General features: G+C 42.3%; 1 protein-coding gene and 1 pseudogene across 10 annotated transcripts; both read left to right on the top strand.

Annotated features, from left to right (window-relative positions):
• Positions 1 to 90,064: 90,064 nt before the first annotated feature.
• BTRC (beta-transducin repeat containing E3 ubiquitin protein ligase) lies at positions 90,065 to 279,865 on the top strand. 10 transcript variants are annotated; one of them, XM_060100529.1, is made up of 16 exons: positions 90,065 to 90,170; positions 147,600 to 147,707; positions 172,516 to 172,602; positions 190,719 to 190,796; positions 206,412 to 206,501; positions 250,468 to 250,699; positions 254,438 to 254,624; positions 259,605 to 259,701; positions 260,345 to 260,482; positions 260,956 to 261,074; positions 262,889 to 263,138; positions 263,635 to 263,753; positions 264,963 to 265,073; positions 266,726 to 266,804; positions 272,988 to 273,180; positions 275,139 to 279,865. In XM_060100529.1, exons 1-15 carry the CDS (start codon positions 90,123 to 90,125, stop codon positions 273,147 to 273,149), a joined length of 1,905 nt encoding a protein of 634 aa, XP_059956512.1. In that variant the 5' UTR covers positions 90,065 to 90,122; the 3' UTR covers positions 273,150 to 273,180; positions 275,139 to 279,865. The 10 variants fall into 10 exon arrangements, with proteins under 10 accessions (XP_059956512.1, XP_059956549.1, XP_059956565.1 ...); XM_060100541.1 differs by lacking the exon at positions 90,065 to 90,170 and adding an exon at positions 90,411 to 90,565; XM_060100536.1 differs by lacking the exon at positions 90,065 to 90,170 and adding an exon at positions 90,411 to 90,584.
• Positions 115,534 to 116,534, top strand: LOC132495359 (BTB/POZ domain-containing adapter for CUL3-mediated RhoA degradation protein 3-like; annotated as a pseudogene).
• Positions 279,866 to 288,358: the final 8,493 nt, after the last annotated feature.

Raw genomic sequence — 288,358 nt, 5'->3', positions numbered from 1 at the left:
GTCTGGGAGAGCCTGGACCCACCCATCGGGACCCAAATGGCCATGAAGACATTCAAGTCCCCAACCTGCACCACTTTGTCCTCATTCTCTTGTGGTCCCTGCTTCGTACCTAAGCCCCAAATATCTAGCCTCAAAACTCTCCAGACCCATAACCCTGCAGTGTCCTGCATTGTAGACACCATATGTTGCTTGGGACTGGGGGTGGATAGTAGTGCCTTTGGGAGAAATAGTTCATGGGACTGCAGAAGACTTCAAGAAAAGCCCAAGACAGCCAGGGAAGAAGAGAAAACAAGAGGATCCAGGGATCCTGGAGCTGGAAGAAACTGTTAATCTGTTCATACATTCATTCATTCAGTCCACAAACACTCAGTGAAAGCCTACTATGTGCTAGATCCTTTGCTAGGTGCTGGGGACACAGTGATGAATAGGACAGAATTCCTGTCCTTGAGACCTTCTTGGGGAAAGACAGACAAGTACACTGGTAATTGGAGTGATGAGCTTTGACTCATAAAAATCTCCACAAGGTCCACAGAAGCACAGAGCAGGAGCATTTAACCCTATCTGGGAGATCCAGGGAAGATTCCAGCAGGAGGCCAGCTCTGAACTGAGTTTTAAAAGACCAGTAGTTTTCTTTGGAGGTGAAGGCAGGGAAGGGCATCTGAGGGGGAAGGAATAGCATATACAATGACATAGTAAGAAAGGGCATGGTGAAGGTAAGGGCCAGAAAAGATGTGAGTGTGGTTGGAGTTGAGTACGGGGCTGGGAGGAGGGGAGGAGATGAGGCAGCTAGGCGATGCCTTGGCCCTGTTTCAGCAGACTGGCAACCTGACCCAGCGGCTCTCTTCCTTCAGTTGCCCCTCCTGTGACCCTACAGCCCCTCCTCCTGGGGCCAGAGGGAGTGAGGAAAGAAAGAGGCAAGGCCTAGCAGCATGTGGGCAAGGCCAGAACTCAGGGAACCCCACAGCATCAGTCCTCCAGAGTGATCCTGGTCCTGGCCTGCCTTCTTTCCTAATTTGAGGGATGAGGCCATGAACCAGGGGGCTGACTCTCCTCCAGATATGTACCCCTGGCATTTCTGAGTCCCCTAAAAATGGCCTTTCTGTAGTTTCCTTAGAGACGACCTGGAAACTTATTCATTTGTTCACCAAGCATTAAACATGAGCTGTGTTCAAGGCCCAGGCAGGAGACAGAGTATCATCCAGGACTGTGAGGGGCTCAAGTCCAGACCCAAGAGGAAGACTGGAGTCTGGGCAGGCGTCCTTCTGCTTACAAGAAACAGAGGTTCCCTTGAGTAACCACAAGAAAAAGGAGAGCCTTTATATGGAAGCACATGGACCAAGGCAGCTCTGGGCACTAACTTCTCTCCCGTGGTAAGGTGAAAAGGCACCCCACAGGGTCTTCTTTTCTCTGTGTGTCTCTCCTCATTAATATTAATGAAATGGTTATTGTTTTTGTTGTTATAGGGGGAGAAGGAATGATAGCTAACAAGTTCTGAGCACTTACTGAAAGCCAGACAGTTTGGTTTCCATGCTTACTTCAGTTAATCCTCTTAAGAACACTGTGAGTTAGCTAATCTCATTATCCCCATTTTACATGTGAGAACACTGAGGCTCAAGGAGGTTAGGTACTCTGCCCCAGGTTCAAGCCAGGAAGTGGAGGAGTCAGAATTCTCACTCAGGTCGGCCTCCAGGGCCCCAACTCATAACTGCTTCTGACACCCCATGCAGCATCAAGAGCTTCCTGGATTTCCTCATAATTTCTCATAACTGTGACTTACATTTGACCAGCCAGCCTCTCTGAGTCTCTCTCTACATCATCTCCGCTAACTGCTCTAGTCTCTCTGTATTTCATAGTTCAAATTCCCAGGAGAGGAAATCAGATGGCCCAGCTCATCTTTTAATGCCAGGCCACACTGTAAGCAGCTGCCCAGCAAAAGAGCTGGTTGGGAGTGGAGCTGTGTACAGCCACTGATCAGCATTTTTGATAGAGCCAAGAGTAGAAATAATATTCTACTAAGGAGGAAATGCAAAGTGCTACAAGAGAGGTGCAAGAAAAGGATGAGGGGAGACTTCATGTAGGATCATTTGTGGTCCCAGTCTTGAAACAAGAATAGGATTTGGAGGCCAGAGTTGAAGACAAGGATTTCCAGAAGAAAGGAAGAACATGAACACAGGCATGGGACTGGGATAGCGTGAGTCATGTTCAAGGGCCAGTGAGTAGTTCTTATTAGGAGAGTGGGGTGCATGAGACAGAGGCTGGAAAAGTAGGACTTTTGAATGCTAGCATGAATCTAAACTTAATTCGATGGGAGTTATGGAAGGTCTTGGAGCAAGAAAGGAATGTGATCAGATGGGTGCTTTAAGTAAGATGACCATATGCTCAGGGCAGTTCCAGTTTATGCCTGTTGTCCCACTATAAGTATTATTATTTTTATTCTTAAGTTTCATTGTTGTTGCCATTATTATTATTATTATTTTACAGAGACCCCTTTGACTCTTAAAAGCATCCTAGTCTGGATAATACAGTGTATGTTTGCCCCAGCTTTAGGGACCGTGGGCTGTTGCTCTGCTAGGATTATGGTGAATGGGGCAGGATGAAAGTCAGGATGGTCCTGGATGAGGATATTGCCATAGTCCAGGTAAGGAAGGCCAGAACCAGATGAAGGCGGAGAAGACAGAACACAAAAGGCTGTGAGTAAGAGACAGGGCTAGCGTAGAATTTTCCAGACCTGACCAGTGAATGGCTTTGGAGGATAAGGAAAGGGGAGTGTAGAGTCCAGGTGACTCCTAGGTGTTCAGCTTTTTTGAAAGAATGGTGGAAATTTGAAGGCAAGGCTTGTCGGGGATAGGGGATGGAGTTAATGATTGTAGTTATAGTGAGTTTGAGATGCTCTGGAACATCCACTCAGAGATGCTCAGCAGGAAGTTGGACATTCCAGATGGGAACGCAGAAGCTGTTAGTTAGGGATTCTTCCAAAGAGATGGCTAGTGGAAGCCAGGGGAATGGTGAGCTTGCCTGCGATGGGGCAGGAGGTAGAGTAAAATGAGACGGAAACTAAATCCCGGGAGATTCCTGTACTTAGAAAGCTGGAGGAGAGAAAGGAGTCAGAAAAGACTAAAAAGGAGTAGTCGGAAAGTTAGGAGGAAAACAAAAGGAGTAAGTGGCCTGGAGATGATGGAAGTTTTTCTGGAGGAACTGGTATTGAATCCTGCAGCGTGATCAGTGAGGCAGACAGAGTCAATGGCCAGTTGATTTGGTTATTCTCAGGTCACAGTAAACCGCAAGTGACTGTAGGGTGGTGGGGATATTGCAGGGAGAGTGAATGACAAAGAACTAGAGGTGATGAGGGTAATTTCTCATTCATAACGTTTATCCAGGAGAAAGAGGAAAGAGGGAGAGCTGAAATGGACAAGACATAGAAGATGCTCCATGGAGAAAATTCTGGGAAGAGGCAGGAGCAGTTGGGTCCTTGGCAAGTAGAAGGAACTCTTCTTCCTCAGAGACAGGAGGGAAGGAAAAGGGTGAGTGATGATCCAGGGAAATTCTGGGGTGGACTGGTGGGTTTGGGGACAGGTGGAGAGGGGAATATTATTTGAGGAATGGGCTTCATATTTTTGGTCAAGTTAGAGTGGAAGGCTTGCAAAGAAAGTTTGTAATGGTTGTGGAATTGTAATGAGTTAATTATAGATGAAGAGAAAGTTTTTGTTTTGCTTTGTTTTATTTTGAATATACTGGTGTAGGATGAGTTGAGTTGAGGCTGCATGGATGGGCCAGTTTTTTTCACCTGCTCCAGGGTGTCCAGGAGTAGGAGCCAGAAAAGTGGATGGCACTATTGCTTAAGGCTGGAGATTGGTAACCAGGATGGCAGGAAGCACGTCGTTGTAATGACTGATATGGAGCCAGGGTAGGAAAGGAGGAAGAAAAACCAGACTGGGAGTGATGGAGTGGGAGAAGATGGAGGGCTTAAGGGACCAGAGAAAGAGCCAGTAGGAATGAGGGAATGAGTCAGGTTAAAGGATAGGAGATTGGGATCAAAGAAGAGAATTTCAGATCCTGAAATTCTGGAGTTTCCAGGGGTGAGGGGTGGTCATGCCAATTAGAATTAGAAGTAAAAGAAACTGTTCATAATGGCTGGGTTCAAGACCTTCAAGGGACTAAGGAGGCTGGGTGGGGTGACTGGGAATTGAGCTGCTCTCAGCATCCCCAGTGACATTTCAGGTTTGTTTGTTTGTTTGTTTGTTTTGATTTCACAAGTTGGTACATGTTCCTTTATTAAAAAAAAAAAAAGATCTGGGGATCTAATGCATAGCATGGTGATTATATTGGGTTGGCCCAAAAGTTCGTTCAGGTGTCTCCACATTACATTTTATGGAAAAACTCGAACGAACTTTTTGGCCAGCCCCAATAGTTAACAGTATATTGTATACTTGAAAATTGCTAAGAGAGTAGATCTTAAATGTGAGAACAAAAAGGAAATGGTAATTATGTGATGCGATGGAGGTGTAGCTTAATTTTCATTATATGCATGTGTCAAATCAATGCATTGCACACCTTATACAATGTTATATGTCACTATAACCTCAATAAAGCTGAAAAAAAGAACATTCAAATGATCAAAATTAAATTAAAAGTGCTCATAATTCCACCCCTCAGATATTACTAAAGTTAACATGGTGGTGCTTATTCTCCTAGACTTTGATGTATATAGTATGTTTTTATTGGAGTGTAGTTGATTGTGTTAGTTTCAGATGTACAGCAAAGTGATTGTTATATATTTTTTACAGATTATTTTCTATTATAGGTTATTACATAATTACATAACCTATAATATTGAAGATATTGAATATAGCTTCCTGTGCTTTACAGTAAATCCTTGTTACTTATCTATTTTATTGATGTATATTTTTTTTTTTTTTTTTTTTTTTTTCTTTTTGCGGTATGTGGGCCTCTCACTGTTGTGGCCTCTCCCGTTGCGGAGCACAGGCTCCGGATGCGCAGGCCCAGCGGCCATGGCTCACGGGCCCAGCCGCTCCGCGGCATATGGGATCCTCCCAGACCGGGGCACGAACCCGTATCCCCTGCATCGGCAGGCGGACTCTTAACCACTTGCGCCACCAGGGAGGCCCTGATGTATATATTTTTAAAAAATGAAATAGGGGATCACAGTATATATACCTGATGGTTTCTTAAATAATCTTTTAATTTTTCAATAATTTTAGATTTACAGAAAACTTGCAAAGAGTACAGAGTTTCAATACGCCCCTTACCCAGTTTCCCCTAATGCTTACATCTCACATTACCATGGTACATTTGTCAGAACTAGGAAATCAGCTCTGGTCCGTTATTATTAACTAAACTTCAGACTTTATTTGGCTTTTACTAGTTTTCCCACTAATGTCTTTTTCTTACTGCAGGATCCCATCCAGGCTCCCACATCGCATTTAGTTCACATACTGTTTTGCAACCTGTTTGTTTTACTCAACATTATGTGTGAACACCTTTCAATGATGCTAAACGTTCTTCCACACCATCATTTTAATGGCTGCGTGGTTTTCTGTTGATGGCTGTGCCTTTGCCAATCCCTACTTTGGGATGTTTAGGTTGTTTCCAATTTTTTACTCTTATAAACAAGGCTGGGATAAGCCCCTTGAAGCTAAAGTGTCTGGACTATCCCTGCTTATTTCCTTATGATACATTCATAAACATGGCATTGCTGGGGCAAAAAGGATACACTCTGTAGAGGCCATGGATACATCATACCCAACTGGCGTCCTGAATGGTTGTACCAGTTTACCTCACACCAGCATCACTCAGCCCTTTTTTTTTTTAAGTTTATGACGGGGAGGGGGGTAGATGCAGAAGACCCTTAAGAAGGGGTGCCCCTCAATGCCATATCCCTCTCTATGCCCAACTCTTCTCTAGACCACAGGGTCTACACTGGCCCTGAAGGCAGCTAGCAGCTGGGATGGGGGTGGGGTGTGGCCAGGCTATGGCCCCTGGACTCTGGGGACACCTCCTGTGCAGGGAGCTGGGGAGGGGGCCTGGGCGGCCGCCTGGGCTTTGTTCTTTTGCCAAGAGCTGAGCTGGCAGGAAGGGAAAGGATGAGGAGAGGCTGTAAGGGGAGAGGGAGCCCTCCCCCACTCCCATGAAAGCTGAGAGGCAGGAGGGCAGCTCCCTGAGCCAGCCAGGGGGGCAGCAGACGGATTGGGAAAATGTAACCTCCTCGAGACGCATGCTCCAGTTCAAGCAGGAGGCATTAAGGATGAAATATCTCCTGAGCAACAATTCATCTCTAACTGGGAGGAGAGGGACTCGCTGACATTTAGCTGTGATCAGGGGCTGCACATGCCTGTCTCCAGAAGCCTAACAGGAGCGTGGCCGCCTGTGTGTGCGAGAGAGAGTGTGTGTGTGCGCGAGGGGGGTGGTGAGGGACCATGTGCAACTGTAGTAAAGCAGTGGGTATATGGATGACGGTGTGAGAGAAACCGTGTGTGTAATAGGATGTGAAGGATGATGTGTGACTGTAGTGAGACTGTGTCTGCACATGTGACAGTTCATGTGTGAGAATCTGTGTGTGATTGTGTGGACTCTTTAAGTGTCAAAGTCAAGTCTGTAATGAGGTGTTCAGCCAGTGTGAGCCTGTGTGTGGTGGTGCAAGTGTATGGTAGGGTATTGTGCATTCTGCGTATGTGACATTGAGATTGACCCTGAAATTGGCCTTGAGGCATCATGAGATTGGAAATGAGATAGTTGATGTGAAGCTGACCCCAAGATTAAGCTAGATCTCAGGCCACTGCCAACCCCTGAGGTGCCTTTGTGAGAATTAGAAAAAGGTACTCCCTCTCCACGAAGACACAGCCCCCAGCCATGCTGTTGTGCAGCTCTCCTGAGCAGGGCACAGTCTGCAGAACTCCAAGTGGAGGCCCTGGGTGGGCACCCTACTCTCTTTTCTTATAGTCCAGTGGAATTTTCTCTTATTTCACTTATTACGATTTAATGTCTGTACCACCTTTGTGTAAGTGCGCCTCTACGATCTGTCTCCCCTGCTAGGCTGTAAGCTCTGTGCAGGTGAGGACCACTCGTCTAGGTCTGTCTTGTTTGTTGTCGTAACGCCACCTCCTGGCCCAGTGCCTGGGGCAGAGGAGTTGCTCCATAAATGTTTGCTGGATGATTAAAGGAATGACCAGGACAGGGGTGTGTGTGTGTTCACATGTGCGTATCTGTCTGCAGAAGTGTGGGCCTGAGCCAGGTGTCGGTGTACATCTACTGGATGAGTGTCATTGTCATTCCCAGAAGGCTCTTCTCTCCTGTCTCCTAAATCCTCACTCCCAAATAGGCCAAGGACAGGAGTGGCCTAGAGACAGGAGGACAGTTGAGGAGGAGGAGGCCAGCTTCACCTCTACACTGTGCTTGGGCAGGGTGGAGGGAGCAGCAGGACTGGGCTCGTTGGCTAGAGGGACAGCAAGGGGTCAAACCTACCCCACCCACCTGCATGCTCCCCTGCCTCATCTTCAAGGCCCGTTTGAGGCTCTGGGAAGATTTCTGTGAGTCGGACCACAGGTACCCAGGACTCGCTGGGCCTTAGCAGCCCTTCTCAGAGCTGGACTCAGGAGAAACTCCTACCCAGGCTGTGCAGGCCCCAGTCCCCAGTCAGCCCATGACACACCATACAGCCCACCCTGGGGTTCAGACCACCAATGCTGCTTTGGTCCCCACGTGACTTACTCAGGCAGACATAGGATTCCTTTGCCTTCCTGAAAGCGACAGAGTTGCCAGTGTCACATTAACCCCATTCCCGAGGCCCATGGCTCCGTATTTTGAGGGAGGTATGCATGGGAGTGGGTAGAGAGATGGAAAGGGTCCAAGGGGATGGATTTGGGGCAGCTGGAAGAAGAACAGACAGAAAATGAGCTCAGAAGGCATGAAGGGGAGAGAAACGTGAACGTTCTAGTGGGCTGAACAGGCTGGGGCTGAGAGGAAGTAAATGGCTCAGGACAGAGGTCCAGCCGTGCCCTTGAGGGGGGCCGGGGGGCAGAGGATGGGAGGAGTCTAGAGTTCACCAGAGTCCAGGTGGCCATCAGCACAGCTATCCCCACCTATGCCCCTAAAATCTGAAATGGTCCCCAAGATCCACTCACACTGGTACCCTAGGGACTGAGGAGGGAGCTTGCTCAGCTGGGGACTCGTGCTCAGAGAGTCCCTTGGAGGAGAGATGCTCTGTGTCAGAGTAGCAGAAGAGACCCGAACTGGTGGTTGTCCTTATGTGACCAGAGCCTTAAGTTTCCCCTCTAAATGAGGGAGTAGGACCATATGCTGCCAGGTTTCCTCCAACTCAGACTGTGCTAATGGGACTCTCATTATGCAGCCAGATCTGAGGGCTGTACTCACTTGGTGGCTGCCTCTGGCCTCCACTTTCCCAGCAAAGCCTCAGACACAGTGTCTCGGGGTGCCCCTCAGACCCTGGAGGCCCATCCTCTAGCCCATGAGGACCCTAACTTTTTTTTTTTTTTTTTTTTTTTTTTTTTTTGCCGTACGTGGGCCTCTCACTGCTGTGGCCTCTCCCGTTGCGGAGCACAGGCTCCGGACGCGCAGGCTCAGAGGCCATGGCTCACGGGCCCAGCCGCTCCGCGGCATATGGGATCCTCCCAGACCGGGGCACGAACCCGTATCCCCTGCATCGGCAGGCGGACTCTCAACCACTGCACCACCAGGGAAGCCCAGGACCCTAACTTTTTACTCTCCTTTCCTGCCCCATGTCCAACCTTTCAGAGTCTAGAAAGGCAGATACCTTGCTGTTTGCTCTGGAATCTGACTTCAGGAGCAGGCCATCCCCTGCCTCTGGCCTCTGCCCTCTCTCCTAGGACCCTCAGTACTTCTTCCATTGGGAGTGGTTTCCAACCTGTGCAGAGACCAGCCTAACCAGGAGAAGAGGTAAAAAATATTTCCTCTGCTCTGGCCCTAGGAGACCATACCCTGCTTCTCCTCAGAGTGGGATCAGAACAGATTAGGGATGGAAGGGTGGGGCCTGCTCTCCCCTGACACCACCCTCTCCCAATTTTCAAAGCTGCTCCAGGCTCCATGGATGACTGGAACCAATTGCAGGTAATATCCCTGTCAGGGCATAGCTACACTCATCCATTACCTGCCGGAATCTCACCCACTGCCCTCTCAAGGGGACTGGCTCAGGCATGTGTTTGACCCTTGACAAGCTGGAAAGGCCAGGGGCATTTTTTGCTTCCTCTCTTTTCAGTGATGACTGTGGGTTCCTTAAGGTTAAGAACCAAGTCTTATTCATTTTTGTGTCTCCAAGGCCCAACTCAGTGTTCAGCACACAGTAATTGGTCAATGAAAAGGTAGAACAAATGAACGAATGAGAGAGTGGGGAAGGAATTACCCCTTTTCTCTGTCGATGGAAATGGGGGGGAGGTTGTGTTTATTAACTGATATGTCTATCACCAAAGGGTGTACTTGTCATGGCAAAGGGTGATTGCTTCTTTCCCTCCCACTTGGCCACCTCCCTGAGTCACTTCACAATCCATTTCCCCAGTATCTGGGGAGGGAAGATGTCACTTTAATGAGCATTTAGGCTGTCCTCAAAGTGTAGGTGGCCTTGCTCACATGTCTTGGAGCCACCGACCCATCCTCTTTGCAGACAGGCAGTAAGTCAATCCATTTTGCCTTGGGCAGAGCCCTATGCCAGGCAATGGGGAAGGGTCTGGCCTCAAAATATACAAAACAAGGATCTAGTTCCCTCCTAACTACCTCAAACCCTCTGGTAAATGTCATTCAGATCTAGAGATTGGAGTTCCATTCTTTTTGGATATATGATCAGATCAAGAGTTGCACTTTGGGGGCTTCCCTGGTGGCGCAGTGGTTGAGAGTCTGCCTGCCGATGCAGGGAACATGGGTTCGTGCCCCAGTCCGGGAAGATCCCACATGCCGCAGAGCGGCTGGGCCCGTGAGCCATGGCCGCTGAGCCTGTGCGTCCGGAGCCTATGTTCCGCAACGGGAGAGGCCACAACAGTGAGAGGCCCGCGTACCACAAAAAAAGAGAGAAAAGAGTTGCACTTTGAGATCAGAACTCAATCCAGATGCACATCCTTTCTATCCTCATGAATCCCATGTGACTGGAGGGGTTGTCTACTTGCAGAAAACCTGGGTACCTGTGGATCCCTGGGAGGGTAAGAGGGTAACTGGAATGACTGTAGCCAGCGTGCACAGGTGGGGAGAGGTGAGAGCTCCTGCTGCCTCTGACATGGCCACTGCCATTACTAATACCAGAGGAGACCCCTCTCCCAAAATGCTTCAGACCCAAGACCTCTGTGTCCATGAATAGGTGTGAGATGTCTAGAGTCTTTATCTACAGCAAGCTTTTTATAGAAGAGCAGTGTTCCTGTTATTTCTGGGGTCAACCAGAGAAATATTTGAGGACAATGGTCTTATTGTGCTCTCCATTGGACAAACCAGGGAGAGCAAAGAGCTTGTCCCCTCCCCCCAACCTTTTCTCTTTCCTCTGACTTTTTCTATATACCAGGTTTCTCTGTTGGTACATACTGCCAGGAAATACCTTTTCTCAGCTTCCTCTGGGCTTGGGAGTCACCAAACCAGCCTTCAGGGACCAACTCTACAAATCCAGCCTGTTTTCACTCAGCAAAACTCCAAGAAAACATATTGGCAAGATGTTGGTCTCCTGAGAGCATGGCAATGCCAAACTCCCCAGGCCTAGCCAGAAGACCTCTGTAACTGATGGCAGAATGCCCAGGGTTAAGTGGCCATGAGTTAGAGATAAACCAAGGGACCAAAAGTCAGAGAATCCAAGCAGGCAGAAAGGGATATCAGGTTTCAATGGACAGAGCAGGGCAGGCAAGAGTCCAGAATCCGAAAAGTCAAATAGAGCAACGAGAACTTGACCCTGAGGCAAGAATGGTTGAGTGAGGGGGATGCTGGGGCACAATGGGTACAAGAGGTTATTTTGACCACGTAGAAATTTGGGGTACACTCTGAGGATTTCTAGGTAGGAAAAGGAGAGCCTGGGTGTGACCTTACAAGAAGAGGTGAAGGAGTTGCTGGAGGTTCTCATACTTATTGTGGTGACGGTGGCAGTGGTTGTCAGTGAGGTTGAGGATTATAGTGGTTGTATGATTATGGTAATAGCAGGAATGTGGTGATGAGTGGTCCTAATGTTGTTATGATTTGTTAATGATCACTGCCATGGTGATAAAGGGAGTAAGTGATGGTAATTGTCATGGTGAAGGAAGTGGTGATATTGAAGCTCACAGTAACAGGAGCAATCATTTGGGGGGTGATGGTAGTTATCAGTGGTGATGGTGACAATAATTATGGTCACAAGTGAAGAAGGCTGTGACAACACTAAGGATGTCGAATTGTTTTCCAGATGAGAGAGTTGGTAGCAAGGATTACATTGGTAAATACGAACTCTTCATGTGGTATTGTTCTTTCCTCAATCCCTGTAAATGTATGAGGTAAGCCTGACCCTGTAGGCAAGCTCAGGAGGGACATGTCATGGCCCAGGGTCTCCCTGAGCCAGGAGAGAGAGCCCCCTTCTCCTAATGCCTCTGTAATCAGACCTGCACTGTCTTTCCTGTTCCACTGTGTTCTGATTACAAAGTAGAGGTTGGAGGGTAACCCACATTCCACCTTTCCCTTCCCTTTCTTATCTTCCTAGGGGTCTACTAAGGAAGCCTAAGATAGCCCTTCTCCAGGGTCCAATATAGAAACTAAGGCATAGAGGTTTTTCCTTGTGGGCTGGAGCCAAAGTGTGATGGGTGTGCCAGACATCTGGCTGGAAATGGGATAACTGCCAAAAGGCGCTCCTTGCAGCAGTAGGAGCAATGGTTACTGTAGCTGCTGTATTTGACTCAGGGCTGGTCCTCAGTCCCTAACTGGTTCGGCCTCTGGCAGCTCCCTTGGACCTGTACTGGCCAATCCTGTCGCTACTACCGCATGCGGCTGTTGAGCACTTGACAGGCAGCTAGTCAGATTGAGATGGGAGTGTAAATACACATTGGATTTTGAAAGCTTAGTATGAGAAAAAGAATGGAAACTATCTCTTTAATAATTGTTTATATTGATCACATGTTGAAATAACATTTTGGAAATACTGGGTTAAATAAAAGATAATATTAATTTCACCTGTTTCTTTTGATTTTTTACGTGTCTACTAGAAATTTTTAAATAACATATATGGTTCACATTGTGTTGGACAGTGCTGCCTTAGATCCTTTGCTTTTCCTTTGTTCAGGGAAGCAAAAGGAAAGAAACGAAGCAAATTACAAGATAACAGTGGGTTAGGCACATAATGAGTTTGTCTCTCTCTCTCCCATAAAATCTAAGCAGAAGCACTCCAGAGCAGAAATGGCAGCTCCATCCCAAGTGTCAAGGCCCCAGTCTCCTCCTTTATTATTGCTTCGCCATCCTCAACACATAGCTTCCATCTTGACCTCTAAGATGAATGCTCTAGTTCCCGTGTCCATTTCACACCCAGTGAAAAGGGGAGAAGAGGATGTGGAGGGTCAGCTCCTTCTTTTTAAGGGCAGAGCCCAGAAGGTATAACATTACTTCTGCTTGCATCTCATTGGCCAGAATCAAGTTAACTGGACACACCTAGCTGCAAGGGAGTCTGGGGAATGTAGTCCTAAACTGGGTGGCTAGGTTCCAGCTAAAACTTGAGGGTTTTATTATTTTTAAAGTGGAGAGTAGATATTGGAGGACCACCAGCAGTCTCTGCTACACCCAGAGTAGGGTCATACTCCCAGGTTCACACATTCTACAGGTCTGAGGAGTGGCTAGTACCACTGAACTAGAGCCTTGGGCAGCAGGAGAGTGGAGCAGATAACTTCCAAGAAAAACCTGCTCCTTTTAAAGAAATGCTTTTAATAAAGGCAGCCCAAGTCTCAGCATATTGCCAGACATTCCTTGGTCAGGAAGGTTTTAAGAGAAGGAAGAAAGAGGACAGTTTGACAAGAATGAGAAAGAGGGAGAGGGCGTACTCTGTGTGGCTGACAATGATTATTTGAATTCTAAGCTCTCTTGCCTGGGACAGTGACTGTGATTCCAATAATTTGCATATTTATACTCAAGGTCTTCACTGGTCATACGACATAGGAACAATGGTTGCAAACCATTTGTTAAGGTGGTTCTGTTTATTCAAAGCCTGCTCGTCTGCCTTCTTTCCTTCCACCTATGACCGTTTCCACCTCTATCAGGTGCAGGGCTGACAGGGAGATAGACACAGGAGATACACAAGACCTGTGTTTAAGGGAGTGGTCTGAATGGGGAGTCAGAGAACAACCAAGGACCACTGTCCAAACAACCAAGGAGTGAGCAAAGGCTAGGATGGGACATGGGCATGGCTTTGACTTTCTCTTTTATCCAAGTCTTCTCAGTAAAAAGATACTCAAGTAAACTAGGTCTCCAGGAAGGTAGGATCTAGGTCTCTCTTGGCAACTGATGTAGTCCTGTTGCTTGGCACGTAGTAAGGTTTTGATAAGCATGGTGTTACATGGATGAATGCTGGGGTTGAGTTTAGTCTGGAGTCAGGTTCAGAGTTGAGCTGTGAGGAGAGCCTGGGAGGATATTTAGGTTTTGAGGTTGGGGACTCCACAGCTGCCTCCTACCCTGGACATATACCTATCTTTCTCAGTGGCCCTGCAATGCCATCCTTCCCAGGATCTTCCCTTTGTAACTATTGAACTGATGGCTGAAGCTCAGCATAGGCTGCTCACTGGGAACTGGACATGTTGGGCAGAGAGACGGGGCTGGTGTGGGAAGTTCCTAGGAGGCCTGCTCTGCTTCAGAACCCACCTCGCTGGCAGACCTACCTTTGTTCTTGGCCTTAGGGCTTCCATGACTGCTGCTTCCTCTGTGCAGCTACCTTCTCACTCAGCAAGGGTCAGATAAGGAGACCACAGTCAGCTCTAGGAGAAGGCCTGGCTGGATGGAGGGGCCCATACTCTGGACTTCCCCCTCCTCCCATACATCTTGGTGTCAAATACATTTTATTTCCTCACGTCTGGGGACTCAGGGGCTTCCCCTCCAGGATTACTTCCTCCTCTGGTTTGTTTTCCAGCTGGAGACTCTAGGAGCCCCACGGCAGGGGGGCGGCTTCTCTGCTGTGGCCCAGGAGGCTTCAAAGGGCCCAGAGTGGAATGCCAGCTGGGGAGACTGCTGGCCTGGGAGGAGGGGCCCAAGGTAAGGGGCTCTGGATGGGGCCCCCCACTCATTTTCAAATCCCCCTACCACTGAGGGGCTGTATCTATGGGCAGAAGGTAACTTCAAAGGTTGGGGATGGAGGACTCCTGCCACCCCCTCCCCTGGGGCTCAGAGAGGGGCAGGAAACACCCCTCCCCCCATGATGGATTAGGTGCCTAAGAGCCATGGCGAGCTCATGGCTGGGGAGACCTTCTCCCTTTTCATGGGGCTCAGATTTCACGATTTTGGGAGGGAGTGGGGGGTGAAATAATTAGTAATTTGTGATTAAGTCTTTTCATGGATATTTTGTTTCTTTGTTCTGTGATGTCGCCCGGAGCCATTTAAAAAATGACTTAATGACAAAAAAAAAATAATTGCTCTTTGTAACTAATGACTGTGTCAGAACTTAGAAATCACCAAAGCCTCAGAAAGTAGAAACCGAGACAGAGACTGGGCTGGGGGTGCCGTCCTCCAAGGAATCTGATCAGCTATCGTAAAGCGGCCAAGGATCTGTTTGTAGCCGGGCGTCCCCCTTCTCTCAAGCTGGCCAGCACCCTACACTCACCCTCAGCTCAAGGACTTCAGGCCTAGGATCCCCCAGGAGCCTCTGCTCCTGGGTCCAGAGGAACAAGCAGAATGCCTGACGTCAGCTTAGACTGTCCCAGCTAGCCTAGCCTTGGAGTCACTCCCTCCTCCATAAAATCCTCTAGGAGGGATCCCCCCTGGGTGGGAGATGAAGAGGTAGTCATGCCCTCTCCCCTCCACCCCAGCAGCCCAGATGGAGCCCCACCATGGCCCTGGGATTCTGGACTCAGGTCTTGTCTTTGGGATGGATATATGCTAACCGACAGCTCTTCCTTGGACTGGGGCCCTGCAGAGCTCCGGCCACCTGAGCAGGGATGTGCCAGGGCCTGAGCCCCAAGGACTCAGCTCAGCTTCATTCTGCCGCCCCCAGCCGCCTCCCGCGGGCTCTGGGGAGTGGGCTGGAGACGGGGAATTGCTCACGCAGCAGATTCCGCTCCTGTTCCCTTCCCGGCCCTCGCTCCAATCTCTCCCAGGGGAAATGCTGTGGGGGGAGAAACCCGTTAACTTGTGCCTTCTATTTGGTTTTCCTCTGGTTATTGTTTAAAATGCAGAGATTATGAGGTCAAACTCTCCCAGCCAATATTTTTCTAATGAAAAATGTAGTAAGGCACGACTGAGTAATCTAATCTATAAGTTAAGCGTTCCACACAGCAGCGATTTTCACCGACAGAACTTCAATAAATCTTGTTTTGAGAAAAATGATATGAGGCTGATGTTCTATTTTTGTCAATTTGAATGGACTCCCCTGCGCCCCACCCCCAGTCCCCAGAAACACTGCATTGCACCCAGCCAATCTCCTTCCCTCCCCCAGAGCTGGCTAGATGAAAAGGGGGACAAGAATGCTCAGGTGAGAGGCTTGAGTTCTGGTCCAGCCCGGCTCCGGGCGTCTGAGGCCAGAAGCATCTGCTTCAGCCCACCTGGCCTCTGTGGCTCTCCTCCTGGTCAGAGGGTTGGTGAAGGGGCTGGGGGTCTTGAAGGAAGAGGTAGCCCGCAGTCTAGGAGACTGTGCCTTCCCTAGCCACAGGGTCAGGTTCACCCAGGTAAGCCTGTCTCCCCCAGCTGCCTCAAAGCTGAGCAAAGAGCAAACAGAAGGCCTCACACCTTTCCTCAACCCCCAACAAGCCATTGATAGATTGGGCAAGAAAGGCCTCACATCAGGCGGAATTCTTTAGATCCATCCTTGAAGCTGCTGCTCCGCCACAGTCTGACTTGAACAGAGTGGGTGAAGCAGAATGTGGTGAACCGCCCCCCCCCCGCAGTGTGTGTGTGCGCACCTGTGTGCACCTGTGTACGTGCTCTGGGAGGCAGGCTCTCCTGATGGACGTGTGGGTCATAAGCCTGTCATCGATGATGGCTGCCAAGAAAAAAATCGAGAAAGGTATTTCGAGCCCAGGGAATATGTGGGAGGCCAGGAGAACGGGTATGGAGAGGCTTTTTCAAGAAACTGGAGAAGCGGTGAGGGCAGCCAGAAAGGATTACGGCACCTCATCAGAGAGAAATCAATTAGGAGAGGTTTCAAAATGAGGAGCTCCTCCCTCCTTCCTCCCAACAACAATCGACTGAGGGGAATGTACTGAGACAAACACATGCCGGGACAGAGAAATTGTTTCTGAGTGAAGACCCGGCAGCATTTAGGTTTGAAAGAGCCAGAGGCTGCCTCCGTCTGAAATCTGCAGGCATGGAAAGCCAAAACAGAGGAACTTGATCTCTCAGTGTCCCGGGGAGCTGAGTATCCAAGAAAGAGGCCGGGGTGGGGGTGGGGGGGGCGTTCCACAGATCAGAGGGCCTAAGTTGTGATATTCCCAACAGTCTGACCTCAGGCCTCAGTTTTTTCATCTGTAAACGAGGAAAATAAGACCAGTCCTACTTACCTGATAGCAGTGTAAGCAGATCAAACGAGAAGATGTATGTGAACATGCACTGTTTAAAGTACTGTACAAAGTGAGCTATTGATAGAATTGTTACTGCACTGGGCCGGGGGAGAAGACCCAGGGACAACTCTCAAAGCTTCGTTATTTCCCTGAGCCAGGTTAGATTAAACATGAGGCTGGGTATCTGTCACTGGACCTGCCTCTAGAGTTTGGGCTTAGCGATTTCCTCATGGGGTGGGAAAGTTCTCATTGGTTCATCGCTGCCCAGTGTGCCAAGGCTCTAATACATGGAGATGATCCTGGGAGAGACTTTGGGCTGGTGCGGATGCAATCAGGATGGGGACCTGGGAGGCTGGGAAGAGGGCCTGGGAGAGGAGTCGTCGATGAGGAGGAGGGGAAGGGCAGGGACCCCTTGTCTCTGCTGGATCAAGTTCAGGCACCAAGAGCGGGCCCCTTTCTCCCCAGGGCCTTACCCATCCTTGTGCCCCCTCGTGTCATTCTGAGGCTCCCAGACACTTTCCAGGTGGGGAGGTGTGGGGGGCGGGTAACTCCAAATGTCAAATGTTGGCTCCAGGTCCTCTTTTGTCTTCTGACCCCGCCGGTTGTTCTCAGGAAAAGGGAGCCCAAGCCCAGGGCCGCCTGAACCAAGAGGAGGTGGAGAGGTGCTTTGGGATGGCTGAGGCTGCTCAGAGTGGCCAGGAGCTGCCTGCAGCCTCAGAAACCATGGACACCCATTTCTAAGGAACATGGGAGGTGAGGGGAGACAGAATACTGACTTCATGCATGACTAGGGTGGGGACAGCCCACCCTAGGAAAGCAAAATTTCCTCTCCAGTTTCTCTGTCCTAAGGTGGGTGGGTGGGTACAGCAGGGTCCAGAACTGAGGGGATCTGCCCCCAGAATGGGTCTGGGAGTCCCTGTGGCCAAGCCTATTCCTCCTCTTGCCCCCTGAGAGGTCCCAAGCCCCTGACTGGAAAAGTTACCACAGTTACAGCTCCACAGACCATGTATTAGGGACCTCTTGAAAACTGGGGGATGGAGGGGGGGATTGTGTTTGGGGGAGAGGGGAGCTTGTGGACTTTATGCTAACTTATACCCACTAAAACTCAAGATTTTCAAGGAACTTTTAATCACACAAAGAACATTCTCTTGAGATGATGATAAGCAAAAAAAAAAAAAAAAAAGGATACAAAGCATTAGGTATAGAATGATCTCATTTATGAAGCAAAAATAAATTTATAGATTAAACAAAAGACTAGAATAAAACCAGCAAAAGTATAGACAGTGATGGCTTCTAGGTGGTAAGAATATGTGTGATTTTATTTTCTTTATATTACTCTATAGTTCTCAAATTTCTACCATCAACATATACATTTATAACTTAGAAGTTATAAAAAAGATTAAGAAGATGACTCTGGAGTCAAGCTGGCACCCCAAAGGCATACCCGGAACTTTCACAGACCCCAGGCCCTCTGCCTACTCCCCAGGTCTGCTTTGGTGATCCTGAGCCCGCTTCCTTTAGGGCAGCCCATGGGGGAGGGGCTGAGGCCTGGCAGCTGTGAGTCAGCTGTGCCTGGAGACAATCCCGTGTCCAATGGGAGGCAGGGGGGCTCATTTCCGAGCTGGACAGGGGCCAGGTTTTAGGGACCAAGTCTGCCAAGCAGCTACCTGAGGCACCAGTATTCATAACTCCTTTTCAGCCTCTGCCCAAGGGTCTCCATCCCCTACCCCAGTGACTGGTTCTGGCTTTCAGATACAGGAGAGGGGGTGAAGGCGGCCTCATCCCTAGTTCTGAGGTTCAGTGAGAACCCGGATTTATGGAGATACATTCAGGCCTATATTCACCCCTTTCCCTTGCTTCAGCTCCCTCCTGCCCCTGGACTCCCAAGGCCATGGACTCTGTCAGGGGAAGAGGATGGCTGGTTAAAGCTGGGAGGGGGCCCCACAGAATCTGGTCAAGGGGTTTTGGACCAAGGAGTTTCAGTTAATCCAAGCCCGGGGGATTAGTAAAAATATGGCTAAGAAATTCTAGCCCACCTTCCTTCAAGTATTCAGTTGTGTTAAAGAAAAAAACCCCAACACATTAAAAAAGGCTTTTTAGACCATTTATTTATGAGCATGTGTCAAAGTTTTATTTCAGTCTTACTGCAAGTGAAGAGCCCTCTAAGAGGCCAATTCAAGGATTACCTCTTGGTAGACACATCTAGAGGAAGAAGAGTGGTTAGCATCATTGTTAAACTGGACATACAAAAATAATGTCTGGATAAAATGCATCCCACTCTCACAGCTGCAGAGGTAGATGGAAAACTGGTTTCTGAGAAGAAGATTGAATCCACTTAAAAGTTTATCAGCAAATTGCTTAAGTGTTTTTATTAAGAATGCTGCTTTCTTCCCCCAAAATGGATTATATTGAGCAAAAAGGCTCTCTTTCAGAAAGGTTTGGGATTCTTTTGTCTTATAGTTGGAAACATTGGCCTGGCTCCTTCTCCAAGGCTGGAGGCTTAAGCATGAAGCAACTGATGTGAAAACTCTGGGTTCCTATGTGCCCAAGCCTGTGCCAGGCACCAAGGCAAGAACAAGACAGTGGGCAGGATTGCAGGGAGGCTGAGTTCTCTCCATGCCAGGGAATATTTCCTGACAAAAGGATCTGTCCAGGTAAGTACCTCCAGAAGTCTGTGAATTTCCCTCATGTTGGAGGTAAGCAAAATGGCGGAGGAAGCAGGCAGCCTCATGACAGAGATATTTTAGAGCTGTTTCCCCAAGTGTAGAAATTGGACCTCTGGCAGAATGCCAGATGATTTTTGATGGTACATTGACAAGACATTAAATCACACTGAATCCCATAGTGAGAAAGTTATTTTCTTGTCCATTTCTTTCTTTCTTTTCTTCTTTTTTCCAATGGACCTTGGATTCACAGAACTGGATCAATCATATTCCTCTGTTCATGACACAGTCTCATCTTGGTCCTTGCATGGACCACTTTATATATATATTTAGTTAGTTTTTTAAATTAGTCGCTTTTAAATAATACTATAAGCACCCCATGAATTTATCACCCAAAACAGAATCTCAGACCTTGACAATATTAACAACTAACCAGATGGTCCCTGTGTTCCCTTCCATGCTTCTGATCTGAGGCAATTAACATCCTAAATCCCATATTTATCATTCTCTTGCTTTCCTTTTAATATAGTTCATATAGTTTAATATATTTGCACCTAAATGTATTCCTAAAAAGTATATTTAAAATTTTAATTTTTAAATTTTATTTAAAAGTAGTATCAGGCTGTATATAATTTTCTTGGACTGTTTCACATGTTATATTGAGTCATCCATACTGTTTCATGTCACTTAAGTTCCTTTGGTTTTTTTTTTTTTTTGCGGTATGTGGGCCTCTCACTGTTGTGGCCTCTCCCATTGTGGAGCACAGGCTCCGGACGCACAGGCTCAGCGGCCATGGCTCACGGGCCCAGCCGCTCCGCGATCTTCCCGGACCGGAGCACGAACCTGTGTCCCCTGCATCGGCAGGCGGACTCTCAACCGCTGCACCACCAGGGAAGCCCAAGTTCCTCTGTTTTGACTACAGTATAATATTCCACATGTGAGGGAATTCCCTGGCGGTCCAGGGGTTAAGAATCAGCACTTTCACTGCCGTGGGCCCGGGTTCGATCCCTGGTCGGGGAACTAAGATCCCACAAGCCACACAGCATGGTCAAGAAAAAAAAAAAAATAATAATAATATTCCACTGTGTGAAGATACCACAGACTGTTGTAAAAGATATCACTTTCCTTACACCCATATTCTTAGCAGCATTTTTCACGAGAGCCAAAGTTGGAAGCAACCCTTTGGCTCTTGTGAATAACGCTGCTAAGATCTGTCCATCGACAGATGAATAAACACAATGTGGTATATACATACAATGAAATATTATTCAGCTTTTAAAGGGAAGGAAATTCTGACACATACTATGACATGCATGAACTTTGAAGAAATGATGCCAAGTGAAATAAGCCAGGCACAAAACGACAAATACTGTATGATTATACTTACATGGGGCACCTAGAGTAGCCAACTTCATAGAGACAGAAAGTAGAGTGGTGGTCAAATAGCTGGGGCAAGGAAGGGAATAGGGAGTTAGTGTTTAATGGGTACAGAATTTCGGTTTGAGAAGATAAAAATAATTTGGAAGACAATGGCAGCAATGATTGCACAATAATGTGAATGTAACACCACTGAACTGACTGAACTATATACTTAAAAATGGTTAAAATGGTAATGTTTTTAAATTTTATTTAATTAATTTATTTTTTATATATATATATTTTTTGGCTGTGTTAGGTGTTCGTTGCTGCATGCGGGCTTTCTCTAGTTGAGGGGAGTGGGGCTACTCTTCGTTGCAGTGCGCGGGCTTCTCATTGTGGTGGCTTCTCTTTTTGCGGAGCACTAGGTGCGTGGGCTTCAGTAGTTGTGGCACGTGGGCTCAGGAGTTGCAGCTCGTGGGCTCTAGAGCACAGGCTCAGTAGTTGTGGTGCACGGGCTTAGTTGCTCCGCAGCATGTGGGATCTTCCCGGGGAAGGGCTCGAACCCGTGTCCCCTGCATTGGCAGGCGGATTCTTAACCACTGCACCACCAGGGAAGTCCTAAAATGGTAACATTTTATGTTTTGTATATTTTGCCCCACCCCCACCCCCAACACACACACAAAGATATTGCTTTTCCATTGACGGACTTTTGGGTTATTTGATTTGTCCAGTTTTATCAAAGAGAAAGTCTCAGTTTGGTGCTTGTGTATCTTCAACACCTCTGTGACACATGTTTCTCTTCTTTCCCTTTTTAACAAAGAGAGAGGAGACCTTAGGCTCAAGAGTTCTGGCAGGCAGTGGTATCCAGCTAGAATGGAATTTCATTGGTTTCTTTATTTTACTTTTTTATAATGACTTTCTATTTTTGGCAACTGATGGTTGGTTTTCCAGTTACTGTAGTGCTGTAGGGTTTTTTTTTAAATAATAAACATACTCAAGTAAAAAACAGGAAGTTGATTTAAAGAAAAATATCAAGTAAGTAACATTATTGGTGGTATATGGATATAGCATGAATTATGAAGCTGGTACTTGAATGCTGAAACTTGGAAAATATGATTTTAGAGGTTGATCAGACTTTGTTTGAACCTGTGGTCTCTGTGGACCTTCCAAGGTTGACAGTCTCTGATATTCTGGATGTACGGAGAGTACAGGCCATGGGAGCTCAGTGAGTGCTGGAATGATAAGGGGAGGCTTTGTGTAAGAACTGGGATGTGATCTTGGCCTTAAAGGATGAGTAAGATTTAAGTGAAGATAAAGAAGAGAGTCCTTCCAAGCAGAGAGAATGGTGTGAATGAAGATATGAAGGTGAGACTAAACAAGGTATTTTTATGGGCTACTGAGTTTGTTTGGTGGAAGCAAAGAGTAGTGATAGAAAACAAATTTGGACTGAGTGGAGGAAGCTAGATTATCAAAGCCTGAAAAATACAGAGAAGACTTTAGACTTAGTTTGTGAGGTAATAGGGAACCACAGAAAGTTCTTGAGAAGGTAAGTAACATGATGAAAGGACTCAAAGCAAGTACTACCTGATAAATATTTGAGGTATGAATGAATTAATCAGCAGTCTCAGGCTGGACAAAGAAGTTTCACCAAAAATCAAAGACCTCCCATGTACCAGATACTGCCCTGTGGATTCAATGATGCACAAAAACATACTCTTTATTCTCCAGAGCTCTGGTGGGTGAGTCAGACATTGAAGAAATAATCACATAAATAAATGTAAAATTATAAAAGTAGTTAGTCCAACCAGGCAGGTGTTCCTGATGCTATGAGCACATGTAGTTTAGGAGGCAAGGCAAGGCAAGGCTGTTCTGAGGAAGTAACATCTGAGTTGATATTGGAAGGATGAGAAGGAGTTGAATAGGTGAAAAGAAAAGAGAAAAGCATTTCAGACAGAGCAGGCAACATGCCCGAAGCCCTGTGGCTTGCAGAGGAGGCCTGGAGAGTCCCAGGAGTAGAAAGATCCTTAGGAAGGTCGTTGTGGCTGGATCTCAGGGCGTGCAGAGAACGTAATAGGAGGATGGGAGGTCAACAGAGGCCAGGCTATGCCAGAGCCCACGAAGCTTTAGGAAGATTTGGCGCCTTTATCCTAGAAGAATGGGGAGCCATTGACAGAGCTGTGACATGATAGGAGATTTGGGGCCTTTATCCTAGAAGAGTGGGGAGCCATTGACAGAGCTGTGACATGATTGGATCAGTGTTTTTTTTTTAAAAAAAAAAAAAGAATAAAGAATAAAGAAAAGAAAGAAAATCAAGCATTTTGGTACATGTGAGGAGGACAGGCTGATTTTGAGTGGCTCTCTCTGAGGCAGACCCAGAACCCTCCAGGCCCTAGGTGATTGGGAGGCTTGTCTAAGGAGAGCTGCAGGAGGCTGAGGCAGGCCTGGGGTGGTGGTGAAGGAGCAGCAAGGGGGAGGCAGTGACCATAAGGATCAAACAGAGGATAAGTCCAGGAGGGGCCAAAGGACGCCTGCATGACTGGGGGCAGGGCGACATGGAGAGGACCCAGGAGCCGGTTCCTGCAGGTCAGTGAGGAGAGGAGAGAGGCCAGAGCTTGGCTGAAGTCACCCTCAGAGGCAGAAAGCTGCTGCAGTGACTAAGTTTGCCCAGGAGAGGGCTCCACCTTGGGAAAATGGCTGAGTCTCCATGACTCGGAGGATCTCTGAGGTTCCCTAAAGAAAAGCCGTCCAACGGCAGGGCCGTGGGGGACCCCTGCCACAGGTGAGGAAAGGGAGCCAGGGACGGTGGTTGAGAGCTGGCTAGCCGGATGGTGATAGTCGAGCAAAGACACCACGTTAGAGGCAAGAAGGGGACCAGGAAGAGCACAGAGTCACAGAGGCCAGGATTCATGAGTGGAGACAGAGAGGTGGCCCCAAGCAGTGTGGGTGATCAGCAAGCCTGGGGGCCTCTGGGAGCCCCGGGCTTTCTAGTCCTCAGAGGGCAGAGGCTGTTGTGTTTTGGGTTCTGCTTTCTCCTAGATGTGAATGGGGACAGGAAGTGGTGGTAGAGGGCAGGTGGAAGCAGGGAGAACATTGACCAGGACCATAAGAGTAGAGCTGACCTGAAGTGAAACTTCCTCATCTTACCCACCCCCTCACCTCTCTTTCCTTCCTAAGGTTCCCTGGGCTGCAGGAAAACAGGGAAACTGAGGAGAAATTTTCTCTCTAAAAGGAGCCAGACTTTAGGTGGGGGGAGGAAGAAAAGGAAACCTGAACAAGAACCACATGATTCTTGTCAAGATTTTTAAGAAGATGCAGAGTAAGGTAAGTGTGGGGAATTCAAAGCTCGGGTGCCTGTGCATGCATGTACACACGTACATATGCTCGCTCAGACACTTGCACACATACTCACCCATGCTCAAACACACATTCCCTCCCCCTACTTCCCCGCCACACACACAGGAGGGCCCCAGGCAGCTGAGGTGTGTGTCACGAGCACCCCCTAGCACAAGTGAAAGCCTCCATAGTGTGTGGTGTGTGTGTTGTTGAAAGTGAAAGATACAGTCAGATGGGTGATGGGGGGCAGGTAGGGATGGGGGATATCCCAAGATGTAATGTGTGTTTCTCAGGGGATGACTGTAATGATGTGTGCATTCACTCATTTCTTCATTCATTCAGTCATTCACTCAACAAGGTGATGAGGGAGCCACCATGTTCCCCAAGCAGTGTGCTTGCTTAATATTGAACCGCAGCTGCTAGTCCTGCTCATAGTCTAATGGGCTTCAGAGAAGACAGGCCTCAGGACACAGGCAGTAAATGCCATGATGAGGGTGTGCAGCATGTTATAGGAACCAGGAAGAGGAGAGCTGACCCAGAACATTTCCAGAGAATGTACCTTAGTGGGGTGAATATAGACGCTGGTCAGGGGAGTGTCACCAGGATGTGAGCTGCATGTCCACAGGTCGGAATGTGTTTTGGTGGGTATGTGGATTGGGAGGTGTAGGGTATAATATGTGCATGTATATATGGCAATGTGTGTGTGTGGGAAGGTGTGAGGTGCGTATCATTATCAGAATTATCAGAGCAAACCAGCTCTTTATTACATATATAATTTCCCTACATCCCATTGGGTCCCTCTGTGCAGGGGAGGTGGAGTGGAACTAAACCAAACAGGGGATTTAGCAACTTCGAGGGGCTGCGGCAGAGCTTCAAGTGCTGCTGATGGATGGTGTTGGCAGGCAGGGGAGGGGAGTGGGTGTCCAGCAATGAAGAGAGAATGGAGGAGGGGGTGGAGGGGAGTTCTAGCAGAGAAGAAGAGGGTGTTGGGGGAAGGGGAGTCAGCCATCTAGGAGGGTGGGAGACTGAGGCAATGTTGACTGGATTGGGGACAGGGACCAGCGCCTGGTGCCTGCCTTTAGGGAGGAGGTCTGGGGACAAGTCCAGGGACTGGCAGTTCCCTGCAGTAACCTGGGGGAAGAGAATAGATGGGAGACGGAATGCCCAGCCCAGCCCAGTCCTGCTTGGGGAGGGGTGGTCCCGGCCTAAGGGCCTGGCTGCCCAGCATCCTCCCTTTTAGAGGAATTTCCTGCATCTTATATGTGGAATATGGCCTGGAGAGTTAGTGGAAAGAAGAAGTTATTCAACACTGGGTTAAAAATCTCAGCTTTGTGGTAGGACCTTGGGTAAGTTATTTCTCAGAGTGGTGTAATAATTGGGGTAATAATATTTACCTTGTAGGGTAGTGGCGATGATTAGTATAATATATAAAAACTCTGGCACCTAGTAAGCACTCAATGAATGATGGCTTTTTAAAAAAATATTTATTGTTTTATTCGGCTGCGCTGGGTCTTAGTTGCCACACACAAGATCTTTAGTTGTGGCACGTGGGATCTAGTTCCCTGACCAAGGATCAAACCCAGGCCCCCTGAATTGCGAGCGTGGAGTCTTAGCCACTGGACTACCAGGGAAGTCCCAATGATGGTTTTTTATTAAAGATGTTGGATTTGTTTGTAGAACTGAGTCATCTACATGCCAATCAATGTAAACCTCTCTTACTCTTTAAGGTTCAAACACAACCGCCTTCTGTACTTAAGCCTCTGAGCTGAGCCAGGCATATGGGGACAGCCCCTTCTCCCTGCTCTGGGGCTGAGTGTTTCTGAGTAAGAGTGTCGATTTCTCTGGTTGCCCCTTCAAGCATGTTTCTATCACCAGTTTCTTTTTTCTTCCCTCTTTTACTTAATTTTTTCCCTGCTTAGCCAAATAATCCATGCTCATTGCAGAAAGTAAGTGTAAAGAAACAAGAGAAAGAAAACCTTTAATCCCACCATTGGAAGCAATTATACAAATCACTAACGTTAGTCCGGAGCTACTATATATCAGGCCTTATTCCAGTTGCTTTGGACGCTTTATTTCATTTCATCTTCACAATAACTCTGGGAAACAGGCACTATTATTATCCCCACAGACCTAGAAGGAGTCAAGGCACAGAAAGTAACTTGCTCAAGATCACACAGCTGGTAAGTGATATATGCAAACTCAGGCAAACTACACTTTCCTCCTATTCTTTTCAGTTTTCTGAGGACTTTCCTGCTGTCTTAGTTGAGCCAGACTCAACTAAGACTTCACTTTACAAATGTTTCTTACTCATCTTCTCTATCCCTGGCACAGTGCTGGGCTCTGCTGGAAGGCAGGAGACAGGCACAGAAGAGCACTTTTCCAGGCCCAGCTTCCAGCAGTCCTGCGGGGCAAAAACCAGAGCTCAGTGTTCTGGGCCCAGTGGTGAAGAAATGCAGAAGCAGCAGCAGCAGATGCCCCAGTGGGGGCTTGGGGAGGAACCTGTCTCCCTGAGGACTCCACCCTCAGCTGAGTCATCTCCTCATGCCTGCTTCTCCTGACTCCCATCACTGCACCATGACTCCTCCTGGGGCATGGCCCTGCCACCCAAAGGGACTGGAGCCCAGGATCCCACAGCCCTTGGGTCTGTAGCAGGCCCACAGGCTGCCTCACAGGGACACCGTGCCTCTTTCCCCTCCATTCAGCCAATCCACTTGCGGCCAGATGAATCTTATTTAAGCACACTCCATTAAGCCCCTGTACTGCTCAAACACTGTGGCGCCCATTTAGGTACAAACTTCTCAGCTGGCACTCAGGGAGGGTCTTGCTGATCTAATCCAAACTGCCTCTGCAGGCTTCTTCCTCCTCCCCACCCTTCACACAAGAGCATCCCAACTGGAAAATGCCTTTTTTGTCAACAGCTCTTTCCTTCTCTACCTACCAATGTTCCATCTTTTCTTCAAGTCCCATAATAAATGCCTCTTCTTACAAAACCTTTCCTGCTCGCCTCCCTAAGCATGATGACCACCGGGTCTACCTCTTCCTTTGAGTTCCATAGTCCTTTTTACTCCTCTCAAGACATCAATCTTAGGCTGCCTCATAGCATAATTATTTTTAATTGAAGTATAACTTATATACAGTCAAGTGTAGTAATCTTAAGTGAATTTTATATGAATTTTTACATACACACACCCAAGCAAATACACACACGCGTAACCTCTAAGATCAAGATATAGCACATTTCTAGCACTCCAAAGGGATCCTTTGTGCCCCATTCCCCAGTACCTCCTCTTCTAACTTCTATCATCCTAGAATAATTTTGCTTGTTATGAAACCTTATTTAACTGAATCGTACAGTATAAACTCTTTTATGTCCAGCTTATTTTGTGCAACATTATGTCTGTGAGGTTCATCTACATCCATGCATATTTCAGTAGTCTATTCTTTTTCCTTGCTTTGTAGTATTCCACTGTATGACTATGTCAAATTTATTTACCTGTTCTCTTGTGGATGGACATTTGGGTTGTCCCCATTCAGGACTATTATAAAATCAGCTGCTGTGAACATTCTTGTACATGACTTTTGGTGGGCGTATTTGTTTCTCATGGGCACATACACAGGAGTAGGTTTGCAGAGTTGTAGGATATACGTAGCTTCAGTAGATACTGCTCAAAATTAATCCAAAGTGATTTTACCAACTTACACTCCCAACAATGTGTGTGAGTTCTAGTTGCTCCAGTATTGTCAACCTTTTTAATTATAGCCATTCAGGCAGGTGTTATAGTTCTTTATATTTCAAATGATAGTAATCATATTTACCATCTATTGATCAGATGTGACACTAGGAACAACTCTAGAAAGCTGGTATTATTATCTCCATTTTACAAGTGGGCTCCAAGCTGCTTATAAGTTGAACAAAATGACATGGATGATATATAGTAGAACAAGAATACAAATGCAAAACTACTTGACACCAAAGTCCCTGTTTGTCCAAATACATCACGTTGCTTCTCTCCTGCCACATAGTAGAGAGCAAGATTCTTGTCTTATTCCTCTTGAGATGTTCTATATTGCCTAAGTAAGAGCTTAATAAGGGATTGTTAAATTAAAGGAATTGATATCCGGAAGAGGCTGAGCTTGGAAGCAGACGTCACAAAGGAGGGAGCTCTTTCATCAGGGCAGACCCATCTAGGTGTTCTAAATTCCAATGACTGACTAGATTCTGTTAGAACCTGACAAGCTGCCCTTGGAGTCAGGAGACCTGGTTCCTTAATAAAAAAGAAAGAGAGATGGTACTTCCCTGGTGGTCCAGTGGCTAAGACTCTGCGCTCCCAATGCAGGGGACCCAGCTTCGATCCCTGGTCCGGGAACTAGATCCTACATGCATGCTGCAACTGAGAGCCCACATGCCGCCACGAAGATCCCTGTGGCACGGCTGAGACCCAGCGCAGCCAAAATAAATGAATAAATAAATAAATATGTTAAAAAAGAAAGAGAGGGAGGAAGGAAGGAAGGCAGGCAGGCAGGCAGGAAAGAAGGAAGGAAGGAAGGAAGGAAGGAAGGGAAAACCACTACCTTTAATCAGCTTGGGCCACAGTTTCCTCATCTATAAAATGGAGATAATAATACTGCTCTGGCTAATGAGAGAACAAGAGGCAGTGCTTTGTCATTTGTAAATTGCAGTGTTAAAAACTGATAGAATTTTTAAACCATAGCCAACATTTATGGGGCTTTATAAAATATATGGATTCCAGGGACCCAACCATGGAGATACAGATTGGCTTGATCCAGGGTGGAGCCTGGGCATGTACATTTTTTAAGAGCCTTTCTGCATGACTCCAAGGCTTGACTAAGGATGAAAACTGCTAGGGTAAATATATGTATTATTATCATTATCCTTAAAGTATTATCCTCATTGTTGTTATCTTTTGGGGGTGGAAATGGGGAGATGCCTTTCAGAGGAGTCTTCTGTAAAGCACGGAGATCCTTTGTAAGTCCTTAGATGAAGAACACTGCCAATGTCTTTATACCCTGGCCATCTCCAGCCTGGAATCTTAGAGACAGGTTTGTGAGTAGGTGTGTGTGTATATATAGTTGTGTGTGTGTTTTCAAGAATATGTGCCTGGAAAGGGCAGTGAGAAGAAAGCGAATCATGGGGTTTCTATATTGAGAGGAGGGCACTGGGGGCAGGAAGAACAAGCAGTCGAGCTCTGGGGGCTCAGGCCCATGGACTTTTATCCTTAAGAAACAAGCAAAAATGACCCCTGGCTTGGCTCCTGGAGGAGCATGGCTGTTCCTGTCACCCTGATTTGGCCACAGATGGGGTCTGAGTTCACCACGGTGTCAGCCCTGCCTGCCCCTGACTGCTGAGCTAGGGTGGCCTGGAATCTGGCCTGGAATACAGCAGCCATCCCTTTTCCTGTTAGACGTCTGCATATCCTGGGCACCCAGGATATTGTCCATCCCTGAGATGTCAGAGAGGGTCAGAGCAGGGTGAAGATACCTCATCTATTCCCCTCCTGCCCAGGGCCCTTAGTCCCACTGAGCAGCTCCCTGTCCAAGGTCAGGAGTCCATGTTCTGGTTCTCTTCCACTATTTATACTCAGGAGAGGGACCCTGGGAACACTATGGGCTCAAGTTACTGCCCCTGCTTGTCCTGGGGTGGGAGGGAGTAGAGGTCCCGCTAAACCTCAGAAAAGGATGTGGGAGAGAAAAGAGGGAATAAAACAGAGGGCAGGATTAATGAAGTGGCTTCAAGAACTAATAGTGCATTTACCAACATCTCCTCCTCTGACTCCCATCCAGAGGGAACCTGGCCACAGCCCTGAGGCAGGCTGTCCAGCTCCCAGCCACCTCTTAGGGATCCCAAGGCTGGAAAGAGGCAGGTGGTCTCTCAGATGATGGAGACAACCCCTCTTCTCTTACACCCCAATCTCTGGAAATGAAACCCCATATCTCAGCCCCTCCTGTGCAGTGCAGGCCCTTCCCCAGAGCTACGCAGCTTCCAAGTAGCAAGTGGGAGGTACAGTATTAGGCGGTGTTTTGGGATCCTGCCCCCACCCCAGCTTCCAGCCACGGGGATACAGCCCTGGCCACCTTCAGTAGTTTCTTTCAGCCTGTCCCCATCCCATGCCCTCCTATCTCCCAGGCCTCCTCCCCAGAAGCTGACCTGGAGCTGGATTCCCAAATATACAGTAACTAATTGGATTAGGAGCTGATAATATTGTTGAACTTTCTTAATGTCTGCTGGCTGTCTTTCCACCACACTGAGGCTTAATTGTATGGGGTGGGTGGTGGGTGGGGGACTTCCAGGAGTGAAATGTGACCCCTGTTAACCTCAGATAAAATGGGCTCAGTGTCTTCCCAACTGCCTGTCATCCCCCATGGAGCAGGAGCACACACATGCTCCCACTCTCATCAACTAATTACACAGATGATACACACATGCATAGGCATGCATGCAGAGATGAAAAAACACCCAGAGCCACATAGGCATCTCACCCAAATCCACACATGATTTTGAACATGGATCATACATGTACACAAGTCATACTCAACTGCTACACATGCAACATCACATATATGATAGACAAGTATATGCACATACACAGATACACAGTCACAGAATGCAAGCACAGAGATACATCTAGGCAAATATAATTACATACCTGATGCAAATACATAATAGATTAATAGATGTACTCATGAATGCACACAGGTACACACGCATACACTGACGTGTACATATACACATGATGCTGAAATGAGCATGCACAATACATAACACGTGTCCACATACGTGCATACCGTGCACATACCTTGCCCTGGACAAGACAGCCCCTGCCCCGCTCCGCATAGGTAGTCTGGCGCACCCCACACCCCCATCTCTTTCACAATCTCTGCTGCTTCCACTTTCTACTTGTTCCTGGCTGTGTTTCTGGGGCCCTGAGTTTATGCGTCTCTTGGAGCCCGGCCCCGCCTATCTGAGTGTTTCCATCTCTCCGTACCTCTGGGGCCCTGCCTCTACGTGGATCTCTCTCATTCTGGGATGCTGAAGTTGAAAAGGGCCTGGCTAGCAGAGTGGCGGGGAGGGCATGAATAGAGAAGAGATTAGAAGAGGAGGGTAGGAGCTGGGGACCAGAGAGGGTGGAGAAGAGGGTCGGAGGAGAGGACCCAGAAAGAGGGGAGCGGCGAGGGAAGGGGGGCGAGGGGCGGGGGAGGGGCGCGTGCCTGCGCACAGCAGATGTTGCCGCTCCTCGGTAGGAGCTGTTAATGTAAGTGGAGTTTGTGAGGTGGTAATTAGGAGGGCCCTCATTACCCTGGCGGAGACGGCTGAGAGCCGATAAAGCCGAGGGGGAGAGGGGCCGACATCAGGGTAATGGGGGAGCTGGGCCATTGAGGAGCTGGAGCCGAGCCGGGACCGCTCCGCGCGCAGCTGGAGCCCGGCGAGGCGGGGCGCGGCCCGGGCCTGCAGCCCCGGGAAGAGCAGGGGTGAGAGCGGCGAGGGGTGCGAGCGGCAGGCTCTGCGCTGGCCTTCGTGCCGCCGCGCGGGAGAGGGTGCCCCCGAGCGCGAGGTGCGAGGGCTGGAGCTGCCTTTCTGCAAGGGGAAGGTGGTGAGGAGGGTTCCAGGCCGGCGTGCCCGCCTCGAGTGCAGCCCTGGGTGGCGACATCCCCAGAGGCCTCTGCACCTATATTCAGAGACCCCTGGTGGCCAGACAGCGGTGGGGCTTGAGAGTGGGGATATGAAAGGACACCCTCCTCCTCCTCTAGTGCCTCCCCTCCCCCTGCCCCAGAGCCTGGGAATCTAGGACAGTAATCCAGAGTGACCAAGACATGGACTCTAGAATAGAATAGCTAGGACGACAGTTAACGCCCAGATGGAAGGTTCCAGAATGTTAGGTCACAGGCTGGAGGAGACCAGCACTCAGGGGTGGAGTATAAACCCTAACTCTTGCCTCCTTGGGGTAGGGGGGAGGCCAGTCCCCCTTCTTCCCCTCACAGATCCTCTTTCCCTCCCTCCCATCCTCCCGCAACCCTAGGGGAGGGACCCAAGCAGTGAGAATGCTGAAAGCGGAGTCCTAGCATCTCTGAGCACCTTGCTCAGACAGGGAGGGAGACAGGGAGACCAGTGAAAGCCGAGCACCTGCACCTCTGCTCCCCAGCCAGGAACCCAGGAGACCCTCCCAGACCTCCAAATTGGGGTCCAGGGTGGTGAGCCCATTTTGCTATTTACCTTCCTCATCCTGGGTTTCCAGGATGAGCCCCCAGTGCTTTTCAGGCTAAGGAGTGAGCAAGCCAGTCTTCTCAGCTGACTGAGAGCCATCTCTACAGAACAGGCCAAGTCCCCCTCTCCTCCTGCTCCCCTGGCCCTAGGCCAGACAACCCTGGGAAGACGTCCAGGAGGCAAGGAATCTGCCGCCATGGTAGGGAGAGGGGAATTGTGGGGATCTTTGCAACCTCACTTCCTCCGTTGGAGGGCCCATCATCCCCTTTTTAAATCCCTTCTTCACACAGCCCCTACCTGCAGCTGCTTTCAGAAGCTCTAGGTCACTGACTCCTGCCATTCTGGTTTGCCGACTTCCCAAGGACCACATAAAGTCCGCCCCCGCCACGCGCCCCCATTATGGTAAGCGTGGAACAGAGAGGGGGCTTCATTTCCTTCAGGCTTTGAGGAAGGGAAAGGAAAGTCCTGCCACTACCTACCCCAGAAGTAACCACATCTCCCAGAGAACTAACGGGGATGTGGTATCTCTGAATAGACCAGGGCTGAGGGGAGATCCCCCGGATGCTCCTCCCTTCTTCAGCAGCGTGGCAGAGCAGGGGTTAACAGGGAGAGGCTGCAAGGCTGGAGCAGGCGGTGGCCCCCGCCTCCCGCCCCGCCCCGCCCCGCCCCGCCTCAGAGTTGCTGACTCTTCCTTTTTGTTCGGGCTGACAGCGAGCACCTGGTGTGCTCGCGCAACAATATTGTTTCTGCCTCCCTCCCCCCAGGCCCCAGGCTCCCCTCTCTCCTCCTCCCCACCCGCAGGCAACCTTCCCCTCCATCTCCTCTTCCCCCAGCCCCCTCCTGCCTGTGGCCTCCTAGGAGCCCCCCTCCCCACCACAAGCACGGACCCTGCGGTGTCAATAAACACAACATATGCTGCCATTAATGTGAAAATCGTGCCCTCCATGCACCCTCTCAGCCTGCCCGCCCGCTGGGGGCAAGTGTTGGGGGTGGGGGAGAAAGGTCAAGTGGGAAACATTAACTACCCTCTTTTTTGATCTGCTCAGCACCCCCCCAGCCTTGGGAGAGGGAGAGGAATTGGAGGAGCACGGATGGGAAAGGGATAGGGGTGTTCTGAGACCCGGGTTCTCCCCAGATCCTCCCAGATAGAAACAGGTGAGCACCCTCCTCCAGCTCACGCACCTCTTGAGCTTCAGGGGTACACTAGTAAGGCCCTGTCGGCCCTCCCACAGACGGCCATGTTGCTGACAGGTTTCTCCTGGGGGCAGGGGTAGTCATGGGGGTCCCAATCTATTGCAAGTCCAGCGATCATCTCAGCTCCTGGCAACTTTCTATCTGCCTGGATTAAAAAACACAAACCAGAAGGGTTCTCCAAGGGGATTGGGCTTCAGAAAGCCCTTGTGAAAGGAGCCAGGTACCTCAGATGGCTAAGGGAGTGGCCTGGCCTCAGTCTCCTCAACTAAATCACCAGTTCCAAGGCAGCAGGGAATAATAAAGATAAAAATAATATAATAACAACAGCTAACATGTACTGAGGGCTTATTTATGTACTAGACATTGTGCTAAGCACTTTACAGGCTTTATCTAATTTGTTCCCCATAAGACCCCTATGGGGATGTTACAACTGATATCCCCATTTTACAGCTGAGGAAAACAGGCTTGCTAAGGATAGCTAGCAGGTACTGAGTGCTCACTGCACTCCAGGCCCTGGTTGGAGTTCTCTATGTATAATGTCAATGACCCTCTGAGGTTAGCAGCACTATTGGTGCCATTTTACAGACAACGAAACTCAGGCTCAGAGAGGTTCAGTAACTTGCCAAAGTTGCACAGCCAGTAAGCAGAACTTGGCCTGTAATTCAGGTCTGTCTGACAACAAAGCTTATGATCTTAACCCCTACACTTTTCTGCCTCCCTTCTCTATTTTTCTCCATCTCCAGTAGCCCCACAGCACATACACACACCCCCACCCAAGCCCACCCTCAAGATTAGACACGTAGTAGGACAATGGGAAGAGGAAAGCCAGAGAGTGGACAGAGCATGAGACAGAGTTGAGACTCTCCTTCTCTGCCCAGGTCCTCGCTCGTTCCACTGTCACTCCCTGCTGCCGCTGAGCTGTACCCCGCCCAGCCTGTATGCTCGCTGTCCCCCCACCCCCATGCCCAGCCTCATTCTGGGGAGTCACTGTGGACAGGCAAAGTGCCCCTTTAGGCTCAGAGCACAAAGACATTGTGCTTGGCTCTGCATGTCCTCACTTCTGAGACTCCAGTTGTTTTATTGATATTAACTAACTCCCCCACTTCCCCACCCACCCCGGCCCAATCTGATGGGCAGAAATCTGCTGCCTGGGCACCACCCTGACCTCTCTTTTCCTCTTTCATTATCCACTCCGGGCACCCGGGAGCCAGCACCAAAATTAAAACAATAACTAAGCCCGAAGTGGACCCAGCAGCCCCCACTCGCACCCAAGGGAGGGAAAAAGGCCACAAAAACACCTGGAGAGGAGAATAATCAATGGAAGGGGAGGGGGTGACCCACTCCCACGCCAGCACCCCCCCACGCACCTTAACCCTTTATCCCCTGCACAGTACCAGGACTCCCAGACCCCATCCTATAAAGAAGCAGCAGCTTCTGGCAGCTGTTCAGCCATTTAGTGCTTTGGGGTTTGAATAAACAAATCTGGGACAGTGAGGTTCCCCAGAAGCCCACCGTTAAGGGCTAAGACCCCTAAAGGAAGCCAGTGTTACCATAAGCAGGAAGTTCCTCCTTGGGCAACTTCCTGGAGAATGGGTTGATCTCTTAGTGGTGTGTGCTAAACACTATATAAAGTGCACTACCTTATTTGATCCTCACAACAACCTCACCCGTAGGCATTCTTGTTCCCATTTTTCAGATGAGGAAACTGAGACTAAACAAATGAAATGACTTGCCCAAGTTCGTCTTAGCTAATAAGTGGCAGAATCAGACTTCAAACTTACACTCAGGACTCTGTTTTCAGAGCCTACAACTTAACCATCTTGCTGAGCTTTCTGCCTGGACCTTTCCCCAGTGTTACTGGAGTCTGGGTAGACAAGTAGGCTCAGTTCAGGGATCTTCCGGCCCTCAATCTCCCAGGCTATAGAATGGGCCTGCTGTGACATCTCATCTCAATGCCGAACTGTCTGGAAGGAAGGGAGATCAGCAGAGATCAGGTCTGGCCCTGCTGAGGCCAGCAGAGGGGGCTGCTGTAGCTGAGGTCAGTGTGGGAGAGGGAAGCTGGATGGGCCTATCCCAGGAAAGCATAGGTGTTCGGCAAGGCTTCTCAAGCACCCCGCCCCTGCAACGTCTATGGGCTAGCTGCTTCAGCAGGGGTGCCCTTCCAGGGGGAGGGGGCAGACTTAGCGCCACTTAACTGTCCTAACTGTGGTGGGCTCTGCACAGGAGACTTCTCTCCCCTCCTCGTCTTTCTGCCCTAGGCCTCCTCTAGAAAGAGTGTCCCAGCTACACCATCCACTCCACCCCAGGATCCCACGTCCCCCAGCAGGCCCCATCACTGCCCCCAACCCAACACACTCCAGCTTCTCAGCGTCTTCCAACTGCCCCATTACCTTGTCCTTTTTCACCTTAATTCTGCAGACACAAGAATGGGACGTTTCCAAAGGCACTATACCAGAAAACTGAAGGAAAGATGAGAAAAGCCAACACTTATGTCCAGGCACTGTTCTAAGGGCTTTGCCTAAAATTTGCACAACAATCCTAAGAGGTAGGTACCCCTATTCTACAGACGGAGGAAAGAAGGGCCTGAGAACTCATAAACTGAAGCTGGGAAATGACACAGCTGGGGGTTTGAATCCAGGCAGTTTGCCCTTATGCAACACTACTTTTTTTCCAGAAAGAAAGAAAGAGAGAGAGAGAGAGAGAAAGAAAGAAAATCTTGGGCTTCCCTGGTGGTGCTAGTGGTTAAGAATCCGCCTGCCAATGCAGGGGACACGGGTTCGAGCCCTACTCTGGGAAGATCCCACATACCACAGAACAACTAAGTCCGTGCACTACAACTACTGAGCCTGTGCTCTAGAGCCTGCACTCCACAACAAGAGAAGCCACCACAATAAGAAGCCAGTGCACCGCAGCAAAGAGTAGCCCCTACTCGCCTCAACTAGAGAAAAGCCCAGGTGCAGCAACAAAGACCCAGTGCAGCCAAAAAAACAAAAAAACAAAAAAAAACCCCCATTCACTTTATAGCAGTACACCATATATACTCAATAAGTATTAGTTAATCAATAAATATTATTTATTTATTTTCTAACTTATTTGATTTATTTTTGGCTGTGTTGGGTCTTCGTTGCTGCGCACGGGCTTTCTCTAGTTGTGGGGAGCGGGGGCTACTCTTCGTTGCAGTACGCGGGCTTCTCATTGCAGTGGCTTCTCTTGTTGTGGAGCACAGGCTCTAGGCGCGGGCTCAATAGTTGTGGCCCATGGGCTTAGTGCTCCGCCGCATGTGGGATCTTCCCGGACCAGGAGTTGAACCCGTGTTCCCTGCATTGGCAGACGGATTCTTAACCACTGTGCCACCAGGGAAGTCCAATAAATATTATTTTTTTAAAAAAGAAAATCTTCAAATTCTTTATTCTGCATTAGACTGTAATCTCCCTAAGGGCATTCTTGCCCATCTTTGCATTCCTATGGGTAAAACAGAGTGAGACCTCCACAAAAGTGCACCAAAGGAATTCTAAGACAATTAAAGGCCACAGAGGACTGCCTGTCACACCCCACAGGGAGATGGCATAATGCTTCCCCTTGCCTCAACCTCCGCTCACTTGGGTGCTAGACCCAGCCACACTGACTCCCAGCCAGAGGTAAGCTCAGCCAGGTCTGATGAGGTCCTCAGGCCTTTCCATAACTCTTCCCATCATCTCATTGGTCTCCCTTGACCCTGTAGGTACCGACCTTGTCTTGGCTTCTAAGTCCTTACAGTCCCCCATATTCCTGCCTCTACTTCTCTCTAAAGCCTAGTCATGAGGGCCCCTCATGGCCCTGCCCTTCAGAGGTCCCGGCTCCCCTAGCCCAATTCTGTCTCCTCTCTTATCCTGGAGCATATCTGTGGTTAGGGCTGGCCCTGCCCATCAGAAGCTCAGCTCCCTCACCCCACAGCCTGGTTTCAAGTTGTCCTGAGGAAAGATGCCCTGGTCCCAGGAGCCCATCCGCTGCGCACCTGCCCCCTGCCCACAGCTGACCCAAGACTTTCCTTTGCCACCCCTCAACACAGCCACCTCTTGCTCTGTTCCTGACAAGAGAGTTTCCTCCAAATCCCCACACTGCCTCCCATGACCCACTTAGAATCCTAACTCTCCAGACTTAAAATAGAAAACACTCAACACAAGCTTTTACACTTCCTGCTACCAGCTGAATAAAGATTGTGTCGTTAGCAAAAACAATAACCACCTATTACGGATAATAGTTGCCCACCAATTCAGAACTGGTGGCCATTCATTTGCTCAGATCTCCCCAACAGGCACTTCCTACCTGTACTCAGACTGTGTAAGTGCCTGGGGGTCTCTCTGGGTGTGGGACTTGTGTGTGGCAGTGTGCTGTGAATGACTGTTGTGTACTGTGTGTTTTCTTCTCCTTGGGCAACACTCCGAAGTGGCTGCGGGCCCTGGGCTCATCTGTAATCTGGGGCATTGATCGGGGTTCATTGATAGCTGATTGTTTTCACACGTGACTCGGTCACATTCCTCTAATCTCCATCCTTCTGCTCAGTTTGCATGACAAGAAGCGGCCTCAGTGGGGAGAGGTCGCTCACCTCTGACCAGGATATAATTGGAAAAAGAAGGTCATTGCTGCCTTTGCTTCTGGGGCAGATCAGCTTCGTTCCATTTGTGTCATGAGCTCTTGCCAGCACACACTCTCCATGACATGTAGACAATGGCTGTGCCCCACAATGGAGCCCACAGAGATGTGCTCGACACAAACCACGAGACCGACACTTGCTCTCATCAGGACAGGCATGTACAACAACACACACACAATAGGTGCTCTCAACGCTGAGGATAATACCAATGACACACAGGACAACATGTGTGACATCTACACAGAGGATGCACAAAGAGATGCATAAAAACAATGCTTACCCGATGACATAGGTACCCAGTGACATATATACACAGTGAGACACATACAGACATTTCCATGAGGGCAAAGAGCCCAGGCTAAGCTACCATACCCAACACGAAAAAATGTTCAATAGTCATACCTTTCTTCAGGCAATGCCCATATGGGAATATATCAGAATTACCTGGGGAGCTTTGACAAAGTGCATGTTTCCAGGAACCCCTGCCAGCCCATACACACCCCTTACAATATGAGTGCATGTGGGTCGACACGTTTACATTGAAGAGCTCCCTCAAGTAATTCTGATATGCCCCCTGCTTGAGACCCATTGAACCAGGCTCCCCTCTACTGGGTGGCAGAATTTGCCAGCAGGGGTGTTGGGCTGTATTTTATTTTCTCTCTCAGTTTGGGAAGGGACAGACTGGAGCTGAGGAAAGGATCCGCCTATAGCCAGAAGATTAGGGGCCAGATAATGGCCAGGAACCGAAAGAGTTAAAACTGGGCATTGATCCCAGCAACCTTGACTGCCCTCGTTAGCGCCCGCACAGCACACACAGAAGGACCCTTCGCGCGGGGACTGTCCCAGAGACTCGCCTGCGCTCCGCCGCCACGTTGCGAAGGCCGAAATCCCACACCGCCTCCGAAGCCGTGTCTGCCCAGCCTTGGGTATCTTTGGGGGGCACGGGTCAGCCCCAGGCCCGGTGATCCAGCCCCTGAGACACTTTCCCGCCCCAGGGTCCCAAGGGTGCCATGCTGGGCACTACGAGAGCCAGAAGGTTCCCTCTATTCGGGGTGCGGGGAGGGGGCGGGCTGCCCTACCCCCAACCCTGCCACGCAGGGAGGCCTCCGGGAAAGGGCAGAGGGCACCGCGTGGGGACCGGGCGTCGGAGGCGGCGGGTCACTTAAGCCCCAGCGAGGTGGCGCGGAGATCCGTGGGAACAGCACAGGGTCGCGCCGCCCCCTGGCGGCTCAGTGGCAGAGTGGAGGCAGGGGGTGGGTGGCAGCGGGGTCTGGCAGCTCCCAGACAGGTTCCCCGTTCCCAGCGTTGAGCGGGGGAAGGATGTTGAAGAGACGCCCCCACGAAGATTGTCCTGTCCTGTCCCCTCCCTTCCGCTCTCCCTCTGTCCCTTACTCCGTTTTTTCTCTCTTCCTCCTCCCCGCATCTCGCCCACTCTTCCTGCCCTTCCCCCTCCCCTGTCCTCACTCCCTCTCCTACCCCTCTTCCTTTCTCTCGTCCTTCGCCCGCCCCCTCCCGCCCCCGCGGGGCAACGCCTCGGTGCGCCCGCTTGGCAGTTAGCCCGTTAGATCTCGTACTATTGATCCGCTTCTGAGCTGAAGCTGACAGCCCCCCTTCCCGGTCTCTCCTCGTCCCCATTCCCGGCGCCCCCCACCCCCCCCCCAGCTCCAGGAGGTCTAGGCCTGCGCCTTGCCCCCACCTAAAGCCCCACGCGGCCGCGCCGAAGTCTCGCCCTCACGAAGGGCAAGAACAAATGTAATTAAAGCGACCGGCGAGGGGGGTGCGCCCCTACCGGCACGGGCTCGAGCCGGAGTCCCAGCGGCCCGCCCACTGCTCGCCGCCTCCCTCCAGCCCCCGCGCTCCCCGCCCCCCGGAGCGGGAGCATTTGGGTTGAGCTGCGCCTGTCCTATAAATCCACATATAATTCTCGCCTTTCCTGTTCAGCTAAGGAAAATAAACGTGTAAGGCTGTTTCTGGGAGCCCAGCTCAGGGACCGCTCTAAATTCTCCTCTTATTGAGTCCGGGCTGGAAATCATTCAGGTCGGCGGCGCGCTCCCCGCCCCCCCGCCAGCCCGCGCCCGCCGCGCACACGCACGCGCGCACACGGAAGGCAGGAGCCGGATATATAAATATCTCCAGCTCTCCCCATAGCCGGGCAGATTTATTCCGCTGCCAAGCCTGCAGAAAATTGACTTGTTCATGGAGGCAGCTATTGACACATCACCGGGGGGAGGGTTAGGGGAGAAAGCAGTGGAGCCGGCGCCCCTCCATTATACGTTAATGTAATCAGCAGTGTGCGAAATGACTGCGCGGAAAATAGCATCACTGACATTTATATTAGAGGATATTGATGGCAGGAGCTGTGACCGCATCACTCTGCCTCCCGTTTCCACGGATTGACACAGGAGCCTCTTGTTGGCTTCATCCACGCTCGCCTCCCCTCCCCCTCTCCCCCTCCCGCGTCCTCTCTCCTTCTCTCCACCCACTGTCTCTCCTCGCCTCACCCCCACCCTCCCAATTCACTCTTCCAGTCAATTATTTTCCAAATAATTCTTGAGCACCTACTGGGCGCCACGTGCAGGGTCTCTCCCGCCTGCCTCTCCCTAGGTTTCTCCCTCTCCTTCTCCTCCACCTTGTCCTTGCCCTCTTTCTCCCTTCTCCCCAGCTCTGCCTCCCACTCCCCCTCCCCCTTCCTTGGCTCCGTGGCTGGACCGCTGCTGTCGCAGCAGATAGATAATTGAAAAATGGGCCTCACCTTTGCAGCCAGCAGGAGTGGTTCACGCAGTTACGGCCGGGGTTACCTACTCCATCTCAGGTCCAGGCTCCAAAAGATATTCTGAGGAAATTGGATTTTACATGGATGTTTTATTCGGGCAGAGGCTTTAGTGTATATAAATACAGGCAAGGAGGCCTTGGCGGCAAGGATGAGTGAGGCGAGACAATCCTGCCCGGGGCCTGGAGGCTCAGGGGAGGCAGGCAGGCCATGTGCTCAGCTCTGGGTCCCAGACCTGGACATCAGTGCATTTCCTCCTCAGCATCTGAGACTAAAAGAGGTTAATGCCTATGAACAGCTCCTCAAAAGCTGCCTTGGGAATTTTAAAAGTGTGTGATTGTTGGCAGGACAATATACTGAGAAAAGAAGGAAATATACTGAAGAAGTTTGAGGACTGATTCTTTCAGTAAATATTTATTGAACCCTTAAATTGTGGGGTATTGTGTTTGGGGCACAGGAGTAAGTTAGACATGCTGCTGCTTTCAGGGACAGTTTGGAGAATGAAAACCTGGGGTTTCAGATTAGGACAAGGAAGGGGAAAGGTGGGAAAGTGGGTACAGAGATCACTTCTCTGATCATCTGATCATCTAAGAAGCCTGGATGAAGAAGCAGAAGGGAAGCGTGTCAAGTTGGAGGATGGGGGGTCCTACCAACTCTCCAGTCTCTCTCCTGGGGCTGGTTATCAGAGCTTCTAGAAACATTTTAGACAACTGTGGTCACCAAAACTATAGGCAAGTTCACAACCAGGATGTTCGCAAGGAATCTGGAGAAAGTCTCTGGAGGGCTAACATGATAGATCGAGGACCAAGGTGAGGCCTTCCAGGTACAAGGTGTGAAGAGGGCCTGAGTGAGAAACCCTTTGGGAGAGGCCTAAATTGAAGGCACATGAGCAAGTGAGAGGCATCAGAAGACCAGGGAGGTGGGATGTGGGTGTAGGAAGGAGGGAGTAGATGCTTGGGGGCCTAGAATAAAGAATCCTCCGGTGTCTGAATGCCCTTCACAGGAAGGCCTCCATTTCAGTCATGGGCAGGGTCTTTTCTGTGGCTTGTCTGATCTCTGATTAGAGTCTATGTGACAGCTATAGCCTGAATCATTTTTGTTTCTTGGAAAGAGAGCTCATGAGCCACCCCATGATTGAAGGACTGGTATTAAGGTGAGTATAACCAAGCTGAGTGCTCACTGAAGGGGCCGGGCCTCCTTCTGGGCTCAGAGCAGAGACGACAGCTGCCTTATCCCAGGCACATCACTGGGAACTGGACCAGTCCTCCCCCAGATTCCAAAGCCCCCCTTCTCCTCTGCCACATTGTTCTACTGTTACATCATCAGCCTGCAGGGGCAGGACAGGTGCTGGATAGATCATGGCCATCCCTCCAGCTGCCCCACACACATCCCAGGCACTCCTAGATACCATCTGGGAGCTCCAATCCAGCTATAGGATGGGGGTACTCTGGGGTAACTGGACTTCCTGTCTGACCTCCATCAGCATCTTCCCTCTCTCCTATGGATTACATTCACTCTGACAGCCCAGTGGGGACAGACACCCTTCCCAGCTATCAGGGAGCCAGGCCACTCCCACTCACCTTAGTTACCTCCTCCTCACTTCTGCCCTCAGAGAACCACAGGAACTCATGTCTCCACCCCCCCAAATCTGTTCCTGGATTTGTCTTCCTTTCCCTGTGACTCATTTGACATGAGATTCTGTGACCTGAGATTCTGGTCTCACTCTAATCTAGGAACCCTTGAACAGGTTGGTGATGAGAACATGAGTATATGTGTGTGTGTGTGCATGCACCTGTGCTCAGTTGGGTGTTGCATGCCCAGGACACAGGGGACATCATTCATGGAGCAGGACTTGGTCCCACCTTGCTTTCCAAATTAGGGAATTGACATCCAGAAGAAAAATGAAGGAGCAGCCAGGGAAATAACTTCCCATAGCAGGAAGGATGCCTCTCAGTCCTCCATGCCTTATCAAACTGGGATTCTGGAAAGTCATTCCTCCAGGATCATCTGCTCAGTAAGCCTTCAGAGAGGACCCAGTGAAATGGGGGGCAGGGGATGAAGGTACTGGAAACAGCCATGTAAGGTTCAACCATTCATCGTGATTCAGAGCCTGTCCATTCCTTCTCCCTATGTGATAAATCAGCTGGAGACAGGGCTCAAAGGAGAATGGACGTTTGAAAGATAGAAAGCCTGTTTCTGGGGGGCAAAGGAAGCCATTAGGAGTTAGAAGAAGGAGGTCTGGCTAGAGAAGCCAGGCTTTACAGATGAGCACTTCCAGCCTTACCAAGAAAGCCAGTGTTAGCTGTGTGACTATGGTGAGAGTCACCTAACGCCTCCGGAATTCAGATCTCTCATTGGTTAAGAAAAAGGGGGGGCTTTTTCAGTTCTAATTTCTGTGATTCTAAACTGTTGAGTGGGGACTTCCCTGGTGGTCCAATGGTAAGACCCTGCACTTCCAATGCAGGGGCCCCCCAGGTTCATTCCCTGGTCGGGGAAGTAGATCCCAGATGCATGCCGCAACTATGAGCCTGCATGCTGCAACTAAAAGATCCCGCGTGCCCAGTGAAGACCCGGCACAGCCAAAACTAACTAACTAACTAACTAACTAAATAAATAAATAAAATATTTTAACATTAAATAAATAAATAAACTGGTGAGTGAATATGTTTGGAGAGCCCAATTTGGGATGAAAGAAGGAATTTCACAGTTAAAGATTCAGAGTCTTCCAAATGGGATGAAGAAAGGTAATTGTGGGCCAGTGGGGTCTGAAATTGTTCTGAGAGCTCTCTGGAGGCTGGGAACCTGCTGGGGCCAGGACAAGCACAGAGCAGGAAGGCAGACCAGGCTGAGGCAGAGGGAGGGCAGGGATAGATCCAGAAGGCAGTGCCCCCTAAATTATCTCAAGCTCAGACTCTCTGCTTAGAATCTGGCTGGTACAGCCCAGAGATTTTTTTTTTTTTTTTTTTTTTTTTTTTTGGCTGTGTCGGGTTTTAGTGGCAGCAGGCGTTGTTGGGCTCAGGGGCTCCAGAGAACGCAGGCTCAGTAGCTGCTGCATGCGGGCTTAGTTGCCCCACAGCATGTGGGATCTTAGTTTCCAGACGGGGGATGGAATCCGCATCCCCGGCATTGTAAGGCAGAATCTTAACCCTTGGGCCACCAGGGGAGTCCCCAGCCCAGAGACCTTGGGGAGAAAACCCAAGTGCCCTGGAAGCTATCAATCAATCCAAATGACAGGAATCTGTGCACTCTTATGTTCTGTACTTTGGAAGGGAATGGATTACTTTGTTTCTCTGGAGTTTCTTATAAAGTTTCCTAGTTGAGAAATGTTAGCATCACCTGAGCTATTAGGATGGAGAAGGGATCAGGGCGCCCCTAGTGGCAGAGCCTGGTGGTTGGCAACAGCAGCACCTCTTCAAGACGCTGCAGAGTGTGAAGCAACCGGAGAGAAGCAGTGGGGGGCACTGTGAGTAAAGGAGACACCACCACCCCCTCCCACCTTGACTGGGAAGAAACAAGACAGGTGACCGGGGAAGCTTTGCAGCAGAAAGCCGCCTTGGAGGATAATCCCCAGAGGGAAAAGACTGGAAGCCCAGAGCACAGGAAGCTAGAAGCCCGCGGGCAGGGGAGGAGAGAGGAGGAGAGCAGAGGGAAGATATCCCTTTTCACGGATGTACCTTGGCCCCTGCCCAGGCAAAGAGGGGCAGATTTTCTGTCTTGTCCAAGCCCCTGCATCTGCCACCTTGTTTACTTCATGCCTATTTATAGTTGCAGGCTCCAAGCCTGGCATGGGACTCTGCGATTTATATGACTATAAACCTCCAAAGGGCACTGAAAGCTGACAGGGCATGGATAAAGACAGGGGCAGGCTTCCCAAGGTCAAAATGGTCACCCTCCCACCCGTGCTGAACTTACACCCCACTAAAGAGCAAGAGGTCATAACGCCAGGCTCAGGCAAAGACATGGGAGGAAAGCCATAGTCACCTCTTTGGCTCTTCCTACCCTGAGCTGGTTCAGTTTAGGACTGAAAGCAAGTTAGAGAGGACCTGTTTGGTTTGATTTGGTTTTCTCTTTGGGAGGGGGTAGGGAAGCTCACTATGGGAGGGTGGACCTCATCAGGGGATGATTGAATTTGGAGAGAGTGGATGAATCTAGCCTTCTGAGGGAGGAGAGAAAGGAGCCCACCTGCCCATCCTCTTAACGGCAGAAAGGAAGAAAAATCACTGTACCTGGAGCACTCCTGGCCCCTGGCTGCCTTCTGGGGTTGTCTTTGGAGGCCTAGGCCAGCCCGCCTCTCACTTAGGACAGGGTATGCTGGTGTACCCAGAGCCTGGGCCTCCGATCACCATGGGATTCTGCTAGAGCAGCTCATTGCCCAAAGCCTTCCCTTTAGAGGCAACCCCTCCTTACCCTCTGGTTGACCCTCTACTTCTTGTCCCTTTCTATTGCCTTGTACCCTCCAGGCCCCCATTCTCACCCCACTGCTTCCCCCCAAAGTACCCCACACTATGCCTGCCAGCGCTTCTCCCTCTGCTGACTATCCCAGTCTCCTGCTGTGCCCTCCCCCTCAAACCCTTTGCACTAGTCCCCACCCCATGATTTATCACATGAGCATCCAGGGTAAGTGGACAGTCACAGATCACAGGCCAGATGGGTGTGAACACGAAGGAGAGGAGAAACTCAGAAACCTTCTCCTTGACTATTTTTCTCATCAACCTCTAGTCTGCTGGACTAAATCTGAGGGCTTTTAGAGGGGAAGTGCCTCTCTTAGAGCCCATATGACCCATTGGCCACTTCTGGCCCTCCTTTGCCCTTCCCCGCGCCCCCCATCTTGGGTCTCAGCCCCCTCAGGACTGGACTAAACCTGGTGGGAGTTAAGCAGAGCTGGGAGTCAGGGGATGCCCAGCTGGGATCAATCTACCAGTGGTGGGAGGGGCACTGAAGGACAATGAACCATCAGTTAACATAGATTCCCTCCTGCCTGGGCCTGGTCTTGGTTTTGGCCTCAGAGAAGGATTGGGCTCTGAGTTAAGTAATACTTCAGGGAAAAGAAGAGGTCTCAGGGGGATGGGCCAATCCTCAGGCCCACTCCTCCCTCACCCTTTCCTACTGCAGCCCACAGGGAATGCAAATGAGTGAACCAAGTCAAAGCCCTTTCCTCCTCTGAGGAGGGGAGGCAGGGAATGGAAAAGATTCCAGATTCCAGAGTCCCTTTCTTCTCACCTATTAGTCCACTTTTTCTCTCATGCCTTCTGTGGGGTGAGGGTGGGGGATCTGGGGGATGGAGGTCAGGGGAGAGGACGGTGTCTGAGGCCCCCAGGAGAAACCAGGGACCTAGGTTGGGGGGGGTTCAGTCGAGAGGAGCCGGGAGGAGGGGCTGGGAGGAGGACAGGGCTGGTCCTCTTGCCCTCCCCCAGAGGGAGGCAGCAGAGGACCATGGGAGTTACTCCATCCAGCGATCAGCAGTTCAGTTTCTTTTGTGTCTCCTGTCCATCAAGGACCCTATTCCAAGGGACTCACTTGGATGGAGTTTGTACACCTCCAGCCCCTGCCCCTCTGCTGGAGAGTGATTTGGGAAAGTCATCCTGTTCTTGATTTGGCCCCCACAAGCCCCTTGATTCATTTGTGAGCAGGGACTCCTCCCCTTCATGTCTAGAGCTTAGAAAACCTACTTTTGTCTGTACCTCCAACTCCTCAACCTCCCCAGTCCCTACCTCCCCTTGGAGGCCATGATCCAGCCCTGAGTCACCACCCTGAAGAGGCCGAGTCTATCTGAGGGAACTGCTCTGAGCCTCCTGGGCCATGACCAGCGAGTCTGAGCCCGTCTTCCCTAGAGAGTTTTTTTTTTTTTTTGGCGGTACGTGGGCCTCTCACTGTTGCGGCCTCTCCCATTGCGGAGCACAGGCTCCAGACGCACAGGCTCAGCGGCCATGGCTCACGGGCCCAGCCGCTCCGCGGCATGTGGGATCTTCCCGGACCGGGGCACGAACCCGTGTCCCCTGCATCGGCAGGCGGACTCTCAACCACTGTGCCACCAGGGAAGCCCCCCCTAGGGAGTTTTGAATGAGAGTCAGGCCCACACACTCCTGAAGTCTCTTTTCTCCTACCCACATGTAGGTATTCACCAGGCCCACTTACCTGGGTATGAGGACCAAGTCTGGACCTGGAGATGCACAAGGGCAGCAGCTAGGTGGAAGAGATCTGAGGTGTGGCCTTGAGTGAGATGAAAGACCAAAGCCTCCTAGGCTAGAAACATTCCACTTCCTGCCAGCATGGCACCTCATAGCCTGGTTGGAAGTGGGGGTGGGGGTGTGGGTAGGCAGAGCATAGGCAGGTGGGGAGGGTGCACAGTAGGGGCAAGGGGAGGGCGCTGATCAAGGAAACCAACATCTCAGTTGCTGGAAGCTCAAAGTTAGGAAACTAGAAGGAACCCAGAGGCTTCAAAGTTACACCCTGGGGCAGAGAGAACATCTCCTGAGGGGCCACCTAGGCATGCAGTAGAAGGAGGTAGAGAGAGAATGGCCTTGGTTTGAGGATGATCTTATCCAAAAGGAAGGTAAGACTGACCAGGTTTTTCAAGAAGAAAGAGGGCCAAAGAGTTCCCTTTGAACCCTTACTGAGGTATGAGTGGCTGAGAGAGAACTGAAGACCTGGACTCTGGGAAGCAGAGCTGGGATCCCAACAGAAAGAAGCCCACATGTTTGTAAACTAGTACAGCTACAGAGAGGCAGGGTAGTGGAATGGCAGGATGGCACTTGTCTCTCTCACCCAGTTTCCTGTTGTTGGTTCTAAGAAACCTGGGGCTCGGAACATCCAAGATGTAAGGCAGCAGGCACCTTACAGATCATCTAACCTAGGCCCATTTTACAGAAAGGGAAAGAGAGGCTCAGAGGGGAAAGGGAGGCCCTAGCTCTGACTGTACCGCCATCTTCAGTCCTGCTTGGCCATCTTCCAGCTTAGTTCTCAGACCCCAGATAAACTTATCCTATGGAACCCCAGGCTGTTCTGCCTCTCCAAAGATTTGTTCCCAGATTAAGTGCCCCCTGCCCCACCCACCCTATTGCTGCTCTAGGTTTAGATCCCTCTGGGTCTGGCTGAGCAGGGAGCCCAGGTTGGGAAATCTCCCCTCTCTTTCCTATTCCAGACTGGGGTTTCTTCGGGGCTCCCTTTGCAACTTGACCTGTCACTGTCTTTCTATTAAAATCTCTTTCCCACTCTGCCTCTACCTCTCCCTCTTTCTCTCTTCTCCAACCCTCCCCCACCCACCACCTATCCCTCCTCTAGATAGAGCCCCTGAACTGCTGAGATGAATCTCTGAAGCTCGTGCTTCTGGCCTGTGTTCCTGGTAATTGAGTTGTGCTCCCTGGTCATGACAGGGGAGGGGGGAAGTGGCTGCTGTGGTCCAGGTCTCCGCCCTGCCCGCCTGGCGGGCCAGTTTAGCCCACCCCACTGTAATCCAGCGGAGAGGGTGAGCAGGAGAGAGGTGGTGATGCTTCCTCTTCCCCAGTCCGCCTTCTCCAGCTCTCTGTCTCCCCCTCTCCCCCTCCCTGCTTCATCTCCGGCACAAATCACATGGTGACAGCCCCATCCAACCTTTGGGGAAGGGTTTGTAAATGTGTCTTCCTTAGCTCTGATCTCCAAATTGTTCCTTTTATTGCATTTGTCACGGTGAAGATTAAAGTCCCTGGGTGGCCTGTACCACAAATCACAGAGTGTGCTCAGGGAGCAACCTCAGGTTGGGAACAAATGGAGGGGTCTGAGCCCTGTTACCGTGTGTGTGTGTGTGTGTGTGTGTGTGCGCACACACGCGCACTCACAAGCACACACTCCTATCTGCTGTGGACTTGTACCCAGGAATAGGAAGATGTGCCCTTGATATTGTCATTCTGAGCTGTTGGCCCCCTTTATAGCACAGTTTGTTACCTCTTCCTCCAGGCTGTCTTCCGGGATCACTCTGCCCATTCCATGGTGGGCATTGCTGTCTCCACTGATCTCTCTTTTATCTTCCATTAGGCAAGAGGGGAAGCTGTGTTCACATCACAGATATTTCAGAATATCGCTCTGGATCTCTGGCTGCATCAATCTCTAGATCTTATCCTGGGAACACTCTGAATGGGTCAAGGGCAGCTCGGCCCAAAGCCCTCAAACAACCCGCATCCAGGCCTCCGAAAAACAGTTGACCTTACCCTGCCCTAGCACCCCTAGACTCTGACTTTTTTCTCATCCTGGGACATAACTTGGTGCAGAGGGGGCACAGCTGAGACGGAGGAGACACAGCTGAGGGGCCCAGAGGACAAAAGCTCCCTTGTACACATGCACTGAAAAACAGTCCGTTCCCTTCCCCCTTATGAGGTAGGCTTCCTGCCTGTCCCTCATGCACATTCATAACATTCAAATTTATGCCGTAATCTCCGCCACTCCATATGTATGAGCCTTTGATGGGTGTTTGGGTTTATGGGATGCACCCAGCCCTCCATTCCATCGCCCGCCCACCGCCTCCAACCACTGCAAAGACGCTTGTACATAATTGACATCGGCAGATTCTTTCATTATACAAGATTTAGCATCTGCTTGGGGATTGCTCGCTCCTCACTCACTGTAGATGACTTTTCCCTGCCTTTCCTATTATCAATTCAAATTAGCCCCATTTCCACACCAACCATTGCAGCGTTTACACTTGACAGTGAGGAAACAGGGAGACTGTAATGGGCTCCTCAATTATTTAGGCCCAGTTAGGCCAGGACCCAGAAAGCCTCAATAAGGTGGTGTGTGGAGGTGTGGTCATAATAGCGGGGAGGATAGGGTTGCCACTACTTGGTCTTTGTTTGGCCTTCTTACAGCCCTGCACCCTCACTTTCCACCCTGGGGAACCCTTCCTCTCCCATCTGGGTCTCTAAGGGGTGGGGTAGTCCCTTCCTGCCCCCACACTCAGCAGCAGCTTTTCTCCCTCTACCCCACCTTCCCCATCCCCGCACCTGCATCCTGTATTTGCTCCACATGTGTACCTAATGGGCTACCAACATAAACCAAAGAAGAGGTCATTAGCAGCAGCCAAGCTGACCCCCTCCCCTTAGGATGTCTATAGTCAACTGAATTTCTGGGAAGATGTGAGGTGATGGGCTAGGAGTTCAGAGATAGTGGCCGAAAAAAGAGACAGACATCAGGGAAAGACATTGAAATCATGCTATGGAGCCCTAAGAAGAGAGAGGAACACAGACCCAGAAATGGAGAGACGTGTGAGAGCCTAACGGAGCTGACAGAGATGCCGCCGGAGCTTGGGGAGAAGTCACAGGGAAGCAAAAGGCTTGGGCGAGGCCCTTTCTCAGACCACGCCGGCTGTGCAGAGCTGTAATTAGGTCAGTGCTGTCCCCCCACTGGCCTGGCTGGTCCAGGCCCGGTCTCCTGTAATAACTCTTGGGCCATTCAGGTGGCTATTCAGGAATCATGGGCCCCCCTGAGCCCACTGAATGGCCCAAGTACAAGGCAGAAGCTCCAAGTCAGCGTGGCGCTGGGCCTAGGTCCTGATTCTAGTCAACCCATCTCAAGGGGGGCCCTCCCTCACCCCTCTCCTTGGTCCCTCCCCTTTCCTCTCTAGCCCTCCAGCCCCTCCGCTTCCCCAGCCCAGATCGGTTTCCTAGTGCAGTAGTGGGGGGAGGTGGCAGGCAGGGTCTGAGAGGCTCTGGGATTAGAGGTGTCTTTTCCATGCTTGGCTTCTTCGGAATCAAAGAATTCCTCTGTCTGATTGGATTTACCCTAAGTCACAGGCGTGTGGGACCTTCTTTCCCTCAGCAACAGCTGGAAACAGCCCTAAATATGATTAATTAACGCTGTAAAAAGCTCCGGACACAATTAAGATTTATGTGTGTGTGTGTATGTTGAGTGGGGACAGGAGTTGGGGGAGACGGATGGATTACCAACTACCTCTAGGGCCCTCCAAGGAGAATAGAGTGACATTTCCTCAGAGACATTCCTTTGACATCCATTTCAGGGGTCATTTTATCCAGCCTCCAGCTTTTGAGCAGATTAGCCCTGTTCTCTGTCTCAGGGGTACTGGGTGATTTCTGCTTTATTCCTTGATAAGGGGTGCGGTTTCTGGGGCAGGTGTCCCATCTCTCTTTCCTTTATCACAAGCAGAATGTCCTCTGCCAAACCTCAATTCCTCTTGCCGGGTCATTCTAGGGATCAGGGACATATGCACAAATCCCAACGTAGCTACACAGACACAAGCCCAAAGGGATGTAAAATAGGAACCTCAGAGGAAGCTGAATAAATGAGCTGCCAGCCAAGCTTCCTGCCCTTGGAGGTATCTCGCTTTCATCCTCAAAGACTCATGCCTCCAAGACAGGATAGAGGTCATCTCTTTGGACTTCCCCCTGCATCTCTAAGATGACAAAACCTTATTCGATGGGTCCTCTCCTGCCTCCTGTATGATTTGGGTAATCATTCCCTAAGATGTGCACATCCCAGCTTTGATAAGATGCTGGTGATGATCAATGTTATTTATAATCCTGAAAGGGAAGGAGACAGGAGCACAGACAATTCCCAACAGTGAATCATCTGAAAATCAGTTCTCAAGAATCTTTGAAAGAGCACTTGATTTTAATTTATTTTCTTTATTACAACTGATTGATCTTCTGTTTTGCTGAGATGACTGAGCCTAGGAAGAGGTTGCCTAGGTTCTAGCACTAATGGCCAAAGATGGAATGGACCAGAGGAGCTAGGAAAATTCTCAGGCTTGGCGTCCCCTCTTAGGATCCTTCTAGAGTTAATGGCCTGAGTGCCTGAGGCCTCTACTTGATGGCTTAGTCCCCAGGGGAGGGACCCAGGCAGGCTTAGGGCTGCTGAATGTTCCTTGGGAGAGGGCCATCACATATCCTGATGGAGTTTATGACAGGCAGGGACCTAAACCACTGGGATTGTAGTTTGACTTCCTGATATCAATGCCAAGGAGTATGTGGACACTGCTTGTCAATCCCCTACCCCAGTACAGGCTTGTTGTGAGGGTCAAAAGCAAGAGGGGCATTCCAGGGGCCCCAGATACATGTGTGTTCGCTCTGCCATATGGCTCAACTGTGTGGAATGCTCCCCCACCATTTCCATTTACACTCTTTGGGCTCTACCCTGGGTATCACCACCAGGGAGAGAGGGGAGTGGGTGTGATGACGTGAGCAGCAGGCTTGGGTCCCAGTGGGCAAACAAGGAAGAGGAGGCAGGGGGTGGGAGGTTGGCAAGAGGTGGGCAGGAAGGCAAGCTGGGGATGAGCAGCTCCTCTGTGGGTGTCCTATGCTCTGCTCATTTGGGTCTGATACTGGTGTATACACAGATTGCTCCATGCATCTTTGTAGGTCAGTGTGTCTTTGCACGTATTATATCTCTACTCTGTGTCAATACTTTGTGACCCTATGGCTAGGGATAGGTGTGCCACCAGAAAGATCAAGAAGCTAGGGAGTTACCCAGTGGAGCCAAATCAGGCCCACCTGGGTCTTTGGTTTGCTGAGCACAGTATTTAAAACAAGCAAACAAACATGAAATTGAATGCCTTTAGGAGAAGCAGTGCTTTTGAGCCACAGACCCCACCACTCCCTATTGCCTTTCACTGGTGGCGTCACATTTTTATAATCTGCCTGGTACTGCAGTCTTGAGTCTGTGACCTCTTGAAAAGAAGGAGTTATGCTACTGTTTCCCCATGAATTGTCTCCTGAATAATTAGTTTCCTTCAGAGACAAAGGCTGGAGTCCAATCACCAGACTCCCTGGGAATGAGGGGTACTGGGAACCACTTTTTTTTTTTTTTTTTTTTTTTGCAGAGTCAGGAGCACCTGTATTGAGGGAAGGAAACAAGTCCCATCTTTCTATGAGAGAGAGGTTCAAGATCATACAGATGCGACTGGAACTCAGGCTGCCTCAGTGGGACTCTTTGCACACTGCCTCTTCCCTTTACTAAGTCAGTTCTGAGCTGAGGATGAGATATGAGAGAGGTAGAGGGAGAACAAACTCAGAGACACTGAGGGATTCACTAATTTCAAGGTGGTGTGTCCTGGACATGGGCCCGTGCCAGAGGATGGAGAGGGGTTTGGGCTGACACCCTGATGGGATGGCTGTTGGGCAGACTGGTTGCTCAAACAGCCCATTCTGTGGCCACACAAGAAGGCAGAGCCCCCTTCCTGTCCAGTTTCACATCACTACCCTGCTCCGTCGTCCGTCTTCCTGGGAGAAAGGGAAACTTGGGAGCCCAAAGGAAGGTAGACTCTATTTTGTTCTCAAAGCTTAGAAGAGGTACCTGGGAATATGTGAGACTTGATTTGGGGCTTGGATTAGGACTTGTTCTTTGTTCCTGCTCCACCTTTGTAATCAGCCTTCCAGAACTCTCAGTGGATCCTGTAGGGTAAGGCCCCTGGGGGGACCATAGTAGGATCAGATCTCTCCCTGGGATCCTCCATTCAGCCAGCAGCTTCCAGAGTAGGAATCCTGATACAAGCCTTTAATTTGACTTCCAAGAAGCCTAGGATAGAGATGAGAAGGGACTAAAGGGTGCTTATGTAAGGGGGCTGGTATTTTGTAGTTATCATTTATTGAGTGTTTATTTTGTGCCAGATAGTGGACCAGATAGTATTTTACATACTATATCTCATGAATTTTACCTACTATATCTCAATCATCCTCTGAGGAAGGTACTACTTACTATCTCCTAGTGCACAGATAAAGGAAATTGAAGGTCTAGGAAGTTAAAAGCCACACAGTTTTTTTAAAATTTTATTTATTTTTTATTTTTGGCTGTGTTGGGTTTTTGTTGCTGCACGTGGGCTTTCTCTAGCTCCAGCGAGCAGGCGCTACTCTTCGTTGCGGCGCGCGGGTTTCTCATTGCAGTGGCTTCTCTTGTTGTGGAGCACGGGCTCTAGGTGCGCGGGCTTCAGTAGTTGTGGCACGAGGGCTCAGTAGTTAAGGCTTGCAGGCTCTAGGGCGCAGGCTCAGTAGTTGTGGCACATGGGCTTAGTTGCTCCGCATCATGTGAGATCTTCCTGGACCAGGGCTCGAACCGCTGTCTCCTGCAATGGCGGCAGATTCTTAACCACTGCACCACCAGGGAAGTCCCCACACAGCTATTAAGTGGTGAATCTGATTAACTTTGAATTTCAAAGAAACAATAGTTTATTTTAGCATAAGTATGTCCCAAATACCAAAAAAAGCATGGGTATACTTATGCTAAATGTGTTGTGTATCTGAATTCAGATTTAACTGAGCATCCTGCATTTTCTCTGGCAGCTCTAGGGTTGGGCCCTGCTTTCTGTCTCAGAAAGCCCTGAGGGAAATAGCCCTCAAGTAAAAGGTGGTCTGAGCTCAACAGACTGCTCAGGCTGCAGTAACATCCCTTTTCTCTCTTCCTGATTGTGGTTGATGCCTCCCAGAGCAGTCAGGGCTTGGAGTCTGGCTCACCTCCCCCATCCCCCCTGAGCCCCGGCTCTGCGCTGGAGGAGTCACAGGTCCCACCCCTTCGCCAATCAGTAGGGATGGGCTGCTCAATAGGCAGCGGCAGGCCACAGGTGGGGCGCAAGCACAGCAGGTATCCCTGAAATAAATTTAAAATTAAAGAAAAAATTTTCAAAAAATGTGAGATGGCAAGAAAGCGTCTAAGCAGTCATCATGGGGAAAATTAAAACTTCCTGACATTAGTTGTCCGGTTTAGCACTGAACTTTTTTTTTTTTTTTTTTTTTTTTGCGGTACGCAGGCCTCTCACCGTTGTGGCCTCTCCCGTTGCGGAGCACAGGCTCCGGACGCACAGGCCCAGCGGCCATGGCCCGCGAGCCCAGCCGCTCCGCGCATGTGGGATCCTCCCGGACCAGGGCACGAACCCGCGTCCCCTGCATTGGCAGGCGGACTCTCAACCACTGCGCCACCAGGGAAGCCCAGCACTGAATTTTATACATTGGGGGGTGGGGTGGGGTGGGGTGGAGTCAGTTGGAGAATCCGTCAAGGTTTCCGGTGTCTGAAGGTCTAGCCCAGCCCGCCCTCCAGGGAGGGCCTATCTCTGGGCCGGCCTGGAGGGTGGAAGATGGTGGGAACTACTCATTGCCCCCATCCCCAGGCTCTCGCGCCCGCTCTCCCCCCACCTTCCGTCAGGCCTCGGTCTGTGCCCAGGCCTTGGTCCTGCCCGAGCTGCCACTCCCTCCTCTGCAGCTCCGCGCGGCTCCACCCCGGGCTCCATCGCCTGCTCCAGCGCTTGCTCAGGCGTCAGTTCGCTTTCGGGCTCCGGTTCCCACTCGCGGCACAGCTTGCTCAGCTTGCTCGGGGCGTCTCCCTACTGAAGAATTATGTTGCATGAAGCAGCCGCCACCATCTTGAACTGGCAGTGAACTTTGCTTTCTACATATAAATACAGATAGCAATCACACCCCAATCAGCGCTGAGGCTTCAGGGCATCATCTCAGCAACTCTAACTTTCCCATTACGATAATGTGATTTTCACTCAGTCTATAATATCACCAGCCATGAATAAAGCAACTGGCTCTTTCTGTCTCTCTCCTCCCTCCCCTCTTTTACTGCATCTCTCCCACCTTCCTCGGTCTCTTTTCTTTTCCTCCCTCACTCCCTCCTCTTCTGTCTCTCTCTGCAACCCCTCCCGGGGTCAGCCTCCATCTCTATCTCTGCATCTCTGAGCATTTCAGCCTTCCTCTCCCAGTCTCTCTGTCTCCCTCCCTCCTCCTCTGGGACTCACCTTCCCTAAATACTAAAGACAGGCAGGGATTTGCAGTGCCCCGAGGGTTCAGTTAAGTTCTGTTCCCCAGCTCTGCCCTCATCTGCCTTTGCCTGAAGTTGAGAAACTCTGTGGGGTTGGAGGTGGTAGGGCAGCCTGCAAGGCTTTGGGGAGGGTGAAGAGATGGGGAGGGGAGGCCAGGAGTTGGCTGTTTGCCTCCCCTCTTTCTCTTTCCTTAGGTAACAGGATGGCTCTCTGCAAGGATTCCCATCAGGAACTTAAGGATCCAGCAAGGAGAGCTGAAAACTGCCTTCTTAGGAGAGGTCCTGGAGGTTTTCTGGATATTGGAGGCACCAAACCCAATCAGATTCCAAGTGCCAGACTATTGTGAGTAGGTCCAGCTGGTGACAGGGTGCTCTGGAGAGGCCTGGGGAAAAGGAGGAGCTGGCCCAACCTTCTAGGGCTGCTTCTGAGTACACTGGGTTGTGAACTTGGCAGAGCTATCCAGGCTGGAGCTGCCTTTGCCAGGACATGGCTTAAAAGTCCACTGACAGCCTTTATCAAGGTGTCAGCCCCCATGTCAGAGCTCCTGGAAAGGCCTTTTCTTGCCTTCGTGGATATTCTCTAAGATGGTGGTGGTGCTGGTGGAGAGATTGTCTGTGCTGGTTGTTCATTTATCCATCCCCCTGGGTTTGTATTCCAGTTCTTTCACCTACTAGCTTTGAGGCTGTGGACAATGCTCTTAACTTCTCTAAGCTTCAGTGCCCTCATCTATAAAATGGGAATAATAATAATACCTATCTAGTGAACAAAATAATGTATATAAAGTGCTTAACACCATGTTTGGCACATTGTTCAATAAATGTTAGCCATTATTATTACTATCAGCAAATATTGAATAATCACCTGCCATATATATTAAGCAGTACACCATGGAGATTATGAGCCTGGGTTTTTGGAGTCAGGTTGAGTTTGGGTCCTAGCTTAGCCACCTTTCCAAGGCTTAATGACCTTGGAAAAGTCACTTAGCCTCTCTGAGACTCAGTTTCCTCATCTGTAACAGCAATAATAATTGTCCTTACTTATAGTGTTGTTGTGAGGGTTACTCAGGCTAAGATAGTGCTGGCACAGTGCTGACATATGGCAAGGGCTCTAGAAATATTAGCAATTAAGGGTCAGGCATGGCAGATCCAGCCATGAGTGAAGCAAACACTGCCCTGGGTGTCCTGGGGTTATTCCCTGGGCTCTGACTTTTTCTATTGTTCTGGACCACTGAAGACCTTGACCTTTCACTTCTGTCTAGGATGAGGGCTTGCTTTAAGTTCTCTGGCTGTAAAACGTGGGCTTGCACCTTTTCAGCTGCCCACCTAGCTGAAAAGAGATGGGACTAGGATTCCTGCTTAGCCCCTTCCCTGGGTAAGAGTGGTGAGAGAAGCTGGCTTTTGAATGTGCTGTCTTAGGCAAAGGTGACAGTGTCCAGAAGGCGACTCTTGAATGTGCTCCCTAAGACAGGGGTGACAAATTAGAATCAGACATCTGCATTCTGTCCATTGCTGTGTTTCTAAGTGCTTATGGGTTGGTCTGTTTGTTTGCTTGCTTGCTTTTAGTTTTTCTTGGTTTCTCTCTGAAGATTCCTTTGGAGGTATTCCCAACCTAATCTCAGATGAAAGAAGGGAAAGAAGACTCCACTCACCTCAGTTGAGCCATGAAGGCCAGACAATCAGAGCTTCCAGCTCTGGGGCCTGGAGAGGCAGACCCAGAGGAGGAACCTAGGGGCACAGTTTCTGGCCGGTGGTTTATTTGGGTCTCTTTGCTCATACCTAGCCTCTCTGCTTGGCTCCAGGAGAAAGGAAGCTACCCTTCAAAATCCAGAGCCATAAGCCAAAGCACTCTTAACTAAGTGCTTTAGCCAGGGGAACTTAGAGTCTGCTCTCCTCCCTCCTCACCCCTCTTCTCAAAGGCAAATAAGACATGGTCCAATTCTTCCAGATGCCACAGTCCAGTGGGGGAGTCAGACATGAAAACAAAGAAGTAAAATAGAGTGAGAGACAACATAATAGAGACAATTACAGGGTGCAGTGAAGACAAAAAAAACAGTGGTCAGTTCAACCTCAGGTAACATTCAGGTAACACTTCTTAGAGGAACTGGTGCTTCAGCTAGTTTGTAAATGTGGGCAAAATGGGAGGGGGAAGAGAAGGAAGGGCATGTAAGGTAGGGGAACAGCATATGCAAAAGCCTTGAGGCATCAAACAGCCTGGCACATTTGGAGAACTGCTGTATAGAAGGTGGGGTAGAGGGGTCACTTTGGGGGAGGCCAGGGGAAGGGGACAGATAGTAAAGGGTCCATGCGAAGCTGTGCTTTTATCCGGAAGGGCATTAACAGTGGAATGATTTGCATTTCAGAAAGATAGCTCTGAGGATGATGAAGAGAAGGGGAGAAGGATGCAGCCAAAAATGCTGGAGGCTGGGAGGCCAGTGAGGAGGCCCTTACAGTTGTGCAGGCAAGAGACAAAGAGGACCTGAGCTGTGACAGTGGTGGGGGGGGTCCTGAGGAATGAGACTGGGGAGAGCCTTACAAGGCAATTGACAGGATTTTGTACCTGGTTGGATGAGGGAGGTGATGAGAGAGAGGATTCCTGGATGACCGCCTTGGGTGAATGGTTGGAAGTGACAGAGATGGGGAACAGAAGGAGTGGAATGGGTTTGGGGAGAGTGCAGAATACTGAGTTCTGATTGGGACTTGTACTTGGGAGACCTAGAGTACATCTCAGTAAAGATACCCAGGAGGTTAAGAGACTATTAAGAACAATTTTACCTCCATACATTTGGAAACTAAGATGTCTAGTAGGGAGTTGGAAATATGTGTGTGCGAGAGAAGTCTTGTCAGGGTATATGGATTTGAGGGTCACCAGCATATGGATGGTAATTACGGCCATGGGAAGGAGGTCAATTACTTGGGAAAGACACATGAGGAGAGGGACTTCCCTGGTGGTCCAGTGGTTAAAAATCCACCTTCCAATGCAGGGGAAGTGGGTTCGATCCCTAGCTGGGCAGCTAAGATCCCACATGCCGCAGGGCAACTAAGCCCGTGCACTGCAACTACTGAGCCCGTACGCTCTGCCGCAACTAGAGAGAAGCCTGTGCACCGCAACAGAGCCCTCACGCAGCAGCTAAGACCCAATGCATCCTAATTAATTAGTTAATATTTCAAAAAAGCTGTGATGTTAAACAATTGCAGGTGATTATTAAAAAAAAGAAAGAAAAACACGTGAGGAGAGAAGAAGGCCAAGAACAGAGTCCTAGGGAGTATCAACACTTAGAGGAGTGGTTTTCAGCCTTGGCAGCACATTTCGCTGAGCCAGGGAACTTGAAAAACACTAGTGTCTGAGCCCCATCCCAGACCAACTAGATCTGAATCTCTGGGAATGAGCTGTAAAAGTTCCTCAGGTGATTCTAAAATGAGGCTGAGAACCAATGACTCAGAGGGAGGGCAGAGGAACAGGGCTAGCAAAGAAGACTGAGACGGAATGTTCAGGAAGATAGGAAGAGTTTCAAGGAGGTCGAGTTCCAAAGCATCAAATGATGCAGAATAGCAACGGTTGAACCCTACCCAGCACTTATGCTATGTTGGGGACTTTACATGAACTCACTGAATCCTCCCAGAGACTCGATGAGGCAGGTGCTATTATTATCATTGCCATTTTAAAGATAAGTAAACCGAGGCACAGGGATATTAAGTACTTGCCCAAAGTCACATAACTAGTAACCAGAAACCAGGATTCAAGCCCAGGCGGGTGACTACCTGAGTCTGCGCTCCTAACTGCTCTGCTAGACCACCTCTTTTGCAGAGGGCTGAGTGAGGTGAGCACTGCCCGTGACTTTAGCAGTTAGCTGGTCCGTACAGCCTTCAAAGGGGGCCAGCTGTTCTCTTCTCTCTTTCCTTCTTTCTGTCTCTTTCCCTTTTTCCTCTCGCCCTTTGTTACTAAGGCAGCTGCCTCTCACCTCTCTGGCCTTCCTCTGGCTGATGGGCCAGGTGGAGCTGGTTCTCTTCCCTCTTGGTGAGACCACATGTTCTGCCCCTTACTGGGTGGCCACAACTGTGAGCACATGGCCGGTAGCCTCTTCATTCATCAGGCTGAGCTGAGCATCCTTTTAAGTCTCCACAGTCTGGAAGGGGGTGGGGAGTTGGGGTGATGCAGAAGAAATAGAGGCTCTGATCATCCTGGGAAGTAAGTCTTCCCGGGAAGTTGACGCCAAGATAGACCCTGAGGAGGAAAGAGACTGGAATCCACGTTCACATGGAGGGGATGTGAGCCTAATCAGACACCTGGGACGCCCCTGTGCGCAGCTCCTGCCTGACTTCACCAGGCCCGGAAGCAGTGGTTCTAAACCAGTCTGCATGTTAGAATTTAAAAATATACCACAAGGATCACCTTCAGAACAAGTGGATCAGAATCTCCGGGGGTAGGGCTCAGGCACTGATGGGTTTTAAAAGCTCCCCAGGGGATTTTAAAGTAGCCAGAGTTGAGAAACACAACCTCAAGAAAAGAGGTCTGGGTAAGTATGAAAAGACTCTGTTTCTTTATCATTTCCTAGCTGGTGGGCTTGGGCAGCCCATCGAACCTCTTTGAGCCTCAGTTTTCTTATATCTGTAAAATGGGGATAGTAACCTTGACCCTGCCTACTTTATACAAGTTGTTATGATGCTCAGGTAGACTGTTAAATGTGGTGTATTTTGTTAATTATATAGGGCACTATATAAAAGTGAGGTGGAATTAACCCATACAGATACTAAAATACAAATAAGCACACAAGGGACTTCCCTGGTGGCACAATGGTTAAGAATCTGCCTGCCAACACAGGGGACATGGGTTTGAGCCCTGGTCCGGGAAGATACCACATGCCGCAGAGCAACTAAGTCCATGCGCCACAACTACTGAGCTTGCGCTCTAGAGCCCACAAGCCACAACTACTGAAGCCCACGTGCCTAGAGCCCATGCTCTGCAACAAGAGAAGCCACCACAATGAGAAGCCCACACACCGCAACGAATAGACCCCACTCACCGCAACTAGAGCAAGCCTGCACGCAGCAACGAAGACCCAACGCAGCCAAAAGTAATAAATAACTAAAAATAAATAAATTTATTTAAAAAAACCCCAAAACAAATAAGCACATGTGTTCACTTGGTACAGTAGGTGCACTTGAGTGAGTACACACACACATACACAAGACCAGACAGCTGCTGGCTGGGTTCTGAAAGCAGAGCCGTGGTTCTCTAGACTTGGCCTTTTATGTTTTTAGCCTTCAGAATATGCCGTTAAAATATGGAGAGATGATCTGTGTGTGCGTGTGTGCGTGCGTGTGTATGAGTGTATGTGTTTAAATGATTGCTAAAGTGTGGCATCATTTGAGTCCGCCTGTCAGCCTATCAGAAACGTCATCTATAACCTTCACTGTTTGCAGTTTAATCTCCCCTGCCTCCCTGAGGGCCCTGTTCTGACATTTTAAACCCCATAAATGACAGTAGTGCTCTTAGCGATTTTGAAAAAAGCCAAGCATTTGGAAAAAACACACATAGACACATACCCCTAAATTCCCCTTCCCTGAACACATGCTCACTCATGCTCATAAGTGGAATCACACACCTGCTCACACCCTTGTACTGGCCAATTTAGAAGTCACAGATATTGGCCAACATAAGTGCACACGCGTGATGGCAGGACACAGATGTATGAAGGCCCAGCCGTGCATCTGGTGCCTGTGTATACGCTCCAGTAGACACACAGCAGACACACCTTTCTGCTCCCATCCTCAAGTCCCATCTATTCCTCTGCTCCTTGGCCTTGAAAGAGAATGGAAGAATCCAAGGTCCTTGGAAGGCTGGTGCTGGGAGCAGTGGGGTGACATGGGAGGCTGAGGGGCCCCAAATCTCGGTTTAGTGTTAGGCAAGGTTGTACGTTAATAGGCTCAAAGTCTCCACTCTTGGAAAGCCCGTGCGTAGAGGGGATAAAAAGCAAATTGTACCCCGCCCTACCAGCAACCAGAGAGCGCACCACATTTGGGGAGCTAGAATGAAAAAAGAAAACCCAGAGATGCATATGAAAGGGTTGAGCATGTGAGTATAGAAGGACGTGGTATAAGATGTTGACAGTGAGCTCCATAAGGCAGGGCCCTGTCAGCTCCTGGCTGTATCCCTAGGGTTTACAACACACCAGAGGCTCATCAGTACTTGTTGAATGAATGATTGAAAGAATGTGTAAGCTCTAGAGTGAGTAAGTAGTAAGGGGAATGTGTGTCCGTGTGTGTGTGTTGTGTGTGTGTGTGTGTGTGTGAGAGAGAGGGAGAGAGAGAGAGAGAGAGAGATGGAGATGGGGATGGGAGATTGGATAGTTAAGGACAGTTTCTTAGAAGAGATAACTTCTGATCTAAGACTGAAATAGAGGGGTCCACATCATATGTGATATCCATTTATTCCAGGGTAAGTGGCTGGCTTTTCTTGCTCTGGACTATCTCTGACTTTGCAGCAAGATCTCCCTTCTCAAAGACAAGACGGACTTTTCTCCTTATATGTGAGGCAAATGTACCAGCAGAGGATAGGAACTCTGGGCAGCCCTGCTTGATTCTGAGGGGCTCTGTGGATTCTTCGTGGCAGGGCTTGCTCTTATGGCTCTCCCTCCCACCACCTCAAGTCATCATGCACTTTAATGAACTTGTTTCCATGGCAACCAATTATTGCCAGAAAATGAGGTCTGTGACATCAGGATGGGAGTGGGGTGAGAAACCTCCATCTTCCATATTCCTGGTTCCCTGCTCAGTGTCTGCAGCCTTGTGGGAGGATGCAGGGAAAGCTCCAGAAGAGATGCAGGACATTGCACTCCTGAGGAGCACAGATTCTGGGTCAGGCAGGGCCCAGGAATAGGGACTGCGTTGGAGATCTGATTCACCTGGCAGTGTCCCTACCTGCCATTCCACTCCCAAACGCTGACAAGGCTGTGGGCCCAGTAGTGAGAGAGTGTGGGAATACTTAGAAGGGTAACAATAATCTGGGACCATTGCCTCTTCCCTAAGAGAGAGGGATCCCAGGCTTTCTTTATTTTGGGGGCTGTAAACATGGCCCAGAAGGAAGGAAGTCTTAGCTCTAGGAGAGGAGACCCTCCCCTTAGACCTCACTTAAGACCTGTTGCCACCCCCTAGGGACGGATGCTTTGGTCTACAGGAGGGAAGTACGTGCTTTAAATAAAGAGTAGGAAGCGCAGCTAGAAAGGCGTCTGGAGAATGTAGGAGAGAGAATCCAATGGGCACTTAGCTCACTGATTCTTGGTGCAGAGAATGAGATGTGGGTAAGAGAACTTCACCAATCTGAACCCCTAGATCCTTAGGACCACAGCTGGCTTTCTGGGGGAGTCTGGCCAATTTGGGAAGGTCATTCTAATCAGAAGATAAAAGGAAGAATGCAAAGGACCTTGTCCTTAGGACAAAAAAGAAGGCTGGGTGTTCATTTACTGGACTTCCTGGCCAAAGTATGTGAGCCTCATCACACCAGCTGGGCAGGCTCTGCTGGGAAGATGATGGAGAGGACAATGATGATGATGAAGGCAAACAGCAGCAGATGTGTTTCTCATGGCACTTCACAAAACACTTTCATCCTTGTAGTAGCCCAGTCAGCAGGTAGGCAGGAATTGAATTACCTGCAGGTTGGGTCTGGAAGCAGACTCTGGGGTGGAGATTACTGTGCAGGAGCTTCACTGGGGAGTGCCCTTGGGATCATCACAAGTGCAAGGGATGGAACTGGAAAGAAGCAGGACTGAACAGAAGGAGAAGTTGAGCTGTGCTGCCGTCTCAGAAAAGGCCTTAGTGGACCACAGGGAGGGCTCTGAGTCTGGAATGGCCCTTCAGGACTGTCCCAAGTCGGGGAGACGGGGCTGGGCCTTCGTATGCTGGGGATGACCAGGCATTGGATGCAGGCTGCCCAGGGGAAGGGCATGACCTTAAGTGAGGCAGCTCCCTTTCGACAGAGACAACTCCAAGGAAAGCTGCCAAGCCAGGGCAGCACCTGGAGACCGTCCTTGAGTACTGAGGGGAGCAGGGCATTGCAGCACGGCCTCCACAACAGCAGTTACCACTTTGCTTTTGAAGATGAGGAGACTGAAGTTCAGATAGATGCAATGACCTGCCTTGTCATACAGCTATCATACAGGTAGGGTTGGAGTTTAGTTTCAGCATCGAAGGCTTAAGCCTTGGCTTCATGGAGAAGGGATTTCAGTGTAAAATTCTTCAGTGTGACTGCATGAGTAATTCGTTAAGGGAACCGTCTCGCTGGGCTCCATGGAGGACAGGCCACTGGAGCTGAGGGTGCCCGGGGTGGGAGGCTGCAGGGAAAGCTCCGTGCGCTGTACCCGGGCAGACAGAGTCAGGGTGCAGCGACCCTGTGCCAAGCCTCCTGAGAGCCTGCTCAGCTCTGCCAAGGTCCAGAGAGCCTCTCCCCCTCTGGAAAGGGGAGACTGTGGCTTTAATTCTTCCCAGCGCAGAGGCCACAGAGCTGGCTGGTCTGGGCCGTAAGAGAAACTTTCAGGGGTCCGGCCAATGGCCAACCTCCCTGGTCAACCTCAGGGGCCACCAGCTGCTTCAGGAAGGCCTGGCAGAAGACCTTTGTTTGCTGAGGGATTGACAGAGGTGAGGGAAGGAGTGGGCAAGGTGACAGAAGGTGAGAGATACCAAGGTGGAGGCCAAGAGAACAGAGAGGGGGCTGATGCTCTCAGAACCGACCACCCCACAGAAACAAGCTGAAGGAAGGCAGTCCCTCGGCTGGGCCATCTGTGCCCTGTTGTGGATTCCGGAAGTCTCCGAAGAGTGTTATGAATACGTGTGGTAGGGTGCGGTAGGGTGACAGGATCAGGTGAGTATGGGAAATGGAAGTCCACCTGCACGTTGGAAATGCTGGGTCCGCAGGCTGGGAGTGACGACGGTTCTTGCTGTTGCTTCTTACAAGTGTCCCTGGCTAGGAGGTGGGAAAGCGCCCTGAGCCACTAAGGGGGAAAGACCCAGAGATGCAAGAGGCAAAGGGACAGGACCCTGATGGCAGCTTGGGAGGCTCTGCCAGGGAGACTCACAAGGATCTACCAGCCTCTACCCAGTTACCCTTTTTGCCCTGAGGGCCATGGGCATGTGCCCCAAGGACCCAGTCCTTCTTGCTCTTTTCTGGGAGGCAAGAGTGAGTGGCTGGGGCTTCCCTGGTGGCTCAGTGGTTAAAGAATCTGCCTGCCAATGCAGGGCACATGGGTTCGAGCCCTGGTCTGGGAAGATCCCACGTGCCACGGAGCAACTAAGCCCGCGAGCCACAACTACTGAGCCTGAGTGCCACAACTACTGAAGCCCACACACCACAACTAATGAAGCCTATGCGCCTAGAGCCTGTGCTCCGCAACAAGAGAAGCCACCGCAATGAGAAGCCCACACACCGCAACGAAGACCAAAAGCAGCCAAAAATAAAATAAATTAATTAAACAACAACAAAAAAGAGTGAGTGGCCACAGCTTCTGTCCAGGAGACCCTGATCAGAAAGAGATTGTTGATTTTTGTTTTTTTTAACTCTGTCACCTTGCCCTTCCCCCATACATTTCCCTTCATGACCTTGTGACTCCTCCATTAGGTCTCCTTTCTTCTTGCTTCAAGAAAAAGCCAAGCGCGAGGGCTGGGGGCCAGGGAGGGAGGCGAGGCAGCAGAGAGGCGGAGCCAATCGCGGGTCTGCAAGGTGCAAAGCAATCAGCGGAGCCGCTGGTGAGCGGGTCACTCAGTAGTGTGCACATCAGGGTGAAATCCTTTCAGCTCTTCGCCAAACCCCTAGTGAAAGACAATCAGGCTCGCTGTCACCGAGCTAATTCTGTCTATATAAAAGCAGTAATGAAATTCACGGCAGGATTACCCTCTCCATCCAATGGGCCAGCGTCACGGTGACATATCTCTCTTATTGCCCGAATGTAACACACCATCTAATTTACGTCGTGTAGCGAGCAGGAATGAAATGTTCATAAAGAATTGCTGCATCTCGTCACCTTAACTGCGGCCCGGGGCTCTGAGGCATCTGTCAGGGAGAGGAGCAGGAGGGAGGGCGGGCGGGGCTCAGGGAGCAGCAGCCGGGGGCAGGGGTTCTGGGGGTGGTTGTTTCTCAGTAGGGTGAAGTGGAGGCAGAGGGAGATGGGGGCTGGGGCGGGGTAGGGAGAAGAGTGGGAAAGGGGGCCATGGAGGGCTTTGGGAAGGCAAGGATAAATAAGGGTAGGATGGAGTGGTCTGTAGGGGGTGATTGGAAGTCTGTGTAAGTCTGGGGAGCCAGAGAGTCTGAGAGAGTGTGTGTGTTTGGGTGAGTTTGGGAGGATAAATGACTGCCTGGTTCATTGGGGAAATGACCCTCTAGGTGCCTCCCAGATACTGTGGGGCCCCTGGTTGTCTCTCTCATTCTCTGGAAGTGGAAATCCATCCACCTCTGAAGGCTATCAGAACCAAACTCTTGGGTTTGTGAGAAAGAAGACCTTTAATAGAGGTGAGCAAGGAGCAAACAGACACTAGGAGCAAGTTTACAAACCTAGGGGCCATCTATGGCTCCTCTGGCTCCTCCTCTGCCCTTCAAGACCTGACTGTCAGCTAGCCCTTTCACCTCCCCTCTAAAGTGTTTTACTCATCCATCCTTTATTTTTCTGTCTCCACCACCGCAGTCCACGGCCACTGCCATCTGTTGCCTACCTAACTCCACACCCCACTGACTGGTCTCCCCCTTGCCCTCTTGCCCCCTCAACTCAGCCAGGTAGTGATCATCTCACTACTATCATCCCTCGACTTGAAACTCCGTATGGTGTCCCCTTGCTCTTAAGACAAAGGCGAGAACCCATGTCTCCGACTTCTTTGCCCTACACTCTCGGTCTCACGTTGCGCTCCAGCCATATTGACCTTTTCCTGTTGCCTGAATGTGCCTTGTTCTAACCAGCCACTGGGACTGTGCACAGGTTTCCTCTCCTTGGAAGACGCCTATCGGCAGGAGCAGCACCACCCCTGCATGGCTTTAACACCCACTCTCACTTCTGATGTCAGCTGAAGTGTTGCTTGAAGCCTCCTGTGACTACCCACACTTCATTACCTTGCTCTTTGATATGCTTTCCGATTGTCATTTACTTCCTTTACAACAAAGACCACATATTGTAAGGAGATGTTTCCTTTTGTGACTATCTGATTACAGCCTGTATTTTCCCACTGGACTCCGAGCTCCATGAGGGCAGGGACCTTTATGTCTCCAACACCTGGTACAGTATTCAGGGACATTGTAGCCGCTCGATAAATATTTGTGGAATGAAGGAATGAGGGGCCTGCACAACCACTACAGGGCTAGAAACCCTGCTCCTTCCTTCTTCCATTCATTCAGCAAACATCTACTGAGTGCCTTCTGTGTGCCAGGCACTGTCAGAGGCACTGTGGTCACAATGCTAAACAAGTGAAGACACAGTCCCTGCCCCTGAGGAGCTCACAGTCCAGGCAGGGGGACAGGCAAGCACCAAAAACAACCAGGGCCCTAAACATGTCCTGTGCTGCTTTACTCTGGAGATGAGCCTCATCCTGGGCCCACTGTCAGAGCCCCTACGAGGAGGGGCTGATCTTCTGGGGCTATACAAAATTCCCCTAGACACAGGTCAGACACCTTTGGGGGGAAAAACTAGCAAAAGAAAGCAACTATATTAAAGAGACATAATTGGATTTCTCTTACTAGTGCTAAAAACAACAAGAAGCATTTATTGAGACTCAGCTATGTGCCAAGCACCTCACAACGACTGTGACTCCTATGGATTATTTTCCTTGGTTTATAGATGAGGAAACTGAAGCCAACTGAGTTATACAGCTTACCCCCAAAGGTCACACACCTGGCACACAGTTAATGCTTAATAAATATTTATTGAGTGAATGAATGAATGAGAAGCTGATAAGTAGTAGAAAGGGCAGGCATTAAACATAGGCTTCTGGCTCCAAAACCCCTGGGCTTTCTATTATTCATTTCAGGTAACTATTTTTGGACTCTCAGGGGCTTCAGTATTAGAGAAATAACCTGAGGTTGGACTCTGGATCTATGCTTCCTTCCGACCCAGACCCTAGTCTGAACATCCATAGCCTTCCCGCAGATACACATGATACCTCAGATACCAGAGAAGATCAGACCTTAATCCCTTTGGGGAAACACCTATAACGTGAACCCTTTCCAATCCTGTCCTGTCTTGGTCCAACACCCCAGGCTTAGGTTAGCTTATCAAGAAACCTAGGAAGGGGGCGTTCCCTGGTGGCCTAGTGGTTAGGATTCAGGGCCCCAGGTTCAAGCCCTGGTTGGGGAACTGAGATCCCATAAGCTGCCCAGCACAGCCAAAAAAAAAAGTCTAGGAAGGGATCTTTGTGGGAGATAGAACTTCATTCTCATGTGTATATAATCAACCACATCTTACACTATGTCTCTTGTGCCTAAGCTGTGTGGTCTTTTCTCATTGATTCAGACATATTACTCACCAGATGATCTATATCTATGTGGGACGTTGTGTGTGGACATGTGTTCATGTATGTATATATACACATGTATCAGTAAAGCCATCCTTTCATTAGCTCTCTCATATCCCAGTGGTATCTATTCTCTGTGTATGGAGACACCTGAGTCTGTACCCTGAAGTTCCCTCCCCCACAGACATCTGGGGATATGTGTCCCTGAAGCTGTCTTTCCCTCTTGCTTCTACCCTCCACTCCTAAAAACTATACATGACCTTCCAGCTAATTCTGGCAGGACACAGAGTGGGATTATGTGCCATGTGTTTCCTCTTATTTTGAGGAAAGTTCTGCTCCCTGGCAGTGGGTAAATTTCTCTTTATCAAAGAGCTAATGCATGGATGTATCATCAAAGAGATAATATATGCCTGGCACACAGTAATCTCCCAATTCATGCTAGCTATTAACATTATTATAGCTCATTTGTCCTCCCTGACCAGAGGGCGTCCCTCCTTCTCCCCACAGCCCTCCTTGGGCTGGAAGTACAAGTAACCATATCCATTCCTGCCAGGGAGCTGTGTGAGGCTTGGTGCACTTACAAGGATCTCCTGGGGTGAGAGGCTCGGGGCCACTGTCATCTATATCTCTCAGTAGGTTAAAAATCTCACATACCCCTGGCAGGCAGGACTCCCTCATATTTTTTTAAAGTTTCCATAAAATAAGTCTCAGGAGTATCTTTAGACGTTGCATCCAAAACCTTAAACTTCTAAGACACAGATTGCTTCCTAAACCCATCCTCTTGCAGCTGACATCTTTCCTCCTAGACTGGACCTGAGGCCAGACCCACTGGCCAATGCCCACCAGAGAAGAGCAGTTGCAGTCATGACACCTGATAATCCTAACTCCTTTCCTTTGGCCCAGGCGGCCTATCCTTCCAGCTAGTGATCTGTTTTGTGGCTCTGCCAGGAGCTGACATTCTAAACCAGACCCACTTCTTCAGGTGAAGCAAGATATCATTCAAGTTGGATACAGAGCATTCAGTAGCAGAAGCAGGGGAGGGTGGGAATGAGAGAGAGAACAGCTATTGAAAAGAATCAGGATTCTCTGGACAATGTCAATCCTTAAATTGACATCAGGCATTCTTTTCAGGGTCTCTGGAAACCCAGGGGTCTGTACCTAGAGGTGTATTAAGATAAAGATTTGTTTGATTGTTTTTGGACAGGCAAGAGGGGGAAGGAAGATTCTATGGAACAGATAAACTAGAGGAGGCTGGTGATGGATTGAAAATTGGAATTCAACCCTGTCAATGTGTTTATTTGATTTCTACATTTTCCTCCCCGCTTTATTCCCACTCCTCCTCCCCTTCCCCAAGACTGACATAAATGAAACCCTGATGGCTATTTCAACTGCAACCTTTCATATCAAGGGAAGCCTGAGCTTCCCAGCTGCCAGCCAGCTCTGATCCTCTAAACCCAGAGAGACCAGCTGGTCAGAGTTCTCAGGGATGGCAGCCCCCAAGTACAAATTTGGCTTCTGCTACCAACAAACTCTGACCATGGCAGATCACTTAACTTCTCTGGGTATTGGCCTTAATATTAACTTCCTCCTCCCACCTCCACACACACCACCCCAGGTGAGAGTAAGAAGCATCCTGAATTTCATGAAAAATGATTCTAGAAATTCACCTTTCCATTTCCCAGTATAATCACCAGATCAGAATGTAATCCCCATGAGGATTAGCTTGCTCTTGTGTGGGCCAGTCCTCTTCACTGTTGGCCTGGACAGCTGTTTAGTCATCAGCCAGCAGAGAGAGGTGCAGCTCAGCCCTGCTGCTGAGTGCACGACCCATTATGATAACAGCAAAGATAATTTTCCAGCTTCCTTGCTTGTCTGAGGGCTTTGTGTGTACCTCCAGATACCACATGGTTTAAAACTGTGTCAGCCCAGGGAATTCCCTGGTGGTCCAGTGCTTAGGACTCTGCACTTTCACTGCTGAGGGCCTGGGTTCAATCCCTGGTCAGGGAATCCCACAAGCCACGTGGCACAGCCAAAAAATAAAAATAAAACCGTGTCAGCCCAAAGGAACTGCATCCAACCTGCTTAGAGTTCAGTATGATGGCGAAGGGATGTCTAGCATGTAGATAAAACTCAAAGGCCCTCAAAATGGAGACTAACTGATGACTTGAAGAAAAAGGCATAAATTCCTATTAAGTATGGCTCAACTCCCTTGCTCTCTAGGTCCTCCCAAAGCCAGAAATTTGGTTTTGGTGGTCATTACCTGCTCAGTGTCATTAAATTCTCTGGTAATCTGCAGGGATATGTAATTATGCTATAGTTAGTGATTGTTCACTAAGTAAACCCTTGGTGTAGTTACCATGTAAGTCAACGGTATTTACAGGGTATTTTTTCTGCCTGTAACTCAAAGCCTTACCGAAACAAATTGGAATTGCCTTCTGGAGGCCGTTGTTATAAATTACAGACCCAACATCTGTCCACATCTGCAATGTCTAGACAGCCTGTCTCAGCTACGAGAGAGGGGAGAGATGAACGAGGAAAAGCAAGGGAGACATGAGGAGTGGCAGAGGGAAATCTCAGATTCGCACAATTTTTCTCTGCAGAGGTTTACCCAGGTGATTCCTGTGCTGGCTTCTGAAATGGATCTGAATCTTCAGAAGCCTAACATCAAGCTCTGGAGGGTTCAGGACCTGACCATCACCCCTGCGTGGGTTGGCAATGCAGCCACTTCCTTTGGGCCACATCTCTGACCCGACAGGCTCTCAGGTCACAGTGGGGCCTGTAAGTTACAAACACAGGGACTGATGACGTCCAGGTCAGGAGAGTTGCCTGCTTCTCCAAATTTCCTCTATCCCCTCACCTGCTCCTCCCTGCCTCTCACCCCCACCTGGCTTAGCTTTTGGGGGGTGAGGCATTCATTTGCCTGCCTTTCCTGTGGTCCCTCTCCTGCACCCCCGATAAGGACCCTGCCCGTCAGCTGAGTGATTGTATTTTTTTACAGTTCCTAGCACAAACCTTCTCATTTATATGTAAAGCAGCCATTAGTCATAGCTCCGTTCCCACACACTGCCTGATGTACAATCACATTTTGCAGCGGATGAATCTTTCCACACAGCTGCTCTGCTATGAATAATCCGTCTCCGGGCCCATAAATCAGAAAAAAATCATGCACCTCGTTCGCCTGATCCTTACACAAAGTCATATATTTTACATGAGGACGAGCTAAATATTCATGAGTCTTAAAGGCTTTTTTCATAGGCACTTGTTGGGGTTGTTTTCTACTATAGGGGGGATACCAAGGTTGTATTTAGGAGAACCAGGGATTTTAGAGAAGAGAGAAGAAGAGGGGAAGGAGAGAGAGAATCTCTGTGTTTGAGTGTGTGTGTGTGTGTGTGTGTGTGAGAGAGAGAGAGAGAGAGAGAGAGAGATTGAGATTCCAAGCTTATCTCTTAGTCTAGGAGTCATGTGGGACAAAGGATGCTCATGTGAGGTCTTAAAAACATGATATATACTTGTTCACCTGCGCTTCTATCCTGCTCAGAGCCATGAATATTGCCTCCCTGACCTTCAAGTTCATTTCATAACCTTTGCCCTCTGACCTGTGCAGCAGTGACTTTGGCCCTTCTCAGTGTAGGGAGGTGCCTGGGAGCCCCACCCTGATTTGATAAAAGCAGAATTCAGGGTGAGGGAGGAGAGACGTGGGAAATGAGCAGATATAAAGAAAACCATTCTGATGCTAACAAGCCTCTGGACCCACACACAACTTCAGGCCTCCAGAAGCTTCCTGGGGTTTTTGTTTATACTCCATTCTGGTTCCAGATAGCATTTAAGGTGGCTTTCTTCAGCCTCTGCTTTATCTCCATCCCCTGGTCTATTTCCTTCCACTCACCCTCTTAGCCCCCCAGGCCCTGATCCCTGCAGTCTGCTCAGAGGGCCCACGTGCTCTGCCAGGATTACTCTCCCTGCACAGCCCTTCAAACTCCCCCTCTTTTCTGAAAGGCAAATTTTGACCCCTTCAAGAAGCCTCCTTCCACTATACAGAGGAGAAGGAGTTACTTGCCTTGCCATGCAAGACCCGCTTGCTTTCCCTAGCTAAACCACTTATCACACCAACTCGTCTGCTGGCAGGTACTTTTTCATTTTATTCTGGCATTCGCTCAACATTTGTCTGTGTGTTCAGTGACGCTGTCTGTCTGACTCATTAATGCTGTGGTCTGCAATGGAGATGATGATGTGTCCTCACTTCCCTTGGAAGGGTAGAAAATTCTTCATCCTGGATTTCACTGACTAGATGAAGAACATATTGCTATTTCTGGGTAGATTTCTTGGATTTAGCTTTAGATTTGGAAACATATATAAGCTTCTCAGACCCTTTCAGCCTTCAGTGGATGATGATGACTTGTGTTCCAGTAGCTGTCCTCAGATGAAGAACTGTCCCCAAACTGTAGTGGCACCTCTGTGGAGAAAATCACTTCTCTGTTTAATCACTTCCATGCCTCAGATGGGCAAACTGAGGCATAACCTTGGCAAACTACTTTCGCAAGACAAATCAAGAGGAGATGACAGGAAGTTGCAAGCTAGTTAACTTTTATGATTTTGACTCAGGGCATCAAGTTTTTTCCACCAACCCCCAGGGTGAAAGGCCAGGCATCAAAGCCTTTTCCCATTTCTCCAAGTTCCACAGGTTTACCCTCTCTGCTACCCTTTGCTCCTCTGGCTCTCAACACACTCTTGCTAATGTTCAGAAAGAATTAAGTAAAAAACCTGCCAGAGAGGAGGAAAAAGTCCAAACTATCACAGATGGCCGACTCGCAAATTTAATTTAAAATCATTCTTTATTATCCAAAATATTAAAATTAAAGCTATAATGCCCAAAGGAAAACACAGATTAAAACCCCCTATGTTTCACAGCCTCTTCCTCAGGCGGTCCCCAAAACACTGAGTAAGAAAGCTTTGAAAAGAAAGCAGGCATGCAGGAGCAAAGAGCCAGCTGTAGATCACTGAGCCAAACTCTCAATGAGTGACCCAATCAGCTTCCCTTAAAGCCAAACACCAACTGTTTCATATGCAATTAATGATTGCCCTGGCAAATGAAAGTGCATCAAGTCATCACAGGCATCATTGAATGAGAAGACACACAGCAGTCACAGGTAGCTCATCCCTGGCATCTACATAATGATATTACCAGGCTAATCTAGGCTCAGAGATTTAATTCTGCAAAACACCATGCACTAAATATTTATATTCATAAAAGGGCTGGCAGGGGGAAGCCCACGTGCTGCCTCTAGGCTCCCCATTTGTCTAGAATAGGCTGCTGGCTCATTTGCTGGGGTGTATGGTTGGGGTCAAGGGCATCAGTCATGTGTCAGTAGAATTCCAGTGTTTCTGGCCCCAACTTCACCCTTTGAAAATGTTCATTGCTGGATTGGGTATTTAGAGGTACTCAAGAGAAGGCAAAGCAGAAAAGGAGGCCCCCTCATATATCAGCTGAAAAAAGGGCAGTAGAATGGATGAGAACATCTGTTCTCCTTTCTCTGGTGCAAAAAAAAAAAAAAAAAAAAAAAGTCCAGAAAAAGATCAGAGACTGTTAGACTCATTCCTTACAAATTTCAAATTTTCAATTGCAGATACAGTTCCAATTCTTGGTACTACCACACTTGAACTGTAAAACTGAAGAAGAGGGTCTTTCCAAATATTCATAAATAAACCAATGCTGATGGAAAGAACAAGTGTTTTCTTTGGCTTTTTGGATTTGTCTCCATTTCCTCTGCTGGAGCCTAATTCTGAACTATGGCCCTTATTCAGATGTTCTTTGCAGTGCGCTCCTGGGCCTGACACCTCCAGCATACAAGGCACAGGACCTAACGTGGCTTGGCCTCAGGGGTTGCCAGGATCATTTCTGGGTCCATCCTGGAGACTCTTCTTCTCCTCTCCCCACTCCCATCTCAAACCCAATTCTATTTTTTTTAATTGAAATACAGTTGATTTACAATGTTCTGTTAATTACTGCTGTACAGCAAATTGACTCAGTTATACATATATATATTCTTTGTTATATTCTTTTGCATTGTGGTTTATCACAGGTTATTGAATATAGTTCCTGACATTGTTGTTTAGCCATTCTATATATACCAGTTTGCATCTGCTAATCCCAAACTCCCAATCCATCCCTCTCCCACCCCTCTTCCCCTTGGCAACCACCAGTCTATTCTCAATGTCCGTGATTCTGTTTCTGTTTCATAGATAGGTTCATTTCTGTCATGTTTTAGATTCCACATATAAGCGATATCATATGGTATTTGTCTTTTTCTGACTTACTTCACTTAGTATGATAATCTCTAGTTGTATCCATGTTGCTGCAAATGGCACTATTTTGTTCTTTTTTATGGCTGGGTAGTATTCCATGGTATATATGTACCACATCTTCTTTATCCATTAATCTGCTGATGGACATTTAGGTTGTTTCCATGTCTTGGCTCTTGTGAATATGCTGCTATGAACATAGGGATGCATGTATCTTTTTGAATTATAGTTTTGTCTGGATGTATGCCCAGAATTGGGATTGCTGGATCATATGGTAATTTTATTTTTAGTTTTCTGAGGAAACTCCATACTATTTTCCACAGTGGCTGCATCAACTTACATTCCCACCAAGAGTGTAGGAGGGTTCCTTTTTCTCCACACCCTCTTTAGCACTTGTTATTTGTAGACTTTTTAATGATGGCCATTCTGACCTGTGTGAGGTGGTACTTCATTGTAGTTTTGATTTGCATTTCTCTAATAATTAGCAACGTTGAGCATCTTTTCATGTGCCTATTGGCCCTCTATATTTCTTCTTTGGAGAAATGTCTCTTTAGGTCTTCTGCCCATTTTTCGATTGTGTTGTTTGCTTTTTTGTTGTTGAGTTCAAACCCAGTTCTTTTAATCCAGCCCCCTCTGCCCTTCTCTCTCCTTGGCAGAAAATGCAGATGATGGAGCCTGTCAGTTCCCTGTGCACACCATGACTTGGAGCCTTCAGCAACTTTTCCAGTGTTCTGCATATTATAATCGAGATGAGATCAGCTAATAAAAATTACTTTGGGGCCTCCCTGGTGGCGCAGTGGTTAAGAGTCCGCCTGCCGATGCAGGGGATACGGGTTCGTGCCCCGGTCTGGGAGGATCCCATATGCCGCGGAGCGGCTGGGCCCGTGAGCCATGGCCGCTGGGCCTGCGCATCCGGAGCCTGTGCTCCGCAACGGGAGAGGCCACAACAGTGAGAGGCCCACATACCGCAAAAAGAAAAAAAAAAAAAAAAAAAATTACTTTGGTTACAATCCAAAAAGATTAACCAGCCTTAAGGGTTTCACGGCTATGCATTACACTTTTCAATTTTCCTACAATTAAGCTAACGACAAATACTATTGACAAATAAACTGCCAGATCTGCTAGCTGAAGCCCTGCCATGGCAAGAGTGTGTTGTTCTGCTGCTGAGTGATTGTCTAGCCATTGCCTGCTCGTAAGGTCCAGCCTGTGAGTTCTAACATGCTGGGGTACTGGCACTCTGGCTGCCTGGGTGAAGGGGCTATGAGGAATGGTTGTTGGCTTTGCTTTTAAAAAATAAGTTTAAGAAAGGTGATAATCCTGACTCTTGCCCTCCTGCCACCTCTGAAGAATATTCCTGGTCTCCACTGATTTATCGACCTCCTGCTAGAGAAAATCCAAGGTGAGGGGACCTATATTTTCGTGAGGCACAACTACAACTCATTAACTAATTTGGAGTCACAAATCCAGGGCCCAATATAAACTAGACCTAGCACTAATAAAATCTGGGGATGGGCCCAAGTGTCTCAGTGAAAAACCCCTCCCACACAGATGCTACTAGAGTTCTATGGAGGGCAGACTTCACCCTGCCTGGCTGCCCTGGCATTGGGAAAAATAGAAGGCTGCAAGATGTTTTGGATCCTGTCTACAAAGCTAAGGTCCAATTACCTCTCCAGATATTTCTACTACGCAGTGTTGGAGAAGAAGACAACAGGAGAAAGGGCTAGGAGAGGAGAACTACAAAGGGAATAAAGATCACTGTTACCATTTAATGAGTGTTTACCATGTGCCAAGCACTGTGGTAAGTGCTTTCCCTCAGTAATTTACTTAATCCTCATAATAGTCTTATGAAGTAGACCTGCATTTTACAGCTGAAGAAACCAAGGCTTGGAGAAGTTAAATAGCAGTTCCAAGAATTGAACGCAGGTTTTGGTTGCAGAGCCGGTGCTCTTTACCACAAAACCAATGAAAACTGCCAAATGATTATAAGTATAGATGCCACACAGTGCGGCCAAAAAATAAAAAATAAAATAAAATAAAATAAAATGTAAAATAAATAAATAAATAAATTCTGATCTAGGTTAGAAACAGGACATCTAGCCTCAGTCATGCTCACTTTGATACAATGTTTGATCTTCATCAAAATCAAGAAATATCTGACAAGAACCCAGGCTCCTGGGCCAAATGGGAGAGTAAGAGAGTGTTGTTTCTCCAATTATGAGAAACAGGACAGTCTTTAAATCACTGGAGAAGCTTGTTAAAAATGCAGGTTCATGGGCCCCATGCAGTCTTCTTGATCAGAATCTCTGAGTAGGAGGCTCATGAGTCTACTGTTTAACAAGCTCTCCAGATGACTATGCATCCCCAAAAGGAAAACTGAAACCATGCACCTCAGATTGGGACTTGAACCCACGTGCCAGGACTTGAAACTGGCCAAAACCCACAGTCTTCCAACTGAGATCACACACCTGGTTTCAGGACTTAATGAAGCTCAGGTTCTTGATGTCTCATTGCAGAAAGAATTCAGTGAGAAACAAAGTGATAGGTAAGAAGTGGATTTATTTAGAGAGAAACACGCTCCACTGAGTGTGGGCCATCTCAGAAGGTGAGAAAGGCACCAGGGTATGGGGTGGTCAGTTTTTATAGGAGTGGGTAATTTCATAGGCTAATGAGTGGGAGGAGTATTCCAGCTATTTCAGGAAGGGGTGGGGATTTCCAGGAATTGGGTCACTTCCCACTTTTTGATCCTTCTGGTCGGTCTTGGAACTGTCATGATGCCTGTGGGTGTGTTATTTAGCTTGCTGATGTGAGTGTATACTGAGGTTCAAGGTCTAGTGGAAGTCGACTTTTCCACCATGTTGGACCCATTTGGTTCTAATCAGTTTATGTCATGTACTCAGCTATGTCATTCTTTCAAAGGTTGTGCCCTGCCCCTTGCCCTCCTGTTTCAAAACCATTGACATGAACTATGAACACTGCCCTCAAATAGTTTCTAATCAAACCCAAGTCCCCTGCCCTGGCATCCAGGCCACTAATCTGACCCTAGGCAGCCCTCACCTCCTTCACTCTCCCCCTCCCTTCAGCCTTTCATACGTGCCAACTGCATTTCTTCCTCCTGTCTGTCTTTGTTCTGTTTCACGCTGGTCCCCTCACCTGTGCTCACCCCTCAATCTGTGTTTGGGTTTTATACACCGTGGCCTGCTATGACCTCTTTCTCTCCTCTCTACCTTTTTAAAATGTAATTTTTATTTAAGTATAACATACATACAGAAAAGTACACAGGTTAATAAGGTTACAGCTCAATGAATTTTTTCAAAGTGTATATACCCATGTAGCCAGCATGAAGTCTCTCTCTTTTTTTTAAATACAAATTTGACTCTAAATAGCACTGAAGAGTAATTTAAGTCTTTAGTCTCTTAAAGGGGCAGCAAGAAAGGGAAATCCACTGTACATCACTCTTTAAAGACCTCTCCTTATAGAAGCTTCTCCCCACTGAAATCTCTCTCCCTTCTTCCCTTCCTTTCTTTCCTTTCACACGTATTTATTAGGCACCTACCATATTATGTGCTGGGTTGATAATGATGAACAAGATATACCTGGGTCCTGCTTTCATGACACTTATAGTCTTGTGAGGGAAACGAATGAAACACAGAAAGGAAACAATAATTATAAATAGTGACAGTTGCTCTGAAGGGATTAACTGGCGCTCTGATGCCTGGAGGGTGAGGAGGTGAGGCAGCTTAGGGGAGAGTCTGAATAGCAAGGGCAAAGGTCCTGAGGTGGGTGGGACGCACCTTGGCTCAAAGCAGGAATTCTTTCCTTTCTCCTCTGACTTTGGTGGCCTCTCTTCAGCCCTCTCCTCCCATCTTCACAACTTCTTCTTTTCCACCAGAAGCTTTCTACCTTGTCTGCCTCTTTTTATAGGAATGATTCACCATTTTCTCTCTTACAGCATAATAAAGGTTCATCAACACAAACCCTGACTGTTTAGTGAGTTAGGGAAGGGGCAAGAATGTGAACTTGCACTTTTTTTTTTTTTTTTTTTTGGTTGCATTGGGTCTTCGTTGCTGCACGCGGGCTTTCTCCAGTTGCAGCAAGTGGGGGCTACTCTTTGTTGCGGTGTGCAAGCTTCTCATTGTGGTGGCTTCTCTTGTTGTGGAACATGAGCTCTAGGCAAGCAGGCTTCAGTAGTTGCAGCACACAGCCTCAATAGTTGTGGCACATGGGCCCTAGAGCTCACGGGCTTAGTTGCTCTGCGGCATGGGGGGTCTTCCCGGACCAGGGATCCAAACCGTGTCCCTCCGTTGACAGGCCGATTCTTAACCACTGCGCCACCAGGTAAGTCCCCGAACTTGCACTTTAATTTCTTTGTTTCTTCCTTTGTTTCTTTCCCCGCTTCCTTCCTTCCTTCTGAAACCGTGCGTCTCAGATTGGGACTTGAACCCACGTGCCAGGACTTGAACCCAGCCAAAACTCAGACTGGGACTTGAACCCATGCGGCTGGGACTCGAACCTGGCCAAAACCCACAGTCTTCCAACTGAGATCACACACCTGGTTTCAGGACTTAATGAAGCTCAGGTTCTTGATGTCTCATTGCAGAAAGAATTCAGTGAGAGACAAAGTGATAGGTAAGAAGTGGATTTATTTTTATTTTATTTTTTTTTATTTGTAGTTACTGATTTAATGAAAATCACAAATCTATCCCTGTTAATTAAGAAGTGGATTTATTTAGAGAGAAACACGCTCCACTGAGTGTGGGCCATCTCAGAAGGTGAGAAAGGCACCAGGGTATGGGGTGGTCAGTTTTTATAGGAGTGGGTAATATCATAGGCTAATGAGTGGGAGGAGTATTCCAGCTATTTTAGGAAGGGGTGGGGATTTCCAGGAATTGGGTCACTTCCCACTTTTTGATCCTTCTGGTAGGTCTTGGACCTGTCATGGCGCCTGTGGGTGTATCATTTAGCTTGCTGATGTGAGCGTATATACCGAGGCTCAAAGTCCAGTGGAAATCGACTTGTCCACCATGTTGGACCCATTTGGTTCTAATCAGTTTATGTCATGTCCTCGGGCTATGTCATTCTTTCAGAGGTTGTGCCCTGCCTCCTTCCCTCCTGTTTCACTTCCTCCCTCCCTCCCTCCCTCCTCTTTCTCTTTCTTTCTTTCTTTCTTTCTTTCTTTCTTTCTTTCTTTCTTTTTCTTTCTTTCTTTCTTCCTTCCTTCCTTCCTTCCTTCCTTTCTTTCTTTCTTTCTTTCTTTCTTTCTTTCTTTCTTTCTTTCTTTCTCCCTTCCTTCCTTCCTCCTTCCCTACCCCCTTCTTTCTCTCTTTCTCCCTTTCTTCCTTTTTTTTTTTCCCAGAAATGTTTGAACAGGATTTATCTACCTACTCATTGGAATCAACACTCAGTCCATCCTCAGTGGAGTTGTCCCTGATCTAAGTCTACAGGAAGCCTCTGAGTTGCCTCCTTTTTCTGGTTTCTTACAGTTATCAGTGAGACTCACAGAGGAGTTCTGTTCAGGAACTCAGAGGTTTAGAATCAAGAGGTCTCATCAGTGGATTTAGCAGCTACACTGCTTTGTTCCCGAGCTAACACTGTCACCACCTGGCATTAAAGGGAGGGGACAGCACAGTCTGTGCCGAAAGGGTTTGGCTGTGAGCCATTCAGATTCTCACCTACCAAAAATGACTTGATAGTGTTACAAGCACAGGCAGACCTGAGCATTCAAGTGTGGCCCTCTGTCATCTGGCTTTCTTCCCCCCTGACATCAGTGTGGGCCCTTCGTGCCCTCTGACCCTAGAGGGAGGCAGAACAAGTCCTTCTACTAGTCTCTTCTCTCCCTTTCCACCTCCACCGCACAGCCCATCCTCAGATCCTGTTTCAATTCTGTCTGCCATGGTCTGGCCTCTTCTCTGAAGAACTGCCTCAGTCAGACTCCCTGACAGGTGACTGAAGTAGGGAGAATGTTGGGAGGTGAGCCCTCATAACAAAATAATTAGATTTTTCAAAAGCCCAGCTTTACAACCCTTTGCACTTTTCCAGTATTATGTGATATAACATCTCATTCTGTTAAATTCCATGTTCTAGAGAAGGTGAATTAAAACAAATTTAAAAAAACAAATAAACTACTCTTCCATACTGAGATTCAAGTTAAGGCCTCAAAGCCAAATCTTGGTATATGAATCTTTTTATGTCCTCTCTCTGTCCCAGTCCTTGACAAAAATTCTGTCCAGTCCTTATCAGCATCATCACCACCATCTAACATTTACTGAGTCCCTACCATGAGCTAGGGCTGGGCAAAGTGCTTTATGTGCATCTTTTCATCCTGGTCCAGCTAAACCTGGACTGCTAAGCCTGGCCCAGGACAGTGGTTCTGCAGGTCAATCTCCAGGGCTGTGCTATGAATGAGGCAGACCCTCAGGCCAGCACTGGAGCCAGCAGGGAGAACCCAGGGACTGGGGATAAAGTTTAGATACGTTGCTCTCTGACAGTTGGGACATGGTTGGGACAATTCTCTGACAGAGACTAGAGAGTAGAATTTGGTCATGTGTCCATTTAATAACTAGGAGAATGATACTAGCTTAGGATAGGGGAAGTCTGAGCTCAAGGAAGCCTTTTTTTTTTTCTGGTCTTGAAATTTTTTGCGTGTTGATTTTTAATTTTTTTTTATTTTTTGACTGCGCTACGCATCATGCACAATCTCAGTTCCCCGACCAGGGATCGAACTCTCGCCCCCTGCAGTGGAAGCTTGGAGTCTTAACCACTGGAGCGCCAGGGATGTCCCCTTATTGAAGTATAATTGATTTACAATGTTGTGTTAGTTTCAGGTGTAGAGCACAGTGATTCCGTTTTATATATATATATATATACACACATATATGTATACACACACACATATATATAAAACATATACATATGTATATATATATTCTTTTTCAGATGGTTCCCTGTGCTATGAGGTAGGTTCAGGAAAGCTTTGAGATCAGAAGTCAGTAAGGAGCCTTATGACCTTATATATTGCAAGCTACCCGCATATTCATAGCTGAAATGATATGAGATTTGTGTCAATATAATCCAAAGGATGAGGGAAAGAAGTTGGTGGTGGTACAAATGAAATATAACTGGCTATAAGTCAATATTTTTGAAGCTGAGTTATTGTTGCAGGAGAAGGGGGAGCAAGAGAATGGTCATGTCCCGGGTCTCGGACTAGTTCCTGGGATGGGCCGCTAAGTGAGGGTCCTTGGCATTGTGCAGGGAAGAACTCAAGAGTGAGCCATAGTAAAGTGAAAGCGAGTTTATTCAGAGACCACATTCCATAGGCAGAATGTGGTCCATCTCAGAAGGTGAGAGCAGGGACTTCCCTGGTGTCCCAGTGGTTAAGACTCTGTGCTTCCATTGCAGGGGGTGTGGGTTCCCCCAAGGCACACAGAGCAGCCAAAAAAAAAAAAAAAAAAGGGTGAGAGCACCCCTGGGATATGGGGTTGTTAGTTTTTATGGGCCGGGTAATTTCCTATGCTAACAAGTTGGAGGATTACTCCAGCTATTTTGGAGAAGGGTTGGGGATTTCCACGAATTGGGCCACCGCCCACTTTTGGGCCTTTTATGGTTAGCCTCGGAACTGCCATGGTGCCTGTAGGTGTGTCAGTTAGCATGCTGATATATTACAATGAGCATATAACGAGGCTCAAGATCTACTGGAAGTCTAATCTTCCAACATCATGGGCCCAGTTGGTTCTAATCAGTTTTTGTAGTATTCTGTTTTTCTTAATGGCTGTGTCATTCTTTTAATGGTTGTTCCCTGTCCCCTTCCCTCCTGTCTCCTAATGAGTAGAAGGAAGTTCACTATAGTCTTCTCTTTATCTTTCTATGTGTTTGAAAGTTTACATAATTGAAAGTTACACACACACACACACACACAGAGTGCCCTTTCTTTGTGTGCATGTTTACTTCCAGGTGTTTTCTTTTCCTCCCTCCTTCCCTTCCTTTCTTCTCTTCTCTTCTCTTCTCTTCTCTTTCTCTCTTTCTTCCTTTTCTTATTTTTAGTTGTTTTGTTATTGTTTCTCAAGTAAGGTGCCTTTATTTATTTTTTAAATGGCAGCCTGTTTTGGCTGTGGTAAGGACAAACCAAGTCAAATGGGCCACTGAGAAAACGGTTCCTAGGACCCTAGGGGCAGTAGTGGTAGAAGGGACAATCATCGGACAACCCCAAGAAGACAAATATTCTGGGATAGGGAACCCAGACCTCTGTGAAATAGGAGAGAAGGGGGAAGGGCACAAACTTTAAAAGAATGACATAGCCCAAGGACATGACATAAACTGATTAGAACCAAATAGGTCCAAGATGGTGACCAGTCGACTTCCACTAGACCTTGAACCTCAGTATGTGCCATTGTAACACATCAGCAAGCTAAATGACACACCCACCAGCACCAAGACAGTTCTGAGGCTGACCATCAAAGATTAAAAAGTGGGTGGTGACCCAGTTCCTGGAAATCTCTGCCCCTTCCCCAAAATAGCTAGAATACTCCTCCCACTCATTAGCCTATGAAATTACCCGCCTCTATAAAAACTGATAACCCTGTACCCTGGTGCCCTTCTCACCTTCTGAGATGGCCCACACTCTGTCTGTGGAGTGTGTTTCTCTCTAAATAAATCTGCCTCTTACCAATCACTTTGTCCCTCACTGAAGTCTCTCTGCAATGAGACATCAAGAACCTGAGCTTCGTTAAGTCCTGAAACCAGGTGTGTGATCTCAGTTGGAAGACTGTGGGTTTTAGCTAGTTTCAAGTCCTGGCACGTAGGTTCAAGTCCCAATCTGAGGAACAGAGTTTCATTTGTATAGCTGTCCTGGCTCCCTCCTCTAAACTGCTGCCCGTCAGAAGTGTTCCCCTCAAAAATTGTCTCTTGAAAAAAAAATTGTCTCTTGGGACTTCCCTCATGGTGCAGTGGTTAAGAATCCACCTGCCAATGCAAGGGACATGGGTTCGAGCCCTGGTCCGGGAAGATCCCACATGCCGCGGAGCAACTAAGCCCGTGCGCCACAACTACTGAGCCCGCACTCTAGAGCCCGCGAGCCACAAATACTGAAGCCCGCACACCTAGAGCCTGTACTCTGCACCAAGAGAAGCCACCGCAATGAGAAGCGCATGCACCGCGATGAAGAGTAGCCCCCACTCATCACAGCTAGAGAAGGCCCGTGTGCAGCAACAAAGACCTAACACAGCCAAAAAAAAAAAAAAATGTATTAAAAATAAAAGTTGTCTCTTGCTATATGGAGGAGATTGCATTTGATTTAAGGGGTAATTCTTCAACATCAAAGTTCTGACTCTACCTCCCCACCCAGCCACCCCCCAGTCTGCTCCCAGACCTCTCTTGGCCTGACAGCCTGGCTGTCTGGATTACTCTCTGTTTATCTACTGACTAATGTGCCTCATATGGAAGCTTCTTCCAGCTGCAAGGCCCCCTGGATTTCCCCCTCCCTGAATGACCTGCCCTGCCCTGCAGGGCTGTCCACATTCCAGATCTCATCTACCCCCACACCCCCAAGCTGGTTCCATGCTGAAGTCTTCTATTTGCCTTTCCAGGGACACTCTCCATCCTTCCCACCCTAGCTGGACCTTGAGAAATAACCTACATAGACTGCATCTTGCCCTCTGGCTCTGTTTGGCCAACAGGAGATAATAAGATTGGGGGTGGGGGTGGGGGGATGAACTGGGAGATTGGGATTGACATGTATACACTAATATGTATAAAATAGATAACTAATAAGAACTGGCTGTATTAAATAAATAAATATAAATAAATAAATAAATATATATATATAAAATTAAATTTAAAAAAATATTAGAGGGCAGGAGGAGAGTGATGTTTGGCTATGAATCTTTCCAGATCCCTCCCTGTTGAGTTAATGGGGAAGGGCTGCATCCCCTTTTGAAGGCCATTGCTATTGTCAAGTGGCTCTCAACCCACAGCTACCTCAGGGTCTTGGTAACCACCCTTTCCCCTCAACCCTTCAGCCTAGGAGTGGTATGGCTCCTCCTGTTGCCAGCCCAGGGGTATGAACTATCTTTTGTTGGTCTCCCTGCGACACCTTTGCAAATAGGCCTTTAATTAAACCCTATTCAAATTAATCTAGTTTGCATGTGCCAGGACCCCGAATGATACAGGCTATACTGTTGCCAAGAGAGCCCTGAAGTTAGTATATATTTTATGTTTTGTTTCTCTTACAAATAGAAGCTTCCCGAAGGCAGGTCCTCTCTCTTGAAATTCTTTTTTTTTTCTTTAATATTTTATTTTTGGCTGTGTTGGGTCTTTGTTGCTCTGCGTGGGCTTTCTCTAATTGCGGCGAGTGGGGGCTACTCTTCATTGCAGTGCACGGCTTCTCATTGCAGTGGCTTCTTTTGTGGAGCACGGGCTCTAGGGCGCTTGGGCTTCAGTAGTTGCAGCACGTGGGCTCAGTAGTTGCAGCTTGCGGGCTCAGTAGTTGTGGCACACGGGCCCTAGAGCATGCGGGCTCAGTAGTTGCGGCACGCGGGCTCTAGGGCACGCAGGCTTCAATAGTTGTGGCGCGCAGGCTTAGTTGCTCCACGGCACGTGGGATCTTACTGGACCAGGGAGCAAACCCATGTCCCCTGCATTGGCAGGCAGCTCCTTAACCACTGCACCACCAGAGAAGTCCCGATACTATTGTTAATAAATGCATTTAGGCTCTGGGGTTAGACTACATACAAGAGAATCTGTATTAGTTATCTATTGCCACATGACAAATAACCCTCCAACTTAACAGCTTAAAATAACAACAAACATTTATTATCGCATATGGGTCAGGAATTCAGGAACAGTTTAGCTGAGTGTTCTACCCAGTGTCTCATGAGGTTGTGTTCAAGATGTTGGCTCGGTTTGTAGTCACCTGAAAGCTTAACTGTGGCTTTTGGATCTGCTCCAAGATGCTTCACTCATGTTATTGGCTATTTGGTTTTGACTATTGGCAGAAGGCTTCAGTTCCTTGCTCTGCGGACCTCTCCACAGGGCTGCTTGGGGTTCCTCATAACTAATGCCTTGTTTCCCCTAGAGCAAGTACTCCAAGTTAGTAAGGCAGAAACCACAATATTTTTTATAACCTAGCCTTGGGAGTCACCCTCCATCATTTCTGCAGTATCTCATTGGTTAAACAAACCAGCCCTATTCAGTATAGGAGGGATGTGAATACAAGGAGGCAAGAATTATTGGGTATCATCTTGGAGGTAGACACCACCACGTCTTTGTTCTTCTTACTGCATTGTATCAGGGGCACACAATTTCAATTTTCCCCATTCCTGATGATGTTCACCTTGCTTTTTTTTTTTTTGGCCACTCTGCGTAGCATGCAGGATCTTAGTTCCCCAATCAGGGATCAAACCCGTGCCCCCTGCAGTGAAAGTGTGGAGTCCCAACCACTGGACTGCCAAGGAATTCCTGATGTTGTTCACCTTGATTGCTTGCTTAAAGTTATATCTGCCAGGCTTCCCCACTGTGAAGTTACTCTTTTCTTTTTCGAATCATTAAGTATTTTGGGAGACATATCTCCATTATTCTTTGAGTACTTCCTTGTGTTATGGCACAAAATGTTCTAGGCTCATCTTGTATTTTCCTTGTCCTAGCTCTGGAATCAGCTATTTCCCCAAGGAACACTGATTCCTTTTAGTGGAGAATGGTACTTAGAAGCTAAGATCTGGACGCTAAGTGTACTTATTGTCACTGGGTATTGCTGCTCCAAGACCCTCACAGTGGGCAGAGCTAGAGAATGTATGTATGTAACCAATCTCCCATTGCTGCTGCTAGCTTCTTCCTCCACATGGATGCCCTTACCACACCAGTTGGGCTCCAACACCCCATGCCAGGTCACCTCTCAACATGGACACCAACTTTGTTCTGCCCTATGTAATAGTTTTAAGACTAAATTATTCAGGAACGAGAAGGTCCAAACTGAGCCCATCTTGATTGTATATGCAAATTATATGAAATTTAGAGCTATTAATCGTTAACATTTATTGAGTACTTACTATGTGCCAGGTAATGGTGTAAGAATTTTCCATGAACCTTCACACCAGCCCAATGAGATACGAACTATTATGGTCCCCGTTTTGCTGATGAGGCATAAAGAGGTTAAGTAACTTACTCAAGGTCACACAGTTACCAGTGAGATATAGCAGAACTGTTTTATTGGACTTTTAGAACATATCCTTCAAAAGAAGGAGGTATCCTGTGTCCTCCACAGCGTTTTCCTGCTGTAGGCCTGGAACACAGATATTGCTAAATGTCCTCTGGGGACAAATTGCCCCCAGCTGAGAACCACTGGTCTAGAACAACATTAATCGAACCTAAGGAAAGCTACTTCTTGATTGTTTGTGCTAATGAATGAAAGAAAGGGGATAAACATAATCCAGAGGGGCAGAAAATGCAAAACTCTCATTTCTTTGTGCAGCAGAGATTGCTGGTTGCCTATTCCAACACCCATTAGAAGTGCATTTCTTCAACCTTTCTCCTCCAGCTCTATACCCCACCTGCATTTGCACCCATACTCTCTCCCTCCATTTCTGTCACTGGAAGCTAATCCTTCCATCTGGATTTCATTCTGTTTTTTCTCAGGACCTGACTCCATCATTATGCTCTCCTCTTTCTTTTATCTTCAACTTTTCTCTCTCTAATGGATCCTTTCTATCACCATTTAAATATGCTCAAGTCTCTCACTTCTTTTTATTCCCCAAGTTTTAATTTTGGAAATTTTCTTTAATTAATTAATTAATTAATTTTTAAATTTTTTATTTTTAATTTTTTTTGGCTGCATGGCGCAGTTTGCAGGATCTTAGTTCCCTGACCAGGGATTGAACTGGGGCCCTCCACAGTGAAAGCGCAGAGTCCCAACCACTGGACTGCCAGGGAATTCCCCATATTTAGTATTTTATTTTACTTTATTTTATTTTATTATTATTGGCTGTGTTGGGTCTTCGTGGCTGCACGTGGGCTTTCTCTAGTTGCAGTGAGCTGGGGCTACTCTTTGTTGCAGTGCGTGGGCTTCTCATTGCGGTGGTTTCTCTTGTGGAGCATGAGCTCTAGGTGCGTGGGCTTCAGTAGTTGTGGCTCGTGGGCTCTAGAGCGCAGGCTCAGTAGTTGTGGTGCATGGGCTTAGTTGCTCCATGGCATGTGGGATCTTCCTGGACCAGGGCTCAAACCCGTGTCCCCTGCATTGGCAGGTGGATTCTTAAGCACTGTGCCACCAGGGAAGTCCCCAGAGAAGAATTTTAGAGTTTAAAAGATCTTAACCTCCCACTCAAACTGAACCCTCCTAGACAAGTCTGCCTCTATGTTTTCAGACAATATGGTCATCCTGCCTCTATGTTTCCTTTGTCAGGACAGCTCTGATTACTAGAAAGCTCTGAGTCTGAGTCCCATGTTATTACAGTGTGGTTCAGGGAAAATAGCACAGGCCTTGGAGTCAAGCAGATTTGGGTTTCAGTCCTGATGATGTAATTTGCTGTATGACTTGAGCAAGTTATCTCCTCTCAGTCTCACTTACTTCATCTGTAAATTAGGGATAATAGTACTTGTTTTTACAAAGTTACTCTATATTAGAGATTATGACTGTAAAATAACTAGTGTAGTGCCTGGCATAAAGAGCTAATAAAGTGACAGCTGTTATCATCATCATCATAATTATTATCCCACCCAGTGGTCCTAGTTTGCCCTATAGAGCTATATACATATGCATTTCAATACCTTCAAATACTTGAATTTAGTTGCCATGTTATTCCTAAGTGCTCTTTTTTCAGAGTAAGCATCCATCAATATTTTTTCTTTCAGTTATCTTGTCCTTGGCTACGCTTCTGCATATGATGTTTATAGAACATGGTACCCATAACTGAATAAAGTACTCCAGGTGTGAGGACTTCCCTGGTGGCGCAGTGGTTAAGAATCTGCCTGCCAATGCAGGGGACACAGGTTTGAGCCCTGGTCCAGGAAGACCCCACATGCCTCAGAGCAACTAAGCCTGTGCGCCACAAATACTGAGCCTGTGCTCTAGAGCCCGCGAGCCACAACTACTGAGTCCACGTGCCACAACTACTGAACCTGTGTGCCTAGGGCCCATGCTCTGCAACAAGAGAAACTACCGCAATGAGAAGCCCGTGCACTGCAACAGAGTAGACCCCGCTCGCCGCAAGTAGAGAAAGCCTGCGCACAGCAATGAAGACCTGATGCAGCCAAAAATAAATTTATATAAAAAAATTAAATTAAACAAAACGAAAAACCCACGAAGTACTCCAGGTATGGTCTTAGTGCTTTAAAACAGAGTAAAACCATAAAACTCTATTCCCCAGACACTAGTCTCTTCAAGATGCCTAGGATTGCTTTAGCTTTTTTGGCAACCATGTCGCATACTGCCTTAGTCCTATGAGAAGCTGCAGGTAGTTTTCATATGAATGAGTTTTGAGTCTTCATTTTGCAGTAGTGTAAAACTTTTTTTTTAAATTCAAGAGTAAAACTTTTTATTAACTTAAAGTCTATTATGTATTAGGTATTGTGCTGAGTTCCGAGGACGTAAGGATGAGTAGGACAAAGTATCAACATACTAGAAATGTAAGCTCCACAAGACTGGGTCTACTGCATTCACTACTGAATCCCCCCCATCTCTTGGCACGATGTCTGCACACGGTTATATGCTGTTTGTTGAATGAAGGAATGAATAAAATAGTTTACAATGGAAAATTTCCTTATAACTGAAAAGGTATTTCCCTAATTCACTTATTTTATAAACTCAGATATTTTGTACAGTGTATCACTTTTAGCCCAACCCTAGTGTTTTTTCCACTTAGGTTAAATCCAATTTCCAAAATAAATTCGTACTGTCCCTTTTAAGGCCAAACTAAATACTTACATGCTTTATTTGCTGGATGGCCATTATATTTCACCATTAAAGGCCTTTTGCAAGTACCCATTTAACCCTTAATGCAGGGCTTACATCTCAGGGTTAGCAGTAGCGGCCATGGTTTCTGAGTGCTAAACACCCGAGAATTTCCTGAGCCGAGCTCTATTCGGCCCTGATTTACTGTGGACTAGAATAAGGTGACAGGAAGAAATGTGGGGCGATGACTTAGGAGGACCTTGAAATTCTGTATTAGTCTATAAGGTGCTGCCAGGTGCCCATAGGCCAAACGCCTCTGGGTTGAAATCCGTCCCGCAGACGCCAGACATATGAATTTTGGGGGCGTCCAGTTCTCTACAACCACATTTAGGGAGGCCCTAGGACTTCTGTCCTCTCACGGTTTTTTCCAGTATTTGGGCTACAGGTGAGGCACTGGTCGCCATCTTGATATCAATTGGCAGGCAAGACGCCACTGGCGTCGCTCGGTAACCACGGAGACACCGATGCCCCTCCCGTTTCCCAGCCCTAGAAGCTGTAAACTACGATTCCCATACGCTGATTCTCTACTTGACTGCCCGTTGTCTAGATTCGGCTTGTCAGCCACGGCGACCCTACCGCAGTGAACCGCGGGAGTTGCAGTTCGCGGTGTGGCCTCATTTTTTGCGGCGGGAAGCCCCAGAACTACAAATCCCGTGAGCCAGCGGGCTCACGCACGCGCACGGTACAGCTGGTCCTCCCTGGCCGCCCCGCGGGTGCTTGAGAGGTAAGAGGGCGGGGAGAAGGAAGAGGAGGCGGGATCCGGGCGCTGCGTCGGTTGCGGCCTGGCACCAAGGGGGCGGCCCCGGCGGAGTGCGGACTCGGTGGCCGTTGGCGATTATGGACCCGGCCGAGGCGGTGCTGCAGGAAAAAGCGCTCAAGTTTATGGTGAGGAGAATGTGCAGGCCGGGGAACGGTGGAGGCGGTGGAGTTGGCGGCGTCGCTCAGGCTCGGGTCTGGGCCGCCATCCCGCCAGAGGAGGGGGCAGCGGGACCCTGGGCCGAGGCCGGGGCCGGGGGCGGAGGCGGCTGAAGGGACGGGACGGGAGTTCCTGGGAGGTAGGAGGGGTTGCGGAGAGGACCCGGAGGTGGGGGCAGCAGCTCCGCCATCTTGTGGATGAGAGGCCAAGTGACAGCGGGAGCTTAATCGGGGAGGGGGCTCTGGGCGGCGCGCAGGGCCCTGGAGGGAAAGGGGCGTAGGGACAGTTACTGAAGAGCGGAGGAAGCCAGGAGGAGAGACGCCGTGAGGCCGCTGGCAGGGCCTTCCTTGTGTGAGGGTTACGGGTGAGGCCCGGGAGAAGAGGTGCATTCAGGAGTGGGGAAGGGGAGCGCGGGATAGTGGGAAGAAAGATATTGGGAGTGGGAGGTGGGTGGGAAACGGGCAGCGCTGGATGCAGCTGGATCTAAGGTTAGAGGAGAGAAAGACAGGGCTGGTGGGAGACATAGATTTGCAGAGTTAGGTGGGAGAGATAGTCTTTGCCTTCAGGGTACAATCCCAGCTTGGCCAAACTAATGTTGACAAACTCTGGAAAGGACTAGGCCTTACTTAGGAAGAAAAGGACTGGAGATGGGGATCTAGCGCTATGATGACAGTCTCTGGGAAAGGAAGGGGGTTGACTAGGAACCAGAATTACAAATATCAGGAAAGGGGGTACATCCTCTAGTTTGAAAGAAGACAGGAGAGGTTCATTGGCTAGGGAAACCTAGGTACAGGAGATTAGGGGCAAAATTAATAACTAATAGGGTAAAACAAAACTTAGTGCTAAATTGTAGAGATAGTAAAATGAAGGGACTGGGTGCTGTACTACTTTCTGAGAAAGGAAAGGCCATGGAGAATCCAAAGATCCATAAGAAGTGATAAAATCAGTGGAGAAATTCAGGAGCTAAAAGGGTTCCCCCTTTTAGCAGGTATCGAGGAATGGCAGATGTCAGGATTGGTAGTTATGAGTTTTAGGTTGAAGCACAGTATGAACTTGGACTGGATTTTGTGGGTGTGTTTAAATCCTTTGGAATCTAGTTCTTTAACTTTGAATCATGCTTTTCTGTTTTTGATATGTGTATGTTTGGCAAATTTGTGGAGTCTGATATTTGATGCTTTTAATCTGATGCTTCATTTGTATATCCTAGATGTAAAACCAGACTTTGTGGTTACAGAATGATGGGATGCATAGACTTACTTCTGTCTTAGCAGGTGGCCATAGAGACATTGATATTACTTGCAGTCTAGTTTTGCTTTTTCCAGAAGTAATTGTAACCTGTCACTCCAAATCTTACTTCTTTTGTCAGTTATCTTGTGTCTTTGCCTGAGATACCCAAACAAGTTTAAACAAACATGGACACTAACCTAATTGAATTTAGGCTTTAAACTGCCCCATTTACAAGAATACTGGTCAAATTTACTATGACTTTACTTACTTTGTATTAGTGCTTTCAGAAACACCTAACTAAAGTTCAAGTGTATCTTTAACAAAATTCTGTTAGGCCTGAAGAAAGTTCTTGAGTTTCTACCCAATGTTGAAATTCTAAAATATTAAGAAGAGGCTTTGACATTTTTTTGGACTTTAGAAGTGAGAGGAAGTTGCTTTGTATCTACAACCAGCTTCTAGATTTGAGTCAGAAAAGTGGCATTTGCTTATTTTTGTTTTCCTGCTTAGAGATTGACTCAATCCTAATCTTGACATGTGTCAGGTTTATGGAATAATGTGGTTTAAAGATCATAAAGAGACATTATGAGAACATCTTCTTTACTCTCCATTAGACCTCAGCCTAGGAACATTTTCAACCAATTGATCTCTGCTTGGCACCAGTGAGTTGTTTTGATAATGGTCTCCTGGTTGAGTTAAAGTTGAGCTAGAGATGGCCATGTAGTAGTTTGCAGCTTTTGGGACGCCACACATTATTAAATGTTGAGTCAGTTTCCATAGGGAGAAACCAATTCTTCTTCAGTTTACAATAGTTACTTTCATTTTTGACTTTGCCTGCTTATTGTGGCTGCTGTTTGAGAAAAGGCCAACTGGAAGAGGGTCACCAAGAATGACACCTTAATAACTTAAACGGAACGCAGAGTTAGAGATTTGGTATTCCTTTTCAGCTCAGTAACAGTCTTATTATGAATCTAAGTAAGTCACAACTTGCCTTTGGTCCCATCTACCCTGTTATAACATGTCTGTTTCCTTAGTCAGTTGAGATAGGAAGATATTTTATTTGTGTTTGCACCTAGTAATTAGTGCACAGTACACATGGAAGGACTATCCTTTTAATCAAATTGAAGTTGTTGATAGTATTTGGCTTTATTTTGTCCTTACCCCTTCCTTCAGTTGTGAGTTGTGAATGATAAGTTTTATACCGATGCCTGATTTCCACTGTTTAAGAAAATGTAGGGCTTCCCTGGTGGCGCAGTGGTTGAGAGTCTGCCTGCCAATGCAGGGGACACGGTTCGTGCCCCGGTCCGGGAAGATCCCACATGCCGCGGAGTGCCTGGGCCCGTGAGCCATGGCCGCTGAGCCTGCGCGTCCAGAGCCTGGACGCGCAACGGGAGAGGCCACAACAGTGAGAGGCCCATGTACCGCAAAAAAGAAAAAAAAAAAGAAAAGAAAATTTGTTTAAAATAGCAACATGAAATGGATATTCTCTTTCATGAACTTTGCTCATTATTATATTGACATAGTACTTTGATTAGAAATTTTATAATAAAATCTTATCATTGAGACTGGTAATTCAGATTTGACCATAATTCACACATGGCCTAGACTTAAAGTTTACCTTTGGATTTTTGTGATATACCTATATCTGTCTATCCTTCTATATCCTATCTGTCTATATGACAAGTTGAGGGATGAATTTGAAGTTTTATTTTTTATTTTTTAATTTTGGCTGCATTGGGTCTTCGTTGCTGCGTGCGGGCTTTCTCTAGTTGTGGCGAGCGGGGGTTACTCTTCGTTGCAGTGCACGGGCTTCTCGTTGTGGTGGCTTCTCGTTGTGGAACACGGGCTCTGGGTACACGGGCTTCAGTAGTTGTGACACACAGGCTCAGTAGTTGTGGCTCGTGGGCTCTAGAGCGCAGGCTCAGTAGTTGTGGCGCACGGGCTTAGTTGCTCCGCGGCACGTGGGATCTTCCCGGGGCAGGGCTCGAACCCGTGTACCCTGCGTTGGCAGGCAGATTCTTAACCACTGCACCACCAGGGAAGTCCCTGAAGTTTATTATTTTTTTTTTTTTGTGGTATGCGGGCCTCTCACTGTTGTGGCCTCCCCCGTTGCGGAGCACAGGCTCCGGACGCGCAGGCTCCGGACGTGCAGGCTCCGGACGTGCAGGCTCAGCGGCCATGGCTCACGGGCCCAGCCGCTCCGCGGCATATGGGATCCTCCCAGACCGGGGCACGAACCCGTATCCCCTGCATCGGCAGGCGGACTCTCAACCACTTGCGCCACCAGGGAGGCCCCCTGAAGTTTATTTTTAAATGGACAGGATAAACCAATCCCAGGATCTTAGAACTGGGAAAATTTGACGCATGCATGAAATAATTTTAGGACATATAAAATAGTTTTTTAAAGAATTGAAAGATAAGTGAAAGTGTAAAGGGTAACTTGCTGTGTAACAAAGATAAATCTGTGGTTGACTGATGCATTTTCTGTTTCACTTGGTGTTGGCTGGGGTGCCAGCGTGGCTAGAATGTTCAAAATGGCCACATTCTGTCATGGCTGGCCACTGGCTGAAAGTTCAGCTAGCAGTAAGGCCTTCTGTCCTCCTTTATGTGGGCCTCCTTTCTCCACATGGCCTTTCGATTTCCTTAAAGCATGATGCCTGGGGTCTAAGAAGGAGCATTCCAAGAGATAGGAAATAGAAACCAGTCAGCCAGTTCTCTTAAGTCCTGGGTTTGGAAGTTGAGAATGTTGCCATTGGTCAAAGACAGTCAAGGCCAGCCCAGAGTCAGAGGGAGGGAAAATAATCTCTACCTGTAGACAAGAAGAGAGGTATGCATAAACAGAGAGAAACTGCTGGGGGCCATGCCCTTTTGAGACTGGCTACCACAGATGCTATTCTAGTTGGATGCTCAGCATAAAAATACAAATGGGATCAGCCAAATTTGTGGGTAATAACACTAGGAATGCTTTGGAGGCATCTCTTTTTTGAGGTTAACTTCTTAAGGAACTAACATGATCTCCTGCACGACTTGTCTTAATAATGTTACTGTAGAGATAATACTGGATGAATTGATAGGATTCAGGAACTTTTCTTTTTTGCCTGAGAACCATATGTAACTAAAAGCAAGAAACTGCATTTTAAAATAAGTATTCAGATTTCTCACTGTGATGGGCTTTTCTTTAAATCAGTGAGATTGATTACCAGCTAGTTGGATGGACATTTGAAACTAGTTCTTAGTTTGTCAGAATTTCTATATATCTGTTACCTGTTCTCAATTTAAATTAGCCTTCAGTTTCTTTTCTGAATACTCTTATATAGGTATTGGGGTATGGAATTACAAATTAATGATAATTCTCTGTGCTCATTTTCTTGATTCATGTTTGTAATGTACATAATAAATTATTGGAAGTAAATTATTAGATTGGAGTAAAAATTCTTCTACTTTGAATGATTGCCAGAAATTTTTTTTTTTTTTTGTGGTACGCGGGCCTCTCACAGTTGTGGCCTCTCCCTCCGGACGCGCAGGCTCAGCGGCCATGGCTCATGGGCCCAGCCGCTCCGCGGCATGTGGGATCTTCCCGGACCGGGGCACGAACCCGTGTCCCCTGCATCGGCAGGCGGACTGTCAACTACTGCGCCACCAGGGAAGCCCTGCCAGAAATTTTTTATTGCTAAATTAGAAAATGAACTTTCAAAGGAGACTACTTGTTATTCTATATTTTGTGTGTATTGTTTAAATCCTAAAAGAAAATAACCGGGTAAGAATTTTTTTCCCTTTCTAAAGAGAGATGGTACATATGTAAGATCTTGATCATGTATAGATAAAATTATTTGTGGTAAATGGCATTACAATTAAAAAAAAGAATGAGAATGAAGAAAGAAAAAAGGATCTTTGTGGTATTAAAATAGTTTAAAATACCATGTGCTTTCTAGCAGTATTTTAATACAGCATGAAGGTGCTTTCTAAATGTATATAATAAGAATTCACTGTGGATAAAGTAGAAAATATTTACCAATGTTTAACAACTTGGTCACTATAAAGAAAACTGCTTTCTTCCTTAATAAATCAATCCCAGCATCCTAACATTGGCAGTGGAGGAGGGGAAAATCTCTATGGGAAAGGTCCACCTGATCTTACCATTTCAACTAGTATTCCGTAAGATTCACCTTGTACTGGGGAATCTCTGGATAATTCCCTTTAGATTTCTGAAGCCTGATTGAAAACAGAGCTAGAACATTTTACAGAAGACTCAGAGATAACAACAGAGGAATAGATACTGAGAGTAATTTTGAACTAAGAATATGATTTGTTCTCTGGGGCACTACAATCATAGTTCCTGGATTGCCTTTGTATGTGGCCAGGGTGAGGATGGGGAGCAGGGGAGCAAAAGCCACAGAGCTGGGAGAGAATTCCTGCCTGCTTAGGGTGAACGCTTTGAGTTGGAACTTCCTTCTGAGGTCTTGCTCCTTTCTGAGATTTGGCTCTCCCTTCAGGGTATACTTGCCTTCCTATTCCTAGGCTTGTGACTGACCTGACCTGACTCTGTGTCAATAATAGGATAACCACAGTAGAAATGGAGGGTTGTGTTTATTTATTTTTCTTTGTTTTTTTTTTAATATGATCAGCCATGAATAGCTAATATGTATTTACTTAGTGTTTACTGTTTGCTATTCTAAATTCTTTACATATACTATTATTTCATTTAATCCTCCCAATAATCCTGTAAGACAGATTCAGTACTATTGTTACTCCCATTTTCAGATGAGGAAACTGATTCCAGAGAGGTTAAGTAACTTGCACAAAGTCTCTCTGCTTAGCAAGAAGCCTGAGATCAAACCCAGGAACTCTGACTTGAGACCCTCACTCGCACTGTGTTTCATCCTTGAAGAGCAGAGAAACAATGGAATATGATGGCACGTTTCTTTGCTGGTCCGATGGGCCGGAGTGGAGAGTTACTGTCCAGACATATATAAATTTCTGATCATTTGAATTACTGAGGAAACGGAGTTGTCACAGTATCATTGCATCAATTGGCTATTGCTGAGTAATAAAGACCCACAAAATGTCATGGCAATACAATGATAGTTATTTATTCTCATGAATATGTGGATTTGCTGAATATTGGATGACACAGACTGAATTTTGTTGGGTCACTCTGGATTTGGCTGCTCACTCAGGACTGTTCCACATGTTATTCTGGGACTCAGACTGTAGAGGCAGTGACTTCCCAGGCAGAGCTGTCCTCATAGCTATAGTAGAGGCACAAGAGAGCAAGCCCAGTTGTTCAAGTGCCTTTCAATCGTTGGTTGTATTATACCAGCTGATATTCCGTTAACCAAAGTAAATCACATGGTCAAGTCAAGAGGTGGGCAAGTATACTCTGCCCATAGAAGGAGTGGAAGAGAGAGCAACTTGCACAATAATTTACTATAGTAATAATAATCTAATATACTTGATTTATAGAAGAATGATAAAATGCTTACTGTTACAACTATTGTGCTTTCTTTCTGCTCTCCCTTGTTGACACTATTCTGACTAGCACTTTCACATTTTGGTTACTGAACAACACCTATTGGTTGGATACTTCCAGAATCACAATTTAATACAGCAGGTGTCTTTGTATTATGTCATGTAGAAAAAAAAAGTGTAAAGAAATAATCAGAATCTTGACTTTAATCCACAATGATGCCCTGGAAAGTTCATCAATATCACAATTCTATTTTTCTGTACTTGGGAAGGATAAGGTTGATGTCACTCGAGTAGCATTTGTAACAGAATTTAAACTGTAACAGAATTTGAATCAAGGTCATACATAATGCCCTAACAACTCCCTTGGTATTACGTTCAGAGCTCTTAAGCCCCTTCTCTGAACGTAAACTTAAGGCTGCAACGATATTTTCTGATGTCTGGGGGACTTTCAGGCTTTCACTGAAAAGTCATGGAAACAGAATTGTAGCATGTGGATAATGTTTTTGCAGCACGGATACGTAAATCCTTGTACTTCTTAGGAGGTACTACACTAAACTGTTAATGTGTTTTTTGGTGAAATGTTAGATTATGGGTAATATTTCAAAATATTTGGCATCTGAAGATGTATTAGGAAACACACAAAAAAAGCATCACTTAGGTGATTTTTCTTTTCTATATATTCCTTAATGTTTTCTACATTTTTATATGTATTGTTTTTAATCAGAGAAATTAAAATTTAATATAATGTATACATTTATAAAACAAGTACCCCAAATGAAGACCTGCACTTGATCATGGACTACAGTGTAACAAGTGTACTGGCCAGTGGACTGACAGTGGTGGCTTGAATAGACAACTCACTCTGAGCTCATTTTCTTAACTGAAAAGTCTTAATTGTTAGTCTTACCTAGTTAAGAAGGGTCTCTCTTTCCCTCTTTTCCCCCCCTCTCAGTTCATTTTAAATTGTAAATTGCCATGTATAATGTGTTAATTGATAAATTATGCTACTTAAACTCCTATATGTATCCAAGTTTTCATTGGAAATTTAGAACTCTATGGTCCTAAATTGTGCTGGAGCACTGCATTTTCCTGTTAAGTAGTACTTGACAAAATGAGTGAGTTGATAGCTGAAAACGAGGCACGCAGTGTGATTTGATAAAAATATAAACATAAACTGAGTGCAAAACATTATGTTACATGTAGAGGGAGGTGGTTATGGGGGCAGGAGGGGATGAAGACACAAAGTTAAGTATTATAAAACTTCTATCTTCTCTAGAACTTCACAGTCTGTTGAGAAGATAGGCATTTATAAATATCTCTTAAGGCACACTTTGGAAGTGCCAAAATAGAGGCACAAAGTGCTATAGAAGTTAAGGGAGGGGAAATTAGTTTTAACTGGAAAGATCTTAGGAAGGTTTGAAGAAGAGACCTTCATATTGGTCTTGTGGAATAGATAGATTTTTTTTTTTCAATTTTTTTTTTTTTGTGGTACGCGGGCCTCTCACTGTTGTGGCCTCTCACGTTGTGGAGCACAGGCTCCGGACGCGCAGGCCCAGCGGCCATGGCTCACCGGCCCAGCCGCTCCGCGGCATGTGGGATCTTCCCGGGCCGGGGCACGAACCCGTGTCCCCTGCATCGACAGGCGGACTCTCAACCACTGCGCCACCAGGGAAGCCCTGGAATAGATAGATTTTGACAGACTTGTTTCTGAAGTGGGAAGTTCCAGGAAGAGGGAGTAGATTAGGTAGAGGCTAGAAGATCAGGAGCTGGCCAGCACAGTGTGAGTAGATGTGTATGACTTGAACATAAGGTGAATAGCAGACAAGAATGAAAAGATAGATTGGGAGCCCAGGGAGTTTGGATTGAATCCAGTTTGTATTTAAGAATAATATTATAGTGTACTTGGTATGTGTCTATATAAGCTTTTATTGAAGTAAAATAAGTATACTTTTTAAAGAAATCCTAAGTATACAGCTCATTGAATGTTTACCCAGTTGTCACTTCTGTGTAACTATTATCTTATACCTGTAGATTAGTTTTTGCCTTTACTGGTATTTAACTTCACATAAATGGAATCACTCCAGTATATATTCTCTAGTGTCTGGCATCTTTTGTCCCACATAAGAAGATTCATTCGGGTTGCTGTGTTAGGTGTAGTGTGTTCATTTTTATTGCTATGCAGTATTCCACTGTGTGAGTATACTTCAAATTTTTAGCCATTTTATTGTTGATGGATGTTTGGGTTATTTCCAGTTTGGGGTTACTGTGAATTGTGCTATTATGAATAATCTTGTACGTGTCTTTTCTTGTATATATGTACATATTTCTGTTGGGTATATACCTAGGAGTGGAATTGCTGGGTCATAGGGTATGAAAAATGTTTAGCTTTAGTAGAGTCTATGAATTTTTTCCATTTCATACTTTCTACAGCACCATATGAGAGTTCCAGTTGCTGTACATTCTTGTAACATTTACTTGCTACTGTCTTTTTTCACTTTAGCCATACTAGTGGGTGAATGGTATTATCTGACTGTTTTAATTTGGATTTCCTTAATGACTGCTGTAATCAAACACCTAAAAAGATTATTGAGGTTTTTGGCTGTTTAGATATCCTCTTTTTTGAAGTGTCTATTCAGGCCTTGGTCTTTTTTTTTTTTTTATTGGATTGTCTGCCTTTTTCTTATTGATCTATTCCCTATATTCTGAAAAATACAATACAAATCTTTCAACAAATATATGGTTCTTTTGTAGGAACATGTGTTTTGTTTTCAGATTTTTTTCGTTTAAGAAATCAGTAAAAAAGTCACAAGATTTTGTGACTACGAAATACCTACACAGGATTTACAGGGTTAAGTTTTTTTTCCTACACAACCAATACTTGAAAAAGAAGCACCACTGTCAGCACCATTTTATAAATGAATGAAGGAGCTTTTTAATGCCACAGAAGTAGAAACATAATCTCAGAATAAAGGAAACTCTTTGAGGTAGGCAAAATAATGCCCCCCCCGCCCCCCCGTCCAAAATAGACAGTCTAATCCCAAGAACCTGTGAATATGTTAAATTACAGGGCAAAGGGGAGTTAAGGTAACAGTTGAAATTTGGTTGCTAATCAGCTGACTTTATTTTTAATTTTTTGCCATACTACGCAGCGTGCGGGATCTTAGTTCCCTGACCAGGGATTGAACCTGTGCCCCCTGCGGTAGAAGTGTAGAGTCTTAACCACTGGGCCACGAGGGAAGTCCCTCAGCTGACTTTAAAATAGGGAGATTGTCCTGGATAATCCAGGTTGGGCTCAGTGTAATCCCAAGGGACCCTAAATGTGTAAGAGGGAGGCTGAAGAGGAGGTCATAGTGATGACATGTGAGAACTCAATCCACTGTTGCTGATTTTGAAGATGTGGTAAGAGAGCCCCGAGCCAAGGAATGTGAGCAGCCTCTAGAAGCAGGAAAGGACAAGCTAAGCCTCAGAAAAGAACATAGCCCCGCTGAGGCCTTGATTTTTGGCTCAGTGAGACCCATTTCAGACTTCAGAACTACAGGACTGTCAAATAATAAATTAATGTTGCTTTAAGCCACTAAGTATGTGGTACTTTTTTAAAGTAGCCATGGCAAACTAATAGTCTCTCTTAAGATAGTTAACCTAATTGGGGTGTGTGTTTGTGGATAAAATACACATACATATAACATCACTATCTTTATTTTTAGTGTTTGGTAACTACCAGTGCAATTCTTTCTCTTTCTCTTAATATTTTATTTTGAGTCAACTCAGAATTACAGAAAAGTTTCAAGTACAACACAAATGACATTTTTTCCTGAATCATTTGAGAGTAGTTGTCACATCATCACCAAATGCTTTAGTGTATATTTTCTGCAAACAAGGACATTCTATATAAGACAACCATCAAAATTCAGAAATTAACATACAGTACAATTACAGATCTAACCCCTTAGACCCCATTCAAACTTTGCCAGTTGTTCTAATAATGTTCTTTTTTTTAAAAAAAAAATATTTATTTATTTATTTATTTATTTATTTGGTTACACAAGGTCTTCGTTTCAGTAGGCGGGCTCCTTAGTTGCAGCTCGCCAGCTCCTTAGCTGCAGCACGTGGGCTCCTTAGTTGTGGCAGAGGGCTCCTTAGTTGCAGCTCACCAGCTCCTTAGTTGCAGTACACAGGCTCCTTAGTTGTGGCATGCGAACTCTTAGTTGTGGCATGCATATGGGATCTAGTTCCCTGACCAGGGATGGAACCTGGGCTCCCTGCATTGGGAGTGCGAAGTCGTATCCAGTGCGCCACCAGGGAAGTCCCTCTAGTAATGTTCTTTATAACAAAAGGGTCTAATCCAGAATCACGTACTGAAATTAGTTGTCACGTCTCCTTAGTCTCCTTCAGTCTGGAACGGTTCCTGTCTTTAACTTTCATGACTATGGCACTTTTGAAGATTATAGGCTAGTTATTTTGTAGAACAATTCCTCAATTTGGGTTTATCTGATGATGTTTCCTCATGATTAGATTTGGGTCCTGTATTTTTGACAGAAATACCACAGAAGTGTTGCTTTATTTTACTTATTGCCTCCTGTTGGGTGACACATAATTTTTGTTTGTCTTACAACTTTTTTTACGTGATTAAAGTGGCATCTGCCATTTTCTTCTTTAAAGCTAATGTTTTTGTAGTAAGTATCTTGTGGGAAGGTACTTTGAAACCATGTAACTATCTTATTCTTCATTAGATTTTCAATCTATTTCTAACAGAATGAGTTTATGAATTCCTGTTTTATTTGATGGGTTATAATACTATCATTATTTCTTTATTTTTTTTTAATTTATTTTTTTTTGGCTGTGTTGGATCTTTGTTGCTGCACGCAGGCTTTCTCTAGTTGCGGCAAGTGGAGGCTACTCTTCGTTGAGGTGCGTGGGCTTCTCATTGTGGTGGCTTCTTTTGTTGTGGAGCACGGGCTCTAGGCACGTGGGCTTCAGTAGTTGCAGCACGCGGGCTCAGTAGTTGTGGCTCGTGGGGTCTAGAGCGCAGCCTCAGTAGTTGTGGTGCATGGGCTTTGTTGCTCTGCAGCATGTGGGATCTTCCTGGACCAGGGCTCGAACCCGTGTCCCTTGCATTGGCAGGCAGATTCTTAACCACTGCACCACCAGGGAAGCCCAATCATTATTTCTTTTGACACTTAAATTGTTCCCTGTTTGGCCAGTGAGAGTGCTTTCAAACTGCTTTCTTTGTCTTTTTTATGTATTTCTTTCATTCTTTGAACATTGTACTTTTTTCCCCCAGTCCTGGAATCAGTGATTTCTCTTCTTTTTTTTCTGGTTTCTTTAAGTAGAGAATGACATATAGAAGTCAATATCTGGGTGTTAGGTATACACATTGCTATTGGGTGTCACTGCTCCCAAGTCCTCTCAGTGGACAGAGGTAGGGAATATATGTATGTGTAAATGTGCGTACACATGCGTGTGCACACATGTATCGCTATTTTAATTTTATCTACATATTTATTTAAAACCATGGGTTCACACAGGTATCTCCAATTCTCGTCTAACACAACAGGGTTTATCCAATAATTTGCTTTCCATAATTGTAACTCCCTTTTCTGTTAGTAAGTTGGCTCTCATTATCCTCAACATAATTTCTTTTTTTTTTCAACATAATTTCTTAATCAATCCCCCCTGTATGTGACCAGTCTCTCCTGTTGCTGCTGTTCCTGACACCCATCATGTGGATGCCATCCTCACCTTATCAGTCTCCAAAATCCTATATTAGGCTGCTGCCACTAGCCCCCGTTTGAAGACCCTTCTCATTTCAGGCTCTGATACTGTGCACTAGGTTGCTCTCCTCACTCCATTTGGACTTTAGCACCTTGTGCAGGGCTACTAAGGCTGCCATACTCCTGTATAGACATTCTCTTTATCCTGCTAGGGTTCTGACATCCTGCTGTAGGTCACTGCAGATCCCTCCATCCCATCTCATGTACACACTTGTTTTCCTTGACCCTCACTAAACTGAATACAGATTTTTCACTTTGTAAAACTGAAACTCTGTACCCATTAAACAGTCCCTGGCAACTGCCATTCAGTCCCTGGCAACTGCCATTCTACTTTGTTTCTATGAGTGTGACTACTCTAGATACCTCATAAATGTGGCACCATACAGTATTTGTCTTTTTGTGACTGGCTTATTTTTCTTAGCATAATGTTCTCAAGGTTCATCCATGTTAAGGCATGTGTCAGAATTTCCTTCTTGTTTAAGGCTGAATAATATTCCGTTGTATGTATACATCACATTTTGTTTGTCCATTCATCTCTTGCCAGACACTTGGGATACTTTTACCTTTTGGCTATCGTGAATAATGCTGCTATGAACATGGGTCTACAAATATCTCTTCAAGACCCCAAAACGCTTAATTTTTTTTTCATCTTGATCTTTTGTTAGCACTTTTATGAATTCATCAGTTTTCCATTGGAGTTCTGAAAATGCTTATTCATTCAGTTCAGCAGTATAGTCAGTTACCAGAAACCTGTACTTGTCAGAGTCTTTTCCATGAATATTTTACCTTTTACATTTAGATCTACAGTCCGTCTGGAATTTTTATGTTTGATGTGAGGTAGTTGTTTTGTTTTTCATCTGTTGCGTTGCATGGTCACTTTTGTCATATACCACCTGTCTATATATGTGTGTGGGCTTGTTTCCAGGACTTTTCTGTTCCAGTGGTCTATTTATCCTTGTGACAATATCACACTTTCTTAATTACTATATTTTTATACCAATTCTTGATATTGGATATTGAATGTTCCTCAGCTTTTGCATGTCCATATATATTGGAATCAGCTTAATTTCCACAAAACATCCTCCTATGACTTTTATTGGAATTGCATTGAATCTATATATGTTTGGGGAGAACTGAGATCTTAACACTATTGAATTTTATAATCTATGAAAATGGTATATCTTTCCATTTTTGGGGTCTGTAATTTCTCTGTGTAGGGGTCTTTATACATCTTTTGTTAGATTTATTCCAGGTATTTGGTGTTTTTAGATGCTATTTTTAAAATTTAATTTTCTGTTGTTGAGTGTAAAGGTTTTTTTAAACCTGAGCTCCATGACCTCCATTCAGTATAAACACATGGGAGTACTTTTTTCTGAAAGGTCTATAATTTACGTCTGAATCTGATTCCCACTGGGGGCAATAACAACAAAGAAGATTAGAAGACCATTTTAGTTATTTGAGTGGATTGGACTAGGGACGGGGGAACAGACAGGCAGGGAGGCTGCTTAAAGACTATGTAATAGTCTAGGCAAGAAGCCATGTGGGCTTGAGCTAGGGCAGTTGGTATGGAAAGAAGGAAAGATATTCAAGGAATATTCTGGAGATACAGTGAGTAAGGTTTGCCTGGAGTAGGCTAGGAGAAAAGAAAAAGAGAAAAGAGAAGAGTAAAATATGGCTGGTGTCAGGCGTGTTCAGGGCAATTAGTTAAAGGGAAGGTTGCCATAGCAGTAGGTATGGCAAAACAAGTATTTGGTGGGTAAAGATATTGGAATAGTCCCTAACTTTAATAAGGAGACTAAATTTAAGATATACACATAGGGTTTCCCTGGTGGCGCAGTGGTTGAGAGTCTGCCTGCCGATGCAGGGGACACGGGTTCGTGCCCCGGTCCGGGAAGATCCCACATGCCGCAGAGCGGCTGGGCCCGTGAGCCATGGCCGCTGAGCCTGTGTGTCCGGAGCCTGTGCTCTGCAACGGGGGAGGCCACAACAGTGAGAGGCCCGAGCGCCGCAAAAAAAAAAAAAAAAAAAAAAAAAGATATACACATAGATAAAAATGGGCAAAGTGATATAATCTTGGGATTTGCTTTGGGATTTGGAAGGTGGCAAGCTGAGTGATGGGGATTCATTATATGCTGTTCTATACTTTTCTGAGTTTATGAAAGTATATATAATAAGAGGTTAGAAAAGAAAGATTTATCCACGTAGAGAGTGAGCCAAGCTGAAGTTCTCTGGACCAGCTCTACTCAAATTCCTTTGTGATAGAAAGACCAGGATTCATCTAATTGTTACTTTTGTGTAATTGCATAATCATTGTCCATTGTACTGAGAACAGTGTTTTAAATCAAGATCAGTCAGAAGGAGACATAAAATCTACAGAGGCTTTACAGGCTGAGGTAGACCAAGTGCTTGGGGGTAACTAGGAGCTGAGGAAAGGAAATTTAGCCAGGCAGATGGAACATGGTATCTGTTAGCAATCCAAGCAGATTTGGGGACTCAGAGAAGTTTAGAAGGGCAGGACATTATTTCAGAGGGGAAAATAGTGACAAGGAGTCTGGGTGCAGATATTCTGGGGAGATTCAATAGGCAGACAACATCAGTGAGTACTAAAAAGAGGCAGCAAGTCCTCTGTTTCAAGTTTGGGCTCAAAAACAGAACTGGAATATACAGCAAGGAACTAAAGAATTCAGCCTACTCATTAGTGCCCACTGCAGTAGTACTATACTTTATTATTTGGAGAGGGTGTTAACATGTAGTGCAGATTCTCAGCTCCTCTTCCCTCCACTTAATTTAGTAGGCCTCAAGAATCTGCATGTTTAACAGGCATCTCAGTGTTTCTGATAGAGATATTTTTCAGATCACACTTTGACAAGATGTCTAGACTGCGTGTCCTGGCCAGTGTACCAACACAGAGGGAGTGGGGGAAATATTGTGGCTAGAGCCAGAGTAAAAGGTGAAGCCTTGTACATGGGGAACATAGCAGGAAGCAGCTGAGTTAACTGGATTCAAGAGTGGAGGCAGGTGGTAATCATTTTGTAGTATGTAAGTATATTAAATCAACATGTTGTACACCTTACACTTGCACAGTGTTATGTCAGTTATATCTCAGTAAAGCTGGAAATAAACAGTGAAGGCAGAATGAGACAAACTTCATGGCAGAGGCTTAGAATTGCTTTGAGTTCCAACTGATTAGTAATAAGCGGTTTCTAAAAACAATTTACTTTGGGTGCTGTTTGCAGCTGGAGAATTTGGTGAAACATAGGGGCAGAAAAATTAACAAGATAATGCCATTTATAAGAGATATATCTAGTAGAAGAGCAATAGCAACATCCCCAAATGTGGCCATTCTAGGTATATTAAAATCACATCACAATAAACTGGTAGTCCCTGCTGGTGCTATGAAAAAGTTGTGGATAGTTCTAACATTACTTTTAATGTTAATATTCCATGACCCTATCACATACGTGAAGATAAATGACAACAGACTACCTCAACAGTTGTTTCATAGTGCTCTTAAGGTAATGTCTTGAGGTAATGTCAAGGAATGAAGGGAGAAGTTTAAGGAATCATTGAAGTGTTGCTTAAAGCAACAGGCATAACTGAATTGTAAGGAAATTTATGATGAAAGATTAGTCTTTTGTACAATTACATAGACTAGAGTTTTTCTTTTGAGCAGGGTCCTCAAGCTGACCTCAAGTGAGAGGCACAAAGGCACGGGCTTTCTGGTGAGTGAGAAATTGTCTGAAAAGGTCTTTTTATCTTCATCCCTTAGATTAAAAGCAGCATCAGCCACAGCATCAGAGGAAGATGTAATTTGATACAATTAAATGAGGTAAATGTGAAAGGGCTTTCTAGTCCATAAGGATATAGTGGTGATAATACTTTTACAACAAAAAACTCTAGTTCAAAATAATTCACACAGACTTCCAAGGTTTATTGAATAGACATTGCACCCCTATTCCATTTTACTGTTTAAATGTGTATTTATTCATGTCTGCTCTGTGCATGTTTTTGGTCTTGGTTTTTTCTTTAAAAAACTAATGTTTAGTTAAATTGACTTTTTTAGTGTACAGGTCTCAGAATTCATGTAACCACCACCACTATCAGGATACACAACAGTTCCATCATCCCCCAAAAAACTACCTTGTACTATCTCCCCATCTTCCTAACTCCTGGGAACTGTGATCTGTTCTCCCTCACTTTAGTTTTATCTTTTTGAGATAAAGTCATTTAATGGAATCATACAATATATAATCTTTTCATACTGACTTCTTTCTCTCAGCATAATGCCTTTTAGATGATTCATCCAAGTTGTTGCATGTATCAGTAGTTCATTCCTTTTTATTGCTTGGTAGTATTCAATTGTATGGATTGTACCACATTTTGTTTATCCATCTGTTGAAGGACATTTGGGTTGTTTCTGGTTTTGGGTGATTAAAAATAGAGCTGCTATAAGCACTTGTGTTTAGGTTTTGTGAGAACATAAATTTTCATTTCTTTGGGGTAAATACCCAGGAGGGGAATTGCTGGGTCATATGGTTAGTGTTGTTTAACTTTATAAGAAGCTGCCAAACTATTTTCCAGAGTGGTCGTAACATTTCGCATTACTACAGCAATGTATGAGAGTTCTAGTTCTGCATCCTTGCCAGCACTTCGGATTGTTAGTATTTTTTATTTTAGCCATTCCAATAGGTATATAGTAGTATCTTATCGTGGTTTTAATTTTCATTTCCCTAATGAATACCTCAGTTCTTGATGACTTTATCTATTGGGCTCAAACACAAAAGCTAGTCATCCTAAGAAGAATCAGAAGAATGGTCATTAGAGTGATGTAACCTTCTGTGAAACATTCTATGAAAAACTTTTGTAATGTTAGCATTCTATGAAAGACTTTTTGTAAATATTTTATTTGTAAATATTTTAGAAAGGAGTTTGTGCTAATGAATGTTCATGGCTTTTCAATGAAGTGAGGGGTACTTTGAAACCTAGATACAAAGTTTCAAGTAAGCCCTGTGACAGTGAGAATGAGAGAGTGACTTAAGTGTTTTTTTCTGGTGGCATTTGGTCTTATGTAGAGCACTTGTGGCTTTTAAACTGAGGAGATAGGCAAATGAAAAAGAAAAATATCTGATTACCTGATAGTTTTGTTTTGTTGGCACCGCGCAGCATGCAGGATCTTAGTTCCCCAACCAGGGATCGAACCTGCGCCCCCTGGAGTGGAAGCGTGGAGTCTTAACCACTGGACTACCAGGGAAGTCCCTACCTATAGTTTTTAGAAGCAAAGCAAAATAAGTGAGAAACACTCATGGTCATCATGATCATTATCAACATTTACTGATCTCCTATTCTTGGTATAATTTTGAAAAACTTGCTTATTCAGGGAAATAATTTAGATAGAGGAAAGGAGGGCATTCCCTTGAGTAATATATTTGTTTGACCCCCTTCTACTTCTCCCTTCTTCATAAATCATCCCAAGCAGAAGGTTGTATTATAAGAAGCAAACCAGATGATTGCTAATTAAATGTTTAGTGTTTTAGTTGGTTATTAGCTTAAGGTCAAATTTGTTTAATGAGTAAATGTGGAAGAGTTACTTTTTTTTTTTTTAACACTTTCAACATACAGTTAATGATCATTGGTATGTCATTCCCATTTTATGAAGGTGGAATGTAATTTCTTTATTTTTAATAACGATAGAGGTTTATAATTATTGAATCTTTGTTTTGATGTCATTAGGTGTGTCAGTACTTTTCTTTGATACCAAGTCCTCAGTTAGGAAATAGCCTCCTGATTAGAACTTGTTTCCCTGGGAAAATATAGTCCACTTAGAAGCAGTTTCCAGGAATATATTGGTGCAGAAATAGACAGTCAAGTAGTGACTCATGTGTAGCATTCAGTGTAATTTAGAAAAGATGACTTAAGTAGAGGAATATTGATGCATCTGTTTTTCAAATTGCAATTAATTATAGTGACAGCTTTTAAGATCTACTTCATTCTCTCTTGGAATCTTGCCTAACTTTACAAATTTTACGCGATTTAGGTTAGAAATGGACAATTTAAAAGTTAGTCAAATAGGGCTTCCCTGGTGGCACAGTGGTTGAGAGTCAGCCTGCCGATGCAGGGGACACGGGTTCGTGCCCCGGTTTGTGGCCCGGTCTGGGAAGATCCCACATGCCGTGGAGCGGCTAGGCCCGTGAGCCATGGCTGCTGAGCCTGCGCCTCCTGAGCCTGTGCTCCGCAACGGGAGAGGCCACAACAGTGAGAGAGGCCCGCATACCGCAAAAAAAAAAAAAAAAAAAAAAAGTCAAATAAATTAATCGAAAAGAATCCTGCCTTATCAAATCATGCTTCTAAAGGTTTTTCACACCCTCCAATCTTATCCAGTTGTGATGTTTTGAAAATAAGGATGATTGTTTTAGCTTTTATCAGAGTTTGAGAATAGAAACTCCTTTTATGCAGGTATGTATCATCTTTGATTATACAGTAGTCCACTGGATATAGTCCCTCTACTTGACGTATACCTACTGCATCAATAAACTGTGTGATCCTAGATATGTTTGTATGTGGTCATGTTAAAAAGTGTTGCTTAAGTATTCTTAAATGTGTTTTATCAATATCTTATGGAAAAATACTCATAATCTTTTGAAAGCATTCATATTAAAAAGAATTAGAAATGATGTTTATCTCATTTGGAACTCTTTCTTTTTCAATGTATCATTAAAGTGTAGGTACAGTATATAAGAATTCATACCATAGGATCAACTGAGACTTTGGTTTAAATATATTACAAATTATACACGGAAACCTGCATAAGATACTACATTTTTTTTCCCCAAAGAAGCTTCTTTAAATGGTTCTGGTAAGTGTAGGAATGTTCTGATAATTATCTTTTTAATTAAAATAAGAAATCTTTGTTTAAAGTGGCATTCTTTTTTTTACGGCCTGTTACAGTCTCTGTAACAATCATTTCTTAAGTCTGAACATTTTATTTCCAGGAATCCATTTATATAAAGCTATGTTCAGACTTAATTAAGGAACAATTCTTACAAAGCTTGTAAATAGCCAGGAAAAAAGGGACCAAAGATAAAACTGACATTCACCTTTAACAAAATGATTGTTACAAGTTATGTAATAAGCTATAAAAATACAATAAATCTCTTTTTATAAGAGTTCATATTTTTTGGTCCTTGTTTTCAAGGGTATTTAAGGAGAATATCAAAGCTCTGGAAAGTGACATCCGTTTTGCTGAATGGACTAGTGATAACTTCTTTTGTTTCTAACTGACAGTACCAAGTTTTACGTGTCTTCTTGGTGTGCTTTCTTTGAAATACCTTCTAATCAGTTAAGATCGGGATGTAAATTTTATATTGTGCTATAGTGAAAACAAGACCTAGTTCTCATCTCACTTATACTGATTTCTAGAAGTTAGAAAACTTTGGGCAAGTTGCTTAACCTCCAAGTCTCATTTTCCTCATCTGGAAAGCAACGATAAGAATTTTCTTCCCACTTCAAAGAGCTGTTGTGAGGACTAGGTGAAATTATAAATAGTGAAAATATTTTGGAAGTTATATATAGGACTGTGAGCATCCAAGCTACATTTCTTTGTCTCTCTAACCCTGTGTTATGGTAGCAGTAGTAATAATAAAATAACAACAATAATGGCAGAAAACACTCATAGCTCAGTGTGTACAGTGTAGGATTCTAGGCATTCAACATACATTAACTCATTTGATCATCTCACCTTATTAGATATGTATTGTTATTATCCCTGATTTACAGACATGGAAACTGAGGCACAGAGAGGTTAAGTTACTTCCTTAAGGTCATACAGTTGGAGGGACTTCCCTGGTGGTCCAGTGGTTAAGCCTCCACGCTCCCAGAGCAGGGGGCCCGGGTTGGATCCCTGGTCAGGGAACTAGATCCTGCATGCCACAACTAAGACCCGGTGCAGCCAAATAATTAATTAATTAATTAATTTTAAAAAATCATACAGTTGGAGACATATGGATGAAGAGGGGAATGGGTGGTATCAATCTTTTTTCAAATCTATAAAAAAATTGAGAAAAGCATTCATGTACCCCTCACCTGGATTGGCCAAGTGCTAACATTTTGCCATATTTATTTTTTTCCTCTCTGTATAGCTCTACTTTCCTTTCCTTTCTGAATCATTTGAAAGTTGTAGACATCATGATATTTCACTTCTACTAAAGCATGTATTTCCTAAGAACACGGGCATTGTCTTTCATAACCACAATGCAAGATCCCACTCAGGAGATTTAACATTTTAAAGTGATAAAGTGATAACATTTTATTATTCAATATATAGTTCATATTCAGATTTCCCCAATTGTTCCAGTAGTGTCCTTTATAGCCTCCTTTTTTAAAATTCATGATCCAATCACATGTTACACATAGTTATGTCTCTTTAGTCTCTTTTAATTTACAATAGTTCCTTAGTCTTTTTATTCTTGAAATTGAAGTTTTTGAAGAGTCCAGGCAAGTTTTACAGAATGTCTCTCATTTGGATTTGTCTGATTGTTGTCCATGGTTAGATTCAGGTTAAAAAATTTGGCAGGAATATATGTTGTGTTTCTCAGTGCATTACATCAGAAAGTACACGATGTTATTTTGTTCCTTTATCGGTGATGCTAAGTTTGGTCATTTTATTAAGGCTGTATTCACCAGATTTCTCCACTGTAGAGGTATATTTGGAAATAATAAGTGCTCAGTGGAGTGAAACTTGGAAACTGTGTAAATAACTTGTTCCCAACATTGTTTCTCCCAATAGTTTTGGCATCCACTGATGATTGTTCTGTAGAAGTTGTAAAATCAGCCCATTTATTTTTAGGCAGTTCTAAGTGTTTGTTTGTTTTTTTTTTCTTCTTGACTTTGAAATGGTGACTGTTTCCTATTTTGGGAAGATAATATGTAAACTTTGTCATTTTAATTTTATTTTTTATAAATTTATTTGTTTATTTATTTAATTTTTGGCTGAGTTGGGTCTTCGTTGCTGTTCTTGGGCTTTCTCTAGTTGCAGTGAGTGGGGGCTACTCTTCGTTGCGGTGTGTGGGCTTCTCATTGCGGTGGCTTCTCTTGTTGCGGAGCACGGGCTCTAGGTGTGTGGGCTTCAGTACTTGCAGCACACGGGCTCAGTAGTTGTGGCTCATGGGCTCTAGAGCGCAGGCTCAGTAGTTGTGGCATATAGGCTTAGTTGTTCCGCGGCATGTGGGATCTTCCTGGGACAGGGCTCGAACCCGTGTCTCCTGCATTGGCAGGCGGATTCTTAACCACTGCACCACCAGGGAAGTCCCTTTATTTTTGTTTTTGAACTTAGCCTAATTAAAATGTACTTTTCACATTCTAATTTTTTTTTTTTTTTTTTTTTGTGGTACGCGGGCCTCTCACTGTTGTGGCCTCTCCCGTTGCGGAGCACAGGCTCCGGAGGCTCAGGCTTAGCGGCCATGGCTCACGGGCCCAGCTGCTCCGTGGCATGTGGGATCTTCCCGGACCAGGGCACGAACCCGTGTCCCCTGCATCGGCAGGCAGACTCTCAACCACTGCGCCACCAGGGAAGCCCTACATTCTAATTTATAGGTTATATGCTTTATAATTTTTATCTTCGGTGGAAAACATTGCTAAAGCTGCTTAAATAATTGGGTTTAGTTTTTAAAGGCTTGTGGTACTAAAAGCTGCAACAGAAGTTCCTGGAGGGCTTGTGTTTTCCATTTCATAGGCCTGGGGTGGAGCCTGAAAATCTGCATTTCTAACTAGTTTCCAGATGATGCCACTGGTTCTGGGATCACACTTTGAGACTCACTGTGGCTTCTCCAGCTAGGCCTTTCAAGGCAATTTGCTCATAATTATTTGGGCTTTTTTTTTTTCCTACTTGTTTGCTTTATCTGGTAGACGTGAGAGTAGTGTGGTTATAGTATAGTGGAATAAGTTGAAGTTTGTATTAGTTGATTTTGATAAATGTTGGAAAAATTGTGGGAATTGGCTAAATTACTGAATAGGATCTCATTAATCTGACTAATTCAAAATTGTGTTGTAATGAAAATGGCTGTAGGCTGTTTTAAAACTTACTGTGGCATTTATATTTTTGGAATTTTCTTTACTTCACTTAAACACTGATCCCTTAGTTTTGACCGAATGAGATGTCCATTATGATCATTTTGGGCTTTCAGGATTTAAGTGATCCCTGCATACATTTCACCAACTTGGTTCTGTTAGGTCTGTGCAATTAGTAAAGCAAGTGGCACATTTGTTATGTCATAGAGATATTTTTGCTTTTATGGAATTTGGCCAGATTTTCCTCCTCCCTTGCTTCTCCTATTAGAAATGCTATAAACATCAGAAAGAAAAGGATGACCTTACTATTTGTTTAACTCACAGCCTTGAAGCAGCTCTTTACTTCCGAATAAAAAGTTTAATTTCACGCCTTGACTAGTGCTTGTACATGCAGGCAGATATTTATTTTATGTAGCTAAACTGATCTGCTTTTGCAAATTACTTGCCAGTCAACAGAGCTATAATTTCTTATGAGTAGTTGGTGGTAAATTATAGTTCTTATGAGTAAGTTTTGTGCGTGTGTGTTTTCAATATGTACTTATGAAGCAGGAGTGGGAATCAGCCAACAAACTTTGACCAGACTAGGATTTGACTAGTAGCTTTTTTCAAGGCTCAGGTATTGGGACTCCCCTGGTGGCTCAGTGGTTGAGAATCTGCCTGCCAATGCAGGGGACATGGGTTCGAGCTCTGGTCCGGGAAGATCCCACATGCAGCGGAGCAACTAAGCCCTTGCACCACCACTACTGAGCCTGCGCTCTAGAGCCCGTGAGCCACAACTACTGAGCCCAAGTGCTACAACTACTGAGCCTGCATGCCTAGAGCCCGTGCTCCACAACAAGAGAAGCCACCGCAATGAGAAGCCCACGCACCGCAACGAAGAGTAGCCCCCGTTCACTGCAACTAGAGAAAGCCCGCGCGCAGCAACGAAGACCCAACACAGCCAAAAATAAATAAATAAAATAAATAAATAAATAAAAAAGCCTCAGGGATTGATGAATTTGGACTAACAATTCCAATTAATTATGTAAACCAGTAAGAAAGAGTGAGATCTTGTTTTCAATTGATGTGAAAATGTACCCAGAACCTAGAAAGAATGATGCCTGGTGGAAAGGATTAAAGAAGAGATTCTCTTTCTTATTGAGAAATAGAATATATTGTAGTTAAAATTTGAGTTTTGAAATTGGAGGGCACTATTTTTTTATTTTTTATTTTTGGCTGCATTGGGTCTTCATTGCTGCACGCGGGCTTTCTCTAGTTGCAGCGAGCGAGGGCTACTCTGTTGCGGTGCGCCTGCTTCTCATTGCGGTGGCTTCTCTTGTTGCCTAGCATGGGCTCTAGGCGTGTGGGCTTCACTAGTTGCGGCGCACGGGCGTAGTTGCTCCACGGCATGTGGGATCATCCTGGACCAGGCCTCAAACCTGTGTCCCCTGCATTGGCAGGCAGATTCTTAACCACTGCGCCACCAGGGAAACCCTGGAGGGCACTATTGGGCTGAATTTTTAATTGCTTAATTGAAACCATGAAGTTTAAAAAATTTTTATTTTAAAGTGAGACTGACTTTTATTGAATTTGGATTAAGAGAAAATGCGATGAATCAGAAGGAGACAAAGTTCTACTTCCTTAATAAGTGGGTCAGTTATTTGCTTTAACTGAGATGTCACTAAATTTGTGTGGGCTTTGAGTCTAGAGGGGTCATCTAACTCAAAGCTTCATAAACTTTTTTGTTCATGGACCTCACTGAAAATCTTTTGTATGTCATGAGATACTCTCCCCAGACATGCACATGTGTATACCTTTTGTACATGATTTCAAGAGGTTCAGAGATCCTTGAATCCTATCCATGGGTCCCGATCTAGCCTTATTTTAATGTTGTTACATAATGTATTTTAATTTAAAATTTGTTGTTGATAATTACCATTTCAACATAACTAGTTGTGACTTTAATAAGGGTATGACTGTCAGGTCTGAGCTTCATCATAAAATGGCATTTTGAGAAGCTAATGAAATATTATGTTATTTGGTAGTATCAGGAAAAAGGGTACAGACTTGACTGGTGGGTATCAAACATCCTACTGGAATGTTCTGTTCTTAATTTTCTCATCCCCCTAGCCACCCAGGCAAGCAGCCACAATTTATCCCTACCTGTGATGATAGAATTTTACTTGTCAGGGAGATATGGATAGATACACTTAATACTTTATTTGCTATCCTACTGATATTTCCATGCTGTTTCTACTTTTATCGGTTTTATTATTTATTTATTTTTTTTGCGGTGCGTGGGCCTCTCACTGTTGTGGCCTCTCCCGTTGTGGAGCACAGGCTCCGGACGCGCAGGCTCAGCAGCCATGGCTCACGGGCCCAGCCGCTCCGCGGCATGTGGGATCTTCCCGGACGGGAGCACGAACCCGTGTCCCCTGCATCGGCAAGCAGATTCTCAACCACTGCGCCACCAGGGAAGCCCTCAGTTTTATTAAAGAAAGAGTATGACCAAGCAAATGCCCAGCAATGTCAATTTACCCTAGTAAGTGCACCTTACATCTAGGAGATTTGGAATACACTCTTTTCTATCACGGTGAGCCTTAAACACTGTCAGCATGTTCAGTTATTTATACTCTTCAGCTCTGGGAGGGCTGGGAAACATCATTTTCCCTTTTTTTCATCCACTTAAGGTATCAACACTGGGAATCTGTCCACCTACTTAGCTCATTCAAGAAACAGTGGTTTGCGGTCATTTTAGATCAGTAGTAGTACACTTTGGGTAAAAGGCCTTGTTTGAATCATAGACTATGACTTCTTCGTTTTAAAAATGAGCGAAGGCCTCGCCTCCGCCCCAGGCTCATGCGAGCTGGGTGTTTCCTGTGTCTCTCAGTCCGGGTTTGGAGACTCCAGTGTCCTCCAGTTTTTCATGGAAGAGATGTCAGGAGGAAGTGTGGTGAGCTCAGCAGTACCAGTGGCTGCGACCTGCACCACTTCATTCAGGGGCACGAGCCCCAGCTCCAAGTTCGTGAAGCTGAACGTGGCAGAGCCCTGTAGTACACCACCATGCAGACGCTGACCAAGCAGGACACTATGCTGAAGGCTGTGTTCAGCAGGTGCATAGAGATGCTCATGGACAGTGAAGGCTGGATCCTCACTGACCCGTGTGGGAGGCTCTATGGTACGATACTCAATTACCTTTGTGACGGGGCGGTCCCCTTGCCCGAGAGCTGCCGGGAGATTGAGGAGCTGCAGGCAGAAGCCAAGTACTACCTGGTCCAGGGCCTGGTGGAAGAGTTCCAGGCAGCCCTGCAAAACAAAGATACTTATGAGCCTTTCTGCAGAGTTCCTGTTATCACCTCATCCAAGGAAGAACAGAAACTTACAGTGACTTCAAATAAGCCAGCCGTGAAGTTGCCCTACAACAGAAGTAACAACAAATACTCGTATACCAGCAATTCTGACGACAATATGTTGAAGAACATTGAACTGTTTGATAAGCTGTCTCTGTGCTTTGATGGAAGGGTCCTGTTCATAAAGGATGTCATTGGGGATGAAATCTGCTGCTGGTCCTTCTACAGCCAGGGCCGCAAGATCGCTGAATTCTGCTGTACCTCTATCATCTACGCCATGGAGAAGAAACAGACCAAGATGGAGTTCCCTGAAGCCCGGATCTATGAGGGGAGCCTGAATATTTTGCTGTATGAGGCCCAGGATGGCCGGGGACCTGACAGCGTGCTCCTGGAGGCCACAGGTGGGGTGGTCGTTTGCTCCCACCACCTGGACGAGGACGAGGAGTGGGAGCGGATCTACATTGCCCAGATCTGTTGAAGGGGCAGGCCTGTTGTCCCTTCGGCTGATCTGTGGTCTGGTGCTTGTTGGGACCCCGCAGGGTCTGACCAAGGGCAAAGCTGCCCCTTCCCCTGCCCTCCTTGTTGACCCACTCCATCCTGGGAAGGCCGCCTGGCCTGCTCACAGGCATAGTACACAAACCACTGCCCAGGGGGCTCCATTCCTTCCTCCTCGGCCTTCTGCCCCGTTAAGCGGGGCTTACTGCCCCCAGAGGATGCCCTGCCCTTTGCTTAGAAGAAATTAAACACGGCCCCAGACTCTGTTCTGGCATCCAGACAGGACCACCGCTCACACCAGCAGCCTCAGGATGGCTTGTCTGCTGTCAATGTAGCTGTCACCTGGAAATCCCTTCCTGTCTCTGCTTCTGATTCTTCCACAGTGTGGAGTGGCCTTCGGCGAGTAGACCGAGAGGACATGCAGATCCCTTTGGGTCCAGTCAGTGTGTGTGTTCATGTTAGTTTAAGGGACGTGTGCGACTATGGATGAGGATGTGTGCCCATGGGGCCTGGGTGGCCCGCGCTGGATCCCTGCTGTCTGCACGGCACTTGTGTGGGACGGACGTTCTCGGTTACCTACCTCCCTGTCTCCTCTGCATCCATGACGCACAGGGGGAGTGGTGACGAATGTGGGTGGTAGAGACTAGGCTGGTAGAGTAGTTCCAAGGAGATTCGGTTGTGTGTTAAGGTATGGATGGGCTTTATTTTTTTATATAAATTTATTTTATTCAGTTTTGGCTGTTTTGGGTCTTCATTGCCGTGCGCGGGCTTTCTCTAGTTGCGGTGAGTAGGGGCTGCTCTTCGTTGTGGTGTGCAGGCTTCTTACTGCGGTGGCTTCTCTTGTTGTGGAGCACAGGCTCTAGGCGTGCGGTCTTCAGTAGCTGTGGCATGCAGGCTCAGTAGTTGTGGCTCGCAGCTCTAGAGCACAGGCTTAGTAGTTGTGGCGCACGTGCTTCATTGCTCCGCGGCATGTGGGATCTTCCCGGACCAGGACTTGAACCCGTGTGCCCTGCATTGGCAGGCGGATTCTTTTTTTTTTTTTTTTGCGGTATGTGGGCCTCTCACCATCGTGGCCTCTCCCGTTGCGGAGCACAGGCTCCGGACGCGCAGGCCCAACGGCCATGGCTCACGGGCCCAGCCGCTCCGCGGCATGCGGGATCCTCCCAGACCGGGGCACGAATCCACGTCCCCTGCATCGGCAGGCGGACTCTCAACCACTGCGCCACCAGGGAAGCCCGGCAGGCGGATTCTTAACCACTGCGCCACCAGGGAAGCCCAGGATGGGTTTTGTCTGCTCTTCGAGGGAAACATTACTGTTTTATGCCAAAAGTATTAATACAGGCAGCCTTTGATACAGTGTGTTCCAAAAAAACGAGTTTATATTTTGAAATGGTTTTTACAGCTCAGACTTTGTACATCCTGCCCTACTTGTGATAGTTGTATGCCTTTATTTTGTATCCAGCAACAAAGCCTACAATAAAACTTTAAAACAATCATGACCGAACCTAAAACTCATGTATCAGGTAGATGCTTTTTAAACTGTTGTGTGGGAAACTTTCGTATTAGGCCATTTGGATTTTATTAAGTGCTAAGGATGGGAGGGAGGGGGCTTAAATAATGTTTTGTAAATATTTTATACAGTTTAAGTTTTAAACACCAACCCTGCTGTTTGGGTTGAACTTTTTTAGAAAATTAAAGTGAATGTCAGTTGTGATGTTTTCTGTAGGAATGGAAAAGCCATCATGTAAGTTCTGTTTTTTAAATGTTTACGTGAAGAGTAACTTTGTGGAACAGTCTGATTAGCTGGGGCTTCTACACCTTATGACCAAACGTTTCTGGCTGTCTCTCTACTTAAACATTTCCTCCAACTTTGCACTTGTAGTTTGTAGTCTTTGCTTCCCTGGGATATGAACAAGTTCTTGAAACATTCCATGGTGAGTGATACTGTTAGTTGCATACAGCCATGAGCTGACAATGACAAAGTGTTGGCTGGTCCAAGCTCTGTTATCAGACATATTTTACAAGGAACTGATTTCTTATGTGAGCACTAAGGGCAAACAAAAGTCAATATTTGTATTTAAGAACCATCCAAGTAAAACACTGGCCTAAGATTTGGTAAAGAGTAAAGTTTTATTACACTGTAATAGCTTACAATGGAAAAAGCAGAACAGCTTTGGGTCCCCTGTAATGAGGTTTTCTTCAAATAAGTCATCTGATTGCGGTGACTGGGGGCCTCTGCCCACGATGGTTCCGGGCCTCGCCTCTCCATTGTCCTCCTGCAGTGGCTTAGTGGGGCAGTCGCTGTGCAGGTACCCCGGTCCTCCCTCTGGAATGTGTGCTCTCTAGGTCTCCACCCAGAGTCATTGTAACATGTGTGTGTCACTAACCTTTCTGTCTCTTTGTGCCATGGAAAAAAAACACTGTGAGCTTCAGAAGTAGTCACTGTATGTTGTACAAGCATCTGTGGACATATATAAAATAAAAGTTATATAACGCTTCTACTTAAAAACAAAAAGAGCAAACTGAGACCCAAAGAGGTCATGTGACTTGTTCAAGGTTACAGTTGATGACAGCCTGGATTAGAGCCCACATTTCCCTAATCAGAGCCTAGTTGGTTCCCTTTTGACTCTTTTTGTTTTGTTTGTGGTTGAGCTTGTGTTTCTTCCACTGGATGTGATTGATAGATGAATTGAAGGGTGTGTGTGTGTGTGTTTAATTAGTGCTTCTATGACTTATTTAAGAAAGCCTTTTCTACCCTAAGGTTATGAAAATAGTCTCATATTTTCCACTAGAAGCTTGATAGTTTTGTCTTTTACATTTAGAATGTTAGTCTTTCTAGAATTGATCTTTGCGTTTGTGAGGAAGGAATTTCATTTCATTTTTTTTTCCATATGGATTTCCAATGTCCCCCAGCATCATCTACTGGAAGAATATGTATTCTCCACTGATCTGCAGAGCTACCTCCATCATATATCATGTCCTTACATGCATTGGTCTGTTTTTGGATTCATTATTCTGTATATTTTTCTATTTATTTATCCCTGTATCAGTACCATGCAGCTTTATTCACATAGCTTTATAATAAGCCTTGATATATAGAAGTTAACTATTGATAGAAATAAAAATATGGAGTTTTAAAAATATTTGTTTTTGAATATGTAAAACATGTAACACAGTACAAAACTCAAAAAATACAAAAGGGTATATAGCAGAAAATCTCTTTACCCATCTTTGTAGCATTTATTTTCCCTCCCCAGAGGCCACCACTTTTTCTTGTTTCTTGGAGATTAGTTTAAATTAGATTCTATAAGGAGTTTTCTAGGACTCACCTAGAAGACACCTACCATGGATTAAATACTAAAATTTGAAAACCTTTGGTAGGGAAGATGGCTTTTGTTTTGTTTTGTTTTGTTTTGTTTTTTAAATGTTAAGAGGCAATGGTGTTTAATGAAAGAGCACTCTCTTGAGCCAGATGGTTTAATAACCATTTGACCCTTAGACAAATGCTGGAGTTTCTTAGCCTTTGGTTCTGTTTCCTCTCTATACTTTCTTCCTATTTCTCATCTTGTAAAACAGGGGTAATGATAAACCACACATCCTACCTCATGAAGTCATTGTAGGGAGTAAATCTAACAACACTGTTTTTCAGTTTTGATGTCCATATGATAATTTTTCGTAAATGAGTTTTTTTTTTTTTTTTTTAATTTGGCTGTGCCAGGTCTTAGTTGCGGCACATGGGATGTTCGTTGCCGAGTGCAGGATCTTTGTTGCAACATGCAGGATCTTTTTCTTTTAGTTGTGGTATGTGAACTCTTGGTTGTGGCATGTGGGATCTAGTTCCCTGATTAGGGATTGAACCTGGGCCCCCTGCACTGGGAGCACAGAGTCTTAGCCACTGGACCACCAGGGAAGTCCCTAAGTGAGTTTTGTTTTTTTTTAATTAGAACAAATTTGAAAAGTAGAAAAAATAATTAAAAAACAATGAACGAATGAGGGGCCATAACTGCCAACCCCTTTGTATTATGGAACTCCCAGTCTTCCAGTGGAACAGTTGGTTCGTAGGTGACACATTTGACTGTCTAATATCAGATCAAATGATGGAACCATTTTTTGTGTATGGTGTTAAAGTATGTTCTAGTTTCTTTTTTTTACATGTAGCTGTCCAGTTTTCCCATCACCATTTATTGAAGAGACTGCCTTTTCTCCGTTGTATAGTCTTGCCTCCTTTGTCGTAATTTAATTGACCGTAGGTGCATCGGTTTCTTTCTGGGCTTTCTGACCTGTTCCATTGATACATATTTCTGTTTTGCTGCCAGTACCACACTTTTGATGACTGTAGCTTTGTAGTATAGTCTGAAGACAGGGAGCCTGATTCCTCCAGCTGCGTTTTTCTTTCTCAAGATTGCTTTAGCTATTTGGGGTCTTTTTTGTGTCTCCATACAAATTAAAAAAATTTTTTGATCTAGTTCTGTGAAAAATGCCATTGGTAGTTTGATAGGGATTGCATTGAATCTATAGATTGCCTTGAGTAGTATAGTCATTTTCACAATATTGATTCTTCCAATCCAAGAACATGGTATATCTTTCCATCTGTATGTGTTGTTTTCGATTTCTTTCATCGGCATCTTACAGTTTTCACAGTACAGGTCTTTTACCTCCTTAGGTAGGTTTATTCCTAGGTATTTTATTCTTTTTGTTGCAGTGGTGAATGGAGTTGTTTCCTTAATTTCTCTTTCTGATCTTTAATTGTTAGTGTATGGAAATGCAAGAGATTTCTGTGCATTAATTTTGTATCTTGCAACTTTACCAAATTCATTGATTAGCTCTAGTAGTTTTCTGGTGGCATCTTTAGGATTCTCTATGTATAGCATCATGTCATCTGCAAACAGTGACAGTTTTACTTCTTCTTTTCCAATTTGGATTGCTTTTATTTCTTTTTCTTTTCTGATTGCTGTGTCTAGGACTTCCAAAACTATGTTGAATAAAAGTGGAGAGGGTGGGCATCCTTGTCTTGTTCCTGATCTTAGAGGAAACGCTTTCAGCATTTCACCATTGAGTATGATGTTAGCTGTAGGTTTGTCATATATGGCCTTTATTATGTTGAAGTAGGTTCCCTCTATGCCCACTTTCTGGAGAGTTTTTATCATAAATGGTGTTGAATTTTGTCAAAAGCTCTTTCTGCATCTACTGAGATGATCATATGGTTTTTATTCTTTAATTTGTTGATGTGGTGTATCACACTGATTGATTTGTGAATATTGAAAAATTTTTGTATTCCTGGGATAAATCCCACATGATTGTGGTGTATGATCCTTTTAATGTATTGTTGGATTCGGATTGCTAGTATTTTGTTGAGGATTTTTGCGTCTGTGTTCATCAGAGTGATGGTGGCCTCATAGAATGAATTTGGGAGTATTCCTTCCTCTGCACTTTTTTGGAATAGTTTCAGAAGGATAGGTGTTAACTCTTCTCTAAATGTTTGATAGAATTAGCCTGTGAAGCCACCTGGTCCTGGACATACATTTGTTGGGAGGTTTTTGTTTTTGTTTTTTTTTAAGAACAAAACCATAATTTATTAGAAGAATGTGAGGTAGTTCAAAGAATGAGTACAAACATCAGGTAACTAGATATAGAGCAAGTTCAGGATATAGGCATGGTTCACTACCTTGTCCAAATGCTTCCTTTGGAATTTTTTTTTGAATTTTATTTTATTTATTTTTTATACAGCAGGTTCGTATTATTTATCTATTTTATACATATTAGTGTACATATGTCAATCCCAATCTCCCAGTTTATGCCACTGCCACGCCCACCACTTCCCCCCTTGGTGTCCATACGTTTGTTCTCTACCCCTGTGTCTCTATTTCTGCCCTGCAAACCGGTTAATCTGTACCATTTTTCTAGATTCCACATATATGCGTTAATATACGATATTTGTTTTTCTCTTTCTGACTTACTTCACTCTGTACGACAGTCTCTAGATCCATCCACGTCTCTACAAATGATCCAATTTCATTCCTTTCTGTGGCTGAGTAATATTCCATTGTATATATGTACCAAATCTTCTTTATCCATTTGTCTGTCGATGGGCATTTAGGTTGCTTCCATGACCTGGCTATTGTAAATAGTGCTGCAGTGAACATTGGGGTGCATGTGTCCTTTTAAATTATGGATTTCTTTGGGTATATGCCCAGTAGTGGGATTGCTGGGTCATATAGTAATTCTATTTTTAGTTTTTTAAGGAACCTCCATACTGTCCTCCATAGTAGCTGTATCAATTTACATTCCCACCAACAGTGCAAGAGGGTTCTCTTTTCTCCACACACTCTCCAGCATTTGTTGTTTATAGATTTTCTGATGATGCCCATTCTAACTGGTGTGAGGTGATACCTCATTGTAGTTTTGATTTGCATTTCTCTAATAGTGATGTTGAGCATCCTGTCATGTGTTTGTTGGCAATCTGTATATCTTCTTTGGAGAAATGTCTATTTAGGTCTTCTGCCCATTTCTGGATTGAGTTGTTCTTTTGATATTGAGCTGCATGAGCTGCTTATATATTTTGGAGATTAAACCTTTGTTAGTTGCTTTGTTTGCATATATTTTCTCCCATTCTGAGGGTTGTCTTTTCGTCTTGTTTATGGCTTCCTTTGTTGTGCAAAAGCTTTTAAGTTTCATTAGGTCCCATTTGTTTATTTTTGGTTTTATTTCCATTACTCTAGGAGGTGGATCAAAAAAGATCTCGCTGTGATGTATGTCAAAGAGTGTTCTTCCTATGTTTTCCTCTAAGAGTTTTATAGTGTGCAGTCTTACATTTAGGTCTTTAATCCATTTTGAGTTTATTTTTGTGTATGGTGTTAGCGAGTGTTCTAAGTTCAGTCTTTTACATGTAGCTGTCCAGTTTTCCCAGCACCACTTATTGAAGAGACTATCTTTTCTCCATTTTATATCCTTGCCTCCTTTGTCATAGATTAGTTGACCAGAGATGCATGGGTTTATCTCTGGACTTTCTATCCCTGTTCCACTGATCTATATTTCTGTTTTGGTGCCAGTACCATATTGTCTTGATTACTGTAGCTTTGTAGTATAGTCTGAAGTCAGGGAGTCTGATTTCTCCAGCTCCGTTTTTTTCCCTCAAGACTGCTTTGGCTATTTGGGGTCTTTTGTGTCTCCATACAAATTTTAAGGTTTTTTGTTCCAGTTCTGTAAAAAATGCCACTGGTAATTTGATAGGGATTGCATTGAATCTGTAGATTGCTTTGGGTAGTATAGTCATTTTCACAATATTGATTCTTCCAATCCAAGAACATGGTATATCTCTCTATCTGTTTGTGTCATCTTTGATTTCTTTCATCAGGGCCTTATAGTTTTCTGAGTACAGGCCTTTTACCTCCTTAGGTTTATTCCTAGGTATTCTATTCTTTTTGTTGCAATGGTGAATGGGATTGTTTCATTAATTTCTTTTTCTGATCTTTCGTTGTTAGTGTATAGGAAGGCAAGAGATTTCTGTGCATTAATTTTGTATCTTGCAACTTTACCAAATTCATTGATTAGCTCTAGTAGTTTTCTGGTGGCATCTTTAGGATTCTCTATGTACAGTATCATGTCATCTGCAAACAGTGACAGTTTTACTTTTTCTTTTCCAATTTGAATTCCTTTTATTTCTTTTTCTTCTCTGATTGTCTTGGCTAGGACTTCCAAAACTACGTTGAATAATAGTGGCAAGCATGGACATCCTTGTCTTATTCCTGATCTTAGAGGAAATGCTTTCAGTTTTTCACCACTGAGAATGATGTTTGCTGTGGGTTTGTCGTAAATGGCCTTTATTATGTTGAGGTAGTTTCCCTCTATGCCCACTTTCTGGAGAGTTTTTATCATAAATGGGTGTTGAATTTTGTCAAAAGATTTTTCTGCATCTATTGAGATGATCATATGGTTTTTCTTCTTTAATTTGTTAATATGGTGTATCACATTGATTGATTTGCATATATTAAAGACTCCTTGCATCCCTGGGATAAATCCCACTTGATCATGGTGTATGATCCTTTTAATGTGTTGTTGGATTCTGTTTGGTAGTATTTTGTTGAGGATTTTTGCGTCTATATTCATCAATGTTACTGGCCTGTAATTTTCTTTTTTTTATAATATCTTTGTCTGGTTTTGGTATCAGGGTGATGGTGGCCTCATAGAATGAGTTTGGGAGTGTTTCTTCCTCTGCAGTTTTTTGGGAGAGTTTGAGAAGGATGGGTGTTAGCTCTTCTCTAAATGGTTGATAGAATTCACCTGTGAAGCCGTCTGGTCCTGGACTTTTGTTTGTTGGAAGAGTTTTAATCACAGTTTCAATTTCAGTACTTATGATTGGTCTGTTCATATTTTCTGTTTCATCCTGGTTCAGTCTTGGGAGTTATTCTTAAACACCACCACAAAAATAAACTCAAAATGGATTAAAGACCTATATGGAAGACTGGGTACTATAAAACTCTTAGAGGAAAACATAGGCAGAACACTCTTTGACATAAATTGCAGCAATATCTTTTTCAATTCATCTCCCAGAGTAATGGAAATAATAACAAAAACAAACAAATGGGACTTAATTAAACTCAAAAGCTTTTGTACAGCAGAGGAAACCATAAACAGAATGAAAAAACAACCCACAGAATGAGAGAAAATAGTCTCAAACGATGCGACTGACAAGGGATTAGTCTCTAAAATTTACAAACAGCTCATGCGGCTCAATATCCAAAAAACAAACAACCCAATAAAAAAATGGACAGAAGACCTAAATAGACATTTCTCCAAAGAAGACATACAGATGGTCAATAGACACATGAAAAAGATGCTTGACATCGCTAATTATTAGAGAAATACAAATTAAAACTACAATGAAATATCACCTCACACCAGTCAGAATGGCCATCATCAAAAAGTCTATTATATAAACAATAAATGATGGAGAGGGTGTAGAGAAAAGGAAACCCTCCTACAGTGTTGGTAGGAATGTAAATTGGTACAGCCACTATGGAGAACAATATGGAGGTTCCTTAAAAAACTAAAAATAGAGTTACCATATGATCCAGCAGTCCCACTTCTGGGCATATATCTGGAGAAAAACATGGTCCAAAAGGATACATACACCCCACTGTTCATTGTAGTACTATTTACAAACATGGAAGCAACCTAAATGTCTGTTGACAGATGAATGGATAAAGAAGATGTGGTACATATATACAATGGAATATTACTTAGCCATTAGAAAGAATGAAATAATGCCATTTGCAGCAACATGGCTAGACCTGGAGATTATCATACTAAGTGAAGTCAGTCAGAGAAAGACAAATATCATATGATAACACTTATATGCAGAATCTAAAAAAAAGATGACACAGATGAACTTATTATTTTTTTTAATGAGGGAACAAGTGTCAGTCTATATTATAAAAATCAGAAAACATTAATTTCTTTTTAAAATCAAATTAATTTTAATAGAAGTTTAATTTTTTCCCCCCTGTACCCCAAAGGATCATCCTGCCTACCTCCTGGCATGTGCACTTTGGAAACCAACTGGTCTAACACATAGGAGGAAGATGCCTTATGGTAGAATTGAGTTCTTTGCCTTTTTTCACATTCTCTTCAGATTTCATACATCATTGAAAGGCATTTGAATGAGAAAACTAATCTTTAAAACAAGCATAACCAGTATAATGCAGACTTCTTATACTGTATGTTGTGCCCTTCTAAAACTAAGTATATGCTTTGGAATCCATACCTAGGTCTTCCTTTATTCCAATGTTATAGTAAATAAATTAAAGACTGCAGAATATGGACATTGTTTAGCTGGACAAAAGGAGATGTTTCCATTTTAATTCTCTTTGGAAGATTAATATTCTTGTAGGGCTAGGGGTGGAGATTGATGACTAAAGGTACATTATAATCTCTTATTAAAGAAGATGACTCTTTGATAACTTTTTTTGTTTTTATTTGCGGTATGCGGGCCTCTCACTGTTGTGGCCTCTCCCGTTGCGGAGCACAGGCTCCAGATGCGCAGGCTCAGCGGCCATGGCTCACGGGCCTAGCCGCTCCACGGCATGTGGGATCTTCCCGGACCGGGGCATGAACCCGTGTCCCCTGCATCGGCAGGCGGACTCCCAACCACTGTGCCACCAGGGAAGCCCCAACTTATTTTTTTTATGATAATGTATTCTTTCAGTTTGGAAAAGTTATTCAGAATGGTTCAAATAGCAATAAAATTATTTTTAAGTTTTGGAAATTGGACCTTTCCAGATCCAATTGCTAGTGACTGATATAGTTAGGCTTTATAAATCACTACATCGCACCTTGGAATGTAAACGTACATTTAGATCTCTTGTGTATATATAGAATTCTTACCTCTTAAAATCACAGGAAAAGTACCATTTTGAAGTATTCAGTTCTCCTGGCTTGTGGACTTCACTTGCTTATATTGGGGACACTAGTTTATTCATGAGATAAGGGTTTTTGTCCTTTTAAATACTCAATTATATATCCGAACGAACTCTTTGGCCAGCCCAGTAGTATCAAAAGTAAAGCTAAAAGCAGGTTCTTCCCCCACTCTCCTCCTCTCTACAAAACACACAGAGATCACAGACTCACTAGTTATGAGTAGAGCATAACTACTTCTACTTATCTTAGGAACAGAGAAGAGAAATAAGGAAGGCCCTAACCTGGAGAGAGTAAGGGTTAAAATTCTTACCACTTTGGACAGGATATAGCACACTCTTGAGAAGAGTTGGTAGGGGCTTGTCCCAGTAGCCTGCAAGTCCCTATTGGAGTGCGTGGCTAGACATGTCAGATTAGGGCAGGAATAGCAATTCCACCAGTGAGTTCCAGCAGGTGTGATAGCAATAGCATAGATCTGAATGCAGACTGCCCTGGTGATGAGGCCAGAGCCTGTCTTTTGAGAGGTATTCTGGATGAGTCATGGCTGTTACCAAGAATACCAGGCCACACGTGCACAGATAATTCACCAATCCTATCAAAAGTGCATCACAAAAATCCAGTCTTGAGACTCCAGTTCCAACAGCATTAGCACCTAAATTCACATTATTGCACTATAATAAAATTACATCATCTTGCTTATAGCCTAGGACCTACTGGCTTCAGCTAATTTAGAAGTCATTGCAAGGTAACAGTTACTTGGGAGTTTAAGCCTTAGAAAGGAGGATTTTCTTGAGGTTCCCTACCAGTACTATGGAAAGAAGAAAGCAGGGTTAGAGAGAGATGGGCTTTTGTGTACGATTTTAGCCCAGTTTGTTGGTTTCATTTTCATGTGAGAGTCTATCCAGGTTGCCCAGGATTGGAATCCATTTGGTCCTAGTTTCTCTCCTTTTCTGTCAGTACCCTCTGTGCTGCCATTCCTCCTCTCTCAACCACTCCTTTAAGTAGTGTAACTACCCATTTGCTCTAGCTGCCTTTTTTTAAAAAAAATTATCATTGTTTTGGAGTTCCTCATTTTCTTGTATGGAAAAGATTCTGAAGAAAAGATCTTGGACTTCCCTGGTGGTGCAGTGGTTAAGAATCCGCTGCCAGGGTTCATTCAGCCTTGGTCTGGGAAGATCCCACATGCTGTGGAGCAACTAAGCCCGTACGCCACAACTACTGAGCCCCCATGCCACAACCACTGAGCCCCCATGCTGCAACTACTGGAGCCCGAACGCCTGGAGCCCATGCTCCACAACAAGAGAAGCCACCCTGGTGAGAAGCCCTCGCACCGCAACGAAGAGTAGCCCCTGCTTGCCGTAACTAGAGAAAGCCCACGCGTAGCAATGAAGACCCAACTCAGCCAAAACTAACTAAATAAATAAATTTAAAAAAACAAAAACAAAACCAGATCTTGATCCAGTCATTATTTTTGCTCTTTACATTTGCCAACCCTCTCCTCTTTAGTCTTTAAAAAAACTGGCTAAAAACCAAATTGTTAAATTGTTATTTCAGAGGTTGGAAGAGTAGTGGATTTTTTCTTTAAAAAATGAACTTAAGAAAATGATCCTGCTATGATCCTCAGGTTTGGTTAAATAAATCATCTTTTTCAATTCACTGCAAACTACAAAATTTATTAAATTATCTCAGCTGTGATTAAAATTAAAATGTGTCTTGTTACATTAATATGTGAAAATTAGTTCAATCCTATAAAAATGCTACATATTATAAATAATCTTTTAGATGCCTTAGGGAACTAAGGGGGAACTTAGTAACATTAGTAACATTTGCATATTTTCTCCTCAAATAGTAATATTTCCATGTTTTGTTTGTAAGCAATAAATATATATACATATTCATGGATATTTATACTATGGGAGAATTTTTTTTTTTGGCTGTGCTGCATGGCTTGCAGGATTTTAGGTGCCCAACCAGGGATCAAACCTGTGCCCCTTGCAGTGGAAATGTGGAGTCCTAACCACTGGACCGTCATAGAATTCCCACTATGGGAGAGATTTTAATGTATCTTGGTCAGCTGATCAAAGGGCTTAAAAGATCTGAATTTAGTGATTTAAGCTGTTAAATTAAAATAACCTTTTGCATATACGGAGTCCTGTTATAACAAATACTGGTACAAGAAAGGGTTGTAACAATTGATAGTTGTTTTTTTTTTTAAAAAAACACACTTTATGTTCTGACATGATGGTCCTAGTAATGGATATGGTGATCTAGTAGCCAAAATATTTAAAAATTTTTGTGTTGCCAATTTAGAACAATAAATGCTTTTCTTTGATCTTTTCTATAAATAGGAGTTTTTATAAATACTCAATTTATACTATAAAAGCATTTGAACTGTATGAACTTCTTCAGGATTCTACTACCATGGAAAGCCTTGAATTGAAGGTAAAGATTTTAAAATGGAATTTACCTAGTATAAAGCCCACTACTTAGAGCTCTGGTATTCCTAACAAATGATGTTGGATTACCACAGCAAAGTATGCAGTATAGAACTGTATTCATTCTTGATTGTTCTACTTGGGACAGGTATTAATGAACAGTTTGCCACAGCTCATAATCATGATGATATTGCTATCTTTTGCTTGGGGAAGTCTGTGTAAAAGTAAGTCACTGCTAATGGTAGATAGTCTTTAGGTTTCAGGTTTCAGGTATCAGGGGTTTGTTAATTTTTTTTTTTTTATGATGAAAGTTCCTATCAAATTAACTCTTCCCTCAAAAGATTTTAAAATGGATTTTTTATTACTTAAATAAAATTCTTATGTAAATTTTGTACTTTCTTCATGGGGAAGTCCAGTGTCCTTAAAAATACAATCCTAAGAGAAAGTTGTTACATATTGGAGAAAGGCAGGATGATTGTGTTGTTATGGCAACTCAAATGGAGAAAATGAAAACAGCACAGATAAGCTGCATCCTGTTGTCATAGCAACCATAGTTGTGAAAATGATTAAAGCTGGTCTAGAAAGGATGTACTGCAGCCTTAGTCAGTCAGAAGTATGTAATGTAAGAAAGGACAGGGAGAATTGGTTTTAGACAGAAGGTAAATCCCTCTGGTGCCACAAGTTGCTAGTATCATTGCATATAGATAGATCTCTGTCCTTTCTAATTATATTTCAACTCAGTTTTATTGCCTCAGATCATAATAATGGTAGGCAGGAAAGATAAATACAATAACTATATGAAAAGCTTGTGAATAAAGCTTTTTTGTTAGCACATTTAGAAAGAAATTGAAGTCACAAAATTTTAACTGAAAGTGCCTTTAAAAGAACAGTAAAATGTTCTCATTTTCTCCTCTTTCCCTTCTCTTTTCCCTCATTTCTTACCCAATGCTTTATTTTCATTCTTTTCTATAATCTCTTTTCTGTATCATTTTAGTCTTAAGTGTTGAACTGCAACATAAACGCCTAATGTCATGGCAATTTGTAAAGCATCAAATGAAGCATTGTGACTGCAGATGAACAGATGGGTTTGATGATAAACGATAAGCATCTTGTAGGTGAAATTTGTTTAGCTATATCCTTCAAACTTACTCTATAATCAAAGCTTCTTAATTATTTTAAATGCCATTATTTCTTTCCCAACTTCTACTTGCCCACCATAGCAAAATATTTCTTCCCAGTGGAGTGGAGACATGTTAGGAATGAAAGCTGTGCTCTTTGTTCAGCATCTGGCTGTTTGCACAGGTTTTTGTGGTAATGGAATCGGAATCTCTGTGTTAGAGTATTGATCTGCTGCTTGGTAGGTACTGTGTAAAAGAAGTATCTCGGTAACAATGTGTTAAAGTGGTTTAAGAGCAGTTTCTATTACAAATGGGGTGGAGGAAGGTGGAGTTCTGCAAGACTGGATGCATGCTATAAATATCCATAAAACTGAGGGGTTGATCTAAAAACTGTGGTGTTGAAATTCCCATATTTCTTCCACATTTAATTGCAAATAATTGAACACTACCTGAGCATGAGTACATGAATACCATTGCCCTTTTGCTCTCTAGTAGAGGTTTTTATATTTAATGTTCTTGTGTTGTAGTTGGAAACTGTGGTGTGAATGTAAGCCAGTTATGAGAGATAGTATCGACTGACCATAAAAACAAGTGTTTTAAAGTAATCCATTGAATATTTTCAGTCAAAATCCAAATATTAATGTTGACTTGCTTAAATACAAGTTAATTTTCATAAATAGGCTCTTTAAACAATGCTTGATTTTGCCTGACTAGAATCTGTCCTTTGGTATAGGCTTAGGGAAGAAACTTCTTTTTAAAAAAGAAGAGAAGATGGGAAAAGAGAAGAGAGAACTAGAGTTTTTTTGTTTGTTTTGAAAGATTTGTAAAATACTTATCCCTTCTATGCTGTTATTTAGTAGTAGTAGGTCATATGTGACTCACGTGACTTAGATCAGACAGCTTAGGCTAGTAAATGGTTCATATACCCAGCAAACACTTCAAAGATTGCTTCAATAAGTTAGCTAACATTTTGTAAAGGAGTTAGAAAATGAAAGCCTACCATATATGCCTGTATACTGTTATGCCTAGATATTGTAGCGCACTGGGATATAACAATGCATGAATTTGAATCTCCCTTTCTCTTAACTTATCTTGGAACAGAAATTTTTGAGACTAGTTTGTAAACCTGTAAAAATGTTTTACATTAGAATCTGATGTGCTGATTTTAAGATTGGTGTCTAAAAGTGGACAGTGTCATCATCACATCAAATGTCATTGTGCATTTGAGATTTACTAGTTTGCATCTTGGCTTGTGCTAAGTTAGACTGTAAGATCAGGTAGTTAATTTTCTTGGAAGAAAAAAAAATTAGCTATACTCATCACTCCCCAGTTCACAATTTCTTATCACATTTCACTTGCTCCAGAAATATTCATTTTGGAACCTTCTTCTGAATATGTAACTCTTAATACTGATGTCCTGAGAGAAAGGGGAAGAATTTCTTATCTAACCTAAATAATAACCACACCATCACAGAAAATGTCCTCACAAACGCATCAAGCAATCAGATAGCCAGTAAACCTATTCTCCTGCTAAATTCCATAAACTGAATGGGGAGGGTAGATTATGTTCATTTTTGTTTCTTATTAGGGAACATGATGCCTGATCTTTCAAATGGTTATTTATTTCATATATTGTAGCTACCAGTCAGCCAGCCATTTGCAAATAGTGAAATAAACACACTGCTGGAAAGGAGTTTCTTCTCTATGGGTCTGTAGTGCCCAGGAAGTCAGATGTAATGTGGTTCCGTTTATTTATGTAGGCATTTTTTCTCTTTCTAGTGAGCAAGTAGTTTTCTTTTCTCTGTTCCTACCCAAAAGTTAAATAAAGGAGTACCCAAGGAGGGCTGGGATACTTGGTTTGTAGTAGTTGAAATACCGTTTGATATCAGGGGATCTTTTCATAAAGAGAGTTTCCCTCTCAGTTCAGAAGAAAGCTCCAGAGAGCGCTCCCTTTTGATCTCATTGTTAGAGCAAACACATCTGTAGAGAGGGGGATGTTCCAGAAGTCCAGTGTGAGGATTTGTCTCATCTCCCTCCACCTCCCAATCAAAGGATTTTACTCTGTGGCTTCTTTTGCTCTTTTTGCCTGTGAAGTGAGGGATAAGAGCTAATTGCTCATATGGCAGCCAGCCTACCTTAATATGTGGATTATTAACATGATACTGTCCTCTGTTGAGTCATAGCAACTGCTGTGAACAAATGTGTAAATCCATACTGGAAAAAAGTGTTGCAAATGCCTTTCATCAAAATGGAAGACTGCTTCAACTTCTATTTACTCCTCTAGTTGCAATCAAGCTTTCTTTTTCTTTTTTCTTTTTCCTCTCTTTTCCCTTTCTCTTTGTTGCTCCCTCTCTCTTTCAGAAATACATAAAGCCTAATCCTCCCAGTGAGTACTGTGATCATTTGAAGTTTGTGTATAGGCCAACCCCATATCATCAAAAATTGTTGTGTAACCCCATGATTCCCAGGCCTCAGCTGGTGGCCTAGTTATTTCAAATAATATTTAATGCAATAAATTGTAGTGCAATAAAGGAATTTGGACAGTCCCTTAGAGCTTATTGCAGTGGGATTTGACTTGATTTTAATAAAATGAAATTCCAGTATAACCAAATAATTTCTTTGTGGCATGATTTAAAAGGCCTTTAAGTACAGGTATAGGAGATTGAGTTTGTAAAACCTAGTCTGAATAATTGCAGTTTTATTCTTACCGAGTAAATGAACATTTCAAAAATACAGGAATTCTCCTTACTTAGCATAAGGTGATTTTTAATAATTAGCAAAAGAAATGTAAGTGAGGGCCTCCCTGGTGGCGCAAGTGGTTGAGAGTCCGCCTGCCGATGCAGGGGATACGGGTTCGTGCCCCGGTCTGGGAGGATCCCATATGCCGCAGAGCGGCTGGGCCCGTGAGCCATGGCCGCTGAGCCTGCGCGTCCGGAGCCTGTGCTCCGCAACGGGGGAGGCCACAACAGTGAGAGGCCCGCATACCGCAAAAAAAAAAAAAAAAAAAAAAAGAAATGTAAGTGAACAACCTTACTTTTTGTACTGTTATGGTGGGGAGAATAAAGATACCCTGGCTGTATGCATATATTTGTTTACTAAGTTGGTTGATTCCTGTAGGTGGGTACTAAAAATGACTTTTTGGTACAGAAAACGTGGCATCCAGGTATTATGATGCCATGCTGCCTGCTAATGTTGAATATTTTGTGTGATTTTTTTTTAAAGAAAATTGTTCTTACTCATTCAACAGTCTTACAGTAAAGTCAGCCATAGACCAAATATTCAGGACTTATGTTGATACAAATGAAAGAAAAATACAACACAAGTATTTGGTAATTAAGGAAACCAGAATGTCAGTGTTACAAAAATTTGGTCATAGTCTTGTACTCTGGAGTCCTTATCTTAAGCCAATGACTTTTAAGATCTTTTGTTTTCTCTACTGAAGCAGAATAGTGAAAATGTTTTTATAGAAAGTTATGAAAAAAAAGTATGTATTAATTTGCTTTGGGTCATTCTAATCTCTCTGGTAAATTCATAATTAGGAAGGCCTTTTTAAGACTGTGTTCTAGTCTCACAGGTACACAGCTTCTCCATATCTGGTAAATCTAAATTCATATGTGAGGAGGTTATGTTTTTTTAAAGCATATTATTTACACAATTCACTGGAATGGCTCCTTTGGAAGTTGGGTGGCTCTCTTATGTAATTATGTACTTAGTAACCCTGTGTTACACAGCAGTAGGAATTCAAATAAGAATAATTTACTGCTTATGCATAGTTATTAGAATTTTAAAGCATTTGTACAAAATTCTAGTTTATCAGAGTGTTATATTTGACTAATTGCATACTTAATAAATAATAATGAATAAAATTTATTTTAGAAAGCAGCCAGGTTTGAATCCTAACAGTTCTAAATAAGCATCAGGAGCTGCTTCCTCCTCTCCCCCTTCACCTTATTGTTTAAAGGGATTTCCATCCCTTTAGGCCAGATTTTGTAGTGAAACTAATAATTACTGTTAAAAAAATCCATATTAGATGTGTTGAAGATAGACTTAAATCATAGAATTATGGAATTTTATTGCTGCAAGGTGTTGTTAGAAATATTTTAATCTACTCCATTTTACCAGTGGAGAAGCTGAGGCACATGGAAATTAAGTGAACTGCTCAAGGTCTTACAGCTGGTTTGAGTACGAGTCTGCACCTTGTCCTGGATTAGTGTCTTAACTCCTGGGTTAGTGTCACACCTATTCTCAGTTGTTATGATAATGTAACAGTTCACTTCACCGGGATTTCTTGAACACTTCTGCTGGACTAGGCAGTGGACTAGGCATCCAAAGATTATAAGAAAAGTGTGAGTTTATATGGGCTAACAATAATGATGTCAAACTAGTAATATTTTACATTTAAATTCTAATTTATCTAGTGTTTTTCAATGTTTATAAATGTTATAAATGTTTAAAGTTGGCTGAGCCTTTAAATCTAAATTTTCTACTAGATTATAATCTCCTTTAAGGCAGGGACTCACTTGCTTTTCATAACGTTAATCCAGTTTCATTTTGGAAGGCTTAAATTAAAAAAAAATTTTTTTGGAGCATTGATGACATTGTTGGAATAAGTGTAGCTTCCCATGGTGTCTACTCTGGGGATAATACTCATTTCAGAATTACACTTTTTTCTTAATTGAATACTTTTGATTTCAAGTTAAAAATTGTCTCATTTCCGCCTTAAGCAAGAAGGAGCACCTATTTTAAGGGTACAGAGATAGCTCATGGAACTAAAGGGGAAGATGTCAGTCACCACAAAGACATGGAGCCAGGCATTGGAACACCTTTAGTGCTCAAGGCAGCCACCTTGTATACCTGGGATAAATCCCACTTGGTCATGTTGTATAATCCCTTTTATATGTTGCTGGATTTTATTTGCTAGTATTTAGTTTAGGACTTTTGCTTATATATTCATGAGAAATATTGGTCTGCTAATCTCCATTCTGCTACTGAGACTGTCCAATGAGTTTAAAAATTTGTTATTTCCAGTTCTTATATTTCCACTTGGTTCTTATATATATCTGTTATTTCTTTGCTAATACCTTCTATCTTTCCATTTCTTTCAAGAGTGTTTGCCCTGAGTTATTGGAACATTTTTATACTATTTACTTTATTTATTTATTTTAAAATAAATTTATTTATTTATTTATTTATTTATTTATTTTTGGCTGCATTGGGTCTTCATTGCTGCACGCAGGCTTTCTCTAGTTGCGATGAGCGGGGGCTACTCTTCATTGCAGTGTGCGTGCTTCTCATAGTGGTGGCTTCACTTGTTGCGGAGCGCAGGCTCTAGGCACGCGGGCTTCAGTAGTGGCTCTCGGGCTCTAGAGTGCAGGCTCACTAGTTGTGGTGCACGGGCTTAGTTGCTCCGAGGCTTGTGGGATCTTCCTGCACCAGGGCTCGAACCCATGTCCCCTGCATTGGCAGGTGGATTCTTAACCACTGCACCATCAGGGAAGTCCTGAACTATTTATTTTTTGTATTCCATTTTATCTCCTCTGTTGGCTTAATAGGTACTTTTGCTTTGATTTAGTGGTTGCTCTAGAGAGTACAATATGCATTTAAAAATATTTACTGAGGGAAATCCCTGGCAGTTCAGTGGTTGGGACTCGGTGCTTTCACTGCCAGGGCCCACGTTTGATCCCTGGTCAGGGAACTAAGATCCCACAAGTTGCATGGCATGGCCAAAATAAAAATTATTGAGGTGAAATTCACATAACGTAAAATTAACTGTTTTAAAGCGAACAGTATAGGGTCATTTAGTACATTCACAATGTTATGCAATCACCACCTCTATCTAGTTCCAAAACATTTCCATCAATCCAAGTAAAACTTATTCATTAAGCAGTTTCTGTCCATTTCCCCCTTCTTCCAGGCCCTGGCAATCACTAATCTGCATTCACCTATTCGGGATATTTTATATAAATGGAATCATACAATATGTGATCTTTTGTATATAGCTTCATTTACTTAGCATAATGTTTTTGAGGTTCACCTTGTATCAGTACTTCATTTTTATGGCTGAATAATATCCCATTGTGTGTATATACCACAACTCATTTATCTGTTCATTTGTTGGTGAACATATAGGCTGTTTCTTCCTTTTGGTTATTGTGAATAAGGTTGCTGTGAACATGTGTGTACATATATTTGTTTGAGTATTTTCAGTTCTTTGGGAAATATACCCAGGAGTGGAACTGCTAGAAGTGGTCACATGGTAATTCTATGTTTAACCTTGTGAGGAACTGCCAAGCTGCTTTCTACAGTGGCTGAACTTTTCATATTCCCACTAGCAGTGTATGAGGGTTTCAGTTTCTCCACATCCTCACCATAACTTGTTATTTTCTGGTCTTGTTTTGTTTTGTTTTTAATTGTAGCTTCAAAAGCTTTTGAGACTGGGTAGGACTTTGATGATAAAGATCCTTCCAGTTTATCTGGATCTCCTGGCATGCTTTTTTCCTGAGGTATCTAGATAGCTCTGGGGGTTTTTTTTTGTTTGTTTTTTATTGCTATCCTAGCGGGTGTGAAGGGCATCTCGTGGTTTTGATTTTTATTTTCCTAATGACTAATGATGTTGAGTCAATGTTTTTTTTGGTCAATTTGTGTATTTTCTTTGGAGAAATGTCTATTCAAGTCCTTTGTCCATTTTTAATTGAGTTGTTTGTCTTTTTTTATTGAGTTGTGAAGTTCTTTATATTGATATATTCTGGATACTAGACCCTTATCAGATATATGATTTGCAAAACAGTATGCATCTTTAACTTAATCACAGTCTCCCTTGAAGTATTATTTTACTTCACATATGTATTGTCAGACCACTCAGGATGGCTGTTCTCTTGCTCTCTGTACATCCCCTGCCAGACCAGTGCCTGCTTCACCTATATATTACACACATGACTGACCTTCCTAGTACTTGCCCCAGGCCCCAGCTAGTGATTGATCTTATCAAAGGGGCGGTGAGGGGCCTGCCCTTCTGTTGGTTCCCCTGGTAACTAATGAGCCCACCTGATGTCAATTCCCCTATAACTGGTAATCTCCCTTTTCCCCTGGGAGTGAAGACTGCCACCATGTCCTGCCTGCTGACTGCCCCGACACAGTGGTGTGTCATTCCAGGACCTTGCTTCAGACGTGTAAGCTCCCCCATCCATTAACCCATTGTTGTCTCTGTTGCTGACTCTCACCTCTTTTTTTTTTTTTTTTTTTTTTTAATTTTTCTTTTATTTATTTATTTATTTATTTATGGCTGTGTTGGGTCTTCGTTTCTGTACGAGGGCTTTCTCTAGTTGCGGCAAGTGGGGGGGCGGCACTCTTCATCATGGTGCACGGGCCTCTCACTATCGTGACCTCTCTTGTTGTCGAGCACAGGCTCCAGACGCGCAGGCTCAGTAATTGTGGCTCACGGGGCTAGTTGCTCCGTGGCATGTGGGATCTTCCCAGATCAGGGCTCGAACCCGTGTCCCCTGCATTGGCAGGCAGACTCCCAACCACTGCGCTACCAGGGAAGCCCCACCTCTTTCTAAAGGCTTGAAGCTGGGCAAGCACAGGCCTTGCAGGCCTGTGGGGTGAAGCCCAACAACATATAATATATTTCCATTTCCTCCTCCTATTCTTGGTGTTGTTTTCATATGTTTTATTTCCAAATATATTATGGATATCACAGTTCATTATTATTTTTACTTAAATTGTTATTGTATTTAAATTTTAAAAAATTAATTAATTAATTAATTAATTTTTGGCTGTGTCAGGTCTTCATTTCTGTGCGAGGGCTTTCTCTAGTTGCGGTGAGCAGGGGCCACTCTGCTTCGTGGTGCACGGGGCTCTCACTGTCGCAGCCTCTCTTGTTACGGAGCACAGGCTCCAGACGCGCAGACTCAGTAGTTGTGGCTCACGGGCCCAGCCGCTCCGCGGCATGTGGGATCTTCCCAGACCAGGGCTTGAACCCGTGTCCCCTGCATTAGCAGGCAGATTCTCAACCACTGTGCCACCAGGGAAGCCCTAAAATTTTTTTTAAATGAGAAAGATTTAAAGATATTTACCCACATATTTATATTTCTGGAACTTTTTTTTTTTTTTTTTTTTTTGCGGTAGTCGGGCCTCTCACTGTTTTGGCCTCCCCCATTGTGGAGCACAGACTCCGGACACGCAGGCCCAGCGGCCATGGCTCACGGGCCCAGCCGCTCCGCGGCATGTGGGATCTTTCCGGACCGGGGCACAAACCCACGTCCCCTGCATCGGCAGGCGGACTCCCAACCACTGCGCCACCAGAGAAGCCCTATATTTCTGGAGCTTTTAATATTTTTGTGTGGGGGACTTCCCTGGTGGCGCAGTGGATAAGACTTTACTCTCCCAATGCAGGGGGCCCGGGTTTGTTCCCTCGTCAGGGAAGTAGATCCCACGTGGATGCAGCAACTAAGAGTTTGCATGCCACAACTAAGGAGCTGGCGAGCTGCAACTAAGGAGCCTGTCTGCCGCAACTAAGACCCAGTGCAACCAAATAAATAAATAAATAAATATTTTTAAAAAGGGCTTCCCTGGTGGCGCAGTGGTTGAGAGTCTGCCTGCCGATGCAGGGGACACGGGTTCGTGCCCTGGTCTGGGAAGATCCCACATGCCGCGGAGCGGCTGGTCCTGTGAGCCATGGCCTCTGAGCCTGCGCATCTGGAGCCTGTGCTCCGCAACAGGAGAGGCCACAAGAGTGAGAGGCCTGCGTACCGCAAAAGAAAAAAAAAGAAAAAATTTGTGTGGATTGTATCTGTTATCATTTCCAAATATATTTGGAAAATATATGCTTTCTCCCCACTCACTCCCCTGGTTTTCTTTATGGGATACCAAATTATACATATGTTGGACCACTTGTTTATTTCTCATGGGTCACTGAGGCATGATTCAATTTTTTCCAGTCCTTTTTCTCTTAGTGCATTATTTTGCATATTGCTATTTCTTCAGATTTACTGATCTATTCTTCTACATTGTTGTAGTTAGCTGTTAATCCCGTCTCATGAAATTACTATTTCAGACATTGTATTTTCCTTTTCTGGAAGTTTTATTTCATTCCTTTTTTATATACTATGATTCTAGAATCATAGAATAGCTGTTGTTAGACTGGCTAATGTTAGAATAGCTATTTTAACGTTTTGGCCTGCTAATTTCCTTTAAAAAATTTTTTTTTAATTAAAAAAAATTATTTATTTATTTAATTTATTTTTGGCTGCATTGGGTCTTTGTTGCTGTGTGCAGGCTTTCTCTAGTTTTGGTGAGCGGGGGCTACTCTTCGTTGCAGTGAGAGGGCTTCTCATTGTGGTGGCTTCTCTTGTTGCGGAGCATGGGCTCTAGGTGTGCAGGCTTCAGTAGTTGTGGCACGCAGGCTCAGTAGTTGTGGCTCATGGGCTCTAGAGCATAGGCTCAGTAGTGTGGTGCATGGGCTTAGTTGCTCCGTGTCATGTGGGATCTTCCTGGACCAGGGCTCGAACCCGTGTCCCCTGCATTGGCAGGCGGATTCTTAACCACTGCGCCACCAGGGAAGCCCAGCCTGCTAATTTCATTATGTCTGTCATTTCTGGATCTGCTTCTATTGACTGATATTCCTCCTGATTATGGGACACATTTTAATGCTTCTTGTCTCATCTAGTAATTTTATTTTATTTTATTTTATTTTATTTTATTTATTTATTATTTTTATTTTTTATTTGTGTGTGTGTGTGTGGTACGTGGGCTTCTCACGGTTGTGGCCTCTCCTATTTTATTTTTATTATTACTATATTTTGGCCACGCTGTGAGGCTTGAAGGATTTTAGTTCCCCAGCCAGGGATTGAACCCAGGCCTATGGTGGAAGCACCGAATCCTACCCATTGGACCACCAGGGAATTCCCTCATCTAGTAATTTTAGGTTAGACATTATGAATGCTACATAATTCAGTATTTGTATTTTGTTGTCTTTTTAAAAGAACATGTTGAGTTTATTTTGGCCAGCAGTTAAGTTTCTTGCAGTTTGATGCTGCTGTGACTTGATTTTAAGCTTTATTAGGATAGGTTTAGTGTAACCTTTATACTAGTGTAGTTTATCCCTACAAGTGAGGTGTGAGCTTTCTGGGGCTCCTACTCAATGTCCCACATGTTCAGTTAGGCTTCTGCAGTCTGGCTGGTCAGAACAGAAAAGTTCCCCAGCTCTGTGTGGGTTCTAGGAGTTGTTGAGCTTATAGCTCCTTCATGGTTTTTTGCCTGGCCTTATGGAGTTTCACCTTATGCAAACAGGACTTAGCGTTTAGGAATAGACTTAAGGAGTCCCCTGTTCAGTTATCTAGAGCTTTTTTCTGCATAATTCTTTCTCCAATACTCTGACTCACCAATTCTAGTCTATTTAGCCTCCCCACATTCTGTTCTCTGTTTCCTCAATAAGTGGTCCTATTTTGCTCTTCTTGGAGTCCCCTTTCTTATGCCACGGACTAGAAAGTGTGTTGTGGTTTAAGACTTGGACAGTTTTAAGGATCACCTCATTTATTTCCTGTCTTTCAGGGATTACAGTCTGGTACTGCCTGTACTGCCTGTTGTCCAATGTTTTCAAATATATGTTTCACATATTTTGTCCCTTTTTTTTTTTGTCTATGATGGGAGGGTAAGTTTGATACCAGCTACTTCCTTATGGTAGTAGCTGAGGTCTAATGTTCTTTTACTTAGAATTTCTATTTTATTTAAATTTAATGTACTGGAAGTCCTCACTTTGCATGGTTCTGATATTCACAAATTTCAATTACTACAGTTTAGTTAAATAATACCAGTCCCTCAAAACATGGTTCAAATTTCAGTTATCAGAGTTTATTAACTGTAATTTTTGTAAAGTGCAAACTTCCTTGCTAGCTCTCCAGTCCACAGATCACTATGTGGAAAACAGATGCACATCATGATCAGTCAGTCGCTTTCAGTCTGTTGATTAGTCACATACATACTGCACAGTGTGCACTTGTGGGCACGCCTGACCTGGGTCCTCTTTAAGATCTCTTATAAGACTATAATGAAGGTACTGGTCAGGGCTGAGGTCTCATTTGAAGGCTTGATTGGGGAAAGATCCATTGCAAGTTTACGTGGTTTTTGGCAGAATTCCTTTCCTCAAGGGTTATTGGAGACTCAGTTCCTAGCTGACTGTTGACTGGAGGCCACCCTCATTTCTTGCCATGTGAACCTCTCCAGTATGACTACTTGCTTCATCAAAGCATGCAAGCCAAGAAGGCAGTAGAGTCTATTAGCAAGATGGAAGTTTCAACCTTATATAACCTAGAAGCAAGGTATTAGGCTATCCCACACTCAAGGGGACAGGATTACTTACAAGTGTTATGAATATCAGGAGGTGGGGATGACTGGGGGGCATGTTAGAGTTTGACTGCCAGTATTATAATCCATTATCATCATTATTTATTCTGATGTTCAATTTGTCGCAGAATTAGCCTGTGAGAACCTTTTGCACTGGCCCCTGTATCATCTTGCCGTGTCTTCACCATTTTTGAGTACCACAAGATGATACTCTGAGCTCATCTTAAACTTTACTTGCCCAAGTCCTGGAATTAGCCATGTTCTAAGGAGCTCTGGTTCCTTTTAGTGGAGAGTGATATTTAGAATCATTAACTGTACTCATTGCTATTAAGGTGTTACTGTTACCAGACCCTCCCAGTTGATAGGGCCAGGGGGTGTGTTTGTGGTATGTATGTGAACACACACATATACATACATCACTTACCTAGAAATTGTCTGTCTCTGTTATGAAGCTTTGCATTCATGACATCTTCAATTGTAGTTCAGCAGCATAGTATTCACTCTGGCTTTCTTCCTTTCTATATTTGTAACTCTTCTCTGATGAGAATCCTTGCTCTTATTATCCTCAATATTTGATCTACCCACCTAATTTTTAAAAAAATAAATTTATTTATTTTATTTATTTATTTTTGGCTGCGTTTGGTCTTTGTTGCTGTCTGTGGGCTTTCTCTAGTTGTGGCAAGTGGGGGCTACTCTTCGTTGCAGTGTGCGGGCTTCTCATTGCAGTGGCTTCTTGTTGCGAGCATGAGCTCTAGGCGTGCGGGCTTCAGTAGTTGTGGCACGTGGGCTCAGTATTTGTGTCTCATGGGCTCTAGAGCACAGTCTCAGTAGTTGTGGCACACGGGCTTAGTTGCTCCATGACATGTGGGATCTTCCCGGACCAGGGCTCGAACCCGTGTCCCCTGCATTGGCAGGCAGATTCTTAACCACTGTACCACCAGGGAAGCCCTTCCCCCCCTCATTTGATGAATCCTTCTGTATAACTCATCTCCCATTGCCAACATAGCTCTCTCCATTTCCCACCCCATACTCTTTATGGATGCCTCCCTCACCCTTTTGGGATCTATTTGCACTGGGCTAACCCTTCCACCCTTCTCTCCCTACTGAGTCTGAAACTCTTTGCTGGGCCACTGCCCCTCACCCCACTGGGTCTGAATTCAGTGCTGTCCACTACCCCTCCACTCTGCGAATGTCTTCTTCTGCCCACTTTGGAAACCCTCACTGCCCTGCCCTTCCCCGTCACGTGGACATGCTCATCATCCTGCTCACGGCCACTTCAGTCCCCCATGTAGAAGCTCTCCTCACTCGACTAGGGCTGTAGAACCCCATGCCAGGCCACCCTCTTGTAAAGATTTTTTTCTGTCACCCTACTTGGGCTCTGAAACTCTGTGCCAGGGCTTTTACCCCTCAGGGACACCTTTCTCACACCCCTTGGAATCCAAAAGCCTGTATTGGGCCTTCGTCGCCACTTATACCACTCAGTTTGATGCCCACTTAGCTTGTACTCACTTAATGGCTGTTGAAGTTCATTTTTCAGGTAGGAAAGGAGATGAGGGGGAAGAGGAATCGAATTTTATTTTTCATATTAAAAGAAATCTCGCTAGTATTTTTACAGCAAATGCTTTTAACCTAGTGCATTGTAGTTTATATGGAAGCCACCGTTTCCCACATCTGTGTAATGCTCACAGGTTTATACCCATGATTTCATGCCATATTTTTACTCACATACTAGAGGTTTATTATCGTGTTATGTTTATGATTTCTGAGCTTATCTACTCCACCCCACCCCAACACCCCCAAACCCACAGGTACTTTTCAATTTACATGTGTCTGTCAGTGCTACCACCATTCTTCCAGTCATTCATTTGAAATCTTGGGTTATTTCTGACTCATCTTTCTTTGTTCCTTTTGTCAGTCAGTAAGTCCTGTTGATCTTTCTCTTTATGTAAGTTTGTCTTCTCTTTGCCCATTACTTTGATGATTAACATGGCCTCTTGGGTGGGACTCCTTTTCTTAGTTTCTGAGTCAGTCCAGTGCCCCTAAGCCACCTTTGGCTCCGCATTTTTAAATAAATGAATGAACTCCATGTGTGACTTTTTAAGTGCCTTTTTTTTCTGGCCATACCGTGGCGACATGCGGAACTTCCCCAAGCAGGGATTGAACCTGTGTCCCCTGCAGTGGAAGCACAGAGTCTTAACCACTGGACCACCAGGCAAGTCCTTAAGTGCCATTTTTACATGGCATTATTCTAGGTAGTCAGAGTATCTAGTTTGAATCCCATATTTACCACTTGTGTGGTACCCATTCACTTTGGGTAATTTATTTAACCTCTCTGGATCTTTTTTACTTACTAGATTGTTTTACAGGTGAATAAGATAATGAATCGCGAAAGAGATTTATCCAAAACACATACTTTCAGCCTGGTAAGATCAGTCTCAGTAAAGTAAACAGTGTTATTTTATCAGTATTCTCACTGTTCTATAAGCAAAAACTGTTTCCTTACTTCTCTTTGATATGTAGCTTTCAATGATCACTTGCCATTAAGAGCACATTTATTGAGCATCTACTATGACCACATGCTGGAGATTAAAAAAAAAAGACATGACTCATATCTGAGAAATACATTATGATAGAGGAGGCAAACATATAGTTAATTTACATACAGTAACAAGTGCTACAATAAGATTAAAGACTGTGTCTGAACTTTTTAAAAATTAGAAATTTTAACTAAACTTATATAGCAGCTATTGTCTAACACAGTTTAGTATGTTATTGTATTTTTCCTTGTAGTTACTATTTGTGTTAATTTATCTCCCTCAAACAGAGTGTAAACTACTTGAGAATAGGTCTTTAGAGTGGTGAGTGTGGGTTTTGGGAGACAAACACATTGTGGTCTTATTTCTGCCACTGACATTTAGTTACTGTAACTTCTCTGAACTTGAGTTTACTCTCCTGTTAAAGTGAAAATACTAATAATTCTTTGACAGGATTGTAACGATTAAGTGAAATAATGTTTTTAAGGATCTAGCACAATGACTGGCAAACAATTTATGCCTGATAAATTTTGTTTCTCCTCTCCTTGTACTCCACTTGTGTCTGTTCTGCTAATGAACACTAAATATTTGATTAATGGATGAATTTATTGATTCAATGATCTGCAGTTCATAATGGCTTCCCAGAACATTTTGAAATGCAAGTGGCATTCATGGAAGCCTGTTCTTGGTAATGATGGCACTTTATATTTTTTTCTTTTGTACTTGAAGTTTTTTTTTTTAATATTTATTTATTTGGCTGCACTGGGTCTTAGTTGTGGCATGCGGGATCTTCAGTTGTGGCATGTGGGATCTTTAGTTGCAGCATGCAGTTCTCTTAGTTGCGGCATATGGAATCTAGTTCCCTGACCAGGGATTGAACCCAGGCCCCCTGCATTGGAAGTGTGGAGTCTTAGCCAGTGGAGCACCAGGGAAGTCCCTGTACTTGAAGTTTTTAGATCCCTTATTTTAATTTTACCAAAACCTTGTGCAGTAAGGGTAGGCAGATATGATTATCCTATGTGACAGTGGGAGTTTCATTTTTGAAGTGAGTGAACTAAATTGGGATTCTTTTTTTTTAATTTATTTATTGGCTGCATCAGGTCTTAGTTGCGGCACGGGGGATCTTTCTTTGCGGTGCGCAGGCTTCTCTGTAGTTGTGGTGCACGGGCTCAGTTGCCCCGCAGCATGTGGGATCTTAGTTCCCTAACCAGGGATCGAACCAGCGTCCCCTGCATTGGGAGACAGATTCTTAACCACTGGACCACCAGGGAAGTCCCTAAATTGGAATTCTTAAGAGCCAGTCATTGAATTTGTATAGGTAGAGTGTGAATGTATTACATGGCCTATGGAATACTATAGTTCTCTTGACCTGAATTTTTTAGTTGATATAGTAGTGAAAAGGGAATTCTTCTATTCCATGGCTTAAGGATACATAAACTCTCAATGCAGCAATCTTTTTATTGTTCATTATTATAGCTTCTGTTACTCTTAGAAGTTGACCAACAGGGACCTGAGTTTAGGAGATTTTGTCTTTCAGCTTTCATATAGTAAATGCTAAGGCCAGCCCTTTGCCTGCAGGGCCTTCTATCAGTGAAGAGGAACTGTGGCTTTTTCCAGGCAGCCAAATAGGGGGAGGAGTCAAGATTTTCAGTGTTCTTTGTGAAAATGAATTTGTGCTGTTGAACCTCATGGGCATGAGATACTATATTCTCCTTAAAGCACTGCAGGCCCCTTGTTGCAACATTTCAACCTCTTTTTCTGATTCTTTCAAGTAGTAGAAAACATGTTTCAGGCATTTAAAAACATGCTGTGTATGCTTTTTAAAAGCTGGTAAACTCATTCGATTGATTAACAGACTTCAGCTGTAATAAATTATTGGCCCACTGTTTTTTGGAGTACTTTGCAGGATGCTATCCTTATATCAGTTATAGATAGTGTGAACAATGAATACCATATTTTGTTTCCTTAGTATTTCTCCAACTAAAGTGTTTTAAGAAGAAAAAAAGTCCCACGATGATAGTAAATATTTCAAAACTTATAAAGTTTAGTATTATGTGCACTGACTGTTATATTTCAAAATATTTTTCTGTTTTTATATGTGCTGTGATCAGGTATTTAGTTTTTTAGTATTATTAGACTGTAGTAGCACCCAAGTTGATGGACAGAGCTTCAGCCTGGGATACATTGAGGGAAACCTAAAGATTGTAAAAATTCTTCTAAAAGATACAGTGTTTCATAAAGCTACAGGAGGAGTATCACTAATATTGTTTAATTAGTACTACTAGAACTCATAATTTCTACCTTGTTTTTTGTTTGTTTGCTACTGAATACACTATATGTATATTCATACTTACACATTTGTTTTTGTTTCTTTAGAAGGTTTTAGGACCAGCGGCTTTTTGGGGTTCTCTTTTTTTCCTCTTTTTCTGTCCCTGTCTGCTTCTTTCTTTGTTGTTGTTTTCCCTTCTGTTTGGATTGCTTCCTGCCTCCTCCCTCCAATATTCCCACCCCCCCTTAATCCATCTGGAAAGATGAAGAGGCAGCTACTATGGTAACTATGCATTTTGGTTAATAGCAAACTAACAAGATACATAAAACATAGCAAACTGTGCAGAGTTAGTTGCTGTCAAAGCTGTAGGGGTATAATACTTTTTCTTTTCCTTCTCCCCACCTTCTAAAAAAAAAACTAACTTTCCTGTTATATTTTGTCTTCTAAGTTACCATTTCTAATATTGAAATACTACCATGAATAATTCCTTTTTTCTGCTTAGTCTGCACAATATTTCACTCTGTGGTGAGTTTATGGGAGATGAGTTGAGGTGTGTAGAGGAAAAGAGTTGATTAATTGGGTTAAGAAGTAGATTTCCTTTAGATTTATACATAGAAGACGAACCGGGATAAAAATTTTTATTAAATATTTGGCTTCTTGACCTATAACTTTTTTTTTCTTGCTTTTTGGCCACCAGTGTCCCTTTTGAGTTTCCCTCTGGGGTTAGAACTAGTTAGTAGTATGTACTAACTAATTAGTAACTAATTAGTAGTTACTAATCCCTCTGGGGTTAGTAACTAGTTCTTGAAGATGTGTCTATCATAAAGGCAAGCTGCAACTGGAATATTGTATTTATTAGCCAAGCCTTGAAAATTCCTGTAATCTGTGCCATCCTGTCTCATACTGTCCCATCTCATAGTTGTCCTCTCTCTGCAGTGCTCTATGCCCAGGTCTCTGTGGCTGGGCTGCTCCAGCCTGGCGGACAGCATGCCTTCGCTGCGATGCCTGTATAACCCAGGGACTGGCGCACTCACAGCTTTCCAGGTACTTTCTCTGTCTCTGTGGGTTATTTGTGGGCATTAGTATGTGTGTCTAATTAATTGGTGTGTCTCTCCTTCTTTCCCATCCTTTACTTATGTTCACTTTTCTCCTTCATGTTGCCTATATTTCACATCACTCAGTTCTCTAATTTATAATGTAGATCCAGATCCATCGACTCTTGACACATTCTTATTATCATGATTGGTTTGCCAAAATTGACATAGCGCAACTTGACTTGTTGGTTTTCATACCTAGTAGAAGTATGATAGTGAATTTTAAAGTAATCTCAATAAATAGCATTCAATATGTAATGTTTGCTCTGGACCTACATAAAGCCAATTAATATAATCAATCAATTAATTACAACCAGTTGCCTGAGCACCTTGTGTTTTTCTTGTGATCACTAAAAATATAAGGTGCTCAATTCAGAGTGTCTCCTGGCTACTATACTATTATATATGTGTGTGTTTGTATATGTTCTTTTGGGTTTTTTTAAATAAATAAATTTATTTATTTATTATGGCTGTGGTGGGTCTTTGTTGCTGCACGCAGGCCTTTTCTAGTTGTGGTGAGCAGGGGCTACTCTTCATTGTGGTGTGCAGGCTGCTCATTGCAGTGGCTTCTCTTGTTGCAGAGCACGGGCTCTAGGCGCATGGGCTTCAGTAGTTGTGGCGCGTGGGCTTCAGTAGTTGTGGCGCGTGGCTCTAGAGCGCAGGCTCAGTAGTTGTGGCGCATGGGCTTAGTTGCTTCATGGGATTTTCCCAGACCAGGGCTTGAACCCGTGTCCCCTGCATTGGCAGGTAGATTCTTAACCACTGCACTACCAGGGAAGTCCCCAGTTACTTGTCTTTAATGAAAATACTTTAAGTGTTTTAGTGATGATGATGCTGGATATTTGTCGTTTGCAAAATTTCCTTTGCTTATCTTATGAGATACAATATGGTGAAGGGCGTAGGCTTTAAAATTAGTTAAATCAGGGCTTATATACTGTCTGTCACTAGTGGTATGATCTTGAGCAAGTCATTTTCACTCTAAATTCATCTGTAAGTGGAGACTATAGTAAGGGCATGCAGTAAATAGTTGCTGTTATCATCCTTATCTTCATTGTCATTAACATTATTGCTATTAATGTTAGAGAATATTGATATCCTGAGAGCATCATTTTATTTCAAACATCGTATTTTTGTTTGTTTGTTTGTTTTTTACTATATATCATATTGATGAAGTTTCGGCTCTCAAGGAACTCAGTCTAGCTTTTTGGTTTTTTAAAATCTTATTGGGGTTGCAGTGAGTTTCACCAGACTGCAGTCTGAGAGAACAGTCCCTATAAGACTGCCCTCCTTCAGATACCAGTTGTAAGGAGGCCCGCCCCCCGCCTCAGGTTTGGTAACTCACTAGAAAGGACTCACAGAACTCACTGAAAGCTGTTATATTCACAGTTTATTACAGGGAGAGGATACAGGTTAAAATTAGCAAAAAAAGAGACATACAGGATAGAATCTGGAGGGAACCAAATGTAGAAGTTCCTGTCATCCTCTCCCCATGGAATCATGGATGGCATTACTGCCTCTGGGCCACTGTATGTGACAGTACACACAGGATATTGCCAATCAGAGAAACTCACCCATGCTTTTTGTGTACAGAGTTTTTATTGCGGCTCAATTACAGGCTGCTCCTATGGCTGACTTTTAGTCTCTAGCCCCTCCTGTAGGTTACACTGATGCTTTTAGTCTCTGTTCCTTCTTAAGATTGGAACTGAGTGTGGCTCAAAGCCCCCATCATGAATCACATTTGTCCTGTTGCCAAAGCCCCCAGTCAAAGTTCCGTTAGGTAAGAAGTTCCAGGGGGATACCACCTCCCAGTAACCAAGGGGAAAGACCAGGCCTCTCTTTGGGTAAGATTAATTCTTCAGTTTACAGGGGTCATGTACTCCTTTGAGAATCTGATGAGAACTACTGAACTTAGAAAAATACTCATGACACATAGGCAAAGTTTTATATATTATGATTATTATATTTATATTATCTTAAGCTATTAAATTACTGTTTATTTTTTTAACATCTTTATTGGAGTATAATTGCTTTACATTGTTGTGTTAGTTTCTGCTGTATAACAAAGTGAATCAGCTCTACATATACTTATAACCCCACATGCCCTCGCTCTTGCGTCTCCCTCCCACCCTCCGTATCCCGCCCCTCTAGGTGGTCACAAAGCACTGAGCTGATCTCCCTGTGCTATGAGGCTGCTTCCCACTAGCTATCTATTTTACATTTAGTACTGTATATATGTCAATGCCACTCTCTCACTTCGACCCAGCTTACCCTTCCCCCTCCCCGCGTCCTCAAGTCCATTCTTTACGTCTGCGTCTTTATTCCTGTCCTGCCCCTAGTTTCTTCAGAACCTTTATTTTTTTTTAGATTCCATATATATGTGTTAGCATACAGTATTTGTTTTTCTCTTTCTGACTTACTTCACTCTGTATGACAGTCTCTAGGTCCATCCACCTCACTACAAATAACTCAATTTCGTTTCTTTTTATGGCTGAGTAATATTCCATTGTATATACGTGCCACATCTTTTTTATCCATTCATCTGTTGATGGACACTTAGGTTGCTTCCATTTCCTGGCTGTTGTAAATAGTGCTGCAATGAACATTGTGGTACGTGACTCTTTTTGTTATGGTTTTCTCAGGGTATATTCCCAGTAGTGGGATTGCTGGGTCTTATGGTAGTTCTATTTTTAGTTTTTTAAAGAACCTCCATACTGTTCTCCATAGTGGCAGTATCAATTTACATTCCCACCAACAGTGCAAGAGGGCTTTTCTCCACACCCTCTCCAGCATTTATTGTTTGTAGATTTTTTGATGATGGCCATTCTGACCAGTATGAGGTGACACCTCATTGTAGTTTTGATTTGCATTTCTCTGATGATTAGTGATGTTGAGCATCCTGTCATGTGTTTGTTGGCAATCTGTATATCTTCTTTGGAGAAATGTCTCTTTAGGTCTTCTGCCCATTTTTGGATTGGGTTGTTTCTTTTTTTGATATTGAGCTGCATGAGCTGCTTATATAGTTCAGAGATTAATCCTTTGTTAGTTGCTTCGTTGGCAAATATTTTCTCCCATTCTGAGGGTTGTCTTTTCATCTTGTTTATGGTTTCCTTTGCTGTGCAAAAGCTTTTAAGTTCCATTAGGTCCCATTTGTTTATTTTTGTTTTTATTTCCATTTCTCTAGGAGGTGGGTTATAAAGGATCTTGCTGTGATTTATGTCATAGAGTGTTCTGTCTTTGTTTTCCTCTAAGAGTTTTATGGTGTCTGGCCTTACATTAAATTACTATTTAAATTACATAACCCCCAAATCCCCCAAACTAATAAGTTCTATTAAGGAAATGTTGCAGGAAAGGGGACCCCTTCTAGGGCCTGAGAGTGGGCTCTTGTCTCACACTTGGAAATGAATTGTCTGAGGAGACACACGTGCTGACAAAGCAAGAGACTTTTTGGGAAGGGGTGCCCCGGGCAGAGAGCAGCAGGGTAAGGGAACCCAGGTGAACTGCTCTGCCACATGGCTTGCAGTCTCAGGTTTTATGGTAATGGGGTTCGTTTCCGGGTTGTATCTGGCCAATCATTCTGACTCAGGGTGCTTCCTGGTGGCGCGCGCATCACGCAGCCAAAATGGATTCCAGTAGGAGGGATTCTGGGAGGTTGGTAGGACATATTGACTGGCATCTCCTCTCTCCTGTTGACCTTTCCCGAGCTCTTACAGCTGGTGATAGCTTGTCAGTTTCCACGTTCCTTACCAGGATCTCCTGTTGTAAGGTACCTCATGCAAGTGGTTACTATCCGGCCTGGCCAGGGCAGGCGGTTTCGGTCAGTGGTTACCCTAACAGAAATTTGCAGGGAGCCATAAGAATATATAAAAGAGGAACCTGATTTAACCTGAGTGTGGGGGTAAGGAAGATCAGGTAATCGAGGTTTGAGTTAAGAACTGAATGATGAGTAGAGATTAGGCAAAAAGGGAGGTGGGGGAGAACATTTCAGGCCAGTTCAAAGGCCCTGAGGACAGGTGGGGTTTTGTGCATTTAAGGACTCTGCTGGGGAAAAAAAAAAAAAAAGAAACCTATCATTTCAGAGAATGAGGAGAATAGAGGAGAATAGAGTTAGGGAAGACTGGGGAAGCTTGATCATGGCAGGATTTGTTGGCCATTGAATGTTTATCTTGATGCTAAGAGTACTAAGCTGTTGAAAGTATTTTTTTTTAATAAATTTATTTATTTTATTTATTTATTTTTGGCTGCATTGGGTCTTCGTCGCTGTATGCGGGCTTTCTCTAGTTGTGGCAGGCAGGGGCTGTTCTTCCTTGCGGTGTGCGGGCTTCTCATTGTGGTGGCTTCTCTTGTTGCGGAGCCTGGGCTCTAGGCACACGGGCTTCAGTAGTTGTGGCTTGTGGGCTCTAGGGTGCAGGCCCCGTAGTTGTGGCTCACAGACTTAGTTGCTCTGCGGCATGTGGGATCTTCCCGGACCAGGGCTCGAACCCGTGTCCCCTGCATTGGCTGGCGGATTCTTAACCACTGTGCCACCAGAGAATATTCTGTTGAAAGTATTTAAACACAAGTTTGATCTGATCAGATTTGTATTTAGATGTATTACTCTAGCTATCGTAAAGATAATTTCAGTAATTGAGGGAAGAGATATGGGCAGTTTGGTTTTTCTTTTTTTTTTTTTGGCAGTACACGGGCCTCTCACTGTTGTGGCCTCTCCTGTTGCAGAGCACAGGCTCCGGACGCGCAGGCCCAGCAGCCATAGCTCACGGGCCCAGCCGCTTCGCGGCATGTGGGATCTTCCCGGACCGGGGCATGAACCCGCGTCCCCTGCATCGGCAGGCAGACTCTCAACCACTGCGCCACCAGGGAAGCCCGGCAGTTTGGTTTTGATGTCAGGACTCCTCTGCACTCTTAAAAATTATTGAGGACTCCAAAGTGGTTTTGTTTATATGGGGTATATCTATTGATATTTATTATATTTGAAATTAGAACTGAGAAAAAATTTAAATATTAATTTATTCATTAAAAATGACTACAATAGCTACAATAAATCCATTATATGTTAGTGCATATGAATGTTTTTATTTAAAAAAAACTAAAAAAACCTATTTTCTAAAACAAAAATTTAAGACTAGCATTGTATTCCATTTTTACAGTCTCTTTAATGTCTGGATTAATAAGACAGCTGGATTCTCATGTCTGCTTCTGCATTCATTCTGCATTTGTGACGTGGTGTTTTGCTTGTAATACATGTAGAATCCCAGCCTCACACAGATATATAGTTTGAAAACGTAGAAGTGTTTTAATATCCTTTTCAGGTAGTTGTGATTTCTTAAAGATTAATTGTAGTATAGAATCTGAAAGCATATCAATGAACTTCTTGTGCTCTGTTATATTAAAAGCATTGGTCTCTGTTTTTAACAAATCATGCTGGAAAAATCGGACATCTATGTGCAAAATAATGAACCTTGACTAGATACATTGCACCATATTAAAAAATTAACTCAAACTGGACTGTAGACCTAAATATGAGCTAAAGTTATAAAACTACTAGAAGAAAATGAGCGAGAAAAAAATTCGTTGTGACTTCACATTAGAAAATATTTTTTCGAGAAGACAAAAAACATGAACCATAAAAAAAAAAAATAAGTTGGACTTAATCACAGTTTAAAACATCTGATTTTTAAAAAGATACTGTTTAGAAAATGAACAAGTAAGGCACTGACTGGAAGAAAATATTTGTAAAATACGTATTTGATGAAAGACTTGAATTCAGAACTCTTACAAAACAATAAATAATAAGATAAACTACCCAATAAAAAAGGGCGATTAATGAGCAAAAAATTTGAATGGATATAATACCAAAAAAAGATACACAAACAGCAAATAAGCACGTGAAAATATCCTCTATATGTTTAGACATCAGGGAAATGCAAATTAAAACAATAGGAAGACACTACATTGCCACCCACATGCTTCTTCCCACCCTGGAATGTGGGGCTGGGAATTCAATAGATCCTAGTAGTTATTGTATCCTAGCTTAATATGAGAAATGTTAGGCTAGAAAATTCCTTGAAAGCAGAAGCAATCTCTTACACTTATCCATTGACCTTCTTTTTAGTAGTTGGGGCTCAATAAAAACTGATGATTTGAACTATGTTAGATAAGTGGTAAAGATAATCATGTGCAACTAAAAATTGTAGAAGTCAAAATCATCTGACTTGGACACTAAGATATGAAGAACAATTCAAAATTTCTTTCAGCCTAAAACAATTTTGAATCTAAGGCCAGTAGGAAAGATTTGTGAACAAAATTACCATCGCTGTCAGGGCTTTCTCTATTTAGTCTTAATCAAAAAAATCAACAAGTATCTATTTTTTAAAATATTGAGTCCCCTTATAAATTACTGTACTTCTGGAGTATATTTGGAGACAAATTGATTTAGAGATTTTTGCTGAAAAATTCAGCATAAATTGGTGTGTGGGCCTTGAATTGTATTGCAGGGGTGAAATTGTGTGACATAGGCAGAAAAGAGATGCTTAAAAAACATCTTAGGCCCAGAGGCCAGTATTGGTGTAGTGGTTAAGAGCCCTTGTCAAACCCAAGTTCTTGTATCTTACGCACAGTAAGGCCAAACAAACTGAACTGTCAGAATTTGGAGCAGAAAAAGGTTTATTACAAGGGCCAAGCAAGGAGAATGGGCAGCTCTTGCTCAAAATTTGGTGGGGAGGACTGCAGGGTGTGTGACCTTCCTCAGATTGGTTGGTAGTGTGATAACAGGGTGGTGTTTCAGGATTCTCAATCATTAGCCTTCTGGTTCCAACCAGCCTTGGGTCCATGTGGTAGTGCTTAGCTTGAAGTTACCATCTTCCCACTGGGTGGGGGGACCTTAGTTCCTGTAGATAAAACTCAGAGATGTGTATCAGATTGTTCATGTATATACCTTGAAGAGGAACAAGGACCCTGCCCCATTGCTGCACTGTCGTTTCTTGACTTCTTTCCTTTGTCTCTTCATTTCCTCACTTAATTAGTAACTGTTTGAATCTGCCCATTGGAACGCAGCGAAGGTCTAGGAGGCTGAAGCCTTTTTTTCCTGCAAACAAGAAAAAGGCTTTTGTACCAGGGAGGGCCCTGTAGGGTTCTGCTCAGTTTCACCCTGGCACCAGACTGCTTGAGATTTGAGCCTGGCTCTGTCCACATGTAACGTTGGGTACATACCTGACTTCTCTATACCTCAGTTTCCTTATCAGTTAAGTAGGGATGATAATAGTATCTATCTCATAGGGTTGTTGTTAGGGTACAAGTTGACTTTTATTAAGTCCTTATGAAACCATGCGACTCAGATAGAGACTTAAACCCACTGTCTTTTAATTGAGATTACACACCTGGTCTCAGGACTTAATGAAGCTCAGGTTCTTTATGTCTCATCACAGAAAGATTTCAATGAGAGACAAAGTGATAGGTAAGAAGTGGATTTGTTTATAGAGAAGACACACTCCACAGACAGAGTGTGGGCCAGCTCAGAAGGTGAGAGGCCCTGAAATATGGCTTGATTAGTTTTTGTGGGCTGGTTAACTTCATAGGCTAATGTGTGGGAGGATTATTCCAACTATTTCAGGTGAAGGGGCAGGGATTTCCAGGAGTTGGGCTACTGCCCACTTTTTGGTCTTTTATGGTTAGCTTCAGAACTGTCATGGCACTGGTGGGTGTGTCATTTAGCATGCTGATGTAGTACAATGAGTGTATAATGAAGCTCAGTGTCTACTGGTAGTTGACTCTTCCACCATCTTGGATCTAGTTAGTTCTAACCATTATTTGTCATATCCTGTGGCTATGTCATTCTTTTAAAGGTTGTGCCCTGCCCCCTTCCTTCCTGTTTCACTTAGAACAGGGTCTGGAAGAGAAATGGGTTCTATATTATCAGAAAACTGCACAGAAGACTAGGTTTGGAAGCTTTCAGCAAATAATGTTTCACCTTGGTATAAAACAGTACACTGTTGAATTAAATCTTTTTTTTTTTTCATACCTTACAGCCCAGTTCTGTATCATAGCAAAGCCTACACTTGGTTCAGGTATTGAGAAAATTTTGCTTTCCCCAACATTGCTATAAGTATGAATGTTTATTTTTCTTTTCTTATCTTCAGAGAAATCATTAAGTTCTCTGTAGCAAAAATGGAAGAAATGGGCTTATATGCTGGTTTTTTCTATTAATCCAACAGTTTGTTCTATGTCAGGTTCATTGTGCACAGGTGCTTAATATTGCTGATTGACTAATTGGCAGATATAGACTTAAGTCTAGTCTTTCCTGTTTCCACTACTAGAATTAAAACAATCTTAGTACATTTGCATCTTTCTTGCTTGGGTTTTGCCTTATTTGCTTATTTAGATTTTTGTTTATGTAAAAATTACATACAGTAAAATATACACATCTTGTGTACCCTTAGATGAATTTGATAAATGTATACATTTGTGTAACCTCACTCTCAAGATATAGAGCATTTCCATAATCTGAGAAAGTTCCTTTGTACCCACTTCCAGTTAGTGCCCATATCCCATATGCAATTACTGTTGTGATTTGTCACCGAAGATTAGATTTGCCTGTACCTGAACTTTATATAAATGCAGTCACAGAGTATACATTCTTTCGTGTCTGTTTTTTTTTTTTTTTTTTCTGGCCATGCCACACGGCATGCAGGATCTTAGTTCCCTGACCAGGGATCAAACCCCTGCCCCGTGCAGTGGAAGCACGGAGTCCTAACCACTGGACTGCCAGGGAATTCCCTGTGTCCTCTTGATCAGCATAATGTTTTTGAGATTTATCCATTTTCTTATGTTTATCTATAACTTATTCTTTTTTATTGCTAAATAAATTCCATTGCATTAATATATTACAATTTGTTTTTCCATTCATCTGCTGGTAGACATTTGGATTGTTCTTATTTTTGTCTACTATGAATAAAGTTACAGTATACAGTTTGTATGTCTTTTTGTGGACATGGATTTTTATTTCTCTTGGCTTTAATGCCTAAGAGTGGAATTGCTGGGTCATAGAGAAAGTGTATTTTTAACTTTAAAAGATATAGTTCAAGTAATTCTTCAAAGTAAGTGGTTGTCCCAGTAGGAATACTCATTTCTACTAATATTGCTGAACATGTTTAAGGAAGTGACTTAGTAATAGTTTCATAGTATTTTTTCTTTGAAATTATCGCAAATATTTAGTGAATTTGAAGCACCTTCGAAGTAAAAATTCTGTGACAATAGAAAAGGAAGAGCCATAGAGTTGTTGCTGAATATGTTGTATTATCCTCAGTAACTCAGATGGAAATGGCAACATTGGGATGGTTTGATTATTGACATTACAAACCACACATTTTAAACTAGTGACAGAGGGACTTCCCTGGTGGTCCAGTGGTTAAGCCTCCATGCTCCCAGTGCAAGGGACACGGGTTCGATCCCTGGTCAGGGAGCTAGATCCCACATGCTGCAACTAAGAGTTCACATGCCACAACTAAAAGATCCTGCATGCTGCAACTGAAGATCCTGCATGCTGTAACTAAGACCCAGTGCAGCCAAATAAATAAATAAATACTTAAAAAAACACAAACAACTAGTGATAAAGAAGATGCTGTAAATATTATTTAAATAGATTCTTTGAGGACCTGTTTAGTTTGAACGTATTTTCATTTCCATCACTCCATTGTTTTGTCCTGGAAAGTCAATAGGTGATTAAAAGAATTTCTGTTGATTAACAGTGGGTGTATTTTGTGGAATCATTTGTTTATCCTCAGCAAATGGCAGTTGTAATCTGTACTATTAAATGAGACTGAGCAATAGAAAGTGCTTAAAAATAGCTGAGTAATTCAGATCCTTTATTTTCTTTAGACATTAAAGAAGAAGAGAAATTCTAACAATAATATAGGTTGGGACTTCCCTGGTGGTGCAGTGGTTAAGACTCTGCGCTCCCAATGCAGGGGGCCTGGGTCCGATCCCTGGTCAGGGAACTAGATCCCAGAAGCATGCCACAACTTAGAGTTTGCATACCACAGTTAAGGAGCCAGCAAGCCACAACTTAGGAGCCTGTGAGCTGCAACTAAGGAGCCCGTGAACTGTGACTAAGGAGCCTGTGAGGCGCAACTAAGGAGCCTGCTGGCCGCAACTAAGGAGCACACGTGTCGCAACTAAGGAGCCTGTGAGCTGCAACTAAGACCTGGCACAACCAAATAAATAAATATTTTTTAAAAATGTACTAGTGGGGGCTTCCCTGGTGGCGCAGTGGTTGAGAGTCCGCCTGCTGATGCAGGGGACACAGGTTCGTGCCCCAGTCCGGGAAGATCCCACATGCCACAGAGTGGCTGGGCCCATGAGCCATGGCTGCTGAGCCTGCGCGTCCAGAGCCTGTGCTCCGCCACGGGAGAGGCCCCAGCAGTGAGAGGCCCGCGTACACCCCCCAAAAATGTACTAGTCAATGCCTTAAAAAAAAAAAAAGAATATAGGTGGATTTATATGGCCTTAGAATATATTAGGTGTCAAGTATAGCTAGTAATTTTAAGGAATTTTTGAGCTTGAATCATATAGTATTTTAATATTAGCTAGGGTCCCTTGTCAAAGGTTGAAATTGTTGAGGATTGACTTCAGGAGAGATTATGTAATATATTTTACTGTTTAAGAATACTTAGGTTTCGGGGAACTATATTCAGTATGTGATAAACCATAATGGAAAAGAATATGAAAAAGCATATGTATATGTATAACTGAGTCACTTTGCTGTACAGCAGAAATTAACACAACATTGTAAATCAACTATACTTCAATAAAATTAAGAAAGAAAAATACTTAGAAGTCTACTAAATCTTACCATCTACTACATGAAATGTTAATGTGGAGCAATACTAGGAAAATTAAGCATTATTCAGAATATACATATATATACATGTATGGAAGCCTTATTTTACATTTGAGGTTTTAGGGGAATATGGATTATCACACTGAATGTAAATGAACATGTAAAACTTATTACAAAACAATACCGTAAGGAAATTACCCCATGACAAAAATGCTTACTTACCAAAGTCCTAATTGACCGCCCTCCCACTGTATATAAATCATCTCAGTACTGCATAATTTCTATTTAATAAAAATTCAGTTCCTTTTGAACGCTCCCAAAGACATTCTGTGAAGCCACCATCACCCTTATACCAAAACCAGATGAAGACACTACCAAAAAAGAAAATTACAGGCCAGTATCTTTGATGAATGTAGACACAAAAATTCTCAGCAAAATATTAGCAAACTGAAACCAGCAACACATAAAACCATGACCAAGTTGTATTCATCCCAGGGTCACAAGGATGGTTCAACAGTGTCATACTAATCAATCAGTGTCATACACCACATCAACAAATGAAAGGACAGGGACTTCCCTGGTGGTCCAGTGGTTAAGACTCTGTGCTCCCAGTGCAGGGGGCCCAGGTCTGATCCCTGGTCAGGGAACTAGGTCCCGCATGCCACAACTAAGACCTGGCACAGCCAAATAAATAAATAAATAAATGTTAAAAAAGAAAAAAAGAAGAAAGGACAAAGACCACATGATCATCTCAATAGACACAGAAAAAGCATTTGGTAAAATGCAACATCCATTCATGATAAAAACCCTTACGAAAATGGGTGTAGAGGGAACATATCTCAAGATAATAAAAGCTATTTATGACAAACTCACAACCAATATAATACTCAATGGTGAAAAGCTGAAAGCCTTCCCGTTAAAATCTGGAACAAGACAAGGATGCCCATTCTCACCACTTCTCTTCAACACAGTATTGGAAGTCTTAGCCATAGCCATCAGACAAGAAAAAAAAAAGGTATTCAAATAGGTAAAGAAGAGGTAAAATTGTCATTATATGCAGATGACATACTATATATAGAAAACCCTAAAGACTCCACACAAAAACTACTACAACTGATAAATTCAGCAAGGTAGCAGGATACAAGATTAACACACAGAAGTTGGTTGCATTTCTTTACACTAATAATATCAGAAAAGAAATGTGAACAAACAATCCCTTTTGAAACTACATCAGAAAACAAAACAAACAAAAATACCTTAGGAATAAACCTCACCAAGGAGGTGAAAAACTTATATGCTGAGAACTACAAAACATTGATAAAGGATATTAAAGATGATTCAAAGAAATGGAAAGATATCCCATACTCTTGGATTAGAAGAATTAATATTTTTAAAATGGCAACACTGCCCAAAGCAATCTACAGGTTTAATGTGATCCCTATCAAATTACCCATGATATTTTTCACAGAACTAGAACAAATAATCCTCAAATTTATAGGGAACTATAAAAGACCCAGAATTGCCAAAACAATCCTGAGGAAAAAGAACAAAGTAGGAGGCATAACCCTCCCAGACTTCAGACAATACTACAAAGCTACAGTAATCAAAACAGTGTGGTATTGGCATGAAAACAGGCATATGGGTTAATGGAACAGAATAGAGAGCCCAGAAAAAACCCCATACACCTATGGTCAATTAATCTTCAACAAAGGAGGCAAGAATATAAAATGGGAAAAGGACAGTCTCTTCAGCAAGTGGTGCTGCATGTAAATCAAAGAAGTTAGAATATACCCTCACAACATGCACAAAAATAAACTCAAAATGGCTTAAAGACTTAAACATGGGACTTCCCAGGTGGTCCAGTGGTTAAGAATCTGCCTTCCAATGCAGGGGACATGGGTTCAATCCCTGGTCAGGTAATTAAGATCCCTGGTCAGGGAATTAAGATCCCACATGCCTCGGGGCAACTAAGCCTGTGCACCACAACTAGAGAACCCATGTGCTGCAACTACAGAGCCCACACGCTCTGGACCCCACGTGCTGTAACTACTGAGCCCACGCACTCTGGAGCCCACGCACCACAGCTAGAGAGTCTGCACACCACAACTACTAAGCCCACGCATTCTGGAGCCCACACGCCACAACTAGAGAGAAGCCTGCGTGCTGCACCGAAAGATCCCATATGCTGCAACTAAGACCTGGTGCAGCCAATGAATGAATGAATGAATGAATGAATGAATGAATGAATGAATGTCTTAAACATAAGATATGACACCATATGACTCCTAGAAGTGACCATAGGTAAAACATTCTTTGACATAAATCTTATCTACCAATGTTTTCTTAGGTCAGTCTTCCAATGCAATAGAAATAAAAACAAAAATAAACAAATGGGACCTAATCAAACTTACAAATTTTTGCACAGTGAAGGAAACTGTAAACAAAATGAAAAGACAACTTGTGGAATGGGAGAAAATATTTGCAAATGATGCAACTGACAAGGGTGTAATTTCCAAAATATATAAACATCTCATATAACTCAACAACAAAAAAACAAACAACCCAATTGAAAAAAGGCAGAAGACCTAAATAGACATTTCTTCAACGAAGACATACAGATGGCCAATAGGCACCTGAAAAGATGCTCAACAGCGCTAATTATTAGAGAAATGCAAATCAAAACTACAATGAGGTACCACCTCATGCCAGTCAGAATGGCCATCATTAAAACGTCTACAAATAACAAATGCTAAAGAGGGTGTGGAGAAAAGGGAATGCTCTTACACTGTTGGTGGGAGTGTATTGGTGCAGCCACTGTGGAAAACAGTATGTAGGTTCCTCCAAAAACTAAAAATGGAGTTGCCATCTGATCCAGCAATCCCATTTCTGGGCATATACCCAGACAAAGCTATAATTTGAAAAGATACATGCACCCCTATGGTCATAGGAGCACTATTTACGATAGCCAAGACATGGAAGCAACCTAAATGTCCATTGAGAGATGAATGGATTAAGAAGATGGGTATATATATATATACAATGGAATATTAGCCACCAAAAAGAATGAAATAATGCCATTTGCAGCAACATGGATGGACCTAGAGATTATCATACTAAAGGAAGTAAGTCAGAAAGAGGAAGACAAATACCATATGATATCACTTACATGTGGAATCTAAAATATGATACCAATCAACATACCTACGAAACAAAAACAGATTCACAGATATAGAGAACAGACTTGTGGTTTCCAAGGGTACGGGAAGGAAGGAATGGGAGTTTGGGATTAGCAGAGGCAAACTATGTATATGGGATGGATAAACTACAAGGTCCTACTGTATAGCACAGGGAACTATATTCAATATCTTGTGACAAACCATAGTGGAAAAGAATATGAAAAAAAAAAATATGTATATCTGCATAACTGAGTCACTTTGCTGTACAGAAGAAATTAACACAACATTGTAAATCAAGTACAATAAAAATTTTTTTTAATTCAGTTCTTTTTTGTGCATATGTTGACATTTGACCTATGTTTATCCTAGCTATACTCCTTACATTAGGAGTTTGCATATAGTGAGAAGTCAAAAATGTTTCTGTTTTGTGTGGGGGGAAAACCCTACATTTTCATCTGCTTATAAAACTAACTTATTGTTTATAGTAGAATATGTAAACTATTTGGTAAATATATAAGCAAGAAGGTATCACTCATACTCCTTCTACTTTAAGATAATCATCAATCAGTATGCTAGTTTCCTTCAGTCTAGAATGACTTATCCATTTATGTATGCATGTACACACACAGGCATGCCCAGGGAAATATAATTTTGTTTTAAAATATATTTATTATTACCATTTTATTATAAAATTATAAAACAAAATAAAAATTTAATAATTATAGAAAATACAGAGAAGTAGAAAAAAGGAAATATTTTAATGTCCTCCCAGATATTACTATTTTATTGATAGTAATACTTTCTTTTTTTTTTTTTTTTTTTTTTTTTTTTGTGGTACGCGGGCCTCTCACTGCTGTGGCCTCTCCTGTTGCGGAGCACAGGCTCCGGACGCGCAGGCTCAGCGGCCATGGCTCGTGGGCCCAGCCGCTCCGCGGCATGTGGGATCCTCCCAGACCGAGGCACGAACCCGTGTCCCCTGCATCAGCAGGCGGACTCTCAACCACTGTGCCACCAGGGAAGCCCTGATAGTAATACTTTCTGATTTTCAACTTTATTCTGTACTTAATTAAATTCTGTGTTTGTCACCTGGTTACATTTATTTTGGTCACTCTATCCCATGTAAGTTTCAGCCATTTCAAATTCATAGTTCTCCAAAGGTGCTGTGTTCTCCCATGCTCTGTGTCTTTGCATATCCTGTTTTCCCTACCTGGAGAATGCTACTGAAAACACCTATCTTCCCTTACCCCCTGTCTCCCACTTTTATCTACCTGGCTAATTAAATTCCACAGTTCGCTCAAGTTGTTTCACCTCTAGCATAAAGGCCCTCACTGATCTTTTCACTCCTCCGCCTTAAACGTAGTCAGAGCATCTGTACCGAGAGCATGCAATAGATACCTCTGTCATAAGCACTGATATGCTCATTGTGATTGCTCAGTTCCTTGAGAGCAGGACTATATTTTGTTTATATTTCCAATGTCAAGCACAGTATAAGTGCTTGATACAGAGTATGTGCTTTATGAATTTTTGCTGAATGAATGAATGGACTTAGATATTTTGAAGAAAATTATTAAATAACATATACAGGGTGGGAAGAGAGAAAGCATTGAATTGCTGGGGGTACCTGCACATACATACACACAAGTGTTCTGTATTTAGAAAGAAGTCATGATAATTAAATAATCATTCCAAAGACTACACATTTACATGGAAAAAAGGAAAACATGCTGAGTCTGATTTATGGGCAGATTTATACCTTTGGCTTTCATACAGCTCGCACTACGATGATCCCTTCTGAATTGGATTTTGTATGCTGAATTTGGACTCTTGTTGATGAACAGATGCACATTTCAAGCTATTAAATAGTGGCAGTGCCGGCCAGCTAACAGTTAAGTTTTAATGATGGCAACGTCTTTATCTTCACAGCAGTGTGTTTGTACAATTATTTGACTTTTATTGCATTTTACCCTTATTCTATACAAGAATAGACACCAGGAGAATTAAAATGATCATAGTGATAAACTAAAGTCTACAGAAAGGATGGAGATCATTAGGGACACTGAAAATGACCCTTTAGCCTTGATTGAGAACAAAATTAAAGTATATGTGCAAAATGTTGGAAATATATTATTGAAGATCATTTATTAAAAAGAAAGTATAATTATGGATTTTAAAACATTTTAGCTAAAATTGAAACTTATTGTTCAGCTTCTACCCTTTCAACTTTTATGTATATTTAACTAAGAACAGTTAGAGATGACCTGAATTTGGTGTATTTTACTTTATGCTAGAAATTGTCTTGGAAGAATGACACCATTAGGACTGATTTGTCTTTCAGGATGCCTACTTGGTTGTTCTAAATACTCTGTTTTAAGTTTGGTAATAATAGATTCCTCCATTGCTAAGTATTTTGACGTGTCTGTGATGCAGGTGATGTTCATTTACAGGCTAATTTGCAACATTATCTAATATCTAGATTAAACAAGATCATCTTATTGTGAGATGATCAGATTTCCTTAAAAAAATTTTTTTGTTGTATTTCCTGATGGATTTGAAAAATTAAACTTTTCACTCCACAAAGAGGGCTTATTGCTTTTATGTTGAATAATGTCGGATTTTACCTAACTGCCCTAACTTAACATGACCCCTAATGGCAGAAGAGAGAGTATAGGTACCCCAGGGCGCCTGGAGTTGCCCCAGTATAAGAAGCACAGACTAGAAAAATCAAATTGATGAAAACTTTAAGGGTGATGGGATCCTCTGTGGATGTACTGTCCTTACCAGAGAAATTCTTCCTGTGGGCAGTTAAGGCTCACCTGTATCCTCTGGAGAGATAATATTACTTTCTTTATATTCCAAGATTACCTTCTTGTTATTGCCATCTGTGTGCTGAGTAGAGGCCAGAGTACCACAGGAGTTCTTTATGTGCTATTCAGGAATCATTGTTGGTTGTTTTGTGACTGCCACAGCCATTTGTACCTTCTTTCACTATTGTGCTGTTTTATGTGGTAGTGTTTTATTGTCTTGCTGTCCTTCCTTGTGTTCGTTTTCAGACTTGGTATTTTATGTGGACTGTCAGGATATGGAATCTTGGTAGACAGGCAGCATTTAGGAAACTCTGTCATTTTTCATGATGAGAGAAACCCAGGTTATTTATGTAGGCCTCATTGGGGGGAAAAAAAAAGACCAATCTCTTGACTGTTTAGCTGCTTAGGCCTCTGAGAATTGCAGTACTTTACCATTGTGGGATGATACCCATGAGTTCTGTTTTTCCTAAGAGTGATGTTGAATAGCTGTGAGCTTTTCTATATTCTCTGGCCCAGTCCTCTGAAAACCAAGTCTCTATTTTGAAATAGTTATTTGGGCCTAAGATGTAGTACATCATCATGAAATGGGATTTTGCAGTGTACTTTTCCCTGCTGGGTTGTCTGTCACTTGCGTTTTAAAGTTCTCAGGTGTACCATTCAAATTCTCGAGACCTTTGTCACAAACCTAGTATCTGTGGCTTGGTATGAATTAAACTGGAATTCTGTACCCAGTAAAATTGACATAAAAAGAGTAAATTCATTTTTATATATGATCCTTTAGCAAAAAGTTCGCATCTTAACCTGATTTGGTCTAATTTTTTTGTGTTAAAGATCATAAACAGAAGAGAAGGTATACAGGGATAAGTACTCGTTTTATCTTTTTGTGTTTCACACACACAAATGTATATTGCAGTATTCAAAACTAGTTTATGCACAGCTTTTGTATATGAACATGAGAAGTTTTATATTTGAAAGAAAGCACATGATTAGTTTTACTAAAATATAGTTGCTGTTGTTCATTCCAGTTTCTATCCTTTGCATGAGCCGTATTTTGGGGAGTGCCTGTTTCTTTACTGGTAATAAAACGTGAGGGAAATTTCTAGTATAATATTAGTATATTTCCCCTAGATTTTTACATTGTCAGGTCATTAATTTTTTTTAAGCATTTCAGTTGTAGCATAGTGCAGTCCTTTGGGGAGAATTGGTAAAATGAGGATAAAATGGGTACAGGATTCCAACAGCTTGAAGATAACACAGTATTTGACCAAAATCTCTTTTGTATTCCCTACTCTGGTTCTATTCCAGTAGTCTTGGAAATGTGCCTACAGACTATTTACAGTGAGATTATAAAACTGAATCATGATTTTGGTGAATAGAAGCCAGAGCATGTGGCTCCAGCACCCTAGCTGGCAGTAAGCTCTCCCTAGGTTTATGAATGTAGTTAGATGGCCCCCAACTGTTTACAAGACAGCAAAGGTAAGATCTTTGATTGACAAGTCAGAAATGCATTAGATCATTCTCTCTGCCAGTCTCTGGTTCATGCTGTTAAAAATGTCAGCCTCCAAGTTTGAATGGCAGCCTGAGGGCCTTAGAAGCTTTTTGTTTTCTGAGATGGAAACACAAATTGGATGTGTGCCTGAGCGCTTCATCCTGGGCTGTAATTTCATCTTTTAGCTAAGAACCACAAGGTACACGAGCAAAGCACCCTGTAAACAATAATACTGTGGAAAAAAAATAAACAAGGTCGTGTTTCTGGTACGTTGATCCGATGGTGTCCTGACCTCTATCACGTTGAACATCTCCACTCTGATTGCTGTTCCCTTTGGCATTACAATGAGAGAAAGAGAGACTGACATAGGAGGAAAAGATTTAAAGTTGCAGTGTTGTTGCACATTCCTTGTATTGGCTATGAAATATTGAACTGTCAGAATGTGACACTTGGTTTTTTAAGCAACCTTTCTTGTTTGAGGTGTTTGCAGTTCATTCCTTTATCCCCCATTTGTCTGCTTTCATTGATAGGATTGGAAGTAGTTGCCTTAAATGCATGAAAAGGGACAATGTTAAAGAGAAGTGGTGCTGATGGAGCCAACACCTAAACTTAATACTGGAACATAAATGCAGGCTGTGAGGCGTGGGCAAAAGGAGACTAAAGCTGGGTTAGTAAACTAATATTGGGGTTTACGGAATACATTCTATTCTAAGGAAGAATCAGCTTAGGTCCTGGTTCTGTTTTTGTGGAGGCAGGAAGTTGGGAAGGCAGTAGTGGGTAAAGATAGGAAATGGAGTGACATAGTTTGTTAAACTGATAGCCTTCTATATGGCAGTATTGCCAGTCAAATAAAAATTAACCCAGCTATGTTATTTATTCCTAATTATCCACAGTTTTGGCAAGTGGTTCATTATTGAAAGCCTTAAACGTTTGGCAAGAAAAAAATACCTTTTTTTTAAAAAAGTGCAGAATTCATATTTATAGTAAGAAGGTTGATGAATAGATAATATGTAAGAACCATTATGTTTGTATTAGTACAGCTTAATGGCACATGAATAGAAAATTTTTGTTGAGAAAGCCAAATCATAGATTTCTTGGAAAATATATTCTAGTAATAGAATGAGTTTTCTATTGCTATTTAAGTTGTAGTATATCTTAAAACAACATTTTTTTTTTTTTTTTTTTTTTTTTTTTGCGGTATGCGGGCCTCTCACTGTTGTGGCCTCCCCCGTTGCGGAGCACAGGCTCCGGACGCGCAGGCTCCGGACGCGCAGGCTCAACGGCCATGGCTCACGGGCCCAGCCGCTCCGCGGCATATGGGATCCTCCCAGACCGGGGCACGAACCCGTATCCCCTGCATCGGCAGGCGGACTCTCAACCACTTGCGCCACCAGGGAGGCCCAAAACAACATATTTTATAGAAAAAAAATTTCACTCTAAGAAAACAGCTCTATTGTCAGATATGTGCTTTTATCTTAATTCATTTTGGGGGCCTAGACCTTACAAGTAAAGTTTTAAGTGAGAATGACCTTTTGGAATTCTTCTGGAGTATGAAAAAGTAGGAGTTTGTGTTGAAAGTACTTGAATTAACTCTTATTGATGCTTTTAAAGCACAGCTGTTTAGCTTAGTCTTCTCTCTCTGCGAATGTGAAAGGCAGGAGCTATTCTCTATCATGAATACATAGTGAAATGCCCTGGAAAAATGGTGGTAATCATTCCTGACATTTCTTAATTCCCTGCTTTGGGGGCATGCTAGAAGGAGGAGATGGTATTTGTAAAATAGTGTCCTGCTCCCTTGTACCCAGAATTATGTCCTCACTTACCAAGTACAGCACAGAGAAAGCAAGGCAAAAGGGAGGGATATTGAGAATTACTTACTGTTGTTTTAAGTATTGCTCTATATTTTTAAAGCATAAATATTGATGTAGATTTGCATTTAAGCTATGAGAACCCAGTGTCTTGACTCAATGGGGGAGTTTTCAAAAATCATTCTTCTAGAAATTGATTTCTCATTGGCTGATATCCTGAGGATAAGTAAAAACAAACCATTCTTTTCAATCTTGGAAGAACAAGAGGAGTGCAAGTGCTTATCTAAGAAATAAGACTAGAAATACCTACATTTATGGGACCTCCTAAATCTTAAAACAGAGAAACTGTACGAATTTTCTTCTTCCTTGGTGTATTATCGAACAGCAATCACTATGAAAATGCCTCACAGCCCATGGGCTTTTATACAGCCACTCCTCCATAATAATGATTAGCTTTATTACTTAAAGTCCAGGCTTGCCTTATAAGCAAAAATCAGTATATTCATAGAACCATAGAATTTCAGTGTTGGAAATGATGTCAGAGGCCATCTAGTTATATATAGGAATCCTTTATGAAATGTTTTTGGCAAGGGGCCATCTAATCTCTGCGTGATCACTGCCTTTATTGGCAAGCTGAACTTCTTGAAGCATCTTGCTTTCTTCTTCACTGTTGGTTCTGTTAGAAAATTTTCTCTCAAGGAGTCAAACTTCTTATTCACCTACCATTTGTGGTAATACAAAGTAATTGTTTTCTTTTTCATGTATTTATATGTTTGAGGATAGCTGTCATGTTGCTTATATTTGCTGTGCCCAGAGTGAATATTCCTGGTTCTGTTAGTATTTCTTTGGAAAATGCTAATAATCATTCCTGTCATTTTCACAACCCTGTATTTTGATGGAGGGTGCTAATCGTTCTGATTGTCCCTCCTTATGAATGCTTTCCATCTTGGCAGTGTCCTTGTTACAGTGTGGCATGCATAACTAGAGGCAGTGCTGCGAAAGTGTAGAATACAGTGACACATCTTGTTTTGAACATAATTTGGGTTATATAATTTAATTACTGCAGCCTAAAATTGAGTATATTTCTTTGGTGTAGATGATGGAAAAATCTCTAGGAACTTAGCCTGAGTGTGTTTCTTCACCTTTTCTTTGAAGTCAGGAAAGCATATGTAAGTACTTTGATAAATGACATAATGTAGTGGCATATTTGAGTGGTACAGGTATTTTAAACCTAGCTCCAGTTCTTGAAGATGGTGAACATCTGCTTAGAGGTATTGTAGAGCTCCACAATGCACTAATCGAATTACTCTTTTCTGGAGTTGCCGACTGCACTAATTGAATTAGAATCAGTGTATGTGTGTGTGTGTGTTTGTCTGTGTGTGTGTGTGTGTGTGTGTGTAACTGAGATAATTCCAACCTTAACGGGAGAGACTAGGGGAGATATGAATGATGGTGTGTACTGTGCTGCTATCTAATGGCAGCGCATGGAAGTACTGCCTGGTCTCCAGGGAAGACAATGTAGTCATCTGATCTAGCATGACCTTAGTCTAACCCCATCCAGTTTAGTTCAAAAGGTCTCAGGATGTATTTTTGTAGTTCTAAATCCAAGAAGAAAGAATGTGATTAATTTACCTATTAAGAATTAAGATATGTTTTATTAGGCATAAAGTTTTTTACAAAGTATTAAGTCTCAAATATTCAACTGAATTAAAAACTTCTAATATCAGTATAATTGGTGAAAACAAATCCAAATGTATTTAGTCAATGGGTCATGTTCTTTTTCATTTTGCCTTTCATATGACATAAATGTAAAAAAGAATTACCTTTTAAAAATTCTTAGCATAACAGAAAGTAATGATATAGGGCTTATGTTCTTAAATAAAATTTCTTTATGGTTGTCAAAATACTGAGAGTCAGTCAGTCAATTTAAGGGTGTTATCAAATTTTACTATACATAATTATGCTTATATAAAATTTTTAAATTATTATAGGAAATATTTTAATTATAGCAGTCTCAGAGCAAGTTTTACAAATTTCTGCTGCTCTAGTTAATTGTTTAAAATTTAACTTTATCACAAATTTGGTCAAGTTTGAAATTCTCTGAAGTGAAATAGGTAATTCTTCCTTTTCTAAAAAAAAAGAACCCATTAATCACAATTTAATGATTTTTGTAAAACATCATGAAAATATAATTCTGTACAACTTTAAAAGCAAATACACTGAGGACAACTCAGCAAGCATGAACTGTATTTTGATTCAGTATAACTCTAGGCATTCTAACTTATAAAGTAACCCTTAACAGAAAAATGCACATGTATAATCACTTGATTTATAGAGTGTGTATGTGGACCTGTAATACCACTTTAACAATAGAAAAGTGCTATTGGATACCTTTCTTATATAAGTTTCAATCTCTTATATATGGTCTTCATTATTAAAATAAAAAGTAAGTTTTAGCATTCCAATATTTTATAGGCTAATTTGGTTTTTATTGTAGGATTGAGCTGCTTAGGTTTCTGAGCTATACAAGTAGCATTGATTAATAGGACTAAAACAGGGGCTTCCCTGGTGGTGCAGTGGTTAAGAATCCACCTGCCAATGCAGGGGACACGGGTTCAAGCCCTGGTCCGGGAAGATCCCACAAACTGCGGAGCAACTATGCCCGTGCACCACAACTACTGGGCCTGCGCTCTAAAGCCTGCGAGCCACAACTACTGAGCCCTAGTGCCACAACTACTGAAGCCTGCACACCTAGAGCCTTTGCTTTGCAACAAGAGAAACCACTGCAATGAGAAGCCCACGCACCGCAACAAAGAGTAGCTCCTGCTCACCGCAACTAGAGAAAGCCCGTGTGCAGCAATGAAGACCCAATGCAGCCAAAAATAAAATAGAAAAAATAAATTTAAAAAATTTAAATGACTAAAATATATGATATGCACTCTTTATATCTGTTTTCAAGGGCATTTTACTGATTTAGAAAATGTATTTTGACACCATGTAGATTTAAAGCTTTAAAATAACATTGCCATTCACAACTAGCCACAACTCAATTTAATTCATGTATAGAGTACCTTCTGTGTGCCAGGTACTGTACAAAGTACTGGGCATAAATTAAGATTTAGACCCTATCCTCAAAGAGATTATAGTTATTTATTAGACATTTATTAAGAACTTATGTACCAGGCACTATTTAGATAATTTGAGGGACTACTGCTGTGAATAACCATTAGTTTCATGTATTTTTCCCATTCATTGAGCTAGAGGTCTGGTTTAGTAGCAGGTCTAAGGAAGCAGTATACTTGTTTTCGTATCAGATATAGCTCATCTCAGCAAAAAGAGTGATCTTAAATGGTTTTCCCTTCTGCCTTTACATACCTTCTAAGGGAGCAGTGATGTTTTTGATAGCTTTACATGTAGCTTTAAAAAGAGATGGGTAACATTTATTACAGTGCCTCCTGCTGGTAAATCATAGATTTTCAACCCTGTTGTCTCCAGAATTTGTAGTGCCCACTTGTGGTTTGGTAGTTACTTCAGGGTTTCTTCTAAGGCTATGAGTGGGAAAGAGTCTACTACATACAAGGTATAAAGCACTTCTTTAAACCGTCTATTTCTAGAACTTAAATTGTCCTGGGACCAGCTCTTGATATAAAAATTCATAGAAACCTGTTTTTCACAGAGTGTGGTAACTCCTTGCCATAGTGCTGTAGTGTTAAAATTCACATTGGCCAGGTTGTTCTGTAAATTAAACGCTGACAGCTGCCCTCAGGGGAACAGCCAATGTATTTATGATGATGTGCTGATTACACAAAATACACTGCAAGCAGAAAACAGCTGCAGAGAACAAACCTCTTAAAAAGAATACAATTACAAATAGCACCCTCAGTATTTCTAGTGGTGAGTGTAGAGTACAGCATGCTAATGCAGGTTTCTTACTTAGTCTGCCTGAAAACAGAAAATCTGAAGGAGATAAGTTAAATTATGGTTGGTTGCACGTGTGCCCACATTAGCAATGAACAAATTTTGTTTCTGAAGAGCACAGCTATGAGTGCACAAATATAAGGTGTGGAGTAATTTTAACCACCACCCCCCACCCCTTTTTTTGTTAGTAGACTTTATTGGTGCCTTTCTCATATATAGTAGGGCATGGCCCTGAGTCGATAAGGGTTTGGACATTTGAAGGATATTACACAATTGAGCAGGAGAGTATCAAAAATTGTGATTTAAAAAATTCAGTAGGAATTCCATATGTTAGGGCTTGGATATCAACATTTTGTTTGGGACTTCCCTGGTGGTGCAGTGGCTAAGAATCCGCCTGCCAACGCAGGGAACACGGGTTCAAGCCCTGGTCCAGGAAGATCCCACATTCCGTGGAGCAACAGAGCCTGTGTGTCACAACTACTGAGCCTGTGCTCTACAGCCCATGAGCCACAACTACTGAGCCCACGTGCCAAACTACCGAAGCCCACACACCTAGAGCCTGTGCTCCACAACAGGAGAAGCCACCGCAATGAGAAGACTGTACACCACAAAGAAGAGTCGCCCCCGCTCGTGCAACTAGAGAAAGCCCACGTGAAGCAACAAAAGACCCAACGCAGCCAAAAGTAAATAAATTAATTAAATTTAAAAAAAGACAAAACATTTTGTTTGCAGATACACCTCTATACATTCATTGTTATAATGGCTTTGAAGACGTTTGCCCTTGGAATTAATAAAAGGAGTCACAACTCTGTATCTATGGTAAGGTCTCTGATTTCTTAGATTCTGTTTTTCAAGAATTTAGTGTTTTAGGACACTGTAATAGCTGGGCGATTACATATTTTTAGGAGAATCAATTCTCAGGTATGTCCCCTTTCTTTTTTTTTTTTTTTTTTTTTTTGCGGTACGTGGGCCTCCCACTGTTGTGGCCTCTCCCATTGTGGAGCATAGGCTCCGGAAGCGCAGGCTCAGCGGCCACGGCTCACGGGCCCAGCCGCTTCGCGGCATGTGGGATCTTCCCGGACTGGGGCACGAACCCGTGTCCCCAGCATCGGCAGGCGGACTCTCAACCACTGCGCCACCAGGGAAGCCCTCCCCTTTCATCCTTGCATGTTCATGGTCATGTGCAGACAGGTGAGATCAGAAAAAAATTTAGTTTTCCTTGTTTGAGATTCTCTCTGTTACAGTTTAGGGTCTGTATCTATAAAATATTTCAACCGCTGAGCATGCTAGCTTCTGTTTAAATCAGTGGAAAATATGTTGATCTTCCAAGACATGGATTTACTCAAGCCAGTGGTAAGGTGTAGCAGGGGGATATAGTTATTGGAAACAGTTCACTTCACCCGCCTGAAACTAAGAATCAACTCTTCAGTATATGGATCACTGGTATGTAATAATCGACTATTATTGGTCTGTGTGTTGATCTCTTTTTAAATCAGTTTGGAACCTCCTGGAGTTATTTTCTTGCTCTGCTGACATCAATCCCATGTGGCAGAGGAGTTGTGTATAACCACTTTGGTTTAATCAATAGAATAATTGATAAACCAGATAAGATTTAAACTGATTATAGCCCCAACAGAATTCCCCAGAGGCCTTGGACTCTCTTAATTTTGACGTGTGTTTTGTACCCTGAGGATGAAGTGCAGTTTGAATTATCTGTTTTTATTTGCTTAATGATGGGGAGGGTGTTAAAGTCAAATGTTTAATTAACCCAGCAATGGGCTGCGTTGTCACTTACACACAGCTGATTGAGATATCTCATGGAGAATAGTGAATAGGAATGATAATGTGGCACTGGGACGGAAGATTGCTTTTTCAATCTATTTGCTGGGTCACTGCTTTGAATGTCTTATTGGATGAAAGGCATTCAGCCTGGAGAAAAAATTCAGCATTTAAGTACATTTTGTTCTCTTCTCCCCCTCTAACCCCCCCGCCCAGAAGTTAACTAAAACAGATATGTTCTAGGTTTAATAAGCCATTCATGTACTAGTAAGAGACCAGGGTAGTCAGTAGCCTCAAGCTACATAATTTCCTGTGGAACAGAAAAATCATAGTAGCCTCCAAGGTATTCTAAATGTGAGCTCTTTTGTCCCTCACATCCCTTGTCCCTTGCCATTATTGTGGAGTTGTCTTTGGTTACTTGTCTCTTGCCTCTTTCTGCAGTGTTTGCTTGATGTGCCCCTACCTCTAGGGCCACAGGCAGACCTTTTTCTCCTACAGAAGCATATTCTTCAGTACATTTTTGCCATTTCATGCAGCTGGCTTCTATTTGGTTGTATTTCTGATAAAATATTATAGTGAGATTGTTGAACTATTTAAAGAGATGAAAATGTGAAGCATATAGATTCTTGCTCCCTTTGCTACTGCTATTATAAAACAGTTGGTTCCATGTATATTTTATTTTCTTCAGAAGCAGTTTGCTTTCTGTATGAACTAAAATCTAGGCCAGGAAAGATTCTAACAGCCCACATATCAAAAATGCAATTCAGGCAACTGGAGTTTTAATGACTTGCTACCCACAAAACATTCCTTACTAGCTTTATAATCAATGTAAAATTCTTTGGAGGCATATGAGCAAAACTTAAAACATTTTTTGTCACGACTTTCCTTTTTTGTAGTTCTATGCTTCTTCCTTTTATCCCCCAAAGATCTAAGCCAGGAATTTACTAATTTTTTTTCTTTGCTTTAGTCATTTGTATTCCAGAGAGCACAATAGGGAGAAGGATACAAGATTGATTTTTGTGTGTGTGTCCTCTTGAAAGCATAGTCTGGGGCATGACTACTTGTGTGTGGGGGTGTGGATTTACAAAGCAACAGAAGCATGTAGCTACTTTTCAGGCGCAGGTTGGACTTTTGCAGGTCAAGGCAGACCAGAGGAGTAGCTTATCTTGAGGGACGCAAGTAATAGACGAAATATAGAGCAGCTATTTCAGGAATCATGTAGGTCATTTAATTATCCATTATGATTGAGTGGCTAATGCTCTTTTGGCAATTACATGACCTCTGTTATTCTTGAAAGCTTTCCAGGCCCCCGTGGGTCGAATGACCCACCAGTCAGTGCTTGCAGACTTTATTCCACTCAAAAGGAAAGGAGATGCTGGGCGCTACTGGCATTTAGAAATGGCTGTGCTTTCTTTACCAAGCACTACCCAGAATATCCTTTGTACAGCAGTCAGTGATAGGCAGCTGGTTTTGAAGTCTACCGTTCCTTCCTTGTATGCAGGAGCACGAGGTATATCAGTTTCCACAAGAGGGAATTGTGGCAAACAAACTTTAATACCAAAGTTGGCCATTATGGTATTACAGGTTCTGTACTGCAAAGAACAAGTACTGTGGTATTAAAACTAATGTTTGATATCTCTCAAACCAATCATTCATTATCAAACTCTGAAGTTAGTGATTTTTTCATTCCATAACTCAACAAAATAGCATTGACAATACTAATAACAGATTTTTTTAAAGAGATCATTGATTAAATCAGCCCAATCTGAATTGGTTGATCATTATTTATTCAACTAAATAAAATTAAATAATCATGCTTATATGTGGAATCTAAAAAAAATGATGCAGATGAACTTATTTACAAAACAGAAGTAGACTCACAGATATAGAAAGCAAACTTATGGTTACCAAAGCAGAAAGGGGGTGTGATAAATTAGGAGTTTGGGATTAACAGATACATACTACTATATATAAAATAAAATGTCTATATATAAAATAGACAAGGATCTACTGTATAGCACAGGGAACTATAATATCTTATAATAACCTATAATGGAAAATAATCTGAAAAAGAATATATATGTATATATATATAGCTATATCTGAATAACTTTACATGTGAAACTAACACAACATTGTAAATCAACTACACTTCATTAAAAAAAACATGCTTAAATGATTATCTAATTTTAAAAAAGCCACTTTAAAATTGAGATGCTGATCCAAGACAGAATAATTCTGCAACATTTAGATGAATGTTTCTCACCTTTTTTTCTTTAATCAATAAAGGATCATTAATATTTCTAAAGAAAATTCTTTACTCCTGCTAAATGATAGTGAAACTTCTGCTTTTTATAATTATAGTGACTTATTGAGTAATTCTGAGAAAGGAAAACAGTGTAGGTTTCTTGTGATTCTTTAGATTAAGAACAGTTATGGAGTGGAAAGTAATGACACCACAATCAAACTATTTATAGGGTTTGTTGGAAATGTACAAACAAAATTCTAGATACTTAGCAAAATGGAAGATTACCATTCTCTAGCGGTCCAATAATTTAAAACCACAGGCTTAAGAGAAATAATTTTGTTAGAATAATGTACAAACATATCCTTTAAGTAGAGACCATTTGCATTGTTATAGGGAAAATAATCTATTGGAGAAAAGGAAAAATCTTTTTAAATTTGTTACTTACACATCAAAGAGCGTTGTTAACAACAACCCTACAAGGTTGTTTGTCCCTGGGGTAGTAAAATTAGCTATCTTTCCAAATAAATTTATCAGACCACTCTTGGTAGAACTCAAAGTTGATCTGTTTTTCTTTTTTAAAAAATTTGTTGTTTGGTGATATTAACAAATGAAAAACTGAAGACATGAATTGATGTTTATATAACCTTTGACCCTTCAGAAGTGGAAGCCTTCTCACTTAAATTTTAAATCCTTTAGGCCAATACTACCTTGGTATCTGGCTACTTAGAGACCTGTGAGAATGTAGTCAGTGTGGATTATATCAGTTGTTTTCTGTTTAAAAACATATTTTCCCTCATTATATATAAATATATGTATATATATATTTTAAAATTTCTGTAGTGGAGATGAGCAGAAAATGAGAAAGCAGAATTTACACTAAAAGCAAAAGTTAGAGCTTAAACTCAAGTATCCTGAATAAGGAGTATAATTTGTCTGCTTGGCACTTTAAGAGGAAAGCAAGGACTATAAAGCAGAGTGTGATGTTTGATTTCTTATCGGTAAGTTGCTATTCTTTAAGGCATACCCTTCAAGACCTGTGTTGGACTGTGTTATTCACCCTTGGAAACCAAAAATCTATATAAGTAAATGAGTGGAGATGGTATTTGTAATTTTAAAGACCTGAAAATTCATTAAGACTTCATATAATTAGTGGAAAAGTCCACAGGATAATAAGCCCACAGAAGAATAATTTCTTAATAATAATAAGGAAGGAGGAGAGTGATTGTATAAGGGATAGTGCACAATAGAAATATACACCTAAATACAAGTCTTAACCTAACCCAATCCGATTTCCACAAATTTACTTATTTACTTGGGATGATTTTATTTTCATTCCAAATGGATAGATTTGGGGATAAGTTTATCAACTGTAAAGGAGCCCTAAATTTCTTCCTCATTATTGTTGAATTGTAATAAAATGGGAATACCAAAGCAGGGAAGATATCCAAGGTGTGATGAAAGTCATTTAGCAGAAAAATTCAGGAACAGGAATGACAGAAATAACTATTCTGCAGAGAGAACGGATTTTGGCATACCTCCTAAGGGTTCTATAGTTTTCAACCCCATTTTGAGAAATCAAAAAGATCTACCGAAAGCAGATGTCTCTGAGTTACAAAAATAACCAGATGTCCTTATTAGTAGAAGCAAATGTTTGCCTCCTAATTCACATAAAACTATATGCATAGTATCACTGGATGAAATGTTGTGTAAATATGGCAGCAAAGAAAATTGTGGCATGAAAGGGTCTGTCCTAAACATGTAAGCATAAAGGTTCTATCTTGAAAAGGAAAAAAAAAAAATTTAGATCCATGTAGATTTAAGGGTAAGAGAAGTAAATTAAACTATTTATACTTTTGTTCACTGTGATAAGTGAGATTGGTTTTTTTAAATTATGTATGTCTTTCTAGCCTAAATCCTCCTGGTGAACCTTTATTCATTTTACTGTGCTTGTTTAGCTACTCTGTGCATTTTCATTGTATTTTAAACAGTGAAAGCATACGCATGAAACACATTTTTTTCTGAATGAATGATAGTCATCTTGGTTCTGTCAAGAAAAAACAAACAACCTGCAGTAGTATATAAATGCCCTCTTTGCAAACCTACTGGGATTTAAAAAATATTAAGCCACATTGTTAAAAATAGATGTAGTTTGGTGACTGCGTTGGGTTGTTAAGCAGAATTTTAAAAAAAAAGGCAAGGTATGAAGTTTTTCTGTTTGTTTTTAAATCAGGCCTTAAGAGTCAAAAAAACCTTTAGAATTTAAATGGACTCTTACTTCTTATGTGGAGCATGTTAACATAATTACAAGCTCTTTTATGTAGTACCTATAGTCATTGCTAAGTTAATGTTCAAACCTTTGATTAAGAAGTCACAAAGCTGAATGTGTTCAGACAGCTGTGTAATAATACCTCTCCTGTTCACAAAACAGAGAACTATTTTAGGTTTTTTTCCTGTTCCGCATATTTATTGATAGAAATCTCTCCTCCTATGCCAGCTATATTTTTAATAGTGAAATATTAAAATGCTGTATTATGATACATTCTATAACTTGAAAGTTAACAAAAGCAGCTCTGCTCCTTCATGTCCTTGCCTTGTCACTCCCTGGTGCTGTTCGTCTCTTCCATCCTTCTTATCAGAGTATCTCAGTGCTTAGTTGAGCTTGTTTATCTTAAAAGAGCAGGAGGCAGGCTTTTAGGGAGTAAGCTGCGTGTTCCAGTATAACAGGCACCAATGCTGTTTGACTTGAAAAACATTTGATCTCTTACATTAACAGCCCATGTCACTGTAATAGGACTACAGCCGGGCTGTTGTTCAGTTTTCTATTATTTTAGCTTTGAAAGAACTGTTAGAGCTGCTCCAAAATCTCCGTGTTTAAAATTGTATATTGGCAGTCCCCCCAGGACTCGTAAGTAAACAAGGTGATGTGTGTGGCCAGAGGGAACATATTTTGTTAGCTTTGTTTTAAATAAGAACCTTCTCTATCTAAAGATGTTTTTTGTCTGATCCCTGGTAGTGTGCTGCATGACTTTGCCTTTGTAAATTTGCACATCTTAAAACAGATTTTTGTTTGTTATTAATGTGTGTGCTCAGTAACTATTCATTATGAACTTTAATATTTTTTCTCAAATAATGAAGCATTTAGTTTTCTCATGAAGCTTAACTTCAAATATCCTGCACAATTTCCCTAAGTACAGCAGTTTGTGCAGCAGTTATTGGAAACTGGCAAGCAAGAATCTAAGGGGTATGTTTGTTAGACTTAAGTATTACTTAGTTTTATTTTTAAATATTCAGTTATTGGTAATTTCTATGCCAGAAATAGTTTGACAGTTGGAATCAGGTAGCAGTATCTAAAGAATAGAAAATAAAATTTGTAAAATCAGGTGGTTCTCTTCCTTTTTAAGGGTACCTCTTATTGTAATAGTGATAGAATGGCAGCTTATTATAGTAGTGGTGGAATGGCAGCAATTTTACTCCTTCCTTTCTTCCTTCTTCTATCTATCTATTTTTAAGAACCTAGTTTGTTTTCCTATTCTGATTCTTTTCTGGTGTAATACATCATTGCCAGGCCACCCAGCACTTTCCTTGCATTTAACCTAAAATACATACATCAGCCAACACAAGCATAATTGGTTGAAAAGCAGACATCTATCTGGGGAGTTCTTCTAAATACTGAATGTGTCATGCACTTTGACATGACATGTCTGTAATATCTGAATACAGAAAGCACTTTTTGCGTTAGCTGTAGGTGTTAAAGCAGTAGTATGTTTTAAGAATGTCTGCTGTGCAAATTCTGGCTTGTGAGGTAATGACAAGTGTTTGCCTGCATAGACAATATATTTTTCCTCTTGAGGTCCCCACACACCTAGTTTCCCTCAAGCTCATCATCTCTGTCAGGTTAATCAATAGGCACCGTATGGCAGAGGGTCAGTAATCAGTGTCATCGTGCCTTTAAATCGTGTTGAAAATTTGCTTAAAGCCTGGGCCAATTAACATCGAGATGATGAATGGATGGGAAGATGGAAAGAGCCTGACGCTCAGGGGCTTTGTGAGGAGGAGATGCTCAGCTGTTGAGCAGCAGACACCAGCGAATAAAATCAGCCATTCATGTGAGCTCAGTCCACCCACTCTTAATGATAATGTCAATCTAGCAAAATATATACACATTGGAGTTGTCACAAGTTCATAAATCAAAGGAGTTTGTCAAAGGCATTCAGATTAACGAGGCAGCAGCAATAACAAGTCAAATTTGCATAGAGAATTGCTCGAATCTCAGTAAATTATGATCCTGTTTTTCATTTGATTATTTGCTAATGTCTCAAGAGGGAGAATGATTATATTAGCATGCAAAATCTACTCCAGAAGTAGAAATCTGAGGTATAGAAGACCAGCACACTATGACAATTAATCAGCTTCTGCCTACTAGCATAAATGTACGAGGCCCAGAAATGAACTTCTTTTTATTATTATTTCTCCTTGCCACTGATCCAAATGGTTCAGCTTGACAGAGACTTTATATTGCTTTAACAGTGTTTTGAATTGTGCCTGCAGGCAAGACATAGTTATGCAGCTATAACCAACCTATCCATCTGCCAACCAGATTGGAATTCTCCTATCCAAGGCTTCCATTAACCCCCACTGACAGCTCCAAACAGGATTAAGAATTTGCAAGCATAAAAAATAGTTGTTTGCAAATATACACAGTCCCTTTGCATCTTGAGAAAGGCTGCATCTGTGTTTTGTAATTAGTGTTGGACAGTGTAGCAGAGGGAAAAACCAACTTGGCGTTTCTTGGACTTCTGTCATAAGGGAGTAAGGCAATATTAATGGAAGTTCTGTGTTTGGTTGTCCCAGAGAGTGCTTTCCATTCTACCTGGTTCCTAGCACTGTGCTTGAATTGGTGTTATTACTAGAAAATATCACTTCTTGAAAGGTTTAACTAGTGGGTCTTGTTGAAGGTGAGCAGTATAGGGAGGCTTTGATGTGGCTGTGGTTTAATAGAATGTGTCAAATGATAAAACGTGCTGGAGAAGCAATGTGCATGAAAACATGCTAGAGAATATTATCTTATGAGGACACTTGACGCCCTCCCTAAAATAAAACTGGTACTTGAATAAGATTCTTCAGTCAGCTTCTGAACTTAAATGACCTAAGTTTTCTCCATTGTATCTTAGAAGAATTAATTAAAATTTGCTTAAAGACACAACACATACACTACCCGCCTGCCACACACAGTGTTTTGTCATTTTCATTGAAGAGTTTGAATGATTTTTATTTATGTAGCTAAATCATCTTTTAACCTTGTAGAAGAATAATTGGTCTTTTTTTTTTTTTTTTTTTTTTTTGCGGTACACAGGCCTCTCCCTGTTGTGGCCTCTCCCGTTGCGGAGCACAGGCTCCAGACGCGCAGGCTCAGCGGCCATGGCTCACGGGCCCAGCCGCTCCGCGGCATGTGGGATCTTCCCGGACCGGGGCACGAACCCGTGTCCCCTGCATCAGCAGGCGGACTCTCAACCACTGTGCCACCAGGGAAGCCCTAGTCTTGTTTTTGAAAATTGCAAATCATACATATTTGGAGGATATAATTAGCTCCAAATCATGTAATAAGGTAATGGGAAAAATATTAATCCAATTAGTAATTTACAGGTCAAGCCCATGATACAATGTTTGCAACTAGCTATGGAAATTGGTCTCAAGATTTTTCTCTTCACATGGGTTGTCATTTTACATGATGATGAACAAGTGATTCAAAATCATAGTTTTAATTCACCACGATTTACCTGCTTTGCTAAAATGATACAAATTTCCTGTTACAGAGACCATTGAATTCTCCCAGTGAAGAATGTGGCATAGGTGGAAAATGTTACTTCTAGTTTTAGAGCTGGTAATTTTATTTTTAACAGATGTCTGTTCAAATAGGCTCAGGCTCTGTTGCACCATCCAACCTTGAGTAAGCAAGATGCTTACTCAAAGATTATTATAAGTCATTATGAGTGGCTTGACTTTTCATCACTGTGTAAATTAGTTTAGTTTTTTATTTGATTATATAATCAACTCTTAATTATCCATGTCACCAGGAGTTGTGTGTTCGAATAGATAACTGAAAACAGTAAATAAGCCGCTTACTAGGTTGTGGAGACTATTGCTCCCACCATAAACATCTGAAAAGTTAGGAGTGCTTTGCTTACCAACAGAAGAACATTACCTTGTTAATGAAGGGTTGGCAAACTTTATTTGTAAAGGACCAGATAATAAACATTTGAGGTTTTGTGGGCCATAGGACCTCTGTCCTGACTACTCACCTCTGCCATTTTAGTGTGAAAGCAGCCACAGACAAAAGGTAATGAACAAGGGTGGCTAACTTTCAATAAAACATTATTTGTAGAAACTTTATTTAGAGCAGGAGCTGGCAAACTCCTCCTGTAAATTATACTAGCATTAAAGTTTTGGGATGGGGACTTGCCTGGTGGTCCAGTGGTTAGGACTCCATGCTCTCAATGCAGGGGGCACAGGTTTGATCCCTGGTCAGGGAACCAGGATCCCACGTGCCACGTGGCATGGCCAAATAAATAAACAAATGAATAAGTAAAGTGGTGGGATGATAGGACTGTAGTTGGGCTATCACTTTGAAGTTTCTCTGCTATGAAAACCTTTTTTTAAAAATTTATTTTAATTTATTTATTTTTGGCTGCTTTGGTTCTTCGTTGTGGTGTGTGGGCTTCTCATTGCGGTGGCTTCTCTTGTTGCAGAGCACAGGTTCTTAGGCACATGGGCTTCAGTAGTTGTGGCACATGGGCTTAGTTGCTCTGCAGCATGTGGGATCTTCCTGGACCAGGGCTCAGACCCTTGTCCCCTGCATTGGCAGACAGATTCTTAACCACTGCGCCACCAGGGAAGCCCCATGAAAACCATTTTTTTTTTTTTTTTTTTTTGCGGTACGCGGGCCTCTCACCGCTGTGGCCTCTCCTGCTGCGGAGCACAGGCTCCGGATGCGCAGGCCCAGTGGCCATGGCTCACGGGCCCAGCCACTCCGCGGCATGCGGGATCCTCCTGGACCGGGGCACGAACCCGCGTCCCCCGCACCGGCAGGCGGACTCCCAACCACTGTGCCACCAGGGAAGCCCATGAAAACCATTTTTAAAGCTAGCTGGATGGTGTGGGTGTAGGGTTCCAATTATTTATTAAGCCCTTATTATCTGTATATTATGTAATGTGTTGGGAGGTAGAGGGAGCCACAAAGACTGCCCAATAAGCTTACAGTCTTATTGGGTAGTTGAGAGTAACTTGCAAAACATTCATCTATTTAAGTGCCAAATTGTGTGGACCAAATTAAAATGTTAAGGCGTTTCCAGTAAAATTAGGTGGAGTAGTTGTATGGTTTCTTAGAGAAGACAGTTGAAACATTTTAAGAATGGGTAGGACTCAAATCGATTAAATAATTGTGTTTATAATTCTAGACTAGCATTAAGGACCCTTCTAGCCTGGAAATTTCAAGACCAAATCACATGTTTATAAGACTGTAAAGAGACTTGCTTAACTAGGGCAGAAAAATGTACGTTGAGGGAAGTAACTTGATATAATGTAGCAGAAATTCTGGAAGGTCTTGAAAACCAGGCCTAGAACTTCATATTTAATTTCATAGAAACAAAGAGCCACTAAAAATTTTTGAGGAAAAAAGACCACCACGGCAGTAGTGGTGATTAAGAAAGATTAATCTGGGCTTCCCTGGTGGCACAGTGGTTAAGAATCTGCCTGCCGGTGCTGGGGACATGTATTCGAGCCCTGGTCCGGGAAGATCTCACGTGCAGCAGAGCAACTAAGCCCGTGCGCCACAACTACTGAGCCTGTGCTCTGGAGCCCGCGAGCCACAACTACTGAGCCCACATGCCACAACTACTGAAGCCTGTTCACCTAGAGCCTGTGCTCCGCAACAAGAGAAGCCACTGCAATGAGAAGCCACTCGCCGCAACTAGAGACAGCCTGCAGCAATGAAGACCCAACTCAGCCAAAAATAAATAAGTAAATAAATAAATTTTAAAAAATTGACTCTGGGGATTTAAGTCTGGGATAGAAAGAAAAGTTGAGAAGGAAAGAGCTAGCTTAGAATGGGTGAGAATGGTAAAGAGTGCTTTAAATTTGGATATGTTGGACTTCCCTGGTGGTCCAGTGGTTAAGTGGTCCAGTGGTCCAGGGGGTGCAGGTTTGATCCCTGGTCTGGGAAGTTCAATCCCTGGTCTGGGAAGTTCTGCATGCCGTGCGGTGCGACCAAAAAAAAAAAAAAAAAAAAAAAACCCACAACAACAGAAAAAATAAATTTGGATATGTTGATTTTGAGACAGTTTAAGTTTTTTTTTAAAAAAATGTGATTCCTTTTTCTTTTTTATTCACCCCCAGGTTACTTCTGGAAACATTTTAGCCAAAATACATCCCTGAGATCTAATGCATGGGCTTTAGCAGTATTTCACTTTGACTTTTTCCTACCCAAATTTCTGTTACCATATCTGCATGTCTGCAGATGTTATAACTCTAATGCTTCCAGTTTGAAGTTAAATTCAAAGTTGTCAGTGAGGCTTTTATTCTGCCCTTTAAAGTTCTAACCTAGTGAATGCTGAGTTAAGAGATAAACATTCAAGTTAATATAAAAGGTAACAAGTTATATAGTATCTTTTACAGGAATATTTTCATGTAATGCTAATATTTATACACTATTGTTACTCCAGGACTTACAGACACATTCTGCAAATGATTTACTATAATGAAATGTTCCATCTGAGTGTTGTGAATGAGTTGTTCTGAGCAGTCAGGTTTTTCTAGTTGGCTCAGGGTTAAGAGGTATAATATAACTTTTATTTTTATTGAAGGAATTTTTTCCCTCAATTTATTTTTCATTTATCTAACTTCTGTTTTTCCATTTCTTAACATATTTTCTTCTAGGTTTCACCTGTTTGGTTAATTTTTATTTTGACAGATTTACAAAAAAGTTGAAAGAATAGTACAAAAATCCCCTTATACTTTTTTTTGAAAAAATATTTATTTATTTGGCTGCATCGGGTCTTAGTTGCAGCATGTGGGCTCTTTGTTGATGCGTGTGGGCTTCTTTGTAGTTGTGGCGTATGGACTCAGTAATTGTAGCATGCAGGCTCTCTAGTTGTGGCATGAGGGCTCTGGAGCGCACGGGCTTAGTTGCCCTGCAGCATGTGGGGTCTTAGTTCCTTGATCAGGGATTGAACCTGTGTCCCCTGCATTGGAAGGCAGATTCTTAACCACTGGACCACCAGGGAATCCCTTTATACTCTTCACACAGATTCTCCATATGTTAACATGTTACCGTGTTTGCTTTATCTCTATACATACACACACATATATACTAACATCCATTTACTTATATTTTCTGAGTTCTTTGAAAGTTAGTTACAGACATATGTCCTTTTACCTCTAAATGTTTCTGTTGTATGTTTTCTGAAACCAAGGACAGTTCTTTTAAGTAACCACAGTACAAATGATACAAATGAACTTATTTACAAAACAGAAATAGACTCACAGACATAGAAAAGAAACTTATGGTTACCAAAGCGGAAAGGTGGGGGGGGGACGCGGGGGTGGGCAGGGGATAACTTTGGAATTTGGGATTAACGCTACTACTTTATATAAAATAGATAAACAATAAGGACCTACTGTATAGCACAGGGAATTATATTGAATATCTTGTAATAACCTATAATGGAAAAGAATCTGAAAAAAGAATAGATATAAATGTATAACTGAATCGCTTTGCTGTACACCTGAAACATTATAAATCAACTACTTCAATTAAAAAAAAATAAGAACAGTACAAATTGTCAAAATCAGGAAGTTGAATGTATAAACAAACTTTGGTAGCTCCATACAGCGATACTACTTGCCAATGAAAAGGAAAGAACTGCTGATATATGCAAGAACACAATGAACAAATGAATCTCACAAATGAATGTATTATGTTAGGTGAAAAAAGACAGACTCAAAAAATTACATACTATATGATTCATTTTATGACATTTTAGAAAAGACAAAATTATTGAGACAAAAAATAAATCAGTGATCACTGGGGAAAGAGGTTGTAACTATCAAGGGGGATTTGGGAGCTGATGGGACTGCTTTACATCTTGATTGTGGTGGTTACACAGCTTTATGCTTTTGTCAAAACTCAGAACTATACAACAAAAAAGAATAAATTTTTCTATATGTAAATTTTAAAAGCAGGAAACAATCAGGAAATTAACATTGATACGATGTTATTAGTTCATCCATAGACTTGTTTCATATTTTTCCAATAATGTCCTTTATACAAACCTTATGTCATAATACCCACTCAGTAATACCCACTTAATAATTACCCATCAAGAACAGATAAAGGGTGGGGAGGAAAAAAATTGTGGATATAGGCTAGGTAGTTATTACTCATCCTGTTAGGCTCAGCTCACTTATTTTTCATTGTATAATTCAGTGCAGAGGAGTTTACCATCAATTTTGTTTCAGCCCCTCCCCCCCAATAACCTCAGATCACAAACTGCATTCAGTTACATCTCTTTAGTTTTCTTTAACCTGAAAGCAGTTCCTTATGACCTTGACATTTTTTTAAGTACAGACTAGTAATTTTATAAGATGTCCCTTAATTTGGGCTAGTCTGTTGTTTTCTCATGATCAGATTGAGGTTATGTGTTTTGAGCAGGATGACCTCAGAAGTAATAATGTGTTCTTCTCAGTATATCATATCAAGAGGCACATAAGGTTAAGGTGGTATCTACCAGATCTCTCCACTGTGAGGCTACTGTTTTTTTCTTTTGTAATTATTAAGTATATTATGGAGAAATATTTTGAGATTATGTAACTCTCCTGTTATTTGTCACCCACTAATTTGTGTGATTAGTCTTACTTGCATCTTTTAGTTACCCTTAAGTAGAACTTACTGGACATAATGTAGCTTGATGACCCAGGACAGTTGTGAACGTTGCTTATTGGGATGCATCATAGTTGAAGATACAAGGAATAACTGTGCTACTGAGCTCTCCTGGGTGATGTTGGAGAGCACAGGCTTTGAGAACCTGTTGAGGTGACTATTAGGTATACACAGCTATTTCATCATTCCCGGCCACCCTCAACTGTAGAGCTATTAATTTCTTATTCACTGGCTTTCTGGCTCTCCTCTTCACTATTAGTAGGGTACCTTACTCCTTGCTCCTGATATCATGACTGTTTAATGTCCCTGCTCCTATTTTATGCAAGAGAGTTGAATGTTTTGTATTGATTTGTATCTCATGGTGGATGGTCCAGTAAAAGTAAAAAATGAGTAAAAAGAAGTTGGGAAAAAAGAGTAAAAAATGCTGGGTTAATCTATCTAAAAAGAACTAGTTATAACAGTGTTTTTCTCTTTTTCGTTTTTGTTAATGTTGAGTTACTTTTTAAAAAAAAAAACAATGCAATATATAATATATATATCCTTTGCCCTGATGGGGTGGAGAAGGGAAAGGAGCTCCTCTACAGCTCTATGTTCTGCTCTCAGGTAGTAATTATCCTTTAGCTCCCTTCATCTTTTAATACCTTAGACATTCTTATAATACCCACTCAATAGTTTACTATCTAAATCAGATAAAATAGAGGGTCAGAAGCAAGAAAATTATTGATGTGGGCTAGATAGCCACTACTCATCCTCTTAGGTTCAGATCACTGTTTTTCACTATGTAATTTAGTATAGAGAGTTTGCCGTCAAATTTTTTCCATCCCAAGCACCTGTAGAGTAAAAATGTGATTTATAACGTCTTCAGTATAACAAACTTCCACCAAAAAGTAATTAGGCTTCCAACTTTATTATAATGACATTTAAAAAAATTTAATTTTGAAATATAGGACCTTACATTGAATTAAACAGGTTTAGGTGATCTGAAATGGTATTTTATTTAAAGGAGGGTGTAGAACTTCATGGTCTGGGAAATAGTTACTTGCAAATTATAAGTTTAAAATTGAATACTGGCTTAATTAAATACAGTTAAAATTGAATATTGGCTTAAGTTTTTATTGTATAAGACATTTAATTTTAGCATTTAAAACATTTGATCTGTACTTTTTTTTTTAAGCAAAGTTAAATATACAATTGATTTTATGGGTTTAATGTTGACCTTTCCCTTCCTTTTATTCTCTTATAATGGCGTATATTGCTAGTTTCCTTATCTGGAATGCTTTATTTTATTTTACTTTAGTTTATTTTTATTTTTAAATTTTTTTGGCCACACAACATGGCTTCCTAATTCCCCTACCAGGGATGGAACCTGGGCCCTCGGCAGTGAAAGCATGGCGTCCCAACCACTGGACTGCCAGGGAATTCCCTGGGATGCTTTATAGTCATGAACTCAACTATATCTCTCCTTCATTTTTCTGTAGATAGTCTACATTCCTTTTTTCCCCAAAACAGAGAGAAAAAGCAGAATTCTAAAGTTATTGAGCCTCTATCCCTTACTTGTAACATAGCATTTTTTCTTCTTCTTTGTCCCTAAAATTGACCTTTAATTTAAAGTGATCATTACAAATGTAAAATTATCAAGTTAAACCTCATAAAAGATTTCTGCCCAAAAGAACCTTAATGTACTGACCTGTCAAGGTGACAGACAAGGCACACAGATGTTAGCCACAGAGGGCCTCTTGATACTATATGTATGCTATTTATCCTTTAATATCTTTTAAAATATAATATTTGATACAAAGCAAAAGATTCATAATATCTAAATTTAAAACACTGTTATGATCCTATATTCTAATAATGATTTCATACTTGTATGAAGTTTTTCAGATAAACTCATATGTTGGATATAATTTCTGGATCTAAAAGTAACTCCTCAGAATGTGATGAATATATGTAATGTAATGAGTAAATCAGCTGCAAATTCTAAAATGTTAACATTACACATGGAACTGTGGAAAATAGAGCCCAAATAATGTGTACTTGGATTTTCTGTATTTTGTCTTGCAGAGAGTGATTTACATGTGTTACCAGATTTTTTAAAATTATTTTTTAATGTGATAAAATACACATAACATAAAATTTATCACCTTTAACATTTTAAAGTGTACAGTTCAGTGGTATTAAATACATTCATAATGTTGTGCAACCATCACCCCCATCCATCTCCATAACTTTTCATCTCATAAAACTGCAACACTCTACCCATTAAACCATAACTCCCCATTCCTCCCTTTTCCCAGCCCCTGGTAACCAACATTCTACTTTCTGTCTCTATGATTTTGACCACTCTAAGTGTCTTATATAAGTGGAATCATACTGCATTTATCTTTTTGTGACTGGCTTATTTCACTTAGCATAATGTCTTCAAGGTTCATCCATGTTGTGGTTTGTGTCAGAATATCCTTCCTTTTTAAGGCTGAAGATTATTGCATTGTATGTATATACCACATTTTGCCTATCCATTCATCCCTCAGTGTACACTTGGATTGCTTACACGTTTTAGCTGTTGTGGATAGTGCTGCTATGAACACAGACATAAAAATATCTCTTTGAGGGCTTCCCTGGTGGCGTGGTGGTTGAGAGTGCGCCTGTCGATGCAGGGGACGCGGGTTTGTGCCCCGGTCCGGGAAGATCCCACATGCCGCGGAGCGGCTGGGCCCGTGAGCCATGGCCGCTGAGCCTGTGCGTCCGGAGCCTGTGCTCCGCAACGGGAGAGGCCACAGTGAGAGGCCCGCGTACCGCAAAAAAAAAAAAAAAAAAAAAATCTCTTTGAGACTCTGCTTTCAGTTTTTTTGAGTATGTACCCAGAATCGGAATTGTTGGATCATATAGTAATTCCTTTTTTAATTCTTTGAGGAACCATACTGTTTCCCATAGCTGATGTACCATTTTACATTCCCACCAAAGGTGCACAAGGGTTACAATTTCTCAGCATCCTCATCAATGCCTGTTACTTCCTGTTTTTTGTTTTTGATAATAGCCTGCCTAATGAACATGAAGTACCTTGTAGTTCTGCTGTTCATTTCTGAAATGATTAGTGATGTTGACCATCCTTTCATGTGCTTGGTGGTCATTTGTTTATCTTCTTGGATAAATGTCTATTCAAGTTCTTTGCCCATTTTTTAATCAGGTTGTTCTGTTTTTTTGTTGCTGAGTTTTTACAACTTCTCTCTATATTCTGGATGTTAATCCTTTATCAATAAATGATTTGCAAAATTTTTTCCCATTTTGTGGGTTGGCTTTTACTCTGTTGATATTTAGAACTGTGAACTTGCTTGCAGTTGAATTGTTATTTCCCTCTTTTTAAGTATTTAAAAATCTCACTGACGTTTTAGGGCCTTCTAGCTGCTGTTTGAAGTATAATGGCAAGAGTGGACTCTAATCTTAAACTACTGATAAATTTTATTGCTTTGAACTAACTAAGCACTATGCTCTTTTTAATAAAGAAAAGAAAACCAAATCAGAGAAAAGAGGAAGAGAAATAACTAATTGTTTTTAGGATCCAGACATGAGAACTTGGACCAATCAAACATTTACTATGGTTTAAAACTAATTATTTAAAAGAGAAGGCAATAATCCTGGTCTAAGTTGTTATCAGCTAAGTATAGACTGGAGCTTTCTTGTGTCCAGTGCCAAAGAACAATAAACTAGACATAATGAATATGATCTGCTAGGCAGTGCTTAAATATAGATGAAATACTTTTCTACCTAGATCCCTACCTATATTTATTTATATACATGGGCATATATTTTCCTTTACATAAGTGTATGTCTGTATGTATATAAATCTTCAAATGAACAAATGCATAAATATACACGGTATTCTAGCTTACAGAATTAAAAATGTAATTCAGTTTACTCCCACAGAATAAGATTGAAGATAATGAGAACTGAATTAAAGCTTACTTTCTTTCACAGAATTCCTCAGAGAGAGAAGACTGTAATAATGGCGAACCCCCTAGGAAGATAATACCAGAGAAGAATTCACTTAGACAGGTATGAAATTCAGTCTTACTTAAAAAGCTACCAACAAAATAAAAGACAGGAAACCCTCAATTTGCCATTTGTTAAGTACTGGAGCTTAAATTAAGAGTACTCTGAAGTTGGTCTGGCTCTAGCCATCAATTTCAGTCAGTTACATTGTTTTCCCAATCATTTAAAAAATATCCTAGGTATACAAGTACAGGGCAGTCAATTGTTTATGTGTAGTGAAAACAAAATCAAAGAAAAGCTTTCTTGGAAAAATAACTTGAAGTGCATCTTAAGTGCAGGTAGTAGAATGGTCCTCTTTAAACCTTACTTTTCTATTAAGATTTTTCATACATTAAAAAATAATAATAATCAAAAGAGATCTACCTATGATGAAGTTAGCTCCTTTTAGTCTAAGCAATATTTGTTTGCTTTTTCTAGAAGTAAAGGCCATTATTAATGACAACTTTAAAATAATTTTTACTCACCACGGTGCCCCCACTCCTCAAACTTTCTCTTTGAAAGTTCAGTTCCATGGTGCTCTGTTTTTAAAAATTAAAATGTTCAAAAACATTTAGTCAAAAAATTGGCTCTTCTCACTGCCTGTAGCAACCTCTAACATCTTCCATCCCTCACTGGCAACAAAAACAAGTTCTTACAGTATTGCCAGCAGTAGTAAAAATAATTTTATTTTACTTGCACTTATGGCATTATTCTAAGAAAAAGAAGAAGAGATTAAATATTTGTTGAGCACCTACCATGAACCTGATACTTACTTTACTTCACTCTCACAATAACCCTGTAAAGTTGCTAGATATGATTTCCATTTTATAGATGAAGAAAATGGAGGCTGAGAGAGATTCGATGACTTGTTTATTTAGCAAGTCAGTGATTTGAAACCCAGATCTCAGCGTTGCCAAAGCATTTCTACTTCTGTCTTCTAACTCTATAGGTTGTAGACAGTGTTAATTTAGGGGAAAAGTAGTTGAAATTGTGACACTCATTTTTTATTTACTATATGTTAAAACATTTTTGGATGGGCAAAATTTCTTTTATAAAAATAATTGTGTGGTAAGTAGAATTGAATCAGTTCAGGAAGCTTTGTTAAATAGCCAAAAGATCAGGGATTAATATTGTTCAGTTAGAGCATTAACTATTTGGAGATAAACACCTAATCTATAAATCTAAATATATAGGACAAAATTGAATTAAGATAAATCTGGAGGTGGAAACACTCTGCCCCACTATACAGAAACAACTGTCAGAAAACAATGACATGACAAAAAGTTTTGGCAACTTTATTTAAGCTAACAAACGAATTTTCACTCTGCAAAGTTATAAATTAATTTTAATAGGCTGATCCAGATGGTCCATTTGGAAAATGGATAGGCTGATCTGTTGAAAATTAAACTAAATTTATCTCTCTCATACTTCAAACTGAAGCAAGAGAGAGAATCGTGCCTATTAAGTCCAGCACATACAGATGGACCAGCAGGTCACACATGGGACTAATCTGATTCATTTAAAAAATAAATGCATACATTATTGAATCATTTTATACTTGCAAGATCTGTTGTGTGCAGTATTTGAAATAATGTTTTTTTCATTGCTTTTTTAGCAGGTTCTCTTTACCCCCTCTGCTTTAATATAACAACCGTTTTTGGGTTTGTTTTTGTTTGTCCTCCTAGTGCTCCAAACTGATTTTTCTAATATCTGTCATTCAGTGTTGAGATCCAAGCTCTGGAGATTAATTAGGTCATGAGGCTTTTCCTCCTCCTTTCTTTGTAAAGGGTTTTATCTCCATTCTCTTTGTGAAGAGCATGAACTCAATGTTCTTGGAAAGAGAAATGGCCTTTAGAAATGGGGAAGTAGGAGATCCTCCTGGGGCACTCGGAGTCTTTTAGCTTCTGGGTGTTTTAACAGCCCCATGAATGCAGATTTGTAAATTTATTGCAGTGCCATCTGGTTTTTTGCTCGAACCAGATTACTGTTGGCTTGTGTCTGTCTATTGTGGTGGTCACTCCCTAGGAGCTTGCCCTCTCAGTCTTAGGGATGAATGATGAATAGCAGGGGTCAATAGAAGCAGGTCACAGGGCAGCTGTCCAGGATTGCCCTGAACTTGATTACACCACCGCCAAGTTTTTTAATGTAGGATGTAGTATATAAGCTGTTTAAACTCCCTCTTTTCGCCAATGCATATGACAATAATGAAGTGCCATTTGCTCCCCCCACCCCACCTTTAGTCAAGTTATTATAGATAAAAAGATGTCAAAGCTGCCTTTTACCTAGTGTTGATGTAGGTAGGATTTGCATCATGTGGGCCAGTCCCTTGAGATTCTTTTGCAGACTATTTCTAATGGGGTTTCAGGAACTCTTTCACCACTGATTTTAAAATGCCAAGTTATGTTCTAATAAATTTAGTGTTGTTTTAAACTAATTTTAGAGCTTATATATATTATTCTAAAGTATAGTTTTACCATTGTTGATAGGATATGACCACTGCCTGTTAAAACTTGGAGTTATTTAACTACTGGAGGAGCTGAAAGAAGTATTATCATTACAGTCTTACAGACATTAAAAGGGTAAAAGGGAATATTACAAATAACTTTAAGCCAAAAATTTGGCTTCTTCCATGATATGGATGAATTCCTTGAAAAACACAACTTACTGAAACCAAAACAAGGTGAAACAAAATTTGAATAGCCATATGTCTATTAAAAAAATTGAATTATTAAAAGGCCCATATGGTTTCCTGGTGAACTCTATCAAACGTTTAAGGAATAAATAACACCAAAATAGAAAATAGAGAAGGAAAGAACACTCCCTGACTTGTATTATGAGTTTACCATAACCATAATTCCAAAACTTGACAAAGACCTAGCAGAAAAAAACTATTGAAGGAGAAAGTCACGAGACATTACTTCCTGTGTCACCAAGTCATTTTGTATACCTGCTTTTCCATTTCATTTCCAACATCAGAAGGCAGTAGAGGTCAGGGTGGGGGAAAGTAATGCAATGTATTCTTTAAATTTTCTAAGTTTTTGAATAATCTTCTGACATCTTGGCATTAAGTGTAAACTTTTATTTAAAGGACGTACAAAGTAGCTACAGTTTTCTTTTTACTTTTATTCCTAGAATGTGAAGCCAAGAAAACCATAGCAAATGTGTTCATAGCTTTTATTCATATCTGCAAACAAGGGCAAAGGCCTGAGAGGATACATGAAAGTACTCATTACTTTTTGAAAACATAACCTTACAACATGCAACTCCTTCTTTGCTTCACATTGGTGCTAATAGGATCTGTCAACCCTGCCTTTCTCTGTAATTGAGTAAATTGTGACCTCTGTCTAATCCTTCTCCCATCCCCCATTCCCTTTGTGTATGTGTCCACTTACCATCCTGAGAACGTGGGTAGTGATAAATAAAGCATTGAGTAGTGCTCTCTCAACTCTTTGAAAGCAGCATGATGCCAGCCCTCTAGTTATATTTCTTTAAGTGTTTACGTTTTTCTGTATTCTTTCTCTTGTGTAGCTGGAACCCTGGGGATGCAAAGCCATGAGAGAGGCCAAGAAGCTAACAAAGTAGCTGTCTCCCTTGTTAGCTTGTTCCTTTATTCTTTAAAAACAAGATAAAAACCATCTGGCTCAGGGCATTACATTTTCCTCCCCCATGCACCTCTATAGATGGAGACTTCACCTGCAGTGAGGGTTTACATTGATTAGGGAGGGAGCAGTAATTCAAGCTTCCATCCTCTTCAGGGATACTTTGCAGTCTTTAAAGGTGCTGACCCACTGAGTTAAACTGTCAAGGGAGGATAAAAAAGTATCTTCATCCCAGGAGGTAACAGCTGCTAGGTTTTCAACACCTTGCATGCTGCTGGAAAAATGTCACAATTGTCAGCTGAAAGAAAAATGACTCTGTTGTCATCTTCTGTTAATGACTGGGCCTTATAAAAGGAACTACATAAGCCTTTTAGAAGGAATAAGTAGCTGTTTTCCTTTCCTACCACCTTCCCCCACCTCTCCCCCAGATTCCTATGTTGTTCTAAACATTACCTTGGAGTAGATGCACAAAAAACAGCGGTGAAGAACTTAAAAGTTAAAACAACCCCGTGTAAGCATGGAGGTCTGATTGGCATAGCTCCTTCATACAGTTGGCTGAGTAGGAGGAACAGGCACATCACTGACACAGAAAATGACATTATCGTGTGTATTAACAAAACAACAACAACAAAAAGTCATTCATAAGCCAGTGAACTGAGAGAAAACATACTGTATTTCTGCTCTTTGGAGGACAATTTGTTTTCAAGCAGCATCCAGATGGGTAAATACCACGACATTTCTTTTTTCAAGAGAACCACTTCTTTTCTTCCTTTAAAAAAAAAAGGGGGAGAGAAACTCACTGAATTTACTTCCTTTGATAGCTCTGTAATGTTTGTATATAATGGCATTTCCCTTCTTTCTAATTTGATTGATGAGGGTAAAAGGTTTAATGAAGTCCCTGATATCAGGCAGACAGGTTTTTTTCCTATTTGTTTTAGGTTAGTCATTTTAATTGTATTGAGTAATTAGAAGGTACACACAGCCAAGGGAGCTTTGTTCTGATAATTGCTCAAGAAAATCCATTCCCTATCTGCCTTTGCTTTGTGTTAAGACATTTCTCCCCCTAGTGGCAATAGTTAGCACTTTGTCTTGGCAGTAGGCAAGGTGTAATTGCAATATGACAAACTGTGCTTCAGGGACTATCTTGTAAATACTTTAGTTTAGGGTTTGGCATTATTTCATTATATATGTGTGTTTTTTCCCCCTAAGAAACTTCCTACCTCTTTTTTTTTTTTCCTGAAGTGCTTTGGGCTTTGGATGGAAAAAAATTGCCTGAAATGTTTATTAAAAAAACAAACAAACAGTAGTGCATCCTGGGTAATGTTTTGCAGCTTGACTTAATTTTAGTCATCTGTTTTAATTACCTATTTATAAAAATGCTTTTGCATTTGTAGACATTATTTAATACTTTGGAAGAAGCACCTCATTTGAAATAAATAAATAAATTGTACTTATTTTAAATAGTCCATATAAAAGACCTTAAAGGTAATTAATGTAGGTCCCTTAAGTAAGACAAAAATGATCTTTCCAAGTCTGATGAAGTGATTTGTTTATTTAACTTCCCACTTTGGCTGAATCCTTCAGAGTCTAATAACTTTTTTTTTTATGTTTTTTGCAATTTGTGTCTAGCTACAAAAACCCTTCTTCAAAAACAAGCAATTTAATAACCAGCTTTCTTAAAATTACTTTGAGGAAGGAAGACTGTATAGGGGGTTGGTGTGGTGTTTTATTTTTATTTCAGTGTAATCATTCTTTGATAAATTGTGTAATCGCTGACTTAGTAGAAAAACTATTATTGAACTCCTGGGTTGTAATGACCATAAAAAGTGTATTTTCATATAGAGACTTGAGATATTGTGCATAAATTATAAAGGAAACAGCTTATATGTTGGTTGAAGTCCATATGGGCCTAATTTATTTTGTGTTCAGTGCTTAATCTGGATGTACCATTAAAAAGGTGGGAGGGGCTATTGTATCCAGTTGTGTGAATCCTTAAAAAATCTGCCCTAAGAGCAACATGGAATGAGATCAGACACAACTTTGCATCTATTGAATGAGATTTGGTAGCATCATTGTGGCATTTTTTAAAGCCCAGTTCCACCTTTCCTAGATGTCACTTTTTAGTTTGCTTTTTTATCCCACATTCTTGCTGGGGACTTGATTTGATGTTTTTATTTTATATATAAAATATATATAAAAAATATATATAATCTGAATCTCATTATATATATAGAATATATAGAATATATATATTCTATATATTATATATATAGTATATATAAATATTATATAATATATATATTCTATATATTCTCTCTCTCTCTCTCTCTCTCTCTCTCTATATATATATATATATATATATATATAATCTGAAGGTCCCTGTGTACCCCTCCCCACCCCCTAATTACTAACCATTTTCATTACAACTGTATCTTGTTTTGCTGTAGGGCTGCTGAACAGATTTCTTAAGCAGCTTTTTGCAAGGTTAAAAGAATGCAGGTAACAAGTTTGTGTCATTTTAAATATATACCTTCTAGTAAATAAGGAGAAGTCTGGCAATCAATCCCTTTTAGTGTGTTATATGTTTCACCTGACAACTAAACCTTCTATTGATTAGCCATTACTTTGTTAGATAATCCTATGTCATTGAATCCCTTGTAAAAAATTAAACTCTTTAAAATGTTTTACCCTAGCAGCAGTGTGAAAATTGAAAACTTGTTCAGAATTACAGCCTGCTTTCACAAAGAAGGTAGTTTTCAGCAAGGCATCTTACTGGTTTATGCTTATGTGCTTTATATGCAATATAAAAACATATTAAAGTACTGTAATGCAAAATTCTCTGTCTCTGGTTTAGCAATGAAGCTACCTTTTCAGATGTTGCCTGGTTACAGAACCTATTTTGCCTGTGGCTCTTATACTCACTAGTTTATTTAGCTGGAAGGAGTCTAATAATAGTAAAATACTGAATGTAAAATATTTGATTCTTTAGAAAGCCTTTTTATTTCAGAGTGGTCTAAGGACTGTGATCAGTTTTGGTTTACTAATCTAGGTGACTTCCTTTGGGGAAAAAGAAGATCATATACCCATTTTACAGATGGAATGTCTAGAAAATAAAAACCTATATATATCCTTACTCTAGAAACTCCCGCAGGTACCCTAATGTTCCCCTGAGTGTGTTATACTCATTTCTGAGGGGAAAAGGAATTTTGGAGGAAAAATTAGTTTTCTACCTGCCATGACTATTTTATTCAGAAAAATAAAATAACATTTTTATTAATTAACTGGACAGACCTCTAATACTTTATCCCCTAAATATTAACTGCAGACTTTTATATTTTCATTGAAATAAAGTTTTCATACAGTGAATTATATAGATATTAATTGCATAAGTCAATAAATTTTTGATGTCTTTCCAATTGTGTAACCACCACCCCAATCAAGCTATAGGACATTTTCATTACCCAGGAAAGTTCCCTTGTTCTCCTTCCCAGTTTCCCCACCCACAATGAATCAAACATTGATCAGATTCCTGTCATAGATTAGTTTCGCCTTTCTTGAATTTTATGTAATAGAATCATCCATGTTGGGGGTCTCACTATCACTCAGCATAATGCTTATGAGATTCATCTATACTTCTGTGTTTATCAGTGGTTTATTCTCTTTTATTGTACAGTAAATTCCATTGAATAAATATACTACAGTTTGTTTTCCATTCTTTTGATGGACACTTGAGCTATTTCCGTTTTTATAAATGAAGTTGCTGTGAATGCTCTTTAAGCTTTTTTGGTGAGCATGTGTTAAATACTTTTTCATGTGCTTTTTGACAATTCACATATTTTTTTTTGCGAAGTATCTGTTTTTTTGCCATTAAAAAAATTGCATTGTCTGCCTTATTATTGAGTTCTAGGTAGTCCTCTGTCAGATATGTGTTCTGAATATTTTCTCACAGTCTATATCTTGCCTGTTTATTCGTGGTGTGTTTTGATGAAAAGTTTCTAATTTTTGAATGAAGTCCAATCAACCCTTACCCCATGATTATGAAGATATTCTAGGTTTTGTTCTATTGATAGAAGCTTTATAAGTTTTAGCTTTTACCTTGAAGTCTGATCCATTTCAAATTAATTCTTTTTTTTTTTTCTTCTTCTTTTTTTTTTTTTTTTTTGGCGGTACGTGGGCCTCTCAGTGTTGCGGCCTCTCCCATTGCAGAGCACAGGCTCCGGACGCGCAGGCCCAGCAGCTATGGCTCACGGGCCCAGCCGCTCCGCGGCATGTGGGATCCTCCCGGACCAGGGCATGAACCCATGTCCCCTGCATCAGGGGGCGGACTCTCAACCACTGCGCCACCAGGGAAGCCCTCAAATTAATTCTTAAGTGCACTGTGAAGTAGAGTTTGGGGCTCATTATTTTCCCCATGCTTTTTTTTGACTGAAAATTTTTAAGATAGTTTATTTATTTTTTCCTGCAGTTTATTGTTAACATTTTATTGTGCTTATTTTCTGATTGTTTGGTTGGCTAGTATTTGTTTGCTCATTTATTATTTATATATATATATTTTTTCTTTTTGCGGTATGTGGGCCTCTCACTGTTGTGGCCTCTCCCGTTGCGGAGCACAGGCTCCGGATGCGCAGGCCCAGCGGCCATGGCTCACGGGCCCAGCCGCTCCGCGGCATATGGGATCCTCCCAGACCGGGGCACGAACCCGTATCCCCTGCATCGGCAGGCGGACTCTCAACCACTGCGCCACCAGGGAGGCCCCTATATTATATGTTTTGAAAACCATGAGTTCACACTGATACCTCCAGTTCCAATACAGTGACACAGAGTTTGTTTTAGATTTCTCCCTCTACATATTTGTAATTCTCTTTTCTAATAGTAAGAAACCTGGTTTGAGTTTTTTCCTTTTAGCACTTAAAAAAATCATGTTCCCCAGGGAATTCTGTGGTGGTACAGTGGTTAGGACTTGGTGCTTTCACTGCCAAGGGCCCAGTTCAGTCCCTGGTCGGAGAACTAAGATCCCGCAAGCCACAAGGTGCAGCCAAAAAAAAAAAAAAAAATAGTGTTCCCTTGTCTTCTAACCTTCATTGTTTATGGTGAAAAATCTGCCATTATTTATATTGTTACTCCCATGTATGCAGCATCCCTTTTTTCTTTGGCTGCATTTAAAGTTTTGTCTTTGTTATTGGTTTTCAGCAGTTTTGACTGTGTTGGGCCTAGGTCTTGTTTTCTGATTTTTGGGTTTTTTGTATTAATCTTCTGGGGTTTGCTTATCTTAGATCAGTAAGCCAATGGTTTTCACCAAATTTTAGAAATATTTGGTCACTATTTTTATAACTTTTTGTGCCCCATTCTTGCCTCTCTTCTGGGTCTCCAATTACACAATGCTAGAGCATTGAAAATTGTCCCACAGGTGGCTGAGACTGTTCTTTTTTTCTTTTACTCTTTCTGTTCTTCAGATTATTTCAGTTGAATCTGTCTCTGAAGTTCATTGGCCTTTTCTTCTGCCATCTCCAACCTGCTTTTAAGTACATCCAGTAAATTTTTAATTTCTAGAATTTGTTTGGTTCATTTTAGTTTTTTATTTTAAGGGTGAAAATTTCCATCTGTTTACTTATTGTGATTGTATCTTTCTTTAAGTTGTTGAACATATTTGTTATAGCTTCTGTAGAGCCTTTATGTACTAATTCCCATAACTAGATCATATTGGGGTCATTTTATATTGATTTCTTTTTCTCTTTACTATGGGTCCCATTTGTTTTCTTCTTCTCATGTCTAGTGTTTTTGACTGTATAGTGGACATTATAAACAATACATTGTGGAGACTGGTTTCTTTTATCTTCCTCTGATTATCTTACTGGCTGACCACTGTGACTTCATACTTGGTTTATGTTTGTTAGGGCAGGTGTGTTTTGGTTTTGACCTTAGTCCTGAGGCACATCCCTTAGTCCTGAAGACTTACTCTTTAGTCTAAATGCAGGGTCTTTCTAAGTTTTCAATGGAAAGTTTGAGATGCCTATTAAGCCCCTCTAATTTAGTAGGAATCAAATTCAAAACCTTGTCTCCCCTCATGGGCAGGAGCTGGAGTCTCTGCTCAGATCTTTCAGTCTTCTAGCTTTTACTTTCCATTGGAATATTTGGAGTCTCCCATTTATGTAAGTAGTTTGAGGGTTAGCCATGGATTTGAGGGAAATTTATATGCATGTTTTGATGCTTCCTCCCTGACTTGTCTCTTTCTATTTTCTATTTTTCTTCTCAATTTCTAGCCACTATGGTTGCCCTGAACTCCATCTTCTGACATCTCAAGCTGATAGGCTGTGGCTTTCTAACTGAATTTTAGTCACCCTGCACCAAATAGCCTAGTGAGTACCCTCAGGGAAAAAGCATGTAAACATGGATCTTACCCAGTGTGATTCTCCTTTTTCAAAGTCAGTCCACATCTCCCGCCAATTTCTGCCTACTTTTGGTCAACCTCTAGTGCCTTTGTTATTTTAAAATATTTTTTCCATAGTTTATAATTGTTATCTGAGAAGGGGTTAATCTAATACAAACATCTCTGCCATTATTGAAACCAGAACTCTTTGACTTAAAGTTTTATTTTATTTAGTATATATCAATTGCTTCATAAATGTCTTAAAAACACATTAAGTTTCATTTTTTTAAAATTGTATTGTCAGAAACTAATAAAAAAATTGTATTGTCAGATGACATAAATCACAGCAAGATCCTTTTTGACCCACCTCCTAGAGAAATGGAAATAAAAACAAAAATAAACAAATGGGACCTAATGAAACTTAAAAGCTTTTGCACAGCAAAGGAAACCATAAACAAGACAAAAAGACAACCCTCAGATGGAAGAAAATATTTGCAAATGAAGCAACTGACAAAGGATTAATCTCCAAAATTTACAAGCAGCTCATACAGCTCAATAGCAAAAAAACAAACAACCCAATCCAAAAATGGGCAGAAGACCTAAAGAGACGTTTCTCCAAAGAAGATATGCGGATTGCCAACAAACACGTGAAAGGATGCTCAACATCACTAATCATTAGAAAATGCAAATCAAAACTACAATGAGAGGGCTTCCCTGGTGGCGCAGTGGTTGAGAGTCCGCCTGCCGATGCAGGGGACATGGGTTCGTGCCCCGGTTCAGGAAGATCCCACATGCCACGGAGCGGCTGGGCCTGTGAGCCATGGCCGCTGAGCCTGCACGTCCGGAGCCTGTGCTCCGCAACCGGAGAGGCCACAACAGTGAGAGGCCCACGTACCGGTAAACAAACAAACAAACAAAAAAAACTACAATGAGGTATCACCTCACACCAGTCAGAGTGGCCTTCATCAAAAAATCTACAAACAAATTCTGGAGAGGGTGTGGAGAAAAGGGAACCCTCTTGCACTGTTGGTGGCAATGTAAATTGATATAGCCACCACTATGGAGAACAGTATGGAGGTTCCTTAAAAAACTAAAAATAGAACTACCATATGACCCAGCAGTCCCACTACTGGGCATATACCCTGAGAACTCCATAATTTAAAAAGAGGCATGCACCCCGATGTTCATTGCAGCACTATTTACAATAGCCAGGACATGGAAGCAACCTAAGTGTCCATCGACAGATGAATGGATAAAGAAAATGTGGCACATATATACAGTGGAATATTACTCAGCCATAAAAAGAAATGAAATTGAGTTATTTGTAGTGAGGTGGATGGACCTAGAGTCTGTCATACAGAGTGAAATAAGTCAGAAAGAGAAAAACAAATACTGTATGCTAACACATATATGGAATCTAAAAAAAAAAAAGGTTCTGAAGAACCTGGGATCAGGACAGGAATAAGACGCAAATATAGAGAATGGACTTGAGGACATGGAGAGGGGGAAGGGTAAGCTGGAACGAAGTGAGAGAGTGGCATGGACTTATATATACTACCAAATGTAAAATAGATAGCTAGTGGGAAAACAGCTGCATAGCACCTGTGACCACCTAGAGGGGTGGGATAGGGAATGTGGGAGGGAGTCGCAAGAGGGAGGAGATATGGGGATATATGTATATGTATAGCTGATTCACTTCATTACAAAACAGAAACTAACACACCATTGTAAAGCAATTATACTCCAGTAAAGATGTTAAAAAAAAAAATTGTGTTGTTGGGACTTCCCTGGTGGTCCTGTGGTAGAGAATCTTCCTTCCAATGCAGGGGATGCGGGTTTGATCCCTGGTCCAGGAACTAAGATCCACATGCCGCGGGGCAACTAAGCCCGCACGCCACCACTACTGAGCTCGTGCGCCTCAGCTAGAGCCCGTGTGCTGCAAACTACAGAGCCCACGCACTCTGGAACCCGTGTGCCACAACTACAGAGCCCACTTGCCCTGGAGCCTGCGTGCCACAGCTAGAGAAGAAATAAAACCCACACGCCACAACTAGAGAGAAGCCCACACGCCACAGTGAAGAGCCTGCATGCCACAACGAAAGATCCCACATGCCTCAACGAAGATCCTGTGTGCCACAACTAAGACCCAACACAGCCAAAAATAAATTAAATAAATAAATCTTTTTTTTTAAATTGTGTTGTCTGTACATGAATAGTGTTTGTGGTATTAGCGGTTGCAAAAGAAGTACTGAACCTGAGTCCAGAATGTATTAGTACATGTCCCAGTAGTGCCTGTACACTAATGTCAAATGATTGTTTATTCTTTTAAAATATGTGTTTGAAATAATTTCAACTTAAACAACATAAGAATAAAACAAATGGATAAATTTTTAAAAGTTTAACTTGTTTAAATGGAAAACCAAATTTATAATGTTATTTTTCCCTATTTTCTTAAATTTTATTCTTGTCTATTTACTCTTTTCCAAAGAATGATAATTGACCAAAAATGAATTATTTAAAATATCTATGCATCCATTGCTAATATAAATAAATACATAAATGAATAAGTAAACAAATGGGAAGAACTATAGCGCTTCCTTAAGAAGAATTCCAATTAATAGATGTAGATGGAAAGAGAAATTTAAAAGTCACCATTAGAACACCACAGTAAAAATTACAACAGGCAAGATCCACCAGTATGCTACAATTAGCAGGCAAAAGTTGAAGCAGAAGCAAAATACTTGCATAGTCTTCAAGTATTTCCCACAATATATTTAGTAATTTCTAAAGGAAAAATAATAAGCTTATAATAGAGAATCTTGGCAGACACAACCTTAGGCAAGTGGTCAAGGTTAATATCACCAGAAGTACTCAGCAACATACCTCTTGACTTGATGCATTGAGAAGGTTATATCACTTCTGTTGTATCCTTCCCTATAATGTATAACCTCAATCTGATATGAGAAAACATGAGACAAACCCAAACAAAGGGACATTGTGTAGATTAATCAGTACTCTTCAGAAGTGTCAGAATCATGAAAGACGAGCAAAGACTGAGGAATTGTCACAGGTTAGAGGAAACTAAGGATACACAGCAACTAAATGCAATGTGGGATCTTGGATTAGATCCTGAACAGAAAAAGGATGTTAGTGGAAAAACTGGTGAAACTCAAATAAGTTCTTAACTTTATATTGTACCAAAGTTAATTCCTTAGTTTTGATAAATGTTCTGTGGTTGTGTAAGACATCAACATAAAGGGAAGCTGGGGGATTTCCCTGGTGGTCCAGTGGTTAAGAGATCAGCTTCCAATGCAAGGGACGCAGGTTCGATACCTGGTGGGGGAACTAAGATCCCACATGCTGCAGGGCAACTAAGCCCATGCGCTGCAACTATTGAGCAAGCCCACACACTGCAACTAGAGAGTCCACACGCTGCAACCACAGAGCCCGTGTGCCACAACTAGAGAGAAGCCCGTGCACCACAACTAGAGAGGAGCCTGTGCACCGCAACAAAAGATCCCGTGTGCCACAGCTAAGACCCGATGCAGAGAAAAATAATTAATAAATAAATATTTTTTAAAACATAAAGGAAAGCTGGGGAAGGGTATACAGAAACTCATATCTATTTTTGCAACTGTTCAGTAAATCTAGAATTTTAAAAACTTGATTCTTTCCTATTATTGGTTATAAGAGATCGCCGACGTCTTAAGATTTTTCTCTTTAATTTCAACACACATATTTATAAAAATAGTTCTCAAGGAGTGTTCTTAGAACAGCAGCATTAACATCAGCTGGGGACTTGTTAAAAATGCAGATTCTCAGAAGCTCTGGGGATGGGACCCAGCGATCTGTGTTTTAACAAGCCCAGATGATTCTGACATGCACTATTGTTTGAGAGCCATGACATTTACTATCAGTAAAAATTTAAGACTAAAAGGAAACATTTTAATTAATATATTGGCAAGTTTGATTACAATAAAGTATAACCAGTGTTTTTTTTAATTGTGGTAAAATACATGTAACATAACATTTACCATCTTAACTATTCTTAAACATACAGTTCGTGACATTAAATACATTCACATTGTTGTGTAATAGTCACCACCATTCATCCGCATAACTTTTTTTTTTTTTTTTTTTTTGCTGTACGCGGGCCTCTCACTGCTGTGGCCTCTCCCGTTGCGGAGCACAGGCTCCGGACACACAGGCTCCGCGGCCATGGCTCGCGGGCCCAGCCGCTCCGCGGCATGTGGGATCTTCCGGGATCGGGGCACGAACCCGTGTCCCCTGCATCGGCAGGCGGACTCTCAACCACTGCGCCACCAGGGAAGCCCCGCATAACTTTTTTAAAAAAAATTTTTTTAAATTTTATTTTTGGCTGCATTGGGTCTTCGTTGCCGCGCACAGGCTTTTCTCTAGTTGCGGCGAGCCGGGGCTACTCTGTTGCGGTGCGTGGGCTTCTCATTGCGGTGGCTTCTCTTGTTGCCAAGCATAGGCTCTAGGCACGTGGGCTTCAGTAGTTGTGGCTCACGGGCCCTAGAGCGCAGGCTCAGTAGTTGTGGCGCACTGGCTTAGTTGCTCCACGGCGTGTGGGATCTTCTGGACCAGGGCTCGAACCCATGTTCCCTACATTGGCAGGCGGATTCTTAACCACTGCACCACCAGGGAAGTCCTATCCACATAACTCTTAACATCTTGTAAAACTGAAACTCTGTACTCATTAAACAGTAACTCCCTATTCCCCGCTTCTCCCAGCCCCTGGCAGCCACCATTCTGTTTTGTTTTGACTATCTAAGTGGAATCATACAGTGTTTGTCTTTTTGTGACTGGCTTATTTCACATAGCATACCGTCCTTAGGTTTCATCCATGTTGCAGTATATGTCAGAACGTCTTTCCTTTTTAAGGCTGAATACCATTCTACTGTATGTATATACCACATTCAGATGAATGCTTATCCATTCATCCGTCAGTGGACACTTGGGTTGCTTCCACATTTTAGCTATTGTGGATAATGCTGCTATGAACATGGATGTACAAGTATCTCATCAAGACTCTGTTTTCAGTTCTTTTGGGTATATACCCAGAATTGGAATTGCTGGATCATATGGTAATTCTATTTTTAATTTTTTTGAGGAATTGCCACTATACTGTTTTCCACAGTGGCCGTACCATTTTACATTCCCACTAACAGTGCACAAGGGTTCAAATTTCTCCACATTTTCACCAACACTTGTTTTCTGGTTTTGTTTTGTTTTTTTAATAGTAACCATCCTAATGGGTGTAAGGTGGTATCTTATGGTAGTTTTGATTTGCATTCCTCTCATGATTAGTCATGTTGAGCAACTTTTCATGTGCTTTTTAGCCATTTGCATATCTTCTTGGATAATCTCTGTTCAAGTCCTTTGCCCATTTTTGAATAGCTGACATCCCTGCCTTTTGTATATACAGTAAAGTCACTGCTGCTCACATACTTGTTTGTGGGCACATCAGTGGCACTTTTGGGCTCTCATTTTCTTTACTTCCCCCGTCTACCTTGTCCCGCAGCTCCCATAAATCTGGTATTTACACATAGGATCTATTTGTTTGTTGATTTTGAGAAATAAGGCAGAATTTGAAAACTACACGACAGTATTTCAGTATTTAAACCTATTTCCAAAAAATTCTCTTTACAGACCTACAACAGCTGTGCCAGACTCTGCTTAAATCAAGAGACAGTATGTCTAGCAAGCACTGCTATGAAGACTGAAAATTGTGTGGCCAAAGTAAGTAATATTACACATCAATATATATTATACCACATCATAATAATGGTTTATCTATAGACATCTTTACTCAGTATTGCTATTAAAGACTATTATAGGATTTTTTAATATTTATTTTATTTTTATTTATTTGGCTGTGCTGGGTCTTAGTTGCGGCGTGTGGGATGTTTTAGTTGCGGCATGTGGGATCTTTAGTTGTGGCATACAAGCTTTTTTTTTTTTTTTTTTTTTTTTGCTGCACGGGGGCCTCTCACTGTTGTGGCCTCTCCCGTTGCGGAGCACAGGCTCTGGACGCGCAGGCTCAGCGGCCATGGCTCACGGGCCTAGCTGCTCCGCAGCATGTGGGATCTTCCCGGCCCAGGGCACGAACCCATGTCCCCTGCATCGGCAGGCGGACTCTCAACCACTGCGCCACCAGGAAAACCCCATACAAGCTTTTTATCTTTAGTTCGGCATGCAGGATCTAGTCCCCTAACCAGGAATTGAACCCAGGGCCCCTGCATTGGGAGCACAGAGTCTTAACGGCTGGACCACCAGGGAAGTTCCTATTATAGGATTTTTAAAAAGAATGTAGGAGGCATCATTTTATCCAAGCAGATTGCAAGTTGGAGTTTCTTTCTCTTCAGTTGCAGCAGAATTTTTTGATAATGTGTTCTGGTCACACTTTAGTCTAATTCACATTTGTTGCTTTACACTAGTTATGGATTATTACAGATAAGATTTGTGTGGGACTTCCCTGGCTGTCCAGTGGTTAAGACTCCTTGCTTCCACTGCAGGGGACACAGGTTCGATCCCCGGTCGGGGAACTAAAGATCCTGTGTGGTGCGGCCAAAAAAAAAAGATTTGTATAAAAAAAATACAGTTATTCTCATAAGTTTGTTGGTGGTTTTAAAATGTAATAAGTATAGAGTACACCATTGTAGGATGGTGAAATATGCTATAGAAAATCCAATTATTATATCACTATTATTATTTATTGAGTGGCTATTGATAAAAATACCACTTTTGGTGATCTTGATCTGACTGGACAAGTATGTTTAATCACGCATATGGAGCTTCTTGTTTCTTATGTATAAATGTGTGCCATATCTATAGCCTAAATACAAAAATAATCTTATGTATTAGAGATCTTACAATCTAATAATTGTATCAACTATGCCTCAAGTTTTCCATCTCTAATTACTCAGGAACTTTGACCGAAATTTAGATTTCAGCCATTTAAATTATTCCAGGAGTAAGTAAAAGTACAGTACGGGCTCTGTTTCTAGACTTCTACTCTGCATATCTGCAAAATTACTGCCTTTTATAACTATTCAGGGATTTGTCACTTTTACAACATTCCCAACTTTAAATAGTTTAATCTATTGTCTAATCTAGTGTTTAATCTATACACTCAGCGTCTCTGTTACTGTTATTATTAGAGCCAGGCCTGGTATCATGTGTCTCCATTCTTTGCTACAAAAATCAAGGAACAGCAATATTTTTTATTTTGTTTTATTTCTTAAAACATGAAGTAGTTTCAGTTGATAAAGGACATACTTTATCAACTGAAAATATATCATACAAAATAGAACCATTGGAAATGATCCATATAAGAAATGTCGGAATTTATTAAAAGTTATAGTGAAAAAAGGTAGAGTTAATCAGTTCAGTTCTTAAATTAGAATGTCTTAATAATTTACTGCAAAATATGAATATTATAAATTAACGTGTATTTATTTTTCAGTCATATAGTCACAACTAGCCAAGTGCTGATTGACCCTATTTTTTATCTAGCATTTGTACATTGAGGAGACCAATAATTTGGGCCTTTGAAAATAATCTTTTTCCTTTTTGGCCATGCTGTTCTCAGTTTCATCACAAGTGGGTGACTTCTGGCTAAACAAGGTAAAATCTTAGCATGAGCACCGATCCAAGGACAGGGTGACGATTTTAATGAGTTACATTGAGAGCTGGCCAAGTGAGCATCTGTTCCTTTTGTTTTCTCAATACTTTGTAAGCCAGGATCTCTAAGCTACATAGCTATGTTGGTGTATGTCTGTATGATGGGTTCTTTTTTCCTCTCCTACCTTCTACTTTAGAGGTGCATGGTTAGAAATCTTGTGGCATCTGGCACAATGGTATAATTTCTTCTATGCTCTTGAGTGAGGAAATAAATTTGCTCATTGCTGCTGTTTCCATTGCTCTCAAATGGTGACCCTCTCATCCCATTCTTGCTTATTTTAGCATTATTCTGCCACCTATATCCTTTCATCATCTCCTTAAACACCCTAATTTAATAACGATTTCTATCATTTCCTAGTTTAGGAACCCACCTAACTTTCTGATTCCTTTTATTGGCCCATCTTCATCTTCTGGTTCATTGCTTCAGATCTGAGCCAAATAATCAGTTGGTCGGTGGCAAATAAAAACATGTAGCTGAAAATTCTCTTTGTTGCAACAGTCTCCAGTGAAGTGCCAATAACATGGGAATAGGAAGAATTTTCCCTTTTTTATTTACATATGTTATGTGTATCTCATGATTCTGTGCTGCTTCTACTGGCCTCATTTATTGCTTGCCCTTTGAAAAGTAATGACTTGCCATTATTTTTGTAGGTCTGTAAGCTTGTCCCTATTTCATGCTCTTCACCTTTAGCCCTTAACTGGATAGTTTCACCTGCTATACTTGATATGGCTGCATTGGTTTTTAACTTGGTACAAGTATGTGTTGTTGATTCAGATTGTGCTCCAAAGTGGCCTTGAATGTCCAGCTCCATGGAGAGCAGCTAAAATATGGTGATATCAACCATTTTGGTCCTCTAGTTCAAAACAACTAATTCTGATAGGTGTGACTTTGGTTTGGGTGGAGATGGTAATTAAAGTCTAAGACCTTATTATTGAAAACTGTTTATATAAGACATTAATACCAGTTAGTCCCTTTAAAAACAGCAATCCTGTTATGTTTGGACCCCTATAATATGTTGTATGTGACTTCTTTGCCAGAGATATCTTAAAATAAATGTTTTATAATAGGTGTATGAAAAGAGACACTTAGTCCTCTTTAGAATACAAGAAGACAAAGTTGTAAGGCAAACTACAGCCACCCTCGGTTAATAATCTTCTGAATCTCTGACTTGAAGAATGAGTCTTAAGAAAATATTTTAAAATAAAAATGGAGGAAGGGTCATTTTATAGTATAACTTAATCCAAGTAATATTTGGAGGCATTGAGATGTTTTTTATTTCTTCCAAAGCCTTCCTTCTTACTAATTATAGCCCTGTAGTTCATGAGGTTTGTGTTTGGAACATGATAAGCTCTGTGTTTATTGTAGCTTTAAATGGACAGTCATTATTGACCTCCAACTTAATCTTTAAAATCAATAATCATGTTGTACCTAATTGTCAACCTTCATGATGTCTTTTAATTGGTAAAGAAAGCTTACTGGAAAAATAAAGAGCATTAATTTTTGTTATATTTTTATTGACTTTAAGTATTATTGAAAATTTTTGTTTTCAGGCTTTTCCCTAATTTACCCTTACACACACACATACACATACAGTTAAAACTGAGTTGTTTTTGAACACATCTGCCTGGATTCCTGCCTAGGTTGGAGAAGTTCTGCCTCTTTATATTTAGAAAATAAACCCCTTCCATAGTCCTTTGTAGATGTGTTCTGTATTGTAGTTGTTATTGTTTGTTGTTATTGTTTTTTACTTTAGACTAATAATCTTTTTGCAACTGAGACAGAAAAATGTGATGTTCCTTTCCACTCACTCCAGATTTTGATAGAAGACTTGTTTTATTTATTTCCAAAATTATATCCGCAGGAAACAAGCTGTTTAAATTCAGATTATGCTGAAGCAAAATGGTCCTGGTATGAGAAGCATCGTGCTGTTTTACGAGCACAGAGTCACTTTTCTCATAACTGATTGATAGTAAATATTTTCCTGAAGAATTATTGCCAACCATGAACAGTGCAACTGTTTCACTTTTTTCCTGTGCTCCTTGCTGTACCAGCCATTGTCGGTAATTAAGATCTACAATTCACAATGCAGACGTTTGCACTTCCTCTGGGTCTGTGCTATTTATAAGGCATTTCAGCTGTTCAGAGTTTCTTTTGAGTTTTAAACTACGTGTTAACAGACTTCTTTAATATACTGTTCCACAAGTAGCATGTCGGATGGTCCATTCTGTACACAAGCTTCTCTGTTGGGTCTAAAGAGTAGCTTTGTGGAGAATATATTAAGATTTAACCATATCATTGAAGCTGATGTGGTTGGAAAAACTGAAGTATAATGTTTTATACGTTAGGCTTATTGCTGTATTAAAGAGGCAGGAATTAAGTTTAGAAGTAATGTTTTTTCTTCCATCTTTAAATATTTATATGAATTTAATGAATGTTAATGGGGGTTACAGAGAGGTTCTGAGAAATACTAGTACAGTGACTTTTCCAAGCTCACTTTGAAGTAATAATAGAATCAAGAATCCTCATTATAGACAACAGTTTGTGTGTTTGTCAGATTAAGGATATGAGAATACATAACCTTCTAGATGTGCATGATATTTAAGAATACAAACATGGGGCACCAAAATGGATCAGCAGATTGACTGCACATTTGTTGTGTAATCAGCTTCAGGAACCCTAAGTAGCATATGCCACTGGAGGGGAAAGTGTAAATAGGAATCCTGGTCTGTATTACAATTGGTAAAATTCAAAGTCATTTTCAACCATTTCAGCAAAGTTAATTAAAAAAAAAAAGTTAGGACCCCAGTGAGAATCTTCATGAATTATAGTCTAGATTCACAGTAAATACTTGCACAGTCTCCTTGCTACCTGCTCTCATTGTTAAACATACAAGAAAAAGAAACAAGAAACTGAAAGCTGTTAACAAAATATGTTAAACTTTTGCCCTGAATGGGGATCAGACTGACTGTTTTTAAGTCTGAAGTCAGAGGCATTGATTCTGCACATTGGCCACCAGCATCTTCCAGCAGAGCAGATCTGTGGAGAAAGGCAGGACACAGGTTCAGGGCTGATTTCTTGATGGCTGCTTGAATAGACGGAGCTTATAACAAAGCCTTTCCAAGGCAGTTTTCTTTGCCAAAACCTAAAACTTTCTGTAGTTCTTTTGAACTACAGTGTTTCTGTAAACTTTTTCCCTTCAGTGAACTCTTTATGAGCCTTTTTTTAGATAGCAGCAGTGGTTCAACTGTTGGGAACCACTGATATATCTGACTGAGGCGCTTCAAGATGCTAGAACCTATTCACATTTCTATCTAGCCAGGGAGCTAATAAGATTGAGTTTGTCTTTGTGGGTTGATCTAGATTAGCATGAGATGAGCCCAGTCATTGTCTCCCTCAGTGAAAAAGGAAAGGTTGGGAGAGAGTGGGATGAAGGAAGAAAGTTTTTCATCAAGAACTGACTGCAGTATTGCCTGCTGATGCATGTCGGATCACTCGCACCAAGAGATCACATGGCTTCTCCAAAAGTCAAACGATCAATTCGCCTCGTTTTGGCTCTGTACTTAATGCACAAACAGTGCGATCTGCGGGGCTGTAATTGCATTGTTAGGGCCAAGGAACAAGCCTGTGCCTTTTCAGCAGACAGCTGGCAGGGAGAGAGGCATGTTGTTAGGAAAGAGAGAGGCAAGGCAAATAAAATTACTGCTAACGCTCAGAGATCGGCAGGAGTCCTACTTGCCTAATCTTACCGGTGGGAGCAAGCGGCTGTTGTAATCCAATTATAGCAGCATAAGCAATTTGTTAGACACTCCGCATAATGTAACAATTTCCCAATAAACTCTGACTTGTAATAACGTCGGCAAGAGTCCGCATAAATCTGCCCGAATGGTGGGGGCTGGAGCGTTAGGCTGGGGGCTTGTAATTGGCGCCATCAGCACGTTTTGCGGAGTGCAGTATGGTGCAGTCTTTAGTGTAGGAATTTTAAGGAGAAAAGCGTGGCACACGTTTCTTAGAAAAAGAAAAGTGGCCATTAAAGGGGGAGCAGCAAGAAGGGCATACTCTTGCCTTCACATTACCTAGGAATCTTAGAATAGATAGAAAACAGGAGGAAGCCATGTTTCCTTCTAATACTGAAAAGGGGAATAAGGATAGAATGTGTGGATTAAATTCCTTTATTTAAAAGGCATCAGTTTCCATTATTTATACCCTCCTTCTCCAGCCCCCCAAAATGCTGTTCAGGCAGCATTTAGCTAACATTTCTACAAAATGTTCTCAGCTAAGCAAGCCTAGAAATGCCAAATTAATATATTTTCTTCTAGAGTTTAGCATTTTCTTTGCAACAGGAAAATATATTTTCTTTGTGCCCAGGACAAATCTTTTAACGATATTATCTCATTGACTATCAAACCTTTGTTTAGAATTCTGTCTTCTGCTTTAAGCAACCATCTCTTACTGAAGGGTTTAAAACCCAGATTGTTGTTTGCTTAGCTGGCTTTATTATGCTTCTTATTTTCCAATTCTGAAATATATTGTGAATTCTGTGATACTAGGATTAATAATCTTTCTTGATCACTTACATTGTATAAGAAGAATACAGTTTTTATTATTTAAACCTATACCTATATAATCATTATAGAAACCATTTTGATTTCTAAGTCATAAAATTGCTGTTTTAGAAATATATTTGTTGTTGTGTTGTGCAAAGTAGAACCTCCACTATTTATTGATTGATTAGCATTTGTAGTCACAGAATAGAGTTTCTTATTATACAGGGTATAGGAGGTGAAGAGTGCTCACATATTCGAGTCAATAGACAGATTTTCATGCTACTGTGTGTGTATTAAATGTTATCTACTTTCTTATGCCAACCCAACTGTTCATTGTTGTTAATTTGTGTCAAAACCAAGCTTATAAAATAAGGACAGGATTCTTCAAAACACCGTGTTGCTGTGGGTATTATTACAATAAATATTTACTTTCAGTATAAACATTTCCTTCTACTGAAGCAAATGCTGCCTTGTTTGACTGGAGCTACATCAATAAACTGCAGTGCCTCTAATAAAGCCACTCAGTGTCTGGGTTTAACTAATGGCTGATTTTCATGGCTTTGACAGTGAGCTGTGTGCATTATTTTCTCCTGATATTGTAAAAATAATGAGAGCAAATTAGAACAATCAGTTTACACAGATAGCTCCTGATTGGAGGCAGTGGGCAATATGGTAGCAGGTAATCCATCTTCGGGCTCCTGTCACATTAACTTCAGCAGTGTGAAAAGATCAGGTGGGGTAAGCAGGGATCCTGCCCAATCGGAACACTGAAATTAATGAGAAGAGCATTGTTCTGTGATCAACCTTTTAATTAGCAAGACTGGAAATGTTGGGCGTGATGAAGGCAACACCACAGCTGCACAATGCCAGGCACAGTTCCTTAAAAGAGAATGAAAAAGAAAAATCTTTGGGTTTTACATCATACTTTTGTTGCTGTATACAGGCATTTTGTTTCCACTCTAGAGCTGGTTTACAGACTTTAAGAAGTACTGCCTATACACTTGAAACTAATGTAGTGTTATATGCCAATTTTACTTCAGTTGAAAGAAAGAAATACTACCTACTTGCCAAAGTATTGTCACAAATATGGTTGATGTATTAATGATCTGTAGACGGTAACTCTGTCAAGGGTCATTTAGAACTTTACAGTTTCTTTGGCATTGCACTCTGGGTTTTAACCTTTGATTTTTTTAAAAATCAGGTAACCAGAGAAATTAAAATTTTAAAAGGTCTGCCGTCTTAGCCTCCTACCACCCCACCCCTCCAATATAGAGTTTTCCTTGCAAGTAGCATGCGAGTTTTCTGGTTTGGAGGACTTCTGTCACTTTGAATTATTTAAAAGAGGACCCTAATGCAGGCAGTAAGCTATGGGGTATTTAAATTATGTTCCTTTCCTGATTCTGTTTATTAGGAAATTCACTATTTGGTTTTTTTCCCTTATGCCATTGACTTCTCTATGTGGGGGATTGTGTTATTTCAGTTTATATAATTGAGAATTGACTATCAATGAATGGTGTTTATAGGAGGAAGAGGGGGGAAAATCTATGCAGTAACTGAGACTAAGGGCTGGTTCATCCACTTAAAGCTCAGTTATACTAAAATTGTAACCATGTTAATCATCCCTGAAATATTGGAAAATATGGTATTAGGCTGTGGAAGACATTAATGAGCCAAATTTTCTCTACCAAATCAGTGCCTGTTTTCTTGGCCACCTTTGACAGGCTTTGACTATGGGAAAGTATATGAGGCCACCAGGATTTGCAGTATTTTAGAGTTTATATCTTAAGTTTAGTGGCTTACTGTAAAAGCAAGTAATATAGGCTATGTAGATGAATCCAGATATCTTCCAAAGACATATAAAATAAATTTGTTTTCTTAATATTAACAGTCAGTTGTCTTAGGCACTTATTTAAAATATTAATACGTAAAAGCCAGTTTATCAGGTACCCATCTGAGTATAGAATTAACAGGAAAGAGCCTAAAGTATAGTATGAAATATTCAGGTTAGGTGTAAGCTAATCTTTTCTCATCATAGTTAATAGGACTTTTAAAATAATATATGTAACTAACGGAAATTCTTTATTGCAGCCCTGAGATACTGTATTTGCAGAATATAAGTCCCTGATATTCTACTTCTTTGCAGAACTTATAGAACAAAGCCCCTTCACTTCCTCCTAGTACCTATCTCCCTACCTTCCTTTCCCCTCTAAAAATCTTTAGTATAGCTCTTGCAATTCTGTCAGAAACCTGATTTTTTGTTTTGTTTTTTGACTAATAGGTTTTCCTGAAAATATTCATTAAGACTTAAATGTATCAGTATTTTAAGATCAGTGACTTAATACTAAATAGTTTCTAGGACTTCCCCCCTACACTCTATAAGAGAATGGTGCTACTGTGCATATTAGTATTTTAAAGCCCACTTGTTAGAACTTTGTGTGATAACTTTTCTGCATTTCTTAATCTGGAAGAGATTTTTAGTCTTACTGCTTTTATGGATTTTTGTGGCTTTTCGTTCTCTTCTCTCTTAGTGACAGTTCCAGAAGCCTGGGCTCATAAGCTCTCCATAAATAAGTATGTTCTTAGTCATACAGTATAAATAGATCGCTTACAAAGCTTGTGAAACCTGAGTGAGCTCTCCTTGTGAACCTTTCAGTACCCATGAGCTCAGGATTCATACATGTAAAATTTTATTCTTGTGTTGTGAGTTCAGCTTCTTGTAAGGCAAATGAGCTATGAATTTAAATGTTCTCTATACCAAGTTTCTACAAAAATAAAATTGTGTTTTTCCATTTTCCTATGATTCTGGAATTCCATCTGACTTAATGATCTTGCCAATATTTGTTCTTGTTGTTAGAGCTCTTTTCCAGTAAGATTTGTTTCTTAAGATGAGTGTTAAAATAGATGTTTCTTTTTTTGAGGGCATCTTTTTTGTTTGTTTATAATAGTAATAATAGAAATGTCTAACTGGCTGAATGACCAAGAAACTCCCTTTTAATTTCCTAACAGAGCTAGAGTTGCCAAGTCACCTTAAATTCTACTAATCCAAAATCTCATCAGTAGGGTTCACTTTAGAGAAATTTTCATTAGTCTAGTCCTTTGGAGCTCACCTAACACACCCTTATTTAAAGTTCTTATGTATGGAACCAGTTTTATCTCTGAGGCTGTGATAATCTTTTCTAAGTTCCTCATCCCCCTCAGTTATTAGTTTGGGGTATATTCCTATACAAGGAATTTTTAAAGGTCCATTTTCTTTCTCTTGTAACTTCAGGATGGAAGATACTTATTTTTACTTTTGTACTACTCAAAAGTTTGAGGAGGAGAGAGAGAATATGTTAATATTTATTAAGCCCCTGTGTTTAGGCACTTTTGTGCTAGCTGTGTTGTCTGTTTCAACCTGATGAGATGGATGATACTATCCCTATTTTACAGATAAGGAACCTGAAGCTTAGAGAAATTAAAACTTTTCACATCTCTAAGCTGTAGAGTTTTGAGTCATCTCTCTGACTTCAGAGTCCTTGCTCTACTGCATACGGTTGATTTTTAAGTAGTATTTGGAGGCCCTGTGTATCCCTTCTGTTATACTTGGCCTCACACTACGAAGGACCTATAGCTTTTCAACATTTGATTTATATAGAACATTTGACATCTAGCAAATATTATTTCTTCATCTCCCCCTATCCCCCCACCCCTTACTGCTTGTAAAATATCTTGTTCTGCCTGAACTGTGGCAAGACTGTTTCCAGAAAATTTAACTAACTGCGTTAAATACTCTGGGTTACCTAGTCAATAATTCTATGCAATTTTAAATGCTTACTCAATAATAATCACCTACCTTGTAAACATAGGTCTTTAAAGGATTGAAGATGACCTCATGTCATTGGACTTACTATGAGAATGGTAACACCTTAGTATGAGTCCAGTACAATTCGTTCAAGGTGGTAACCTTACCTTGGTAATTGTTTTAGAAATTGTTTTGGAATACAAATCTCATTTGAATTGCTGTGTCAGGATTTACAGTGTAAGCATATATTGGCAGTCCTTTTATATCAAAAACTTATTTTTCCTGGTTAAACTTGGTAATTAGTTTTATCAGTTAAAACAAAAAAAAAGGGCTTCCCTGGTGGCGCAGTGGTTGAGAGTCCGCCTGCCGATGCAGGGGACACGGGTTCGTGCCCCGATCCCGGAAGATCCCACATGCCGCGGAGCGGCTGGGCCCGCGAGCCATGGCCGCGGACCCTGTGTGTCCGGAGCCTGTGCTCCGCAACGGGAGAGGCCACAGCAGTGAGAGGCCCGCGTACAGCAAAAAAAAAAAAAAAAAAAAAAAAAAAAAAAAAAAAAAAAAAATGTCCCTTAGGGCTTCAAAGTCCAGGCTCTGTCTGATTACACTTTAGTAAATATTTTTTGTAAGTATTCATGCTTTTAGATAGTTTGGTGATTGTAAAGACATGATGAGGGTATCAGAATTAATAGTTGGACCTTGAATCCCCTGTTTCAGACAGGAAAGAGGAGGATTGGGACAGGAGTGAGTAATTAAGAAACAGGTTGATCAAAAGCAAATGAAAACAAAAAGCAAATAAACATGAATATTATTCTGTGGGGTGTGTGTGTGTGTGTGTGTGTGTGTGTATATAAAATCTCCCTGGATATTCTCTAATGGAAAGAATAGAAGTTTTTGATAGTTACAGTTCACATATAAATATATGTAAGAAGCACTTGGTCACATGGAGCACTAAGACCACGACAAACAGAAATGCTTAAATATTTCTAGAAGAATGACCATAAATTTAATTATGCTTTATACCTCAGACATCACTTCTTTAACTTTAGCCACATTTTCTTGGAATATCTAATAGCATAAGAAATTTAATTATAAAGATTAAAAAAACAAAAAACTTTGGAGCAAGCCTAAAGGGAAATACAGAGAGAAAACCATGTTTAAAAAGAGATGGTTCCTACAGTGTTAACTATGGAGTGTGTAGCGTGACTCTGTAATGGAATATCATGGCAGGGGGTATAATACTGTAAATAAGATGAATATGCCACTTGTGGATTAATGGGCAACCTAAAGAGTGGCTTTATTTACATCTATGTGTGAGGTTTGTGGGGTTTTTTCTTATTCTTGTAATTGGAGTACTTAAAACCTGATGGTTTAATTAGGAAACTTAAAATCAGTTTCCTTGAATCTTAATATGTGTGGGGTTTTGTATAGTTTGGGGGTTTTTTGCGGGGGAAGGGGGTAGGATTAGTATAATGTCATTTTTGACTTTAAAACTGATCGGTTGAAGGACTTTTCTTTTTTTCCTCTAGGTAATACTTAAGGAGAAGAGGTGGGTTCTGAATATAAGTCCAAGAAATACAACTACTTTTTATATTTTACATTTTGATAGGGAATAGGTAAAGACATCACATTATAGATTATAGTAGATTCCATTTGCAGTGATAAAAGGATATGGGATGCTTTTCAAAGGTTTGAGTACTGAGTAATGTAAACTTGAATACTTCTAGCCTGGGACACTATAGGAGCCACTATCTCAACATTATAACATGGAACATGCAATAAGAGTAGATTCTAAGTGAGAGTTTTATATAACTTATTTTTTTTAATTTATTGAAGTATAGTTGATTTACTATTTTGTGTTAATTTCTGCTGTATAGCAAAGTGTTTCTGTTATACATAAATACACATTCTTTTTCATATTCTTTTCCATTATGGTTTATCACAAGATATTGAATACAGTTCCCTGTGCTATACAGTAGGACCTTGTTGTTTATCCAATTCTATATATAATAGTTTGCTTATATAACTAATTTTTTACTCAGCTGTTTAGGTTGCTGTTGGTTTCCACTTAATGCTATTATTTAGTGCTCTTGAAACTTCAAATTTTGAGATTTAGACTATTTTTTACTCCCTGTTTTCCCTCAATTGAAAATGTGTGGTAAAAGTTACCTATAAAAGGCAAATTATATGCAAAAGTAAATTGCCTTCATTGTAGAGTCTGAATAGGACTGATTTCCACTTGCAGAAGGTAGATTCTCAAATTATATTTGTTGAATCTGATATATATTATTTAAAGTATTAAAATCCAGAGATTGTGTCATCAAATTTTACAGCATTTGTGCACCATTATTTATTGAATGTTTACAATTTGCCAGACACTAAGGGTTAAGGGTTTTATATACACTCTCACTTAAATCCCCACAACAATCTCATTAAGCATACAACCCCATTTTATATATAGATTAACCAGAACTCAGAGATATCAAGCAATTTGCCCAAGGTATGTTGCAGAACTAGAATTTGAACCCAGGCTGTCTGACCCCATGGCCATGTGCTTTCGATCATTGTGTTTTGTGAGTTTTAGTACATAGAAATTAGGGCAGATGTAGCAAATGTGAGGGGATTATCTAAAAAGTTCTCTATGGTGCCTATTAAGTGTTAACAATTTATTAACAAATAGCCATGATTTGGAAAAACAGAAATATGCAAATTGGTTATATAAAATCATGATACAGTAATACATTTGAGGTTTGTGTTCTCCTCTTACACTTATAGTATTTTCCTTTTCAGCATTCTATATGAGATGATAGAAATTAAAAATACCTCAATTAGCAACCACAAAAAAGTAAAACTGTTAATTAAACCTTGTAATCTCCTCTTACTGTCTGTTAGGCTTTTCTTTTCAGGCTTTGATTTTGTGTAATAAAACTGTTGCTTAATTAATGCCAGGATTCTGAAGCCTTTGGATGCCACAAAAGAGAGTGAAGTGGAGAAACCAAAAGGCAGCATCAAATAGCTTTTCTGTTGTGTTAATTTAGATCTGTCATTCTTGTTCTAGTTCATGATATATGGCTCCCAGCAGATACTAGGTGAATTAAAAGAGAAGCAAGTAGTGGATCCTGTCTCAGGAAAAACACAAATGATTGAAGCTCTCAGTAGCTTAATGAATAACTGTTTTCAGATAATATTTCACCCCTAGTTTGAGCTGCCCTTGGAATGAATGTGGCCGTGTTAATGTGACCAGCAGACATGATGCAAAACCAAACTAATTAGTAACTTGGCATTATGGCTTTGTGGTATGTACAGGAACGATCCAGTACTGATGTCCATGCTGTACTGTCTTTGGCAGAGTGGTGCTTGTGTGTAACCAGAGCATGAGAGAGGAAGTCATCCTGACTTGTATTAATCTCCATTTAGAATGCTAAAAAAAAAAAAAAAAAAGGTAAAAATTTCCCTTGGAAATTGTTAAAGTTTCCTATAATTGTGGATACACTTTTTGAGGGATCTGTATGCTAAGAAAAGGTTGATAGGAAATGTTTGTTCCTTATAATAGCTCAAAAAATGTTTCTTTAGAATGCAGAATAATGAAGAACACATAATAGTCTTAGCTAAAATGAATTTATTTTTTAAGGTGGTTCTTTATATTCTCTTCTTTTTCATTCTCCTTGATTCAAGGGACTTATTAATTAGCTGGTTTTATATTTGTATTAATTTTAACAAGAGTGTTGAAAAGCAGTGTTTCTTTCAGAGAGGGGAAGATTTGAAACCCAACAATGAAAAACGAAGCCCCTTTTATTTCTGGCTGCATTCTCAGATAGTGTGTATTATAATCATTGAACTTTTAGAGACTGCTCAAATGCTGCCTGAAATGTGTAGGATTACAACATTATAACTAAATTATACTTTCTGGCATATCCAAATGTGAAACAGACATTGCTGAGTGGAAGCATTTATAACATAATTTCCATTGGTTAAGGTGTCAGTGGAGAAGGGAGTTTACAAGCATGGGCAAAGAATACAGGCTAATTTGAATAGGTCGCTATTGTCCAGGGGGTTATTTAATGCTAATAAATACTTGTTTTAGAATGGATGGAACTAGGTTAAGTGTTACAGCCAAACCTTCCTCTTCTCCTCTACGGAAGAGCAAGGTTCTCCTGACACTGACCTACTTTGCTCTTGTATGGTACTATAGGTACAATATATAGGTATGAAGCCATGAAGAGAAAAATTGATGAAGATCAGAAGAATTTTTAGTAGGAAGTGCTTGGTAGCATGCTTCTTTGTTGGTGAGACATAATGTTGCCACAAATCATGAATAAATGTTCCAAATTCTCTAATATTATAACAGTTATAACCATTTTTAAGCCTCCTTTCTAAGTAGATATTTCTCTCCTGGCTTTCTGTATTGTGAACTTTACAAAACTGGCTTAGGCAGCCTATTAATTATTCATATCATAGCAACAATTAAAGCAAATTAAAAATAAAAATCGCCATATTGAATTTAACCGTGGGCAGCACCAAACTGTGTCAGCTCTGTAAAGGCCTGTGATGTTTCCTTAGTTAAAAGTGCTAGAGGGAGCTCTAACCTTGTTCAGAGTAGTGGCATATGGGAACAGTTATCTGTATGTGGCCAAAGGGTCGTAAGTGAAGATAGACACTAAGGCTGTGCCATGGCAAAATTTTAAATCTTTTTTATAGAACTCCCTGTTTCATTTATATCAGAAAATAAGGGTTAGGACTATGTATCTGTAACCAAACAGGACTTTATTCACCCTTATTTCTCTTTTTATGAATATAATAATCTGTTCCTAATACAATATTCAGGAGACCCCGAGTTTGGCTCAGTGAATTTTCACAAAGTGAACAACACATCTGAGTAACCACCAGCAAGATTTTTTTTTTTTAAACAAAGAAGGAAAGGAAAAGAACCTGACCAGAAACCCACTCCTGCCCTCTTTGTCATTCCCCTCCCAAGGGTAACCGTTATCCTCTCTGCTAACATCATGTGTTAGTTTTGCCTGGTTTTGAACTTTGTGTAAATGGAATCATACAGTATACATTCTGTACTGTTTGACTTATTTCACTTAACATAGTTTTTTGAAAGTCATATTATTGCATATACCTGTAATTTGTTTATTCCCAATGATGTATAGTATTTCATTATGTAAATATACCAAATTTATGTATCCACTTCACTATAGATGAACATTTGGGTTGCTTTCAGATTTTGATAACTACAGAATTTTTTCGGTATATATTTACAATGAATGCACGTATTCTATTGTGTATGTAACTAGGAGGGGAATTAGAATGTCCTGACAGTGGTACCAATTTATACTCTCTCCAGCAGTAAATGAGAGTTTGATTGTTCCTTTTCCTCACTACACAACATTTGTTGTCTGGCTTTTTCATTGAAGCATTCTGGTGGTGTGTACCAGTATCCCATTGTGGGGTTTTGTGTTTTTTCTTAATTGTGGTAAAAAAAATGTTTATATAACATAAAATTTACTATCTTAACCATTTTTAAAGTATACAGTTCAATAGTGTTAAGTATATTCACACTGTTGTGACATATTTTTAAATTTAACTTTCCCTTAACACTTAAAATTGAGCGTTTCTTTATATGTTGATTGACTACTTAGATGTGAAGCGCCTGTTCAAGTCTTTTGCCCATTTTTCTATTGTGTTTTATATTTTTTTCCTAATGATTTGTAGGAGTTCTTTATGAATTCTGGATATAAGTCCTTTGATACATGTGTTACGAATATTTTCTCCTACTCTGTGACTTGCCTTTGCACTTTTAAAATGATGTCTATTGATGAACAGAGGTTCTTAATTTTAATATAGTCCAATTTATCAATCTTTGCCTCACATAGTTCTACTTAAGAAATCTATGCCTACTCCAGTGTCATGAAGATATTCTCTTATGTTTTTTTCTAAAATTTTTATTGTTTTTTACCTTTAACATTTAGATCTGCACTCCATTTGATTTTTGTGTGTGGTATTAGGTAGAGGTGTGAGTGCTTTTTTAAAAAAATGTGGTATTCAGTTGACCTAGCACCATTTATTAAAACATGTATTTCCCACTATACTGCATTGTTTTCTTTGTCATAAATTACATGACCATATATGTATAGGTCTTTGTCAAATCTTGAACTCTGATAGTAAGCCCTCTAGCTTTGTTGTTATTCTTCAATATTACCTTGGTTATTCTTGGCCATTTGTATTCTCATATAAATTTTAGAATCAACTTATCAGTATTTACCATCTATGTGACCTTTGCATCGCCTAATATAGTATTGGCACATAGGAAGTCCTCAATATATTTGTTTAAATGAGATAACTCAGTACACACAAAAATTCCCTAAGTTGTAGTTTCCTCTGATTTCACCCAGAGCCTTTGAGCCTGGCTCTGCTGAGCTGCTCTTACAGTCTAATCACATCTTAAATTTTCTTTTTTTCTTCACAGTTCTATCCCCAATCACATCAGCTAATGGTGGCCAGACAAGTTAGCATAGTTTAAAATATTCCAATTCATAATTCCCCTTCCTGGGGAATTTTGTATGGAGTTTCAGTTAAAACTTTACTTTCAGAGTTTGGTGGGCAGGTCCTGATACAGGCTGAATTGCTCTGATGGTTTCTACATACTAGCAAATGAAAACAACTACCTTTATTAGGCATTTATGTGCCAGACCCTGTGCTTAACATTTTATACATAATCTCCTGTTGTTTCTTTTAACAACCCTGGGAAATATGTGGTATTATTCCACTTTGCATGTGAAGAAATTTGAGGCTTAAAGAGGGTAACTAGCTTGCGCAAGCTTACATAGTTTGTACATTGCAGACATAGGGCTTGAACCTAGGCTTGTCTGGTACTATGTAGTACTGCCTCTAAAATCACAATTCCTTTTACTTCATCTACAAGGAGCCCAGGCTTCTTGCTATTATCCCTAGGAATATATCCTCCCAAATGTCTTGATTCTGTCTTCTTCCCAACCCTACCCAACATAGTCACTGCTACTGTCTTAGTCCATGTCCATTCTGCTATCAGCCTACTCTTCCAGCTTTATTTATTTACAGTGTAGGCACATTAGGTTGCTCACTATTGAAAAATACTATCACCATGGCAGATGGTGCCACAAATTATGTTTGTAACTTCCAGTGAAATTTAATCTTTCAAATGGAAATTGAGGCCCAGTTCTTTTTCATATATCTTTATTTATTACAGTAGCTGATGTATCACCTTGGCCTTGAGGACACTTGATGGCCTTTGGAATTGACAGAAAAAGGTCTCTAAGATACAGCAGGCTATGGGCTATCATGCCGAAAATTAACCTGGCCAAGAACAGCAGAACCTTGATAAAGCATTAAGAGGATCCCAGTAGGTTTTTCATATCTATTTGCAGACTCTTCATGTAGCCCTGTTACTTTGATTTGGCCCTAAATAAGACAACTTGGTATATTAAATTGTTACAATATTTTACCTCCATGTGAAATAAAGGAATTTTTAATAGAGATACATTGATTTATTGACAGTTTTCTTGAAAACCTTCCCTTAAATACTGGGAACTATGGAGAAGGTGGGTGGGGAAATGAGAGTACATTATGAAAGAAATGAGGCACATTGAGACACAAAACCTCAAGACATCGTTAGGTCTTCAGATCCTCGAGTCAGCCCTGAGAAAGGTTAACACCGTGAAGTTTTAACTTCTTAATTATGGAATATTTTGTTTAGCGTGTAGAAAACTAAGAGAATAATAATGTTACCTGTGTACCTGTCACACTCAGAATGATAACATTTCTTTGCATTAAAAACTCAATTGTTGCAGAAAAGTTTGACTTATTCTTGGGATTTTGGAATATATTGCCTGTCCAAATAATATTATGAAAAATATTTCTTTTTACTTGAGATGTGTACTTAAACTCTAATATGTTAGTTTTTTAGTAAGAAAATGTGAAGAATGATTCTTTTTAAATGTATTCCCTCAGCTCTCTTTTAATTTACCATGGAACTGAACCATAAACTCAAAATATAAAAGCCAGACTGAGCCTGAGATTATTCCATCCACCCACTCATTTTACAGATGAGATCTCAAACAGTAGAGACTTATCCAAGATCACATAGCTAATAAGTGATGGGACAAGGCCATCATGCTGTCTTACTTTTGCTGTGGGGCTGTTCACATGTGAATCAACTATAAGAAAACTTTTCATAATGGTTTGTTTCCAAAGCCTCTGTTTATTCCTTAAACAGAAAAATGGAAATAGAGTAACTTCAAAACATTTGGCACATAGGAAAACTTCACTGGAAAAAGTTGTTATCCTTGCATTTCATATTTATAGTGCTCCATGTGAGCTTAAGCCACACCCAGGTGAAGTAAAAAGTTGGGTAGTAAAGCAGGAAATACCTTTATAGAAACTATTTCATCCTTTAAGAAAAGCCAAGTTCTGCAAAGGAAAGATACAAGTCCTATTTCTAAATTAAGCACATAAACAGTATGGAATTAACTATCTTCCTGATTTTCATTTTCTCATCCCACCTTCACTCCCAACAAACACACACAGAATCCCTGGTGGGGGTTTGTCCCATTTTGAAAAAGAAAATTTTTGTGACACCCAAGATTCAGTATTTCCTCCAAAACACCAAAAATCTGCAGTCTCTGGCCCACGAAACCCCATAAAAATAGTGCCCATGTGAGGGAAATGTAAATAACCTTCAGACAAAATCACAAAGTAGGGCCTCCCTGGTGGCGCAGTGGTTGAGAGTCTGCCTGCCGATGCAGGGGACGCGGGTTCGTGCCCCGATCCCGGAGGATCCCGCATGCCGCGGAGCGGCTGGGCCCGCGAGCCATAGCCGCGGGGCCTGTGTGTCCGGAGCCTGTGCTCCGCAACGGGAGAGGCCACAGCAGTGAGAGGCCCGCGTACAGCAAAAAAAAAAAAAAAAAAATCACAAAGTAATCATTTTTCTGCTAATTTTTGAGAAAAAGGAGGGTGGATGCTGATGACAGCTGGAATTTCAGTCTAACTTCTGCCCTAGCTATGTCTTTGCTGATTACTAAAATGAAGTACAAAGTCTGAAGGAAGCAAAATATACTCTGTACCCTACAGGATGTAGGAATCATCCTGTATTTACTGTAGAAATCAGTAAAGTGGATTTTCAAAATTAGGGTACTGTATTGAGAATCTTGTTACCATACTAATAATTTCCTTATGGTTCTTCCCTCACTAAATTTGAGTGTTATGGGAATATGTTTTGGCAATTGCTCTGAAAGATTGAAAATGAAAAATAATTATGTTCAAATGTCTTTTATTTCACATCATAAAACATACTTCGAGGTCTTCCTTTTGCTCTTTCCTGTCTTCACCAGTTGTTAAATGTCACTCATCATTAGTTCAGTTTTACCCTCATTCTTAAATTTTTACATAGTAATATTTTATATATTTTATTACATTAAAATGTTGAAACTAATCTTAGAAAACAGTGGATTAAAGGTTATTAAGTTAGAGTACTTAGGGACAAGCGTCAATGTAGTGATAGTAGCATCCTTGTTGGTAAGAGAAGGGGACTCCAAATACGTTTATAACCACAAAGCAATTTACCACTACTCCCCAAAAGCAATATCCACTCCTTACATTAGCTTGGATTGACATTTCAATTTACCTAATATTTTTGAGATGCTGCTACATATCTATATAGTTACGGTATATATCTAAATGGCTTATGTCGATCTCTGTCCTTCAGAGTTTAAAATCTAGTTTGAAAGTGAAGGTTGCTGGGCATATATTATTGTAAAAGTGAAGAAGATTGTATTTAATAAAAGTATTAAGCTAATAAAAATCAGCAACTATGTACATTGCAGTGCTCTCTAGTTAAAAGCATAATGAGAGCTAATGCCCTTACTATGTGCCGGGTACTGTTCTAAATGCTTTTTCATATGTATTATTTATATCCTAACATTAACCCTTCCAATTAAGTACTGTTGAGAATCACCATTTTACAGATGAGGTATTTGAGGCACAGAGAGGTTAATAAGTAACTTAGCCAAGAACACATGGTAGTGCTCCGATAGAATCAGTGCAAAATCATGGTATTATTTTTTTTACGATATTCTATTACATAAACATGAACTCCTTCAGAAGGACACTTGAAGTGGCTTCGGTGTAGCACTTGTGGTCTTGGTGTTCATGTAAACTTCTTTTGGCTATAGAAAATGTCTTTATCCTTTTATACAAAATAGTCCTAGTGTTCTGTATTTAGTCTTAGTCATTGACTTGGAGCTTCATTGTTATTAGAAAGCCAAAGGTCCAGAATTTCATTTTAGAAAAACTGTACACTTGTAACAACTGCATTTTGAAATTTAGTCTGAACTCTACTAACTTACGTGCATTGGAGCAAGTTATCTTGATCACCTCTGCTAAAAAAAAAACAGATGCTGCATCCAAACTAAGCTTTTCCTGGATACATTAAGAAGACAATTACCCATGTATTCCAGAGAGAAATGTCTTTTGTCCCCTGGTGCTCCAAGGGTTATTAAAGTTTTACCTGCAGACAACCAAGACTTCCGGAGGTTACAAGCCATTTACTTCATTCACTGCAGCTGAGAGAGGCCTGCGCTGCTGCCTCATAGGATTACTTCTTGCTGCGTTTAACGTGCATTAACAAGCATTTGGAAAGAGTTGAGTTTCTTCTAGAAAGCTGAGCTGGCTTCTTGAGATCCTAACCCAAAAAACCTTGTATTTTCCTAATCCAGGTTTTAGATACAGCTTCTCAAAGGCTTTCTTCAGGAGCAAGTTTTACCAAGTCATTGAGACCTTTTATTGGACCCAAAAATGTAAGGATTAGAGCACAAAGAGGAGGAGGGTAGTTTTTTCTTCTTTATTTAAAACTGACTATATTTTTTCCCATGTCCTTTTTAATTGCGTTTTAAGTGTGTCTCTGTGTTTTCCTCTGGCAGCCAGTGCCTCTATCATTCCCTGTTATTTGTTGGTAGAACTTAGCTTTCTGGTGCTAAAATTAAGGGAGGTTGTGAGGGAGAAGTCAGGGAGAAGTGTCTTAGTTAAAACTTTCTTCATCACAGAAATTTTATGTTGGTAATATTAATATTATTTAACATCCAGATGAGCAACCTCTATCTGAGGAAGTTTACAGAAAGAGCAACAAGATCCCAGACAATTAAACTTTATTACTCTGCCCGAAACATTAAGTAGTGGTTTAGAAAAGTAGTTTTTCATCCCCTCTCCCTCTTGATGTTTACTGTATGGGAGAGGACCTTTTCATCCAACAGGCATATTGCTTTTCTTGGGGTAGGTGAGCTTGGTAATGTTAGGTCCCTTTTGCATTTGGTTATATTTATTCCTTTCGCCCTCATCTCTCTCCACCTCATCCCTACTCTCTCCCTCCATATCTCCCTCCATCTCTTTCCTTGCCCCTCATCTCTTTTCCCTTTGCCATTTCTTCCTATCCATGCTATCCTTCCCATCTCTTTCCCGTCTCTCCCCTACCCACTCTCTCCTGTTCCCCATCTTCAGTCACTTTCATTCCTCTCCCTTCTCACCTCTCCTCTCCTCCTTGCTCTCCTTTCTCCCTGCTTCCCTTCCCTTTCTTCCTGCTCTTCCCCTTCCTTCTCCCTCCTCCTCACTCCTTCCCTCCTCTCTCTGCCTCTTCCTCCTCTTCTCTCCCCTCCTTTCCACACTCACAATCACTTATAATTCTCTATCCTATAGGATCAGATCTTGACTTCTCTGAGGTGTTCAGCAAAGGAGATAAATTTTGCCTGCTCTGATTAATTTGATGTTATAGACAAAGAATTCTCTAGATGACACAGAAACACTCTCCCACATATTAAATAATTGACTAATAATTTTTTTTTAGACCAGAAAGATACATATCCACCAAAATGTGAACACTGTTTATTTGTTGATGGTGGAAATTATGGGCAATTTTTATGTTCTTTGTGTTTCTGTATTTTTCATATTTTCTAAAGTTTGTCTATTATAAATGCTGTTTTTTAAAAAATCAATCGATCTTTCTTTGCTTGACCCCAATAATCCTTATTTAAAGAAAGAAAACCCAAAAAAATGAATCAAATTTGATCCTTTAGTGAATATGAATTTGATTTGCCATTTTGATATTCAGTTTTCCACATCCTTTCAACTTTCAAAATGGTGGCCCCTTGATTGCAACATGAAGCCTTCAGCTGTTGGCGCAAACATAGCAGATAATGGATGTTAAAAACAGTCTCACAAGTTAGGCTTAAACTCTAAGTCCTACAAGACCTTTTCTGCCTTCCTCTACCTTTCCCAAAATTTAGTTCATATTTTGTTGTTTGTAATATTACTATACTATGAGGGTGGTCACTTTAACAGACTTAGCAGTTTATATAGAGATTTGTTTTGTTTTGGGGGATAGAGGGGACTGACACTGGTGAGCAGCCATTCTATTATTTGTTATACCTTGTCTATTGTGTTTGCTACCGTTGGTTATAAAAGACTTAAAATTCATACTGTACTAGGCCATGGTACCAATTCGCTCGCAGTTAAACGTTAAAATTCCAAGTTCAGATTCAAGTTTGACCAAAAGAAAAAAATTCCAGACTGTTTCCTTCGCAGTTGGCTAGCTTAGGTGGAAGGTGAATGAATGTAAGACTAGATGAAATGTTCTACACAAAGTTATGCATTTCCTAGCTATAGTGTACTTGTTTCAGGAAGGGTTAAATGGTGTAGTTAGTAAATGGTTTTCTAGCTGCAGGGATTTTTGAAAAGAGATCTAGGAATTCTGCAGTTAATTGGATTCTGCAGGCATGGACTTATGGTCGTTGAAAAAATTTGAGTGAGTGAAATTCTCTTGCTTTGCTCCTAGGTATAGTTCATACAGTTTCTTAGAAGTCCAGAATTATTATTTTTTTTAAGGATCTTATGCCTATTTGTGCTGGTTGGACATTTTATATGATAAACATGACATTTTGAAAGATTTTACACAATATATTCCCTTGGTTTGCCCTTCTCCCTGTTTTTTTTTCCTTCTTCCCTCATTTCCCCAAGTCTGCATCTCTGGTGCTTTTTCTCATTTTTCCCCATCTTGTGAGCAAAGTCTTAACAGTACGTAGAAAGTTAACTGCCTGGAGTCTTTTAAATATAAGTAACACGCAACCAGTAATAAGCTGTCGGTTGTTTTTTTGCTGCCTGCAAAGAAACATAAACACAGCGCTCATTTCTGGCAGGTTTTTACTGTCAGAGTTTCTCCTATTATATTTATCTTACAATTTGCCAGGGGGTGAAGTTATTAAGTTTTAGCAGCAGCCATCGATCAAGTTCACAAGTTAACACGATAAAGGCTCTATGCCGCTCCGATCCGGGGAAATGATGATCCTCACTCGGTAATTAACTAAATGAGAAAGTTAAATCTTACTTGAGAGCTGGGAGAGATGAAAGAGAGATGTTTGTCAGTTTCTCAGTGGAAATTAGAAGCAGTTTTCTGCAATTCCCTAAGCTGCTGCTCTGTCATATTTTACATAAGCACTGGGAAAACGTCTTGTAATTAGTGCTGTCATGGAGGATTTTTTTTCTTTCTTTTTTTTTTTTTTGCTGAAGGATGTTGGAATAATTCATTAGATTATCAAGAAAGGCTTGTGTCCTGAAATGATTAGCACAGTGAAATTTAAACCATTAACGATAACAAGTTTAGAGCTTGCTGCAGTGCAGAGGCACCCAGGGTATGTCTGTGCCTATTTCAATCATTTCTTATAATTAAACATTATGTCCTTTTTCCCCCCATCACTAAGACCCATCCAAAAATCCTTTTAAGGTGGCACTGTCTACATCAGTGCATTTACCAGCCTTGGAGGTGTGGGTGGTTAGTAGCTATCATAATGCAGCAGTAAATTAAACTGCTGTGAGCTTCTTGGTTTAGAACAAAAGAACCTATCACCCTGGAAGCTATGAAATTGCTTGAGGGAACCCACTACAGAAACAAGAGCCCCGATTTGAAACCTAAATATGTTAAGTGACTATCCTATCCCTTTAACTACCTCAAAAATCCAGAAGTAATAAAAATGGCTTTGTTGTGATTTTGGTGAATTTTTTATATGGCTTTTCCTATAATTAGTAAATAGAAAAAAAGATTGCCAAGTGTCCAGTCTTTAAATAATCATTTATACCTGGGCATTTGTGAGTTCATTTCCTGGTACATTTTATTTAAAAGAATTGGAGTGATTGCAAGCTCTTTCTTGTTGGTTATTAGAAACCAGTCAAATTCATAATGTGAACTTTCCTTCTGCTGACAAGTCTGCCCCTTCCTGTCTTCCACGTTCACTAATCAGATCTGACATATTTATGAGTTCACCTAATATATAATCATATTTAGTAGAAGCTGTTAAAATATTAATACAATAATCCCACTGAGAAATGTGATGCTTACTCCTGTTGAAATGTTTGTCCTGTCCTATACATGCAGCCACCATTTTCTTTTCATTTGCACTCTTAGCTGAGGCTCTCCCCCAAAGATAAGGGACTACTTCTTTGGTCACTGAAAGTTATAGAGATTTTTTTAAAACGGAAAACTGGAAATGTTAAAAGTTATGGTTCAAGGGGATATGGGAACATATGTATATGTATAACTGATTTAATTTGTTATAAAGCAAAAAAAAAAAGTTATGGTTCCACTTTTGAGCATTCATTACCTTTTACTCTGCATGTTCAATTTATGGCCAAATTCTTTCAGTTTCTCTTGAAACTCTCTTGTTAAAAGATGCTCAAGTGCCAGTGGACTCTATTGAACCTTCTAGGTCCCTTTTTCTTTTCTACCCTAGCTCTTTGTAAGTTCTAGAGCTGTTCTGGATCTCCCTGCTATCACCATCTCCATCCTTAGGTGTGCTTACTTATTTCTTTCAGTCCTAATCAAAATGTAGACAATGTCATTTCCTCTTAATTTAACAAAGACAATGTTGACTTTTTTTAAGAGATATTTTTACAAAGAAATCAAGGGAAAACACTTTGAAATCAAAGTTTTTGTATTCTTATTTAGCTGAAGCCTGGCAATAACCAATAGAGAATAGTATAGACCTAAAAACTCCTCCTCTTTCCCATGCAAAAACCTTGAATGTTTTACCTTGTTTCTCCTGGCCACAAGGAGCAAGAACCCTGGTTTTATCCCTATCCAGGTTAATGTACCAGATTAAATATTTGAAGGATCGGCCCTACTGAAGCAGTAAATCACTATACTGAAATAAATGTGTATTATAACCTAGATTTATAATTCTCAACAGGGCTTTTCTCCTCCTTCCTCTCTTGTGAGGGTAAAATACCTTTCTTCTAAGCACTTCCTAATCTACCTCTTCTAACCTTAGCCATGATCACTTCTTGCCTGGATTATTTTATCAGCTCTAATTGGTCTTCCTTCCTCTGCTCTTTCAACTTGCCCTTGTTATCCCCTCCCCACTGCCCCAGATGCCCCCCCTCTCCTTTCTCTGTGTGGTACCTAGTATAAGTATTTCTAAAGCATAAATTAGATGATGCCATATTTAACTATCTCTAAACCTCCAGGGGCTCTCCTTTACACTTAACAAGAAATCCAGACTTCTTACTGTGACCCAGAAGGCCTTATATGATCTGGCCCTGCGTCACCTTACTAACCTCATTTCCCACCACTTTCCCCCTCATTCAGTTTGCCCCAGCCATACCAGTCACCTTTCTTTCTTTCACTTGAACATACCTTTGACTTGTTCTTCCTTCTGTCTGGGAGGCTTTTCCCCCAGATCTTCACAAGGCTTGACTCTGATCTTTCAGATCTCAGTTCAAATGTTACCTGCTTCAGCGTCATTTCATAACCACCTCAGTTAGAGTAGGTTGTACTATTCACTTCCTGTTTTTTGTTACCTTATTTTGTTTTCTTCACAATACTTACTGGTTTCTGAGATTAAAATATTTATTACATATTCTACCTCTACTCCTCACCAGATAAAGAAACTTTGTCTACCTGTTCACCAGTTTCCCTAGCACCTAGAAGAATGCCCAGCACAGACTAGTCACTCAATAAATGGTTGTTAAAATTATGGTTACCACGGGGTAAAGGGGGAGGGATAAATTGGAAGATCGGGATTGACACATACATACTACTATATATAAAATAGACAACTAATAAGGACCTACTGTATAGCACAGGGAACTCTACTCAGTACTCTGTAATGGCCTATATGGGGAAAGAATCTAAAAAAGAGTGGATATATGTATATGTATAACAGATTCACTTTGCTGTACACCTGAAACTAACACAGCATTGTAAATCAACTATAACCCAATAAAAATTAAAAAAAAAAAAAAAAAGTAACACAGGGAGGCCCAGGGCAGGCCAGCTCAGGCCAAGACATCACTCTGATCCCACCCTGGTAGCTCTGTGTCCCCTCCCTGTATGTGTGAAGGTGGGGGTTTATGTGGGATCGGTCTCCCTCAAGCAAGAGCAGGCTGATGAGGGGTTAGAAGTCTGATGGGCCAATTATGTCCACACCCCAGGTCAAAGCTGGCTGGGCTGGATGTAGAGAGCCCAGGCAGTGCCCTTCTACCCGAGGTTTATCCCAAGCCCTCTAGATGTATATCCTTTCTCCTAAGTGCATATCAGAGCAGACACAGGTCTGTGCCTGATGTGGGAGCAGAAGGTCAAATGGGCAGAAGAAGCAGTGATAAGATAATGGCCAGGCAGGGCTCTGATACCTCCGGGCCAGGCCAGCTGCTGGTCACTGTCATTGCAGAGCCCCAGCCCAGAGACTGGCGAAGAGCTGCTTGATGGGGACATCCAATTCATCTGCCCAAGTGAGGGGCCGGTGCACCACACTGCCAGCGAGGGCCAGTGCAGGCTCCCGGTGAGTGTGGCCACAGATGGTTCATCAGAACCAGGGCCCAGAGGTGAACAGGAAAGGCCTTGGCCCCAAACACCACCCAGGCTACTCTCCAGGATCCTGTCCTGGGCTCACAGGGAGCTTATTAGCACATCTGGCTCCAACATGGAGCACCGTGTCAACCTTCCCTTGAGTTAGCTGTAGGACCTGGAGCCCACAGAGGCAGAGTCTGAAGCTCCAGCAGGAGACCCAGCCCCAGATGATGATTCACCATCTGGGCAGGGAGAACCCGCAGCTGCTTCTGCAGGAGACCCAGAGCCAGGTCAAACTTCACCAGCCCTGCAGGGAGAACCTGCACTAGCTCCTGCAGGAAATCTCCACCTCCCCACAGGCAAATCAGGCTCTTCAACCACCTCCATTGTCAGCTCCTGATCTACACCGTCAACCTGCTACCCCAACCCGAAATTTACTTTCTTTCCTCAGTCTTTGTGTTTGGGTGATTTGTAATTTTATCTTTTTCTTCCCTGTTATTTACGGCATTCTGTACTTTATGTTTTAAGTGTAAAGTAATAAAATTTAAACATTTTCTTTTTTTTTTTTAATGGTTGTTGGTTGATTGATAACACTGAAGTTCCAGCCTTAGTCAGAATTCTTGTCCTATCCCTCTTAGGCTGTAGCCTTATCCCGAGCACAACTTTTACGCATTTTATTCTTACATTCATTCATCATCGTAATCATTATATCCCTTTCCCCCCGCCCCCCATGGGTTTCAATGCCAGAGTCTTTCCTCAGAGTCCTTCTTAAGGCCAAACAGAATTCTTAAATATCATTTGCATTTCTCTAGTCATCAGTATTATTCTCTGTATCTAGTCCTTGCACCCCCAATTCCAAATGTTGTCCTATATCTGGAACATTTTCCTTTCTCTACTTAACATACCCTTCCTTGTGATTAACGCAGGGTTTACATGCAAACTAGAAACACCTGTCATCTTACCATCAAATTCAGCCAGTCCATGCTGTATCTTCCAGCCTACACACAGTACGGTTAGCAAAGTCAGCACACTTAACGTTGCTGTGGTGGTGGTTAGGCTAGTTGGTGTCTGCAAGTATATATTTTTCCCTCCTGGCCCAGGCAGCAGCTTCAGAGAAATTCATGGTAATTTTGAAAGTGATGCTTTAATATATTTTCAGGGAGGGAAATGTTAGCCCTTGGCCTTTGAGGACTAAGCTGAGGACAGTTGTATAAATACTTAAGTCCTTTCATTTTGTGTGTCTGTCACCTGACAGCTTCTTTCTTTCTTTCTTTTGGAGATAACTGTTCATTGTAAACAGAAAAGCAGAACAGGAGATGTGCAGGGGTGGCAGAAAGTTAGTGTTACCATTAAACTGAGGTTGTTTGTCAGCTTTCCTAGACATTTGAACAGTAGTGGTTGAGTCATCAGGCTTTTGCTGGGAAAGCCAAATCAATTCTACTGCCACAAGTAACCATTACCGTCACTTCCATACACTCTAATATACAACCTTTTGATTTTTTAATACTTGAACTTTTTCACTGTACCCTTGTGGATTTTCTGAGATTCCCAAATTGAAATTTTGCTGCATTTACTTTAGACATTAGTTGAAAATCCGTAAGGGAGGATAGAGGGAAGAGGCTTGATAACAAAGACCTTTATCTCCAGAGTTCTTTAGAAATATGATATCTTAGTTATGAATGAAATTAATATTATGGTGGCATTTATCCTTAGGAATATGCTATCCTTAGAAGTTCTTAAAATCTATTTTATTAAGGTATAATTTACATACAATAAAATACACCCATTTTAAGTACCCAGTTCGATGAATTTTGGCAAATATATATACCTGAGTAACAGTCAACCTATAGAGCATTTTCATTACCCCCAAAACTTCACTGGTGCCCTTACCCAGTCAATCCCATCCCCATATCCAGCCCCACGCAACCACTGTTCAGTTTTTATCATCATAAATTAGGTTTGTTATTCCTAGAGTTTCATATAAGTAGAATCATAAAGTATATATTCTTTTTGTGCCTGGCTTCTTTCATTCAGCATGTTTTTGAGATTCATCCTTGTCATTTTGTGTATCTGTAGTTCGTTCTTTTATTGCTGAGTACTATTCCTTTGTACAGATATATCACAATTTGTTTTATCAGTTAAACTCTTTTTTTTTTTTTTTTTTTTTTTTTGCGGTACGCGGGCCTCTCACTGCTGTGGCCTCTCCCATTGCGGAGCACAGGCTCCGGACGTGCAGGCTCAGCGGCCATGGCTCACAGGCCTAGCTGCTCCACGGCATGTGGGATCCTCCCGGACCGGGGCACAAACCCGTGTCCCCTGCATCGGCAGGCGGACTCTCAACCACTGCGCCACCAGGGAAGCCCATCAGTTAAACTCTTGATGGGCATTGGGATTCTTTCAGTTTGGGACTATTATAAAGCAGCTATGAACATTCATGTACAAGTTTTTGTGTGGAAAAATATTTTTTTTTCATTGGGAAGGGGTAAACACCTAGGAGTGAAATTCCTGGGTCATATGGTAAATAGATATATAACTTCGTAAGAAACTGTCAACCTGTTTTATAAAATGGTTGTGCTATTAAACATTACTGCCAGCAATGTATGAAAGACCCAGTTGCTCATCGTTGTTGCCAGTACTTGGTATGGTCAGTCTTTTTAATTTTAGCCATTCTAATAACTGTGTAGTCATGTCTCGTGATTTTAACTTGCATTTCCCAAGTGACTCATGATATTGAACATCTTTTCATGTGTTTATTGGTCATCCCATATATGGATCCTTTTTTTTTTTTTTCTTTTTGCGGTATGCGGGCCTCTCACTGCTGTGGCCTCTCCCGTTGTGGAGCACAGGCTCCGGACGCGCAGGCCCAGCGGCCATGGCTCACGGTCCCAGCCGCTCCACGGCATATGGGATCCTCCCAGACCGGGGCACGAACCCGTATCCCCTGCATCGGCAGGCGGACTCTCAACCACTGCGCCACCAGGGAGGCCCTATGGATCCTTTTTTTGTGAAGTGTCTGTTCAGGTCTTTTGCCCTTCCAAAAAACAAAACAAAACAAAATACGGTTACTTGTTTTCTTTTCTTATCGAGTTCTAAGAGTTTTTTAAAAATATATGTTTGGGGCTTCCCTGGTGGCGCAGTGGTTGAGAGTCCGCCTGCCGATGCAGGGGACGCGGGTTCGTGCCCCGGTCTTGGAAGATCCCACGTGCCGCGGAGCGGCTGGGCCCGTGATCCATGGCCGCTGGGCCTGCGTGTTCGGAGCCTGTGCTCCGCAGTGGGAGAGGCCACAACAGTGAGAGGCCCACGTACCGCCAAAAAAAAAAAAAAAAAAATATGTTTGTTCTTTCTTGTTCTTTTATGCCTTATCTATGAAATGTTTGCCTATCCCAATAACACCAAGATTTTCTGTTTTCTCTTAGAAGTTTTGTTTTCTTCTAGAAGTTCAGCTCCTATGTATAAGTCCAGAATCCACTTATGTTAACTTTTTTTTTTAGATTTTTAACATTTGTTTATTTATTTACTGGCTGTGTTGGGTCATCGTTGCTGTGCATGGGCTTTCTCTAGTTGCATCGAGTGGGAGCTACTCTTCGTTGTGGTGCGCGGGCTTCTCATTGCGGTGGCTTCTCTTGTTGCGGAGCAGGGCTCTAGGTGCACGGGCTCAGTAGTTGTGACTCACAAGCTCTAGAGTGCAGGCTCAGTAGTTGTGGTGCACAGGCTTAGTTGCTCCGTGGCATGTGGGATCTTCCCAGACCAGGGCTCGAACCTGTGTCCCCTGCATTGGCAGGCAGATTCTTAACCATTAGCCACCAAGGAAGCCCCTAATTTTTTAATAAGATCTAAACTAGAGAACAAGGTTCATTTTTTCTATATGGATGTCCAGTTATTTCAGCATCATTTGTTGAAAAACACTATCCTTTACCTATTGAATTATCTTGGCACCTTTCCCAAAAATCAACTGGCTATATATGTGAAATTGTTTGTGAATTTGCTATTCTGTTCCATTGATCTACATGTTTGTCCTTACACCAGAGCCATGCTATCTTGATTACTATTACTTTTTTTTTTATAGACTATACTACAGAGTTCCATCCATCAAGTTACCACATGCTGTAGTTTAAGGGTGTGATTCTTTTTTTTTTTTTAAATAAATTTATTTATTTTTAGCTATGTTGGGTCTTTGTTGCTGCGTACGGGCTTTCTCTAGTTGCGGCGAGCAGGGGCTACTCTTCACTGCGGTGCGCAGGCCTCTCATTGCCATGGCCTCTCTTGCTGTGGAACACAGGCACGCGGGCTCAGTCATTGTAACTCGCGGACTGTAGAACACAGGCTCAGTAGTTGTGGCACATGGGCTTGGTTGCTCCGAGGCATGTGGGAGCTTCCCGGCCCAGGGCTCAAACCCGTGTCCCTTGCATTGGCAGGCAGATTCCTAACCACTGAACCACCAGGGAAGCCCAATTACTATTACTTTATTGTAAGTCTTGAAATTCATTAGTGTGAGTCCATCTTTGTTTTTATTTTTCAAGATTGTCTGGCTAAAGTTTAGGTCTTTTGCACTTCTGTCTAAATTTTATTTATTTATTTATTTATTGTTGGGGGTAGGAGTTTATTAATTTATTTCTTTATTTTGGCTGTGTTGAGTCTTCATTTCTGTGCGAGGGCTTTCTCTAGTTGTGGCAAGCGGGGGCCACTCTTCATCACGGTGCACGGGCCTCTCACTATCGTGGCCTCTCTTATTGCGGAGCATGGACTCCAGACGCGCAGGCTCAGTAGTTGTGGCTCACGGGCCCAGCCGCTCCGCAGCATGTGGGATCCTCCCAGACCAGAGCTCGAACCCGTGTCCCCTGCATTGGCAGGCAGATTCCCAACCACTGTGCCACCAGGGAAGCCCCCTGTCTAAATTTTAGAATCAGCTTGTCAGTTTGCCTGCTAGAATTTTGATTGATATTGCATTGACTTTATAGATCAACTGGAAAGAATGAACATCTTAACAATATTGAGTCTAATTTGTGAACATATATTTCTCCATTTATTTAAGTATTTAAGTTTTCCCTCAGCAATGTTTTGTAGTTTTCAAGTGTTACACATATGTTGTTAAACTTATTCCTACGTATTACATTTTTTTAATGCTACTGTAAATTGTATAGGCAGTTTTGTTTGTTTGTTTTTTTGTTTGTTTTGCAGTACGCGGGCCTCTCACTGTTGCGGCCTCTCCCATTGCGGAGCACAGGCTCTGGACGCGCAGGCTCAGCGGCCATGGCTCACGGGCCTAGCCGCTCCACGGCATGTGGGATCTTCCCGGACCGGGTCATGAACCCGTGTCCCCTGCATCGGCAGGCAGATTCTCAACCACTCTGCCACCAGGGAAGCCTGAATAGGCAGTTTTTTTAAAAATACATATTTTAAAAAATGAAATGAAGAGACCTTCAAGATGGCAGAGGAGTAAGACATAGAGATCACCTTCCTCCCCACAAATACGTTAGAAATACATCTACATGTGGAACAACTCCTACAGAACACCTACTGAACCCTGGCAGAAGACCTCAGCCTTCCCAAAAGATATATATCTTTTCTTCCTTTTTCTCTTTTTGTGAGTGTGTATGTGTATGCTTCTTTGTGTGATTTTGTCTGTATAGCTTTGCTTTTATCATTTGTCCTAGGGTTCTGTCTGGGTTTTTTTTGTTTGTTTGTTTGGGTTTTTTTAGTACAGTTGGTTTTGTTTTTTTTTTTTTGCGGTACGTGGGCCTCTCACTGTTGTGGCCTCTCCCATTGCGGAGCACAGTCTCCGGACGCGCAGGCTCAGCGGCCATGGCTCACAGGCCCAGCCGCTCCACGGCATGTGGGATCTTCCCGGACCGGGACACGAACCCGTGTCCCCTGCATCGACAGGCAGACTCTCAACTACTGCGCCACCAGGGAAGCCCCTTTAGTACAGTTTTTAGGGCTGGTTATCATTGGTGGATTTTTTTTTTTTTTGGTTTGCTCTCTTCTTTCTTTCTTTTCTTATTACTTTTTATTTTTAATGATTATTTTTATTTTTTATTGTAATAACTTTGTTTTATTTTACTTTATCTTTTTCTTTCTTTCTTCTTCTCTCCCTTTTCTTCTGAGCCGTATGGCTGACAGGGTCTTGGTGCTCCAGCCAGGTGTCAGGCTTGTGCCTCTGAGTTGGAAGAGCCGAGTTCAGGACATTGGTCCACCAGAGACCTCCCAGCTCCATGTAATATCAAACGGCGAAAGCTCTCCCAGAGATCTCCATCTCAACGCTAAGACCCAGCTCCGCTCAACGATCAGCAAGCTACAGTGCTGGACACCCTATGTCAAACAACTAGTAAAACAGGAACACAACCCCACCCATTAGCAGACAGGCTGCCTGAAATCATAATAAGGTCATAGACACCCCAAAACACACCACCAGAGGCGGTCCTGCCTACCAAAAAAGACAAGATCCAGCCTCATCCACCAGAACAGAGGCATTAGTCCCCTCCACCAGGAAGCCTACACAACCCGCTGAACCAACGTTAGCCACTGGGGGCAGGCACCAAAAACAACGGGAACTACAAACCTGCAGCCAGCAAAAAGGAGACCCCAAACACAGTAAGTTAAGCAAAAAGAGAACACAGAGAAACACACAGCAGATGAAGGAGCAAGGTAAAAACCCACCAGACCAAACAAATGAAGAGGAAATAGGCAGTCTACCTGAAAAAGAATTCAGAGTAATGATAGTAAAGATGATCCAAAATCTTGGAAATAGAATGGAGAAAATACAAGAAACGTTTAACAAGGACCTAGAAGAACTAAAGAGCAAACAAACACTGATGAACAACACAATAAATGACATTTAAAATTCTCTAGAAGGAATCAATAGCAGAATAACTGAGGCAGAAGAATGGATAAGTGACCTGGAAGATAAAATAGTGGAAATAACTACCACAGAGCAGAATAAAGAAAAAAGAATGAAAAGAACTGAGGACGGTCTCAGAGACCTCTGGGACAACATTAAATGCACCAACATTCGAATTATAGGGGTCCCAGAAGAAGAAGAGAAAAAGGGAATGAAAAAATATTTGAAGAGATTATAGTTGAAAACTTCCCTAATATGGGAAAGGAAATAATCAAGTCCAGGAAGCGCAGAGAGTCCCATACAGGATAAATCCAAGGAGAAACATGCCAAAACACATATTAATCAAACTATCAAAAATTAAATACAAAGAAAAAATATTAAAAGCAGCAAGGGAAAAACAACAAATAACATACAAGGGAATCCCCGTAAGGTTAACAGATGATCTTTCAGCAGAAACTCTGCAAGCCAGAAGGGAGTGGCAGGACATATTTAAAGTGATGAAAGGGAAAAACCTACAACCAAGATTACTCTACCCAGCAAGGCTCTCATTCAGATTTGAAGGAGAAATTAAAACCTTTACAGACAAGCAAAAGCTAAGAGAATTCAGCACCACCAAACCAGCTTTACAACAAATGCTAAAGGAACTTCTCTAGGCAGGAAACACAAGAAAAGGAGAAGACCTACAATAACAAACCCAAAACAAGGAAAATGGTAATAGGAACATACATATCGATAACTACCTTAAATGTAAATGGATTAAATGCTCCAACCAAAAGACGTAGACTGGCTGAATGGATACAAAAACAAGACCTGTATATATACTGTCTACAAGACACCCACTTCAGACCTAGGGACACATACAGACTGAAAGTGAGGGGATGGAAAAAGATATTCCATGCAAATGGAAATCAAAAGAAAGATGGAATAACAATTCTCATATGAGACAAAATAGATTTTAAAATAAAGACTATTACAGGAGACAAAGAAGGCCGCTACATAATGATCAAGGGATCAATCCAAGAAAAAGATATAACAATTGTAAGTATTTATGCACCCAACATAGGAGCACCTCAATACATAAGGCAAATGCTAACAGCCATAAAAGGGGAAATTGACAGTAACACAGTCATAGTAGGGGACATTAACACCCCACTTTCACAAATGGACAGATCATCCAAAATGAAAATAAATAAGGAAACACAAGGTTTAAATGATATATTAAACAAGATGGACTTAACTGATATTTATGGGACATTCCATCCAAAAACAACAGATTACACTTTCTTCTCAAGTGCTCATGGAACATTCTCCAGGATAGATCATATCTTGGGTCACAAATCAAGCCTTGGTAAATTTAAGAAAATTGAAATCATATCAAGTATCTTTTCTGACCTCAGTGCTATGAGACTAGATATCAATTACAAGAAAAGATACAAACACATGGATACAATACACTACTAAATAATCAAGAGATCACTGAAGAAATCAAAGAGGAAATCAAAAAATGCCTAGAAACTAATGAGAATGAAAATGCGACGACCCAAAACCTATGGGATGCAGCAAAAGCAGTTCTAAGAGGGAAGTTTATAGCAATACAATCCTACCTCAAGAAACAAGAAACATCTCAAATAAACAACCTAACCTTACACCTAAAGCAATTAGAGAAAGAAGAACAAAAAAAAAACCCAAGTTAGCAGAAGAAAAGAAATCATGAAGATCGGATCAGAAATAGATGAAAAAGAAATGAAGGGAACAATAGCAAATATCAATAAAACTAAAAGCTGGTTCTTTGAGAAGATAAACAGAATTGATAAACCATTAGCCAGACTCATCAAGAAAACAGGGAGAAGACTCAAATCAATAGAATTAGAAATGAAAAAGGAGAGACAACTGACACTGCAGAAATACAAAGGATCATGAGAGATTACTACAAGCAACTATATGCCAATAAAATGGACAACCTGGAAGAAATGGACAAAGTCTTAGAAGAGCACAACCTTCCGAGACTGAACCAGGAAGAAATAGAAAATATAAACAGACCAATCACAAGCACTGAAATTGAGACTGTGTTTAAAAATCTTCCAACAAACAAAAGCCCAGGACCAGATGGCTTCACAGGCAAATTCTATCAAACATTTAGAGAAGAGCTAACACCTATCCTTCTCAAACTTTTCCAAAATATAGCAGAGGGAGGAACACTCCCAAACTCATTCTACGAGGCCACCATCACCCTGATACTAAAACCAGACAAACATGTCACAAAGAAAGAAAACTACAGGCCAATATCACTGATGAACATAGATGCAAAAATCCTCAACAAAATAGTAGCAAAGAGGGCTACCCTGATGGCACAGTGGTTGAGGGTCCGTCTGCCAATGCAGGGGACATGGGTTCGTGCCCCGGTCTGGGAAGATCCCACATGCCGCAGAGCGGCTGGGCCTGTGAGCCATGGCCGCTGAGCCTGCGCGTCCAGAGCCTGTGCTCCGCAATGGGAGAGGCCACAACAGTGAGAGGCCTGCGTACCACAAAAAAAAAAAAAAAAAACTAGCAAGGAGAATCCAACAGCACATTAAAAGGATCATACACCATGATCAAGTGGGGTTTATCTCAGGAATGCAAGGATTCTTCAATATACACATACCAATCAATGTGATAAACCATATTAACAAATTGAAGGAAAAAAGCCGTATGATCATCTCAATAGATGCAGAAAAAGCTTTTGACAAAATTCATCACCCATTTATGATAAAAAAAACTCTTCAGGAAGTGGGCACAGAGGGAACTTACCTCAACATAATAAAGGCCATGTATGACAAACCCACAGCCAACATCATTCTCAATGGTGAAAAACTGAAAGCATTTCCTCTAAGATCAGGAACAAGACAAGGTTGTCCACACTCACCACTGTTATTCAACGTAGTTTTGGAAGTTTTAGCCACAGCAATCAGAGAAGGAAAAGAAATAAAAAGAATCCAAATCGGAGAAGAAGAAGTAAAGCTGTCACTGTTTGCAGATGACATGATACTATACATAGAGAATCCTAAAGATGCTACCAGAAAACTACTAGAGCTAATCAATGAATTTCGTAAAGTAGCAGGATACAAAATTAACGCACAGAAATCTTTTGCATTCCTATACACTAATGATGAAAAATCTGAAAGAGAGATTAAGGAAACAATCCCATTCACCATTGCAACAAAAAGAATAAAATACCTAGGTATAAACCTACCTAAGGAGACAAAAGACCTGTATGCAGAAAACTATAAGACACCGATGAAAGAAATTAAAGATGATACAAACAGATGGAGAGATATACCATGTTCTTGGATTGGAAGAATCAACATTGTGAAAATGACTGTACTACCCAAAGCAATCTACAGATTCAATGCAATCCGTATCAAACTACCAATGGCATTTTTCACAGAACTAGAACAAAAAAATCTCACAATTTTTATGGAAACACAAAAGACCCTGAATAGCCAAAGCAATCTTGAGAAAGAAAAGCAGACCTGGAGGGATCAGGCTCCCAGACTTCAGACTGTACTACAAAGCTACGGTAATCAAGACAGTATGGTACTGGCACAAAAACAGACATATAGATCAATGGAACAGGATAGAAAGCCCAGAGATAAACCTACACACATATGGTCACCTTATTTTTGATAAAGGAGGCAAGAATATACAATGGAGAAAAGACAGCCTCTTCAATAAGTGGTGCTGGGAAAACTGGACAGCTACATGTAAAAGAATGAAATTAGAACACTTCCTAACACCATACAGAAAAATAAACTCAAAATGGATTAAAGACCTAAATGTAAGGCCAGAATCTGTAAAACTCTTAGAGGAAAACATAGGCAGAACACTCTGTGGAATAAATCACAGCAAGATCCTTTTTGACCCACCTCCTAGAGAAATGGAAATAGAAACAAAAATAAACAAAAGGGACCTAATGAAACTTAAAAGCTTTTGCACAGCAAAGGAAACCATAAACAAGACGAAAAGACAACCCTCAGAATGGGAGAAAATATTTGCAAATGAAGCAACTGACAAAGGATTAATCTCCAAAATTTACAAGCAGCTCATGCAGCTCAGTAGCAAAAAACAAACAACCCAATCCAAAAATGGGCAGAAGACCTAAATAGACATTTCTCCAAAGAAGATATACAGATTGCCAACAAACACATGAAAGAATGCTCAATATCACTAATCATTAGAGAAATGCAAATCAAAACTACCATGAGGTATCACCTCACACCAGTCAGAATGGCCATCATCAAAAAGTCTACAAACAATAAATGCTGGAGAGCGTGTGGAGAAAAGGGAACCCTCTTGCACTGCTGGTGGGAATGTAAATTGATACAGCCACTATGGAGAACAGTATGGAGGTTCCTTAAAAAACTAAAAATATAACTGCCATATATGACCCAGCAACCCCAGTACTGGGCATATACCCTGAGAAAACTGTAATTCAAAAAGAGCCATGTTTCCACAATGTTCACTGCAGCTCTATTTACAGTAGCCAGGACATGGAAGCAACCTAAGTGTCCTTCAACAGATGAATGGATAAAGAAGATGTGGCACATATATGCAATGGACTATTACTCGGCCATAAAAAGAAACGAAATTGAGTTATTTGTAGTGAGGGGGATGGACCTAGTGTCTGTCATAAAGAGTGAAATAAGTCAGAAAGAGAAAAATACCGTATGCTAACACATGTATATGGAATTTTTTTTTAAAAAGTGTTCTGAAGAACCTGGGGGCAAGACAGGAATAAAGATGCAGACGTAGAGAATGGACTTGGGGACACGGTGAGGGGGAAGGGTAAGCTGGGACGAAGTGAGAGAGTGGCATGGACTTACATATACTACCAAATGTAAAATAGATAGCTAGTGGGAAGCAGCCGCATAGCACAGGGAGATCAGCTCAGTTCTTTGTGACCACCTAGAGGGGTGGGATAGGGAAAGTGGGAGGGAGTCACAAGAGGGAGGAGATATGGGGATATATGTATATGTATAGCTGATTCACTTTGTTATAAAGCAGAAACTAACACACCACTCACTGTAAAGTAATTATACTCCAATAAAGATGTTTAAAAAAAAGTGAAATGAGTATAGTGGTTACCCTTAGGGGTGCTAGTGACTTGAAAAAGGGAGCACAAGGCAGGGCTTGTGAGGCTTGTGATAATCTGTTTCTTCACCTGGGTGCTAGTTACATAGTATGTTTACCTTGTGGAAATTCATCAAGCTGTACACTTAAGATTATGTACTTTTACGTATATTATACTTCAATGAAAATTAAAATAGAAAAAATATATTACATAATGAGAAAGAAGGATGTGTTTAAAAAGAGAGAGAAGGCCTAGCTCCAGCAGTGTCATAAATTCATTTACTGTTGATTTACTGAGCACTTTACTGTATGCCAGGTGGTGAGCCAATTAAGCATGGCTTTTCTTAGATTATTTTCTTTGATCTTCACAAAAACCCAATGTAATAGATTCTATAATTAGCCCCATTTTACAGACAAGGGGAACAGAGACTCAAAAAAAATCAAGTTATTTATTCCATGTCATACAGCTGCTAAATTGAGGAGTTAAAATTTAAAACCAGGTCTTTCTACTGTAGGGCCAACGCTCTTAAAACAATGCAGTATGGTGTAGTGATGAAGAGTACTCATGTAAAGTGATGATGGATCTGAGGTGTATGTCTTTCTACCTACAAGGAAATACTCTGTTTTGAGGGGTGGTGACTAGAATGTAGTACCAGCAGACAGTTGGCAAACACATGAACTCTCAGGTTATACTTAATTTCTAATAGCCAGTGTTTTAGGTCCCATTTATGACTGGATCATTGAAAGTATGACAAAGTCTTGACTGAACTTTAGCTCCTGCAGTGGGATAATCAATATGTGAAATCCTTAGGCATTTTTATCTGTTAATGGTCTGATAGCCGCTGATCCCGTTTTTATAGAAACATCTGGTTCATTTAAAGTATAAACAGAATAATTTCATTACTTTGCTGATTATTGTTTTCTGTTACTGGCGTTTCTGGTCTTTAGCCAGAATACAATACTCTGGTGGCATCCAACTCCAGTCCGTTTCCACCTTTTAAAAGATAAAAGACAAATATATAAAAGACGATGGAGTGAGAGGTTTTGGATGTTGGGATCAGAAGTGGCGTTTGGTCAAGCTTGTAAACCCACCTATTTATTAGCTCTCAAAATCTTACTCCATATTTCACAAGTTTTCATTTTCTGAGATACAAACAAATAACCTACATAAAGCAGCCTGGAAGTCCCCCAAGGCCCATGTCCAACAAGGTTCTTATTAATCATTTTTGGTCTTATAGACAACCATGGCATTTATGCTAAAAAACATCCAACTCTGTGTACACCAAGGTTTGCTGTTTATGGTGTCCACTCCTATGTAAATAGAATGGCTTGGGATTTCCCTGGTGGTGCAGTGGTTAAGAATCTGCCTGCCAGTGCTCCAGTGCAGGGGACAATGGCTCAATCCCTGGTCCGGGAAGATCCCACATGCTGCGGAGCAACTAAGCCCGTGCACTGCAACTACTGAGCCTGCGCTCTAGAGCCCGCAAGCCACAGCCGCTGAGCCCGCGTGCCACAACTACTGAAGCCCTTGCACCTAGAGCCTGTGTTCCGCAACAAGGGAAGCCACCACGATGAGAAGCCGGTGCACCACAATAAAGAGTAGCCCCTGCTCGCCGCAACTAGAGAAAAGCCCGTGCGCAACAGTGAAGACCCAACGCAGCCAAAAATAAATAAAATTTTTTATTTAATTAAAAAAGGAGAATGGCTAATGCCATTCGCGGAAATATACTTTCAGCTGTGTATCTAGAATCATTTGTAAAGAGGCCTACAGGTAGGAGTTAACCTTTAGAAATTAAGGCAAGTCTGTGCCTTTAATAGCAGAAGTTGATTATCCAAATTTGATACAGTTTTATGGCACATTCAGTATGTCTAGGCAGGTATGAACTCCACAGTAGCATGGCTCTCCTTGCCACACTGGGTTTGCCTCAGTCATATATGCCAAAGATCCATCAAGTTACTTTGAAAAGTACAATGCAGGGGACGCGGGTTCAGTCCCTGGTTGGGGATCTAAGATCCCACATGCCACGGGGCAACTAAGCTCACACGCTGCAACTACTGATCCCGCGTGCCACAACTAGAGAGAAGCCTGCACGCTGCAACGAAAGATCCTGCATGCCACAACTAAGACCTGATGCAGCCAAAAAAAAAAAAAGTACAAGTACCTAGTTGTACCTACCATGTTGTGGTTATCCTCTAAAGAAAATCAACTTTTAGAGTAGCAAAAATTTCAGTTAATTTCTGAATCTTACCCTAGTGTTCCCCAGCTTCAGACTTGAGTATGGTCCTTGTCTCCTTTTTCCCCCTCATACTCCACATTCAGCCTATCAGCTAATTCAGTTGGCTCTGCCTTCAAAGTGTATGTTGAATCCCAATTATTTCTCACCACGTCTGTAACTACCTTACTAGTCCAAAAGATTGTTGTCTCTTCCATGGACTACTGTGAAGTAATCTGTTAATTAGTCTCCTAATTTCCATTCATGGCCCCTGCAGCCTGTTCTCCACATAGCAGTGATCCTTTATAAGGTCTCAGATTGTCATGCTCAGGCTGTGTGCTTCTCCATGTGACCTCTCTCTGCATAGCTTCTCATCCTCCAGACTTCCCTCTCCAGCAGGGTACTCTGAATTTCTTACATGGTAGCTCAAGGTTCTAAGATGGAGTAAGCAAAAGTTGCCTGGACTCAGAAGTCCCAGAATGTCACTTTCTCCACATTCTGTTAGTCAAAGGCCAGATTCAAAGGCTAGGACAAACTACTTCTTGATGGGAAGAACATAATTCATGTTCAGGGAGGGATGGAATTGTTTGGGGCCATCTTTGGAGATAGCTACTACCACCCAAATGACCTGGATCATCGGGCTTGGACTACTTCTTCAACTGTATTTCTTCTTGCTTTGCTCACTTGGTTCTAGCCACCCTGGGCCCTCCTGTTGTTCCTTGAACATGCCATTTAGACTACCACCCAGAACCTTTGCTCTCAAAATGCCCATTGCCTAGACCATTCTTCCCCCGTGTAGCAAAATGTCTAGTTCCCTCGTTTCCTTCATGTGTCAGTTCAAATGTCATATCTTTAGGGAAACTATCTCTGACCCCTTAGACTTAAATAATTGTTAGGTTGTTTATTAATTGCTACATAACAAATTACTACAAACTTAGCAAGTTAAAATAACACCCATTCATTTGCTCACTGTTGTCTAGGTCGGAAGTCTGATACAGCATGACTGGGTCCTCTCCTCAAAGTATCACAAAGCTGAAATCAAGGTGTTGGCTGGGCTGAGTTTTCATCTGGGGAAAAATCTTCTCAGCTCATTGTTGTTGTTGTTGGCAAATTCAGCTCCTTGCCTTTGTAGGATTGAGGTCCTCATTTCCTTACTGGCTGTCTGCTGGGAGCTGCTCTCAGCTCCTAAGGATGACCGAATTCCTAGTCAGGTGATCCCCTTCTCTTCTGCAACCAAGTGGAGAAAACTCTCTGCTTTTAAAGGGCTCATGTCATTCGGTCACACCCACTGGAGTAATCTCCCTATCTTTTTTTTTTTTTTTTTTTTTTTGCAGTACATGGGCCTCTCACTGTTGTGGTCTCTCCCGTTGCGGAGCACAGGCTCCAGACGCACAGGCCCAGCGGCCATGGCTCACAGGCCCAGCCGCTCTGAGGCATGTGGGATCTTCCCAGACCGGGGCACGAACCTGTGTCCCCTGCATCAGCAGGCAGACTCTCAACCACTGCGCCACCAGGGAAGCCCCCTAATCTCCCTATCTTATGGTCCTGATTTAGGACCTTAATTAAGTCACGGCAGTACCTACGTGTTTGTTTGAATAACTGAGAGAGATGCTTGTACACCAGGGGTCAAGAATTTCTTGGGGGACCATCTTAGATTTTTGCCCGTCACAATAGCATATATTAATTTTTCTATCCCTTTATCCTGCTTTATTTTTCTTCAAAATACTATCTACATTATATTTTCTGTTTGTATGGTAATGTTTTTAGCTTGCTGTACCTACTACAATGTAAGTTACTGATGGTAGAGACTGTATTATTTTTGTTCAGTGCTGTATTCCTAGCACCTAGGACAGTGTTCGGCACATTATAGATGCTCAATTAATATTTATTGAATGAATCAATTAATATAGAGGACTTTATGGCATATAATTTTGATGACAGCAGAGATAGGATTTGGGGGTGGTTGGGGGGAGGAAAAGGGTATATTGAGCATTGATGTTATTTAAACTTTATCTCCAAAGGTAGCAGGGTCTCAAATTATTCATTGGCTTTTCTTTGCATGGAGGATTTCTTACTTGACTATTAAAAAATAAGTTGTGGGCTTCCCTGGTGGCGCAGTGGTTGGGAAGTCCGCCTGCCAATGCAGGTGACGCAGGCTCGTGCCCCGGTCTGGGAGGATCCCGCATGCCGCGGAGCGGCTGGGCCTGTGAGCCATGGCCGCTGGGCCTGCACGTCCGGAGCCTGTGCTCCGCGACGGGAGAGGCCACAGTGGTGAGAGGCCCGCATACCGCAATAAATATAAATAAATAAGTTGTGAGTAAGTAATTGTATAAATGCCCAGTAACTGGTGTATACAAGAAAAAGCAAATTAGCTTTTTTGCTTGCTAGTAATAACATGCTTTCATCGGTTTTCATCTATATATCTCCAAATAATGCTTTCCTACGAACTTTTGGAAATGGATACCTTGTCATCCAGCAGTATTCATGATTTACCAACTTGCTGTGGTATTTCTGTGGCTTTTTCCATATAACTGCTGTTTGCAAACATCCAATTACTAATAGAGTAACAGAGTGAGCTCCATCATATAGACATACATAACATAGCATGCCAGACTGGAAAATTATATAATTTCTCTTATTTTCAATACTTACATGTTTCTTTCAATTCACCTCTTCTACAGACAAAACTTGCCAATGGCACTTCCAGTATGATTGTGCCCAAGCAACGGAAACTCTCGGCAAGCTATGAGAAGGAAAAGGAACTGTGTGTCAAATATTTTGAGCAGTGGTCAGAGTCCGATCAAGTGGAATTTGTGGAACATCTTATATCCCAAATGTGTCATTACCAACATGGGCACATAAACTCGTATCTTAAACCTATGTTGCAGAGGGATTTCATAACTGCTCTGCCAGGTATGTCTACAGATGTTTGTAAGCCATTAATTTGCCTGGAAGATATGTTACAATGGTAATCATACTAAATCTACAGCTCTATATCTCTCTATTTTAAAAAATCTTTGTTGGCTTGATTTTTACAAACTGAGCATTTTAATTGTACCTTCTTGGGATATAAATACAGAAAATCAAACTCTATAAATAATAGAGACTCCTCTTTCCCCTCTCTTCTCCCTGTCTCTATTCACCCTATTTTTACTCACACGTAGGTTTAAATAAAATCTTTTCTGAGGTGTCGTCTGGTTTGAGATGTGTCTTTTATAATGTGTCTTAGTTTTAAGGTATATTAACTAATGTATTTGAATTTGGATTTCTATGTGAATTTATCAACCGAATATTTACATTATAGGAATGAATAAGAAACATTTTTAATTGAATATTTTAGAAAGAAGGGTATCTCAGGAGCCTTGTTGCAATATTAAATATGTAAGTGCCAGGGTTTACAATCTCACTGCTCAGGAACTAAATAACTATTATAAACTATATATTTTTAAATATATATATATATATATTTGTACATACACACACAGACACACATACACACACACACTTAAAATACTTAGGAGAGTGCTGTGGTTGTTTCACTGAATGCTTGATGGTGATTTAGGATACTATGTAGGCATCAGTATTTGGGGGAAATGATGTCTCAGGAAAATACAAGTTTCTCACCTGTGTTAATAGCTTATTCTAAAAGAAAAATAGTACAAAAGTGAGTGAATCTCGGGCTTCCCTGGTGGCGCAGTGGTTGAGAGTCCGCCTGCCGATGCAGGGGACACGGGTTCGTGCCCCGCTCCGGGAAGATCCCACATGCCGCGGAGCGGCTGGGCCCGTGAGCCATGGCCGCTGAGCCTGCGCGTCCGGAGCCTGTGCTCCGCAACGGGGAGAGGCCACAGCAGTGAGAGGCCCGCGTACCGCAAAAAAAAAAAAAAAAAAAAAAAGTGAGTGAATCTCTAAAATAGCTTATCTTGTTTTTATTTTTTTTTCAGTTGTTTCCTATAGCACTTATGGGAAATTTAGAAAATTCAAAACAGTTTAAAATATAAAAATAAAATTTACCAGAACCCTACCATTCAGAGAGAACTACTAATATGCTATTAATATTTTTCCTAGGTGTGTATATTTCCCTCATAAGTGTTTGTAACATTTTTTCTTACTGTATTCTCTTAATGTGTTTTTCTAAGTGTTGGTTCTTTTAAAAAATAATTTTTTATAGTATTTGTATTATTTATGGTGATTGAAGCATATATTATTTAAACCCTTTATTGAACATTTAGGTAGTTTAAAATGTTTTTTCCATTATAAACTGTGCTGTGGTGGACATTCTTATTCATCTTTTGGGCATCCTAGGGAAAAAAATACCAGAAGTGGGATTTCTATATTAATGAATTATGAACATTTTTTAAGGCTTCTAATACATATGCCAAACTATCCTCTAAGAAAAATATACCAACTTATACCTTCCCCCCAAACTGCATATTACCACTCTGCTTAACCTTTGCCAATTATATCTTTTTAAAAATTTGTTTTTCCAAAATTGGAATTTAAATTGCCCTTTAAAATAAAAGAAATGCCTATTTATATCTTAGAAATAACCATTTTCAAGCTGAATTTGTTCCTGTATCTTTTGTTAAGTAGAATAGATTTCTGCCCCTTCTTCACTCATTGGATTTTATTTTAGCCATAGGCAAACAGTTTTCTTTGTGCGAACAGTCTGTGTGTACCTCATTACTGTGCTCTTCCCAATCACTGAGACATGTTACGATCTCAAGCATATACCACTAAGAATTGAACAGGAGATGATTAGACTTGTGTATCCTTTGCCTAATACCAATCTCTGATGTATATCTGCTGACCACTTCATAAGACACTAAATCATCAGTCTAATGCTTTATGGCCACTTTAACTTATGAACCTACACCATCTGGCTACATTTAGTAAACCAGACTACTTCAAAAAATGCCTGTAATCCATTAATGTAATGGGTTTGTTTGGAGTGTTAGGTGAAATTACTTCCAAAGACTTATTATAGGGACATAGTGAAAGATCAGGAGCAATTTCATGCCAGCCATTAAAAACAGGAATGCATTTTGGGAACTTCTGATGGTGTAGACAGTTTCAGTATAAAGATGCAGAAATTGTGCCATTACTGTATTTTGTATGACGAACTAATTATTATATCTTTAATTGGCTTATAGTCATGTTTTTTTAATAAAAATTAGGTGATGAATGCCTCCATCTGCTTGTGCTTAAATATGAACATGTGATGCCAGCCAAACAAGATCCATTTAATGCTTTCTTTTCCAAATCTGCTGAAAAATGTGACTGATATCCATACAATTTTTATAATTAAAATAATGTTTAAGCACATTTGGATTTTTGCTAATGGCATCCAAATGTTTCTTTGTATGCTTCAGGGGAAAGACACAAAATGAAATGTGGTATTCCCTCTCCTGTTTGTTAAGTTTGTGCCTAAGGGAATCAGAGTATGAAGGAATCTTTCTGCACTATTTAAGTCTTTAGCGAACCTCTGATATGTAACCTGTAAAGAGAAATAACTTTGAATGTTTTTGTCTCACTTGTGAATTAGAACAGCAGCCAAAAGTTAGTGCGAATATCCTATATTTTTTTTGCGGTACACGGGCCTCCCACTGTTGTGGCCTCTCCCGTTGCGGAGCACAGGCTCCGGACGCGCAGGCTCAGCGGCCATGGCTCACGGGCCCAGCCGCTCCACGGCATGTGGGATCTTCCCGGGCCGGGGCACGAACCCGCGTCCCCTGCATCGGCAGGCAGACTCTCAACCACTGCGCCACCAGGGAAGCCCCCAAATATCCTATTTTATAGGATTTGTTCCTCTGAGGCCCCAGTACAGATTTGGGTAGTAGAGAATTGTAAATGAGAAGCCCACCCAGTTAACACAGTCCAAGATCTACTTCCACTGTTTTTCTCTGTATATCCTACAAAAATAGTCTCTGAAATTATAAGTTATCTATTGGTCTGGGATTTTTTTTTCCATTTTTGGCCAGCTGTCATTTAGGCTTTATAGCAGCAACTGTTCTCAAATATATTTTTTAAACATCTAAAATTAAACTCATACTTGAACTTAAACATACCTCTCGGTCATTCCTCTTGGGATGTTTCTGTACCAATCTGTATTTCCTTCTTCTCTCCTTTCTGCATGCCCAGAATTCTATAATCCAGAACATTCTGACTTAGTGCCTCTCCCCCAGTACATTTAAAGGATATTTCTTTTACTGAACAGCTTAGGAACTGCAACAGTAATAGAAACAGAATGAGAAATGGACCTAATATAGAGAATTGGGGTGTGGGGGGTCTGAACCACAGAGTTTGAGATGCCATCCATAGAACATCCCCTAGTGCCGAAATCCATATAGATAGATGTGGATTGTTTCCTGGAATCCTTTTTATTTTTAATGTCTTGGGGGGTTTGCTGGTTGTTAGTTTTCACTTCCTTATCTAAAGGAAGATGGAAAATACTGTTCATTTCTGTAACCTTATAGAAAAATTATTGACACTCATTTTACCCCAGTCTGTTTGAAAAAGAAACTGGACCACACTAGGGACAGTAATGTGCCTTCACAGCAGAATAAATGCTGTTCTGATTTAAAGGACCTTTTGTAAAAAATCATTCACCACTATCTATGTTCTTTTTCTTTGCCTCCTCCCCCCCACCGAAAGCTCGGGGTTTAGATCACATCGCTGAGAACATTCTGTCATACCTGGATGCCAAATCGCTATGTGCTGCTGAACTTGTGTGCAAGGAATGGTACCGAGTGACATCTGATGGCATGTTATGGAAGAAGCTCATTGAGAGAATGGTCAGGACAGATTCTCTGTGGAGAGGCCTGGCAGAACGAAGAGGGTGGTGAGGCTTTTAACGTTCTTACTATTACAGAGCTTCAGGACCTGGCCTTTCAGTCTCTGGAATACAGTATTATTGGGAGCCATGAGACCACTTATCTTTTGATACAGTGATTTTGCTGTTTTATAGCAAAAAATGTTAAATAGTTGTTCATGTACTTGACAGTTTTTCTTCTGACCAGTCACTCATAAGTGACATAATAATGTGTTAATACTGCTTTGCAAAAAATCATAAAAAACTGGCCAGCCATTCTATTTGAAGCGTTCTGTTCTCTGGGCAGAGATTGGTATCCTGAAAAAGGGCTGATGGGCAATTTATAAGGCAAGTAGATGGCTTTGAATCACACAGAAGCCATCAGATCTAGCTTTCCCCTAAAATAATCCAGAACAAATAATTATTTTCTTTTTCAGATTTCTTGCCTTCAGCCCTTGCCTGTGGTGTCTTATCATCTTTGTAATCAAAATTATTTTTATGCCCAACTAGAATAAGAACTCAAGCCATCAGAAAGAGAGAAGATTGGAATTTAGTATAAATCATTGTTTCTTTTTAAGACTCTTATATTTTCTCAAGATTTTACTGCTTAATCCTGAATCCCTTAAGGCATTATATAGTTAGCAGCCCAAGAGATAGTCACCAATTTTGTTGTTCTCTTAATGTAATGGTAGCATTTCATTAGAACTTCTGGAAGATGTCTTCTATATATAATTTTCTCTCGGAGGATGTCTCTATAATGTCACTGTAAGAAAGTTGGGTGTGAATATTTCATAAATAAAATAAAGGTGACATATTAAATGTTTTAGTTGGTAGATATGCACCAGCAGGCATATGTATGCTCAGTGATATCCTGAGCAATTAATTTTATGAATTGTTTATCGTGGATCATAAAGAGATACAGAACAGTTAAGAATGGAGGATCAGCTTTTCTTAGCAATTTTCATAAAAATATAGTCAGCTCCCTTACTTTTTTTGCATCTTTGAAATTCATTAAAGCATAATAAACATAATGACCTCTAAATATTATACCAAGTGCTTCAAGAGATTTTTGTCATTCTGGCTATTAGGAAGACTTTAAAATTTCTCCCGAATTCAATTAAATTAGGAAGCAAATGCCAGGCAGTTTTTGGCTATATAAAAATTGCATAAGTGAAAGTTATTGTTTCTCCTTCCCAAATATGTTTTCTTTATTCTCACTTATTTCACTATATAGAAAACTAGAAATCTTATATTTCATAACTTATTTCATAATTTGGAAATAAACTCTTTATATTGTATAAAAAAGCAAAAAAGTATATAGTTGTATGGCATTCAAAGTCCATCATTTTGCTAAGCATGCCAGGATGAGCCTTAGAAATAGAGGAGGCAGTTGCTTACATGGGAAAATTTTAGGGCAGGTAGGAATATTCCTCCACCCCTCGAGGGAAAAAAAAAAAATGAAAAGAAACTCCCCTCCAGATAAGTCCTGACCTGAAATTTCAGTTGTAGAGACTTATTCCCATAGCTATAAAGGTTTTCTTCCCTGTTAAAATGTACTTTGTTCCCATTTGGACTGTAAATGACAATTAGCCTTTATCACACCTTGAGACTTTACAAAGTCTTTTTTTGAAGGCAGGGAGAACAAGAAGTAGATGGACAGATCTTGACACATACGTGTGAAAATGCCAAAGATAAATGTAGGCTCCACAGTTTTGCTTAGGGTTGGCACTAAAGCTCTATTACGTTAGTTACACAGAAGAAAAAACCAAGTGATCATTGAACAGACGGCTTTTGGGCCTTTTAAAAGGGTGTGTGAAGGTTTAGCTGAGAAATAATTCAGGATTCAGCACCAGTTACCACTCTTCCCTCTATCTCTTCAACCATAGAAACCCATTCCTGCTCTTTTGAGTATCCTTCAGAGTTCTGACTGTATTCCTTTGTCTTTGGCCATATTTATCAGCTTGATATAGACCCATGAAATTTCAAATATTTGTTCACCCCATGAAGATCGCCTCCAGTATCCCCTTCACATTCTGTGGCTGCTTATTTTTACATGTTGCCTTCCTTCCTGTGTTAGTTGTCCTTCCCCACTTAAAAAAAATTAATCTATGATCACTTTTTCATTTTTTTCTTGCAAGTTGTCTTAACCAAGCCTCCTTTGTCAATAAAGTCTGTTATACTACCTTTCCCCAAATACTGTCTTTGGAAGTTTCTTCCATTTCTTCCAACCAAAAATAAATAAATACAGTTTTCTAAAAAAGCTTTGGGTTTAATTTCCACTCTACTGTTGTATTTTATATCTAGATGAATTTGACAGTCTGCTCCTAGGACATGAACTCTTACTTTCTCTCTTGAATAATACTGAATATTCTCTCTGCTCAGTAATGGTAACTCTTAAAAGTATAATAAAAGACCACTTGGGAAAAGTCCATTTTCTTAATCAGCAGATCACATTTTATGATAACATTCTGAATTTAATATTTAGCATTTATCATGTCCTCACACTCTCAAAAGTACTAGACATTTCAATAGAAGTGGTCCCTGTTGTCAAAGAGCTTCCATCATAAAAGGTTTTGACTTACAAAATAAATATAGACTGAGAAACCAGTTTTCAACACTTAGCCACCCTTTTGTGTAGCACCTTTGATTCAAAGAAATTCAAATACTTTAACAAGGTGTGATAAATACTGTGGGGTAGAAAATGAGATCAGAGGTTTGTATGATTTCTTTTTCCTTAGGGTATAGTTTCATTGCATATGAAGAAAATCATGGGGTGCCTGTATACGATTGCCAGAGATTAAAAGGAGGGCAGGAATCTCTGAGAAATGGTGGGCATTGAGAGACAGTAAAGTAGTTAGGGCTTCCCTGGTGGCGCAGTGGTTAAGAATCTGCCTGCCAATGCAGGGGACGTAGGTTCGAGCTCTGGTCCGGGAAGATCCCAATGCTGTGGAGCAGCTAAGCCTGTGAGCCACGACTACTGAGCCCACGCGCCACGACTACTGAAGCCCGCACGCCTAGAGCCTGTGCTCTGCAACTAGAGAAACCACCACAACGAGAAGCCCGCAAACTGCAACAAAGAGTTAGCCCCCACTCGCTGCAACTAGAGAAAGCTCACCCACAGCAGCGAAGACCCAACTCAGCCATAAATGAATGAATGAATGAATGAATAAATAAATAAATAAATAAATAAATAAAAATTTAAAAAACAAACAAAAAAACCCACCAGAGATATAAAGTAATTAAGAATGTGGCCTCTGAAGTCAGACTTAGATTCAAATCCCAGGTCTCCTCACTAGCTGTGTGACCTTGGGCAAGTTGCTTAACCTCCCTGACATTTGATTTCTTCATCTGCCAAATGAATGCAGTGATTCTTACCTCATTAAAGGATGTTGACGTTGAAACTATTAAATTGTAATTGACCAGATTTTTTTTTTTTTTTTTTTGCTGAGCTGTGTGGCTTGCGTGATCTTAGTTCTCCCACTAGGGGTTGAACTCGGGCCCCCAGCAGTGGAAGTGCCGGGTCCTAACCACTGGACCGCCAGGGAATTCCCTATTAACCAGATTAGAACCTCTTCATTCAAAATCTGTTTGCCTGCAATGTGTTTATAGAATAATATTGTTCAGAGAAGTGTATCTTGAAGCCCAAATTATTTCATAATGTGTCTTGTTTGCCCTTTTCTTTATGTTGATGTATCATGTTTCTTGTTCCTATTAGTCCCTTTTTTAAAAAAACTATTATTTTAGCTTCTCTGTTGCAGATTACCCTTTTTGTATCAACACAGAAGTCAGAGCCAGCTACCTTCCTGATAGGAAATTTTCTCAACTAATTTTCAAGGTGTATAATAGGAAGAGGGCAGGGGAGAAGTGCTCCTAGAGACACTGAACAATTAATTATTCTGTAATGGAGCTAAAGAGGGAGGAGTGGATGACTGGCCCAGAGAAAACATGATTTCTCTGGTGCCAGGATTACACTCAGAGGCATTTCTGCCTATCTCCACTTTGCAAGGCACAGTGCCAATGAGAACAGCAGTTAGTACACCCATAGTGGGGTTTACTAGCTTGCACACCGTGTTTGGTGGGTTCTTAACTTCAGGATGAGGAATTAAATTTTTTACCCAGCAGGAAGTGATTGCCATTTACTGATTTTTTTTTTGTAGCAAAGATCTAGCTTGGGATATGAGTATTCCAGAGATGTGCTATCATAAGGAAGGAGATGCTAACAAATGTTGCTCACTGGAATCAAGGAAAGGCAATAAAATCCATGTATGTATGTACATAGCCAGGAACACACCTGTGAAAGTCAATTTTGTGCCTTAGGCTGGACAGCACAGTGCTCTTAGGCATTTCTTTTTTTTAAATCTGCTTTCATAATTGCTGCTGGACACTCCTGTGGTCCCTTTGTTTTCTGTCGAAATTGCTCCTTTTAAAGCATAGCTACACTGATCACCAGCAGCCTGGGTGCCTGAGCCGCCAACACACCTTACCCCATATAACTGGGACTAGAAAAAGTGATCTCTGTGACAGAGCCATTCCTGCTGCCCACAATGCTAGGCTCCACTGACACTGGCACAGCTTTACTCAGTGAAAAAAAAGTCTTTGGGGCATGTGCCTAGTTCAAAGCTGGTAGTTATCATCACTAACAAAATTTTCAAAAGATAAGGCCAATGAATCTGTCTATACAGAGGTATGATAGTCAACAGATGAATTCTGACTATGTGCACTCCATTTGTCTATTGACATAATATTCCTGAAGGCCTGACACTCTGATGTTCTGTACTAGAAATCATCATGTTTTAGCCAAAAGCAAATCAATGTTGGCAGAGTTCCTTTGAGCCCAGAAAGTTCCTCCTTGACATGGACTCCTGAAATCGAGCTTAACTTCACACCTCTCCAGGCTGGTTATGGAGATTATATGGAATGGTAACTGTGAAAACACTTTGAAGAAATAGGAAGTTCCTTGTAAATGTATAATATTATGATTTTTATTGGGAAATATTTGTTGTTTTTTAGGGGACAGTATTTATTCAAAAACAAACCTCCTGATGGGAATGCTCCTCCCAACTCTTTTTATAGAGCACTTTATCCTAAAATCATACAAGATATTGAGGTAAGAATCTATGTATATTTGGGTATTTGCCAAATACTAGAGAATCATCAACATTCTTCAGTAACAGCATTGTTACAGCAAACCCATTAGGGTTTATTGTGTGGGTTAAAAATCATTTTCTTTACAAGTGAGTAGGATAGGTAAAATATAGTAAATTCCCAGGCAAAAAAAATTTAAAGCTTTTAAAAATTGTTTACTGATAGATAAATAGATGAGAGAATACGATAACAGCAGTGAAACTGCTAAAGTTGCACTTATAAGCCATTATTCAAATATCTTCTGAATTGAGCCTCTGTGGAAGTTCACTGGTAGAAATGGCCACCACAAATGAAAGATGAGCACTGAGTAGGTAACCTCATGTGGTTCATAGCTTGCCCTCTGTTGGTGAACAGTCTCTTTCTAGCAGGTTTATTATTTAGTTCAACGGGTTATATACGGGAGAGTTCTAGGAAATAAATCTTTAATTACTTTGCACATGGAAAAATGTTTTACAGTGTTAAATAGTGGCTTTTTTTAAAAAATGCCTTAAGTTTTATATATCCAGTAGAGTAAAGCATTTGTCATTGGTTGCCATGAAAGTCAAATAAGAGCTTAGTTCTAGTCCTTTCCTAATTATTGCTTCTTTACCATTCCTTCTTCTCAGACAATAGAATCTAATTGGAGATGTGGAAGACATAGCTTACAGAGAATCCACTGCCGAAGTGAAACAAGCAAAGGAGTTTATTGTTTACAGTATGATGATCAGAAGATAGTAAGCGGCCTTCGAGACAACACAATCAAGGTGAGGTCTCTTCAGTTATGGGAAGGTAGAAGAAGGGGTGAGGATGACCACAGTATAAAGCAATCTAAAGCATAAACTCTAAGCAGTATTTCCAGAAAGTAAGAGTTTTAGATTGTATCCAGTCCAAAAGCCAAAATTTCCTTAAAGGAAAAATGCCTGCTTCCCTCCAGAAACACATGCAAATGGATAGGGCTAGGGTTAAATTCTCTTCTTGAAGTGCACTGAATGGGCTATTACTCTTTTGGCCTTCACATAATTATAGGCTACCGCTGTTCCTTAATGAAAAGGATAAAGTCTGCATTAGTACTCAAGCCACATATATATAGGTGCTTAGCTATACCTATAGGAAAGAATGCATTCCACACTACTCCGGGCTTTGATTCTTTTGGGGAATCAAACACATAATAGAGCCAGCAAGTCTCTGCAGCACCCCATTATCACGATGATCAAAAGGATCTTGTTTGCCATCCTAGATCTGGGATAAAAGCACATTGGAATGCAAGCGAATTCTCACAGGCCACACAGGTTCTGTCCTGTGTCTCCAGTATGACGAGAGGGTGATCATAACTGGATCATCGGATTCCACAGTCAGGTAGAAAATTTCAAATGATCTTTTGAACTCTGAAATATCAGATTCACTCTGTTCTGTCTTAGATAGTAATTTTGTATGTATCTGCATGAACACAGTTATGAAACTTCATAACCAAAAAAGAATAAACCACCAGCTCTCCCCATCATTGTGTCAGTCTAAAGCTAGAAAACTTGATTTAGGAATGGTTATGGTAAGTTTACATTTTTGAACATTTAAGAAACTACAGGGACTTCCCTTGTGGTCCAGTGGTTAAGACTTTGCAGTGCCAATCCAGGTGGCCCCGGTTTGATCCCTGGTCAGGGAACTAGATCCCACGTGCCACAACTAAGACCCAGCGCAGCCTAAATAAATAAATAAATATTTAAAAATAAAAAAAATTTTAATTACAAAAAAAAAGAAACTACATATTCTATTTTGATTTGGGGGAATCATCTATTATAGAAACTTGGTAAACCTTGCATTTCTTACAAAAGCCACCTCACAGGGGAATGACATGAATGGAATTAAGCCTTCCTTTCAAGTGGTTATAACTGTAGTACAGGCATGCATATCTCCTTTAAAATGTGTACAGGTGAGCAAAGCTCTCTCTTTGCCAACCCCTCCCCTGCTGTCCCTGCAGTTTTTAATTGCAAGCTTCACTCAGGGAGGGACCTTCAATTTCCAGAGGCGTTAGTGATTTCATGACACAGCCATTATGCTGCTGGAGTCCAGTGTAGCTTGAGTTCTGGGTACTAGCAGCACTACTAGAAACCTCTGTTAGGAATTTTGCCTTGAGCTAAAGGATTTAGCAAACATAATACATCAAAAGTAACTTTAAAAAAAATAGGAAAAAAAGCAGTTAACTGCATTGTTAGATTCTCTGAAGTTAAATGTTTACCATTCCAAGTTATCCTCTGTGAATAGAAAAGGCCATTCCTGTTTCTTGTGTTTTGACTTAAAGGCATAGCAAATTCTGTTCTTAGAGTTATCAACATTTAACATTTATTGGTGCTTGTGGAGTGCCTCAAGGAAGCTGAAAGATTGTAGAGGCTAACATTTATAGGACAAGGGAAAAAATGATTTTCTAAAAGAGGGTTAAACTGAAAAAAGAAATAAAATGTGTTGTAAAAAACAAAGTAAATATACAAAAATAGAGTGATCAAAGTAAAATATACCTTCACAAAAAATTCTCAAGCTATCCAAGGGGCTCACACTCTGCTGTGAAGCCCATATTGATATTGGGATGGCTGTTCTTGATCCCTACACTCATTTAAAGCACAGAAATGGGGCCTTACATTTAGAGTCTAGATAATTTTAGGCCTTGATCTATGTGGTGAAAAGGTCCAGGGTCATCAAACTCACATCCATAGTACTAAGTCTGTTAGGGAAGCTTCTTCGCCTATGTCAGTCTAGGACCTGAGGGCTGTCTGTGGGACCACCAATGCTGTAGTTATTAATCAGATTCCCAGTTTAAAATGTATCAGATTGAATGTTAGAAGGTTTATGATAATCTTGAAGTCTGTGGCCAATTCTCTGGTGATGGTCGCTGCAACCTCATTCCAGCCCCCTGAAACTAGCCCAGATTTCACTGGGCAGCATCCCATCCCCTTCCTCTTCCTACTCTCCCAGTCCAGCCCTCTGTCTACCACTTCCCCATGGTCCATCAGTACACTTTAGCTCAGCTCAACTTCAGAGCTGCAGAAGCAAAGTAGGGTATAACACTAACTATGAGAATAGGGTGGGAAGGGTGGGGAGTGAGGTGGTCCAGTACTGGTAATAGATTGTAGCATGAGCTCCTCCTCAATCTCGGATAACCTTAATGTTGTTTGTTCCAGGGTGTGGGATGTAAATACAGGTGAAATGCTAAACACATTGATTCACCATTGTGAAGCAGTTCTGCACTTGCGTTTCAATAATGGCATGATGGTGACCTGTTCCAAAGACCGTTCCATTGCGGTGTGGGATATGGCCTCCCCAACTGACATCACCCTCAGGAGGGTGCTTGTTGGACACCGAGCTGCAGTCAATGTCGTAGACTTTGATGACAAGTACATCGTTTCTGCATCTGGGGATAGGACTATAAAGGTAATAAGGCATTTTTCAGTAAGTCCCCAAATTAGAAAAGGGAAGTTCATGTGGAAATCTGCTCAAGGGCAGTTTCATACTTAACCCTCACTGCAGAATACTTAATATTTAAATCAAATACTAGTTTATGCGTAAAAAGGTAATGAGTGAGATAGGTTGTGTGACAATTTGAATCAGGTTTTTATTCTTATAAATAATGGTGAGTATGAAAAGGGCAGGGATAAATTTAGGTTCAAGAAAATTTGTCTGCCAGACCAGACTAACCCCATAAGAGTACATCAATTTGAGGATTCTCATGTGATAGCAGCCAGCTACAAATTAGCTGTATATTACTATGAATTAAACTTGTCATTTTTTGGTTTGATTTGGATTGGTATGAAAAGTTGAATTCCCCCTGTTAGTTCAGTCCTATTTTCTGCCTCCCAAAAACTCCAGTTGCCATAGATTTTACTAGTAAAAGCACCAGATCAACTGCCAAATGCTATTTTTGTTTCAGGTATGGAACACAAGTACTTGTGAATTTGTAAGGACCTTAAATGGACACAAACGCGGAATTGCCTGTTTGCAGTACAGAGACAGGCTGGTCGTGAGTGGCTCATCTGACAACACTATCAGGTGAGCAGCAGGTGCCCTTGCCCAGAAGGGATCACTGTTATCCTGCCATTCGTTGTTTGTGCACAGATCAAACAGATCTTCAACTGTGTTATGTTCATAATCAAACATTTTTCAGTTTCTGTAGCTTCTTACAGATCAAAAGTTTGCCCCAAGCAGAGAGGCAGCATAGCAAAGCCTTTTGTTGATGTGTTTCCTTCCTGTAATAGTTCTATCACCATATAGACCTATTTAAAAAGTACTGCTTGAAAGAGGAAGTGAGCAAGAGAGATAAAAATGGAGGCTGAAGGCCCTTCTCTTTAAATTTCTCCTGTCTGCAGTTGAAAAGTGCTAATAAATAGCTAAAGGCCTTTTCTCTTTGCCACTGTTCTAAAAAAAGAAAAGAGATTTGTTTCCCTCCTAGAAATTGTGCATTTTGTTTTCTTAGCATTACATAATTGGCCAGGGAGTTACCAGTCTTTGAAATTATGAAGAAATTATGAAGAATCCACAAATTGAAGTACTTTTTGGTATTTATCCTTCATGAAGATGAATGACACTCATATGAATAGAATTTGGAAGATTTATCAACCCTCTCCCCCTCCTTCAAAGAAGTACTAAGGAATGAAAAGGCCATTGAAAAAATAACAGATAGAGATATTGTTATATCTAAGGAAATTATCATTCCTAGAAATCCTTTGGATTGGTCAGAAAGCATACATAATTTAAATTAGTATATAAAAGTTTTTGAGAACTTACTTTGCATTTCCATTATATGAGAAAAACTGTCCTGGACAATGAGGTGAAAGCAGAGAGTGTCCTCGGTGACGAAGGTGGACATACTTTGTGAGGGCAGGATGTCACTGATACTGCGTCTCATTCTTATTAATTGTGATTTTAGGAAACATTATTTTTCTTGGCTTGGTCATTTCCTTCATAGGCAACTGTGTACATTGAATTCATCTTTTATATTCCTTGGTGACCCTGATTACAGAATTATATGAAGGTTGGTGCTTTGAAAATATATACTGCATATTTGAACTTAAATCGTACATTTTTCTGCTTATATGGCAGAAAAGAAATAAATTACACTGAAAGTAATACATTTGTGTATGAGTGTTGATTGATTTTATTTTTTGGATATTTTAAAAGGTGTATGAAGTATGTTATTATAACATTCCAAGCTTAGAAAAGAATACCTGAAAATTCACTTGACTCAATTTTCTCTTTTAGATTATGGGACATAGAATGTGGTGCATGCTTACGAGTGTTAGAAGGCCATGAGGAATTGGTGCGCTGTATTCGATTCGATAACAAGAGGATAGTCAGTGGAGCCTATGATGGGTGAGTTTGCTAACAGCGTTTTTAAAAAATCCGCCTGTTAATCCCTCCTGCCTTAGAGTGTTAAATATAACCTTTCCTTGTCTCTAAAAGATTATAGATATCACAGAAAAAATCTGAACAATATTCTTGTGTCTAATCCATATATTCACCTCTCCTTTGTTTACTCTTTTCTAAAATATGCTTCCCAATCATTTAATTGTACTTGTTTGCTCATGAATTTCATTAATATTTTGGTTTTTTGGTTATATATTTATCTGTTTTGCTGTATAAAGCAAAGAACTAGGTAAACCCACTATATCAGGATATGAATATAAAATAGTGACTTATTAGTAAAGCTGAAATGTTGGAGGATGATATCTTGGGTGGGGGTGGCGCTTAGTATGGTATGGTACAGTCTTGAATTTTTATCCCTTTGAGTGATTCCTAAAAGTACAGCCTTCTTGTCTTCACTTCTAGCATTTCAGTCACAATGAGTTAAGTAATCTTTACTTTCCTTCAGTCTGATTTCGAATGGTCATAGAGTCCATTCATGTTGTGGATAGATCCCATGTCCAGCAATGCTAATAAGCACATAGTAAATTCTTACAAAAGTGTATTCACTTATGAAGTGCTCTCTATCGTTTCTCCTCATCAAGGTGCCTGATTTGGGGAAGTAGAAGGCCACAGTTCAAATATTGGCAGCTTTTTATTTTATTTTTATATTTATTTATTTAGCTCCACCGGGTCTTAGTTGCAGCACGTGGGATGTTTTTAGTTGTGGCATATGGGATCTAGTTCCCTGACCAGGGATCAAACCCAGGCCCCCTGCCTTGGGAGTACAGAGTCTTAACCACTGGACCACCAGGGAGGTCCCTGGCACCTTTTTTTAAATATCAGAAACTAACTTACAACATTTTCTTAGTTTATGAGCTGACTATACTGATATATTAAGACAACTCAAGCAGCAGCAGTAAGTGTTAACAGACCCACTTCCTCTGCTTTGAGTCGGCCATCACTGTTCTACCCTTGGGAAATTGTTCAGGGTATGATGACATGTTCCAGATAAGTCCAAGGTTGTATTTTCTCATTGCCCTGGTTTTGATCTAAACCCACTTCTCTTGGGTTTTGTCTGTTACTAATACTTACCTTGAGGAGACATGACCTATACTTGATTTATAGAAGGGCTATACTTTTCTTATTTAAATCAAAATATAAGGATTTACTTATATCAACTCCAGAGCTCTTAAATGGACCCCAGTCCTCTGATATGTGTGACGTGAGCCATTCTTAGAATTGACCAGAAAGAAGATGCCTCAGAGTTATAGGTTTCTAGGTCTAAGTGATCTCTTCTATGATTAAGAGTTCAAATGTATCGATATAAGAACTCCTTTTGGCCCAAAGTATGGTGTAACTTTACCATTCACTCTCTTCAGTTTGGTTAAAGCTAACCTGTTTCTCGTTTTTAGGTTAATCACGTACATTTTCCACTTTTAAGAATGAATGCAAGGACTGAGTCTCCAAATCAAAAAAGTTTTTGTATATTCCTGTGAGCTGCACTTATAATATAAACTATCTTCGCTGTACATATTTATTGCCATGACTTTTTACTGTTCTTCCTGTGTTCCCTTAATTTTGCTTTTAACTAAGATTTTTGTCCCCTTTTCGATCTTTAGAAAAATTAAGGTGTGGGATCTTGTAGCTGCTTTGGACCCCCGTGCTCCTGCAGCAACTCTCTGTCTACGGACCCTTGTGGTAAGAGCCTTATTGTTTGGAGGGGTTTGGGGAGCAGGAAGGGAAAGAAATTAACATTGATGTACTGTGGAATACAGAGCTGGATTTGATAGTTAGAACTTCACAAAGCCTACTACTATGTGGAAAGGCAACCAATACATGACAATAAAATATGTTTATATAGCTGCCTTTCATCCAAAAGTGCTTTAGAGACTGTATATGGAGAAGAATGTGGCAGCTGTTCAACAGCTGCACAGCAACGCTACACAACAGTTTAGTACAGGAAGTGAATAAGAATTCTGTATCCGCCAGAAACAGTAGGGGGTACTTAGGGAGAGACAACATAATTACTCAAATTGGAACCTGTCCAGAATCTGAGGACCTGCACACCTGTGCCTGCAAAAAGTGCCAGGGGAGTCTATGTGAACCCCCTGGTCAGCCCCTGAGTTACGCTTCCTATTTAAGGCATGCTGCCTCCAGCAATTTAAATCTTGTCTCTTTTATACTAATATACCCCCTTGCCCAAACATCTTGATATTTGGGCAAAGAAGTGACATAGAAGGAAGAATGTCACCTCAAAAGCACCAAGTTCTTTATCGTGGTGTTAGCCAAAGGCCCAGATCAGAAAATGGCTTAAGGTTTGAAAGCTGCTTCCATTAGAAAAAGATTAGGTGGGGCACCAGGGAGGACAAATCTTTTGCACAGTTCAGGGAAAAGATGAGAGGAAGCATTTGAAGCCCAGTGTTCTGAATCCTGACTCTCAACATTTAGGCAGCCTCTGCTTTGGAGAAGAGAGAGATGCATTTCTTTGTCTTCCTTGTTGGATTTAAAGCTCATTCTTATAGCACCAGACCTGCTTTACCTGCATGTTTCACACATGGTTTTTTTAAAGTGTGTACTTTAATTCATTAGATTTTTGAAGTATAATTTACATACAGCAAAATTTGTGCCTTTTTTAGTGTACTTCTATGAATTTTGCAATTGTGTAAATACCACAGTCAAGATATAGAGCATTTCCATCACCCCAAAAATGATACCCCTTCATATTAATCCCCTCTCCTCAACCCCTAGCAACTGTCCCTATAGTTTTGCTATGAGTGTCATATAAATTAAATCATATTTATGTAGCTTTTTGCATTTGGCTTTTTTCACTTCTTTTGAGATTCATCCACATTGTTGCATGTTCCTTTTTATTGCTGAGTGGTATTCCATTGTATGGATGAACTAATTTCTTTATTCATTTACCAGTTTAAGGACATTTGGAATGTTTTCAGTCTTTGGTGATACTGAAAACATTCCCATACAGGCTTTTGTATGTACATTTTTTTCTTTCATTTCTCTTGGGTAAAAAATACCTAGGCGTATGATTTCTGAATATATATTTAAATTTAAAAGAAACTACCAAGCTATTTCCCAAAGTAGCATTTTGGGAGTTTGCAAATGCAAACCATTTTACATTTCCACTAAACAATAAGTGAATGTCCAATTTTTCCACATCCTTGACAGGACTTGGTGTTGTCAGTTTTTAAAAACATTACAGCCATTTGAGTGGGTGTGTAGTGGTTGTAGTTGTAATTTGCATTTCTGTGATAGCTAATGGTATAGAACATCTTTTCATGTGCTTATCTTCTTTTGAAGTGTCTTCACATCTCATCCTCATTTATTTATTGAGTTGTCTTACTAAGTTTTTAAAAACAGACTTATTGTGATATAATAGACATACAATAACGTGAGCATATTTAAGTATACAACTTGATAACTTTTGACGTATGTACAAAACAGTGAAAACATCACTTCAGCCAAATAATGAACATATCCTCATGCCCCCTATTACATAGTAATCCCTCCTTCCCATCCCACCCCACTTTTCCTTGCTCCTATCCCCAGGCAGCCACTGATCTGCTTTCTGTCAGTATTGATTAGTTTACATTTTCTAGTGTTTTATAAATGTAATCATAACAGTATGTACTTTTTTTTGCCTGTTTCTTTTCACAAAGCATAATTATTTTGAGATTCACCCATGTTGTTCATGTAGAGCAATTTTCCTCTTTGAAAATTGCTGAGGAGTATCCCATTGTATGGTTATACCAAAATTTATTTATCCATTTGCCAATTGATGAAAATTTAGGTTATTTCCAGTTTGGGCCTATTACAAATAAAGTTTCTATAAACATTTATGCACAAGTCTTTGTATGAACATATATTTTCATTTCTCTGGGATAAATCCTAGAAACAGAATGGCTAGGTCACATGGTAAGTATATTATTAATATTTTTAGAAACTGCCAAACTGTTTTCCAAAGCAGTTGTACAGTTTAACATGGTAGTACAACTGTGCATGAGAGTTCCAGTTACTCCATATCCTCACCAATACTTAGTACAGTCTTTTTTGAATCCTTCTAATAAGTGTGTCATTGTACTGCATTGTGATCTTAATTTTATATCCCTAATGTTAATAATGTTGAGCATCTTTTTTTTTTTTTAAAGGGGGACTTTTAAAAAAAATTTATTTATGGGCTTCCCTGTTGGCGCAGTGGTTGAGAGTCCGCCTGCCGATGCAGGGGACACGGGTTCGTGCCCCGGTCCGGGAAGATCCCACATGCCACGCAGCAGCTGGGCCCGTGAGCCATGGCCGCTGAGCCTGCGCGTCTGGAGCCTGTGCTCCGCAAGGGAGAGGCCACGACAATGAGAGGCTCGTGTACCGCAAAAAAAAAAAAAAAATTTATTTATGTTTGGCTGCATTGGGTTTTCATTGCTGCGCTCAGGCTTTCTCTGGTTGCAGCAAGTGGGGGCTATTCTTCGTTGCCATGTGCAGACTTCTCATTGAGGAGGCTTCTCTTATTGGAGGGCACAGGCTCTAGGCCCACGGGCTTCAGTAGTTGTGGCACGCAGGCTCAGTAGTTGTGGCTCGTGGGCTCTAGAGCACAGGCTCAGTAGTTGCGGTACACGGGCTTAGTTGCTCCACACCATGTGGGATCTTTCCGGACCAGGGATTGAACCTGTGTCCCCTGCATTGGCAGGCAGATTCTTAACAACTGTGCCACCAGGGAAGCCCCAGTGTTGGGCATCTTTTCATATGTTTATATGCCGTCCATATATCTACTTTGTTGAAGTGTTTGAATGTTTTGCCCATTTTTAAAATTGAGTGGCTTTCTGATTATTGAGTTTTAAGATTCTTTTGCATATTCAGGATACAAGTCCTTTATTAGGTATGTGATTTGCAAATATTTTTTTTCCAGTCCATGGTTTGTTTTTTTATTCCCTTTAAAGTATCTTTTGAAAAGCAGAAATTAATTTTGATTAAGTCCAGTGTGTCAATCTTTCTGTTAGGGATTATGTTATTAGCTACTATATCTTTAAAAAAATTTTATTTGCCTAATCCGAAGTCACAAAGATTTTCCCCTCTATTTTCTTCAAGAAGTTTTATACTTTCAGGTTTTATGTTTTAGTCAGTGATTCATTTTGAGTTAGTTTTTGCAGATGGTACAAGGTATGGATCAAAGTTCATATGGATATCCGATTGTTCCAGCTCCATTTATTCAGAAGACTATCCTTTTTCGTCTTTGTCTTCTTTTTTTTTTTTTTAAGATTTTTATGTTTTATTTATTGCTGTAGAACAACTGCCTGACATAGAGAAGATACCATTAATGGCTTTGGAGATTTGTTTCCCCTTTTTCTTCTTCTTTTTTTTTTTTTTTTTTTTTTTTGCAGTACGCGGGCCTCTCACTGTTGTGGCCTCTCCCGTTATGGAGTACAGGCTCTGGACGCGCAGGCCCAGCAGCCATGGCTCACAGGCCCAGCCACTCCACAGCATGTGGGATCCTCCTGGACCAGGGCACAAACCCATATCCCCTGCATCGGCAGGCAGGCTCTCAACCACTGCGCCACCAGGGAAGCCCCCCCTTTTTCTTCTTAATAGCAGCTTTGTCAAAAACAAATTGACCATATATGTGTGGGTCTACTTACGGACCTACTCAGTTCCATTGTTCTTTTTGTCTATCTTGATGCCAATATTATACTATCTTGGTTACTGCAGCTTTTTAATAACCCTTGAAGTCAAGTAGCGTTAGTTAAGTCGTTCAACTGTGTTCTTTTTCAAAGTATTTTGGATTCTTTGAATTTTCATGTGAATTTTAGAATCTGTTTGCCAGTTTCAACAACAAAAAGTCTGCTGAGATTTTCATTGGGATCATGTTGAATCTAGATCAATTTGGCAAGAATTGACTTCTTAACAATATTGAATTTTCTAAATAAAGACCGTTTATTTGGGTCTTTTAAAATTTCTCAGCAATGTTTTATAGCTTTCAATGTAAAGGTCTTACATATCTTTTGTCATATTTATCCTTAAGTATCTGTTATTTTTAATGCTATTATAAACGGTATTTAAAATTTTCGATCTCTGGATTGTTCACTGCAAGTATGTACAAATACACTTCTTTTCCAATCTGTGTACCTTCCATTTTTCTTTTTTGTTTTATTGTACTGACCATCACTACAGTGCTCAAAAGAATTGGTAAGAATGGATGTCCTTATCTTTGGGAAAAGGCATTTGGTCTTTTACCATTTTATATATACTTTTATATAGATATATGTTAGCTATAGGTTTTTCATAGATACCAGGGGATTAGGAGGTTCCTTTCAGTTCCCAGATTGCTGAGAGCTTTTATTAGGAATGGATGTTGGTTTTTGTTAAATGCTTTTATCTGCATCCATTGAGGTGACCATATGGTTTTCACCTTTATTCTGTTAATTGCTGTATTACATTGATTTTTGATATTAAACTTTGCATCACTACAGATCCCGTGGACATTAAAAGGATTCTAATAAAGGAATACTGTGAACAACTCTATGCCCCCAGAATTGATAACCCAGATGAAATGGACCAATCCCTTGAAAGATACAATCTTCTACAACTTAGGAAGAAATAGACATACTGAACAGACCTATACCTATTAAAGAAATTTAATAAATAATTAATAACCTTCCAAAACAGAAAGCACCAAGCCCAGATGGTTTCACTGGTGAATTCTATTAAATGTTTAAGGAAGAAATTATACTAATTCTCTATAATTTCCTCCAGAAGATAGAAACAGAGTGAATACTTGCTACCTAATTCTGTGAGGCCAGCATTACCCTAATACTGAAACCAAAGATATAACAAGAAAAGAAAACTACAGACCAGTATGTCTTATGAACACAGATGCTCATCTATCTAATGAGCTCATTTATATCTTGTAAAGAATATAAAATAGTGCAGCCTCTATGGAAAACAGTATGGTGGCTCCTCAGAATATTAATGATAGAATTACTGTGTGATCCAGCACTCCCACTTCTGGGTATATATACAAAAAAATTAAAAGCAGGATCTCAAAGAGATCTTTGCATACTCATGTTCATAGCAGTATTATTCATAAAAGCCAAGAGGTTGAAGCAACCCAAGTATCCATTGATAGATGCATGTATACACAAAATGTGGTGTGTTTGTGTGTGTGTGTGAATATATATATATATATATATATATATATATATATATATATATACTCACACACACAGAGAGAGAGAGAGAGAGAATGGAATAGAATAGAATATTATTCAGCCTTAGAAAGGAAATACTGTCACATGCTACAACATGGATGAAACTTGAGGACATTATTCTAAGTGAAACAGGCTTATACCTGCTTATGGGAGCCAATTGTTAGACGTTCATGAATTTTGCAAGCTGGTTGAACTCGGGTAGCTTGAAATTGGCCAAGATAGAAATTTTTAGACCATAAAATGTGCAAATGCTTTTACAAATTGGGGAGAGTTAATTGATAACTATATACCAGCACACTAGTTATTATTGCTCATCGGTCCTTGGCCTCTGATTGTAAAAGAATCCTAGAAATACAGAGAAGAGGATAAACTCAGGGAGGTACTGAGGAATGTTCTCATTCAGCCTAAGTCTAGGAGAGTTAGTAATGAGAAACTAGTGTACTATTTGACATGTATCAGCTCTAGTAAATATTACTTTGATTGTATACAAAATCAACTACCCAATATTTGACTTTTCCATCCTGCCTTTAATCCAAGTTAAGGTTTTTCTCTGTATTCTTGAAACAGCTAAATGGTAGAGAAAACTATCAGCATAGCCTTTCCATAGACTCCTTTTGACAAGTTGCTGAATTTGTGTCCTTTTGATTTTGTTTTGTTTCTGCTTCTTTAGGAGCATTCTGGAAGAGTTTTCCGACTCCAGTTTGATGAATTCCAGATTGTCAGTAGTTCACATGATGACACAATCCTCATCTGGGACTTCCTAAATGATCCAGCTGCCCAAGCTGAACCCCCCCGCTCCCCTTCTCGAACATACACCTATATCTCCAGATAAATAATCAAACACTGACCTCAGACTTGCACAGGTATGAAAAAGAATTGTGTACATAGCACTGTGGGTAGGAAATGGAACATTGGCTGTAAGGTATTGTGAGTTCATGGAGCCTTCTCATGCCCTTTATATCTCCAAGTCCTGTAAAGCAGAAGCTGACACCATGAGACAGGGCTGGGGCTGCACATTGGACACTGCCTTTGGTTGAGGTAGCCAGCCTCAGTTCTTAGATGATTCTTGAAGTAGATCTAGATGATCCTTGTGTAGTAGAACTAATATTCCTGCCTCAGTAATCTAGTAGGATTTTTAAGAAAATAAAATGAGATTTGAATCAGTTTCATAACTAAGAGTATTGACCCCAAAGCCTATGGCTTTGTAATTCCCAGATTAAACTAGCACCTATAATGGAGACCCTTTAACCCAAGTAGATAATCTAATGTGTGAAAGGAAAAATCTCTTGGTGAAATATCGGGCTGCCTTCTCACAGCTCTGCCTTATCGTATCATTTGATTGTAAAAGGTAGCTTTTCTTTTATCCTTATCCGCATTCCCTACTGCCTCCAAAAAGAAAAGAACTATTTTTTGACCTTGGAAGTAGCTCTGGAGTTGGTGACAACTCCATATAATCTCCCACTCAAGTCTCCATCCTGTCTCTGGGGCAGGAAAAGATCCTAACATTCATCTTAATCTATAGCCATGGTATATTTAGGTCATACTTGGTGCCCTAACCAGTTCAAATGTAGGTAATCACTGGTTTGGGAAAACTGTACTAGCTACTGGGGAGGATTGCCATTATTGTGATTTCTTGTTTCCCATATCTGCCTCCGTTCTTGTGCCAGAAGTACACATTTAGTACACTTTTCTGCACATCTTTCTATAGTGGTTCTTCTGACCAGGGTGTTCCATGCCCTGCTGGGCTCGCTTCAGTGCTCACTTCTCTCACAGAGGATGCACTGCTTCCTCAACCAAGGCACACAGACAGGCCTAGGTGAGAATCCTAGCTGCATGCCCTTTGGCAAATAACTTCCCAGAGCCTTAGTTTCCTTATTAGTAAAATGAGGGTTGCAATACCTACCACACAGAGCTGTTGTGAGGATCCCCTCGAAATGTTATATGTAAAATTCTTAGTCCTTAGCACAGTGTCTAGCACATAACAGGCCCTCACTAAAAAGTAGCCATTAATTAGTATTAATATTGTAGTCGTCATGTACCTATCCCCTCCTTTGGCCAAAATTTTCTCCTCCTTAGATTTTGATGGCATTTTGTCATTTTTAATATTCTTCCTGGCTCTCTGATTGTTTGTGTGTCCTTCTTTCTCTCACCCCTAAAACGTAGACATCCACTAAGAGTCTGTCTCGGGCTTTTCTTCCTTATCTGAGTTCCCTGCTTTGGCTGCCTTATCTCTTCCCGAGGCTCCAGCTCTCATCTCTAATTTGTATCTGTAGTCCCAACTTCTGCCTAATCTCCAGGCCACATTTCCAGACGCCACCTACACACCTGTCCTTGAAGGTACCAGGAGCACTTCTAGAGCACACATCTAACAATCAGGCTCTCCCCTCATCTACACTGCCAGTCCCCTCCAGCCAAGCAACCAGATAGCCTCACCTCACTCCCCCACTTTTGTTAGTGGCACATTGCGTTCATGGCCACTAAGGGCTGGAGCCTCAGAGCTGTCCTTGCCTGCTCTACCATTATAGGGAGCAGCTGAGAGCTTGATGCTACACCCACCATAGTCATTCTTAATCTCTAGATATCAGAGCCATTCTGCATGAGCACTACAGCCCTGACCATGTCAGTGAGCCCTGCCAAGTCCCCAAACAGGCCATGTAGCCTTTGACAGAAGCTCCTGCATAGCATGGACAGAAAGCGGGCATTAGGAAGGACCTCTGAGTCTTTCCCCCAATTGACAGCTAGTTTAATATTCTTTTCCTCTTAGAGAAAGTGAGAAATATAGGAAAAGGGACTAATGACTATGTGCTCTGTTTTCGCACAGGACTCATTAAAGTTGCGGTATTTAACGTATCTGCCAGTACCACGATGAGCAACAACAGTAACAATCAAACTACCACCCACTTTCCCCGGACTAGCTGAGGAGCAGGGCTTTAAGACTCCTGTTGGGACACAGCTGGTCTGCAGTCGACCCAGGATGGTTTACTCAGCACAGCTGACTGCTTCCGTGCTGCTATCAGAAGATGTCTTCTATCTTTTGTGAATGATTGGAACTTTTAAACCCCACCTCCCCTCCTTCTTTCCTCCTGCACCTGTTTTTTCCTCATTTGGTTCCAGACAGAGATGACATAAATATATTTAGTGTTTTGCCAGAATCTCTCTTGCTTTGCCGTTAAGCAGAAGAACTAGTTTTCTATGGAGCCTACTGGGAGAGAGCCGCTTCTAGGGGACGGGGGATACAACTTCAAGCCAGACAGCACCCAGTGTCTCCCTGTAAACTGCAAGAATACCCAGCACCTGGCAAGATCTGCCCAGCCCCACTGTGCTTAGGAGGAAATAGCTGCCTGTGTAGCCTCTGGGGCAAGAAAGAAAGAAAACAAGAATGTACACCCTGGAAGATCTGGGCCTCTTTCCTTCCATCTCTTTCCCTGTTTCTGTCCCTCTTGCCCCTTCTCCCACTCCCCTTCAACATGTTTATCTGCTCCACCTGAGAAGAAAGAGTATGAAGAAAGTATCCTCAGTTATCATGAGGCAAATTAGAAAATGCAATACTTAGAAGAGTTAAGTACTCTTCAGTCAAAATTTCAAACCCAGGCTTTTGCTGCAAGTGACCCTATGTGGCGACGATGGATTCTCAGGCATGGTACTCTCGTCGTATTTGCACCTCTTCTCTCTTCTCCTTGTAACACCCACCCACACCCCCAAAACAAAACGGGGGGAGGGGCAGAAATTTCCTGGGCTCCTTCAATGACCACATCTTTTCTGGACTCAGCAGTCTCCTTGATTCCATGTAGAGTGTGGAAAGGAGTTGCTGATTGCATTTCCTCATTAACAATTAGATGTGTAATAAAAAGCGTTGTACTTCATCTTAAATCACTGCTAAGGCTCAGCCTACAGAAGAGGTTGAAATGGCCAGAGCCAGTTGCTCATTGCATTCTGCATAATGGTTCGCATCTCTGATTTCCTCATCAGGGCCTGCAAGTACCCAGGCGTGCCTGTATCTTTGCCAAGACCATGATCAGACTAGCTTACCGGGTGGTCAAGACTAAAAGGTGATGTCTTTTTCATTTAAGCCAGTAAATATTGTCTCTCAGAAATCAAGCTAATCATCTCAACCTTGCTCTGCAGAACCAACCTTCTGCTTTTCCAAACCTGGTATTTATAAAAGGCAAAACTGCCAGAGAGAGAATCAGGGTGAAGTTTGGCACACAGGGTTTATTAATGGCACAGAAACTGCCTTCTCTTTCCTTTTCTTCCTTCTCTTGGCCTTATTTTACTCTCCACTCTCCCCAGTAAAATTCCTCTGGCAGTTGGTGAGCAACATAAATAAATGGACTAAAGCAAGGGCCAAGGCTTACTGGCCACTTCAAAAAGCAGCTATAGGGGCTTCAGGTGCAGGGCACATGTGCCCCCCAACCTGGGGGCACAGGGAGTACTATCAGTATGTGCCTGGCTTGTTTCCCTGGGCAGGAATGGGCCTTCACCAGCCATATTGTATGGCACAGACACACCCATCAATGGGCACAGAGCAGTATCCAAGTCTTCCCTTGGAAGCTGAGCAGACAGGCCCATTGTTTCCGTTATATCAAAGCAGTTGAGTAAAAGAAAGGCCCCTTTTAACCAGCTGCTGTAAAAACTTCAGAATGGGATCTTGTTGCAGGCGACCTCAAAGCCAGGCCACCTTTAGTTGGGTGGGGGTGGTCATCGTCACTCTTCCCTCTGCTTTGCCAGAAGGAATCCTCTTCCCAAAATATGCCCAGACTGAATGTTTTTACGTACTGAGAGGCAGATTGTGCATATGCATTTTCCCTTTCCTGCTTTATGAGTGGTTTTAAGCTTTTAGTTCCAGGTTATAGCCAAAAAACATTTCCCAGTGAAATGATTGTCATTGCTTGGGAAATTCTGGATTGGCCGAAAAGTTCGTTCGGATTTTTCCACACATCTTACAGAAAAACCCAAAGGAACTTTTTGGCGAACCCAGTATTTTCTGAATATAATTTCCTTACCAAATACCCACATGCTAGATGTATGTCTTCTATTTAGCCACTATCAGGGTTCCTTGTCTATTGTCTTGACTTTGTGTGTGTGTGTGTGTGTGTGTGTGTGTGTTGACTATTAATGGCTTCTTGATTGATTAAGGATTTTGCTATAGATGAGGCAGAGGGCCATCCCAGATCAGGCATTAAAGAGGCATGGATTTTGAGCTATTTCAAAATATTGTCCAATAGCCATAACTTTACCAGTTCTTCTCTTATATGCTGCTATTCAGAAGTGGAACCATGGAATATTCATTGGTCCCCAGGGTTTTGCTCTCTCCTCTAGGTTCAGTTGAAGGTATGTTGACAGGAGCTTGTCCAGTACATCATAAATGAGATCAAGGGTGAACCCTGCAGTCTGGAGCCATTAGCTCTATGGAGGATATTCTCCAGGTTGTCCTCTGCTGCTCACGGAAATGGGAATGAAGTTAAGTGGTCTGAAAAACTTGTCGGTCACATTTCTCAGCTCCTGGGGGTCATTTACCAGTTCATTGTAGAAGAAATAATCAGGTAAGTAGAAGTTCGTTTCCAGAAAAAGTAAACGCCACTTACCATCTCCGCATGATTTCAGTGGGAATCGATTATCACTAATCCCCAACTGGGCTAGAATAAATATAAAGTTTGACCTTTTTAAAAAAACAAGAGAAATGAAGTCTCAACACCTCCAAAGGAATGGTAGAAAAGGAGCTGAAGGTGTTTCTGGGCTCTGAAGTGAAATGTCCCCATTGTAGATTAGTCTCTTCTCACTAAAATTCCAATTTAGGCCTGAAAGAAACATCTCATAAAGATGGGAGGAATCCTGTTCAAAGGCAGGCAAGGAGCATGTGCATGCCCCTGCACCTGGTTACTCTGTGGGCACTTGTGAGCTCTCTGTTCACACTGGGGCTCCTTGGACAAAACCAGCATGCCTTGCTACATATGTGTGTATTTCCACTACTGAGAACATCCTTTTACTTTCTTATGTGCAGTTTGAAAATGGACATGAATTGTGAGTGGGAGGCCTTTTACACTTGTCCCTTGGCAAAATTCTTTCTGATGACTCTTCACCAGAAACTTCAGAGACAGGGACTCTCTGGAATTCTATTGACAAGTAATAAAGTCTGGCCCTCATAGCTTGTTTCTGGGAAAGACCCTAGAATCCCTAAATCATTCTGTTTTCTGCTTGAGTAAGAAAAATCCTTTTTATTTTTCTTTTGTAAAATCAAAAGCTGAAGAGAAGAAAATATGCACTCTTCTCCTTTGCCGTCTCCTGGTACCCATTGGTCTGAATAGCTGTGGTTGGTCTGTTCCTTACTTAGCACTTGGTTGTACATGGAAACACAGGGTGGGGGGTGGAGTGGCGGGGGGAATATTGGAATAATTAGGGCAACATTTCCTTCCCCAGAATTAGACACCTTGGTATTGTTGACCTTCTTGGCATCTTAGATGGTAATACCTTCCTGCCTAGAACAGCGCAGGCCAGGGAGGCCAGGCTGCAAGCTTGATTCTGGAGGAATCTGAAGTACATCCAGGTGTCAAAAGGGATGCTTCGATGCCTACCACCTGTTTGATGATCAGGTTTGCAATATGACTTTAATCCATATTTCTGATGTCCTCCATTTCTCTGAGTTCAACAGACTTCCCCAAGCTGGAGAACAGAAAAAGGTGCCCTTGCTTCTTTTTGCCTTCCTCTCTTCCCTCCTAGAGTAACCCTCACTTCTACCAAGTGTACCTGAACCTGCAGGCTGAGTTTATCTCCCCAGGCCTCATCCACATAGCTGATCGCTGGCAGACCACAGCCCCTTACATTTTTCACAGTCTCAACATAATCAGTGTTGAAAAGACAGCCGTCTCTTAGTAGATTAAAGCTGAGTTTCTCTTCTTGTTACTTTACCTGTAGTTCATTTGTGACTTCAGAATCCTTGGAACTGAGGAGAGAAACCAAAAAAGCGTGATTATGGCTGCTGATTTCAGGTGGAACTTAATGCATTGATATCCAGAAACCTCTTCTGTTGGAAATTGAGTACCTATGACCTAAAATTTCCTGGAGGCAGATGACATCTGCCAACATCTCTCCAGCCCACCCAACTGGTTCCTGGGTGGCTGTGTGGGTGTTTAAGGGTCAGTGCAGTAAACAGCATTATAAAGCTTCACCTCCCCTCTATCCCTGTCTCTTCTTGGACACTGATGGAAAAGACCAACAAGAAGGGTTAGATCTCTGGGTACCAAGGACACTAACACTTTCCCAAATCAAGCCCAACGCAGACTGTTCTGACGGATGTTCACTGGACTCCAGCTATGGGGCAGGCCTGGCAACAAGTGTGAGCCTCCCTGAGAGCTTTCGGTTGGCTCAGCCTTGATTCTCTAGACTCTTCAGTACTGACTGCTTTGACTTTTGTGATTATGTTATGGTGATGTGTAGTCAATGTACCAGTATGTTCACAACCTAGGATCATGGTAATACAGTGTGTTTTGTTTTGTTTTTAACTGTTCAGAAAAAAAGTAACTTAAATTACAAATATAAGATTAAAGTGAATGTCCTGGGTGTCTTATCTCTTTACACCAACATGAAGAGGACAATGACTTTTTCCATATAGAAACTGAGGGAGTAAACAGAGACCTTTTTAAGATAATCTGACATGAGAAAACAATATTGAGAGAAGACAGGGCCAAATGGGTATGAATAAGTATGGGAAGGGAACCCAGGCATACAGTTAGTGTTCCATGTTGAATTAAATTGAAGCCAAAGTGAGGTCTAACTTGGAAACTGGTCACTATAGCCTTGGCCTACCAACCTGAGCTCAGAACTTAAGTATTCCTCTGCCACCTCATTAGGTGAAAAGACTTGGGTTTCCCCGACATCCCATTTGATCAGTTTCGAGATGGGAGAGCTCACATTTGGGAGTAATTTCAAGAGAGATTCCAACAAGCTATAAAAATGAAGGGAGCATTGACTGGGGAAACCCACCCTCCTTCCCTTCTTAAATCAAACCTAGGGAAGTGAGTACCAGGTTGCAGCCAGACCATTCCCTCCTCTCCTCCCTCTTCCCCTCTAGTGCCACAAGCAGTAACCTCAGCAAAAGTAACTCATCCTTGTTCTACATCTATGGGCTTTTAGTAGTGGTGGTCTTCCCTGCCTGACTAGGCCCCCTGGCTCTTTCAGCCTTGTTGTGCCTGTTGTACCTGGATTGACAACTGCAGTCATGAGACTATTAGATGACAGGGCCCCAGTGCAGAAGTATCCCTGCTAGAACAGGAGGCATGTCAGAGCATCAGGTGCACCTGACATTGTGCAAACGAGGAACCTGAGGAACAAGAAAAAGGGCTCCCCACACTGCCCGAGACCACACTGGAGTCTCCTCCCTAAGAGCTAAGGAGAGGAAAGGGGAGAAGTCAGTGGACACTCCTGGGGCCACTGGCATCTACTCAGTTGTCACTTGTAGGCTGGACTCCTGAGCCCAAAATTGAGCAGAGGCTGGGCCTGGGAGGGTGACGGGTCTCACCTTGAAACCCAGTGTCAGATCGCTCCCCCCCTAGGAAGACTGGGGTCTAGGGCACACCCTTGGAAGACTCAGCCCTGAAATCAGTTTCCTAAAGCAAGGCTGGGCCTGGAATCCCTCTCCCCTTGAAACCTAAAGCTGTACCACCATCAGCAATGACTGGGGAGGAGACCTCTCTTCATCCTGATTGGCTCTTGCCAATTAAGAGCATTTTATTAGGCTGCTAATTAAAGGCATTTTGTTAGCAGCAGGAGAGGCCTGGTGGGTGCCTGGTGAGATGGAGCCGAAGCCAGGAGAAATCATTTTCCTCCCCGCCCCGCATGGAAGCTGAGCCTCTCAGGGAACCCTCTCAGTCCCCCAACCTCTCCCGCTGCGCCTACCACACCCCTTGCTTTCAATTATTGGCTCTGAGGGGATTGAGGTCATTACCAAGTCCGGGTGGAGAACCATCCCCTGCCTCAGACCAAATGAGGCCTTCGGGGGGCTGTCCTTGTCCCAGTCTCAGTGCACTCGTGTACCTCCTTTGGAGTCTGGGTCCGGGAAAGGAGAAGCCCAGGGGGTTGTGTTTGTTCTCCCCACTGGGGAATGGCCCTTGGGTCCCCATCACTCAGACTGTCACTAACTTGGGTCACATGGTATGAATCTCCATGCCCCCTTCCTCACCAAAGGCTCAAGAGGTTATTAGGAAATGTGACCTTCCTATCACTTTGCAAGAGCTGAGCCAACTTAGAGTGGGTCCAGGAAGAGGAGCTGGACCCACACATTTCAGACACTTAACCCTGCCTGGTCCAGCTGAGCACCAGGAAGGAAAGTCCCCTTCCTCCAACGAGAGAGGAGGGCCTGGCTATGACTTAGCCCATAGGGGCCGGCATGCAGGGTCAGAGATACCCCCTAGCCAGAACCTTCCCTGTCCCATCTTGCTGCCCTCCTCACCCCCTCACTTAACTGCAGAATTAGCACCAGCCCAGGCTGGGAGGGCGGATTTATGGCTAGGCCTGCCTCCTCCTATTTAACCTGAGGCTGGCCCAGGCTCCAGACACTAAATTAGATTTTTGACAATTAGAGAGACTAATGGGCACATAGCCATCCCCAGAGCCAAATATCCAGCAAGGCCGTCCTTTAATATCCACCATTGGCCAGTCAGCCCCTCCCTGGCTGCCCTCCTCTCTCCCCTGGTGGGCATTTCCCTCCCACACCCCGTATCTCTCTACCCCGGCTCTGAATGCACTCCAGAGGTTTCTCTGGTTCCGTCTCCCTCCATTTCTTACCCTCTCCTTCCCACCCCTGGCCCAGAACCAGCTCGGCTCTGGGGCTCTGCCCCTCCTTGCCCTCCAGTCACATCTCTCCATCTCTGCCTTCCCGAGGCTCATCCCTCTGTAATCTTTCCATCGGCCCCTAGCAGACAGCAAGCCCCTTGAGGGCAGGGGTTTGTGCCCTACCTGTATCCAGCATGCCTAGTAACCAACGGGTGCTTAATAAATGTTTATCGTTTCCTGGGCCTGTCTCCCTGCCTCCTCCCTCTGAGCCTCTGGATCGCTAAGGCCTGCCCACGCTGCCCTCCTGGCCCCAGGCCCTGGCCTGGCTGTGCGCCAGCATGGGCTGGGTCCTCTTTCCTTGCAGCCCCATAGCTCTGGCCGGTCTTGGGCTGGGCGGGTAATGAGATTGCAGTAAGTGGCGTTGGTGGGGGAAGCTGCTCACATTCACTCAGGCCGGCTCATAGCTCTGTCAGGCTGATTGGTCCTGAGTGGAGGCACAAACGGCCCCCCACGGACACGCTGAGATTGGTTATAAAATTACAAGCATTTGTTCTGCTGTCAGTGGCCTTCGCTCCCTCCCTGCCTGCCTGCCTGCCTGGGCTCCTCACCGCCCCCCACCCAGCCCTCTCTCCCCTGGGGTCAGCCCATACACCCTGAAGGACCCTGGCCAGGGGCTACCATGCCAGATGAGGCCAAGAGGCTAAGGCCACCAGGCTCCCCATCCAGGCTGGCCTTCTTGCCTTGGCCCTGGGATTGTCACAGCTCAGGCTGGCCTCAGAGTGACCTGACCCTGTGCTCAGGGTTTCCTGTTCTCTGAAGGTAAGTGTGGGTGGGGGCCCAGGGCAAATAGGCCTTGGAATCCAGATGCTCTGATCCCAAGTAGAGGAAGATGTCCCAAGCCCAGGCCTCCCTGGGACTACCAGTGCCCACGACATTTGAGGGAGTCCAGGGCAGGGGTCGGGGTGGCTAGGAGGCTTCCATGCTAAAGGAGGGAGCAGCAAAGCCAGGTTGGTGGGAGGAGTCCATCTCTCTTCCCTTCATGTGGCCAGTCCCCTGCCATGTACCCTAACCCCAGGTAAGGACAAATAAGCTCTCAGGACGGTCCTCCCACCCCTACCCCCAGTCCCTGGAGCTTGAGCCAGACCTAAAAGCCAATTTGGCCCACCAGATGCCTGCTATGGTACCCACTACAGACTGAGTCCCCTCAGCCTGGTCCTTGAACTCACCCTCTAGGACCAAGGGCCAATCAGTCCTTCTGGCCTTTGCAGGGGCCCAATTACCCCAAAACAGATGTGCCTTGAGATCCTGGTTTGTACTCTGGTGATACTCTCACAGAGCTACTCACTCCTTACTGGCCCTGCTCCCCTGCCTGACACAGACACACCAACCAGTCCCTCTTACTCTGGGCTCTCAGCCTCCTTCCCACCCTCATTCCTCCAACAAGGCCCCAGGCCCTGGCCCATTCCTGGCCCCTCAGCTCCAGCCTCAGTCCCTGCCTAACTGTCACCGTCCTGTTGGGAGGCACCAGGGTGCCCTGCGACCAGGTGCTGGGTTCCCCAGCTTGGAGTGGGAACTTGAGGGAGCATCATTTCCTGGCTGCTGCCTACAAGGTGCCTTCCTGCCATCCTTCATTCTTTCTCAGCCCAGAATGTATTTACTGCAATTACATCTTTAATTAGGGTGGTGATGGCTCATTGTTCAACAATGATGCATCAGATCCTCCTACTTACCTTCCTCCCTCTGTCCAGCACCCTCCAGGTCAGCTCTCCCCCAGCACTGGGGTTGGGAAGGGTGCATAAGAACTTGCCCTCTCCTAGGGACCACCAGATGTCTCCTTGGTCCAAAGTGGTCAGGTTGTGATGGGGGCAGGCTGATGTTGCCCCCATACACACAACATGCCACCATCACCACCCCAGGCTGGACCCTGAGCCACACACTCATCTGAGGGGCTGACAAGCACAGAAAACCTCACAACAAGTGTTGGGTATATGTGTGGGCATCCCTAACTCCAAGCTCCCCTGTGCATCAACCAGGGTCTCTGGCAAGTTCTCTACTCCCATATACTTGCACCCACTCAGGCCATAGGCCCAGGTCCCAATCTGAACGTGGTGGCTGTTCAATGACAGTGTTCAGTAAATGAACATATCAGTCGGTGAAGGGAGATCTGCTCTGAGAGGGTGAGGCTCAGAGCTCCTCATTGGAGGCCCTGGGCTGGTTGGAGTCCATGGTGAGCAGAGGGGCCAGGATGAGCAGTGAAGGCCCAGGATCCTCCAGGAAGCCTTATAGGGTAAGATCCTAATCTGGGTTAAAACCTCAACTTGGCACCTACTGACTGTATGACACTGGATGAGTTTCCTAACCTAAGTCTCAGTTTCCTCATTTGTAAAACAGGTATGAAAGCGGTACTCTACCTTGTGCGATGGCTGCAGATTCGCAGAGACACTGCATGTAAAGCGAAGAGTCCGGGATAAGGTGGTGGCAGCGGCAGGGAAAGGTGGTGGCTGAGCAGCTGTGGGGAACCCATCTCTACTGTGGCTGGCTAATGGCACCCAGAGCTGGGAGGTAGCCTCCATCTCGGTTTGAGGAAGGCCTTGCCCACTCCAGGCGCTGTTGGGCACAATGGTGGGGGTGGCAGGGATGTGACAAGGCTGGTGTAAGATTAGGTGCACAGTAGTTGCACAGGCCATCTTCACTGATAGGAATTGGCTGACCTCCTTTCAGAGCTGCAGGGGATCTTCCCCAGCGTGGTCAGGGTTTGGTCAGAGCAGGGTCCTGGCCTGATAGTACAGGAGGGCCTGAGAGGGAGAGCCTGGAGGCCCAGCAGGGGAGCTTAGCCTGTACCTTATCTTTAAGGGGACTGGACTTCAGGAAGGTGGGGAGGGGAGAGAGCTGGGGTGGGACCTCTATCCCTTCTACCTTTCAGCTCTAAAATTCTATGACTCCCCCCCCTCCATGGGGCTGTGTCATCTCCCACAGAGCTTCCTCGCTCCCAGGGGTCGCCCCTCTGCATTCCTTCTTCCCAAGTGATGCTCTTCACCCTGCAGGGCCCACCCTCCCCAGGGTGACTCCAAGGCCCAGGCTGAAAGGATGAGCCGTACCTAGCGGTAAGTATGAGCAACATTACATATGTATATTGGAGAGTAAATAACCCCAAAAAGCGCCTTGTAAATAGACTCCAAGTTTATCCTTTATTAATGAGGCACCGAGTGCCCCGCTGTTTTAGAGCAGCAAGACTTTCATAATATCAAAACCTAAATTACACTTGCGTCTCTCATCCCAGGGACGAACATCTTTCGGCTTCATTTTCAGAGTGAGTAAGCAGGGATCCCTCCCTGCCTGCCTGGGATTTTTGTTGTTGTTGTTTGTTTGTTTTGTTGTGTTTTTTTTATATGTTGGGGGTAGGAGTTTATTAATTTTTTTTTGCTGTGTTGGGTCTTCGTTTCTATGTGAGGGCTTTCTCTAGTTGCAGCAAGCGGGGGCCACTCTTCATCGCGGTACGTGGGCCTCTCATTGTCGCGGCCTCTCTTGTTGTGGAGCACAGGCTCCAGACGCGCAGGCTCAGTAGTTGTGGCTCACGGGCCTAGTTGCTCTGTGGCATGTGGGATCCTCCCAGACCAGGGCTCGAACCCGTGTCCCCTGCATTAGCAGGCAGATTCTCAACCACTGCACCACCAGGAAAGCCCCTGCCTGGGATTTGTTGGCACCTTTCTTTTACTGGAGGGAGGGAGAGAAGATGTACACACACGTGCATGCATACACACACACACCCACATACACACCCTGAGTTCCCTTAGCTTTGTGTCTAAGACCTCAGGTCCCAGTGTGTGAGGGCCGCCTGTGATGCTGGCCTTCATTCCAGGTACAGAGTTTACAGGATCAAGGGGTCACCCCAGGCCCTGGGCTGTGGAAGTGGGGATGGGTCACTGGACCTTTACAAGCTCTGTGACCAAACTATTCCCTATCTTTTAGCTTCAGTTTCCCTGTCTGCGAATGGGGATAACAATAGCTTCCTCCTAGGATTGTTGTGAGGACCCAGTTAATGGATCAGAAGTGGGATTTGGTGTATAGCAAGTCCTTGGTAAATGTGAGCTGTGATGGTGATGATGATGAAGACGGTTAGTCCCCTCTTTGGAATGGGACACCAGTGTCTTCAATTTCTGGAACACACTACATGTGGGGTCACAGAATTCCAGCCTCATCCTGGCACCAAGGTCTTGCACTGACCATGGCCCATCTCACCCTTAGCACGTGCAAGCCCTGACTTTCCAGAGGCCCCCAACCCTGAGCTGAGCCAGAGCAAGAAGCCTGGACCCTCTCGGCCCCCATGATTCCCCAAGTCCAAGGCTCTTCTCAGACCCCTTGGGGATTGTGCCTACCCTACCCCAGTCCTAGACCAAATGGATTAGCTGGGCAGGTGGGCAGGTGGGCAGGCGGGTGCTGTGTGGGCAGGATTTACAGCCTGGCTGGCCAAGCTCCTGGTGCTCCGGTGGGCGTCATGTTGAATCTGTCCCATTATATGGACAGTTGAGTTTAATAGTCATTGTGTGCTTGCTCAGAGCCCAGCAAACATCGCGGGGCGACACCCTCTTCATGCGAGCCACCCGCTCCCCACCCACACAGCCCATCCGTACAGTAAATTAAAAATATGAATCACTTCTACCCACTGCCTCCCCAAACGCTCATCTTGTCAGCCTCTATGTTGCCTTCATTTGTATTACCTTAATTTAATGTTAATTATGGTCTTCATTTACAAGGAACAAGCGGGCCCTGCTCTGCCAGGGGACCTTCCCCTCACCCCCTCCCCCTCAGCCCAGGAGGGAGAGGCTGGGGGAGAAGGGGAATTTGGGGGGGCTACAAAGGAGTAAGGAAGGGAGTTGGGAGAGGGCAGGAGATAAGATCTGAGCCATCAGTGGCTGATGGACACTCAGAGGGGGACTAGGAAGACACCCCCCACCCTGTCATCAATCATTTATTCATTCAACAGTTATTTATTGAGCACCTAATAAGTGCCAGATAACCAGGAAACAGAGATTGGGCGGGGAGTCTTCTGCCCTAATAAGGGCTAATGGAGTCCCCTCTGCCATCCTGAAGTGAATGTGCTAGAAAGCAGCATCAGAAAGACAAGTCATCCATGCCCCAGGTGGGCTGGTACCTGACTCAGCCCAAAGGGCACAGGACATGGGCAAGAGACCTTCTCTTCCTTCCAAGCTCCTCCCTTGGCTACTAGTGCCATCCCTACTCCAAACTGCTTCATACTCTTTCCAGGCAGGAAGTTCTTTCTGAAGTCTTTCCTGAGTCCCTCTTGCTGCAGATCATCCTAGGCTCAGAGCCTGAGTGGGGTCAGGAGTGGAAGGGTGACTCCCAGGCTGCACTGTCTCTGGAGGGTTGGGAGGAAGGCATTGTGCGGATCACCACTCATCACACCACCACTCACCACCTCCACCACCCAGCCCTGCTGACTTGCTCAAAGTCCTGTGTCTTTAAGAGGCCTGGGAGGCCTGAGTGTGACCGTTTTGGCTGTCCCTGTGCTGCCACATTCTGCCAATGGGACACACAGTCACATGCAGGCCTGTAGAGCCTGTGAGGGGGCTCAATAAATGTTGGTGGCTCACGTCACACGTGTGCACACAGGGAGCTGGCAGAGGGCCACCTGCACTCAAGCTGCCATTAACCACGAACACAAGCCCCTCCCCCCAGCACACGTCTCCTCAACTGGAGAAGGGGATCTCCAGCTGGGAATATCTGCTTGACAGATGAGGCTGTTCTGAGTGTGTGTCTGCATGTGTGTCCGTCTCCGGGGAGCCTTGATCCACACACAGGGATGTGTGTCTCCCCAATTCCGGTGTGCCCCCTCAGGTTCCGTGTGCCTATGTGTATGTGCAGGAGCGTGTGTCCAGCAGGCCCACGTGCGTGTGTGCGCGCCTGTGTTCATGCACGCGAGGCCGCCCCCCCATCCCCGCCTGTCAGCGGCGCTGGTGACATTGGCGCAGAGGAAAGTGATGACAAATGCCCGTTATCAGCGAACGAGGCCGATGACAAATGGGCGGGCGCCCGAGCAGCCCCATTACGCTGTAATAACAGAAGATGGATGGTCTAGCGCCCCCCACCCCCACCCCTACCCGCCTTCGCCGGTAACGGGAGCCCATCCGGCTCCGCCCTCCCAGGAGGGAGCCGAGCCGCTCGCTGGGCCGCCAATCACGGCAGGGCTGAGAAGCCCAGGCCCAGGCCGCGGAGCCGGGAGCCCACGCGGCTGCCCGCGGCGGAGGAACAAAG

The sequence above is a fragment of the Mesoplodon densirostris genome, chromosome 1 (assembly GCF_025265405.1).
Source record: "Mesoplodon densirostris isolate mMesDen1 chromosome 1, mMesDen1 primary haplotype, whole genome shotgun sequence".
NCBI classification, from domain to species: domain Eukaryota; kingdom Metazoa; phylum Chordata; class Mammalia; order Artiodactyla; family Ziphiidae; genus Mesoplodon; species Mesoplodon densirostris.
The sequence above is the reverse complement of the archived record's forward strand: the minus strand, read 5'-3'. Positions and strand labels throughout refer to the sequence as shown.

Excerpts from the sequence above, each read along its gene's own strand:
- BTRC (XM_060100529.1), top strand. The coding sequence starts at position 90,123 with ATGGACCCGGCCGAGGCGGTGCTGCAGGAAAAAGCGCTCAAGTTTATG. Across the intron at positions 259,702-260,344 it reads AAATCATACAAGATATTGAG|ACAATAGAATCTAATTGGAG; the intron begins GTAAGAATCTAT and ends CCTTCTTCTCAG. Across the intron at positions 260,483-260,955 it reads TTCGAGACAACACAATCAAG|ATCTGGGATAAAAGCACATT; the intron begins GTGAGGTCTCTT and ends TTGCCATCCTAG.